This window comes from Boleophthalmus pectinirostris, unplaced genomic scaffold, assembly GCF_026225935.1.
Source record: "Boleophthalmus pectinirostris isolate CB_2022bp ecotype Guang Dong unplaced genomic scaffold, ASM2622593v1 HiC_scaffold_7, whole genome shotgun sequence".
In the NCBI taxonomy this organism is placed as follows: domain Eukaryota; kingdom Metazoa; phylum Chordata; class Actinopteri; order Gobiiformes; family Gobiidae; genus Boleophthalmus; species Boleophthalmus pectinirostris.
This window is the reverse complement of record NW_026571473.1, coordinates 7,779,580-8,067,937: the sequence shown is the minus strand read 5'-3', so window position 1 is coordinate 8,067,937 and position 288,358 is coordinate 7,779,580. Positions and strand designations below refer to the sequence as shown.

Here is a 288,358-nt window from a genome sequence, read left to right as displayed (position 1 = left end):
AGCTGTGAACTTGAAATTAAACTACGGTTTCATGATATCACAAGGTGGAACAGAGCATTTTGAGCTTTGATGAGCGGAGAGACTAATATTAAAGGATTATTCAAACATGTGTCAAATGTGAATGAAACAAAACACAGCTCCAGGTGTGGCTTAAGGGACAAAAGAGTCAGTTTTGCATAAGAACTTTAATAGGTATGGTAAAATTAAAGAGTGTGCAAACCCGTGCTTATCTGTGTCTATTTATAACCTGAAAATCTAGGCTAACAAGGCTGTTGGGAAAATGCTATAAATTTTCATTGGCATTGCCGTTTGTTTATGGAACAGGTTGGGTAATTTAAACATAACATTCAAATATATCTACAGCAACGGCCATAACCTCATCCCTCTTATCATGAGAAATCTTACAATGAAACTCAGATGTGGTTTACAGCCTGTGGTGCAACAGGGTTTTAGGGAACTGTCTCTGAACATTATGTATTGTATGGATTGTAAATCAGGATTTTACAGTGTGTGTTTTTTTCACACACAGATGTTGTATGAGTAGAGTGGAAGTTGCAGACCAATAAACCGAATACTGAACCAATATTTATCTTCGTGTCAATGTTTCACATACCTCAGTAAGTAAAACTATTTCTTGCATAAAACTTAACTTAAAAAAATTGAAGGTATTACTTTTTTTTTTTACTGGTTTTAAGCACTGAGACAGCTGTCACATGTGGAGTGACCCAGGGTTCCACTCTTGGGCCTCTTCTTTTCTTCTTGTATCTTCTCCCTCTAGGATAGTGCTTTTCAGTTATTTTCTGTCACGCCCTCCCTAGGAAGAAGAAAACATTTCACACCAAATCACTGCCAAATGTGGACAAATGTACCTTCACCTTCAGTAGCCTACATATGAGAGCAAACGTTTTAGTCGTGTCTCCAAAGTTACACCCTCGACACATGCAGCACGTGTCCATCCGTATTCTGTCCATATTTGGTACACGCCTTATATAATGCTAACAGTGCTTGCTGGTTTACTGAAGCAGCATTCACAAAGTGGGATGATTGTTGGCAATATTTAGCATGTTTTCGATGAAAAAACTCGAGGCTTATCAGGGTGATTGGGGTGTAATGTCTTTAAGCGACGTCATAATTTATTTGGCTTCATGCTGTTCATTGCCACCGTAGTCACAATGAAGCCGAGCGCTACATACACTTTACATACAGTTTGTTCTCTGTGCTGTGTGTGTTTGCTCAGTGCAAAAAACCCGAAACTATAGGACTAATACTACCTGCACACACTCTGACAATGAGAGCATCACTGTCAACTACGGCCCACTGTTTGAGAGGGACTGATTATATTACATTTATATGCATACAGGGCCCAAGTATTCCTAAAGTGTGCTGAGAAAATCTTTTGTTTTTAAATGACAAAAAAAAAGCTGAAGTCATAGGGCTGGGTGAGGCAGTGGTGATCTGGGTGCTCTGACACAGTTTGTGAAGCCTGTGGTGACCTGTCTAGGTGTGAGACTGGATAGTGATTGAAATCTTGATGCCCAGATTAGCCCAGTTCTTAAAAGTAGTTTCTTTCTGATTCGTCAACTGCCTTAAGTTAAACCTGTTCTTTCACTGCATCACTTTGAGATTTTAATCCATGCTTTGATCACTATCTGCTTACATTATTGCAATGCACAACCAAACTCTTTCAGCTGCAGCTGATCTAGAATGCAACCGCTTGCCTCTTGACTGGCACAAAAACACAAAACCCCACCACACCCATTTTAATGTCCCTACTCTGGGTTCTTCAACCTGCTTCAGCCCCATGCCCCTTTACCCTCACCCAGGTCCGCAGATCTGCAGATCTTTGCTAGTGATCCCAAAATTAAAGAGGAAACTTTTGTAAATCTGCATTGTTTAACTTTTCTGGTAGAGGGTTTGTTAAATGCTTGTCTCCATGGAGATTTGTTGTTGCTTTCCCTGGAATGTTCCATGATAAGACATTAAACTTTAGCCTGATTCATCAGCCGGTTTCACTTTGGAGAAACCGTCTGACCTCACAGCTTTAGAATTCATTTGCTCTATGGTAGGCTAGTACTTTTTTTCATTTAACCAATCACTGCTATTTGGTCATGATGTATGTAATGTGCCGCTAACGGGGATAAATAGGTATATTAAGATTTTCCCAAATCCCATAGGAAGAAGGGCAATAACCACTTGATAAAATTTACCAAACATTCTCTTTGTTCCGGCTTTAAATCCTCGATCTTGGGAATTGTTGCCAACACAAAATGTATGGCTCTTCGCTGATTGGCTGGTGTCCGAAATCACACTTCCGGGGCTTTGGTGAACTGTCCAGTATATTCTGATTCCTGGCCTAGTCACTGGAGAGAAATGAAGTTGAGCGGAGGCACTAGGTGGCGCCAGCCTGGCTAATTAAACATATCCACCTGGAGGTGACTCTCCACAGATCTGAACTGTAATGTTGCGTAGTGCTGTAACCTACTTAATACTGTGGAACATTCTAGACAATTCTATAACATCTCTAAGGAGACCCTCCACTAGAAATGTTGTGCAGTACACCTTCAAGAGTCAGTTTTGTTTTTTAAATCAGCTCTTAAATCTCACTTGTTCTCTTAAGCTTTTCACTGTGATTAATGTTGACGTTTATAGCGTCTAGAGTGTTTTTATGTGTCTATGTTTTTGTAACCTGTCCCTTTTATAATCATAGTTATGTTCTGCTCTTTGGTGAACTGTGTAGTTTTAAAAGTGCATTAGAAATAAACTTGGATCGGATTGGGTATAAAGGTTTTATAGCAAGACACTCCACATTACATCATTGACAGTTATATAATGACGATGTCTGACTGGTTTCATCGTACTCATCTCTCTCTCTAATTATTGAGTAATGTCTGTATTTAATTTTATATCCCTTAAATGCATTTCAATTTTATTCCGGTTACAGATTATTGACACAGCTGCCCTGGGACAGATAGACTAAGCTGTGACTGTCTCTACAATTGAACTAATGCAAACAAGAGGATGTCTCCAGTCTTGTGAGATTTAAACTCCCCACATACTTTGATTCATATTTTAAGCCTTTAAAATACATATAAAAACTACAAGGCACCACTCATTATATCATAGTCTATTACAAATAGTGTAGGACTGACTGGTTTCATTCATTCATCGTCATTTCTCTCTCTAATAATTTCATCTATTCATCATTTTGTAGGCTCATAGACATGCTTAAATACATAGTTCTTACACTCCAGTTACAGGTGGTTCCTGAGCATGGCTGCCCTGGGACAGACTGATAGAAATGTGACTGCCTCTAGAAGTGCACTAAAGATGGTAAAATGGTGTCTCTGGTCTTGTGGGATTTGAACTCCCAAGTTGAATGAATGTACTTTGATTTCTAAGCCTTCCAAACATTTACAATGTGGCCAAACCTCCTGTCAAAGCGTGAGCTCATCAGATCTCAGAAGATAAGCAGGGCTGGACTGTTATGTCCTTAGGCAAGGCACTTCAGTCACACTGCCTAGTCTGAATGTGGGGTGTTTGAGTGCTGGTGGTGAAATTGTGATTTGAGCATCTGGAAAAGCACTATATCCTCCTGAGACCCAGCCCATTCATTTGTGTTCTTTATAGTGGACACTGAGTTAACCAGTTGATCTTTTAAGGACCAAAGGAGTTAGTTTGTGGCTGCACTGTGACAAAAAATGAAGAAATTAAAAGGGAGTCTAAAACTTTTTGAGGCTGTAGAAGCTTGTTGGTCATCAAAAAAGATGTTTTTGTTGGTAATTTCATACAGATTTAACACCAAAATATCCCTGGCGTACATTACAGAGGACATGTTAAAAAATTATAAATAAAAATAAAATGAACTAAAGGTGTTCATTTACCTCCAAATAGAGAGAAAATCACAAAATATATATATTGCAATACACTTTTTTTTCTTCAGCTCCCAGGAGGATATAAAACTACTGAATTTGTATTATTATTAAAAACTGTAAAGTTTACTTTATATTAAGATTTCTCCTCTAGATAATTTGATGATTGTGACTGGTTTCATTGTCATCATCTCTTTGATCATTTATAATATGTCTGTATGCACCTTTCTAAATGTAAAATATTGTTTAAAAGCTTCGTCTGCAGCATATAAACAGCACAATGTATCTATATATCGCAGTTAATTGTTCAACCATATTTCTGCAAATAACATTGTATAATATTTATCGTGACAAACAGGCCTCATGACATCACATTTTGAGACATTTCTCTTCTAGACACTTACACACAGTGACTGTGACTGACTGGTTTCATTGTCGTAATATATAATAATTATTGTGACAGGCCTCATGACTTCACATTTTGAGACGTTTCTCCTCTAGATAGTCCTCATTCTCGTCACATCTCTTATAATTTCATACACACTTTTCTCTGTATGTACAATGTTATTAAAAGCTTGAGCAAAATGTATCTATAGACCACAGAAGTCGATCTTTGTCTCTGTGTGCATCTAAAGTTTTATAATATTTATAGTGACAGGCCTCATGACATCACATTTTGAGACATTTCCCCTCTGGACACTTACACACAGTAACTGTGACTGGCTGGTTTCATTCTCGTCACCTCTCTGTAATAATTTCACAATGTCTATACACACTTTTTTTCTGTATGTACAATATTGTTAAAACGCATGAGTTGCAATATATAAAGATAACACAAACAAGTTAACTATTCAACCCTCTGTGTGCAGCTAAACTTCATGACATCACATATTGAGACATTTCATCTCAACACGCTTACATACGGTGTCTGTGACTCCTTGGTTTCACATTCGTCACCTGTCTCTCACCTCAGTGACTTTAGCTCTCTGTCAACTATGACCTCAGCTATGCGGTACTATGAAAGGCAGCAGTTCTCCCATATTAGTAACTTCATAGTTTCACACCTCACATATCTGAAATATCTAAACCAGTCTGGGAGGAACTAATGGTTAATTCTATTGTGGACACGATAAGGAACGCACTTATAAAAGATAAAAGATACAATACGAAAGACAATACTAGAATTACCATAATATTTACAGCATTTACAGCACCAGTCAGAAGTTTGGACACTTTATTTTCATGATTATTTGTATTATAGGTATCAATTCAATCAATCAAAACTTGTTTCATATTAAAACATTTCTAAAATAGTTTCCTTTTGAGTTGAATTGTGGTTTGCATTTTTGGCATTTCCTGACCCTGACAAGGCACAGGTGTGGTGTGAAAACCATTTCAGGAGACTTCCTCATGAACCTCATTGACAGAAGGACAATGCTGCCCTACAAAGGCAGAAGAGCTTAACTCACCAGAGTGTGAAACTGAGAAAAATGACTTCAAAGTTTTTGTTTTGTCCAGACAAAAGTATAATAGGTAAGGCAGCCAAATTTGACAACTATTTATAATGAAGAAATATTTGTATGTGAAAAATATTGAGCTCAAAATTGCCCTTTCAGTTCCTGTCCTCTGCCTTTGTATCATGAGCAAAAAATAAGGAGTCGTGCAAAGGCAAAAGGAAACTGATTTTTCCCTGACTTCCATCCATTATAAGAACATCAGTTAAACAGTTAAAAATACAAGGACTGGATGGAATATTTTTAAAAAGTGTCTCCACACATCTCCAACACTCTGGCTCACTAGGAAATGAGGCCCTATGTCCAAAATTGTGAACTGTCTCTTTAATGTATATGACATGAAATAATACTAACACTATGGAGTGGCAGCACAGGTATCCACCACAATAAATAAAAGCACAATTGTTGAACCTTATGATTTCTATTCATGACTTTAGCCAAGAACACACTGTATTACAAAAGACAACAACCTTAAATTTAGCTGCTCCCATCTGGACTATAGAATACACGATGTCATCTGAAAGCAATTTTGTGTCTTCTGGATGTATATATCATGTTAAATAGTGTGTATAAAGTGTAAAAAGAGTGAGAGGGTTTGTCTAAACTTTTGACTGGTAGTGTAAGAGTGTAATAGTGTAATTCTCACACATCTGGTTCTCATCGGTTTTCTTCACAGACCATTTAAAAAAATCATTATTTGGTCATTTTTGGACCATGTTCTTCAGACTACAAAAACACGATATATATCAAAGAAAAGACATATTAATGAGGTAATGTGTTCTTTTTCTCATACCACAACATTATTTCTGGCTTTCTTGGTTGTTATAATGCACATATGAGCCTTTCAACTAACCTTGGTCAGAATTATTGCACATCATTTTGTGTAATATTATCTTGTGTAATGTGTTTATCACAATGAAAGTAATACTTAAAAGTTCATTGAATAATTTTTCTGGTGAAAGGTCCGTCAAATGCTTTTCTCCATGGACAGTGATTGATTTATCTGGAATGATTGAGTATGATATTAAACCTTTCTATCGCCATGGACCAACCAGACCAAGGTACAGGTCAGATCTGTGGAGAGGCGACCCCGCGCACAGTCAGAATGTCTGCATTTCTAGGTATTTTTGAGCTATAAAACCATCTGTAATTGATTAAATGTCAGGTAGAGCTGTTTAATGTCATACTGTGGAACATTCCAGCCAGAGACGTGACATATCCATAGAATCAAGCAGGTGATGAACCACCAACCAAAATGTTAATACCAAAAATACAAACTTATAGTGAAAACAAAACCATCAATATCTTTCAAATACATCACATTATGACAAAACAAGCTGGTCTCTCCTCATGGCTGGAGATTTAAGCATTTATGCATTGTAGGGATTTAACAATAATCGAAATATCGTGATATTGTATCGTCAAAGTTCTCACAATAATATCGTGGACCATCACAATATATCGAATTACAAGTCTCTTTGCTTAATTTAAGAGTTATGGTGTAGCAAAAAGACAGGGAACTACATAGACCATGATCCTTTGCTCCATTTCAGTGTACACTACATGAAGAAATAACAGTTCTAAACACTTTTAAGTCTTAGGCTACGTTCAGACTGCAGCCTGAAATGACACAGATCCGATTTTTTCAAATGCGACCCAGGCCACTTTGATATGTGATCCTGAAACCGATACATATCTGATCTTTTGACATGCGATTTCAGTCTGAACGATTCATCCGACCTACACATAACGTGTAGGTCGGATGAATCGACACAAACGTCACTATTCTGCGCTGAAGTAGGCGAAAATTGTTAATGAGCTCCATGTCACTGAAGAGAACCACATCTCCACTCACCACTCTTGGCTCCGTCTCCACATCCACACGTTCCTTTCAACGGACGTCGCTGCCGCTGTCCCACAAAGCACCACGGCCAAAAACCTCGTCCTTCTCCTTCTCAATCTCCTACTTAAAACAAGTAAGTTGTTCATGTTCTGGCTCCGGTACGAGAGGAACTTTAAAATCTCCAGATGCTCAATGCTTGTTTGGACAACTTCCGTAAACACAGAGCACGTTCGCTGAGGTTGAGGTCATCGTGTCTCCAGTGCACATGCGGGACACTTTCGGGCCGTTTACTGTTCACACTGTAGTTCACATACAAGTCGCATTTAATTGGAAATGTGAACGACCTCGCAAAAACATCGGATTTCACAAAAAAATCTGAATTGAGCGTTAAGCCCTGCAGTCTGAACGTAGCCTTAGTTCTTTGGATTAAGTCTTGTCAAGGCATTTTAAGAGGAAAAAGTAGCATAGTAACAGTTTTAGCTGTTTAGCCTCCACAAAATATCGCAATAAATATTGTACCGTGAGATGTATATCGTGAAAATATCGTACAGAGAGATTTGGATATTGTTACACCCCTAATTGTGAGCCTCCCCACCATATCGTGAGCGTTCCCACGATATCGCAATAAATATCGTATCATGAGGTTTATACCGTGACAATATCGTATCGTATCTTAATAGAGTGGTTAACTCTCTGGCCTCACAACAAAAGAGTCCTGTGTTCAACTCCCCAGTGAGGTCAGCCTATTCTGCGTGGAGTGTTTTTCCTTACCTGGTTAAATAAACGTTAATAACCAGACCTCAGTTAAATAATTACCACTGAAAGAAAAGAAAGTGATAGCTGCACTAAACAGAAAGTGCATTTTGTAATAAAGGTTGACAAGTGTTGACATGTAACAGAAACCAGAGCAACTGAAACAGAGGTTAATAAAAAAACACTTTCGATATGGACATATTTAGTTTATTGTTTATATTTATGTAAACACTTCTTACTTCTTCTTCCATACTAATTAGTGTAAAGGTGCACTGTGTAACTTTTTGGCTGAGGGTCCGTCAGTGCTTGTTTCTGTGGATATGTCATTGCTCTGCCTGGAATGTTTCACAGAATGACACTGAACAGCTCTACCTTACATTTATTCAATTACAGATCGTTTTATAACTCAACAAAACAGAGAAAAACAGACATTCTGATTCTGAGCGGGGTTGCCTGTCCACAGATCTGACCTGTAACGTGGTCTAGTTTAAAGAAAGAAAGGTTTAATAACATTCTAGACAAGGCAATAACATCTCCATGAAGAAAAGCATTTGACGTACCCTCCACCCGAAAAGTTACACAATGCACTTTTAATAAAAAGATGCACAACTGACTCATGTCTTAAAGTTGTAAATAAAATGTATAAATGCATGATAAAACAGTGTGATAGTATTTTATTTATACATCTGCTAGGGATGTAACGATCCAAATTTCACAGTACGATATTTTCACGATATACATCTCACTGTACGATATTTATTGCGATATTTTGTCGAGGCAAACAAAACTGTGAATATGCTACTTTTTCCTCTTAAAATGCCTTGACAAGACTTAATCCAAAGAACTATGAATTTAAAGTGCTTAGAACTGTTATTTCTTCATGTAGTCTACACTGAAATGGAGCAAAGGATCATGGTCTATGTAGTTCACTGTGTTTTTTTAGCTGTTGCTGCACCATAACAATGAATTTAAGCAAAGAAACTTGTAATTCGATATATTGTGATGGCCTACGATATTATTGTGAGACTTTTGACGATACGATATCACGATATTTTGGTTATCGTTACATCCCTAACATCTGCAATATGTTACAATATGAAAGAATATTCTCTGTGGTTTTATTGTATGGAAGATAATTTGTTCCATTAGATTTAGAATTTTAAATACCGCTGAATTTCTCACTTTGAATTTTTAAAGATGTTGGAGTTATTTTTATTCTGAGTTTTAGTTGCTGAAATTTTAATTATACCTTTTCAATATGTTTTAAATTCAAAATAAAAATGTCACCTTTTCAGTATTCAGCACAAATATTTTTAAGCCTTCAAATCCAACAGTCAAAATTCAGAGCGTAGAATTCGCAAGGAAAAATTTCACAGCAAAGAGCCAAGACGTCAGTGCAGAAGCAGTTGATGAGGAGGAGAGAGGCAGTTTCCTGTTGACCATTCTCATCTGTTTTCAGGGTTTACACTTTAGAAATAAAACACATAAGGTTTGATGAGTCCAATTCTGAGCAATCAGACTCACACCATTTCCTGCTCTTTACTAAATTTGCATCTTGGATCTTTTTACTCTCTGAATTTTAACTGCTGAATTTGAGGACTTGGATAGATTTGTGCTGAATATTGAATTTTAAACACTTCGAAAATGTACACTTAAAATTTCAGCAACTACAAAAATTCAAACATGTCTTTTCAGAGTAAAAACATTCAAAGTGAGAAATTCAACAGCATTTAAAATTGTAAATCTGATGAACTAAAGGATCGCCCATAATACTGTGAGCTATAGTTTCCCCAGTGACATAGTTTATAGGTCCATATATGTCCACATGTAGACGGCTCCAGACAAGCAGTGACTTCATCTCACCTGAGGGGATGTGAGTGTGTCAACTGTAAACTGTCACTGACTAATCAACTTGAAGTACACTGTTAATATGAAAGGAATTTGTCTCTAGAGTGTCAATTAGCCTCTCATTTGTCTCTGCTGTCTCTGAGTGTGAGTGTGTGTGTATGTTTGTGTATGTTTGTCATAAACTGTATAAAGAAGCGGACTAAGGGAGTGTGATGTCACCCATAGTGTTCAGCTCCAGTCAAATGCAGCTCATGGAGGCTGCAGTTAAAGAAGCGAATTTGGAGCTAAGTTCAGTTACAGGAATAGGAATAGAAATTTATTTATGAACAAATAAGCTAAATAAAAACACCAGGATCATGTAGAGCGGGTTAATACGAATATTATAAGACCAAAAGGATGAGGCTCACTGCAGGAGTTACAGAGAATGGTGACAGTTGGTGCCAAGGTCAGAAAGAGTCAGAAGTGCCCCTATGCTCACATCCTATTTTGAGCAGGTTATTTATCTCCATTTCTATACACAGTCTATGTATATGTGTGTGTGTGTGTGTGTGTGTATACCCTTTTGAGTGCACAAAGTTTCCATACATGCACCGGTGCAGACAGTGTGTTGTCACTCACAACATGTGACTGACACCTGTCGACCACCACATCCGACAGGTGCAGGAGGAAAAAGCCACTGGATGTAGGGACAGGACCATCTACAGCTTTGGTTTGTTATTAAAGGTAGTGTTTTACTCTATTAAATATATGAAACACAGAACTGTTCATTTTAAGTGGTACCATAGACTGTGTACATAAATGGACATAGCTATTGCACTAGCCGGAGCATTCCAAATAGGAAGTTCACATACAGACTCTTCCTAGCCTGATTCATCAGCCGGTTTCACTTTGTAGAAACCGTCTAAGCTCACACCATTAGAATTTGTTCGCTTGAAGGTACTTTTTCTCATTTAACCAATCGCTGCTTGTTGGTCATGATGTATGTAATGCACTGCTAACCGGGCTAACTGGAATATTAAGGTTTTCCCAAATCCTGTAAGAAGAAGGGCAATAGCATCGTTCCTCTTGATAAAATTCACCAAACATTCATCAGGAATAAATGATTGATTCTTGGGAATCACCAGCACAGAATGTATGGCCCTTCGCTGATTGGCTTTTGCAAACCGTCTAGTGTATTTCGATTCCTGACCTAGTCTCTGGATAGAAATGAAATTAAGTAGAGGCACTAAGTGGCGTCAGCTTGGCTAGACTCTTCCAGCTTCTTCTGATTTTGGCTCCCATTGACTTACGTTGGAATATTGTCGTCCCTCTGCCTGTAACTGCTGTTGTGAGCCTCATCATTTTGGTCTTAAAATTTTTGTATTAACCCGCTCTACATCCTGGTGGTTTTTTATTTAGTTTTTTTCCACAGTTTTGTCCACTTCATTTGAGTGGAGCTGAAAGCTATGGGTGACATCACACTCGCTTAGTCCACTTTCTTATGCAGTCTATGGGCTCCACTGACTTTACATTGAAAAACTGTCAGCCCTCTCTCTGTAACTGCTACAGTGAGCTTCTTCATTTTGGTCTTCAAATATTCGTATTAACCCTCTCTACATGATCCTGGTGTTTTTATTTTTGCTAATTTGGAACAGGAAAATTCCTATTCTTAATATGAAACTGCAGCATTGTAAGCAGTCTATGGGTGGCACAAAGTTATTCCTTAATTAACTTGCTCATTGAGAGCATCCTAATTACTAACCACAAAGAGATTATACCCAATTTTCATAACTTGGCCATGACGGTAAAGTTAATAAGAACAATTAGCATGTTAAAAGACATTTGAATATCGGACAATAAAATGCATTATAATTAGATGCACTTGACGTGATTTGACCTCAAGAGCTGCTCATACAATAGTTTATATTTGTACTGGGCAAGACAAGAACATGTTAACAAAACCCGAAGGACAGCCCTCAAAATAGCACTACTCTAAGGGCGGTAAAACAGACAATTATCACATTTAGAGCATTTTTCTTTCAGTTGGTATCAACGCCCTTTACGTCAAGAAACAATTCATAAATCACTGTACACTGGGGATGAGGCAGATTAAAGGTCCCATATTACATTAAATTGACTTTTGTGCGATGTAAGATATGTTAGAATGTTGTTGCTCCTCAAAAACATACCTGGAGTTCTGTTTGGTTTTATTTAAACATGTTTGAGAAATTCTGTATTATTAGTTTGTCTACATCTCCACAGCTCAAAATGCTCTGTTCCACCTTGTGATGTCATGAAGCTGTAGTATTCAAGTTAACAGCTACCTTTTATCCTTAGTTCAGTAGAGACGGGCAATTCCAGGGCTGAAATCACCCACATGATTCTAGTGAAGCTGTTTGAGGTTAAAAAAAAAACAGTGGAGCACTTCCTGTATCACCACATGACATCACATTGTGGAAAAGATATGCAGGGTTTGTGTGTATGTGTTTTGTGAATGAAACAAAACACAACTATGTTTGTAATGAGGAAACAACATAGCTCAGGGCCTGTTTACATTAGGAAGCTTGCAGGAAAAAAACAACTAAATACTTTATCAGAAGTGCATTTTATTTTGATGGTGACAGCATTTTTGGGGCTTAGAAAAGCAAAAATCTGAAACCACCCTCCAGAGTGGAAAAGCTGAATATGCTCCGCTGTAGCATTTCCATTTACACTGCACAAGACACAAAACTCTGGTCACATCCGCTCATGTCAGATGGCATGCATACCCAACCAAATTCAATCCATGTATCATTAGTTCATTCGTTTTCAACATAAAACCAAAAATAAGAAAACGAAAAAACAACTCTTTTCTTCATTATTTGTCTCCAAAACCAAAATGATCTCAGTCCCAGTCTGGTCCCGGTCTGGTCCTAGTCTGATCCTGGTCTGATCCCGGTCTGAGTCTCGGGCTGGTCCCGTTCTCAGTCCTGGTCCTGGTCCTGGACTCAGTCCTGGTCTCAGTCCCGGTCTGGTTCCAGCATGCCCCATGTGAATGTGGGATTCAAACCACAAATCTCTGGACCACTAGTTGAACACTGAAGCCACTACTGCTCCATTTTTCCATTCAGAAGATATATTTCTTTTTACATTTTTAATCGCTGATACAATAGTCCTAATTTCCCACAGGTGATAATTAAATAAAGTCCCATAATTATTCTTAAACACTGAAACTTTTCCTACAGAGCTTTATTAAATCATGTGGTAATTTGTGTTAATATACAAACACAGATTTGAACAAAAGGAAGATCTCTGGTGCTGTAATGTAGGTGTAGTGTTCACTAGCGCAACTCCCAGATTATTAAGCCTTTGTAGTAATAATTGTGGTGCTATTAAGATGACATTAAAAGTGAATGACAGGATTTCCGCGGGATTAATGTACAATAAAAGCATTGTCCTAGTAATAACTATGTGATGCAATGTTGTATGGAGACATATGGGGATTCCCTGTGCCATGGCGGTGCTTCATTTCATACTTGTATAGTAAAGTGTGAGAGGAAGGGGTGTGGCTACGACAGGTACAAGGTGTTCAGTGACAAATACAGGACAACTGGTTTCTGTTGGCACCAGACGCAAGTTCAGATTTCGCAAGAAAAAATTATATGCCATTTTTTAAAAAGTGGTTATGGTTGGTATTTGGCTTTTAATATGTTTATGTAATGTTTGTAAAGGGCTCATATAATGCTATTTTCTAATCTATTTTGTTTCTTGATTAAAAACATAGCCAGAGTTGTGTTTTGTTTCATTCACACAAATTTAACACACAAACTTTGCAAATTTAGGAGATGTTCTAAACAGAAAACACTCTGTTCCACCTTGTGGTGTCATGTGGTAATATAAGAAATGTTCCAATGTATTTTTAAACTCCACACACCTTCACTAGAATCATTTGGATGGTTTCACCATATCTATCTATTTATCTATTTTTACTTGGGCTGTAACAGTAACTGAAATACTGTGATATTGTATCGTCAAAGTTCTCACAATAATATCGTGGACCATCACAATAAATCGAATTACAAGTCTTTTTGCTCAAATTAATTGCTATGGTGCAGCAATTGCTAATAAAAAATAAAAAATTTAAAAAAGACAGAGGGAACTACATAGACCATGATCCTTTGCTCCATTTCAGTGTAGACTACATGAAGAAATAACAGTTCTAAGCATTTTTAAGTTTTAATTCTTTGGATTAAGTCTTGTCGAGGCATTTCAAGAGGAAAAAGTAGCAACAGTGATTATTAACAGATATAACTGATATTAACAGATATGAATATCGTTACATCCCTAATCGTGAGCCTCCCCATCATATCATGAGCTTTCCCACAATATCGCAATAAATATCATACCATGAGGTTTATACCATGACATCATCATATCATGAGGCTTGGATATCTTTACACCCCTAATTTTTACTGAACAAAAGGTAAAACGTAACTTGAAACCTACCGCTTCATGACATCACAAGGTGGAACAGAGCATTTTGAGCTTTGGAGATGCAGACAGACTAATAAAAAAGGGTTACTCAAACATGTGAATGAAACAAAACACAACTCTAGCTATGTTTTTGATGAGGTAACACATATTAAAATGACTTGAAGCTCACAAGAGTCAATTTTACATAATATATCTTGAAGGTGAGGCCCTGCATGTGGGTAAAAGAAAGAATAACAGACATATCAATTTCAAGCTTTTTCTGTATAAACATAAATATATTAAACAATGTTCCATCATTTAATATTTTGTTATAGAAAAGCTATTAATAAAATGTTCCAAATTGCACTTTAACAGGATTTAAATGTTAATAATAGACTGTTTCAGATTCAGGTTTTAAATGGGTGTCATATTTTATTGGCTTTTCTTTTAAAGGTGCACTAGGTAACTTTTCTGCTGGACGAGAGACGACCTCACTCACAATAACAATGCATGTTTTTAAAGTGTGTCAAAAACTGCTGAATAAATGCAAGATAGATAAGTTTAATGCCAGCTTTCCATGCAAAGCAGTAACATCTCCATGGAAACAAGCAGGTGATGGACCCCTCTTCAGAAAAGTTACATGGTGCACCTTTAAACTTGATCTGGATATATACAATTAGCTACCAAATACCAAATATCAAATTCTGTGAAAACCTTTAAAATCTTACTAAAACCAAAATTTGAAAATGTGCTACTGGACACAGTTTTCTCACAAAACAATTTAATATTCTGATTTCCTGATCGAGGCCTTTCTCTCCGCCTGCCCTTCTTTCTTTGAGGGCGTGTGTTGTAAACTAGATCAATTATAACTGGTCTGAACCTGAGTTAGTGTTTTTATTGTCATCAGTGCTGACTAAACGTGTGTCACCAGGAAGTCTCGCATATGGAGGTCTAAGGAGGACAGGACAGGGCTGTGTAATGTCTAAACATATAACGTATATTTACATTTGCATTCAGATTCACATTCAGAAAACAGTATGCCAGTGTGCCAGAGGGCGATTCATCTGCAGCATTCTCACACACATAAACACACAGACACATAAATGCATGCAGTGTGATGGTCCGTTGCAGTTTACAAGTGGAACTCATCAAGCTGATTCAACAAAATAACAATATATTACAATGTAAATAACTTTAGAAACATTGTCCTCAGATTTTAGCAATTTAATAGCAGAAGCATTTTTTTTTATATACTAGTGCATAAAAACCCAACACCCTGAAGGCATCGTTGCAAAGTCAGAAGCGAGAGGATGGAGGGCTGAACAAGGAAACCCTTTGCCTCGCTCCTCCCACAGACAAATAGTACAGTTTTCTCAACATTAAGGTTCTTTGCTGATCTTGTTTAATGGTGGTTTCGATATGTAGGGCAAAGTCCCAATTTATTATATCACGATGCTCAGATATTTGTGGCTATCAACATTAAAACATCTTCACCAACAGTTAAATATATTCTGTATTATTTCAATAGTTCTACAACTTTGAAAATGTATTTTATTTTTGCAGACCAAATGTGACATGCGAAGTGCAAGTGTTTGGTGAACCACAAAATTAAGCATGTTATTTTGGTGGTGGTGGTTTAGGCTCTGTGCTTATTTCTTTTACTGTCTCAAAAATGTGAAAAACAGAACTCATTCTTTTTAAACACTTTGCAGTGGTCAAAGTTATTGCTCACTTACCATATATACACTCCAGTGACAGTAAATATAACAACACTTTGCATGTTATCACACACTTCCTAATTATGAGACATTAAAATGCTTTATAAGTAGATGGTATGTTAACCAGTTAGCTCTGAAATTTTATTTACAACAATGCAATGGACTTTCTACACCAAATATGGTCAAAGATGGTCCGGAGAAAACACTTTAAGTGACCGGCTCGCTTCATCACCAACAGCAACACAACAGTGGAGTAAGTGTAAGGAGTTGAGAAGTTAAGGAGTTGAGAGTGAGGAAAAGACGTTTGCTTTACTGTTGTGTCTCCAGAGTTCACCTGGCGCCCCCTGGAGGCTGCTATGATGCTGTAGGACACAGAGGACACAGAGGAGGGATACTTTTGTCCTGAGGTTTGTAACTCGCCTCAAACTGCCCGGACACTGGATCTGATAACCCTACCTGTTAAGACTTTTGCTTGAGCTTTTCTATTATTATTATTGTATTTTACTGCTCAATGTGCATAAATTGTCCCAAGAAAGAAAAGGAAAATCAAGTGGAACTGATTGATTGATTGATTGACTGATTCATTCATTCATTCTCTGACTGAAAATAAATCCAGTAAACGCATGTATTGTTTTATCTGTCCATTCTCTACAGGTGTGAAACAAGTGTGAAAATATGAATGAATCAAAATGTTATAAGAGCAGAACATCTTAGTCACCCGATCTTATCAAATAGTTTAGTATTGTTGTTGTGAAATTGCACCTCCCTGTGAGATGAGATAAGTCGATGTTAGGTGTTTTCGGATGAGAAAAAACCCCTCCACTGCACCCTCCCTGAAACACTCCTGCGAAACCGTGTGAGGCGCTATCATTATCTCACTTTATCATTAACCACCAAAAAGCATTACACTGTCAGTCATTCGAGCCTAAATTATAAAGCGGTTTCTTCATAAACACTGCTTTTACAACAGTGACAAAATTACAGTGACACATTAGTCATGATCTGGATTTCATAATTGTATAGATACTATCAATCAGAGGGATAGCCTGGCGAACTGTCTCATTTTTTCCAAGTACACAAAGGAGTCGGACAACCGTTCATAACAGAAACAACGACATGGCTCAGGAATTAATAATATTTATGAATGGGCACGGTTGTAATGGTGGGATTCTCTCTCTTTCTCTCCTCCCACACACCACACAATACGAGAGGGGCACACCTTGAACAAGCATTTTGACAACACGTGTATTTGTAAAAGTTTTGTAATATCAGGATTTGAAGAGTCACAAGAAGTGGCAAGGTTAAAGGTCCTATATTATGCAAACTTTCCTCTCGTGAGCTTTAAGCCATGTTAGAATGTTGTTATCGCATCAAAAACATACCTTGAGTTGTGTTTTGTTTCTTTCATATATGTTTGAGTGACTTTAATATTTCTTATTTAACTCAAAAAGCTCTGTTCCGTCTTGTGATTTCATGAAATGGTAGTTTTCAAGTTAACATTACTACTTTTTTCTACCTTCTATTCTTTAGAATCATCGGAATTGCCAGTCTAGTTAAGTTGTATGAAGTATAAAAACACAGTAGAGCACTTCCCAATGACATCACAAGGTGTATTTATTGTTTAAGAGTGTAAATATGCACGGTTTGTGGTTTAAACATGTCTGAATGAAACATAACACAACTCCGGGTATGTTTTTGATAATGAAAAAACATTATAACGTAGATCACTTGAGAAACAGAGGACGCAGAGGAGGGATACTTTTGTCCTGAGGGCTGTTACTCCTCTCAAACTGCCCTGACCCTGACTCTGTTGACCCTACCTATTAAAACTTTTGCTTGATCTTTTCTGTTATTATTGTATTTTACTGCTCAGTGTGCTTAAATTCCAAGAAAGAAAAGCAAAATAAAGTGGTATTGAGTGATTATAACTTAGATCAACTGAGACAAGCAGGTGATCTGTGGAGAGGCGAGCCCGCTTACAGTGAGAATGCATGTTATTTTTAAATCCATGGCACCCGTTGTTGAAGAAATGCATAATAGGAAAAGTAAAAACATCTCCATTGAGACATGCAAGTTGCACACCCCAACAGAAAAGTTCCATTGTGCACCTTTTGGTTAACTGAGTCTTTATTGTCCCACATCAACATTGACATGGCTTAGGAATGAATCATATTTATGAATGGTGAGGAATGTAACGGTGGGATTCTCTCTCTCCTCCCACACACCACCTATGAAAGAAAGAGGAGCACACCTTAAACAAGCACCTTAATGACACGTGTGAAAAGAAGTTTTGTAATATGAGGAATTGAAGAATCACAGGAAGCAAGTATAAAGGTGGTGTAACTTTCCTGGTGGAGGGTATATGGGGATACTACTGCTTCATCTTCATGTCCCATACTATACATAAAAAAAAAAATATATATATATATATATATATATATATAGACACATCATAGTATACACACATTATACACACCGTAGTAGGGGAATTTAACCCCAGGTTCCCCATGTGAAAGTCTGGGGATTTACTAGTCTAATTAATATTATATAATATGTATCTAGTTTAATAATACATACATACATTCATACATACATTACACATTATAGTATATATTTAGTACAGTATACACACATTACATATTATTTTTTAACTACTTAACTTCTACTAAGTAGTACCTTATATGTTTTTAATATAATGGAATGGAAATGGACCAATCACAGTTTTTCTTCCAGTGGTATCTGGGTAAATCAGTGGCTCCCCCTGCAGGCACTGGACTATAGAAACACCTGCGGGGTGTTCGATGGCCTGAACGAAGACCCGCACTATTCAAGTCAATGTGGGGATGAGTTTGAGATTGACAGTTGTCTTAGCCAATCATATTTCATTAAGTCATGGGTGGGATCATATCATGACATCTTCAGGGCCTTCGCGAATACCCTGTGATAGCAAATATAAGCAAGACCACAGCTTTACAAAACACGCTGGGTGCCTCTATTTGAACGCCTCAGGGGCGTCTGAAAGAAGGAGAACAAAGAGAAAGACCTGAGAACCAGAGCTTGGAGCCCGTGGCCAGACTGGAGCTCGGAGCCCGCTGAGGCGTGGATCCATCTGTAGTTGTTGAACAGCAGCAAACGATTATTAAACAAATATATGAAGTAAGTGAATGTGTGATTTGCTTCGTTTAGTTTAATTAAAGCATTTATTGCTATTTAAAAATGTAATCCAAAACAAGTATTCTCACTGTAAGCAGGCTCAGCTCTCCACAGACCTAACCTGTAACTTGGTCTAGTAACGCCACCTGCTTAGCGTCACTGAAATAGACACAAGAGTATCACTAGAGTAGAGAAAAATGATTTAATTACTTTGTGAAACAATACTCCACACCCCAAGTTGTTGTGTCCAACACCAAGTCACGAAATCCTCTCACATGAACGGCAAATTTGTGGAAATACATCTGCTCCGGGACTCTCCGGATGGTGTTTTCCTGTAGTTTTCCCATCATTCCCAAATAGTTGCATGTGCAGGTTTCATGCAGACACCAGCCACATGCACAGCTCAACCAAAACATTTAGACGAACCACATCTGTGTTTTTAAAGTGTCCTCCACTGACACGATCCTAACCCTGCCCCAACTCTCATGAGCTACAACGGTAAGAGACTCCACCACATTTCACATCCATTTACTTCAATTCAAATTCTGGAAGGTTCTAATGGGAGAATAGTGTGAGTTTGAAATACACAAGACATGAAAACAGTTTTATTTCTTTGGACTTTGCTGTGGAGATTCCCATAAACAAGCTGTTACTAGCGTGGGTTCAGGTTGCCAGTCACTTCACGTAGTAAATAACATCTGGACTGGCTCTTAAAGGTCCTACATTATGCAGATTTAACTCTGTTTGAGCTTTAAGTCATGTTATAATGTTGTTACTGCCTCAAAAACAGACCCAGAAGTGGAATTTAAATGGTCCATATTACACTATTTTCTGTTATTATCTTGTTACTCCTTAAAAACATATCTGAAGTTCAGTTTTGTTTCATTCACACGTTTGAGTAATCTTTTATTATTAGTCTGTCTACATCTCCAAAGCTCAAAATGCTTCGTTCCACCTTGTGATGTCATGTAGTGGTAGTTTTCAAGTTAACAGCTCCTTTTACCTTTTATTCAGTGCAAATTTGCCATTCCAGAGATGAAATTATCCAAATGATTCTAGTGAAGGTGTGTGGAGTTTAAAAACACAGTGGGCCATTTTCTATAAACCCACACAAAGTGGAACACAATTTGGAACTTGGAGTATTTTCTGTCTGAGAGAAGAACTCTGCCTAAATATGCAGGGTTTGTGTGTGAATGAAACAAAGCAACTCAAAATAACAATAGATCAGAATATTATAATATAGTTCCTTTAAATTATACTTCAAAACTGCAGAACTGATATTTGCGGTAGTGTGAATACAGGAAGTAAAGTTTTCCAGTTCCCTTGTGCCCTCTTATGTAAAATATTAAGTTTGTGAGGTCATACTGATGGATTGCTCAACTTTTATTATGGTTATCCAAACTCTAATCTGAGGAGCAGGGGGAAGCAGTTTTATACATGCTAAAAAGTTTTCAAATGATCAACAGAATGAAAAATTGTTGGAAGGAATCTGGAAACCTAACTGAAACTCTATATTGGATAGAAAAAATTGAGTAAACTAACAGTAACAGAAGTATATTTTAAAGAGGCAAAATTTGGGAGGAGGGTCTGAAGCCTTCTTGTCTCCATGGAGGTGTTGTTATTTTGCCTGAAATGTTCCAAAAATTACATAAAGCTTCAATCTCCAAGGAGACAAGCAGATGACATATTTTTCCCAATTAAAACATGTAATTGAATTAACAAAAGATTGAGTTAATGCCATACTGTGGAACATATCAGTCAAAGTGATAACATTTTGATGAGACAAGCAGGTGACAAACCCTTTCCCACAAAAGTTACATATTGAACCTTTTTGTGCAGTGCATCATTCTACGCATGAGGACATGTTATTACTTGCTGACATAAAAAAAACAAAAAAAGTCTGTTTATTTAATTTAAAAAGAAACAGTAGTCACCACTGTTTTCCCAATCTCTTCTGAGTAATCCAACAAATCGCCAATAAAACCATTGACGTAAATACAAAAACGTGCACTCTCATTCTTAGTGATGTGAAAGTGAAAGAGTTGAGTCACAAATACTTCAGTCAACTGAAATATTTAACTTTAGGTTTTAAAATAAGTAAGACTGGATTTTCCTCATATTACAAACCTTCTCTTGATCAGACCTGCTCATGAAAGTGACACAGACACAGGAAAACAGTGGGGTCAGTGAGTGGTCACTGGAAAAATACAGACAGCATTTCATTCAATCTGGGCCAAAAGAGATTGTGTTTAATATTGGAGCGCCTTGAGCCAACATCTGTGTGGTACAAAGCCAAAGAACTAGAACCAGACTGAAGCAGAAGCAAAACTGAAGTATAATAAGTTCTGGAACGTGTTTTCAAAAGTCTGAGCTCATTTTCAAAAGTGGAGCTCCCGCACGCTCAGAGCTAAATCTTATAAAGTTAAAGCTGCAGTGTGTAACTTTTCTGGTGGAGGGTCTGTCAAATGCTTTTCTTAGCTGAGATGTTATTACTTTGTCTCGAATGTTTCACAGTATGGTATTAAACCTTTCTGTCTTCATGGAAACCAAACCAGACCAAGTTACAAGTCAGCTCTACGGAGAGACAAACCCACTCACAGTCAGAATGCATGTCTTTGAAGGTGTTTTTGAGCTCTAAAACCATCTGTAATATCGTAAAAGTAAGGTAGAGCTGTTTAATGTCACACTGTGGAACATTAAACAGCTCTACCTCACTTTGTTTGTCACAGAAACTTTTCAATAATAAAGGGTTTCAACTCATAAAACATTAGAAATTTTTGTGGCTTATTGGTGGAACGATATTTTTCTTGATCTTGATTTCTGATACACTCTTTTCAAAATCAAAATCAAAATGGCTTCCTGTACTGATGTGAACATAAACAAGACAAATACACAAATCTGAATTTGATATCTCCTGGATGTGAGCCACGTAGCTCCACTGTAATGTGACTCAATTCTGAGGGACAACAGATGTTTTCCTTACATGCAAAAAGTAATTTCCAGTGTATGATTGGCTAAAGGGGGGAATTCATAGCTTTTGCTTCTTTTGGCTCTAATGCTAAAAATGTTGCTTGATTTAAACATTTTTAGTTTGCTGCCAAGATTTTTCTCCAGGTTGATTTTAGAAAGGGGTTGTCTCATAAAGAGGTTGTGGAGGAGTGTACATGGCCTTCCTGTGTTGGTGGATGCATCATCACCTGCTTGTTTCTGTAGAGATGTCATTGCTCCGCCTGGAATGTTCCACAGTATGACATTAAACCGCTCTACCTTATATTTATTCAGTTACAGATGGTTTTATAGCTCAAAAACACCTAGAAAAACAAACACACTGACTGTGAGCAGGGTCGCATCTCCACAGATTTGACCTGTAACTTGGTCTGGTAAAAGGTTTAATACCATACTGTAAAAAATTCCAGACAAAGTAATTAATCATTGCATTTATATAGCGCCTTTCAATATCCCCAAAGCGCTTTACGGTTCATTATTCATTCACTTCACACTTGCGAGGCTGCCTATCTTTGCTATCGGCCCCTCTGACCACCACCATCACTCACGCACACGGCACTGTGGCAACTGGATTCCCAGCGGTCTCCCATCCACGTAATAGAGCAATAACATCAACAACAATAATAACATCTCCAGTAAAAGCATCTGACGGACCCTCCACCAGGAAAGTGACACAATGTGTCTTTAATAGTGAAGTGAAGGGAATGAAGATTTTGCCTAATCAACTTGACAAACATAAATTTGATCTTTGTATAACCATTCTAACACGCTCATGATCTGTGATTTTTTTTTTTCATGTTATTTGAGCAAAATTTGTCCCCAGTACAAATATATTGTGTAACCAGTTCTTGAGGTCAAAATAAGTCAGCTGTGTACAATCTGCTGATAGTTATAAAGTGTTTCGATGTTTAGTAATCAGGAAGTGTGCAGTTAGCATGCTAGTTGTTGTTAGCTTTACCTTGATGACAAACTCCAAGTTGTGAAAAGAGCTTATAAACTCACTGTGGTGAATAAGGTAATTGAGGAAAACCTTCGGACCACTGCAAACCGTTTAAAATGAACTAGGTCTATTTTTCAGTACAGCATCTTTCAAGTTCAATTGTTTTTTTATGCTTTTTTTTAAATTTATGTAAAATTCATTTTCAAACATCAAAACAATACTACAAAAACTGTGTACTTAGTTGTATGTATGTATGTATGTAGTTTTGTTTGTTTTTGTTTTGTTTTCATTCCACTTTCATTTCCTCTGAATTTTGTTAAGACTGGTTTCTGCTTATGTTAAATCTATTCTTATAACAAGGTCAGAGATTGCTATGGTTTCCTTGTAGTGGCTCGCATATTGTGGGTCTTATCTGAGGAATGACTGACTCACTTCACAAACATCACACAGGTACTTTTCACCTGTGACAGGTTCAGGAAACTATTTTAAAACTGTCCCACAGACAGTATTTCAGGTTATGTGTAACTATATGACAGTGTAGTATTTGGACAGTTTATCTCAAGTCATTGTTAAAAAAAAAAAAAAAAACATGACTCACTTAGTAGGAAACAGTGCTGTTTCATTAAAGGTGGAATAGGTATATTAAAGGAGACCTGTTATTTTAGGGGGTATGCAGTCTTCAACTATAATATAAATAGATATAGATAGATTTTGTTCATTGTAAACCACAATCTAAAATGGCTTAATGACATGAACAGGAACATGTCCATTGACTTGATATAATGATAATGATAGGTCCCACTTTTTGATAATGGAATTTCACTGTAACAAGCAACAGACTTCATTCATGTGTTGAAAAATGGCTAAGTGACATTTTAAACCCTACATGACCATAGACTCTACATATGCAGCTAGTTCCAAATAGGAAAGGGCATTACCTTCTACAACCTCTCTGTTGAAGGTCGGAATTCCTAATATGCAACTTCATTCTGAACCTGCCCCTATAACTGCAAGCCTTGATGAGCTTCATTTGACTGGAGCTAAACCACTATGGGTGCTGTCACACTCCATCAGTCCACTTCTTTGTTCAATCTATGGTATGACCCTAGTCTGACTTATACCTCCAATACAGGACAATTCAGGATTTCCACACATGCATGAATTAAAATACAATTTTATGTAAGCTGATTATGACAGAACATGTTATAAGATGGTCAAACGCTCATCAAAGTCAATTTTACATAATATGTGCACTGAGTAAATTTTAGAGGATATAAACTACTTGTTTCTATGGTTGCAATATTGCATTACCTTAAATGACAGCTGCCACATTTACATTTAGAGAGCTTTAATTCAGAATAAAAATAATTTAAATGAATTCCGCTTTAAAATGACCATGTAAACACTTAATTCCTAATGAAAATAAATGTGTGGGGCATCAAATTCCAAAGGAATCAAAACTGAACCTTAGCAATCACAAACTTATCAATTCTATCAGTCTGAAGGACAGAGATAATAACAGAGACAACTGCAAAAATCACTGAAGCCAGAAAATTACTTTGTTTGGTTTATTTAGCAAAACAGGCAAAGAGTTCTTCTCAAGTTCTGGTTATGGATTCAGTCAACGGTAATGCACTGAATTTTCAACACAAGGTAGTTTAAAATCAGGGTTCAACTTAGTTCAAGCCCAAGGCTCTCACTTGATTTTTCTAACTCGCTTTCTATGGACGGGGGAAACACAACCTAGGATTAAGTTGCCAACTTCTGTTCAATCAAGACACTGCCTTAGATCAGATCTTACTGGTTTTGGCATGGTTTGTGGCACGAGTTGATCAGTCCCAGGTCTCAGGAAGGGAGCCAGCATGGACCCAGGCAAGGGGCACGATGCAGTGGCCTGGGTGAAGAAGCAGGCGGCAATGCAGCGTCAGGGATGGTACAGCAGGCAGACAGATGATGCAGCAGGCAGGCGTCCAGCTGTCCAGGGAAGGGTCAAAGAAGAGCTGAGTTTACGTCTCTGTGTGTCTTAAGGCAGCTGAATTGAACCCAGAAGTGAGTTGAACCCAGAAGTGCATCTGAAGGAGGTTACCATTCATATCCATTCACATATTCATTTCCAATTTTACACAATAACAAGGACTTAACCAATAACTTTAACCAAGTCTGTAATTAAGATACATTGTTTTTATAGCATTATATGCTATAAATGGCTTCTCCTGTAAGGAAATGTGGGGTTACGTGTAAACATCTTGCTGAGATAATCACGTGGGAAACCATTTGATACACATAAAACATCAAATTGAGGAGTCACACAGTGTATTATTTAAACAGTCCATAGTTCGTTACATGGGAAAAATCGTGTTTAAGGGATGCTTTAGCAATCCGGTGTCTCATGAGTTGTCAGGAGGTCTGCTTGGTGATTGTATTCACCCTGGAGACCGGGGGTCATGTTGTCTTATCAGTGGGTTGTGGTATTCATTAAATTAGCATAGGTCCAAGAACTGAGTCAACTATCTCCTCTTTAGAATGAACAGTTGGGGTCTGTTCCCGAGAACGGTCTGACACATTATTTTAACACAATCTGACCGTAAAGAGCTGGCTTAGTTGGAAGTACAACAGGAAAGTTGACTTGAGCTGTTAAACAAGTCACAACTAAAATTACAGTCACAAGCTAGATAGCAGTAGCCTACAGTTTCTCTCCTTTTGTGACATTTGCTCATGGGTGCTGTGACTCCATGATACCTGCTGAACATCTCACCACAGAGGTACATGTAGAACTGCACACTATCAGTTGGAGCTACCTTTATTAGCGTTTTCAGTGGTGCAGTGTGTTTGTACAGTGACACCTGCAGCTCAGGTACATGCAGGTGAGACGTAAAGGCCTATTTACACTAACAACCTCATGTGAAAGAAAATCCCTCTGGACTGGACCATTTCATAATTTTCCTTCACCTTTGGCTTCCTATACTCAGGGGATTTTCCAGCACAGGCACAGCTCAGGTGATCTTTATGCTTACATTTATGACAGAACAACTTTGTGTAGAGGCAAATAGAGGAGCATCATGACAGAGTAGTAGACCTATGACCAGTGTGGGAAGGTTACTTTTAAAATGTATTCCCCTACAGATTACATATTACATACCCCAAAATGTAGTTTGTAACGTAATCCATTCAATTACTTAAAGTGAGTAACGTAATCTGAATACTTTGGATTACTTGATATTGTCATGTTTTTTAAAGCTACATGAATGTACCAACCACATCCTGAAAACTCATGTTTGTTCTCTTCAAATTGGCCCTGGTTTAGACCTGGTTTAGTCCTGGTTTTAGTCCTGGTTTTAGTCCTGGTTTAGTCCTGGTTTTAGTCCTGGTTTTAGTCCTGGTTTAGTCCTGGTTTTAGTCCTGGTTTTAGTCCTGGTTTAGACCTGGTTTAGACTTGGTTTAGACCTGGTTTAGACCTGGTTTAGTCCTGGTTTTAGACCTGGTTTAGACTTGGTTTAGACCTGGTTTAGACCTGGTTTAGACCTGGTTTAGTCCTGGTTTAGTCCTGGTTTAGACCTGGTTTAGACTTGGTTTAGACCTGGTTTAGACCTGGTTTAGTCCTGGTTTAGTCCTGGTTTAGTCCTGGTTTAGTCCTGGTTTAGACTTGGTTTAGACCTGGTTTAGACCTGGTTTAGACCTGGTTTAGTCCTGGTTTAGTCCTGGTTTTAGACCTGGTTTAGCCCAAAATGTGAAAACGGGAAAATACCACCATGTAATCCATTTATTTCAACAAAGTAACTGTAATCCAATTACCACTCACTGAAACAGTAACTGTAACTGAATACAGTTACTCATAATTTGTACTCTGATTATGTAACTCCGGTACATGTAATCTGTTACTCCCCAACACTGCCTGTGACTTGCAGATTCAAGCCACAAGAGAAGATTAAAACCATTTAGTGGTATTGTCATCACTTAAATGTAGTTAATTATATCAAATGAAACAGATAGTGATTAATTGGTGTTTTTCAAGAGTCCAGAAAGTGGAAGAGCCAGATTTCCCTCCCTAATATTACATTGTATCATATGATTAAACATCAAGAGAGCCATAGATCTGAGGGAAATTCAAGTTTTGCCACAGCAACATTTCCACTGTGCTTCTCAGGGGTCTTTGTGTCTCAGTGAAAGGTCAAAGGTCTCAGAGCAGTTTAAGAGGAGGACTGGCCAGGTGGAGTTAGCAGATCTGTGTCAGGACAGTTTGAGAAGAGGAAAAGCCAAAACTGTCCCTCCTTTGTGACCTACAGCATCACAGCAGCCTCCAGGGGCAGTCAGGTGAAACTGTAATTCACAAGTACAAATGGTTTCGTTTAGTGCCTGTTAGACCCATTAAATGCTTGGATTACAAAAACAACAAAAATCTGCATTATAACTAAATAAATTTTAGCTGTATTAAAGATGATTGGCTTATAGAATGTTGTGATGTCCGATTTTATGATAATTCGTGTATCATTCGTTCATCATAAAACAACTGTTTTTGTCATTATTTGTCTCCAAAACCAAAATGAAAAAAGCATAACGATTGGTTTTTTGAGAAGATTTTGTGTTTAAATGGATAATGGAAAAAAGGATAACAGCTATTCTCCCGGCCCATCTCGACACTCAGTACTGGTTTAGTCCTGTTTTAGTCCTGTTTTAGTCCTAGGATTGTTTCAGTCCATATGCAGCGCAAAAGTCCAGCATCGCAGTTAAAGTTTCAGAAACGGGCAACAGCTCGTTATCTGTTTTTTCCATTATTCATTTAAACACAGAATTGAAAACTGAAAAAACAAATCGTTATCTGTTTTTTTTTTTTTTCCTTTTTTTTTTCTTTTTGGCTTTGGAGACAAATAATGAAGAAAATAGTTGTTTTTTCATTTTCTTATTTTTGGTTTTATTTTGAAAACAGAATGAACAAATGATACATGAATTTATGATGGGGGTAAGAGTCAGTTTGTCCTTTTGATCACATCGCACATTTCTATCTAAAAAGTAAATCCACAAATGTCATACCTGTTCATTTCTATTAGTGCTCATTGTATTACTACAGAATTCTGCATATTAACTCTATTCACTTTAGCTGTCACCCATCATTTAAAGGTGCATTATGTAACTTTTCTGGTGGAGGGTCCATCAAATGCTTTTCTCCATGGAGATGTTACTGCTTTGTCTGGAATGTTTCACAGTATGGCATTAGAGCTTTCTATCTTCATGGAGACCAAACCAAACCAAGTTACAGGTCAGATCTGTGAAGAGGCAATCTAGCTCACAGTTAGAATCAGAAGTCCTGTTTTCCTAGGTATTTTTGATCTATTTAATAAATGTAAGGTAGAGACAGATCCCCAATCAAAAAGTTACATTGCACCTTTAAATATAACTGGCCTAGAATGAAAGCTAACAAAAGACATTTTCAGGGACACTACCGGTCAAAAATTTTAGAACATCCTAAATTTTCCACTTATTTATTGCAGTTCAAGTTGTGAAAGTCCAATGAAGAGTTTGAAATGGTACAAAGGTAAGAACTGAACAGACAGCAGTTAAAAAAAGATAAAAGATACAAAACACAAGTCCAAGCTCTGCCAAAACTACCTCAGGAAAAAAGAACAAGATGGTGAGCTTGAAAACATGGAGTGTCCAGCACAGTCTCCAGACTTAAAGCCCATGGAGCTGGTTTGGGATGAACTGGACAGAAGAGTGAAAGCCAAGCAACCTACAAGTGCCACACATTTATGGGAACTTCTGCAACAGACTTGGGAAGAACTTTCTGAAAAATATATGATTTTGATTGTAAAAAGTACGAGCCATGAGTGTGTTCAACTGTTGCATCTGCCAACAGTGGACACTTTCATGAATCAAAAGTTTAGACTAAACTTTTGATCAACAGTAAACCGTAAAAAAAAATGGAAAAAGTGTGGTGTTCTAAAACTTTAGACCGGTAGTGTATATGTATATATTTTTTGACCGATTAAGTGAGTATGCTTTCAATTACACCTTACTACAAGACACCAATATTATCACATCTTAAAACTGTTTTGGTAATATAAAAAAAAAAACAATATCACGTAATACGGTGTCATATAGGCAGAACGCTGACCTCTAGTGTCTGTCTCGTGAACAGCAGGAGCTTCTGACCTGGTCTTACCCTGACGTCCCAGGCCAGATCCTCTGAGCCGGGATCATATAACATCACACTGTCTAAACTAATGCAGGGGCACAACTCTCCCCGCGGACCCGTGCACTGAGTACTAACAAGTAAATCTCTTCCTAGAAAGAACAGAGATAGACACTGTTCACGGTCAAGTCATCTCTAGGACTTTCACACAAACAATGGCCTCATTAAAAGTGCTATAATTGTACGGTCTTAAAAACGTAAAAAACGCCTACCAGCATGCTAACAGACCACTTCTTGATTTATAATTAGATGCAGACAGTACACAGAGGTCCCATTTTGAGAGCCTGATTTGAACCGTCTGAAAAAACGTGGAAAACAACTTGTTCATTTTGAACTATTCGCAGAGATTCACTCTTATTCCTCACTTTCGTAACGCGTCGAGCTTGCAAATTCACAACTTTCAGAGGCCAGAGAGGAGCTTTGTTAACACAGTGATGCAGCTAGCACCTACTAGCATGTTAACAGAGCACTTCCTGATTCGCAGACGATAAAAAGCGATTCATAATTAGATGCAAACCAGACACAGAAGCCTCATTTTGAAAGTCTGATTTTTACCTTCTCAAAATCATGAAAAACTTCGATGTCATTTGTAACTATTTGCAGGGGTCCAAAATATACTTCACACATGCTAACAGAGCACTTCCTGGTTCACAGACAATAAAAAGCGATTCATAATTAGATGCAAACTGGACACAGAAGGCCCATTTTGAAAGCCTGATATTTACCTTCTCAAAGTCATGAAAAACAGCGAGCTTATTTGTAACTATTTGCAGGGGTCCAAAATATATTTCACACATGCTAACAGAGCACTTCCTGGCTTGCAGACAATAAAAGTGGTTTATAATTAGATGCAGACAGTACACAGAGGTTCTATTTTGAGAGCTGCTTTTACACTGTATCTGAACAAGGCAAAACAAATGTTACTTTATTACATCAGCGCTTAAAGCTGTTGATTTAAATTGAGTCACAGGGCCGTTTACAGCTTTTTTAAGGCCTGGTGCAAGACTCTACTTAGGGGGGCTCTAGTTTGCCAACATGATCCCAGGTATATGATGGATAAAAATTTCCCCGTATTTTTTTTTACACAATCATCCATTTATTTATGTGTATATTGTGTGAATAAAGTATACGGGAACCAGATAATTCAGTATTTATCACCAAAATATTCAATTAAATATCAAAAACAACATATTATTAGATTTTGGGAGCCCCCCCTGTTAAAATGTTAAATTCTTACAAACAAAAACTTGTGCAAATATAAAATCCAATATACCGTGTTGTATTTTATGTTGACAGCCTTGCATGATTAAAAATGTAACAGGGCACAGATATTTTTAAAAGCAAAATAATCCTTAGTGATAGACATAAATAGAACAAACTTAATCTGCTGGGTTCTTTTAGATCAACCTGTACAAAGACAGAATGCCCCCCGCTGACTGACATGCATACTGCCTGTGTCCAATACAAAAGAATGGTGAGCCTTTAAGCCAATAAATACAGGGCACAGACAGAGAGGCAAGGACAGGAGTTAAATACTGCAGTATTTACACGACTGCATGTGCTCAGGTGAAGGGGGGCTTAAGGGAGCAAGCCACAGTGCAAACACAACGTTAACTGCTCTATGGTGTATAGTCTATAGTCTACTAGTATATTAGTTTCAGAGTGATTTAAAAGAATAAAATAAAAAAATAGGATCGTACACTGTTGTTTTGCCTGTAATGTTCCACAATATGGTATTAAACTTATATAAGATGCATTTATACAATTACGGGTGTTTTTAATTGTCCAAAATACCTTTAAAAACATGCATTCTTACTGTCGCCTTTTCACAAATCTCACCTGTAAATTGGCCTGATGGTGTCTCTATGGAGATTGGTAAGTTATATACATGTATGTCATCCTTTAGAACAAGGGTGCCAGACTCAAATTCACAGAGGGCCAAAATTCAAAACTTAGACTAAGTCATGGGCCAAACTAAATATTTACTGAAAAATTTCAACAACATCTGCATGTTTTCTCTTCTTTCAAGATATGTAATGTTAAACCTTTTCTTATTAAAATCAATGTTTAATAATAGTTTTGCTTAAACATTGAATCCAGAACAAGCAAAATATAAAATAATAGCAACATTTTAAATAAATGTCTCTATAGTCTATCTGTAGCCAGCGGGCCTGCTCTTTTACCTATTTGATATGATCTCAAGGGCTAGATATAATTATATTGCGGACCAAATTTGGCCCCCGGGCCTGAGTTTGACATGTCTGCTTTAGAACATTGCAGGTAAAGCAATAGCATCGCCATGGAGACAAGTAGCAGGTGGGCTCTCTAGCAGAAAAGTTATAGAGTGCACCTTTAACAACAAAACAAAATCATTTAAATGGGGTGGATAGTTGCATAAAAATGTGTATGCATTTATGGAGAAGATTCACTAAACAATATATAAGAAGTGAACTAGTATAGACCCCCTCCAAGGCGTTGCTGTAAAGTTGCAATGGGATTCTTAACGTCTTAAGTCCATTCTAAATATACAGTATGTCTTGGTAAAGGTAGGATCAGCAGTGTGATTTAGCATAATTCTAAGTAAATTTGCCATGTGGTAATAAAAGTTTTTAATAATTTTGAAGTGTCTGTTGGTTTTTAATTTTGTATTTGAGACTGGTCCCTGCTAGACTGACTCATCAGCCGGTTTCACTTCGTGGAAACCGTCTGACCGTATGTGATGCGTCGTTAACAGACCTAACTGGTATCTTAAGCTTTTCCCAAATCTCGTGGGAAGAAGGGCAATAATGTCTTTCCCCTAATAAAATTCACCAAACATTCTCTTTGTTTTAGCTTTAAATCCTTGATCTCGGGAATCGTTGCCAACACAGAATGTCTGTCTTCGTCTACATCCACCTCGACCGCTTTGTTTACTGTTGTACTGTACCACAAAAGGGACCCAGACAGGCGCTTGAGTTTGACATCATGGCTTCACAGCTCTTCGCTGATTGGGCGGTGTTCGGTCTACAACTTCCTACCTATTTCTAATGTATTCTGATTCCTGTCTTAGTCGCTGGAGAGAACTGAAATGCCGGCAGAAAGGCTCGGTCCCTGCAAAAGAACCAAGTGTCCATTACTGAAGAATGCAATGCTTTACAGTGCAGCGTTTTGTCTGTATATAATGTTATTCTTATTAGGTTATTCACTAGACATCGTTTGGTGTTTTAACTCAGTAATCTTAAGTAGGACTGTAGATACACAGGCGATGTTGCCAACTGGGCTAATGCTTTGTCAGTGGCACTTCCTGACACATGGTGAACTCGGTTTTTGGAGATGAAACGTTATGGAGTCTCACCTAAATAATATCAAGATCATAGAAAAATAAAATAAATACATTAAAAATATGTTTTTAAAAATTACAATATAATACAATTTTTAAAAAGCTGTACTCCTGCCATTATATGTAAGTCTGTATGTTTGTGAAAATGATTACATCTTTTGGTTTTTTTTTTGTTTTTTTTTAACATCAAATAGGCCTTAACACAAACAAAACTGGTTATTATGCCTTCAAGCAAATATTCTACTATGTTTTACTACACTAATAAATTATTATTTTTTATTCACATTCTTTGAATTCATAAGCCATCTATTTCAGTTTTTTCCAAGCTCATTTTTTGTTTTGTTTTATAAATTACAATACATTTGAAATAAATTCCAATATTTAATTTTTATTTATTATTATTATTTTTATTTTACATTTGCCCATGGTCTACAATAATTAACTTGCGGTGCTTTCTTCAATTGGTTTCAATATTTAACACATACTGAAAGCTTTCTTTCCATCTGAATAGGCTGTATTGTATTCTCTGGCGCCAAGTTTCTTAAAAAGCAACATTTTGGACATTCTCACAATTGTTTCTTTTATGGTCTTTTTATCGTCTCTTTCCATCTAAGTAAATCTAAATCAAAAGAACAGACACTCACACATGAAGAGCTCTGTTTTTAAAGAAGTCATAATTTCAACAGCCATCTATGCACACAGATGCACTTTTGTACTCTGAAGAATGAAAGAAACCTTGTGATGGTTCACTTCGCTCGCCTTAAGCCAAAGTTGTTGCTATAGCTGTTCCTGTCATGTGAAAATACCAATTTAACTAGTGATTTAACCCTTTGCGTAACAATAGACTCCAACTGTCCGGAGTCAAATTACAAGTACAGTTTCCAGGTTTTGAATTTCGTCAGCTCAGTGTTTCGCATTGTTGGTGCTATATCAAGAGCAGCAGAGGCTAATTCCCAAATCCTCTTACGATCGGAGCTCTATTTCTGTTGGTCTATAGGTTTTTTCGAAAGCTCGGGCTGATTGGTTGGAGAGGGCATACGCATGACAAGAACAAGTCAGGGGCCAGACAGCTGAGAAGTTAGAGCAACACAGCAACTGGTGCTCTGCGATAAGGGTAAGGGCACTTCTTTTCAATATTTATGCATTATTGATTACAGCTTTTAAGTTTGGAGAGTGGTCTTGTTTATGCTGTGAAATACAAGACTTTAAATGTGACTTTTCTGTTTTTCTTGCTTGTCTCCATGGAGATGTTATAACTATACTAATGTAAATATAATATACAATGTGTTTAGGCATCCTTTACATCGTTTTTCAAAGCGAATATGTTTTGTAAATTCCCCCAAAATTCAAAATTCTAATATTTAAAGCGATTTATTTATTTCGTTATTTTTTTCCATAGGGTCTTAAATAATTGACTTGTGGTGCTTTGCTTTTTTGTAGATGATGTTGTTTATGCTGAAATATGGGACTTTAAAGGTGCATGATGTAACTTTTCTTGTCTCCATGGAGATGTTATAACTATACTAATATAAATAAATATTGTTTTCAATTATTAAAGTGTTAAAGTATGTAAACAGTGTATTTAACCATATTTTACATAGTTTTTCAAAGCAAATATGTTTTGTAAATTCCCCCAAAATTCAAAATTCTAATATTTAATTTTTATTATAATGTTTAATTTTTTTCATTTCCATAATTAAATCCTTAAATCCTTAAATAATTGACTTGTGGTGCTGTGCTTTTTTGTAGAATGTTGTTGTAATGTTAAATGTGGGACTTTAAAGGTGCATTCTGTAACTTTTCTGGTTTTCCTGCTTGTTTCCATGGAGATGTTATTGCTTAGTCTGGAACATTTCACAATATATGGCAATAAAAATTTACCTATTTATTCAATCAGAGGCTGCTAAAAATATACCAATATATAATATTCATTCTTATTGTGAGCAGGGTTGCCGCTCCGTAGATCTAACTTGTAACTTGGCCTGGCGGTGATACTGCATAATCTCCATTGAGTTAAATAGGCTTAATGCCATAATGTGGAACAATCAAGGCACACTAATAACATAACCAAGGAAACAAGAAAAGTTACAGAGTAGATCTTTAACCTTAATAAACTTAAACCAGTCAATTTGAGTGTGATTTCAGTTGTGTTATAGTTGTATTTTATTTTTTATTTGCACAAAAGTCTAAGCACATTTCAACAAATTACTGAACAAGCTGTGATTTTCCAAGGTTCAAGATTTAGAATTTGGATCATTTTGAGTATTTTAAATGCGTTTAGTAAATGCAATAGAAACTAGTTTAGTAATGTTTAGTAAATGCAATAGAAACCTGGTGGAACAACATGTTGATTGTGAACTTAGTCATGGGTCTGTATCTAATGGACTGCCACAAGTACGGGCTGATTTACAATGATAGTTTTGTTTATTCGACGCACCACATCTAACCTTCTATACAATGTGATGAAGCACGGAACATTGAGAATTACACAAACTATAAGTTCACATGGACTTATAAAAGTGTTGTTATTCACTGTTGAAAATGACATACTCTGTTACTGAGGTACTGAAATCAATAGTGAGATTCTTTTCTTTGGTATGGAAAGCAAGTTTATGATGTTTGTATCATGACAAAACTAAACTGGATAGCCTTGCAACACTAAAACTCAACTGTCCACAACACTGCATCTGATTCCACCTGATTTTACTTCTAAAAATGTGAAAAACTCAATTAGTTGATTTCACTAGTTCACCATTTCACACTGCAGCTGCATCCCTACAACAAGATCTTCCTCACCTACCTTGTGCATCCTAATTATTCACCATGATGAGTTTATACGAGCTTTTCACAACTTTCAGAGGCCAGGGTTTTGCCATGGCGATGACGCCAATAACAACTAGCATGCTAGCATCCACTTCCTGATTATCGGACAATAAAACGCTTTACAATGCACACAGTGGACTTATACAATATATCTGTACTGGGGCAAGACACATTTGACTGAAATACAAGTGAAATACATGTGACAGGTGAAAAAAATCATGTCTGGTCACTAAACAATTACCAAAAATTTAAATTGAAATAATAATAAATATATATATTTTTTTTATAAAATTACCTCAGCTTATTCCTTTTTGTGGTTAAAATGTGTTTATATGCTGTAATTTATATACATTGAATTATTGAATAATATTAACCACACATTTTAAAAAATATATTATTAACAGCATTATGTACAGGACCTTTACAGTATACATTTGAGTTACTCAATTATAGAATCAGTAAATAGTAAATAAATTTGTGACTATAACAACCCAAGATCCAATTCCACGTGCTGTAAAGCTAATAACAACTAGTATGCTAACGTCCGCTCCCTGATTATCGGACAATCAAACGCTTTATAATGCACACATCAATCTATCAATCAATCAAACTTTATTTATAAAGTGCTTTTTATACAAAATGTAACTTTAGTGCTTTACAGTGATTAAAAACAATCCCACATTTCTTTCCTACCACCCACTTATCCAGCCTCCACACCTGCCCGACCCCACATAACCAAACAACACAAACACACACACATGCACACACACTCATAAACAGTCACACACACGCGCGCACACACACATGCAAACATGGTAAAATACACAAAAATTTAATTTAATTTAACCAAAATTTTAAAAATATACCATCATCTTATACATCATGAATGCATCACCTTTACGTTACTTAATTTAGAATCAATAAATAAATATGTTACTATATACATCCCAAGCTCCAGTTGCCGTCCAGCGGTGAGCAGCGTGAGCGTGTGGATGCAGGGGTTAGAGGTGGACGGATATCAGGAACTGGACAGCGCTAACTGGAACTCTTAAGGATCGGACTTTTAATCTAATGAGATATCAGCTCTGCACACGTCACGCTCGCATTGTCGACATCATCCAACTCCTTATTTGGCACTGACCAAGCCAAGCATTCAAGACCATTAATAGGATAGACAGCCAGGGGTCAAAGGTTAAATTGATCTGAATGTGACTGCAGTTAGCTGGAGGTGGTGTTGGGTTTAATTCTTTGGAAATGTTTTAGTTGCAGAATACTGAATATACCTGCATTAAAATGTGTTTTGTAATATATTCTGTTATATGATCCAATTAGAGGAATGTATTCTGAATACTTTTATGGTGATTTGCATTATATTAGTGCAAAAAAACATATTATTTAAACAGCTTTATGTCTGTTTTTTATGTTATTTAGATCACCATTAGCATCAGCATATTAATCCTGAATCATGCACTCACTTTTTTGTATTTTTCTCACTGGAACCATGCAGTTTAAAACACACCTATTATGCAAAATCAGCTTTATAGAGCTTTACCAGGTTATAATTGTATTTGGAGTGATTTGTGCATGTTTGAGTCATTTTTAATCACTTATTTTGAAAATGCAATATTGCCAGTCAACCTGGCCCATGCCCACTGCTCTGTACTTACTTCATTTTCCAATTTTATTTTCTTAATTGGTGATACACTTAGGATTCAGCAACATCACGTAGTAATTTTGGTGCAAAAAACCCCAACAACATCAATAGGAGATCCCGACTCTTTGTTGTGATAACGTTTACGATGATGTCAGACTTGCAGACTTGTTCATTTTAGATCAATATTGCGACTTAAAATGAGCAAAATATAACATAATGATCCACTGGTATCATCAATTGTAACTATATAGCCGAGACAAGCACATTATGTCTTCCTTAAAGCTTGAATTGCATTGTGGGGAAGCTGATCAAGTTCTGTTCTTAGAAAAGTTATTGTATTCTGAATAGAACCAAACTTGTACATACACGTGTTTTGGTCTCTTCTCGCCACAGTTTGAAGGTTATTTTGTGAAACTTTGTTTTTCTTCGTGCGGTCTCTCGTGTGAGTTAAAACAAAGCTAAATGCGCAGCGTGATCAGTTGCCGCACAGTAATCCTCTTAGACAGCATTACTTTAATTGAAATCGTCTCCCAATGTATGCACAAGTTATAATTACCCTCAGACGACAAACTGCACTTTTCATATAGACCATGAGACACTACTTCATTTAACTGGTCTAAATGAGGTCACAAAGCTGCTGTGTGCAACATTCAAACATGTCTATAAGCATTTAACCTCATGCATATTATTATTTTATGTTTTCTATTGATACTTTGAAGCTGAATATCAATAGAAAAATTTGTCACTTTCAACTTTTTGTTAAAAATAAAAACACCTAAACAGGATCATGAACTCTTGCACTGATCACACGCTCCTGGAAATGTGCTTTTGAAATCCATTTTTTATTTTGTCTTGAGTTTTGAGATGATTTTAAAACTTTTTGGACAGTGTTTGCTAATATGTGCTTTGCGTCTCCATGGTAACTGCTGAACACACCACCATACAGATACATTGAGAACACCCTCAGTGTGACATCACTGCAAACTATCAATTGTTCCACTTATAAACTTTATGGTGTTATAGAAATAATAGTCATTCCTCATCAGCCGGTTTCACTTCGTGGAAACAGTCTGACCTCGCAGCATTAGGATTTGTTCGCTTGTCGGTAGGCAAGTACTTTTTTTATTTAACCAATCACTGCTATTTGGTCGTGACATATGTAATACACCAAATCTCTCCAAATCCTTAGTAAAATTCACCAAACGTTCTCTTTGTTCTGGCTTTAAATCCTTGATCTCGGGAATCGTTGCCAACACAGAATGTCTGTCTTCGTCTACATCCATCTCAACCGCTTTGTTTACTGTTGTGCTGTACCACAAAACGGACCCAGACAGGAGCTTGAGTTTGACGTCATGGCTTCTGGTCTACAAATTCTGGGGTTCTTGCAAACCGTCTAGTGGATTCCAAATCCTTACCTAGTCGCTGGAGAGAAATGAAATTGAGCAGAGGCACTAGGTGGGTCTGACATGGAGACAAGCAGTGAAACCAGCACTCCAAGTTAGTGGTCAGATCTGTGGAGAGGAAACCCCTCTCGCACTAAGAATGCATGTCTTTCAAGGTATTTTAATGTATAATGAAATGAGTGCAAGATATCCTTAATGTTTTGTTGCATTCTTGTAAGCAACAACATCTCCATGGAAACAAGCACGTGCGGATCAACCACCAGAAATGTTACATGTTGCTTCTTTAATGATTGTATTTCTTGTGTGTGCAGGTAAGAATAGCACCTGCAAAAATGTCTGACCGACTCCTGGACCTTGATGAGTCTGCCACCCAAACAGGTGAAGTAACATTGATTCATAGACATTTTAACATAAGTGATGCCACTTTAGTTTTGTCTTCGATTATGATATTTTCAAAAGTTATTAATTTAGTTATAATGTTTTGACCTAAAAAGGTAATAAATATAAGCAATGCCAAATGGTTTGTTCATTTGCCATATAAACTAGTATTGAAATGGATGTATTTATATTTTTCCAGGGCCAAAGGGTGTGATCAATGACTGGCGGAGGTTTAAACTGGAGAGCATGGATAAGGAGAGTCTTCCTCCAGCCAAGAGGGAGCTGCTCCGACAGATGTCCTCCCCCGGCAAACCCAAGGACGGGGACAACATCGCAGAACAGAACAGAAAGGTACTGCTCTCTATATAATAACACATAAGAAAGGCTGTATTTATATAGACACACACATCACATCTAAACACATCACATCAAAACTGGGACTAAATGAGGGCAAGATTGGGATTAAACCACGAGTAAATCAGGACTGAACCAGGACTAGATCAGGATTGACCTTGTACTAGATCAGGACTAAACCAGAACTTGAAAGGGACCAAACCAAGTCTACAATAATCATATAAACGTGTTAAAGGTGATGTAGCTTTTCTGGTGGAGGATCTGCTATCTGTTTGTCTGAAGCTGTTGATGCTTTGCCTGGGATGCTCCACAGTATAGCTCCATGGATACAAGGCGGTCAAGTTATAGGTCAGATCTGTGGAAAAACAAGCCAGCTCACAGTAAAAAAAAAGCATGTTTTTCAAGGAGTTTGTTTGAAAATATGTAAAATAGATAGCTTTAAGTGAACATTCCAGGCAAAGCAATAACATCTCTATGGAGACAGCAGGTATTGCCTCATCAGAAAATATACATATACCATCTTTAACCCAGTAAGATGTAATTTGTGAAAAAAAAATATATATATATTGTTAAAAAATAGAACATGAATTAGTTACATGGAAGGAACAAAGTCGAAAGCATTCAGAATTCCGATGGTCAGCATTTAAACAGAACAAATTCATACTCAGGATTTTTTCTTAATACTGTGATTGATTTGCAGTCTTGTGCTGTGCTGGTTCTTAGCACAGAGGTTTCTAGCTGCAGTCTCTGGTATTCATGTATTTGCCACCAAGCCCTGCTCTGCAAAAACTAAAAATCTATTTATCTATCCAAGTTAAGTTTTACTTGAGTAAAAAAAAGTTTTATAATGAATTTGAATAAATTTTGTCCACCAATGGAACAAAGCTTTTTTTTTTTTTTTTTTTTTTTTTTTTAAAAATGTGAAAATACATCCTGCTACACTTAAGAAAAACAACAACTAATAAGAAAATAAGAAACAAAATCAAATAGTGCTTGAATTAAGAAAAACACACTCATTGGTAGATCATTTTACTTGTCAAGTTGAATCTACTCAAATAAAGTCAAATGTTCATAATTTAAGTCATTTTAACTTACTTAGATATTAGTGTGTTGTTGGCGTCCTGAGTTGACTGGGGCCTTAAGTTGCTTTCATGAGTGGAAGTACAGGAGGCGGTATTATGTAATGTGGTTATGGGCCTCAACAATTGCCAATGTACAGAACAAACAGAGCTTATTTTCCTGTGTTCAGAAGAGGTGAAGTCAGCTCAGGCCGTGTGTGACAAGACTTAACTTTAACACACAGCCCTAAATGAACTCATATTTCATTCAAAACATGCAAACAAAACATTCTTTTAGATTGCAACACTTTGGCCCTGTGGAAAAGTCATTTGGATGTTGATTTAAAGCTTGTAGTGGAAGAAGTACTACATTTGTTACTTAAGTACAGATATACACACACAAAAAGTAAAAGTGTAAGCATCAAGAGGATGTAAACATTTTGTCTCATAAATTAGTCATAACATGTTTTCTCCATGTTTGTAAATGATAATTAACTATGATAATGAGCGGGTCAGTTTTAGCAAATGATTAGTTAATGGTTAATAAACATTTCTATATGATTTGTAGGTATGCTTAAAAAAATTGCTAGAGGAGAAAGAAAGAAGTATAATGTACAGATACCTGCTCTTAAATGTAATGAAGTAAAAGTACAGGCACCTTAATTATACTTATGTACAATCTGTTCAATCCCTGTCATCCAGGTAGCAAAAGAAAGTGTTCTGTTCTGTTGACAGAAGTAAATGTGTTTTTGTTTAGTACAATGTTATTTTCCACCACTGTTTAAAGCAGAGGTCATCAAACTAAGGCCCACAGGCCGACTCTGGCCCTCCACGCCCCTTTGACCAGTCCCCCAGCCCTTCTGCCTCCCACCACTTGAACTGGTCCTATGAGTTTTTTTTAAATTACTTTTTGGCAAATAATTATACATTTGCATTTTGTATTTTGTTGCTTTTTTCAATTAAAATGTATATTTAATTGAAGTATTTATACTTAAATAATTATATGATGTATTTACATTTGCCGCAGAATTTTCGCCACCTGACAAGCCTGAGATCAGACAGTGAAAGTCAACATACACACAGAGTTCTGTAGTGCAGTTAAAGACAGCAAAAGGACTCGTGTTAAAGTACGAAAATTTGACAGAGAGTTCAGAGTTTTCAAAGAACATTGGACGACTGATTATTTTTTGTTCTGCGTAAGGAGCGTGCAGTTTGTCTGGTATGTAAAGAAAGTGTGGCAGTTTTCTAAGAATATAATCTGCATCTTCAGGGTCATACAATTCTGTTACACGGCCGACCCGACCCCATCCATCCCCATCACAGTCAGGAGCGATAATGTGGCCCCCAGAGAAAAAAGTTTGCTGACCCCTGGTTTAGGGCAACAGATCTTTAATTTTGTGTTCTTCTGTAACTCATTCTCAGTTGCTTTAACCCCTGCTGTCTCTTCACAGATGAGTGTCCAGGAGTACGAGATGCTGAAGGAGGAGGACGAAGGCTGTCTGAAGAAATACCGCAAGCGCTGTATGCAGGAGATGCATGAGAAACTGAGCATTGGACCTCGCTTTGCGGGCGTGCACGAGCTGGAGAGCGGGGATGCCTTCCTGGAGGTCATAGAGAAGGAGCACCACAGCACCCTGGTCGTGGTCCACATATACAAGCTGGGCCTCAAAACCTGCGAGGACCTCAACCACTGCCTGGACTGCCTGGCCACAGAATACCCCACCGTCAAGTTCTGCAGGATCAACGCCGTCTCCTCCGGGGCGTCTGAGCGTTTTTCCGATGACGTCCTGCCCACTCTGCTGGTTTACAAAGCCGGAGAACTCATCGGGAATTTTCTGGCCTGCACGCAGCATCTAAACCAGGAGTTTTTTGCGACGGATGTGGAAGCATTTCTCAACAGTTACGGTCTCCTGCCTGAAAAAGAGCTCCCGTGTTTGGATGATGAGGAGGAGAATGATGTTGAGTGACCGCGATTATAACTCTGGAGAGGATGACTGTAAGGGCTTTGACAGATACCAAAGACTATTGATACCTTTCAGATGATGTCGACAACATTCTTTGTGGGGGTGAAACTACACAATCTGAACATTAAGAACTGGCTTAGTTGGAACTTCTGATTTGTGCTGTCGAACAAGTCCGTCACTCACAAGCTAGCATCAACCAACAGTTTTTCAGTTGGTCTCTTTCATTATTTTTGTTGAAGATCAAACATCTCAACAGGAACATGGACACTCTTACTCATCACAGGCTCCTGAAAATGTGTTGCTTAAACCCATTTTATATTTTTTCTTGAGTTTTCAGACAGTCTAAAAACATATCAGGCTGTGTTTGTGTTCAATGTATGCGTCGTGTCACCCTGGTAACTGCTGAACATTCTTCCGTAGACATACATGAAGTCACCCCTCCCCCAGTGTGATGTCACTGCGAAGTATCAATATGACTAATATACCAGACTGTCCACTATAGTCCATTAGAATGTTTGTGTTATCCACTGTCTGATAAAACGCTCCCAAGGCTGGTTTCACTCACATGGTTTTGGCTGCTGGGGTTTCTGTGGTTGATAAAGTTCCTGGAAGTTAATAAAAAAAAAAACTATAAAATGACTGAACTAACATAACCTTATCCATGTCATTGGAGGATCTGATGGACTGAAAAAATACAGTTTACTGGCAGTTATGTGTAAGATAGATGGGAATAGGGCATCATACAATCTGAACATTGTGCTGTATTTAAACTATGACAGAAAATTGAACACATTTAAGCCACTATGTATAACTTTTTAGCCAAAAAATACACCAAGTCAGATTTTGGTTATGTTTATTGCACTGAAAACCATGCGTCTCTAAGTGGGCTTGCATCTCCATAAACCTGACTCTTCTTTGGTCTGGAAAAGGGCTTCCTTTATCTCCCATGTTTTTGTTTTTTTTCTATTTTCATGGAATCATACAGGTGACATGCTACGTCCATGAAGTTACATACTTTTTATTGTACCTTAAACCTCCTATATTACACAAAATAGATTTTTGTGTTAGCCAGAGTGTTGGAGACGTGTGGAGACACTTTTTTAAAATTCAAAATTCCATCCAGTCCTTGTCTTTGCAGAGGTCGCTGGTGCTAGGCTAGTGCATGTCAGTGGCCATAGTTAGCCTGACAAAAAAACAGTCTTTCCAACTCCACAAATTATTATTATTATTACTCCAGACTGTCGATGTAAATGTCTGTGTTGATAGAATAATGTTTGAAAAAAAACTAACCTTGTATCGCATGAATCGTCACACGTTGAGGGACTATCTTCTCATATATCAGTCCACCTCTGCCAAGCTTTCTATCAGGAAGTACAACTTGCTGCTGCTCAGACATAAATCCTTCAAATGCAAAGTTGGCTTTACTTCTAAGATTATTCTATCGACACAGACATTTACATTGACAGTCTGGCGTAATAATAGATTTGCTTCAGGTGTTTTGTGGAGTGGGTAAAACTGTTTTCAGTGGCAGGCTAACTATGGCCATTGACAAGCACTAGCCTAGCACCAGCGACCTCTGCAAATACAAGAACTGGATGGAATATTATAAAAAGTGTCTCCACATGTCTCCAACACTCTGGCTCACTAGGAAATGAGGTCCTATGTCCAAAATTCCAGACCTTTCCCTTCCCTTTAATCTATTTTATAATGTTGTTACCTCCTCAAAATCACACCTGGAGTTGTATTTTGTTTCATTCACACATGTCTGAATAACCCTTTGCTATTAGTCTTTCTACATCGCCAAAGCTCAAAATGTTCTGTTCCACCTTGTGATATCATGAATGTAGTTTTCAAGTTAACAGCTACCTTTTACTTTTTGTTCAGTAGAAACTGACAATTCCAAGGCTGAAAAGATCCAAATAACTTTAAAAGCACAATGGAGCAGTTCCTGTTTTATCACATGACATGACTCAAGGTGGAACAGAGTGTTTTCTGTTTGAGGGAAGAACTCAGCCTAAATATGCAGGGTTTCTGTGGTAAATGAAGTGTGTGAACGAAACAAAACACAACTATGGGCATGTTTTTGATTTGATCATAATAGAAAGTGGCGTAATATGGGCCTTTTAAGATACCGATCATAGTTTTGTTATCATCTAGAAACCATCTTTGTGAAACCAGTCTAATGTGGGTTTATGTAAATATGGGGGTAGTATAGATTGATGCAAAGATATAATTGTTCAAAGTCACTACACCATTCAAGACAAGAGCCAAAATCTGAAATACTGTAAATTTCCAGAACTGCAAAACAATGTTAGAAGACTTTACATATTGTATATAAGCTTTAAAGTACTCATTAAAAGAGCAGTGTGGTGGAACTTTATTTCTATTGTCTATTGCAGTGTATTTCACTTCTCTGAGCATAATTTTTGGTTAGAAAGATTCCATGGCAGACCAGGGTTGTTACCAAATTACACCATTTGGAAAGAGAATGTTGGAAATATTTTTATTCCCCTGGTGCTTGGTTCTTTCTATTTGGCAATGCTGGTTGTTTTGCTTTCTCAGAAGTTCAAAAGTTGCCCAGGAAACTTCAAAATGAAAAGAATGTGTTAATGTTAAATGCAAACTGAAATTACATTAGATTTTTGTCCTAAAACACACTTGGTAATATTGACAAAATTTACTCTTATAAACTTTAAGGGGACAGTCTGAATTTTGGACATAGGACCTCATTTCCTAGTGAGCCAGAGTGTTGGAAACGTGTGGAGACACTTTTTAAAATACTCCATCCAGTCCTTGTGTTTGCAGAGGTCGCTGGTGTTAGGCCATAGTTATCCTGCCACTAAAGTCTTACTCACTCCACAAAACACCCGAAGCAAAACAATTATAATGCCAGACTGTCGATGTAAATATCTGTGTCGATATAATCATTTTAGAAGTAAAACCAACCTTGCATTTGAAGGATTTCTGTCTGAGCAGCAGCAGTGAGTTGTACTTCCTGATCGAAAGCTTGGCAACGGCGAACTGATATATGAGAAAATAGTCCCTCAACATGCAACGATTCATGCAATGGAAGGTTAGTTTTATTTCAAACATTATTCTGTCAACACAGACATTTACATTGACAGTCTGGTGTAATAATAGATTTGCTTCAGGTGCTTTGTGGAGTCGGTAAGACTGTTTTTCATGACAGGATAACTATGGCCATTGACATGCACGAGCCTAGCACCAGTGACCTCTGCTAATAGAAGGATTAGATGGAATTTTTAAAGAAGTGTCTCCACACGTCTCCGACACTCTGGCTCACTAGGAAATGAGGTCCTATGTCCAAAATTCTGAACCGTCCCTTTAAGCTATGTTATAATACTGTTAACTCAAAAATATACCTGGAGTTATGTTTTGTTTCATTCACGCATATTTGAGTTACACTTTATTATTCAGTCTGTCTACTCCAAAGCTGAAAATGCTCTGTTCTACTTTGTAATGTCATGAAGTGGTCGTTAACAGCTACTTTTTTTCTTCAGTTCAGTAGAGATTGGCAATTCCATCAAAGAAATTACGAAAATGATGCTTGTGAAGGTGTATTGAGTTTAAAAACACAGTATTACCACATGGCACAAGTGTTTTTAGTTTGAGAGAAGAACTCAGTCTAAATATGCAGATTTTGTGTGAATGAAACAAAACACACAGGTATGTTTTTGATGTGGATACAGCATAATAATATAGATCAGAAAATAGTGTAATATGGGCGCTTTAAGGCACACTTGTGTTCCCAGGCTCTGTGGTTTAAACTCACTTTTCTATTATGCAAGTCTTGGACATACTCTTCCAGAAATGTCCAGACATTCCATTTTACATAATTTAGGTTTGGAGCCAAGCCAGACACTTAACTGGATATTCCCAAGCCCAGCCCTCTTCCCGGTTGAGCAGAGCAGCCTCATCTGGAAAAAGAATTTGTAAGAGTGAATTTTAATGAATGAAACATCTTTTTGACGTCAGTGTGCAGCAGATAAACCTCTTCTGTTTAGATTGTGTTATGAAACAACGAAAAGCACAGTAGCTCTTCATATTACTCACCAGTGTATTGACTCACAACAACAGTCATGTTTAAAATAGACGTAGTAAAGCTATTTTTAGTACTGCATTGTCACTGAGTGGTCATACACGCATGAGGGGTAAGGTTATGGTAGTTCAAATTAGAAACTTAAAATGAAATATGAAATTATTTAAAGGTTCTCTATGTAAATTTTCTAGTGGGAGTTGGGTCCGTCACCTGCTCGTTCCCATGGAGATGTTATTGCTTTGTCTGGAATTATGCTCATGTATCTTCAAGAAGACAAGCAGGTGACGCTACCAGACCAAGTTACAGGTCATATCTGTGGAGAGGGGAGCCTGCGTCTGCCACCTGCTTGTTTCAGTGCTTTGCCTGGCATTATCTCTTGCAAATTGGCGCTACTAGTTACAGGTCAGGTCTGTGGAGAGGTGACCGCCCTCACAGTTAAAATGCATGTTTTTTTAAGGTATTTTTAGTAACACACACTTCTAATAAGATGTTTAATACCATACTATGGAACTTTCCAGGCAAATCAATAACATCTCCACTGAGACAAGCAGGTGGCAGACACAGGTTCCCCTCTCCATAGTTCGGGCCTGTTACTTGATTCAGTGACATCATGTACTTGTCTTCTTGGAGAACCATCCATCCATTTTCTTCCACTTATCCGGGAAAGCAGTCTAAGCAGGGACTCCCAGACTTCCTGCACCCTGGACACTTCCTCCAGCTCCTTTGGGTCCCTGGATCCCTGGAGCTATGTTGTTGGGGGCTTCATGCCCCTGATAGGGTCACCCAAGACATACATGTCCAGAGGGACAGGTTAGACTAAGAACGGTTTAGAAGCTCCATATGATGAGCAACATTTAGAGGCTAGTGACGTTGCCTGGAATGGCATTACCGAGGCCCCACCCTAGAGCCAGGCCTGGGGTGGGTGCTCGATGGCGAGCGTCTGTTGGTCGGGCCTTCCCCCACGGCCGAGCACAGCCCAAAGGAGCGACATGGGGCCGTCCTCCTGTGGGCCCACCACCCGCGGGAGCAACCATAAAGGGCTGGTGCAAGGAGATCTGGGTGGCAGTCAAAGGCAGGGGCCTCGACGACCGGATCTCTAGACATGGAGACTAGCTGTTCTTGGAGATACATATGTTTAAATCCTGGCCAAGCAATCACATCACCGTGGAGACAAGCAGATCTCAGTCCCACTAGAAAAGTTACATAGTGTATGTCAGAACAGAGGTTTGATGGCAAATTAAAGAAGACATAATGATTATAACTGCTATGTAGTTCATAGTATCATTATGAGCTGTGCAGTTGTCCAAACCTCCAATGGATATCTGCACATCACGCTAGCGAAGTGTGTGCATTTGTACCAAAATGACTACACAACATTGCACATTCCTTCCTAATAAGCGAAGATTACTCAAATCACTCCTAATGCATTTTTGAGAGTGTAAATGAGAAAGGGAAACAACTGTAACGTGATTAAAAGAATGAATTTTGCGTAATAGATCTACTTTAAACCATTTATATTTTGAGCTGCCACATTTAACCACATTTCAGTGTGTAGCTATTGTCTCATCATTGGCTGATAGTCCGCGATTGCTTTGGCCACCCTCTGTGTTTTGTGTTGATGCACAGACCAGAGATCTCCGCTCAGTTAATCAGGATAATCTTCTTACAGGATTAAAAATGTGCTTTAGGCGACTGTTATTGGCTGTTCCTTCTGCAGCTCCACAAAGTACAACGCAATATAATGAGCGAGCTCCAGCCAAGAGAAACACTGGAGGTGGAGGGTTTTAACTGCTATCTACTTAAAATATATCCTTACACATTCATTTATGCATGTTGTATTAGACTTATATCATTTATTCAATTGCGGAGGGGTTTGTATTAAAATATATTTATACAAAAAAGCATATGCTCTGAGGAGCATCTTCTCTCCACAGATTTGGCCTGTTGGCATCATCTATTGTCTCCATAAAGATAGAGAGATTTAATGCCATAGAAGATTCCAGGTAAAGTAATACTATCTCCAAAGAGACATGTGGCAGACCCTTTATCAGAAAAGTTACATATTGCTTCTGTAAGTGAGAGTGAATGTTTGGGGTGAAAGCTGGTCTAAGCAGTAGAATGTACATTATTAAAAAATGTACACTACTGGTCAAAAGTTTGAGAACACCCTAATTTTTCCAGTTATTTATTGCAATTCAAATCATGCAAGTCCAATGAAGAGCTTGAAATGGTACAAAGGTAAGAACTGAACCGCCAGAGGTTAAAAAAAATAAAAGATAATGACCCAAAACACAAGTCCAAGCTCTGCCAAAACTACCTCAGGAAAAAAGAACAAAAACTTGAAAACAACAAGTGCCACACATTTATGGGAACTTCTGCAACAGACTTGGGAAGAACTTTCTGAAGAATATTTGATTCCTATTGTAAAAAGAACGAGCCACAAGTGTGTTCAGTTCAGTTATAAGGTGGACACTTTTATAAATCAAAAGTTTAGAGTACGTTTTGGTCTATAAATTGATTCCATGATTTATTTTTAAATTCAAATTGCCTATTTGTTCTATGCTTAACACACAATAAATTGAATAATTTTCTGTAAAAAAATGGAAAAAGTGTGGGGCTCTAAAACTTTTACAACAATATATGAAACAATATAGGCGAATTTCATTGTTGACAAAAGCGCGCTTTGCATGCTGGGAATTATTTTGGTCGGCGGCAATAAACACTAATTCGACATGACGGACGGAGTGAGAAAGCACGTAAAGTGTATTGATCCCGGTTATTTATCCACTCTAACGGCAGAAGACCGAAGACGATTTGACCAGATATTGGTCATAAGCATCGACGGAGCCAAATCACCCTTTTCAACCCCGACAAAAGGTGGACCAAACCAAATTTCTGGTCAGAATCGCCAACTACCTGGCCAAATATTCACTTCGGCGATATCCACAATGACTTGTTGGTAGCTCCGCGGCCATTCACAGCAGAAAAGATGAAAGCCTCCAAGAGTCTCGATGTGTTGTTGAACTTGTTGGAGTCCACGGTTTGCTAGGATCTTCTACTTTTGCTCTGCGAATGTTTGAAAGCCATTTAATTCGCCGTTAGCGGTTCTTTTCACTCAGAATACGAAAAAGACATTTTCCTTCTTCCGTGCTTTTATTTGTGCATCCGATAATGCAGCAGGAATTTACCATTATCGGGGAGAAATACGCGAGGTTACGCACTGTGTTTGACCGCTATCGTGTTTCTTGCCTGCGACCAAAATATTTCCCAGCATGCAACGCGGGCTTTTAATAACAATGACATCAGCTGAAACTCGCCTATATGAAATTATTTAAAATTTCCTACATTTTGTTGCTTTAAAGATTCAAGGAAGGAATCTTCATATGTCTTGTTTTGTGTTTGAAGACATTACTTTGTCATATTTTAGGATTACGCCAACAAGGAAAATCAGTTTGAAATAAATGCTTTGTAAAAGTTATGCAAAATGCTGTAATTTCATCTAAATATAGGTTACTAACAAACATTTTATAGGTCATATTATGCAAAATTTACTCTTGTGAGCTTTAAACCATGTTCTAACCTCCTGTATTACCAAGGTAGAACAGTTTTTTCAGTTTGAGAGAAGAACTCAGCTTAAATATGTAAGAGTTTGTATGTTAAACATGTGTGAATGAAACAAAACGCAACTCCAGGTCTGTTTGTGATGAGGAAACATTAGATGACCTTATAACACAGATCAGAAAACAGCGTAATATGGGCCCTTTAAGGTCAGTATCTCCTTCCCCACAGCATCTTCAGACTTGCCTCTTTGCTGTCTCGTGTTAGCAGGCTCCCATAACCTCCAGTTCATCGCCTGCAAAGGGTTTTCCTAATTGGGGCTTTTGAAGTGTGACACGCTAGCTCGTTTTTCTCCCAGGATACACCAGCGTCTGCATCTCGTCTGGATACGCCTTTTTTCGCCTCTAGCTTCACCAACATCTCACAATAGCGTGTCAAATATAAATCAAAACACCGCGGAGGGGAGAGAAGAGGCTTTCCCAAAGATGCCCAAACATGTTAACTTGACCTAGACTCGCTCCCGTGGATATTTTCGACTCTGTTTGCGTGCCACATGTTAAAGGTATGAAAATAAGGTAATAATAAAGTACATTAAGTAAATTGGCGGTTCAGAAAGTTCATAGGGGCACTGGAAATAGACTCGCTGTGAAGTTGAGTCATTTGCGTGAGCCAGGAATAAACAGTAAGCCATTAGTGAGGGGTGTATTTAGCTTAAAGTGTCACAAGAAGAGAAGATCCTGTTCAAGAAGGTGCACACAACAACTTCTAAGGTTAAAGGTGAATTGTATAATTTCTCTGGAGGAGGGTCCGTTAAATGCTTTACCTCTTGCTGATGTTATTGCTCTGTCTGGAATGTTAACTCTTTCTGTCTTCAGGGAGACCAACTACACCAATTTACAAATCAATTCTGTGGAGAAGCGACCCTGCTCACAGTCGGAATGCATGTTTTTGTTTTGTTTTAAGTACTTTTGAGCTGTAAAACCACCTGTATGTAAATAAATGTAAAGTAGAGCTGTTTAATGTCACATTGTGGAACATTCCAGGCAGAGCAATGACATCTTCATAGAATCAAGCAAGTGCTGATCTGTTTTATTTGTTTTGTTTATTTTAATTTGCAGTGCAATTAATCCTTATTCTACAGTGGTGAGAGGGAGGGATTGGGTTTGTTTTTCTTTTTTGTCTTTTTTCTGTGTGTGGCATATTTTCTGCATTATATTGTGAAATCAATAAATATATTTAAACACAGAAACAAGCACGTGACAACCCTCTACCAGAAAAGCTACACAATGCACCTTTAAGGAGGCCTAACGATGGCATTACAACCCCGGAAGTGGGAGTCCGGGCACCAGCCAATCAGCGAAGAGCCATACATTCTGTGTAGTAAACAATTCCAGAGGATTTAAAGCTGGAACAAAGAGAATGTTCTGTGAATTTTATCAAGGGAACAGATGTTATTGCCCTTCTTCCTACGGAATTTGGGAAAAGCTTAATATACCAGTTAGCCCTGTTAGCGGCACATTACATACATCACAACCACATAGTAGCAATTGGTTAAATGATAAAAAGTACCTGTCTACCGTTGAGAATCCTAATGCTGCAAGGTCAGACGGTTTCTACGAAGTGAAACCAGCTGATGAATCAGGCTGACACTTATTTACTTTATCTCAAAATCCATAATAATTTCCAGAACCCATCAAAGTAATGGTAATGGGTAAATGCTCACATTTTTATAAGCGCTTTACTTCAAGGAACCACTCACTCATTTGCACACATACATTCACACACCAGTGTACGCAGACACTGGGGGCGAGCTGGTGTCTTGCCCAACACAACAACAGCATTCAGGTTGGCAGAGGCTGGAATCGCACCGCCAACCCGTGGGTCAGTGGATCAAGACTTTGGATCAATGCACCAACACAATGGATCAACTGAGCTTCTGTTCATCTCCTTAAAAGCATAAAATTGATTGTATTGTGTATACACTACCAGTCAAAAATTTTTGAACATTACACTTTTTCCATTTTTTTTACAGTTTACTGTTTACTATTAAACATTTGGTTGATGGAAGTGTCCACCTTTGGCAGATATAACAGCTGAACACACTTGTGGCTCATTTTTTTTTACAATAGAAATCAATCAAATTATTCTTCAGAAAGTTCTTCCCAAGTCTGTTGCAGAAGTCCTCATAAATGTGTGGCACTTGTAGGTTGCTTGGCTTTCACTCTTCTGTCCAGTTCATCCCAAACCAGCTCGATGGGGTTTAAGTCTGGACACTGTACTGGACACTTCATGTTTTCAATCTCAAATCATGGAATCAATTTATAGACCAAAACGTACTCTAAACTTTTGATTTATAAAAGTGTCCACCTTATAACAGCCGAACACACTCGTGGCTTGTTATTTTTACAATACAAATCAAATATTCTTCAGAAAGTTCGTCCCAAGTCTGTTGCAAAAGTTTCCATAAATGTGTGGCACTTGTTGTTTTCGAGTTTTTGTTCTTTTTTCCTGAGGTAGTTTTGACCGAGCTTGGACTTGTGTCTTGTTATCTTTTATCTTTTTTAACCTCTGTCTGTTCAGTATTTACCTTTGTACCTTTTCAAGCTCTTCGTTGGACTTATACGACTTGAACTGCAATAAATAACTGGGAAAATTAGGGTGTTCAAAAACTTTTGACCGGTAGTGTATATTGTGCAGTTGTGAGTCTGTTCTAGCTTGTCACACAAACACACAGTTACTAAAACAATTACTTTGGGGGAGAAGTAACTGTAACTAATGACTTTTTTTTGAGGGCTCTTGCTCAAACACTGTAGTATATCATCGCGTACAACATTCCATTAAATTGTGTAAATAATCAGTACCTTTTCCTAAATTACACACTTGCATTATAGGTTTTAGCAAATACAAACCTGCAATTATTCAGGCTATAGATATCCATTAACCAAGCTCCTGACTGTACACGAGACTGGCTGACACTCAACGAATGCTGAAATGAAGAAAAAAAAAAAAAAAGCATTTAACTCAACAACTCATTTGAAATTAACAGCAGTTTTTCTCATACTCATTTTCCAATTCCAATTTTAGTGTTTAATTTGCACAAGTTGTACTTTTGATGACCAACCCTCTGACCAGACAATGAATACGTGAATTAATTATGCTCCAGTTTTTACAAATGATGCATGGAGACCCCTTCCCCCCAAAAAACTTTTTTTATATACATAACAATACAAATGGAAAGTTATCATAAGCATACAAGAATACAGTATACACATAAATGACATAAAATAGAGGAAATTAAATGATTCAAATGATTCTCTGACCACCATCTGCACAGGTCATTTACACAAACAGGGTAGGGCACATTGACTTTGAAGACAAGCACAGCCGTTTATTATAAACACTTCTCGCTTATTTGAGACGTACTTTTTCATGTTTTGTTTATGTGTATCCAAAAATATATCTTTATTTATATCTCTACTCTACTTCCATGAGCGATGAATCATTAGCCCACACCACCTCCACTTTCCCATTCACAAAAAACACGCCTGCATATCTTCCATCTATCTGTAAATTTGCTTATGATGCTTTACTGCGAGTCACCACTACTTCCTGTCCACTCCAGCTGAAGTTTATCTCTGGTGTTTACCAATGACCGCACCACCTGATTCCACCCACAGATTCGTGATGACGTTGGGCTTTTTGCGAGTGTTTGGGTCAGTCTTTGTGTAGCAGAAGTCCAGCTGCTACGCTCCATTTCCCCAGTAGAAGAGAGACAGATTGGATGATGTCAGGGGGGTTAAAAGGGGTAAAAAAGAGGGTCCCCGGTACCAAATATGGAGCCGGATGTGAGCGAGATGACATAACAGATCTCATAACGAATGGGGGCTCTGTAAAATTCAAACAATAACTTCTAAATGTTGACATAATAGATTCAGTGTTTCGGTAGTGCAATGAGAGCAAATAAAATAAATATTAGGCTGTAATGTCAGTCTTACGGTGTGTGATTAATGGCCAAAGAACTATAATTTGTCTTGTTGAACAACTGTTTATCGTGGACATCCAAGTGATTCGACAATCCAATTACAAAACATAAGAACTAAAACATAAAAATAAAAAAATTGCCAAACTCCAGATTTGTGGTTTAAGTCAGAAACATTCTAAAACACAAGCATCTAATCCATTATATTTAAAGGTGCACTATGTAACTTTTCTGGTGCGTGAGTTCATGCATATCAGCTTAATGCATAGACATGTTTTTTTCTTTGCCTGTATTGTCCCCTGGTGTATTAAACTTACAATATTTCTTGCATTTGTTATTTGCCTTGAGAAATATGCATTCTTTTTGTGAGTGGCGTTGCCTTTCCACTGATCTGATTTGTAACTTGGCTGTGGGAGTCTGGGACATTCTAGATCAGTGTTCCCTAAACTTTTTTTCTGGGGACCCATATTTTTTCAAGTTAGTCATAAATCACAAAATAAATCTGTGACCATTATTGAATATTAATGAGGAAAACTTATTGTTGTGTCTCTCTGAACAATTAGTATTACTGTATTTTTCGGACTATAATGTGCACTTAAAATCCACGTTTTAAACAAGGAAAAACAATAATCAGTGTTTCCCAGAGAAAAGTGGTTAGGCAAGGTGGGTGTGCGCGCAGAGATGTATGTATACTGCAGACCTACATGCAGATCGTGATGAGGCGACCCAAAAAAATCTCTTGCGACCCACCTGAGGATCGCTACGAAGACAAGCAAGAGGCAGACCTTCCACCAAAAAGTTGCATAGTACTCCTTTAATCATATTTCATTATAAAAATAGAGGATTTATGAGAATTACTCAGTGGCACTTAAGTCATAATGTGTTATATATGTGCAGGAATTTCTAAAGCAGTTACACAGCCGAACTGTCACTTTACATAGAAAATAACAAGGATCACCAATGATGCATGGAAGACACATCTGCAAAATTACTATCATCAAGTATAAGAAAATGATAGTACAGGTTTGCTCATAAGACTTAATATACGGTAATGCACATTTTATTTCATTCAGTCATTGTCAGTGTGTTGGGAACTGAAAACATGTACAGTTAACATGAAAGAACACATATTGAGAATACTAATTTTGAGTAACTGTCTATCATTTGGTGGTATTAAGAATATAGTGTGCTAAAATCAGAGCAATACATGCCAATTCATACAATTTAGGCTTTAAACTGCACAGAATTACTGAGAAAAACACAAAACACTGCACTTTTAGTAGGTGCATGTGTGATTTTCCTTTTTCTGATCAAACTGTGAAACAAATGTAAAGATGTTTTTAATCAAATGTTCTGTGTTTACACTATCATTTAAAGGTGCACTATGAAACTTTTTGATTGGGGGTCTGTCACCTGCTTGTTTCTGTGGATATGTCATTACTCTGCCTGGAATATTCCACAGTGTGACGTTAAAACAGCTCTAACTTATACTTATTCAATTACAGGTGGTTTTAGAGCTCAAAAATACCTACAAAAACAGGTGTGTTATTGTAATTAATCTGTGGTTGCCTCTCCACAGATCTGGCCTTTAACTTAGTTTCCATGAAGATAGAAAAGTTTAGTGCCATATTGTGAAACATTCCAGACAAAGCAATAACATCTCCATGAAGAAAAGCATTTAACGGTCCCTCCAATACACCTTAAGTATTGTAAGTATTCAGAACACAGTATTCTGATTGGACCGTGTATCAGAATGTGTTACAAAATACAAAAATATTATAATGTATTCTGTATGGTATAGTACTCTTCTCTTCCCATTATTGGTCTATTTTAATTTTTAAATTTTTTTTTTAGGGGGTGGGGGGTATTTTGAGCATGATGAGTACGGAAACCAGGCCAAAGTTCTCTCATCAAATATGCAAAAGGTGTGTATGTGACAGCCACCTACACACTGTGATAAATGTGGAATGAAGAGTGGCGTTCACTGCACTTAAATTGGCGATTAAAGGATTAGGACATTGGCTTTTTAATACATACATCACTTAAATGAATGCCACCGTATTACACGCAGAAGCCACCTTTTCACTCAGGTATCCAAGATTTCCAAAGCCAAAATAGAGGAAATCCCTTCTCTGGATGAGTCATGGCTTAACAACTTCAAATTCTCCAAGTAGTGGTTTTTGCCCACACTGGAGGGTTTCTATGGGGCAAGTATAGACAGACCCAACATGGCTGACTCAGATCTCGGCTTTGGTTGCCATGGGTTACTCTACATTTGTATATCCAGGCGTGACAGAAGGTGTAAGGAAATAGCATTGCCGCCTGGAGCTTCATTCTTGTTAAACATTAATAACTCATGAAAGCCTTCAAAACTGGTTCAGACTTGGAGTAAATACCAACTGAGCATAACTCACCACTATAGAGGGATGGATATATGGCCTATTTTAAGTCTTTTTTATTGACAAAAGAGGGGTGGATGGATGGAAATCGGCTTAGAGAAATTTGACAGGCCGTGTTGAATATAAATAATTATTAATATCAAAGGGCCCTTTTTTTTTTTTTTTTTTTTTTTTAATTATTTTGTTTTCTGAACTGTTATAATACTGTTTTCTCGTCAAAAACATACCTGGAGTTGTGTTTTGTTTCATTCACACATGTTTAACACTCAAATCCTGCATTTTTAGGTTGAGTTCTTCTCTCAAACAGAAAACACACTGTTCCACCTCGTGATGTCATATGGTAATACTGGAATTTTAAAGGTTCATGCACCTTCTTTAGAATCATTTGATTAATTCCACAGCCCTGGATTTGGCCATCTCTACTGAGCTAAAGGTAAAAGGTAGCTGTTAACTTGAAAACGACAACTTAGAACAGAGTATTTGCGCTTTTGAGAATTAACTAACATAAGACAACTCTAGGTATGATTTTTGAGAAGGTAACATTCTAACATGACTTACAGCTCATATAAGTCAATTTTGAATAATATAAGACCCTTAAATTAAACCAACACAAAACATAGACGTTATGCACCACATTAAAGCTAGTTTCCATTTGTTGTCCCTAATTTGCAGCAATATTATAGGATTATACAATACAATTACTCCCCATACATACTCACATAACATCATATCATCATATCTTATTGCATTTTAATTAAACAAATGAATACAAATGTTGATGTGTGTACCTTAGTGAAACCACTAATTGGTAATGTTTCATGAATCTATCATAGCGCCTATTTTCAGTCCTATACACTTTTCTCCTTTTTTACAACTTTGTTTTATTTTCCAGTGAAGAGTATCAGCGCCATCTAGTGTGTGACGTTGAGGTTTTCAATACAAAATAGTTGGCATAGCTCATTTTAGCTGTACAATAACAAATAGCAAAGAAGCATTATTATTATGAGTGTTTAATTGCAGCAAAATATGCATATAGATCTGGAATTTACGATGAGTGAGTGAGGCAAAACACCAAATAATAACCAAATAATTAAACGTGATACGATTATAAATGCTACACACGTATAATCATATATGTGCGTTATTTCTAAACCACAGAGTGTATATATAAAACAACTGCGTCAACAGAATCTTTTATGTGACAGAGACCTTTCAAAACTACATTACCCATAATGCTCAGGTGGAGTCGACAGCCTCAAATGCTAAAGTGTGCATGCGCCACAGTTGTTGTGGGAAAAATGGCGGCACTGCTACAGCAGGAGCTGGAGCCTGCGGAGATCGCAAAACTACCAAAAAACATCGTAAACAAAATTGAGAAGATTCTGTTGGACCAACAATATGAAATAGATTCTTTAAAGGCGCAGCAGGAGCAGTTTAGAGTGGATAATGGTAAGATAATATGTTTAAAATCTTTTGATTAGTTTAGCAAAACTCAGCCAGTTGCTCGCCATGCTCATGAATGAGTGCAAGGATTTTACCCACATTCATGACACAACTGGATTACAGCGCATATTTTGTTTAGGAAATAAACTTAATTTGTTTAAAGTTCTCGATCTTCTTAACTTGCTTGGTCGGGTTCAATAGATTTATGTGCATTTTGGATATACACAAGGATAATGTTAGCTTGTCCTCTAAATTAGCATTGGTGTTAATCTTTCCTGAAACCTCCTCAAAGCTCCAGATCGTCCACATCCTCACCTGGCCACACACAACCACAAGCTTTGGCAAAAAGTGTAGAAGGGACTGGCAGGTCAGATAAACCACAGCCATGTTTTCTTTATGTATCTTACCCTCTCATTTTAGAGCAACATTTCTTTGAGAAAGTGCAACAGCTTGCTCACTGTAAAGAACAGTTTTTGACGAAGTCCCAAGAGCACCTGAAGCTCAAAGAAGAATTCACCAAACTTGGTATTACAGACTTAACACAATTCAGTATCATATATTTGACCTTTTACATGTGACTCTCTAATTAATACATTTTTAATATTCAGAGGAGGAACTTAAAACTGTGGTTGCCAAAAACAGAGAACATGAGATCACACAGGAGAGGCTGTCATCAGACCAGGTAATACAAATGTAAAGCATGTTTATATCAGTGCTGTACGTTTTTGTTTTTAACAGTTATTTGTATGTAGGTTCTGCTGTCAAAAGCCAGAGAAGAGCTGGAGGCTGAAAAGCGAGAACTTGTTCGCACACTGGAAAGACGCTCGCTGGAAGTCGAGCATTTAAATGGTATAGAACTTAAAATTGAATTAAAGAAAGAAGAAAACTAGTTTTTATTTACTTAATGGTGGTTTGTTTCCAGATGATTTAAGACAACTAAATGACAAACTGGTTGAAGCTGGTACATCTAGAATAACTTTGCAGATGAAGCTTGATGAGCTTGAAGCAGCTGAAGTTAACATTAAGGTAAGCTAGCTAGCTGGCTTGTCCAGTTAGATTTTTAAAAAATAAATATAATCTTTTAATATATAAATTTTCCAAAATATTAGTACAAAGAGAAGCGTATGGATCAGGAGAAGGAGCTCCTACAGGGACAGATCTCTTGGCTGAATGATGAGCTTAAAGCCAAGACTGAGGAGCTACTGTCTCTGTCCAGACAGAAGGGCAACGAGATCCTGGACCTAAAATGCTGCCTGGAGAATAAAGACGATGAGGTATGCTAATTATAATGTAAACAAAAATAAGAGTGCTTTTGGTTCACATTTATAAGAATTTGAGATGGAACAAGATCTCGCGTAACAATATTGCCACTTGTGGTGCCAAGATTGTGAACACATGAGAAATATGATCTTGTGAGGTTTTTCCTCCCTGTTTTTTTACACTTGGTTTGACAAAAAATTGTTTTAGTGCTGGTCATTTACATATTTTGAGAAGTTGGTAGTTCCAAAAAACTATTTTGTAATGACAACGAAAATATTACATTAAATAAATCAAGACATTGCTAAACCAAAATTGTGAAATTAATTGCACAATGAATACATATATAAATCATGGACAAAGTTCATCTTTTGTTTTCGTGGACCCAATCTCTTGCCTTGTCTTGGGGAAATTGTGTCTTGTTCCACCCTTAATAAGAATATACCTGCTGTGAATTCTCCAGTATAACTGCTAGTTCAGTAACAATTTATTTAGTTTGTGTATTCCTAGGCCCCTTAGCGGTCCTTGGGAGTACCACGGTTACGCTGGTACTTCTAGCCTTAACTTAACTGCTATAGCTTCAGATTATCACCTTTACCCTATCTAAGTCTGTGTCTATGGTAGAGGTGGGTTTGTAAATATTTATTATTTGTTTCTTTAATTGCTATGTAATGTTCTGATGCTAATTAACTTGATAATTTTACATGACCTTTGATGAATAACATAATCTGTCTACGAATAACTGTTGAACAGTTATTCATAGACAGTTAGTCTAATATATTACTGTATCAGTTAGTGATATGAGTCAAACTGTTGTTATAGACTACCAGACGAAAAGACAGAAGAAAGACATTAAAGCTCCATAAATACATTCAGTTGTCCTAATTTACTCTCTGATCTGAGTATTGTTTGGATGAAGTGTCTACAGTCCTAAAATATCTTCAATAATGCCTTTCTTGCAGTTGAACAAGCTTCACGATCAACTAACCAGCTGCAAAACTTCAAATGAAGATCTGCAGAAACAACGAGAAGAAATGACTAACAAACTTAAAGAGGTATGTGGTTTTGTAATTTTTTTTTCCACTCCAAGTTTATTTTAAATGTGTTGAGTTGTCATATTTGCTTTTATTTTAGGCTAAGGTGCAACAAGCTGCAATGGAGGAGAGATTTAGAAATGAACTTAACGCTAACATCAAACTGGCTAATTTGTACAAGGTATGACTATTTGACTATTCAACAAAAAAACTTGCAGACTTTATATATAGCCCTACATTATAATATATTGGTGTTTTGTTGCAGGGAGCTGCAGCAGATGCAGAGGCAAAAAGTGAAGAGTTGAGCCAAGCTGTAGAAGAACTGCATAAACTCCTGAAAGATGCTGGAGAAGGTGGGACTTAATTCATCTGAATGCTAGAACGTAGAACATACTTTTTTTGTAACTATTTAAAAACATTTTTAGAATTTTCCAAGTAACAATAACAGACTTGTATAACTCTTGATTACAGCGAACAAAGCCCTGGAAGAAAAGGTACAGGAGCTGAATGCAGGCACAGACAAGGCTACAGCTGAGTTAAAGGAGAGGATTCAGAGTCTTGAGAAGGAGCTGGACAATGCAAACGAACTGCTGGCTTCTTCTGCTCTCAGAGGTCCGTGAGGTTCAAATAAGTGGCTTGTCATTGTATCATTATTGTGTATCGTAAATCAAAATCTCTAATAATAACAGTATTTCTTACAGGCCCTGCTGCGTCATCCTCCTTAACTGAAGAACAGCTCACCACTATGTCTCCCACTGCTGCTGCCGTCTCAAAGATAAAGCCTAAGATGAAACTGACAGAGGTAATTCAGTATGTGCTGAATGTGTAGATTTCAAAATTATTGTGTAAACATAGGCTATGATATCTTGTACTGTAGTTTACTGGCCATGTAAATTATCTTGTGAGACAAAATTGCTGCAAGACTATAGATGAGGAAAATGATCTCGCCAGATTTTTTTTTACATATTTTTACATTTGCCTTGGATAAAAAAAAAGTTTACTTTGCTTGAGTAACCGCTGAGAAGCTGTAATACCAAAAAGCAGTGCTAAAATGAGCAAAAGAATTGTGAAGCCAAGATTGTGAACTAAATGGCACAATTTATTTATTTAAATTTTATCAAAATCTTGTCCTGTCTTGTTTTCATGAGCTGAAAGAGCTGAATCTCATACAAATTGTCTCATCCCATCCCTAAAATTAACCCATTGTCTATGTAATTTCAGTTATACACAGCATATGTGGAGAGCCAGGAGCAGCTTCAGTTGGAGCGTCTGGAAAACAAGCGCGTCAACAAATACCTGGATGAAATTGTGCAGGAAGTGGAAGCCAAGGCCCCGATTCTGAAACGCCAAAGAGATGAACACGAACGCATGCAAAAGTCTGTGGCTAGTCTCTCAACCAAACTTGAGCAAGCCGTCAAGGTGTGTAGTTTACCTGTGATTTGCATTAACACCAGAATATTGCCTGTTTACTAGGACTGCAATGGTTAATCAGAGTTATTGACTATTAAAAGTTAAAAGATACCAGTTGACTATTAAAATAATCTTTAATGTTATAGTTATCTGAACTATAGAGACTCACATGCAAAAAAACACATGCAAAAAGATTTATTTGATCACGAAGACGGTAGCATTATTAAATTATATAGGAAAAACTATTTCAGATTTTCGACAATAATACTTTATTTGTAAATATTTTGTAATTTAGAACCCTACATTCACCATATTGCAATCTTTGTATGGTTGGAAATTAACTAAATTGACTAAACAAGTTGACTAATTGAACTGACTTGGTTGCTTACTCAATTTGATGTTTTTATTTTTTTCTGATGTATTTTTGAATTATTTTCTATTCAGGAGGTGCATCGTCTCCAAAAAGAGGCAGATGAAGCCAACAAGCGTGCCTCTGTGCTGGAAAGAGAAAGTCAAAGATCTGAAATGCAGCTGTCTGATATGGCTCAGCAGGTTTGTGAATGCTCCTGCTTCAGAAAACATTACTGCAACATAGGCTTTTGTTTGTTTGTTTGTTTGGGTTTTTTTTGTCAGAATTTATAATTCGATTTTATTTAATTGATACAAAATAAAAGGCTTTCTATATGAATTTCCTCACCATAAACAACGCAGACGTTTAATCAGTGCCATATAACAAAAAACTAAACAAAAAGTGCAAATTTATGAACTCTGCTTCTAGCTGTATACCTTTTGTAAGAAGTATATCAAGGATCAATTAGAAATCACTGATTAAAATTTGGTCAGTTACAAAGGACATAACCATAATAACAATCCAGGTTTTGCAGAGCTTATCTAATTTGGATGTATAGTTTGGAGTAGTTTCTGTTTTAGTTTTTCTTTTAAATTAATTGAAACACATTATTATCCATTATTCTTCTCTCAGGTTCGAGTTTTGCTGATTGAGTTGGAGGAGGCTCGTGGGAACCATGTGCTCACCGATGAGGACGTGAGCTCGACCGATATTAGCAGCACCTCTGATGTCATCTCTCAGCACCTGGTGACCTTCAGGAGCGTCGAAGAGCTACAGAAGCAAAACCAGCGCCTCCTGGTGGCCCTCAGAGAGCTTGGGGAGGCCCAGGAGAAAGAAGAGTTTGAAGCAACAGGCAACAAGTGAGTAACTTAGACTAAATGTAAATCCAAATATAGAGCAAAGTCTATCTGTATTTAACACCTTTGTATACATGCTCTTATGTTATCGTAGGTTATTGTTACTTTATTATTCTTTGTTTTATGTTACATCATATGGTCAAAGCAAGTTCCTAGTTTTGGAATTTTGTTTGCTGACAGTGGCAATAAATTATAAATACATTTCTGATTGTGTTACATCCCTTTTACTGGAGTGTTTGTCACCTGATTGTCTCCATGGAGAATTGTCTTGAATGTCCCACACTATGGCATAAAACATCTTCTTTTAACTCAAGCAAGGGATATGACCATAAGATGGATAAGTGTAATGCCATATTGTGGAACATTCCAGATTATTCATTCACTATGAAACAACAAGGTTTGACTCATTTTTTATTTTACATGTATTATTATCTGAACTCTAAGACTTGTTTCTAATGTACAGATTGAAATTTTCTTTTGCTATGTTTTGTAATTGCTAAATATTCTAATAAAACTGTATTCCAGACGAGGTGAACTGGAACAGAGTCTGGAGAAGGCACAGTCTGAGTTGGAGGGTTTGAAAGAGCAGAGGAGTCAACAGCTGAAGATGACGGAGTCCATCGTGAGGCAACGAGACATGTACCGTGTACTGCTCGCTCAGGCCACTGGGGTCAGCTTCCCTCAGCAAGGTAACAGCAATGCATTAGTCTAATATAGCTCTTTTACAGATGCTCAAAGTCGTATTCAGTCCTTACTCAGTGGTGGTGAGATTCTATTATAGGAACAGCTGCCCTGAGGTAGACAGAAGTAAGGCTCCTCCAACCACCACCAACACACACATCACATTTATACTAGGCAAGATGGGTGAAATGTCTTGCCCAACGATACAATAGTGACCACTATGGCACGTGGTATTCCCAGAGGTTTCCCATTTAAGCATTAAAATCAGGTCCAGCCTTGCTTGGCCTCTGAGGTCTTGCATAGGGCTGCAAGACTGATTCAAAATCAAATTGAAATTGCAGTTTAAATGCATGTGTATCTTGGATTAGTTTAGCAATTCATATTTTAGTCATCTATAATGTTAATACAGGTAGCCATGTTAGTATAAAACAAATCACAAATCTAATCTCCAATGCTTGTCAGATATCTCGAATCAGCCTGGGATATATACACACACTATCAAGCCCCCTGTTATTATTCTGTATACAAGGATCAATTGAGCATGTCATTTATTTCAAAGGTACAATCTCATTTATCTTAAAGGTACTCTGCCTGAGGAGCTGTCTGCTCTGACCTCAACCCCGAGACGCTCCCCTGCAACCACGCCCACCACGGGAACGCCTACTGCTCTCGTCTCCATGGCAACGGACACTGCAGAGGCCCTGGAGGCCAAGGCGGCTCTGAGACAAGTACGTTCCATCGTGTACCTGTAGATGGCAGTGTTTTCCTTTGTTTAGTCCCATCTTAGCCCCGTCTATTTCTATTGCCTTATTTTGTGTTTTTGTTTGCCTGGCAGAATAGTTAAATGTGCACTATGTAACTTTTCTGGTGTAAGGTCAGCTACCTGCTTGTTTCTATGGAAATGTTATTGCTTTCCCGGAATGTTCCAGAATATACCAAAAAGTATCAGTCTTGTATATAACTATTTTGGGAGAGAGTGGGCTCACCTCTTCACTGATCTTTTTGCTACTTTTTAGAATTTATTATTAACGTTGAGACTTTTTCTCTTTTTATAATTATAATATATTGTAATATATTGTGAGCTACTGTATCGAAATAATTTTCCTTGTGGCTCAATAAAGTTTGTCTAAATTTGACTTGCATAGCCTAGTAGCCTAATAGCCTAGTGTAATGCAATACACTGTGGACCATTTTAAATAAATATTAGTAAATTGTATATAACAATTTTGATTCTTTTCAGTTGCAGGATGTGTTCACAAACTATAAGAAAGAGAGATTGGAGAGTGACAAATCAATGACTGAGCAAAATGAGAAACTCCAAGAACAAATCTCTGAACTCCGCTCTGCAAATGCAAAGGTCTCCACCCAGCTCGAATTTGCATCTAAAAGGTAATTTAATATACAGCTTCTCAGTGTTTGTTGTTTCACTATTAACTAACATTATAATCATTGCGTAAAAGAAAGAAAATATTGTAGGTAAGATATAATCTGAATATTCAAGAACTACAATTTAGCTGTGAACTGTATTGGCTTACAGATGACTTACAATAGATACAGACGACTCACAATGGTCCCTTTTTGACCCTAAGAGCTATTTTTACAATATATCTCTTGTGGGGCAAAACCATAGACTGTTTATAAACAGACATGGCTAACACGCTAGCCGCCGCATTACAATTAGGCTCCAGTTGCCTTTACATTGAAAAATGGTCATCCCTCTCTCTGTAACTGCTGCAGTGAACCTCATTCATTTTAGTCTTAAAATGTACGTATTAACCCGCTCTACATCATCCTGGTGTTTTTTTATTTTGCTATTTTGTCAATAAATACATCTCTATTCATAATATGGACCTGGCTCCAAATTTGCCCATATAACTGCAAGCCTCAGTGAGCTTCACTTGAATGGAGTCGAACTCTGTGGGTAATGTCACACTCCCTTAGTCCGCTTCTTTATACAGTTGTGCACATCCAATAAAAGTTGCGACTGTGTGCTGGATCCAAAGACAGAAATGGGACACTGGACAGGTCTGTCAGAAGAAGGGCTTGACCCCCAAAACATCACATTGTGGTTCTTAAAATAAGAATTGCAGTGCAGATCTGTTTTTTCTTTTGCACAAACAAGTTTGGCTTAACTACAGGTCTTTTTTTTTGACACACGAGACTTGTAACCATTTTATTTATTTTATGAAAAAGCTGAGGCATCAAAGCTTTAACATGATGTCCGTGAAAGAGTTTGTCTGCTTTACATGTTCACAATAGGTGCACTTACCACACCTGTAGCAGCCAGCCTTGATATCCAGTCATGTCTTTTGTTTCAGTGAAGGAAGATAGCGGTTCACGATTCACTTAATTATTTATTTATTTTATAAAACACATACAAGCATTTAGAATAGTTCATACAATTCTATGGAAGTCTTGTTAAAAAGGAACTCCCCAGAAGTTGCCTTCGCTTATAAAAGATATATATACATATATATATACAAAAACAAAATACATAGTCATGTTATCCCACACCATCATCCTGTGTACTCCTACAGTCCCTTTTATCAGTTTGTTACATTCATGATTTTGTAATATTTTACTGGGTAGTTCAATTATCACAATGTTCAACTTTATAGCTTCTTTTTTCTCTGAATGTGTAAACTAATGAATGCAACTTGTACAGGTACGAGATGCTGCAGGACAATGTTGACGGCTACCGCAAAGAGATCGCTGCCCTCAGAGAAAAAGAACAGAAGATGCACACTGCAATTCAGAAGCACGAGCAGACCATCCACACGGTCAATGAGGATCTGAAAGCTGCCAAGGAAAAACTGGCCATGTCCGAAGTATGTTATATTTACCAATTGTCTCCTTACATTAAAAAATTTAAATGTGCATTCTGTAACTTTTGTGGTGAAGGGTCTTCTACCTGCTCCTTTCCATGGAGATGCTGCATAGCCTGGAATGTTCCAAAGTGTGGCATTGAGCAGTTGTATCAAGCAGTTTTTCAATTACAGTTGTTCTATTTTAAAAATACATTGAGAGACATGCATTCTTACTAGTTTGTGTGAGCTTGCATTTCCACACATCTGAGCTATAATTTGGTCTGGTGGCATCACAGACTTGTCTCAGTGGGGATCAAGTGAATGCCATACTGTGGATTATTCTGCGCTGAGAAAAAAACAAACAAAAACACTCCAATAAAAGTTACAGTACACAAAGATTTTTAGAACTGATTTTGTGACTCCTGTTTTTCTCAGGGGCAGGTCGAAAGTCTTCGTAAAGAGAGAGACATGCTTAAACTGGTGGAGTCTCGTCTCACTCATGAAAAAGAGGCCATTTTGAGTCAAAAGCAGAGCCAGAATCTACTACTCACAAATCTACAGAGCATACAGGTAAACTATACACTGTTGAATTACCTGATTATAGTTTTGTCCATGTATTTGAGCTAAATTACCCCAGTACAGATATATTGTATAAGCAGTTATGTACTGTCTGCATCTAAAAGCATTTTGATGTCAGACTCCAAGAAAGTGTGTAATTAGCATGCTAGTTGGTAGTGTTACCGTGATGAATCATTAGGATGCTCTAAATGCATAAGGTAAGTGAGAAATTACTTTGGACCACTGCAAACCTTTTAAAATCTACTAGTTGTCTTTCATTTTTAAAAGAGAGTAAAAATCAGGTAGCGTGCCTTTAATTGATTTACTAGTACCATATTTTTCACTATCATTGTTCTATGGAAATCAAAAGTTCTGAAAATCTATTTGGAATACTTTTTTGTTAATATCAAAAGTTTAAAATTTTTGTATCTTCATAAACCTCATAATATGTTATTTTCAGGCCACTCTTGAGCGCTCAGAGACAGACACTCAGCAGCGTCTCAACAGTCAGCTGGAGAAACAGGAGCGCGAGATCTCACAGCTGCAGAAAAGACTTGAGAATGAAGTGGAACAGCGCCACCTGCTGACCAGAAACCAGGAGGTAGGTCAAAAACCACTTGCACTTCCAATTCAGTCTTGAATGTCATTACTTACTAGTTTTTCTCCAGTTGCACAGTGTTGTAATTACCTCCGCCAAGGAGGTTATGTTTTTGCCGGTGTTTGTTTGTTTGTTTGTTTGTCTGTTAGCAACTTAACTCAAAAAGTTATGGACCAATTTTGATGAAATTTTCAGGATTTGTTGGAAATGTGAAAAGGAAGAACTGATTTCATTTTGGGGGTGATCTGGAAGAAATCCTGGATTCTGGATCACTTTGAAATTTTAGTTAACATTGTGGTAAATGGGGCCAAAAATTTTGTTTCTCAATATCTCGGTTAATTATTGACCAAACCCCATGAAATTTGACTCAGGGATGGACAATGGGATCCTCTTTCATATTCCAAAGGCTGATCCGGATCTGATCCAGAAGACTGATTTTATCGCAATTTATATAAAAAATGGGGGTAGTCCTTGGCGGAGGTCTGCGCTCTCTGAGTGCTTTTCTAGTTTATTACTTTTACACCTTTTTTGTATCTTAACCTAAATATATTCTTGTAGTGAAAGGCTTAGATTTAAGTACTTTTAATTGTTGCCTATATATTTTTGAGATGGCTTATTCTTTTTCTTCTGCTGTCCTTGTACTGATTAAATTTCCCCATGATAAGACACATAAAGGTTGTCTTATTTTATTTTCAAACCATATCATAGCCTAGAGAAATGTTTGGAGTTTATTGCGTTATGTATATTAGTTATTATTAACGGGTTTTTGTTATAAAATCTGGCAACCCAAGTGTCCACCATTGCACTGAATAGAATCCTGTTTTAATTATAATTTCTCTAAATCATGTTTTTTTGTTGTTTTTCTCAGTGATAACATTTACAAACTAATTGTATTTTAACAGATTGAATTGGTTGAGACAAAGAGACAGTTGGAGTTGCAGGTGGCTCTTCATCAGAAAACCAAAGATCAGCTAAGTGCAGCCGAGGTGGAACTGAGCTCTCTGAGGATCCAGTCTGGAGGAGACTCCCGTCGCAGCCTGGGCTCTCCACCCACACCAATACGCAGTGAGTAAAGGGTTCACTTTTTAGTATGTTTAAAACTCACTGATGAATGAGAGATATTAGGAAGATTTTATAAAAAAAAGAAAATAGCAATACATTTGGACTACTGCAAATGATAAATAAAACTAGTGCAGTAGTGCAGTTAAAAAAATAAAAATAAAAAAATTGTATCCTATAAGTTATATATGTAGTAAATTATATAAATTTTACATTATTGAGGTGGATTTATTTTGCCCACAAACTGTGAATGAAGTTGAACCCAATAAAATGTTGGTTAGCTTTTATTAGTGTCTGGTATTTGAATGACGCTTGTTCTTTTCTTTCTCCAAAACAATGATGCCATGTTTTCCCCTCATCTCAGGGCAGGGTGAATCTGGCTCAAATCTTGCTTCATTAATCTCTTTTTTTCCCTCATATACACACACACAATTTCCTCTTTGGTCTCTTTTATTTACATTTACATAAATTAAAACAAGGCAGAAAAAAAAATCCTCCTCTACTGCTACAAAATGGACCATGTAGACTGGAACTAAACCTGGACTAGACCAGGACTAAACAAGTACTATAATGGAACCAAACCAAGTCTACATGAGGACCAAACAGAGTTCAAACCATGACCTTGCTTGAAATGGAATTTAGAAAAAACCTGTCTTAAAGGCCCCCCGAGTTGATAATTGACCATTTCAATTGATTGGATCTCGATTTTATTTCAGCTTTGATTCATTACACAGCTCTCTTATTCATCTTATTCCCATATTTCCTTCTGTCCATAGGTTTATCTGTGTTGGACCAGAACCAGAACGAGGAGGACTTGCTGGGCCGGCTTCGTTTGGCTGAGACCAGAGCAAATGAACTTTCTGAGAATCTAAAGACAGTCACTGCCTCCATGGAAATGTACAGGACCATGGCCCAGAGTCTGGAGGAGTCCATAGGCCTAGAGAAGGAGGTAGGGACAAAACTACACCTATGAAGACAAGCATTTCTGCCAGATGGGAATAAAAACATCTGTAATTGAATAAAAACAAGATCAATATATTTAATGCCATACTCTGAAACATTCCAGGCAAAGCAGATCCCATCACCAGAAAAGTAGCATAATTAACCTTTTTAACTAACAAATTATTATTAGTACATGTTCTGTTACATAGTACATATTATTATAATATGTAAATAACTGCTTTATCTAGTGCTTTCTTGATTATATTGCTGGTTACACTGCATTTTGTTGCGTGTACCTTTTACATTTAATCAAATCTAAATATGGGACTTGACAGGTGACGGAGCAGGCCCGATCTTCCATTGAAACTCGTATGAAGGAGGCTCAAGAGCAGTACCACAAACTGGAGGAGAAACTGTCTGAAGTTCAGAGAGAGAAAGAGAGTCTGGAAGAGCAGAAGAGTGCTGCAGTGGGGGCTCTAGAAGAGCAGGTGTGTATACTGCAAAAAGTACTTGATCTGTACTTGTTCAAACATACACCGTATCAAGACTGAAACGAACTGGGACCATTTTACCTTCAAATTAGCCAGAACTGAGTTTTTTGAACATGTTTGTGATTGCAGATCACTGCTCTTAAGAGAGATCTGAGCAATGCACAGGCTGAGCACCAGGAGGCACTTCAGAAAGTGGCTCTTCTGGAAGCCCAGCAGCAACAGGCTCTAGAAGACAGCCGCGAACAGGTAAGACATTATATGGTAAATGATTAATGTTAAACCAATGGAGATTTTACGATGCCTAATGCTAATGCTTGTTTGTGATCTCCTTCTGAAGGTGAGACTGACAGCAGAGGCACAGGACAAATACGAGCGTGAGATGATGCTCCATGCTGCAGATGTGGAGGCTCTCCAGACGGCGAAGACCCAGGCTCTTCAGGCCGTGGAACTCAGACATCAGCTTGAGGAGAAGTTCCAGAGGGTCAGTGCAGAGCTCCTGGAGGCTCGAGTGTCCTGGGAGGAACAGGAGAAGATACTCAAGGTTTGTGACGAGGATTTAGAACAGATGATGCATTTTCTGTGTTTCCCTGTAATAGAAGACTTGCTGTAATGATGAATCAACTAATTGCGACTTGTTGACCATAAATATAATATTTAACAACTGAATTTAACAGTGCATTGAATTAAATGCCACTGGCCAATAAAAAAGAAGCCTACCTATTAAGAATTTACGATTAAAAGACTTGAATGTATTTTTACTCACTTTTTGTCATTATGCAAAAAGGTGAAAATTATATGTAAATTAAAATATGTCGTTTTGTAACTGTATTAAATAGTATAAGAAAAAATTATGTAAAAAACATAAAAAATATGCAAAATTAAGGTTCTCCAATCATGAATATGTAATGTTCAATTTAATAAATTATGAATACATTTATTATTAACTTATAAATTATAATTTTTTTATTCCACAGGAGGAGATGTCCAAAGTGGAAAGTCGTGGAGAGGAGCTTCAGAAACAGAACACACTTTTACATAAACAGATCGAAACGATGAGCAAGAAAATGGCAGAAAATCTGCAGAAGGCCTCTGGAGACAGTTCACTCAACATCCCTCTCACTGAAGAGGGCAAGTCTCAAGAGCAGGTTCTTGAGATCCTCAGGTAAAACTGTAGATATGAACTAACATACACTGATTCATGAACACCATGCATTGTTACTCATATATTTTCTTAACTGTAGGTTTGTGCGTCGTGAAAAAGAAGTGGCAGAGTCTCGTTTTGAGGTGGCCCAAGGAGAGAGTCTGCGTTACCGTCTGAGAGTGGAGCATCTGGACAGAGAACTAAAGGAGGTGCAGGACGGTCTGAGCGCAGCCAGGGAGAGAATGCAGGTTTGTTTTATTATAATCTATTATCATTCAGAATTGGGGATAACACAAGGTCTTGTCCCACAAGATAGAGACTAATGTGTTTTTTTTTCTAATGCTGGAACTTCATGGTAGCCATAAAGAGAGTGCAAATATTTATAGATCTATTTATAGACCTTGCTAGATTAAAATAAAAATGTTTTCATATTTAATTATTTTCCTTTGCCATCCATCTGCTTCCTGTATAGGTTATGTTACATTTGACAGCTTATAATAATTTACCATGAAACCAAAAGCTTTACTGAAAATAAACAGAAAAAAATTATGATAATAATAAATAGAATAATTATGAATGAAATGTATGTTTTTTTGTTTGTTGTTTATTTAAGTATGGCTTGTCTTTATTCTAAATATATTGTAAATGGTTTTAATGTCAAGAACAGTAAGCAAAGAAGTTTAATTTAACTTTCAGGTGACAGCGAAGACTTTGGCTCAACACGATGAACTGATGAAGAAGACTGAAACAATGAGCATCCTGATGGAAACCAACAAGATGCTGAGAGAAGAAAAGGACAAGATGGAGCAAACCCTGCAGCAAACCCAGGCCAAGGTAAAGTAAAAGAACAAACCATATATTATTATGTTACTTAATGGCAAAGCATCTTTATTCAAATCCATTTGTTTATTTTGTCTTGTTTTAGGTGCAAAGCTTGGAGTCAGACATCATGCCTCTGAAGACGGCCAACTCTGAGCTGAGTGAGAAAAGTGGGATGCTTCAGGCAGAGAAGAAAATCCTGGAGGAAGAAATAAAACGATGGAAAACTCGAACTCAGGTTTGTAACAACCAGAATTTTAAACTCCAAGACATGTTTAATGATCTTTTATCTATGTTTTCAAATGTTTTCCCTCATTGTTGTCTCCGAAGTTATATTTTGATTCATGCATGTCTAAGTTATCCTGCACGTCACAATATGAAACAAAAGTTCCATTCCATTCCATTTTCTTCTGCTTATCCGGAGCCGGGTCGCGGAGGCAGCAGTGTAAGCAGGGACTCCCAGACTTCCCTTTCCACGCACACTTCTTCCAGTTCTTCTGGTTGAACCCCGAGGCGTTCCCAGGCCAGCCGAGAAACATAGTCCCTTCAGCGTGTCCTGGGTCTTCCCCGGGGCCTCCTCCCGGTGGGACATGCCCAGAACACCTCCCGAGGGAAGCGTCCAGGAGGCATCCGGAACAGATGCCCAAGCCACCTCAACTGGCTCCTCTCAACGTGAAGGAGCAGCGGCTCTACTCCGAGCTCCTCCCGTGTGACTGAGCTCCTCACCCTATCTCTAAGGGAGCGCCCAGCCACCCTGCGGAGGAAACTCATTTCGGCCGCTTGTATCCGCGATCTCATCCTTTCGGTCATTACCCAGAGCTCATGACCATAGGTGAAGGTGGGAACGAAGACTGACCGGTAAATCGAGAGCTTTGCCTTTCGGCTCAGCTCCCTCTTCACCACAACGGTCCGATACAGCGACCGCATCACTGCCAAAGCTGCACCGATCCGCCTGTCAATCTCACGCTCCATCCTCCCCTCACTTGTGAACAAGACCCCGAGATACTTGAACTCCTCCACTTGAGGCAGGGACTCTCCACCCACCTGGAGAGGGCAAGCCACCTTTTTCCGGTCGAGAACCATGGCCTCGGATTTGGAGGAGCTGAGCTGTAGGGATGAAACAAAAGTGAAATCCTTAATTATTCAGTTGACAATAGAACTGTAAGATCTAAAAGAATTAACAGTAAGGTTGTCTATTGATACCTTGATACTAAAAAATACTAATACTAGTATTTAAACTAGAGACTGAGTTGTAATATTGTATTTATATTGTATAAAATGCATAAATATGAAAAAAAAATACTGTTTTCTAAATTATTATAGAATAGTCTTGGTCTATATCAGAACTAGTATTAACCCACCAGGTAATTTGAAAGAAGAAAATAAGAATCGTAACAACACTAATATTACTGTTTAAAGGATTCTTGATTCACTTTCATGGACATTGCTTTTACTATAACCTGCTTCTTTTTTTATTGCAGCATTTGGTGACCCAGCAGAGAGACTCAGACCCAGAAGAGTACAAACGTTTGACCAGTGAAAGAGAATCCCACCTCAAACGCATCCAGCAGCTGACAGAAGAGGGCGCTAAGTCAGTCTTTTTACCAACATTATATTACACAATTCTTTGGTGTGATTTATTAATTGTCTGACTGTTATTTTATTTTCAAAGGGCCAATAATATGAACACAGCGCTGAAGAATCAGATGCAGTCTTGCCGTGAAGCTTTGGCGAAAATGACTGAGGAGAGAAATAATTTGAAGGCGGACTTAGAGGCGAAAATTCAGAATATACAGGACAAAATAAAGACCATCACGCAGGTCAAGAAGATCGGACGGCGCTACAAACTCAATATGATGAGCTCAAGGTGCAGCATGACAAGGTAATACGCTGTCAATATATACATTTACTTTAGGGCTGTGCTCAAAATATCAGTACGGCAAATTTGGTAATATATCGTGATAGACTTTATGATCTTACTGTAACTGAATGCTTTTAAACAACATAAATTCATTATAAATTGCAGAGTTATTCACATATTAACCTGGTAACTACTTCTGTAAGGCTCTGGTTTGCTGAGGAGACGATTTTGTTTTAATGTTAAAGGTGCACTGCGTAAATTTCTAGAGGATTGTCCACCACCTGCTTATCTCCATGGAAATAATATTGCTTTGTCTAGAATGTTCCACAGTACGCACTTAGACCTATCTATCTTAATGGAGACTAGCAAGTTACATGGCTAGATCTGTGGAGAGGGACACAGCTCACAGTAAGGATGTATTTTTTACAAGGTATAGCTGAGGGAAAAAGTCTATAGCATCTTGCTAGACAGAATATTCCAGACAAGGCACAAACATCTAAATGGAGACAAGCAAGTGGTGGATGCTCCAAAAGAAAAGTTCTGCAGTGCATCTTTCATATTTGTCTTTGCTACATCAATTTACCTTTTTGCTGTATTTTGGTCATTATCACATGCACACATGTGAACTATATCACATCAGAATTTTTTATATGGTCTTTCAATAATCTGATAATTCACATGGAGATGTTTCTGTATTCAGTTTTGTCCAAAGTATGTGTTGAATAGTCTTCATAATGCTGTGTTTTGTTTTAGCTGGTAGCAGAGACAGCAGCAGGACCATCCCAGGATGAAGAGACGCGTCAGGCCTCTGCTCAGGAGATACAGGCCCTCAAAGACTCTCTGAACCAGGCAGAAGCAAAGGTGAAAGAGCTGGAGGCTCAAGTGGAGAAAACCACCAAGGTAAAGAGCTATCATTTTGTGCTTTCGAAATTAAAGGTAACGCTGCACGCAGCTGAGATCAGGAGATCATTCTGCCCTCTGATTGGGTACACCATTTGAAAACCAAAAGAAAACCTATTCTATTGATTGTATATGTAATTGGACGTACTTAACCTGCTAGCTGCTGCGTTCCAAAGGGAAGTGAGAATGGGGGCACTTCCCACTCCATCACCTTTCTGTAACTTCCACAATTAGCCTTGCCATTTTGGTCTTAAAATGTTTGTATCAACCTGCTCTAAATGATCTTGGTATTTTTATTTTGCTATTTTGATTGGTTTTGACTGCTAGCCTCGTGAGCTTCATTTGACTGGAGCCGTACACTGGGTGACTTCACTCTCCCTTAGTTCACTTCTTTATGCAGACTATGATCTGTACCAGATTTAGTCACACATAATATGACACAAATCTACATTTAACTGTAAAACTTTTTATCAGTCACCAATGTGGATGAAAGAGCCTTGTTCTTCTCTGTATCTATCATTTTTTGCTAAGAGCTGATTGGCTCTTATTAAGGCTAATGTGTATTGTTCCTTTCCAGTCCCTTTCTGTGCTAAGTTTTAATGATATGTTGATTTTTCTTGTCCAGGTTGTGACAGAGAGAGACTCAGAGCTGCGCAGCTGTCAGGAGCAGACGAGCAGACTGCAGACGGAGCTGAACAGACTGAGACAGGACTCAGACACTCAGAAACAACAGACCACTGACAAAGAGGAGAAGATGAAGAAGGCTCTGTTCTTTGCCAAGCAGAAGATCAGCCAGCTCATGGGTACAACTAGAACTATATATAATATTTAAGGTTACCCAACATAAAAAAATTTTCTCTTTTCTTTTATTTCTATTTGTGGATATTATAGTTGTGATGAGGAGTGTAAAATAAGTCTTTAGGTATCTGTTGATTATTGCATATGCAATTTATCATTTACTGTATGATAATGCAATTTATTATTTATGGAAACATCCAAAATAAAACTTATCATCATAAAAATGTATTAAAATGAGAATGTATATGTATTCAGCCTGTAGTACTGTTAGAAATGCAGTGAAATTTTAAACTGGATAAGAATAGAAACATAATCTATTTAAAATACCTCTTTGCTATATTAGTTTGCCCTTTTTGAAAAAAGTTGAATATGCAACTATTTAGAAAAATCGGATAACTGTAGTAATTGGAGGATGATCAGATCTTTTATGGGCATGTGAATGTAGCCAGTGTTATACCAGTCTAACCAATTTCTTTGTTTTCTCTGTTTTCAGGAAACAAGGAGCAGATGCAGAAGGAGAATGAGGAGCTGAAGCAGCAGCGTGAGGAGCTGGAGGTGCGAGTGAGTGCTCTGAAGTCTCAGTATGAAGGACGTCTGAGCCGACAGGAGCGAGAGCTCAGGGACCTGCGCGGGCATCAGGACGGCAGGGACCAGAGGGACGAACCTGCCGAGGCAGGACCCAGCAAGGTACAGGATGGGGGGTTTGGTACAGTGTGCTTAGACACTAGGGGCTGCTAGATTATTGCAAACATATATATTCTGATTGATTGCAAACATATATATTCGAACTTGAAACTTCAGCACAATTTCAACTCATAGCAATAACTAATGTAATCTTCTGTTTTAGACCCAGGAGCAGCAGAGGAGCACTGAACAGAGACAGATCAGCCTCAAGACCACTCCAGCTGCAGATAGGGGCAGGTATGTGTGTCAGATTCACTTCAAAAGCATGTTTAAGTTTTCAGAACTCGTGTGTTGAATTTCAACAAAGCTATGATTCAAAACTTTTCATACTCTGTTCCACCTGTTCAATATTTGGGTTTCCAGTAACCACCAGATATGTAAATTTGGTTATTATTTGTCTACTCGGTCTATCTTCTGCTGAACATACATACCTTGAATAATGTACATAAACACAATTGCACATGTATTAAAAATAAGATATTGGCTGCTTACAAGTTAGTGATTTTGTTCCCAGCGCGTCCACCTCTGAGCCTCCCACTGCGAACATCAAACCGACTCCTGTGGCTTCAGCGAGTAAACAGACAGCCATTCCTGGAAACAAGGCCACACCCAGAGCCAGTATCAGACCCATGATCACACCCGCCCCCGTGCCCACGCCCACACCCACCGCTACTGTCATGCCCACTACACAGGTGGAGACTCAAGAAGGTAAGATGAGTGGATAGCCTTGTAAGTAGCACTTATGATTAGGGATTTAATGATAGCCAAATCTCTCAGTACAATATTTATTGTGATATATAAAAAAATTGTAAATATACAACTTCTTCCTTTTTAAAATGCCTTGATAAGACTGACATAATCAAACATATTAAGATTTCAGAATCAAAGTGTTAAATAAGTTATTTTTCAAGTAGTCTGCACTGAAACTGAGCAAAGGATCATGGAGACTTACTTATTATTGTGAGATTTTTGAAGAAACAGTATCACTATAGTTGGGTTATTGTAACATCCCTAGTTGTCATGAAACAAACATTTTGATTTTTGAAATTTGATTCTATTGATTCCTTTCCGATATTAAGTTTGTCAAAATCCCCTTTCAGAAGAAGATAATATTTGAATTTGAATTGCTTTATTGCTATAACAACAAAGGACAACTCTCATGCCAAATCCTTCAAAGGACTATTTATATTAATTTAACAAGAGAGAGAAAAATATAGTATGCCAATACTGGGGAAGTAATAATATCCAAATCTCTCAGTATGATATTATCACAATATGCATCTCACGGTGATATTTTGTCAAATATAATTCGAGATGGGACACTTTTTTGTTTTTAAAATATTAAATAAAAATTACTGTCAGAATCCTAAGAATTTGAGTAAAAAACTTTTTTCTTCATGTTGTCTGTGTTGAAATGAATCATGGGACACATAGTTCCCTGCATTGCTGTTCCCACTAAAGAACAATGCATTTAAGCAAAGGAACTTACAATTCAATATATTGTGACAGCTCTCGATATTATTGTGAGACTTCTGACAATATGATATCACGATATTTCAGTTATTGTTACATCCCTGCCTATATTTTTTTCCCCAAATATGCCATTTTAATTGATTACAGATTTATCTACCATCCCATTTTACTGCAAATTGGGTAAGAGAGCAGTGTAGTTAAGTCAGTCAAGTGTTTAAATGACACTTTATGACAATTTTTAGGCAGCTGGTTGACCCAAACAAATTAACACACTCTGCTGGAGATTTAAGGCAGATAGCGGATACGCAAAAAAATGCAAACATTGGTCTATCTCTACTCATTACAACTCACTGACTTTAAAATAAACATTTGCTTTTCTCCCTATAGCAGTGCAGTCTACAGAAACCCCTCCAGTCGAACATGTGACAGTGTACGGCAGCGCCAGCGGGTCTGTGCGCTCTGCTAGCCCTAATGTCCAGACCACTCTTGCTAGCCCTATGCTAACAGTGCAGCAGGTCCAGACTCAGGCCACTGCATTCGTCCAGCCAACGCAACAGCAGAGCGTGACCCATTCTGAGCCGGCCAATCAGGATCCTCCTCCTCTGGTGTTTGAAACGCCCAGCCAGCAGGTGGAATGGCCCTCGACATCCTCCACCTCCTCTGTGTTTGGGACAGGTGAGAAAATGTTCATTCAGATACTTCAACAATTCATCAGGTTATTAAAGATGCACTGTGTAACTTTTTTGGTCATTCTCTTACCAAAAGTTGTAATCCCCTCCCACTGTCCATGTCTTGGAATCTTTTTAAAGGGCCCATATTGCACTATTTTCTGATCTGTTATGTTGTTTCCTCGTCACAAACAGACATGGAGCTATGTTTTGCCTCATTCACACATAAAACAAAAAATGACATAATGAAAATCTGCTCCATACTAACTTGAAATACCAAGATACATTTACATCATGCAGAATAAAGCATCAGATAAGAACACTTTGAAAACCCAATCATATGACCTGATTTTGGATCTGTGTTTACTACTAACACCAGAAAAACATACTCTGTCTTCTTTGAATTTACTGATCTTTCAAAATCATAAACCTTTGCTTTTTGTTTGCCAGTCTCTGCTACCCCGGGCACCTCTGCCATGTCCAAACGGCCCAGGGAGGAAGAGGAGAGCTCCACTGTGGTGACCGAGGCAGAGGTCCCGTCTGAAGACACCTCCAGAGCTCCCATCTCCAAGAAGCTGAGAATCATCCAGAGAGTGGGACCAGAGGTAAGACTGTTTAAATCTGTGTGACATACAGGAAAAAATTTGCTCATGGTTTAACAGTGGGGTTACAACGTTAACATACCTAACCTGCCATGTTCCAAATAGGAAGGAGTACAACTCTATTGACTCTGGCTTCTATTCTCTTTGCACTGAGAATCTGTAACTGCTGTAGTGAGCCTTGTCATTTTGGTCTGAAAATGTTGATATTATCTATGATCCTGGTGTTTTTATTTCACTGTTTTGTCTGGAAATTAATTCCTATTCCTATTATTGAACTCGGCTTCAAATTCGCTCCTATAACTGCTAGACTTGTTTTAATCCCAATAATTACTCGCATAAAATTTTGTGGATTGTATTTCATTTAAATAATGTTAAGTTCCAAAAATTTGATGATAATCAGATTTTCTTGTGCATGTGAGCAATACCACTGTGTGGGCAAGAGTGGTGATGGTGGTGGTGGTCACAGGTGTCGGTGGTGCAGATTGGCAGCCTTCCTTCTATCAGTCTACCCTGGGGCACCTGTTGCTGCAGTAGTAGCTCACCGTTATCAAGTAACACTGATTGTCTGGAACCATATAACACTATATAAAAATATTGTTTTCATTCAGGAGGAGATGTTGACTGAAGACAGTGCTGAGGCTGAAGGAGTTGTGCCAACAGACAGTCAGGACCTCACAGAAGCCTCTCAGGTTAGGCTAAGATTTATTCTCTTAATTCTTCTAAGTAAAATAAATAAATGGTTAAATAAAAGTTTTGTATTTGTGTTTAGGATGAAGACTTCCAGACTCTGGAGGAGGAAGAGGAGAGCACAGTGCCTCAGTCTGTGATGGAGCCAGAGGGACCACAGGGGGAAACCTCTGAGCAGCAGAAAGAAGTGATTGTTATTTTAACTGATTCTGAGAGCGAGGAAGGACAAGAGGAAGAGGAGGAAGAGGAGGAGGATGAACAGGTACTTTTGTTTGTTGGAATTACTATTCTTAAGATATAATACTTGTACATAATACTTACAAGGTACAGTATACATTTTTTACGCTCTTAAAAACCTGGAAAACTGAACAAATTCCAGACATCTCATTACTTTGCTGAAATGAGTTTGTAAGTACATGTCTCACTTATAAGGGCAAAGCGGAGTCGAGTGTCACATCAGTTCTAGCAAGATTTTTTTGTGTGAAATGCATTATAATGTGGCCTTTGTAGGAGTATGATGAAGAGGAAGAAGAGGAGGAGGAAGAGGAGGATGAGGAGGGAGATGAGGATGAAGATGATGAAGACAGTAATGAGGGCGGTGGAGACGCAGAGGCCTATGAGGAAGAGGAGGAGGAGGAGCCAGAGGTGAGTTAACTGTAACACGATGAAATTTCATTTATAATGCACACAGATAGATTTCAGTCACTTCATATAAGAAAATATAGCCACATGAGTTTTCAGACCATCTAAAACATAACAAAAAATACAAAATGGATTGAACTACACATTTTATGAAGCCTGTGATGCATACGAGCATCTGTACTCCAATTCTAGTGTTTGTTTTTCCACATAAATAGTGAGTGTGACTAAAGGAAAAACTACAATTGGCTAATGCTGGCTTATGACTTCATTGTAATTTGAGTGAGACTGGTTTAACAGCATAAATCAGCTTATATGTTGTAGTTCCAACCAAATTTTTTTTTTCAAGTTCAAATTGCCTGTAGTTGAATATAACTTGAGTAACAGAGCTTCAGACAGAGCAGCGCCTCCAGTTAGCTTCACCCCCCAGACATGTTGCATGATATTATACAAAAAGTGCCAGTAGGTCCCTCTCGAGATTTGTATTGTATTTGTAAAGGGTCCAAACTAGACTAGATTATAAGGTGTAAGTTTTTTTTAGATGATAACTGTTCTTAAACATCTTTTATTAACCATAGTTTTGTTAGTTTTTTTTTTGAAGTTCACCCTTCACAATAATTAGTGTATCGACTTATTGTTCAAAATATGAAAGCTTGAACAATGTTTTTAGGTTTCAGTGTTTATCGTGTGTACATTTTATTTTATTTTTTGCTATATGATAAAATTTAAGCTGTAAAAGGTTGAATTAATAACTTATATGTAAGTGAAGTTCTAAAGAGTTTCATTCTACTATTTATTTTTTTACAGCTCGTGTTTTTTTTTGTTTTGTTTTTTTTTACAATATTGTAGATTTTGAATAGTTCTTGTGGTTTAAATCTGCTCTTGGGGTTTAGTGTCAGTACCATAAATTTGTCTTTTATTGTCTATGTTTACTTCAGTAATATATCGCAATCATGATTTAGAAGGAAAGTTTAGGGGTTGCAGTAACATGACATGTTCCTGACCGAAAAAGGTTGGGCTCTGACTGTGAATTTAACTAATTTCTAGTCTAAACCTAAACAAGTTTGCTGCCATAGCACATCTGTCACATCTCAGACCAGTGTAACTCTGCCTCTGTGTTAATATTGACTTTAGTTGTTTATTTTCCACCTCCAGTCTCTGTGGTCCGTGTTTTTGGGGTGAGTCAGTGTCTGTAAATGAAACAGCTAATGACCTTTTTCACTTTTAATCTTGTGTGAGGGATTTTGAGGTGAGGGACTGACAGCCAGTACTACTCTACAAAATATTTACCATTTAATGTAGTGTGTGTTATGTGTAGTTAAAGGGCCCATATTACACAATTTTGTAATCTATGTTTTAATGTTGTTTCCTCATCAAAGACACTCCTAGAGTTGTTTTGTTTCATTCACACATGTTTAACACACAATTCAAGCATATTTAGGTTGTGTTATTTTCTCAAGCAGAAAATGCTGAAGTTTTTCCACCTTGTGATGTCATGTGGTGATACAGGAAGTGTTTTTAAACTCCTTGCACCTTCACTAGAATCATTTGGATAATTTCAGTTGTAGAATTGCCAATCTCTACTGAACTAAAGCTAAACTCAACTAAAAGCTAACTTAAGAACTACAGCTCCATGACATCACAAGGTGGAACAGAGCGTTTTGAGTCTGAGATGTAGACAAACTAATAAAAAATGGTGTGAATGAAACAAAACACAACTCAGATATGTTTTGGATAAAGAAACAACATTATAACATGGCTTACAGCTCACACTCACTTAAAGAATCAATTTTGCACAATATAGGGCCTTTTAATTTATTTTTATCATCTCTTCTTTCTGTTATTTTAATAATTCAATAAGAATCTCAAATTTCCAGGACAACAATTACAATATTCATAATCCCTATAGATATTCCCGGTCACAGACTCAACGATGCCGGGTAAAGTGGAATTTTATAAGTGGGATTTCTTTTCCCTCAAACTGACTTTAAAAACTTCCTGGAAGCCATCGTTTTCCCACACATTTAAGTGGCACGTATGGAAACACTGGAATACATGGGCTCTGTTTTAAAGGGCATATTTGTTCCACTTAACTGAATCCAGATGGAGACGGTGACTTGCAAAATGTGTGGGAATAAACTGTTTATACATTCTAAAACACCACGAAATATGACTTTTTATTTTTCTTGGTAATGCATTTCACTCACCATGACACTTTGAATATGTGTGTGTAATCAAGCAGTCATTACGAAATATTTTTATCATTGATAGAGCCAGATCCTTTGTTGTCTAGGATTTCTGTGTTTAAACCATCACTGCATAAGATTGCTGGTAGCAGATACTAATATTTAGCCTGATTCAGCCGGTTTCACTTCATGGAAACTGTCTGACCTTGCAGCGTTAAGATTTGTTCGCTCAACGGTAGGCATGTACTTTTTTAATTTAACCACTCGCTGCTATTTTATCGTGACATATAATGCGCCGCTAACGGGGGTAACTGTTATATTAAACTTTTCCCAAATTTCGTCTGAAGAAGGCCAATAATGTTTTTCCCCTTGATAAAAGTCACTAAACATTCTCTTTGTTTCGTCTTTAAATCCTCGATCTCGGGAATCGTTGCCAACACAGAATGTACGGCTCTTCGCTGATTGGCTGGTGCCCGGACTCGCACTTCAGAGGTTCTTGCAAAACCATCTAGTGTATTCCGATTCCTGGCCTAGTCGCTCGAGAGAAATGAAATTGAGCGGAGGCACTAGGTGGTAACTAATGTTGTCATGGCACAAAAATTTCAGTACTAAGGATTAGACTCTATACTGATTCAGATACCACAGTGATGATAAAAACACTCTTTATTCAGACAGTGTGTTTTCAACATTAAATCATAGGTCATGATCTTATATCTTTGTGATCCCTCAGTGGTACAGTATTTTCCATAGTGGTCCCGGGGCATATACTAGTCTATGTGCGCTTATACTTGTTCTGATACAGCTCAAGATCATTCCATTCTGAAGATATTCAGGAAAGATTCATTTCTGTCCTGTGAATGTGACTTTTTTTTAGCATTCTTACCTGCTCAAATGAGTATCTAGTTTCAATACTAGTTTTAGTATCGATTAGTATCTAATTTGATCCCTGCTTGGGAATGTACAACAGTATTATATTCTAACATTGAAGTCTAGAATTATTTAATCTTAAAATTGTGCAACTTTTGTGGTGAAGGATCCATCAAAAGCTTTTCTACATGGTGATGTCCTAAACCTTTCTATCTTCATGGAGACCAAACCAGACCAAGTTTAACGTCAGATCTATATAGAGGAAACCCCGCTCACAGTCACAATTTCTGTTGTTCTAGGTATTTTTGAGCTATAAAACCACGTGTATTTCAATAAATGTAAGATTGAACTTTTTAATGTCATACTGTGGAACATTTCAGGCAGAGCAGTGACCCTCCACCAGAAAAGTTACACAGTACACCTTTTAAATATTACTCATGATCAGTTTTAAATGAGTGTTCTGTTCTTGTTTTCTCAGAGCGCTGATGTAACAGACCCAGGCACAGAGACAGAGGAGAGCGTAGGGGCGTCGGACTCCACCCAGAGACCAGCCGATTCCCAGACACCGAGCTGTAAGATCCAGGAAACCCCATGTGACCCCCACCTCACATGTGACCTCCACCTCACACATGCTCACTGTCCCAACACCCAGGAGATAACAGACACTTCATCACTGGAGCTAGGGCTGGATGATTTGGAAAAAAATGTATCATAGACGGGTTTTTCTGACGAGTCTCGAGTAGATTTGAGGTTTATTTAAAGGTGCCATCAGCTGCTTGTTTCTATGGATATGTCATTGCTCTGTCTTGAATATTCCACAGTAAACAGCTGTACTTTACATTTATTCAATTATAGGTGATTTTATAGCTCAAAAATACCTAGAAAAAGAGGCATTCTGGCTGAGCGGGATCGCCCCTCCACAGATCTGACCTGTAACTTACTCTGGTTTGGTCTCTGTGAAAATGGAAAAGTTTAATACCATACTGTGAAACACTCCAGACAAAGAAAGAACATCTCCATGGAGAAAAGCATTTGCAGGACCCTCCATCAGAAAAGTTACACAATGCACCTTTAAGACAAGTCACGTTTATTTGTAGAACACAATTCGTACACAAAGTAATTCAAAGTGCTTTAGAGAATAAGAAAGATATTCAAAATCACTTTATCAACAAATTAAAACATAATCATGATAGAATTAACATTAAAAGAGCAGAAAGCGAAATAAAAGCCTGGATTTTAATACTGTCAAAGTAGAGCCCTGTCTCACATGTAATAAAACAAATCGGTTCAAAGTTCAATTCCTAAAAGACTGAAATCTGAACTGACAAACTAATATAAAAATTACATTTCAGAGCATGTTTGTACAGATCTAAACTACAGGGTTAGCCAGGGTTTTGTGCAGAATAAGACTGGAGATTTTGTTGTTTGTAGATGAAATAATGGTACTTAATCTCAGTCTTTCATTCTCATTCTGCCGTCTAGACCCTGCTGCTGCTGATCTGTAAGTGTCATCGGCCAATTAGACAGAATATTATAGCCAAAAACACACAAACTGCTTAATTTATCTAACTGACTTCATCGGTTTATGTTTTCGCGAGAAATGACTCAGGCGATTACGCTGCGAGGCCAGTGAAATGTCAGGTGTTGATGACTGTCTGGAAGGAGAGGAAAACGGTACTGATGCTTTGTAGTGACATCACATCAGGATGGGGGGGGTTCTGCATATAGGCCTATGTAAAAAATGTTCAGCAGCTACCATGGTGACACAGTGCACACATTAGCAAACAGTCTGATAAGTTTTTAGTCTGAAAACTCCAGAAAAAAGTACAAAATTGATTTAAATGACACATTTTCAGAAGCCTGTGATCAATCTATGGAAGAATGTTCAGCAGTTACCATAGTGACACACACTGCGCACATTTACAAACACAGGCTGATAAGCTTTTAGTCTGAAAATTCAAGAAGAAAAAATACAAAATGCATTTAAACAACACATTTTCAGAAGCATGTGAACGATACGAGCGTTCTTGGTCCTTTTAAGGAGTTTGACTTTCAACAAAAAGGTGAGAGTGACTATCAGCTCACCTGTTGTATTTCCAGCTAAAGCACTTCTTTATGGTCACATTTACATTAAAACAAAACTCAGATTAAACTCTAACTTGAGTAACAGAGCTTCAGACAGAAAGGTACCTTCTTTGCAGTGGTCCAAAGTTATTCCTCACTTAGCTTAAGCAAACTGGGTACCCTAATTATTCACCGTAATGAGTAGAGCTGGGTATCCAGGGCTTGAAATTAAGCATTTACAAGTACTTGCCCGGGCAAGTGGCTATAATTTTTTACTTGCCCGACACCCAGATCTACTTGCCCAGAAAAACAAAACAGTGCTCAGTTCATTATATATTTTTAAATATATGCACAGGCTAGTGTCATAGTACTCTAGACCGTTTTTTACGGTCTTGGTCTCGTCTCTTTTTAAAACATCCTACATGTCCACCTGCCTCACGTCAGCGCACTGCTCCTTACCTTTTCACCTCTCGCTCCTCCCTGCATATAACGCAAACGGGCTTCCTCCTCAATGTCCACAGATTAGAAGAGTAATACAAAATGCGAAGCAAAAACTAATCCAAATTTATGTTACATTGTTGGCACAAAGCAGGACTACTGCTACATGTGGTTGAAGTTTGCCTAATAAAAGTGCTCAAAATGCATCTGTGTTTGTAATAACATGCGTTTGATTAATGTGCAGAGGCTTGAATCCCACTGCAAAACCAGTAAGAGAATGTAACTCCAGTTAGAAACTTGACAAAACAGGTTTAAAAATCCTACCAGCTTTATTCACTTTGAAGCAGTTTTGTGTAAAATGCCAATGGAAGTTCTCTTAAAGAAGGCGTTCTCAAACTGTGGATGAGAGTCCAAAAAAGTGCAGTACAGTTTGCTTGGATTAATTTAAGCTTAAATTCACATTTATCAGATAAAATGAAGATGGATTTCAAACAAATATTGATATATATGTGCTAAAATAACTGTAAAATACAAATAAATGTCAAAAATTACACAGATGGTCTTGATTTGGTTTTGATGGGCCATGGTCTCAGTCTTGTCTCTGTCTTGACCCTCAGAGGTTTTGGTCTAGTCCTGATCTCGGGACCCTGAGGTCCCGGACAGATTTTGGCAAATGAAAAAGTGTGTCCAAATTTGTATGTATATGAGATGAAAACGACTATCGTTGGTCTTCTCATTAAATAGTTTTCTCTTGTATCCATTCAGAGATCTAAGAGTTGAAACACAACGTGCCTCAGGTTGTCAGACCCAGGGCAACCTGAGGCATAAAAATATAAAGTGTAAGTATACACTTTGCGCACTTATGAAGAAAACTACTACATATCTCTGTCCTCTGCAGGATACAGTGGAGTTAGTTTGGAGTTTAAATTTAGGTCCTTGTTCGCGGCGCGCTTCTCATCGATGCGTAATGCGTGATACACGCCCCGCTCACAGAGCGCAAGGGACGCTTGGAGACACCTCGGTACCGCCCGAGTGAATGTTATTCTCTAAAGCGCGGGCTATAATAATAACCTATGTATTTTTAACTAGTTACTGAGATTACCGAGTAGGCCTAATAAATATATCGACAATTTTTGGAGTTGGGTTTAGCCCTGAGTTCGCTCTTTGTTCCGATGCGTAATGAAGCTTCCTGGAGATGTGATGGTAGAGTGAGAGACAGAAAAAAAGGGGTGGAGTGGCGCGGTCCGCACTATGGGACATTTTTGATTGACTGGGCAAAGATTGCGGAGCAGGAGGCAGGGTAATACTACGTCTGTTTTATTTAGGCTGCCTTACAGTCAGTGGGAAAGACAAAACATGGTGATGCGCACAGCAGCGCGCATGAAGTGAGCATCGCGGCCGTTTTTCGCGGCAGTCAACAACGTTGGACTTTTCTGTTCCTTTCACGAAAAAAAAAAAAAAAAAAAAGCGTTATGAGCAGACAACCCGTCGCTTCGTTTTTCAAACCAAATTAATAGTTATTATTATTGGGGGACTAGATTTGTGTGGCTTTATTTTCACTTGCCCGCTCGGGCAAATCGGCAGACGAGAGTACTTGCCCGGACAAAACTTTTAGTTGCCCGGGGCCAGCGGACAACAGTCGAGCCCAGCTATCGTTCAGAAGTTGCCAATACAATTACGTATCTTGATACATAAGCCACAATACAATGCATATCTCAATACAGTGCACTTTTGATTCAATACAGTACGATATATTTCAAATTGATTTGACACAATTCAATAAAAAATAACTGCTAAATCATGGCTGTGACACTAACAGTCTTTGTTAAACCACTTCTTGTGCAAAGTTCATATGAAATGCACCTATTTTAATCCTCAAAACAGTGAAAATGTCAAATGTGTCGCATGAACGAGTTTTGCCTTCTCTAAACAAGCAACAAAACTATAACAAAAACTAACTGAAACAAAATAATTTAGTAAAATATACCAAAAAATACTCTTGGTGAGATATCGATACAGTAGCCCACGATATCGATACTGTATCATCACATCAAACAATACGATATATCAATATTTCAATATTTTTGCAAACTCCTAGTTATGAGTTTATAAGCACTTTACACAACACAACAAATTTTACTTAAGTAAATGGAAAAAATCAGATACAGGCCTTTAAAGGTACACCACACAACTTTTCTGGTGGAGGTTCTGCTACCTACTTGTCTCCATGGAGATGTTATTGCTTTCCCTGGAATGTTCCATGATATGACATTATCATTATCGGTGTTTCTATTGCTCAAAAATACCACAATTCCTTCTGTGAATAGAGGCGACTTTCCACATGTTTGTCTCAATCATGATAAATAGGTTTGATCTATACTGTGAAACATTGTAGTAAAAGCAGTGACATTTCCATGGAGACAAGCAGGTGGCAGACTTTCCAGTAGAAATGTTACACAGTGCACTTTTAAATATAATGTTTACATGCCTGGTTTTACATGAAGTAGCTCCAGATTCCCAGCGAGTAAACTGTAAAATCCAGGAAACCCTTCTAACCCTCACCTCACACGTGTCTGTCCCGACTCCCATTAGATACGAGACACATCATCACTGGAGAGAGTGTAATGTGTTGATGTCTGTCTGAGTAGGAAAGGACAGGAAAATACAGAATTATGGACAAACAATGGGGCCTTTATACTGCTCCCTTCATTCTACAGAGACATACAGTATAGAGCTGGACAGTATGTTATGTAAACATGGTACATAGGCTAGAGCAGCGCTTTTTAAACTGTGGTACGCGGACACTTCTGTACTTGTGTTTTTTTGTTTATTTTATTCATAAAGTGTAAAAAGACAAAAACCGTGTAAACATACAAGAAATGGATGAAAAGTAGAAGAAAAAAAGATTAGTCTGGAAGAAAAGTTATCTGACCCCTTTTCCAGTACAGTACATTAACACTGATAGTTACTTTAAAACATTTCAAATTAATATATTTTATTTCAATCACAAATATTAATATCAAACAGACATCTTCACTTTTCTGCACAAACACTTCAAATATTTGTTAAATTAAGAGTCTGTTTAAAGAGCCCTTGTTATGTTATTTTCTGATCTATGTTATAATGTTTTCTCATTTTAAAACAAACCTGGAGTTGAAGCCTGCATTTTTTTAGGCTGAGTTGTTCTCTCAAACTAAAAACGTTCTGTTCCACATTGTGATGTCATGTGGTGACACAGGAAGGGAGCACTCTATTGTGTTTTTAAACTCCGTACAGCTTCACTAGAATCATTTGAATGATTTCAGACCTGGAACTGCCAAGCTCCACTGAACTAAAGGTTTTTAACTTAAACTGTGACTACGTGACATCACAAGGTGGAACAGATCATTTTGAGCTTTGAATGATGAATAATGAATGAAACAAAACACAATTTCAGATTATAACATGTCTTAAAGCTCAATTTGCGTAATATAAGACCCTTAAAATATGATAATCTTCCAGTAATCTCATGTACTTCTTGTTATTTCAGATGAGGGCAGTGCAGCCGAGGCCTTCTCCACGGAACAACCGATCACAGGCTCCGGTACTCGTATGCCTCAGTCGCCACGGAGATCGATGCACCAACCGCAACGTCTGAACGTCCACCAGAGCTCAGAGCTGGGTCCCCTCACTCAGGTCCAGGTGAGAGAGGAGGACTATCAACCAATTATTCAACCAGTTATAACCTGAAATTTAGACGGAGAAATGGCTCATCATGGGTATCTGTTTAGAACTTTTATTTTGATATTTGTGTGGAGCTAGGCTTGGTTGAACTCTTACCCCAAGTTTCATTGTCAACTTTGTGACATTATTATAATTCCCTTCTTTTTTTTTTTACAGCGGATTCCTGGACGCCGGCAATTGGCTCAGCTTGGTCATAGTGTTCCAGGCAGTACTGTAAGTAATATCAGTGTGGGTGTTTCCAATTTGTAGTTTAGTCATTTTCCATGGGATCAGGGACACTTTGAATAATTTGTTTAATGTTGTTAATTGCTGTGGCAACATTCCTAATTTTCCGTTGCTCTGAAACCCACGGAACCCAGTCACAATAGTGTAATGTGTTTTAAATCCGTGTATCATTCGTTCATTCGTTTTTTCAATATAAAACCAAAAACAACAGTTTTCTTCGTTATTTGTCTCCAAAACCAAAATGAAAAAAACGGATAATGATTCGTTTTTTCAGTTTTCGATTTTGTGTTTAAATGAAGAATGGAAAAAACGGATAACGGCCGTTTCCCGTTTACGTGACTTCCGTGACTGCGATGCCGGACTTTTGCACCGGGTACGGACTGATCCGGGACCAGACCGGGACCAGACCAGGACCAGACCGGGACTGGGGCGGACTCCAAGCTTTGACTCTGAGCCTCCGCGGGGTCCGAGCCTCAGCTTCGAGCTCCGGCCCTGCCGTGGGCTCTGAGCCTCCGATCTGGTCTCGGTCTTGTCTCGGTCTTGTCTCGGTCTTGTCTCGGTCTTGTCTCGGTCTTGTCTCTGTCTTGTCTCTGTCTTGTCTCGGTCTCAGGCCCGCTGTGGTCCCGGTCTGGTCCCGGACCTGGTCCATTTGAACCAAAAGCTCTTAGTTGGGTTCGTTTTCGTTTGTGTGAAAGCGTCAGTTGGATGCTTTGCACCACCTCGGAACCAGCCGTGGTTCTTGAACGCGGAGGACTGGAGCAGCCCGTCCGGACCTGTAGTCCACAGCGCATTCTCACTTTCCCCACACGGAACCAGCGCGGAGACGATGACACGGAACCGCTCGGACCACTGGTTTCGGTCTCAGTCCCGCTCTGGTCCCGCTGTGGTCCCGGTCTCAGTCCCGCTCTGGTCTCGGTCTGGTCTCAGACCTGGATCAGTCCTAGTTCAGTCCGTACCCGGTGCAAAAGTCCGGCATCGCAGTCATGGAAGTCACATAAACGGGAAACGGCCGTTATCCGTTTTTTCCATTCTTCATTTAAACACAAAATCGAAAACTGAAAAAACGAATCATTATCCGTTTTTTCATTTTGGTTTTGGAGACGAATAACGAAGAAAACTGTTGTTTTTTCATTTTCTTATTTTTGGTTTTATATTGAAAAATGAATGAACGAATGATACATGGATTGTTTTAAATTATTATGAATCGTGGTTCTAATTTTACATCGTTCTGAAACTCATGGATATTTTGCGTCTTCGTGGGTTTCAGCTTCATGTTATCTGCGACATTTTGAGAACCTGTTCCCATTCAAACTATAAAATAATGTGCAAATAATTGCTAATCGCTATGGCAATGGTCCTACTTTTGCATCATTCTGAAACCCAGGGATGTTTTGCCTCTTTGTGGGTTTCAGCTACATGTGAGCTGTAACGTTTTGTGTTCTCACTTCCATTCAAAAAGTATGAACATTTTTTTAATCTGTTAATCACTATGGCAACGGTCCTAATTTTCCATCAATCTGAAACCCTTGGATATTTGGCTTCTTCATAGGTTTCATATTCATGTCATCTGTGACATTTTGAGAACCTGTTCCCATTCAAAATATAAAATAATGTGTTTTAAATTGCTAATCGCTATGGCAGCGGTCCAACTTTTGCATCATTCTGAAACCCAGGGATGTTTTGCCTCTTCTTAGGTTTCAGCTTCCTGTTATCCGTGACATTTAGAGGACTTGTTCCCATCTAAAATATAAAATAATCTGTTTTAAATTATAAATCGCTATGGCAACGGACCCAATTTTCTATCAATCATCGATATTTGGCTTCTTCATAGGTTTCAAATTCATGTTATCTGTGACATTTTGAGGACTTGTTCCCATCCAGAATTTAAAATAATGTGTTTTAAATTGTTAATCGCTATGGCAACGGTCCAACTTTTGCATCATTCTTAAACCCTTGGATGTTTTGCACAATCTTTTGACAAATGAGCCTTTCTCATAGTCTTGTTCAAAATTGCAGAAGGGACGCAACTGGATGGAAATTTGAATTATTTTCGAATTTGAAACAAAAAATAAGCCAACTGTTTTGTATTCCCAGGGTAGAAATGTCATTAGTTTGATATTCTGTGACAAAGGTTGGACTATTTTCTCCCCTCAGTATTGTATTTGATCTTCTCTTGAGCGGTTTCATTTGTCAAACCCTCCTTATTTTTCATATTTTGTGTTATTCTGAGGCTCATCCCGCGTTCTTTTTCTGTTGAAATCACATTCTGTTCTACTTCCCCTCCACCTTTATCCATTGAGTGTGTTTATTGACAAACTTTTAAAGGGTCTATAGAAGCTTACATTGATCTTATGAGTGTTAAACTGTGAAAGTATAAAGTACGCAAAGTAACTGGTACAAGGGATGGGAGTTTATAAGCTGCTTCTTCTTACTTCCTTTCAAGCTTAATTTGTGATTGCATTTTAAATATGTGAGCTTTCACCATGTCAATATTGTGTAACATGTAACTACTGTCATAAGCTCGAGATTTAAATCAGTTAATCAGTTGGTTTCCTTCACAGCAGCACTTTGAGGATGATGACCGGATGGTGCCCAGTGCTCCGACTCTGGTGGCTCCTCAGCGCTCAGACAGTTTTGACCAGGCCTTACAGTAAGTCTCACACAAACATGATGTAACAATAACTGAAATATCGTGATATCGTATTGTCCAGGTTTTCACAATAATAAAAAAAAATTACAAGTCTCTTTGCTTAAATGAAGAGTTATGGTGCAGCAATACACGCATCCAGAATCTCAGACTTCCGGTCATTGCGCAATGCATACTGGGAAGGATTTTCCGAAAAAGTGAGCATCAAACCGCCATGTTTGATTTCCCAGTGGGATGCGTCTATTGACAAAGCCGACCTTTTGAAGTCTTTTGAACCATATCGCTTTTGTTTCTGGTTCTGATATTGTCATATTTTAGTTTTGGGATTCGGACATTGTTAATTGTTAATTATTATTATTGTTAATTGTTGGATGTCCTAACAGCGGAAAAAGGCTCGATTTGTATGCGAACTTCATAGATGCAAAAGGGAATCAGATCTGTGTGACTGCAAACCCCTGTAGAAACTGTTTCCCTTCCCAATGGAATTGAAAAATAGTGAAAGGTGAAGGCGATGGGCAGTACTGATCCACGGGAAGGACGAAAAAGGAAACTTTGACTGCCTAAATCATCCCAAGTTTGCAGCGAACATTTTGTATGTGGAGCACCATCCGAGAAGTCCGAGATTCTTGATGCGTGTATACCTAAAAAAGACAGAGGGAACTACATAGACCATGATCCTTTGCTCCATTTCAGTTTAGACTACAAGAAGAACTAACAGTTTTAAGCATTTTTAAGTCTTAGTTCTTTGGATTTAGTCTTGTAAAGGCATTTTAAAGGAAGAGAAAAAGTAGAATATTAACAATTTTATTAGCCTCCACAAAATATCGCAATATCGTACCGTGCGATGTATATCGTGAAAATATCATACCGAGAGATTTGGATATTATTACATCCGTAAGCATGAACCTGCCCACCATATCGTGAGCTTTCCCACGATATCGCAATAAATATCGTACAGTGACAATATTTTATCGTGAGACTTGGATCTCGCTACACTCCTAACAAACACAATCATCTTTCACAAATTATTAAATAGATTTTTTAGTAAGGTGCAATTATTTTTAAAGCTTTCATTTTCCATATTCCTATTATATTATCAAGATCTATAATGTGTTCAATTGGATTTAAAAAAAATCTTTTAAATTAATTTGTCATTGCTCGTGTGTGCTCTGGTCGTCTTCTGTCAGACTAAAGCTGGCACACTGTCAGTCAGCAGTAACGTAGATCGCCTCTAGTGGCGTTAAGTGAGAATACTGGTCTAATTACAAATGGTAGCTTTAAAACTTTCAAAAATATAGAAATAAAAAAGAAACTTGTTCAACCCTGCTTCAAAAAAGTTAATTTATTATAGTTATGAAAAGTTTAAGAACAGTTTTCAATCTTTTCCAGGTCCCCTCAAGTTGCAGGTGTCCCCCGCTTTAGATTTGGGATGACGGAAGAGGTCCCTCAGGCCAGCACCTCCACTCACTCCGACCTGGGAGAGCTCGCATCACAAGGAGGTACTGCACTGTTCAGGGAATGTGTTCCTCAAAAAAAAAAAAAAAAACATATACAAAAATGACCTGCTCACTTTGTTTTGATCTTCTCAGGTCTTGGGATGTTTGCTGAAGAAGAGTCTGGAGGTCGTAGTGTCCCAACCACTCCACTACAGGTCACAGCACCAGGTAATGGCTTATATACATGTGAAACAGCATAAAGGTACACTGTGTAACTTTTCTGGAACTCTTCTGGTCTCTTTGCAGATGTTGTTGCTTTGAATGGAATAGAGCTGCAACATCAAATCAAAATCATAATTTGCAGTTTTTAAGTACCATAATTTCCTCAACAAATGGCAAAACATTCAGTCTTATTCTGCGTAAAAACTGCTAACCCTAGGCTAGAATGTTCCACAGTAGGGCATTTAAATACTTCACCTGCTTGTCTCCATGGAGGTAAAGTTACAGGTAAAGTTGTAGGTCTGATCTGTGGAGAGGGTGTGTTTTTCAAGGTGCTTTTAAGGAAATAATAACACATATAATTAAATAAAAGATGGATAAATTTAATGTGATATTGTGGAACATTCCGGGCAAAGCAACATGGAGATTAGCCTGTGGTAGAACCTCCTCCTGAAAAGTCACATAGTGCACCTTTAAAAGAAGTGCTGATAGATTTGTATTGACTTGTTTCTTTGCCCTGTTTGTACAATGGCAGCCTTTTCCGAAATCGCTCCCTCGGACTCCACAGAGCACGCCTCCCAGTCTGTTCCCATGGTAACCACGTCCACACAAGGGCTGGTGTCAGGGACAGGTGCGGCAGGAGAGGAGAGAGACGACTTCCTGGAGCCTGACACTGACAGGTGAGTAGTGCCATCTGAGTTTTGGACATATTTTAAAGACACATTTGTGTATCCATTGACTGCCTGGTATTTCATGTTATCATAATTCTATCAAAAATATTTCATATTTAACGTTGATTTTTAGATTCATTTTCTGAACTCTTTATTTTTTTAAATTTTACCTTATATTCTACTGCTGCCTTAGCTATCTTTATGACAAAAAAACCCAACATCTTTCGTAGGTCCAGTGTGGAGGCGTCAGGAGAGCCGGTGGTGTCCCAGGCAGAAGCAACAGAGTCCAGTCAAACGTCGGGCACAGGCAGCCTCCCCTCCACCAGCCAAGAGCCCTCCTCCAGCAGCACAGGCCCCAACAGACCAGGTACACACAGTGGGACGTCTCCAACTTTTTTTTTTTATTCTCAAACCCCAGTTTTATAAGACTCATACTTCAATGACACTTTTCCTGTCCCCTTTGTTGTTGTTCAGATACGAGCAGTGCCAGAGCCAGACCCTCTCGCTCTGGTCCCAGTCGACAGCTGCAGCGCTGGTCTGAGGGCAGAGGCGGCCGCATGAAGAGAGGTAACACACACACACATACACACACACACATACACACACTATCTCAGTGTTTCCCAAACTTTTTTCTGGGGAATATTTTAAATTCACAAATCTTAACGACCCAAGTCAATAGGCATTATTTGTAAATCACAAAATACATTTGTGACCATTATTAATTATTAATGAGGATATTTTATTGTTGACTGAGTGATCGTGTCTCTCAGAACAATTAGTATTACCGTAATTTTCGAATTATAAGACGCATTAAGCAAAACAGACGACACTTGAGACTTTTTTATTTCCTACGAGGAGAACTCAAATATACATTGAGGAATAATGTGTTTAATGCAGCTTTGCACACATTTGTTTACATTTTACAAACCACATGGCTCATTTGCATAAACTATAAATGATTTAAAAAAAAAAAAAAAAACAGCTCGCTCCTTGTGTGCTGATGCGGTCAGCTTCTGTCAGACTAAAGAACAAGACTCAGTGGAATATATAAAAATCAGTCTGAGGTCAGTAAGCACAACCAGAATTAATACATAAGGCACACTGTTGATTTTTCATAAAATTTTATAATACATTTTAATTTTAATACAGTAATCAGTGTTTCCCACAGAAAATTGGTTAGGCAAGGCGCTGCTGCCGAACAAGTGAGGAGCAGGGGGTGCACGGAGATTCCATGCACAATGCAGACCCCAAAAAAATCTCTTGCGACCCACCTGAGGGTCTCAACCCAGTCTTTGGGAAACGGTGCACTGTCTTCTATGTAGTACTTGATTTGTTTTGTCCCAATACAGACATTGTAAAAGGACCACTGTGTCTATGTTGTCTGTAACTACTGATAGTGCTTTTATTGTCCGTGAACCAGGAAGTAAGGCTGGTGCACTGTTAAAAAATGCAGTAGTCTTGTATAACGCTTTTCCAGGTAGCATGTTGGATGTAGCATTACCATGGCAACAAAGCTCTCCTCTGTCCTGAGAAAGTTGTGTAAAGCGCTTGTAAACTCAATGAAGTGAATAATTACAGCGCGTTACGAAAGTGAGGAATACGTTTAGACTACTGTAAACAGTTTAAAATGAACTAGTTTTGCCATTTTCTGCATAAGAACTGATAATCGTGGTCTAGAATGTTCCACAGTACGGCATTTAACTTAAATTGACATCCATGGAGAGAAGCAGGGGAAGTTGGGGGTGAAGTCGCAGGGCAGATCTGTGGAGAGAGGAGTGTTTTTAAGGTACTTTTGAGCAATAAAGTACATACATGCAAATACATGCAAGTTAAGTTCAATGTCATACTGTGGAACATTCCAGGCAAAGCAACTTTTTAATCATCTCACTTTGAAGACCTGTATTCCAGTTGTATTTTTTGTAACAAACAGAACAGAAACGAGCCATTCTTTCAAAACTTTTATTTTAGTGCAGTTCACAACACTCGACATACAAATATTGATCATTTTGACATTTTATTCCAACAGGTCAGGCCTTTGCTCGAGGTTTATACAGACGATGAGACGCCTCTTGGTGAAGACTTGAATCACATTTTCCTCTGTGGAGTCCAGCTCTTCTGTTCAGTTATGAAGTGATCAAAATTGTGTTGGTTTAGTTTTATACTTAAATTACCTTTTGTAACGAGTGTCCATTCCCAAAAATGTTTTATCAAAATTGTAATAAACAATAAAAATGTAAAAATCAAAGCTGTCATTGTGATTTGGAGACTTTCTTTGGACATTTGAAGATTTCGTTGCTTTGAGGGGATGCACCGGGTTTAGGTGTGGCAATAACTGGTCTCTCGCCTTCTATCTGTATTTTGTAGGATTTAGCTGCAAAAAAAAGAATAAAAAAATATGTTAGAAAATAAACAACGGCTCTTTGCGATGTAGGCCTGTTACAATAATTACTATTTAGACTTCAATAGACTTTTTGTCACTTCTTCTGGACATATAATCAAAATGAACTTTATACGAAATCCCGTTAAAACAGAAATTACAATGCGTGGCAAAGAAATGAGCAATTAGATAATTTTCCCAAATCGTTCAGCCTTACTGTTTATATTTCCTCACACTTTAAACTTGATTGTTGTGACAGTCGTACACTGGTGTATGTACTAAACTTCATAGGATTTGTAGAACTGTCTGTATTTTAAATGCAGCTCCACCCAAAATGACTTAAACATCTGCTCGTACACATCCACCCAGACGCAGACACCAGTGGAGCTTTTATTGGTCTCTTCACACAAGTTTAAACAAATACTTTTCCACTCTACCAGATCTGCAACAAGTAATCAGAATAATTGTGATGACTATTAAAATAATCACATTCCGGTTTGTGGGAGGGATTTTTTGTGTATTTTTTTGGGTTTTTTTTTTATTTTTGTTTTTGTTTGGCATAGTTAAAAAAATAAAATAAAATAAAGAAAAATAATATTCTGATCATTGTATGTCAACAAAGCCAGTGACATTAAATCGAAATGTCAAAAAACGTGTAATTTTCATCAGTATTACATTTTGTGAATAGAATGTTCTCTCACAAAGGTCATATCAACCTTTTAAATCTAAATTTTAAATCTTACTGTATGGAAATAATTGTTCCATTAGATTTTTTATTTATATACAATTTTTTAACTCTGAAAAAAGATATTTGAATTATTTTTATTTAGAATTTTTGTTGCTGAAATTTTAAGTATACTTTTCAATATGTTTCAAATTCAAAATAAAAAAAATCACCTCTTAAATATTCAGCACAAATATTTTCAAGCCCTCAAATTCAGTCAAATCTTGGATCTTTGCTGCAAATCTTTTTCACTACGAATTTTACACTCAATTTTTTTTTACTGAAAAAAGATATTTAAATTATTTTTATTCTGAATGTTAGTTGCTGAAATTTTAAGTATGCTTTTTCAATATGTTTCAAATTCAAAATAAAAAAATTCACCTTTTAAATACTAAAATATTTTTAAGCCTCAAATTCAGTCAAATCTTGGATCTTTGCTGCAATTTTTTTATGCTCTGAATTTTGACTGTTGAATTTCTTTTTTCAGAGTTAAAAAATTCTAAGTGAGAAATTCAGCGTTTTTTTTTTATTCAAAGTCTAATGTCACAAATTATCTTCCGTATTTAACCAGCTGACTGAATTGAAAAAAATATTACGAGTTATGAAACAAAGAGATAGTTTCAAGCCTACATACAAATCCATGTATCAAATTCAAATCCAGATTCTGTGCTCAGTGAGTTTACTCACATCTGGAGAAGACGTAGTAGCTGTATCCCTCTGGCTCTCTCTTGTTGGGGATGGACACGGCTGCAGTGATGGTTGTGGGGAAACCTCTCCATGACGTCTTGTAGCTTATGGACGGCCCCAACCCTGACAAAACAACTTCATTTTATAATCTTTTACATCCAACTGTATTTTAAAGGTCCACTATGTCCACTTTTCTGGTGCGTGATCTACCGGTCTACAAGTTATTGCTTTGCCTGGAATGTTCCGTGGAATGGCATTAAAGTGCATATGACCGGTTAGATGACTCATTTCATTAAAACACATTTAACATCATTCCATTTAAGATTTTAATACAAATTTGATATTTTCTTCCCCAGTTTGGTCATTTATTATGTTTAAATTTTCACTTTCTGGTTGGAAATCATGACATCACCCTAGGGAATTCTATAACCGTTACCTAGCATCCATTTAGTTCGTAGACGAGGCCAAAACCCCTCTAGTATACACAGAAATTATGATTTGACAAATACAAATATAAAAAAAAAAGATTTATTTTGTTGAAATCATGTCTAAACTGTCAGAAAAAAAAAAAGTTTCTTGTGTGTAAACTGTGCTGAACGTTTGAGACTCAACATATATTTAAACTTTTCTTCACAATCTGTTTCTTGGTTGGTTTAAAACTATATTTTATATTTACAGCAGATATAATCCCACCAAATTAAGTCAAAATGATTCAGTCATAAGCACTTTAAACTTCTATCTTGTATTCATTCAATTACAGCTGATTTTATGATCTTGAACAAAATGCGTCTGTAACTTTCTAGCGTCACCTTGCAGATAAGTCTGTCATACTACGTTCGATTGATCAGCCAAAACCACCCACATGGACAAACTTTACAAAGACATGTGGGTTTGGAACAGTATCCTCCAGGGATGGGACAAGATCTCACGAGACAAGATTGTGCACACATAAGGAAAATGATCTTGTGAAATTTTTTGAATCTCTGAATTTACCTTTGGTTTGGACAAAAAAAGAGTTAAGAGCTGGTGAGTTATACAATCTGAGAAGGAAGCTGTAGTTCCAAAAAGTAGTACTACAATGAGCACGAAAGTATTACATAAAATAAATTAAGCCAGCATTGTGCAGGGTTCCCACTTTTTTTTCCTGACAAAATTTCAAAACTTTTCCATGATTTTTCATGACCTAAAGTGAATTTTCCATGACTTTACGGCACCTACATGTGAAGAATTGATCAGACTTTTAGGGCTAAATATGAACTGTTAACCCTTTCCATTCACCTTATGGTTTTGGATTATAGTATTTAACATTTAAAATACTGTCAGTGCATTTAGTGTCGTCTCTTTTAAACAAAAGTCGCAGCTGTTCGGAAATAATCATAATAGCCTGAGAACTTAACAGAAAGCTGTAGTTGCGTGAAAGAGATACTAAAACTCCATGACTTTTCCAGGCCTGGAAAAAAGCATTTTCAATTTCTATGACTTTTCCAGGATTTCTATGATGTGGGAACCCTGATTGTGAATTGGACTGTACTACTTATTTATTTACAAATTCAAATCCAAATTTGGATTATGTCAACACCTCATCTTGTTTTGTTCTCATGGATCCAGTCTCGTGATGTGTCTCGTCTCGTGAAAGTTGTGTCTCGTCCCACCCCAAGTATCCTCTGTGAGTTCAGACATGCGTGACTGACAGGTGGATTAACCAATCAGAGAAACGCATGCTCCATAAAGGGAATAACACTGAGGACTGAGAAACAGCACAGATTTCTGCTGAATCAACATTGTGTTACAAATTATTGGATGTGGTCGGACCATCCCAAGTTAGAGAGGTGTCTGTCACGCTCTATGGTTCCATTTCAGACCCTTCTGGATTTGAATAGAATGTAAAAGAGACTGGCTGGTCCGTGCTATGCACAATAGCAAAATCACCACTGAAGAATACATCTGTGAACTCAAGAATAATATGTGTCTTACCTGAAACTACAGAGACTTGTCGAGCTATCCTGTTCCGATGTGTGTAAACTGCCAAATGGACTCTCCTCCCACATGACGGGTTGGTCCCAGACTGGTATGAATATCTCTGAACAGTGCCACCTTAGATATGGAAGTCATGTTAGTACCGTATAATAAAAGCATCATATTAAAGTGGGACTAAACACCCAAACTCCAAACTCAACTACATTTCAAAGTGGACTAGAGCATGAGAGAAAAGAGGGCCGGGGTCTGGATATGTGACGAACAGTGACACTGGTCTTTTGTACTCTTCCTACTCTATTTTTTATTTGGAAATAGTCATCAAACTAGATAGATTTGCAGCTTTGTGTTCAAAAACTGAGTGTGTTCTGCCTCCAGGGGCCACTGCAATTTCAAGTACTACGTGACATCACACAGGACTGCCCTGATTAGAGCCAGGCATCTGTGATTATAACCAACTGAGTCTGAAATGTGGATACCAGTTAGACCAAACCTGGGCATTGTCCTTTGGTTGATTCTGACTAGTTCCTTTAAGATCATTTAAACATATTTTATCATTTTACCTCATGCATGGACCAAAGCTACACAGCTTTTATTTTGGAGGTGTTTTTTAAATAACATTTTTTGTGAGGCAGCTTCACTTTTTCATTGCTTAGTCATAACATAAATTCTTCCCAGTCTTACCAGCGTGTCAGAACAATGACCTGTACTGCTTTTTAAAAAGAAATACAATTTTGGCCTCCACAATATTTTCTGGTTCTCATGTGGCTCCATGGAAAAAATAATTGCCAACCCCTGCGTTATAACAGTTACAAGCCGTGTCTCAATTCTCTTTCCTTGATTCCCCTCCTCAGTCATCTATCAATCAAATGTGTCATATTAAGTGGCATCCCAAAGAAAACCACACTTTATTGGTCTCAGTGAGGTGTTTATATTTGCTATCCTCCCTGTGACTTCTCTGTGGGCGGGACTTCCTCACCCATTTCCTGCAGAATCTAGGAGAGGAATCAAGGAAGAGAGGAAAAATTAATATCCAGAACCCCTCCGCCCTCTCGCTCCCATTTAGTCCTCCAGGTATTGCCCAGTTTAGCAGCTCTGTTTGAAATGTGGTTGTGGCTGGAGTTTGGGTGTTTAGTCCCACTTTAAATCTTCATTACAGACATTCTCATTTCACCTCTTTTGAAGAAATAAACCGACTCCTCTCTGCGGTTGTACTGAGGCACAGACAAAGCAGCTGTGACCTGGCCTCTGAGTCCATGAAAACCAGTGTCTATGCGTTCGGGATATCCAGGATCCAAAACGGCATTTTCATATCTCCAGTACAGAGGGCCCTGCACACACACAAGTCATAGAAGTAAGATGAATATATCCATCCATATCAATCAATATAGTGCAATAAAAGCAAATAAAAACGACACTACAAAAATAGGGAGCGAGATCATTCAGATCATAATACCAATCTGAGACCTAAAAAATACGTGAAACCATTTTAGAAGCACAATTTTCACATTCTAATTCTACCTTTTCTCTAAATATATAAAATGTTTTATCTCAGTTTGTCTCACATTAACTTAAAGGTAAAGTATGTACCAAAGAGAATGTTTGGTGAAAAGGGGAAAGATGTTATTGCCCTTCTTCCTACAGGATTTGGTGCATTACATACGTCATGGCCAAACAGCAGAGATTGGTTAAATAAGAAAAAGTACCCGCCTACCATCGAGCGAACGAATCCTAATGCTGCGAGATCAGACGGTTTCCACAAAGTGAAACCGGCTGATGAATCAGGCTAGAAGAATATAGCCACAGGGACAACATTTCCATGGAAATGACCAAATAAGTGCCATGTTTTTGGGCTAAAAAGTTACATACTGTGGTTTTAAAGGGCCAATACTACACAAAAATATTATAAAATAGATCAGAACTCCATAGATTTAAACTCCATACACCTTCACCGTCATTCATTTGGATAATTTTAGCCCTGGAATTGCCAATCTTTACTGGATTTAAGGTAAAAGGCAGCTGTTCACTTGAAAACTACAGCTGCATGACATCACAAAGTGCAACAGAGCTTTGACCTTTGGAGATGTAGGCAGATTAATAATAAAAGGCAACTCAAACATGTGAAAGAAATGGTATGTTTTTGAGGAGGTAACATTTTAGCATGGCTTAAAGCACACAAGAGTCAATTTTGTCCTTCAGTCCTTGAGGAATGAAAGAAAATAATAAATAATGTCAATAATGGGCTCTGTGCACAACAATAGCTCACTCACTGTGTTATACAAAAATGCACTAAAATTGAATTGAATTTCTAAGTGTATTTACCTTGAAAATGTAAGTCTTGCCCTGGCAGTTGCAGCGTGTGAAAACAGTATCTATAGGAGACGGGATGCCCCACACTTGAGTGATGCTTTGAGCTGGACCTGGGATTCGGTTTCTGTCCAAAACCCAGAAGTAGTGACCTGAGCAAAGACAACGGTTTAGTTTTAATCATGTCTTATTTATTACTTTAACAGACCACAACTTAAAATGCATATGACAGGTTACACTACACATTAAATTTTAATTTTTTTTGTAAATTTTGAAATATAATTATCTTGTCATCCCTCATTTGACAGTTTTGGAGAAAAGTATCTTATAATTTTACAACCTGGTTGGACATGGGCAGCAAATGTGACAAACGTAAAGGTAATTCCATAACTGTTACCTAGCAACTATAATATTAACAAGGGCTGAAGCTTGTCTAATTTATATAAGAGGTATTATCTATCACATAAAAATATATGACAACAGATATATTTTTGATAAATGAAGGTTTAATTTGCCAGAAAGATGTGTTCTTGATGCAGAAATTAAGCATTGTTGCTGTAGAAAATAATCATTCAAAACAAAATGTATTTTTGGATGGTCTCAAAATATCACCTTTAAACAGGAAGCTGAAACTCTTATATAGATGAAGGGATACCTTTTAGAACTCTGATCTACCTCTTCCTTTGATTTTTAAACATGTTTTTTGCAGTTTTTCTTCACAAACTGCCCCTGAACCGATGTAAAACTATGATTAAAAACTATGATAAATATGTACCACATATACTATCCAACCAAACACTGAAAGAATTAGAAAAAAACAAATCCTGTCCTATGCACTTTAGCCACACCCACCTCTGAACACCACCACTGTCCCGTTACTAAGCGCCGTGACTCCACTGATGGGACGACCACTGCACAGGTTCATGTCATTGCTGTCATCTGAAAACAACACATCATATTATTACTATGAGACCTGTTTGTCTGCATCTTCAAACTTTTATTATTAAGTTTTGGGTGGAACATGTGATTCTTATTCCTGAGAGTCTTTATATTTTGAGTTTAAAGGTTCTATATTACACAAAAAATACTCTCGCCATGTTAGAATGTTCTTGCCTCCTCTTAAACATGAACCCGCGTTTTTCTCTCAAACAGAAAACGCTCTGTTCCACCTTATGATCTCATGTGGCGATACAGGAAGCGCTCCACTGTGTTTTTAAACTCTATAATCCTTCACTAGAATCAACTGGATGAGTTCTGTCCTAGAATTGCCAATTTCTACTGAACTAAAGGTAAAAGGTAACTTCATTTAGAGATGTAGGAAAACTAGTAATAAGGGGTTACTCAAACAAGTGTGAATGAAACAAAACACAGCTCCAGGTTTGTTTTTGAGGAGGAAACAAGATTATAACATAGCATAATATGGGCCCTACAACATTGCACATGATATTTCACATATTTTCTTGCTTACCTGCGGGGTACTCTGTTGAATCACTGAGTCCATTGAGCACAGGTTTGTTGTTAGGATCCAGTGCTGGTTCAAGGGGCTTTTCCGGTTTGGGTTTTACCAGGTCTGGTTTGGAAGTGGGTGCAGCTGTTGAACTTTGAGTAACATCTGGTACTTTAACTGTAGTTGCGTCTACTTCTTCTGGGTTCTTAGCATCTAGACCTGGTTCAGTGGGCGTTTCCAGGTTGTTTTTTTCCGGGTCTGGTTTGGACGTGGGAGCAGCTGTTGAAATTTCAATCACATCTTGTACTTTAACTGTAGTTGCGTCTACTTCTTCTGGGTTCTCAGTATCCAGGCCTGGTTCAGCTGGCTTTTCTGGGTCTGGTTTGGAAGTGGGTGCAGCTGTTGAAATTTCAGTCCCATCTGGTACTTTAGCTGTAGTTGCATCTACTTCTTCTACATTCTCAGAATCCGGGACTTGTTCAATGGGCTTTTCCGGGTCTGGTTTGGAAGTAGGAGCGGCTGTTGCGTCTACTTCCTCTGAATTTGCTGAAGACACTATACTCACGTCTCCCACTTCTAACGGAGCTAAAGTAGAAGGATTTGAGCTTGCTGTGGTAATTTCTGGTGTTGCAGTAGTTTCCTCGTTGATTGTTGTTGGTACAGTGGTAGTTGCGTCTGTCTTGTCTACTACAGTGGATGCAGAGTGAATAGTTGCAGTGGATTCTTCTGATTCAGGAATTAAAGGGACGGTTTCAGGCATTTCAGAAGGAGGTACAGATGGAGCGCTTGTTGGGTTTTCATTCATCTGTGCAAGAGCAGTTTGGGCTGTAGTAGTTTGCTGATCTGTGGGGAGAGTAGCCACTTCTGTTGGTGGTTGACTGGACAAAAGCTCGGCCTCTGTGGATTCTGGAGCATTGGTGGAGTCATCAGCATCTAGAGGCAAGAAGCAAGGATAAAAAAATGGATAATCACAATATATATTTTTTTTAATTATTATTATTTAATGTTAATGTATTTTTGTATCTATTTATTACATCTACATCTACATTGGCAAAATCGCACATTGTATGATCATAAACATTCAGGTTATGTTCACGCTTCATCACATCAAACTTAGTACAAAACGGGGACTACATTCTGCACTAATCCTGGACTAGACCAGAACTAACCCAGGACTGGAACAGGACCAAACCAGATCTAGCATCTGGACTAAACAAGGGCAAGTGTAAGTAAGTACTAAAAAGTATAAGCATACTAGGCTAACAATAAAAAGACTGCTTAAAGATTATTTATAAACAATAAATAAAGATTAAACAAGGAGCAGTGCATTACTTCATAAATGTAAGTGCATACTGCAACAACGTCAACTAATAACTTCTCAATAGCATGTAATAATAAATATACTTTAATTAGCCTTAACAAAGCCTCAACCAAGAACTTAAATCATTATGAACAAATAGTTTATCAAGAACTACTAAATCTTTAATTACTAAGTTAATGAAAGAGCCTGTACTTGATTTTTTTCATGTATTGGAGCAAGATTTGCCTTGCCTCTGTGACGATATATTGTATAAGCAGCTCTTTGTCCTGTCTGCATCTAATTATTATATTATTATAGTGCTTTATTGTCTGGGAATCAGGAAGTGTGCTGTTAGCATGCTAGTTGTTCATGGGCAGAATGATTAGGATGCTCTGAATGCATAAGGTAAGTGAGGAATAACTTTGGAGCACTGCAAATTGTTTAAAATGAACTAGTTTTGTTTATCAGGTTTTGAAGATGGTAAAAATCAAGTACAGCATCTTTAAGTAGATACTAAGCCTGAATCATTCTTAATAAATCTCAAGATGTATGTAAAATCCCTCCGTTGCCATTTTTTTTCAGTGTCATAATTGAGACAGCTAATTCTAAGGCGGCGCATCCCCCTCAGGTAACCTGGCTGCCCTATGCCCTGGTTCTGGTGCTTTCTTCTGCACTGTCTTCTGGCTTCTGTGACATCTAAGGTTAAAGCGTAAATGATTCCTCTTCTCTACTAACCTCCTAGCATCCTTTTACAGCTTTCTTACCAGTTCAGCGGTGGTTGGCTCGTAGTTGTTTTCAAGGAGTATATAAAATCCCTCAGTAGTCATTGTTATCTCATCCTATTTGTTCATTATGTATTAAATCTGTGCTCGTGTTTTATTATGAAACTAGAACGTTGTGAATAAACTGACCTGGCTCGGTGCCTTCATTTATATCTGAAGTTCCCAATGGCTCCTCTGTGGCCTCAGGTGAAGGATCTGTGAGAAAAGTTAGAGGAGATCAGCTTAAATATAAGAGTTAAACAGCTGTGACTACTACTACTACTACTACTACTACTACTACTACTACTACTACTACTACTACTACTACTACTACTACTACTACTACTACTACTACTATCTTTGCCTGGAATGTTCTACAGTATGCTATTAGCTTTTCTATCTTTTTAAATTCAGTTACAGGTGTTTTTACTGCCTCTCTTGCTTATCTTTTTATGTCAATATCATTTGTCAATATGCCAATTTCAGACCCTTCATCTAGGACAGAGGTCACCAAACTTTTTTCTCTGGGGGCCACATTATCGCTCCTGACTGTGATGGGGGCCGGGGTCGGGCAGGCTGTTTAACAGAATTGTATGACCCTGACTCCGCAAATTATATTCTTTAAAAACCGCCATATTTTTTTTACATATCAGACAAACTGCACTGTCTTTACACTGAACAAAAAAATAATTGGTCATCCACTGTTTTTTGAAAACTTGGCACTCTCCGTCAAGTTTTCATACTTTATCATGTTTAATCTCGAGCTTGTCAGGTGATGAAAATTCGGTGGCAAATGTAAATATGTCATATAATTATTTAAATATAAATATAAATACTTCATATACATGAAAAAAATCAATAAAATACAAGATGCAGACGTGTTATTTTTTGCCAAAAAGTTATATAACAAAAAAAAGGACAAAACCACTTTTGAGGATTGCTTCATAGGATCAGTTCAAGTGGTGGGGGTCAGAGGGCCTGGGGGGCCGGTCAAAGGGGCATGGAGGGTCGGAGTCGACCTGCGGGCCTTAGTTTGATGACTCCTGATCTAGTATGTTACATAGTGCCTCTTTAACTACAAGCTGGCCAGCAATTCTCACTTCTACTTTTGGAAGCTGGGCCACATGGCATTATCAGTCTGGTGTTAGTCAGGTTACTTTAGTTGTCAAAATGCAGATGTTTTGCCCTGGTTCATGATACATATCTTTGTAATTACTGGGCCTATCCACACGAAACAAAAACTACCACAATATTCAACAGCCCAACAAACAAGGAGAATGTTGTGAATGATCTGACCTGGATCGTTGCCTTCACTATGTTGGATTCCTAATATCTCCTCTTTGGCTTCATTATGACTTAAGTCTTTGTTCATGTTTTTTTAAGGCTAATTAAGGTGTAGTTCTTATAAAGTGGTACCAAACGTCCATATAAAAGTACCTGTATTGGCAGTCACTTCTGTAGCGCTGGGGGTCACAGTGGTAGGGCTCTGTGTCGTTTCCTCTTTGAGTGCAGTGGTTGTTGTTATCGTCTCTGGGAGTATTTCAAAGCCGTCCAGGTCGGGCAGAGGAGGTCTAGTGGTGTAGTCCTCCTGTGCGTCTGAGGGGGTGGAGCCAAAGCCGCTAGTGCCCTCTGTAGGTGGGCTGGGGTCCGGACCCTCCAACTCTCCTACCTGTTTAGAGGCTGCAGATGTAAGAAGACAAAGGGTTAAGTCACAGTTAAGTCATAGTTAGTTATCATAGCAAAAGTGAACTATTTACCACTATCAGGGTCATCGTTTGGGTAAGATGTAGGGTTTACAGTCGGCACGAAGTTGTCAGCTGCGGTAAATAAACAGTTACAGTTAACAGCCATACCATCTTGACAATCATGATCAGGTCTTGAAAGTTAAGCAAGGCTGGGTTTTGTTATTTGAATTGGAGACCACTGGGAATAACAGGTGCCACAGTGGTTACAGTCATTGTGTCCTTGGCCAACACACTTCACCTACTTCGCCTAGTATGAATGGTAAATATAGAGCTTTTCCACCTTTAAGGCATTCAAATCGCTTTACATTAAGGAACCAGTCACCCATTCACACATAGTCCAATGAGATTCATTTGGTCTTCCGATATTTTATGTTATTAGGTTCGTATCAGGCTTGTTTCATACCTGACAGTTTCGACTGCTCACTAGAGGTCTTCCTCAGGTCATCCTGCCTCCACCAGTAGGAAGACAGCGCCAAAACCTGTTTAAATCAGCTGACCAGACACGTCACAGCAACATCACGTGACCACTCTGAGGAAGATCGCTAGTGAGCAGTCGAAACTGTATGAAACTGTATGTATGTATGAATCAGGTATGAAACAAAACTCTAGGTCTGAAAAAAGAACCTAATAACATTCACACATACATTCACACATACATTCACACACCAGTGTATGTAGACACTGGGAGCGAAGTGGGACTTGCCCAAGGACACAATGATAGTATTCATCTGTGGGAGCTGAAATCACGCCTCCAACCTGTAGGTCATTGGATCTCACCGCTCAACCAATTATGTTTATGACGAGAGAGGGTTTTGAACTGCCAACGTTCGGATCAGTGGACGAACACTCCAACTCCAACACTACCAACTAAACTCCAGTCGAATGTGGTGTGTGTGAAACGCTCTGACCCTGACTCCCATTGGCTTACGTGGAAAAACTGTCACCTCTCTCTCTGTAACTGTGTAGTGAGCCTCATCATGTTAGTCTTAAAATGCTCGTACTATGATCCTGGTGTTTTTATTTCACTATTTTGTTTGTTTAAAAAATCCTGTTCCTAATATGAGTCTTGGCTCCAAATTCGCCCTTGTAACTGCATCACGAGCTTCATTTGACTGGAGCCGACCGCTATGGGTGACGTCACTTTGTTTTTTTATGTTTTTAACAAACTTTTCAGGAACAAATTCAGCAACGTAAATATTTGAACAGCGAGTGCTAATATTACGGTGATGACAATTCTTCCACATAAACTGTAGTAAATTTCAAAATGTCAGGTCTAGCATTAAATAAAGGAGGAAATATCATGTAATGTATTCCTATTCCACACTTTAATTCGGATTTAACAGTTTTTTTCTACTATTGGAGTTGGACTGTGTTAAGCGTCATGTTTGGCTGTGCACTGAGTTTCTCTTGGTTTTGAATCTTTGCCTGTTTCCTCCCCCACTCTGTTTCTGTTGACGTTTGTACTCTGCTCTTTCAGGACAAACTGTGTCCCTAAACAAACTCTGTTGTTTAAAGCTGCATTATGGAACTTTTTGGCTGGGGGTCCACTTGCTTGTTGCTCTGCCTGGAGTACGACATTAAAACAGCTTTTCTTTATAGCTTACAAATACCTAGAAAAACAGGCATTCTGACTGTGAGTGGGGTTGCCTCTCCACAGATCTGACCTGTAACTTGGTTTGGTTTGGTCACCATGAAGATAGAAAGGTTTAATGCTATACTGTGAAACACTCCAGACAAAGCAACAACATCTCCATGGAGAAAAGCATTTGATGGACCCTCCACCAGGAAAGATTAAAATTTTAAACAGCTGATATTTTGACCTGGTTTATGTACAAATCTCTCTAATTACTGGGCCTATTCACATGAAACAAAAGCTACAACAATGTTCAACAACCCCAAAATCATGCACAAAAGTTAAAATCCTGCTCTGTAAAGTATGGACGTAGAATGTTGTGAATGAACTGACCTGGAACGTTGCCTTCACTATCCTGGGTTTCTAACGACTCCTCTGTGGTCACAGGTGGAAGATCTGTGAGAAGAGAGTTATAAGAGTTAAACAACTCTGAACAAAGTGAACCATCATTATGTTCTGTGTACCTGTGGACTTTTTCTCAACATTATTGTCACATGAGTCTGGCTTCACTGGAGCATCTCCTTCTACTTCTTCTGTGGCGTTTATTAGGACAAAATACATATATTCATCATAATTCACTGATGCAGATTACTGCATGCAATGGTAGCTGCACATACTAGTGCACACCACAGGGAAAGATGAGGTTATGAATTGTTAATTGTTAACTACATAATACTACTGTTTCCCATGCACTTTTGATGTAGTCATGGTGGTGTTTGACAGATGAGAGAGGTGAGGCTGATTTGAACATGCAGCCATGCTTTCTCTGAATGTAACATCATGTCTCACAATCACAGTTGTCTGTAGTTTAGTACAGTCCACTGATTCTTCACAGAAATTAACAGCACTCCAGGGCCGCACAATTAATCTAATAGAGTACAATTATGTGAATATTATGTGCCCAGATTAATTTGCACTGAGAAAGTTGAACATCAAAATCAAAACGATAATAAAGCCCCATAGTCTATGAAAATGAACAATACAGTATAAATATATTTGTAAAATATTCTTGCAGTAATACTGTTTTTGATGAAAACCTCTTGTGTCCTCACACAAAAACTCTATTCACTTCTGTGTTCTAAACCAGTGCTTGACTAAACTGAAAGAATAATGGGCAGATCAGTTGAATAATAAAATGATGGTTAGTTCAAACTGTTATGAATGTGTGATGATGTACTAAAGGTTTGACCTGTTCACACCGACATGAACAAATGCATGTGACAGACTGATAGACCACAGTGTGAACAGTCTGCAACTGATACTTTGCAGTAGCATCATGGGGGGGTTCTGCATGTATGTCTATGGCGTAATGGTCAGCGGAAACCATGATAAGACAATACACACATTACCAAACACTGCCAAAGTTAAAACAGTTTGAAAATTAAAAAATACAAAGTAATTTGAGTAACAGAAGTTCAGACCGAGCAGTGCCACCAGCTAGCTTCACACCCAGGTAATGCTGACGATATCAGCTGCAAAGTATCAGTCCCATGTCCATGTCATTATTATGGACATGTACATGCTCATAGTGAGCTCCACCTTCACATGCTGACGCTGCTGCTTGTGCCCTACCTGTCTCAGTACAGTGGTCATTGTAGTCTGAACAGCATTTCTTGTATTTCGTACAGTCTGAGTCACAGTCACACGTCCGACCGCGCTTGAACGTCTCACCACAGCGCCCCCTACATGAGTTTTCTGAAATCACAAACGCACATGGATTTGTTATGCTAGGTTTAAAAGAAACAACAGAGACCTCAAAAATGTAAAACTATAACATTTCCGAAAAAGCAATCCAAGCATTAAAAAAATTCTAATTTAAGAAAGCCTAACCAAAGCTTTTAAAGTTACATTATGTAACTTTTCAGTTAGGGGTCTCCTGCTTGTTTCTATGGATGTGTCATTGCTCTGCCTGGAATGTTCCACAGTGTGACATTTAACAGCTCTACCTTACCTGTCACCAATCACAAGTGGTTTTATAGCTCAAAAATACCCAAACAACAAGCATTCTGACTGTGAGCAGAGTCGCCTCTCCACATAATCTGACCTATAACTTGGTCTGGTTTGGTCTCCATGAAGTTTTATACTATACTGTGATTCAATCCAAATAATACAACATTTCCATGGAGATGAACATTTGAGATGAACCTCAAAATGCTCTGTTCCACCTTGTGATGTCATGAATGTGTAGTTTTGAAGTTAACAGCTACCTTTTAACTTTAGGAGCATTACCAGATGACATCACAAGGTGGAATAGAGGGTCTTCTGTTTTCTGAGAGAAAAACTCAACCTAAATATGATGGATTTGTGTGTTAAACACACAATGTGAAAGAAAAAAACACAACTCTAGGTATGTTTTTGATAAGGAAACAACATTATAACATAGATCAGAAAATAGTGTATTATTAGGCCCTTTAATAAACAATTCCTTCATTATGGATTAAGTTAATGTTTTTAAGGCTAATTAAGGTATAGTTAGTAGACAGTGCTATCAATACTCTGTAACTATAACATAAGGACAGGTCTTACTGGAGGTACAGAGCCTCTCATAGTCTTTGCAGCACTCTCCATAGAGCAGACAGTTGTAGTCACACTGACACGTGTAGCCTCTGTAGTAGCCCTGGCCACAGCGACCTTTGCAACTCTCTGGAAACACAAACAAATATTGATCAGTGAAAACCTGCTAGATGCCATGTTGCAACATTCTGTAATTTGTGATTCCTGTATAAAGTTATTTAAATACTGGTTGATTTTTTTTATTTTATTTGACAAAACAAAAATAGCATAACAGAAAATTAAATACAAAACAAAAAGACCAAAAGTTTCAAAAGACTTAAGCTTGTAATTATGAAAAAATGGATTTGCCATTTCTCAGATAAAATTATATCTTTTTTTTTTTTTTTTTTTTGTATAATTTGTGAATTAATACTTACCCTGAGCCTCAGTGAATGCCCAGGTACAAGCCAGCAAAAAAACAGTTAGTCCAAATGAAGACATCCTTAGTCTGAAAATACAAGAATCCAATTTGTCATAGTTCTTTACATCATAATTTGTTTCTCACTATTGTTTTATCTTAAAGGTACATTGTGGAACTTTTCTGGGGGAGGCACCGCCAAGTGCTTTTCTCCATGGAAATGTTATTGCTTTAAACTTTTCTATCTTCATCTTCAGACCAAACCAGAACAATTTACAGGTCAAAACTGTGAAGAAACAGAATGCCTGTTTTTCTAGGTATGAGTTGACTTATAAAACCACTGTAATTGCATAAATGTAAGGTAGAACTGTTTAATGTCATACTGTGGAACATTGCAATGACATCTTCATGGAAACAAGCAGGTGACGGACCCTTCACCAGAAAAGTTACACAATAAATGAATGAATAAAGTTGCACTAGGAAACTTTTCTGGCGGAGAGCAGTTCACATTTCACCATGGTATGGTATTACACTTTTATTTTAAGACAAGCAAGTTATAAGTCAGATCTGTGGAGAGGCAATCCCAGTCATAGAGTGAATGAATGCAAGAATTTTTCTTTTTGCTGTACTGTTGCAGGAAAAGCAATCAATGAGTTTCAGAATGATGAAAAATTAGGACCCGATGCTGTAGCAATTAACAATTTAAAACAACATATTATATATTTGTATAGTAAAAAGTCCTCAAAATGTCACCTATAGCAGGAAGCTGAAAGCCACAGATTGCAATTATATGGAGACAAGCAGGTGGCTAACCCCTACTAGAAAAGTTGCTTAGCACACCAACTATAATGAAAATACTGACAGAGAGATGATGTTACCTGGCTGTAGTCTTGTGTGTGAATGTGCTGCCCTTTGCTCCTGCACTCTCTTTAAAAGGTCTGACAGGTCTGGTCCCGGGTTTATGTTATTAGCTGTGTCCAGTCTGTAGACTTAAAGACTCTGTGATGTCATAAGGAAAAGGGAGGCTCCTCAGACATTGGAAGCAGCTGGAAGTCTGTCAACAGCAGTTAGAGCCTGGCAGACGCTGACATCACTCTACCTCAAAATGGAAAAATACATCAAATGTTTTTGGTCCTGTCACAAAGCGGATACTGCAGATCAATACACCCACTCGCAATCAAGGCCATTCCCAGATATTATGTAACTCAAAGCAGTGACGGTGTTGTGGGTAAGTTTGGGGTTATATTTCAATGTCTCTCACATGTAACTGCTCTAGTGGAGGGTCCATCACCTGCTTGTGTCCATGGAAATGTTATTGCTTTGTCTTGAATCTTCCACAGTATAAATTAATACAGTATATCATGAGGCAGAGAAACAGGTTACAGCACTACAGAAGGCATTATTGTGTTTTTGTGCAATAAAAACACCTGTAATGAATACATGTTAGGTGGATATGTTTAATGTCATACCATGGAACATTCCAGGCATACCAATAACCTCTCTATAGAGACAAGTAGACAAGTAGGTAGCGGACCTTCCCCATAGAGACAAGCTACTGCCGGATCCTCCTCTGCTGTCCCTGGACATACAGTTATAATAAAGGTAATATCAGGCTGGGGCCCTGTGATGGAGCTACAGTATATCTCCAGTTACAACACGTAGATGGGTTAACAGAAGGACAGACTGTTAGAAATTTTGTTCACATTCCCTGTAAGAAGATCCAGTCCTACTGAAACTAATCTGAAACTTGCTGTGCTCAATGTCAGATCTTTATGTAACAAATCATATTTAATTAATCCAATCCAATCCACTTTATTTCTATAGCACATTGCACAAACAAACAGTTTGCAAAGTGCTGCACAAATACATAATAACAACAACAATAAGATGATAAAATAAACTACTAAAATAATACGAGTCTTAAAATAACAAAACCAATAAAATAAAATAAAAACAAAATCATAGAATAGAAATAAATAAACCAATAAATAAATTAAATCAGTAAAACCAATAAAAAACACATACAAATAAATTTAAAAACACAGACACACAATTAATGATTTTATTTCTTCTTTTAATCTTGACTTTATGTTCTTAACCGAAACATGGCTTGACAAAAACAAAGGTAATGCAGTGCTAGTGGAATCAGCCCCTCCCAATTTCAAATTTGAATCTGAAACACGAGCAAACAAAAAAAGTGGAGGGGTGTGTGCATTTTTTAGAGATCATTTGGTTACACACAAGTTTTCATTTGGGGCGTTTTCTGAGTATGTCCATTTCAAAATGGAGCTAAAACAATCACCCTCCATACTTAATCCTAAGTATTTTTGTGCCTTATTTGACACACGTCTTTAGCTAATTAAATTAGTTTAAATGTAAAATAAAAAATAAGTGATATAAAATTAGACTATGTTACTTTTCTCGTTTCCTGGCATGTTCCACAGTATAACATTAAGCCTGTCTATTTCCTTAGAGACAAACAGGTTGATGACACCAAATGGGCTAAGTCGCAGGTCAATTCTCCAAAGTAAAAAAGCATGTTTTTTAGACACTGTTGTGCAACTCTCTTATTGAATCACAGTTAGATAGTTGTGGAACTTTCCAAGAAAACAATATGAAGACAAGCAGGCGACACACCCTCCTCTGGAAAAGTTACATAGTGCATCATTAAATGCAATCTATTTTAAAAAGGTAAACCATGTCTTTTTCTCTCACATGACTAGCTCTCTAGTAACTAGACTTCCCTCAGAAAATTAGATTTTATAAAGCTGGCAAATAAACTGGAGTTAACAGTGATAAGATAATGTGAATGAAAGCAGATTAAGGACTTTTTTCACAATAACTGCAATACTAATTTTACATTGTTACATACCTAACAGGAAGCTACCAATTCATTTAGAAATGAATAAGATTTGTAGACATGATGATTTTGTCTGAGAATTTTCCCAAATGATTTCATCTAAGTGAAGTTAGTCAAATGCTCAAAATGAATTGACCATGGTGTGTATACAGACTATAAATATGAAAATAGTAAAACTTTTATAACACCCTATGGTATAACAAACAGTGGGTCAGAAGTCTATCGTCACATTACTTGAATTATTTCAAAAAGTCAGTTACTGTATATGCATCATCATTTGTATATAGTATAACACTATTCTAAAAATACAATCAAAAATATATTCATAAAATCTCCTTAATTAAAATCCATACGTCAGTTTCCTGCCACAAATATTTTCCACAGTAACATGAACCACTGTCTGCCATAACATAGCACTCTGCCATTTTACAGTCACTTAAGAGAAAAAACAGTGACTTATGGACATCACTGTGGTTATCTTGGCTCTGCTCTGTGTTTAAAGTGAGTAATACTGAAGTGTTTTCAAGATTGGCGATGGAAAATATGTGTTTATGAACATATGAAAAGCAAAGGGACATTCAAATAAAAAATAGGAGTGCAGAATTAATTAGACATCAAGTCAAATCAAGATCCTGCTGTTTTAATTAATGATCTCAGGTCTTTTTAATGGAGAAGTCTACAGCCAATCCTCTGTCAGTAAAAGCTTTTTTTTTAATGTATTTATTTTGGACACGTAAAGATTTACATTCTTATACAATGGAACATATAACATAAGTGAAATCATAATAGAAATGAAAATAACCACAACAAAAAAGGAGTGGGAAGAAGAAAACTTTGGAGCAGAGTTCAGACTATTTTCTGTGTTAATTTGCACTAAAAATCCAGTTTATGTTCATTAAAAGTTTATATATATCGCCTGGAATGTTCCACAGTATGGCATTACACTTGTTTATCTCTACGGAGCAGCAAACCCACACATAGTAAGAATGAAAGTTTTTAGTTCAATAACAACCCATGTTATTGAGAAAATGCAAGATGGATACGTTTAATGCCATACTGGGACATTCCAGACAAAACAACATCTTCACGGAGACAGTAGGTCTCACACAAAATTACCCACCTTTAAATGAACATATTGTTTTAAATGAAAAAAAGATAACATCTTTTCAGTGCCCAATCTTGTCTCAGACTCTAAAGTAAGCATGGCCAGGTCTGTTAAGTAACTGTATGGGAGCCTGCTGAAAACTGTTGTTGTGTCTTTAGGCAAAATACTACTACTACACTGCCTAGTTAGTATGAATGTGGTGTCAGCGTGAGTGGTGGCGGTGGCTGAAGGGGCTGATGGTGCAAATTGGCAGCCTCGCTTCTGTAGTCTGCCCCAGGACAACTGTGGTAATAGGATCTTAGCACCAAAGAGTGTGGAGTGAATGAATATAGCAATATGAAACACTTTGGGTGTATTGAAATGCACTAAATAAATAGCTTTCCTGACATATCAATAACATCTCCATGGAGACAGGTAGACAAGTAGGTAGCAGACCCTCCACCACACCAGAAAAGTTGCACAGTGCCCCTTTAATGGGAGAAAGAGTGAGTTGATCAGACATATAAAAGCTTTCTCCATTACATAAGCTGAGGTCCAGGTGTGGCTGAGCGGTCAGACATGCTGTGTTGACTAACTATAGCATCACAGCGGTATTGCTCCATCTTGTCCCAGCAGAGCGTTCATTAGTGCTGTTATGTTAAAGCTGAGATGATAACAGGATTTGAACCAGCAACCGCAGCACAAACACAGACACAACTTCCTCTGCTGGAGCTGTGCGAAAACCACAATTTTATTTATAATCACATCACAGTCAAAGCAGAATTTATCAAGAGAGTGTAACTTTGTCTAATAAACAAAGTGGAAATAAGTATAGCTGGCATGAGTAGGTTTTTAAAGTGGGGTTAGAGCGCCTCCTTGTGGATAGTTTCAGGATATATGATGAGACGCTATTCTATTTTGTATTTTAAATCAGGCTTACCTCAAATCATTGCACGGAAAATACGGAAACCTACTTCAACAACATACAGAAACTTGGATTATGGCGTGTTATATTGTATTGTTATGTCCAAACCAATACACCTGTGAGGATGTGGCCAAAATAAAGTTAATTTAAAAAAAAACAAAAGCAGTTGTGTCTGAATTGAAAGATAATGTTGTTTCACTACTGTATTTGATATTATAATTTTTAACCTGTAGAAGACACATTGACATTTTACTTATTAATTACATAGCATTAAATCAATATATAATGGCCTTCACTGTTTCATCACAATCTGTCCATTAAAAGAAAGGAATTTTGAAGCCGAACAGGGTAATTACCATATTGATTTATAATATAATACAATATCATATCATGTCATATAATAATAATACTAATCTGGAATTACAAAAAACTCTATCTTTTGAACAGTGAAAAGTCCACAAAATGGTGCATTTAAACCATACAGTCTATGATTTAAACAGAAAACTGTAGAGCATGAATGCATTTTAATTATGAATACATAAATTACACTCTCTTCTCCATAGCAACTCCACCTTACCTTTTTTCCAGTCATTTCTCTGGTGACTGATTAGATGATTCTCCCCACTGTCTCTCTCCAGCTGAGCAGAAAACTGAGGAACAGACAACCCAGTCTATATCACCGATACCAGGCCACGAAAAGCTCCTAGAACACAGATAGGAGCTGTTAAGGAAAAGAAAATTCTTTCTGGAAGTGGCACATCACCTGCATGATTCGATAGAAAAAAATCTTATTTCTAAACACTGTGGAATATTATAGACAAAGGACAACATTTCCATGGAAACGAGCAGGAGGAGGCCCTCTTCCAGATCAAATAAGAGTCTATTTGTGACTAAAAGGTTACATAGTGTGGCTTTAAGTCACATCTTATCTCTTTCATGATTAGGGCTTTTAGTCTCTGCAGAGCCACAGCCAGTGCTAAAATCATTCTCTTGTGTAAATGTGTTTTATTAACTGGATAAACACACTGGATAAACGCACGTGGAAAAGCGACCTATCTTTTGCCCTGCGTCATAACTAACAACAGATATAAATCTATAACACGCGCTTTGATATATACGTCTTGCTGCTCTAGGCAATTCTCTGACCATTTATGTTGTTATTAAAGATGTAATTCACGAACACTCTGTGGTTGAGCACGGTGGAAATGGCGGTGGCTCACATTATCTAGGTCTGTTGAGGCACTGAAAGCCATTTTAAACATAACACAAAGCTAATGAGTTGCGCACTTGCTCCTAAACTGATGATTTGTGAATCCTCGATAAGGTTACCTCATTCAGAAGAGCTAATGTTTATTGGCTGTAGCGTACAGCTAATTCAGTCATTTATTTTAAATGAAACTGCTAAATGAAAAACTAAAATATATTGCTATCACTAGCTCTACCTCCGCACGTAAATGCACTGATTTAACTAGTGCGGGTCCTGAGGAGAGAAGGCACCTGTCTTGGTACCACTGGGGTTTGCTGGTAGTTGAACGGAAGGAGAGGAGGTGCCACAGTTGTCTGCTGCTCTTCCAGTAGCCTGCATGCTGCGATTCATTTCTCCGACCAACTTGGTTTGAGTTTACTTCATATAATCACCAACTCATTAGTTTAATTACTTCTGGACAAATTAGCACTAGTTAAATTCAATGTCGTTTGTTTTTATGAATGTGCATTAATTATATGATAATATCTTGTTGTTGCTTTGTTTTTACAGCCAAAAGCAAAAAAATTAATGATGTCACCATGGAGTTTGTAGACACGACTAAATGCAAGCAAGAAGGTAGTATTCTGTTTGTGTAAACCCAAATAAAATCCAGATGTATCAATTATTCTAACAGTAAATTGTTTATTACATTTCTAAAGATCAAGAAAGCATTGCTCAGAGCAGCAGCAGCAGTAGTGTGGGATCAGGTAAGAATTCAATATTTACTTAAAAATAACCTTGTGAAAACCCACCACATTATATCGCTAAAATTGTATAATCTTTTCAAATATATATTTCAGTGTAGCATCTGTCTCCAAGGTAGAATTCCTGGAGGCCAAAATAGAATTTCTGGAACAGAAAATTGAAACTATTCATAATATCACGGATGAGAGAGATTTTCTACGAAATCAAGTTGTAGAAAGAAAAAAATACCTGGTAAATAATTTTGTGACGTAATACATCTAAGTGCTTGAATTGTATAAAATGAGTAAAAACATCCCCAGCTCTTTCTGCAGTTAAGGCAAAGGGAATCACCTTTGAAGATGATGATGATGACGTCTCCTCTGCAAATGTAAGTGATTTGGACAGCGACATAATGACTCAACCCAGAGAAAAAAACATCGATCACCTCCAGATTTTGGAAAACGTACCTACACCTACACTGGGGCGGAGCCACATGAGAGGTGAGAACAATACATTTGCCTTGACTACAAATCAGGAGTCAAGAGTGAATAAAATGCATTAGGTTCAGTTAGGTTTAAAACCCTATTTGGAAAGTTTTATTACAGTGTAGCCAACTACATAACTTGCACATTTAAAGCAGCACTGCTGCAAGACGGGCCCAATTGAGTTGGGGATCTGTTAATTAATTTAAGTAATCAGTGTATAATTTGGAGAATAAAGAACTGCATTAGTCACATTTAGTGTCTGACTCACTGTAGCAAAACTGAAGTAAATGTAAAGTGTAAAAACTTACAGAAGCCACTGTGTATATAATTTTAGTTGAATTAAGTCAGCAATCAAAGTGTCTTCAGTATTTTAATATTTGTGTTTTGTTTCTTCCCAATGAAGGGGCCAGATGAGGCAATAAAAAGCTATCAGAGGGTCCTGAAGATCTTCAAAAGGGTCCACACGATGACAGAGGCTTTCCGACTGAGCCAAGTTGATCGGGGCACCATCAAAATGACTGCGCCTATCGCAGAACTTAGCATTGGCAACCCAGAGACTTTTAATAGCCTTAAATTTGACAATGCAACTGAGACCTTGTTCTCATTGGCCAAAAGGTGTGCGTCCAATATGACACAAGAAGAAAAAGCCAAGACTGAAGACCTTTAGTCAAAAGGAAAGCTACTTCCTTGGCTGATTCAATTTTAAGCTCATTATAAGTGCCTGTTAACAGAATAGGTGAGTTTCTGTACAAAAGTTTTTTGTTCTGTTTTTTTTTTGTAAAGAATGTCATTTGACAATATGCCTTAAACATACTGATTAAAGAGAATCAGAATATTGAAGCTCGTTAAAGCAGTTATGTAACTTCGATTGTACTGCAAAGTGTACAATGTTTAAAACTGTTCAGATACACTGAGTGCTACATTGCATGTTTATGCTTTTATTAAAGTATAATTTATTTTAGTTAAAGCATTTATTTTATTCACAGCAAATAAATATATTCAAATAAGCATATATTTGATAATATAATAATATATTTGATACAGGTAAAGGTGACCTAGACAAGAATATACTTGACAACAATGTAATTGTTCATATTTATTTTATTTATAACTACCTATTCATGTATGAACTATTAATATGCATGTCACAATACATGAATTCAGTGGGAAGAGACCACTTGAGAAAAGGGACTATAATCATTTCAACTTGTATCAAACTAATAATTTATTATCTACAATAAAAACATCACTTTAGAATGGGGAAGATATTCAGAGATTAATGACTTAATTCATGGTTAGTTGGACTCTAGTAACACCTAATGAAGAGTGTTTTATTACATATGAGTAAGCTGAATTTATTAGGTGCAAATAAGTAAAAACTACATTTTTTGTGCTACTAGTCCTTAACAACATGGTTATTACCAAAAGATTATTAGAATCATTATTCATGGACAAAAATGGCTTAGAATTATACTAATAAGCAGTAATAAGGAATGTATTAATAGGAAAGTGTTTGTAAATGTCTCACTAATAGCAGAATAAGCTTATGGGGAATTAGACATTAATAAGGTCTGAATAAATACTAATTAACGACAAATTAACCATCTACAACTATGCTAATTAGCAGGTAGTTAAATGTTAATAAGTGTACCCAAAAAGTTATATAATGCACTAACTGCACTAAGTATTTACTTTGTATAATTCTGAAAAAAAAAAAAAAAGAATTCCAAATCAACCTTCCATTTATTGACAGATTTCCGGACGCTCCTTGAGGATGCTTTCTGATCAGCTCCATCTTGTTCTTCATCTTCTGGAGTCATGGTTCTATTCGTCAACTTCATCATTATCACTTCTGATCAGCTCCTGTTCTTCATCTTCTGGAAACACGGTTCTTCTGGTCAGCTTCATCAAATCACTTCTGATCTGCTCTTGTCCTTCATCTGCTGAAGACATAGTTCTTTTGGTCAGCTTCCTCACATCAGTTCTGATTAGACCCCAAAGCCGTTTGTTTTGAGAATAATGGCTGGCTGATGAAGTTATTGGCTGGCTAGTCGGCGTTCTGCCATGTGCTGTAGGAGCAGCGCTGATGTGTTCATGTTGGGACCGTAGCCTCTTGTAGTTTTGCTGACGTTGTTGGCGCTGGTTGTGAGCAGTGTGTTGTGTTGTTGGGGCTCAGATTGTGCTGCTGTGTAAATTTTGCACTTGGCTGTGCGTTGTGCTCTGATAGTTCAACCAATACTGACCCAAATGACTGTCTGAATACAGGGTTCTTCTTGTCAGCTTCATCACATCACTTCTGATCAGCTCCAGCTCTCGTTCTTCATCATCTGGGACAGGGTTCTTCTCATCAGCTTCATCACATCACTTCTGATCATCTCCATCTGTCGTTTGTTATCTTCTGGAAACAGGGTTCTTTTTCGTCAGCTTCATCAGATCTCAGGACCACAGGGCTCAGCTGGCCCCTCCAAACCAGTCACCATGGGAACAGACACAGAAACAAAAACAGTGTTAAGGCATGTGCACGTTCAAAATAAGATACTATGGAATTTTTATTTCTTACCTCATGTTTGTTTATCATTATTAGAGTCAAATGAATTTAAGTTAAGATGACTTAGATTCATCTCATCAGCTTCATCACATCACTTATGATCAGCTCCATCTGTCGTACTTCATCTTCTGGAGACAGGGTTCTTCTCATCAGCTTCATCACATCAATCCTGATCAGCTCCATCTGTCATTCTTCATCTTCTGGAGACAGGGTTCTTCTCATCAGCTTCATCAGATCTCAGGACCACAGGGCTCAGCTGGCCCCTCCAAACCAGTCACCATGGGAACAGACACAAAAACAGAAACAGTGTTAAGGCATGTGCACCTTCAAAATAAGATACTATTGAATTTTTATTTCTTACCTCATGTTTGTTTATCATTATTAGAGTCAAATAAATTTAAGTTAGGATGACTTGGATTAAAACACCTAAACCTGACATAACATAATAAACATAACATAATTTCTCAAACAAAACAACACAAAGAGGAGAAGCAGGAAATGTCCCACCAACCAGTGAGTTGCCCAGCTCCAGAAACAATCATTCAGAACAGCCAAAGTCACTGTTTCTGAACAGTATTCACACAGACTGTTTACAAAGGCTTAGAATTAATTAAGTACATATTTCATTATGTTTTTTTTGGGTTTTTTTTTTACCATTACATTAGATTATCAAAAAAAGAGTGGAAGTAGTGTCCCACTGACCACTAAGCTTTGTTTGAGCAGAATTAGCTTCAGTCCATCAGAAGGGGGCGCTGCATTAGACGTGATAACTGCTGGTAAAACAGTTGGTAGTGCACAGGGCTTTTCACTTTTGCAATGGCAATATAATGAAATATGATGGCTATTACTTCCACAGCTTTTTTTGTTGTTGTTTTTTGTTTTGTTTTTTGGTATCACAGAGTTAGTCCTTAGTAGTTGTATTACCAATTACTATGGGACACACTCTAAACCTCCCATGCCAAGAAAAAGCACAAGTTTAAAGTAAATGCAAGGAGTACTATACAGGAATGTCTGTCAAACTGTAGTACTCTGATTAAATGTAGTGTATCAGTTAGAACCCACTTTTTCAGTGCAATCTAACCTGGGGCCCAATCACATATTTCATGTACTATAATTAAGATAGTTAAGAATCACTCAAATAAAATATAGATAAAACTTTACATGTTAGTATCAAACTTTCTTAAGTTTTTATGAAATCCTATATAATAATCCTTGCTTTTTTCTTACTTAAAAACTTTAACACTCAGCTTCACTTCTAACCATCCTATGCCCAAAAAATTGTCTAAGCTGTACTATGCAGGAATTTCTGTCAAAACTGTAATACTCAAATGAAATGTATCATTAATTAGTTTTGTCAGTGAAAAAAAATTAAATGTAATTATTATTATTATTATTGTTGTCATTTGTTTGTTGAAATCCTACATAGTATTCTTTTCTTTTTTGAATTTTTTGTTTCACACAAACACAAAGCTATTACTACTACAATACTATAAAACACACTCTCACCTCACACCCTCCTATGCCCAGAAAGTATAAGGTGTACTATGCAGGAATTTCTGTAAAACTGCAGTACTCAGATTCAAATTGAGAATAGAAATTACAGTTAACTCAATGAGAAAAGGTTATGTTTTATCATCATGTTTGTTGTTTTATGAAATCCTACATAGTATTCCTTAACTTCAATCTATTCCTTATTTAAATCAATCAATCAAGAAATTAGTGAAGAAATCAATGGGGTGGTGGGCGGGGTTGAAGGTGGTGAAGTCGCCGCATTGAGTCAAGCTCTGAGTCTCAGAGGCTGAGTTCAGTCCTCGTCCGACTCTGAGTCATGGTCCAGGTGGAGCTGCGGATGGAAGTGGAACCTGCGGCCCCCAGACGTCCCAGAGGAGGTGGAGGGACCTGCGTCAGATGTAGAGGGGCATGGGTTGGAGGAGGAGAGGCACGGCCGCTTGGACCTGGGTTCTTCCTCGTCTTCATCCCTGACGCGCTTGCATCCTCCGAGGGGAATGAAGTCTGGAGCAGGACCCATAGGGAGAGGGTGAGCAGCAGAAGAGCGAGCGGCGGAGAGGAGGGGTCTGATGGCCAGGGCAGGTCTCTGTACTCGCTGCTGAGGAGAGGGGCTTGGGTTGGAGGAGGAGAGGCACGGCCGCTTGGAGCTGGGTTCTTCTTCCTCTTCATCCCTGACGAGCTTGCATCCTCCAAGGGGAATGAAGTCTGAAGCAGGACCCATAGGGAGAGGGTGGGCAGCAGAAGAGCGAGCGGCGGAAAGGAGGGCTCTGATGGCCAGGGCAGGTCTCTGTGCTCGCTGCTGAGGAGAGGGGCTCGGGGCGCGAGCCTCTGGCTCCTCAGCTTGAGCAGTAGAGCCTACCCACCTGTCATCATTCCGCACCTCTACTTCAACCCTGCTGTGCCTGTGTCCATTGAGGGGAATGAAGTCCAGAACAGGGCTCGGGGCACGGGCCTCTGGCTGCACAGCTTGAGCAGGAACGTCCAACCAGGGTATCTGGAGATGAAGGAAGGGCATCTCTTCTTCCCTCTCTTCTTCCTCTTCCTCCTCGTCTTCAGTTTCTTCAACCCTCTCTTCTTCCTCTTCGATCTCTTCGTCCTCTTCATCCTCTTCCTCCTCAGAGAGACTCCTGTAGCCAGAATCAGTTGATGTAAACCACTCTTCATCAGATGACCAAGCCTCGTCGCTCCTGCTCACTTCAGCAAATGACCAAAACTCGCTGCTCCCGTCCTCTTCATCATCGTCGTCTGATGAAGATGACCCAACCTGAGGCCTAGGATGACCTACCCCTAACTCACCTTGGTCGCCCTCGTCCGAAGAGGAGTAGTCTGGAACCTCCACCACCTGAGGCTCCAGAGGGACCAGAGGGGCCACCGCCTCTGCAACAGGTTTGACAATGTTAAACACCCTTTAAATTGTAGCGTGAGCAAGTCAGACTAGTACCACAGGCTGTAATGATTTATACTACTACTACTACTACTACTACTACTAGTACTACTACTACTACTACTACTAGTACTCAGTTATTTAAGTACCATATTGAAGAGGCCTAAGGTGTTTATCTGGAGGAGCCAGAGTTTGCAAGGCCTATTTGTTATTTTGATGTTTGTGTCTTAATTAACTGTAGGTTTATGACTTTGCTTCCGATCGGTTCATATTCCTATTCCTATTTTCCTATTTTACTGGTACATCTCTTATTTTACTGGTGCTTAAGTAATAACTTGTGATGTAGTCCAAATATTGCATTGTGCAATTCAGACCAGCTGAATACATTTGGTTGAGTATGACATTGTCATTACAATGTTGCAATGCATGGCAAAGAAATAAAAACATGCAAACAAAATCGAGATAAATGATACTATAAAGATATACAACAGACAAAAACTAACACAACACTGTCAACAGCATAAAGATGTAAGGGTCCAAAACTGCACAATAAGTGGCTCTGACAGGAGTTATGAACAGTGCAGCAGATGGAATAGAATAAGCAGCAGGTAAAGTGACTTGCGTATACCTTATTCTCTGTACAATAAGTAGCTATAACTATGTATTATCTACAGTGCTGTATATGGACAAATTAAATCAAGTGACTTGTGAACTGTACCAGCAAAGTCTCTCATTATGTTAGAGTATTGCGTGTGAAAACCAAAGGCTCAAATTAAAGCCAAACACCAGAATTCTATGGAGATCAAATGTGCATCTTTTAAACATTCCAATTTAGAATGGCTGGCTGGGCGCCATGTTTATTTTCAAAATGCAACAAAACCCTGATGAATATTGACGCTCAGAAAACAAAACACAAATAATTTCCTATAAATGTGACGATAACATTTTTAGAACAGTTTCGCCAACTATTTATCATGATCCAAAATGAAATCGTCAAGTGAAAGTCACTTATTATCAAATGTTTTTCAAATTTTCATAAACCTGGTTGTTAGAGCCAAAACTAAGACCCACAGAAACAGTCACAGGTGGACAAAACTGTTCTTGTTGTTAAATATTTGGACTATGTTATTAATATTTGTCATTATTTATCATGGTTGAATGTTATTTGATTAATTTTACCTTCGGGGACGTGATCAAGGCGGTCAGGGTCCGGGTCGGGGCGCGGCCGGGCCATGGCGAAGTCCAGTCACGGTTTTGTCCACTGACGGTCTGGTCCAGTGACGGTTTGGTGTGTTTTCAAACCTCCAAAAAGTCTTATCAAGCAGTTATACCGAGTTGTGACGGTATTTTACAGCCGCTGAGGGGCTAAGACGAGTTGAATCTCAAAGTCACGTACAAATGTCCGCAGAGCGTTCAAGAAGCGTTCTCAAGAGAGAAGGGGGAGCGCAACTGCGCGCGCAGCCGCTTATATACTGCGCACGACGTTGTGTCGCTATGGCACCGACGCACCGACCGACGCAAGACCAGGGCATTGTACAGCTCCCGGGCGTTAAGCTCATTTGGAATTACAAAATAAACATATTTTATCATTTCACCTCATGTGGACTAAAGCTGCATTGCTTTCATTATTATTTTATTTTAGAGGTGTTTTTTTTTTTTTTTTTTTTTTTTTTTTAATGACAGAACTAGTGATGGGCAAATGAAGCGTCAAGACGCATTGAAGCCTTTCATCCAATTGGTTCACTCTAGCGCAAAGCTTCTTGAAGCTTCATTTGCTCTAACAGGACATCTACTGGACACAAAAATATCAGTTGACATGAATTTGAAGAATTTTGCTGAAAGCCTGTGAATAAAACTGTCAGCAAGATAAAGAAGTATGCAAAACATGTATATTGTAATGATGTCAGTGTATTGTGTATCTATATACTGGCAGTATGGAAAATGATTATTTGAAAATGATGAATCACAGCAAAATCCGAACCATTTCCTGAATCAGTCACGTGGTACAGCCGGGCAGCGAGGCTTCGGACGTTATCATTTTCAGTTCCTCCCCTAAATGAAGCAAGCCTCGAGACGCGCATCGCGGAAACTCCCCCTCCCTACTCGACACACGCTTCGAAGCCTCGATACGGAACGTCACATCACTAATTCTCTAGGCTTTAGTGGTAGCAATTGCTTCCCCCTCACAGCTGAGAGGACAGTCAACTGTAGACTAATTAACATTATTCAAACTTTCATATAATCTTCCTGTATATTAGAGATAGATAGGGCTGATATTTGCCCTTTTTAGTATACTGGCTATCGGCCTTAAATCTCCAGAAGAGGCCCATATTTTGTTCAGCTAAACCAGCTGCCTGAATATGCATGAAAAATATCTGCATAAAATGTATCTGAAATCTAAAGAGGATACTGCAAATATATTACTACAATGTTCTCTATTGTGGTAAAAACAAGGTTGTGAATGAGTGTGTACTGAATCTTAATTAAATAATTTGGGGAAAATTACTAATATCGGCCCTTCATATTGGCCAAAAATATCGGCAGAGGTAATTGGCCATCAGCTCCTCTGGATTCTAAACTATGTACATCAGCCATGAAAAAACTCATACTAGTCAAGCTCTACGATATATTATAATATGTTACCAGCAATATGATACAGCCCTGCCCTGGATGCTGTACATTGCAGAATAAAAACACTGAGGAAATCATAATGTTTACTTGATCCAAAGCTGTGTGCTGTTGTGAAGTGAACAGCTAAGACTCTTGGCAGCACTCTGCTCAGAGCCTTCAGTTCAGATGGAGCTCCACAGTGGGATTTTCTAAATTAATTAAATACAATCGAGATTGGATCAGGATTTATTTGGGAGACACATTCTGGAAAAGGGCCAAGAACACAGTAAAGAGACTAAAGCTTATAGATTGGAGAGTTGATGTTTTATGTAATGATCTAGGGGAAGAGTCTGGGGAGAGGGAAGTCTAGAGGTTTTCGTGTATAGTAGAACTGTGTGAAATGGGAACTAGAAAAATCCTGATATTGGTGGATCTTCATTTGATCCATAGTTTTATTTTTTTCTAAATTATTTTGCTGGCACAGGCCTACAGTATCAACCTAATCTATTCCACTTAAGGATAATGAGGAGGTGGCTGGGGAGTGGGAAGTCCAACCATATTTAGTTTAAATACATCTTTCCATTCCCTTAATATGAGAAACCTGGTATATTTTAATGATGAAAATGGTCATGCTTTAAATCACCCACAGGGGGAGACAAAGAGAAGGGTATGGTTCAGTGTTTGAGAGCGGAACCACTCAGGATAAAAATAGTATTTCAACAGGTGCCAAAACTGATGAACACCATTTAATGGGAAACCCCATTTTTAATTAAAGGCATAAACCTAGTCTAACTCCGTGGAGGAAAGGAAGGTGACAGCATCATGCAAAGTTACAGATCAGTTCTGTGAAGAGGCAATCCTGCTCACAGTAAGAATGCACGTTTTTAAAGGTATTTTTGAGCAATAAAAAACAATGTTTTATTATTATAATATTATAATATTATTGTCTAACATTTGTAGCATGCTTTTATAGCCTGTTGAAGCCTCTAAAAACACTTCACTGGTGGTGGTAGTCACAGCTGTTCTGGGGCAGACTGACAGAAGGGAGGCTGCAAATCTGCACCAATCACTCACTCACACAACACACTGCAACCATGTGAAGTGACTTCGTCCGAGCAGAAATCAAACTTCTGATCTTTAGGCTGGTGGATGAGCAATTTAACCACTAAGAACCATTGCGTAATTGATTAAATGCAACATAGGTTTAATGCTATACTGTGGAACATTCCAATCAAAGCAATAAGATCTCCATTAAGGTGGCTGTATGCCAAAACATCATGTGTTGTTGTTGGTGCTGACACTGTCACTGTTTGTGGTTCATGCTTCTTCCTGTGAAAAAGCTTTTGTGCAAATCAGCAGCATCCTGTGCCACATTATTGTGTCCTCTCTCTGTCTGAAAGATCACAGCCTACCTCAGAGGACTCCCCTGCTCTTTGAACTGCAGCATCTGAAACATGGGACATGTGAGGTTCATCTGTGAGTCAGAGGTTTCACTGGGCCACACTGAGGAGAGGGACGGATACTGCGGCAAAAAATATAACCATTATAACCATATTTTGTCATAACTGAAATCTAGGTCATTTTAATGCTGTTACTGTAAACATTAACCTGTAGAGTAAGTAAAAGAGATATTTTAAGAGTAATGTTTGTGATTTGGTTTAAAATATGTAGATCACAAAAATGGCTTGTTTCCAGATTTAATGGGGCAGAATAAGCACAAATATCATTGTGAACAGTACAAAAAAAAGGTTGTATTTTTCAGTACGTTTCTGGAATTCAATGGAGTAATCATTTAAATCATGTTTTTACACCACTGTATTTTAATGAATTATAAAAATTAATTTGAATCAGAGATGGCAAGATACTGAATTGAATTTTGAACTGTCCAAGCAGTTAACTCACAAATGCAAAATTATATAATTTGCTAGAGACTGGGTCCACAAAAGTTGTCATATAAAAGTCCTTTCAACTGGCAACAATCAGTAGAAGACACTAAAAGCTCCATCATAGTTCTGATCTTCCTTCTACCTCAGTTAAATGGGCGGTTTGAATGTTATGATGGAGCATTTTAACCCAACCCATTTAAATTAGTTAACTGTCAAATGTGTTTAGGGTAGAATGTGCATGAAGTGTGCCATTTTCCCTACAGACACAAAACAACTGAAGCAAGGAACTGTAGACATTTTCACCTTTACCTTTGGCTTGGTTTAACTGTCAGCGTAATCCCAGCTGGAGACGCAGACGGGAGCAGTGTTGCAGAGCTGGAGCCTGGCATTGCTATAAATGAGATTGGAATAAAATACATTTGCATATAAATAAAATGTACACATACCACATCCCAGTAACTTTTAGGCTCAGACACCCACAATGAGGTAAAATGAGTTAGTCTGAAACTTCAGAATGATGAAAAGTTAGAAACATGCCAAATCGCAACTAACCAAAAAAAAAACTAAGCAAAACTCATAGCCTCATCTTTTTAATGGTCAACCGTCCTCAAAATGGCACAATATCAGGAGGCTAAAAAACATTACTGTCAACTGCCAAAACTTTGTATAGGGAACCACCATCACAAGCTTCTAATGCCCATAGGCCCTACTGCATTATTAAATATTACCAAGTATCAAGTTATAAGACGGGGCTAACCTAAATAGCCTATCACATGGATTTCCCCTACTGCTTACTATTTAGCCAAGTTAGGGAGACAGCTATGATGACTGTTAGCTAAACTGTACAATAATTTAAAATAAGGTGACCAGATTTTCAGAATTCTAAACTGGGACACACTCGGGTTGGTGTGGTTGGTATAAATAAAACTGTGAAAAGAACGTGTAACATTGTGCATTCTCGTGTCAGTCATAATCTGAGGGACTTTTGTTGCTGCATTTTTTTTGTTTTCTGATCATTTGTAAACTTGGATTTCTGTATTTTGGCTAAACAAATTATAATTTACTGTTGGCGAGAACCAGATTAGTCAAAAATTGTGATAGTCCTGTTTTAATCTTAGTTTAGTCCTGGTTTAAATCAAATTGGCCAAAAATAGGGACACCTGGGACATTTCTTGTATAAAACTGGGATAAATCACTGGTTTTGGATAAATCTGCTGAGACAGTCGACACAGGGCTTGAAAGTGGGACTGTCCCAGGCAAATAGAGATGTCTGGTCACCCAATTCTATGCCCATAAGCACTACTGCATTATTAAATATGACAAAGTATCAAGTTAAAAGAGGGAGCTAACATAAATAGGCTATCAGATGGATTTTCTCTACTGTTTACTATTTAGCCACGTTAGACAAACAAAGCTATGGCTGTTAGTTAAACTGCACAATAATTTTCAATGCCAAATACTGATAGAAAGCTAACAAGCTAACTGTTGTTAACAAAACTTAACGTTAAAACTTTACTTTATGAAAGCAGCACACACACTACTGACATAATATCAACATAGTCAGTGATACTTTGGCCTACTTTTTTTTTTTATCCCATATTTACTTATTTTTACTAAATACAAACCAAAAGCAGGTAGCCTTCTGATAATGGGCGTTATCAACGAAGCCGTACCAATCATCTCCTTTTATAACCTTCCGGACCCGCCTTTTGACGGTTGCTATGCCTACTACTCGTTTCTCCGCGATTGACGTACGAGAAAGCCAATCAGAGCGCAGGGGGCGGGTCCAGGAGCGCACACTGAAAACTGCCTGCTGGAGGATTTCTACTACTACGACCACACCGCTCAGTGATCCGAGTCTCAACCATGGCTCTGGAGAGTCTGGAGCGGCGAAACAACATATAAACGACCCCACCGAAGTATGCTAAGGTAATTAAGTTGTTTATCCTTACTATATGTGGAGAAATATTGCGAAAAATCAGCTTGAACGCACGATCTTGGGCTGTTGCGTGTAAATATATCGAGTTGCTGTGACATTGTTGAATTGTAACTGGCAGCATGTGACATATGGACTGATGGAGGCACGTTCAGACCTGATTTTGTGTGTTTTTAGGAATACAGTATATGATTTTTAATCTGATTTAGCAAAGAAGCTGAACATGAGTGGAGTCGTAGCATCAAGGTGGGTCAGGGCTTGGCAGGTGTAGCCTACTTTTAGTTTTTTAATAGTCTGTTTTGATTATTTCTGCAGTTTCTAGCCCCAATATGCCTTTTATTATTATCTTTTAATAGCACAAGTTATGTATTCTTTATTTTGCTATCATTTGATTCATTATTAAATTTTGTTTGTTTTTTTAGCCTACAGAAAATGCAAATAATGCATTCATTTTGAAAGCATATCCTGCTTTCTATTCAGAGGTATGTCCATATAAACAAGGCATTGTTCAGGTTTCCTATTAATTCAAGGAGCTAAGAATGGTTGCTTTTAGAATGCTGATAATGCTTCAAAAATATTATTATATGGTTTATTTATTTACCCTGAAGTAAGCACAGGAAGAACAGCGTGCAATTTAATGTTGTTTTTGTTATTTTATGTGCAGTGTTGGGAAGAATATTTCAAGAATGTGTATAGTGACATAAAGTTCTGTTATTATATTATAATAATATTATATTATATTGTGTTAGATTCCACAGATGATTAAAACAGCTTTATGTCTGTACTGTGTACTGCAATGTATCCCTTTGATTTTTAGGACAGTAATATTCTAAATGTCAATAAATGAAAGAGTAACTGTCCGAGGGTCAAAAGTATTGAAATTCAGATACTAATCAATACTAAAACTAGTATCGAAACTAGATATTCATTGGGGAATGAACAAATAATGATCTGTAAAGCATCTTTGTGACATGTCTGTGAAAAGCGCTATATAAATAAAAAAAAATTACTTAATTATTTGAGCAGGTCTCGATACTAAAGTCACATTCACAAGATAAAAACTTTAGAATCTAGAGCTGTATCAGAATAAGCTTGACAGCACATAGACTAGTATACACCCATGGACCTAATATAAAATCATATAATATATGATTTAATGTTTAAAATCACATTCTACTGTCTAAAAAAAAAGTTTTAAAATTCTGAATACATTTTTTCTGCATTTTAGTTACTTCCAAACACTGACTGTCTTCCCATGTATTTGAATGCTAGTTTTATATTCAAATTAATTGATAAGTGAATACAGACTCAGGACACAGCAGGCACAAGGTTATAGGAGCATCATTTATCTGTATTAGACTGCTCTAGGTCTACACTGTTAGGCTGATAACTTCTTCTTTCCTCTTCTTCATTGTGGTATTTCTGTTGGTTACTGCCACATTGCTTCTTTGCATTTCTTGGCCGTCAGTCACCTCCAAATCTCGTCAAAGTAAGCCCCTAGGAATTCCCCTGAAGTTGTCTTTTGATATCTTTATTTCCTTTTTTTGGGTCTATTCTGTGAGCTACTGCTGCCTGCAAACTTCTATATAATCGCTCAAATGTTGGAAAGTCAGACTGCAAGATTAATTGTAATCAAATCGAAATCACAATGTGAATGGACGCAATTAGCAAAATCGGAATGGCTTTAATTTTTGAAGTACTATCATTTAATTTCCTTCACAAACAACAAAATATTCAGTTTCTAACCCTGTAGTTCAGATCTGTACTTGTGTTCTGAAATATGATTCTTGTATTAGTTTGTCAGTTCATTCAGTCTTTTTTCAATTTTTCTGGATGGGTATAAAACTTTTAACAAACATAAATTGCAAAGGTATCGCAATGTTGAAGCTTGTTAGAAAAATTGTTCAAGCCAAGTCCAGAATGCTCCATAGTCTAAGTTTAAACTTACTTATGTCCATGTAGACAAACTGGAGGCACTCCCAAGTCAAATTACCAGTCTGATCTGTGTAGAGGCAGCCCTGCACACAGTAACAACACATGTTTTTCCAAGGTATTTTTAAGCAGTAAATATTTGTAACTGACTAAATGCCAGACAGATACATTTAATGGCATATTGTGTAATCTTCCAGGCAAAGCAATAACATTCATGGAGACAAACAAGTGACGGACCTTCCACCAGAAAAGCACCATAGTGCACCTTTTAACTTGAAGAGGCAGACCTATTAATTCCGCTGTGCTGTTTACTGTCAGTGAGATGTATTTAATGATGAGCTGCACCAATAATGACTGTACTGAGGTTTTGTGGTTCACTGGTAAACATGTGCATCATCCCACGGCGTTAAAGCTTTATTCAGGTTATTGTAAACTACTTTCGGGGAAGTATTATTAAAGGTCCTATATTACGCAAAATTGACTCTTGTGAGCTTTAACCCATGTTATAATGTTGTTACCTCATCAAAAACATGGAGTTGTGTTTTAGTTCATTCACACATGCTTGAGTAATGCTTTATTATTAGACTCTCTACATCTCCAAACTTTAAAATGTGCTGTTCCACCTTGTGATGTCATGTAGCAGTATTCTGTTGTGTTTTCTGTTTGAGAGAAGAACTCAGCCTAAATATGCAGGATTTGTGTGTTAAACTTTTGTGAAAGAAACAAAACACAACTTGAGATATGTTTGTGATGAGGAAACATTATAAGATAGATCAGAAAATAGCGTAATATGGGCCCTTTAATGCAAAATAAGAGCCCTGATTTTCTCCATATCTCTATGTCGAGAACTATCACAATAATTAATCAACTTATCATTCAATATGTGACAGATGGAACAATTACTACAAAAACAGGCATTCTGACTAGGGCTGTCACAATAAATAAAACAAAATGAATCACCGCGGAACTAAGAGGCTCACCGCGGTGCATGTTTGGTTACCGTGATCACCGCATTTGACCAACGTGATTCGACCCAGAGTCCTGCTCGGGTCCATTTTTGGAGACGCGCACGTGCCCGTGAACATGATGATGCACATAAATCACACACAAAGTAAAAGCATTCTAACTGAAGCATTCATCAGAATATGAATTGAAATGTTATGACTTCAAGAATTATTATTATTATTATGCGGTATCACTGCATACTGCGCTGTTGAGCCGCTATACCACACCGCAGGAGAATTTCCCTAACTGCGACAGCCCTAATTCTGAGTGTGAGTGGGATTGTCTCTTCACAGATCTGACCTGTAACTTGGTCTTGGTTTTTTTTCTGTGATGATAGAAAAGCTTAACAACATACTGTGAAACATTCCAGACAAAGCAATGACATCTCCATGGAGACAAGCAGTTGACAGACCCTCCACCAGAAAAGTTAGACAATGCACCTTTAACTTTTCCTTTGTTCAAGCTGGTAACTTTTTATTATGATGATAGGCTTTTTACTAATGTCTTCTTTAGTTGTTTGAAAGCTGCAGTGAAAGTTCTGTACTGAACATGGGACATAAGCTGAGACGTGCATATCCAGGAGCCCTGTTTTGCATTTAGATTTGTTTGCGCTCGATCGCTCTCATTTCATCCCTACACGATGACCTGCTGTAGTCCCTGGACACGCTCCCGGACACTCAAACCGACCACAGCATTTTGGTACATACCCCCAGTGCTAGGGCTGCAGTTGATCGAAATTTAATCAAATAAAGATCCAGTTGTTTCAAATGATCAATGATCCGCTTTGGGCTTTTTAACTGAGAGATCTGCAGCCAATTTTCTGTCAGTAAAAGCATGTGGTTTGGAGCAGAGTTCAGACTTCAGAATAACTGTGTAACTTTTCTGATAGAGGGCTTGCCATCTCCCTGTCTCCATGGAGATGTCACTGCTTCACCTGGAATGTTCCACTGTATTGCATTAAACATATCTTTCCAGCATTTATTCAGTTTCAAGAGTTTTTATTGCTTAAACATACCTGGATATCGATTCTTACTATGAGCTGGGACTTTTCTCCACAGATCTGACTTGTAACTTGGCCTACTGTCACTGTCTTGACTCCATTGCATGATATATAGTTAGATATGTTTAATGCCATACTGTGGAATGTACATGGCAAAGCAAACCTCTCCACAGAGACCAGCATGTTCATAAAAAAAGTTAGAAAAGTACAAAAATCTGACTTTTTAATAAAATCATATTTTTGCATCTAATATTTTAAGAAATTAAGACAGAACTTACAGAGTCAATAAAAATACCTGAGGTGTATAATGAAATTGTATCAGGAAATGTATTTTAACTTTATGGCTTCATATTTTGCCTGAGGATACTTCCATCTGCTTTGGCTGCCCTTCTCCTCTGACAAAAGTTTAAGCAAGAGTCAGTTTTACATTTTTATTATAATTAATTCAAAATGTTGCATCAAATCCTCCTCCAATACATAGTGGACCTAATATTAGCAACTAGACGTTGTTTGTTATGTAATAGGTTAGCGTCCTGCTTCCTGCCTCATATTTCCTGGCTGTGGCGTTTGGCCTGGTTGGCTGGGAGCAGGGACGGCCTCGCGCTGCTTTGGCTTCAGACGAAAGGCTACACATGTATAATTCAGTCGGCTCCATATTATGTGTTGAAGAGCGGCCAGTCAGAACGCTCCAAAGCACCGCAACGATTAGGAGTAGTAAGAGGACCTGAGTGGAGGAGGAAAGTGGAGTCAGGTGGGACAGGGAGAGACAGAGGAGGGGGATTCTTGGTTGTAATTAGCCATGCATGCGGTTGGAAGAAAAAAGAACTTGTATTGATCGATGACTATTTCATTTTGCTTTAACTTTTTTTTATTAAGGTACATTGAGTGACTTTCTTGGTGGAGGGTCAGCCAAATGCTTTTCTTTGTGGAAATGTTATTGCTTTGTCTGGAATGTTTCACAGTATGGCAATAAACCTTTCTATCTTCATGAAGACCAAACCAGACCAAGTTACAGGTCAGGTCTGTGGAGAGGTGACCTTGCTCACAGTCAGAATGCCTGTTTTTCTAGTTATTTTTGAGCTATAAAACCACTTGTAACTGAATAAATGTAAAGTAGAGCTGTTTACTGTCATACTATGGAACATTCCAGGCAGAGCAGTGACATCTCCATAGAAACAAGCAGGTGATGGACCCCCAACTAAAAAGTTACATAGTGCAACTTTAAAGGATCCATATTATGTTATTTTTTGATCTCTGCTATATTGTTGTTTTCTTATCACAAATATACATGCAGTTGTGTTTTGTTTTATTCATACATGTTTAACACACAGACAGTTCTTCTCTCAAACTGAAAACACTCTGTTCCACCATGTGATGTCATGTTGTGATACAGGAAGTGTTCCACTGTGTTTTTAAACTCCACACACCTTCACTGGAATCATGCGAATAATTTAAGTCCTGGAATTGCCAATCTGTTGACTGGAAAGCTAAAACTACATGACATCACAAGGTGGAACAGAACATTCTGAGCTTTGGAGATGTAGACAGACTAATAATAAAAGGATTACTCAAACATGTGTGAATGAAACAAAACACAACTTGAGGAAGTAACAAAAGTCTAACATGGCTTGAAGCTCACTCGAGGCAATTTTGTGTCTGCTGTGTGCTGTCTGAACTGTCCAATCATCAGGAAGTGCACATTAGCATGCATTCTTGTGGGGAGTCTGCCACCTGCTAGTCACCATAGAAATGTTATTGCTTTGTCTAGAACATGGGAGACAAGGAGGTTATAGCATCATGCTATTTTACAATTCAAATCTGTTGAGAGTCGCCCGTATTTACAGAAGATATTGTGGAATTTTTGAGCTATAGAAACACCCACAGTGAATAAATATCAGCTGAATGTTTATTGTCATACCATGGAACATTCCAGGGTAGGGCTGCTTGATTATGGAAAAAATCATTATCACAATTATTTTGGTCAATATTGAAATCACTATTAGTCACACGATTATTTTTTAGCAGTGTAGCTAAAAATAATGCATTTATTCAGCATTTCTCTCTCAAAAAAAAAACAACAACTTTGTTATTGATAATTTATGCAAATCTTTCAAATTGAAAATAAATTCAGGCTACAAATCTGTACCTTAGAGCAGTTTTGCAATGTATAAAACAAAATGAATAAAATATACTTTGAACTTGAAATAAGGCATAGAAGAACATAAATGTATCCAAAATAAACTAAAAATCCTAAAATTAACATAAACTTTAAATCGTTTCAGCTTGATTATATGAGTTTGTAGATCATTTGAAACACAAATTAAAATTGAGATCAAAATTCAATTGATTGCACAGCCTTATTCCAGGGAAAGCGATAACATCTCCATGGAGACAAGGAGGTGGCGGACTCTCCACTTAGAAAAGTGGCGCAGTGCACCTTTAACTCCAATTTTCTGCTAAGAAGATGCAGTCGACACACCTAACAAAGCATTTTTATCCCCTCGGTTACTTAACTTTTCAATTGACCTTTTCGTAATTCAAATCACATTGCCACGTCCCTAGCGCCTCATTTCACGTTGTCTTTTAATGCTCCCACAAGTGATGTAAGTGTGAAACATGAATGAAAGGGAGAGACTATTGACTTGTTAGCAGGAGTTTTCAAGGGGTTTCAATTTAAACCATAATTATTTCAAAGCACAAGGTTACTTATTTAAACAGGTAGTACAAACACAATCTTTCATGGCTACTGGATAAAGGTCACATTCTTGTATTTTTATCTGTGCTCAGTTTGGACTTTCAAGGCGTAATGACATTTTCTGTAAAGGTCGGTCTGGGTCACTGAAGAATTGATGAAGTCAGATCTATCTTTCTAAGGATACAGAGCTGGAAAGGATTCTGTCACAAGAAGGGTAAATATGTGTACAATTCATTTACCTCTGAACTAAATGTGGGCAATATAATATCATGGGCTAAGAGCAGGATTCTTATATTATGCAAAATTGATTCTTGGCAGTTCCATGTCTGAAATTATGGAAATGATTCTAGTGAAGGTGTATGGAGTTTAAAAACACATTGGAGCTGCCTGTATTACTGTGACATCACAAGGCGGATCAGGAGTGTTTTCTGTTTGAGAACTCAGTCTAAATATGCAGGAATTGTGTTTTTTAAACATGTGTGATTGAAACAAAACGCAACTCCAGGTCTGTTTGTGATGAAGAAACAACATTATAACATAGATCAGGAAATGGCGTAATGTGGGCCCTTTTAATTTATGGCTCACGTGGCTCAAAAGAACCGGTTCCAGAGTCAACAACACTTGTCCAAACACGAGCTAATAACTACAGATTTCTATTTGTTGACCAACCAAATTGATTTGTCTAAGCCTACATATGTCCTGGAATAAAACGTAGACCGAAAGCTGGTGTATCATTTTGCAGTTAGTGTATTTTTTTGTGTTTGGGATTGAATTATTATTGAGGGATTGATTATTATTACTTTCTTCTTAATGAAGTAAAGCAGGCCTATTGCAAAATCTACTTTTCAGAGCCGTTATACATGTTATATTTGTTTTATAGTTGTTCTCATTTACTCATTCGAAGTTTTATTTGGACTGATTCGTGCATGTTTGACCACTTGTTTTTAAGATGACTTTTGCTGATCAACTCCCGTATTCACTGCCACCTGCACATGCCCAACTTTTCACTCCAATTTTATTTTCTTAATCAGTGATACATGTAGAATTCAGCAGTGTTGTTTAGTCATTTTGATATACAAATGAAAAAAGAGAATCCAGTACTCTCTAGCTTTTTGTGTTGCCAACTATATATGCCGAGTCTCGGGGTCATTTCATCTTCCAGTATTTTATGTTATTAGGTTCTTTTTTCAGACCAAGAGTTTGTTTTCATACCTGACAATTTCAACTGCTCACTAGCAGTCTTCCCCAGAGTGGTCACGTGAAGTTGCTGTGACATGTGCCAAAACCTGGTTAAATCAGGTGACACATCACAGCAACATCACATGACCACTCTGAGGAAGACCGCTAGTGAACATTCGAAACTGTCAGGTATGAAAACAAACTCTTGGTCGGAAAAAAGAACCAAATAAGATAAAATGCAGAGTCTTTGTTGTGATAACATTTAAAGCGACGTTGGCTCCCATTGGGCACCACAGTTTTCTAACGCTGAAGTGGACTTGTTTCTTTTATTAAGTCATTTTGGATGAGTATTGTGATTTAAATTGTGCAAATGATAACGTAATGATCCACGTATGTCCTAGATGATACCTATATAGCAGACACAAGGACATTTTTTTATTATGTATGATGAGTCTATCATGTTTTAGGACTTACTTGTGATCCATTATGATTACTAATTAACAGATGAATTTAACATCAGCACACTGTACCTCTTCTCTGATGCTGTAATGTTACATTTTCAATGTTGGACCTGCTGACCACAGACAAATGCCCTGTGTCACTGTGGCTCTGACAAAAGCACATTGAGTCTGGACACAATGGACAGGGCTCAGTCTGTCCATCTCTCTCTCTCTCCTGTGGTGCTCTTCTGTTGCATTACTACATAGAACTGTTTTTCACTCAAGAAGCTGAGCACATGGTCTAATTGGTCCTTTTCCTATCCAGCTAAAACCACACAGTTTTACAATCCTTTACAAAGACATTTGGATCTGAATCTTTTTTTCTTTTTTTGCACACCCTGTACGATCACGGCGAGGACTGCTCTTTGAAACAGAAGGAGCTTTTACAATCCGTTTATCATTCTTTCATTCATTTTTCAAAATCAAACCAAATATAAGAAAATGAAAAAACAACTATTTTCTTCATTATTTGTCCCCAAAACCAAAATGAAAAAACAGAAAAGCTCCATAGTGCAAACATTATCATTTTTAGTTTTCGATTTTGTGTTTAAATGAATAATGGGAAAAAATGGATAATGGCCGTTTCCCATTTCTGTGACTTAAACTGCGATACTGGACTTTTGCGACGCATACGGACGGAACTAGGACAGAACCAGGACAGAACCAGGACTAAACCAGTCTGAGTCCTGGTCTGGTCCCGGTCTGAGTCCTGGTCTGGTCCCGGTCTGAGTCCTGGTCTGGTCCCGGTCTGAGTCCTGGTCTGGTCCCGGTCTCAGTCCTGGTCTGGTCCCGGTCTCAGTCCTGGTCTGGTCCCTGTCTCAGTCCTGGTCTGGTCCCTGTCTCAGTCCTGGTCTGAAAAAACTGAAAAAAATTAATCGTAATCTGTTTTTTCACTTTGGTTTTGGAGACAAATAAAGAAAATAGTTGTTTTCTTATTTTTGGTTTTATTTTGAAAAACAAATGAATGAATGAACAGATTTTTTACATGTTCATTGTTTTCATATGCTATTGTGTATATTTTGATGTATGAGCCTTTCCCTTGTGGATCAGTAAAGCTTGTCTTGAGTCATAATAACATCTTCGTGGAGACACGTACGTAGCGGACCCTCCACCAGAAAAGTTTTATGCTTTAATGCTCCTGGAGTGGTTTAAAATTTACACTCTGAACAGAATCCTACTTTAAACCACATATTGCAAATACAATTATTTATCAGAAAAAGCTCAGCCAGTGAGCCACCCCGCTGGTCGGCCATGGCAGGTGAACCCAGGAGACAGTGGCAGAGAAATCAGCCTTGACACAAAATGATCTCTGCTCCTCCACGCTCGGCCAAAACACATTTAAAGGTAATGGAGAAGGACAGAGCATTAGATGTGCAGTGTGCAGAGTCACCAGCTCACCCATCCTCCTGCTCCAACTGTATCCTCATGTGGCCCAGACTTCAGCGCTGGAGTTTAGATCATGGGTCTGACCACAGCTATTTATATATTAGCACAATGCTCTTTGTATTTTTATGAAATCGTAAAAGAGACTACACTGGATGAAGGAATGCTTAAAGGTCTTATATTACACAAAATTGACTCTTTGACGCTTTAAGCAAAACACATACCCATTTGTGTTGTGTTTCATTCACACATCTTTGAGAAACCCTTTATTATTAGTCTGTCTACATCTCCAAAACTCAAAATGCTCTGTTCCACCTTGTGATGTCACAAAGTGGTAGTTTTAAAGTTAACTGCGACCTTTTACATTTAGTTCAGTAGAGGTGGACGATGCCAGGACTGAAATCATCCAAATTATTTAGGTGCATGGAGTTTAAAAACACTTCTTGTTGAGCCCTTCTTGTATCGCCACATGACATCACAAGGTGGTACAGAGTGTCAAAATATTCAGGATTTGTGTGTGAATGAAACAAAACACAACTCCAGGTATGTTTGTGATGAAGAAACAACATTATAACATAGATCAGGAAATGTAATACGGGCTGTTTAAAGATGAAATATAGGCAGTATCACAAAACGCATTATCATAATATGTATCTCACGGTACGATATTTATTGCGTTATTTTGGAGAGGCTGATATAACTGTAGATAAGACACTTTTTTGCTTTTAAAATACCTTGACAAGATTTTGGTGTGAATTATTTCCATCATAATCCCAAGAATTTAAGTAAAAAACACCTCTTCTTGTTGTCTGCACTGAAATGAATTATGGGATATGTAGTTTGCTGTGTTTAGAAGCTGTTGTTACTATAAAATAATGCATTTAAGCAAATGAACTTATAATGGGCTGTCATAATATATCAAATTATATTATTGTGAGACTTTTGAAGATACAAGATCACGATATTTCGGTTATTGTTACATCCCTAATAGGAAGTGAGTCGGCAAACTGCATGAGGCGACAATATTGCGTTACTTGTAATGTTCCATGGTATGGCATTTCAATTCTCTATCTCCATGAAGACAAACAGGTGACACCACTCGGCCAAGCTGCAGTTCGGATCTGTGGAACGTGACCCCGCAACAAAAACATCAACATGCAATTGAATAACTGCAAGAAGTTTAATGGCATACTGTGGAACATTCGTGACAAAGCAATGAAATATCCATGAAGACAAACAGTTCAGCAAAGTTACACAGTGCACCTTTTAAAAGATCCAGATTCCATTTTTGTGCAGATTCAGATGATAAACAAAAATGAGCTGATGTTTCTTAAATGAACCACATTGTAAGTGTAGGTCTGACCCTGTGCGGCTGCTACACTCTCTGAAGTTGGATTTAAATAATAGCATCGTCGGTGACTCATTGTAAATTATGGAGAGTGGGAGAGTTAAAGTGTGGAGTAGATGTACAGTACTTTCGATCATTCACTGCTGGAGCTAACACTTGGTCTTGTCCCTGAATGTTAATGCCTTTCGATTACTGTTGTTATGATGCTAAAATTGAACTACATTTCCATACTAAGGGAAGCTTGTTATTTGATACCCACTGAAATATTGTATTCAATTAGGGTTGTAGGCATTTGATTAACCAAAATTTGGATTTGTCAAGTAATTATTTTATTGTGATCCTAAGGAGATGGCTATGCTGAATTCATATATTGTAGTTTATTAAAAAACCATAGGCTCACGGTGCAGAAATGTACTACAGTTTAGGTCAGATAAACGATAAATGATGCAAATATAAAGATTTTATATTACCATGTGGTTTTCTACTTCTCTGAGACCATTCTACTGCTATATTACTTCTATATTCTAAACTAAGGTCAAATTTTTGTCATTTTAATTTAATCATTTTAGAGTTGTCAAACGTATCAAAAAATCTGAATCGGTTCTAGAACTAGTACTGAAACTAAATGCTCATTTGAACAGGCATCAATCAAAAAAAGTCATGTGAGAAGGACAAAATATAACCTTTCCTGAACAGTTTTAGATCTTGTGCTTTCCAAGAATAATACCACGTTAATGCCAAATATATTATTTTGTGTTGAGGAATTCTAATATTACAAGTGTTACAACTGATAAGTAATTTTCAGTAGCTACTTCCTGAAATTACTTTCTAGTTTTTGACCACTACCTGCGCCAACTCCAATGCCTTTTCGATATCAAACTTGTAAATGAATATATTCTGCTCTCTGGTCTCATGTTTACTCCTCTCTCCAATAAGAGCTCATGTTATTATCTCTACTCCTCTGCGGTTTTGCTGATTTGGCTCTGCTTTGGGTCTCACCTCCTCCTCTCCTCTCTCCTGTTTCTCCAGCTCAGGTCTTTTGTTCCACTTTCTCTGATTAATGTGGCCCGCTGTATCATTACATTTAACCCATTTCTGCTGTTTACTCACCACAGCCAATGACGACAAACTTCAGTTAAGGGTAAAGGGACTATCTTCAGAGAATCATAACAATTATTGAAAGTGGTAGTTGGAGGTGGAATGAACTGTCTTGCATTTTGTACAATTGCACATGTGTGTGTTATTTAATATGTCGCAACAATACTGTTATGTTTTATATGCAAATTTAGGATAATAGCAAATAATTATACTGTTTATCTAAATTAACTAAACTATTGTTCATTAGAGATGGACTAGGCCACTTGGGATTAATGCTAAAAATCCACTATATAACTTTTTTGGTGGAGATAAGCTACACTGCAGTCTCCATGGATTTTAGTTATCCAGGTCAGATCTATGAAGAAGCAACCCTGCTCACAGTAAGAATGAATGTTTCAAGGTATGTTTGAGCAATAAAACATGTACCGTTTTTTTTGGATTATGTCTAAGTCTAAGTCACTCTGGACTAGAAGTCTCACCAGCCAAAAATTGCATAATGAAGAAGAAAAAAACATGTAAAAGTCGCACTTTTTGGGGGAAATTTATTTTAGAAGATCAGAGACCAGGAACCGACATGTCATCTTGAAAGGCAAGTTATAGTAATAAAAGAATAAAGAGCAACAGATTGTTAATGTCACATATTCTACAGTTCGTACAGTTCTTCAGATAACTATAGCATAAACAACAGAACAAGTTTACCAAATTCTCACTCTAAATCACTAAATCCATTCAATTCTTCATCCTCTGTCACTTCTGAGCAACGTCACGAACTCCGGAGGTAAATCATAGATCCATGAGGTAAACGGAGCACTGCTTCCTCGTCAGACTTGGCATCAGTTCGAGATAGAATTATTCCGGCCTTTCAGAATCCCTACAGGATGGTTTTGGTTGTCACTGAAGTCCAGGCTTTGTCGATCCATCCAATGACTTCCAGGAAAGTTGCATGGCGCACCCTCCCCGTTACCGTGAAGCTGTGTTCTCCATCCCCGCTTTCACTCAGTCCCTCACAAGTTTCTCTCTCACTTTAAACTTTCTTTCTGCTCCTCGATTTACCGTTTTCGGTTGCATATTTCACTACTTGCAGCAGGACACATGCAGGAGACATGCGCAGTAGGGCGTGAAGTGACAGCGGTACAGTAGTAGCAGATACTGACACACAAGCCTAGAGCCTCTCACGGCTGTCAGTGTGAAATTTTTTATATATAAGTCACACTGAAGTATAAGTCACAGGACCACCCAAACCATGAAAAAAGTGCCAGTTGTAGTCCGAAAAATACAATATAGATAAGTTTAATGCCATACTCTGGAACATGTATTAACCAGTATTGAGGATTTTACTATATTAAGCCAAATCATATAAATCAGCATTGCCAACATTGAGACAACCCCTTAAATAAACCACTGATTGTATTGTTCCAGTTAACTGCACAATATGGTTTAGTTATTCTCATTTGTAAAGGAGCAGATGTTGTGATCTCTTTTTGACCTTCTCTCACAAACACTGAACCGAAGCAAACCAAGATGGCGGCCGAGGGGGGAGTGGAGAGGACGCACCATTTATTCTGGGCACTTTTGTCTCACTGCGCTTCATTGTGTTTTGCAGGTCCCAATATTTCATGAGCACCATCTGTGAGTCGTCAGCCAGAAGAGGAGGAACACAGAGGTTAGTGCACTGGGCGATTGATAACACTGCTGCTGCTTTGTGACGATATCTCACGGCTATTAAAGCTCCACTATGTAACTTTTCTCATGTAAGATCTGTCATCTGTTTTTTTCCACTGAGACTGAATGAGTGTTTCTCCGAATGATTTATCTCCATGGTATCAAGCAGGTGAATTCAACCAAACCACGATGCAGGTCAGGTCTGTGGGGAACCTGCCCACAGAAAGAATGTATGTTTTCTGAGGTATTTTTTAGCAATATACACCTGTAATTAAATTTTTGCAAGACAGATATTGATTATTGTCATACTGTGTAACATTCAAGGCAAAGCAATCTCATTTCCAGAGACAAACCGGTCCCTTCCACCACGAGAAAAGTTACATAGTTCACTTTTAACAAAATATGACTATGGACCTGTTTAGACCAGAACACTTGCGGGTAGAAATGACTACATTTTTTATCGGAAGTGCCTTTCATTTAGACGGTAATGGCGATTTTGGGGCTTAACAATGCAAAAATTTTAAACCACCCTCCAGAGTGGAAAAATTTTATACACTCCTTTGTAGCATTTCTGTCTACACTGCTCAAAAATTCTGGTCAGATGTGCTCAGGTCGCGTACACGTTTACGTCACATACCTACAGAACACAGAAACATATCAGATCATTTCTATGCGTCGGACCTTCAAGCTCTACTAAACTTACAGGAGGCATCCCAACAAATGTACAGAATATGCAGAGATACTATTGGTGAACAGAGAAGGATCTGCAATCACCTCTGTCAAATTCTGGATGCACCAGTTAGTCGCAGGCGAGCCAGACTGATATGGACAAGACCTGGGAGAATCAGTCGATGGTGGGACATCTTTTTTTTCCCCACCTGGCATGCATACCCAATTGAAGTCCATGCACTTTTGCGTCACTGTATGTACACACATTTTCTCCCGGAAACACTCATTCAAACGTGGAATAAAAAGTGAAGACATGACGCCACTTTTGCGTCTTCTGTTCAGACCATCATCATATAAACGTAGCCTATCTCAGTGTTTATTCATATTCATTTCCAGACAATATTATAACCGTCCATGAGGAGAGTGCTAAAACGTATCTGTGAATGTCTTTGGATGAAGTTCAATATTGCACAAAAAAGTTATTTTTAACCAACTCTGTTTGCAGCCTTTCTAAATACTTTATGTTCTGATTTTCCACATCTTTCAATGGCGATATTAAGATCAATCACTTTTATACTGACTTTGAGGGGTTCTGTAAAATGGTATCTTGCTTTTACGTGTGCAGAAATCTTAAATCTTTGAATCCATTTTTCTATCTATTTTCCACTTCGACTCAGTTCACCTGCAGAATATAGTGTTAGATTTTTGTATTGTTGCAGTGCCTGTGTCCCTCAGGTCCCAGCTTGTCCCTTTCTCTTTCTTTTGTCTCTCTCTCTCTCCCTCCCTCCCTCTCTGTCTCACTCTCTTTCTCTGTCTGTCTCACTCAGTCTCTCTCTCTTTTTCTGTCTCTGTATCTCTCTCTTTGTCTCTATTTCTTTCTTGTCTCTCTTTCTCTCTCTATTTTTCCTTTTCTCTCTCTCTCCCTCCTTCCCTCTCCCTTTCTCCCCCTCTCTCTCCCCTCCGCTTTCTCTCTTTCTCTCGTCAAACTTGTTGTCTCACACATGATCAGACATGATTTATTATAAACAAAGTGGCTGAGTGAACAGAATTACACTGTGCACGACAGGCTGTAATACTGACGCAACGGAGGAAGAGATGGGAAAATAATGTATTTATTTGAGGGTAAAATAAATATTGAACTTCTTATATACTGCAAGATTTAAAAACAAAACCCTGCCTGTATATATTTTATCATATCCTCTGTGAAATAATACATTGTGCACACTATATAAAAGAGCTGCAGCCTGTAACTATTGATGACAATTTTTCAACTGATGATTTTTTTTCTTTTTTCGATTGATTAGTTGTTGCGATAAATTTTTCTGGGATTCAAAACATGCACTTCTTCAGTACTACACGAAAATGTGAGTTTGGTCACTTGTGAACCTCCACATTTTCAGATGAGCGTGATTGACAGGTGCATTAGCCAATCAGAGACCGCCATCTGTCCATAATGGGAAAAAATAAAAGAAAAAAGTATCACAGGCAACTGAAAAACATGGCAGATTTTAGTAGAATTACTGAGAAAAATGCTAAAATGTTCATTTGAGGTGTGAAAATTTAGATCTTTTTTCTAAGTGACCAGTGAGCTCATTCGTGTCACATGGGTCATTGAAATAAATGAATCTGACTGGACGAGCATGTTTGACTGGACCTTACCCTGCGTTTGATTGCCCTTCCAAATTGGTTTTCCAAGGAAGTTGCCTGGCGACATGCGTGACATGCCCCTTTTCCTGGGACGGCCAGATTCAGATCTCAGGGGCGGAAAAAGTAGACTGAGCAAGGATTCCGAGTCAGAATCCAAAATGGCTGCACCCACTGTGACATGTAAATATGAACTTTTTTCATTGTGTTTAGACACTTTGGTGGTTTAAATGACAATTTCAGTCACTTGTATTAATGCAGTACCTTACCGTGTCTGTATCTCTGCCTATGGATGTGGTAGTCTGTGTTGTGGTGAGGCCAATATTGAACAAATACTTGAATTAATGGGCGTTAACATCCCTTAGGTTGTAATGGCAGACAAATCATAACATAAAATGAAGTGCAAAATTTCAAAAATGAAATGAATAAAAGTGACAGCGTTTTCATAAGATGAGGGAATAATCATAATCATAAGTCACGTAGTCTGACATGTGAAACATAATAATATGCTTCAAGCTTGGACATGACGTCAATTCCGAGGTCCAAGTGGGAGTTGGAAATGTAATCGAATGCAGGGTTAGATGCAGTAAAGGGCATTGGGACTAGACTGATATTAATCTGTATTCAAAATATAGAGAGATCATGCTGGAGTTATTTATTTCACCATAATACTCTGTACATATATTCATGGCTCGAGGCAAAGCATCGTCTACAGATTTAATATTATGCCTTTTGAACATCTTTTAAATAACTCTAAATGTTGCATTATTTATTCTTCATATGACTCAGTTTGTTTTGCTGTTTAATGTGTGAATGGAAGCAGGTTGAAATGAAGGTCAGACAGTCAGTGTGTGTCCTGGTTTCCTCTGGTTCCTGTCCCCTCCTCTCAGGGAGCTCTGCACCTCCTCTGCCCGAGCAAGAGCCTCTGCTGCTGGGGCAGAACAGCTCAGGGCTCTGGGCCAAAGACTCGTATGGTCCACTACATGAGAACACTGACCTACTTCTATTCAACCTATTAAAGTTATTTGAAGAAGACATATTATACTTCTGTCTGTTTAGTTCTCATCTCTGAATCACAGCCATGAATCATTCTTTGATATTTTGGACATTTGAAATAGGAATATTGATCTAAATTTTTCTAAATAAAAGAAACACATCCACTCATTTCCGCCTGCCCCTTTTTGGTCTTAACAAAGTGCTGAGCTGGTGGACCATACTCCATACTTTAACATGCACACCAGCAAAACATGTAACAGCACAGTCTGATTTACATTAGGCACACACAAGGAGAGAATTTCAGCTGCACGAGGTAAGAAACAACCAAGAAAATATGAATTTCCTGTGGTCTGACCAAAACCACTGAACCAAACCTGATTTGAATTTGGTTAGGTAACACACTCGGATTTCCCTGTACATGTAAATCAGATCACAATACCAAATACAATAACTTAGCCTAGTGGATCTTGTTTTTTCTTTTGTTCCAAAATAGCTACACAACACTGCTGAATCCACTTAAAAATGCTTAGAACTGTTATTTCTTCATGTAGTCTATGCTGAAATGGAGCAAAGGATCATAGTCTGTGTAGTTCCCTCTGTCTTTTTTTGTTTTGTTTTGTTTTTTAGCAATTGCTGCACCATAACTCTTAATTTAAGCAAAGAGACTTGTAATTTGATATATTGTGATGGTCCACGATATTATTGTGAGAACGTTGATGATACAATATCACAATATTTTCGTTACTGTTACAGCCCTACTGTCTACAGATTGAAACGTATCACCACCTGCTAGTCTCCATGGAGATTCATAAGTTTATGGGCATACTGTGGAACATGTGACAGACCCTCTACCAGTTAGGAAGTGCACCTTTTAATTATTTGATTATTTTTCATTCTGTGATGTATAGAAATATCACATCATATTTCAGAATGTATGAAAATGTATATTAAAAATAAATAAATAATGAATCCAAAATTTATAAACAAATACATTAAAATTAAATTTTAAAAAAATGTGAAAGTGCCACCAATATTATTTATAAGCTCGCCTCCATCTCCCTATCCCGTGAGATGTGTACATTTATAAAGCTTTTTCTCCTCTGGCCCCTCCCCTGGTCTCTGCTGTGGGACCTCCCTGTTCTGTTCTAAAGGATTCCTGTCAGTGGGTGTTGGGGGGCGTCCCGTGGCTCCCTCTCTCTCTCCTCCGCAGAGCTAATTAACACGCCCTCAGAGGTGTGTGTGTGCGTGTGTGTGTGTGTGTGTGTGTGCATGCGTGCGTGCGTGTGTGTGTGAACACATGTCACAATGTGGGGACTCAAATGTTGTATACACACTCACATTGTAGGGATGAAAATCAGGTTCCAGTGACGTAAATGCTTTATTATTCGATCAACAAGATGGTTTAAAGTTCTGATATGGGTTAAGATGTTGGTGTAATCGCTCATGCATCTAGGTAGTTTCCAATGCAAAAGAACAACAAAAATGTGATATAGGTTAAGGTTAATTAAGTAGTAAATATAGATCTAAATTTTATCAATTGCAGTTTCACCTGGCACAGGTTTCAAATTGCAAAGGCTCTAATTTTGTATATATATAATTTTTTTAAATATTCAGTTTTTTTTTATAAATCTTGTTGTACCTGTAGTTTAGGACTATATGAATATGTATGTATTATCATTTCATTTTTCAGTCTTCCCTCAAATGTTAATGGTCTTTGAGTTGTTTGCAATGTGCACTATTAACAAAATCTTACTTTTTATATATTATTATGTTTTGTTATATATTTATCACATCTAATCGCAATATTAATAGTTGTCCAAAATATCTTAATTAGATATGTTGTTTTCGTTATTTTTCCCCCAAGTTGTGCAGCCTTTTAAGTCAACAACATGATTTAGTTCACATATGGTTTAAACAGGTTAAAGATTTGGGTTTCGGGTAAAGTTAGGTACTGATGATGGTTGAGTTTAGGCTCAGTCTCCAGGAAACGTTTGTCATGTTAGTCAATGTAATGTGTCCTAAAAGCACGGAAACCCAACATGTGTGTGTGCAAGCGTATGTGTGAAGGTTACAGGGCCAGATGCCAAGACACAGGGAGGTCTGCCACAGCCCCAAACATCTCCTCTACAGAAGCACTGATAAGAACGTCTGTGAATAAACAACACTTAGATTGGAGGAACTGAGAGGGTCTGGTCAGGGGTCTGACCAAAACACAGACTTTACTAACTCAACAGAAGGTCAGTGTAGTGTACAGATAGAGCTACACTGTATGTCCAAACTGCCATAACACTGAATATTTAGAACGCACTGATTACAATATATAGCTTTAAACAGAGGTTGGCACTTAAACTTGAGTCAGACTTGAGTCACTATTTTTAGGACTTGAGACTTGACTTGATAAAATGGACAAAGACTTAGGACTCGACCTGGACTTGAAGGTCAATGACTTGGGATTTGACTCCGACTTTAGGCCTGTGACTTGAGAAAACAGTGTGTTTTTAGAAAAAACTTTTCTCTTTACAGTTGATATACATGCGGCGATTAATTTTAAAGAAACTGGAACATGTCCCTCACTCTGTTTGTTACTTTGGATGTAACTGAAGTACTGTGACATGGTATCCTCAAATGTACTATAGTAATACACAGTAACAGTTTTAAATCTTAATTCTTTCTGTTCTGACTGTAATGATTCACACTATGATCTTGACGAGAATTTGCATTTCTACAGCTCTTAAATAAATAACCATATACGATGACTTTTGAATTTGTGGGCCAGTGACTCGAGACTTGACTTGGACTTACCTGCATTTGACTTGGGACTTGACTCGGACTTGAGGTCAAAGATTTGAGACTTACTTGAGACTTGTAAAAAATGATTTGGTCCCACCTCTGGCTTTAAGTACCGAAACCTGATGTCAACTGACACAAAGGCAGGGACTGAAAATGGCATTTATTTTCTTAAAAATAAAATAAAATAAGACAAGACTGATTCAAAGGTGTTCTGTAGCTGTTATTTATCCCTCAAGCAACCAAAGAACAGCTTTGTGTAAATAAAAATTCAAACATTATGAGATTCCCTGGGCAAATAGGACTAGTAAATAGTCTTATTACATCAATTTATCTCCAATTTGTCTCCAACCAGAATATCAACTGAACCAATATTATGACGCCGATATCCGATCCAGCAAATTCAGTATTGACGCCAAAATCCAATACCAGTATCAGCGGTGCATGTTTGGAAACCACTTATGATTTCAATTACAAACATCAAAACTTTTAACGCTTAAATTGGAAAGTGTCTTGCATTGAAAAGCAGAAAGCCACAGGTGTAAGGAGGCAAAGAGCATTTAAAAACACATAATGTTAAAAGTATAGATTTCAGTTTCTACCTTATTGAATATGGTTTGGTGATGGTGCATTTCTGTAGCATCACTTTTATGTCTGTCCATTAGCCTGGAAAAACAACAGGTTCTCATCAGCAAACATTATATAACATGATTTCTAGTTAATTGTGTTTATTCTTTTTTACAGGTTATACATCTATTTTTATACTGAAATTATATCACACAACCTTATCTGGACCAATCAAAGTTGTGGTGACCTATTTCCTAAAACTGATTTTCTCCTCTGGGACTCCCCTGGCCCTCCTCTGCATCTTTCTCTCTCCCCTCTCTTACTCCTCTCTCCTTCCTCTTCCTCTGCATCTTCTGTCATTTCCTCATCTAGGGTTGTCAAAAGTATCGCAAATCTGATACTAATCAATACCAAGTAATAAGTAAATAAAATAAAGTAAATAAATTAAACAAGTAAATAACAAAACTAAATTCACATTTGTGCACGTATCAGTACTAGGGATGCAACAATAACCAAAATATCATGATACAATAATATCATGGGCTGTCACAATATATTGAATCACATGTTTCTTTGTTTAAATGCTTGGTTTTATACTAGCAACATCTTATAAACATAGGGAACTACATATCTCATGATTCCGTGCAAACAACATGAAGAAATACGTATTTTAATTGAATTCCTGGGATTATGAAGGTAATAATTCACATCAAAATCTTGTCAAGTTATTTTAAAAGCAAAAAAGTGTCCTGTCTACAATTATATTAGTCACTTTAAAATATCGCAATAAATATTGTACAGTGAGATGCATATCATGATAATATCGTATCATGAGATTTGGATATTGTTACATCCCTAATCAATACTAAAAATATTACTCAAACAGGACAATAATTTTTTGTCTTAACTACTGTAGTTTCAGACCACATGGTAATTGTTATTTTGGTAACACTTTATAATAACTACACCTTACTTAGCCTTAATAAAGCATGAACAAAGACTTAATTAGTAATGAACAAAGATTTAATTAATAATGATTCACGCTTGGTAAATGGTTATTAAAGCATAATTTGTCTTCACTTTAGAAAAGCTCTCAAAAATATTTAACTAACAGATAACAGCTGCCTGAATTATCATTGCATTGCATTATTAGTAAATCATTCTCTCATAGTTTACTAATGATTAATAAATGCTCAAATGGTTAGTCCGTGAGTAATTAAGTATGAAATAATTATGAGTAACTATTTACAATACATGCAAATTAAGTGCAAGTGCTAATTAAGGTAGTAATTAAGTAGTTACTAAGCGTGAATCATTATTAATTAAGTCTTTGTTCATTATTAATTAAGCCTTTGTTCATGCTTTCTTAAGGCTGAATAAGGTGTAGTTATTATAAAGTGTTACAGTTATTTTGTATTGAAATAACATTCTACAGTGTAAAAAAAATCTTTTTTATTATCTTTCTGCTCACCCTTATGTAACAGATAAGCCCATGTCCTGTCAAATATTATATCATCTTTGACTGTTAGGCCTTATTTGACACCAGTCTCTTGCTATGTTTGCTACTTTTTAAAAAATGTATTATTACCATTTATATTTTTTTTACTCTTTGTTATTATAATATTTTGTGATTTGTGAGCTACTGTGTCCAAATAATTTCCCTCGTGGATCAATAAAGTTCGTTTAAGTCTAAGTCTAATCTAAGTCTTTCAAAATCAGTTTCGATTATCAAGCCAATTTCTTATTATCGAAATTGAGTTTGAAATTTTAGTATGATGACAACGCTCTTCTCCTCTCTTCTTCCTCCTCCTCTCTCCTCTGAGGCCGTCTCCCCCTGGACTCCCTCTCCCACACAGAGGCACTTTCCAGGAGCTGGTTTGTTTGGGAGCTGTTACGGGGCTCTAATGGCCCAGAGTTTGTAGTGAGGGCAGAGAAAGCCTGAGACTGAGATTGCTACAGAAACACGGGGCTGGAGTCACTAAAGGCTAACGCTGATGCTGTGTCTTTACAGGGAGCAGTGAGTCCGTGAGGAAACATGGCCGTCTTTCAGAACAACTTTTGGGTAAGTGTTTCAAAAATTCATATTTAAGGGTCTATTACGCTATTTTCTGATCTATGTTATAATGTTGTTTCCTCATCAAAAACATATCTGGGGTTGTTTTGTTTTTGTTTCATTCACATGTTATAGGTAGAACAGTGCATTTTAAAATTTGGAGATGTAGAAAAACTAATAATGCAGGATTGCTCAAATTTGATTGAATGAAACAAAACACAACTCCAGGTATGTTTTTGAGTACGTAACAAGATTCTAACATGGCTTCAATCTCACAAGAGTCAATTTAGCATAATATAGGACCTTTAATTGCTTATGTGTCTAAATATTTTACAGTTTCCAACACTCAAACTAGATGCTGTTGCTGTCTGAACATTAGTTTTTCCAGCCCAAAACAATGTACCTTTTATTTATTTTTCTTTTCAAGTTCCTGATCCTGCGTCGGTATATTGTTTGTAAAAGGTTCAAAGTGTCTGCTTCCTGCCTCCGTGTTGCAGGCTTTGGTTTGGGCATTTTTTCCTCCTCTTTGAACGCTGTGATGTTATAGAGCTCTGATTATTCACCTGTTTCCTCCAGAAGAGAAGTGGCTCACAGAGTTTGAAGTTCATTCATAGGCTTCAGTTCAAAGACTTGGATTTGCTGTTCTGTTTCACAGCAATAATGTATCCTGTATTTAAAAGGTTTAGAATAGTTTTGTTAAAGATGCACTATGTAACTTTTTGGTTGGGGTCCATCACCTGCTTGTTTCTTATGGATATATCTTTGCTCTGGCTGGAATGTTTCACAGTATGACATTAAACAGCAGAACCTTAAATTTGTTCAGTTACAGGTGATTTTATAGCTCAAAAACACCTAGAAAAACATTCTGACTGTGAGCAGGGTCGCCTTTCCACAGATCTGACATTTAACTTGGTCTGGTTTGGTCTCCATAAAGATTGGGAGTGAATACCATACTGTGAAACATTCCAAACGAAATAATAACATCTCCACAGAGAAAAGTTACACAATTCACCTTTAAAAAGGAATTACGGATGCACCAATCCAGGGTCTGCCACCTGCTTGATTACTGTTTTGCTTTGATTATGCCACAATATGGAAATAAACTTTGTAGTCACAATGGAGACAGGTTAATGGTCAGATCTATGGAGAAGCAAGCCTGCACATGCTAAGAATGTATCTTTTTAAGGTATTTTGAGCTATATAAAATGTAATTGAACAAAGGGAGATTAATAGGGAAAGACTTTTAATGCCTTACTGTGGAACCTTCCAGGTTAAGAAATAATATCTCCATGGAAACAAGCAAATATAGCAAAGAAGAAGTTACATAGTTGTTCACCTTTAAAGTATCTGCCAATCCCTGATAATAACCGATACGAGTGCAGAGACTGAAAATAGCATTAATTTCTTTCAAACCAAGATAAAATGCAAGAACAAACTGATCCAAATGTGGTCATGTAGCTATTACTTAACCACAGAACAACTTTGTATAAAAAACTTAAAACATTCTGAGATTTTCAGAGCCAACTATGACCAGGAATTCGTGTTTTTAACATCAATATATGCCCAATCAGGATATCAGCTGAATAAATATTTGAAAGCTGAGATCTGATCCAATAAATATTTTTGGTATCTACGCAGATATTTATTATTTTTTTATGAATCATTGGATTTATATAGAGCCCTTCAAGTGCTTTCAAGACACCGGTATGAGATCGGTGCATCCCTAAGTAAAAGTGGGCAATATTGCCAAAAATGTATTTCTTAAGTTTTTGGGTGATTTATCCTGATGAAGTTACAAAGGTAATCAGAGACTGAACCAAACACAGAGCAGCATTTTGGTTTGGGAAGAAGCCAAAGGCAAAGTGAACTAAAAGAAACTTGGTGACACCGACTGATGTACTTCGGCTTATTTTAGAAAATACAGACTTTTTTGTTTTTGAAAAATGTGCAGTGGGAAGTGCTTTTTGCATTTGTCAAGGGAAAAAAAGTCTGTGCTTTTCTCTCAACTGGATTTAAAGGTCCTCTGTGCAACTTTTCTGGTCCAGGTTACACTTCTGCACTGTTTATCACTTTGCTTAGGTTAGGGTTGGCAGGAATGTTCCACAGTAAGGCATTACTCTTATTTATCTCTATGGAGCCAGCAGGAGACACCACAGGCAAGACACCAAGTTACAATGCAAGATGGATACGTTTAACTGGTACATTCCAGACAAAACAATAACATCTCCATGGAGACAAGGACTGGAAAAGTTACACAGTGCATTTTTACACTAAGATGATATATTGTGCAGCCCTATTCTACAGTAATTATCAATCAATCAAACTTTATGTATAGAGCCCTTTACAACATTCAAGGTGACCAAAGTGCTTCACAACACAATATAACATTACAAAGTTAGCACTAAACGCCTGTACCTTTTTCCTGAACTTTTTGCCAAAACTAAATGTCACAAAGGGGTAAGTTTGTCCGGGGCACAGACAGAAGTAGGACACACCTGAAATAGAGGCTGCAGGTGAGCTGGGACCAAGCCAAAGAACACAGAACAATGAAGAGACCTTAAAACATGACTGAGTACTTTAAAGGCGTTGTATCGCGTAGTTTTGTAGGGTAGGGGTGCATTTATTAACACAAACACACGCTTTTACTGACAGAAAATTGGCTGTAGACCTGTCAGTTAAAGAGCCCCAAGCTGATCTTTGACTATTATCACAGTTAAAGGGCTTACATTATGACATTTTCTGATCTACTGTATGTTATAATTTTGTTTTTTCATCAAACATAAATACTTGGAGTTAGGGCTGAATGATCTATCATTTTTGACTGAAAATCTCGATTTCAGACAACACGATTTTGGAAGCATTAAAGCAGCGTTTTTTTGTAGTGCTCCTAAAGCCCAATTTTATGGGAAAAGTATAGTTTTACATTGACTCAACGCACACTGCCGCTGTCGCCTTGTTGCCATGGTTTTTCATTTATGGGTCTGTGTCGAGGTCTAGCAAAGTAATTCACCACCACAGCACAAGGAGGCTAGGATTTAAACCTGGTGTTCATGAAAGATTTCCAACGATCTCCAACACGATAGAACCACAGAACAGACCCTGCATCATTAGCACATTCTCTGTCACAGAAAGAACACTCATATTCCACTGAGTCGTGTCCTTTTGTCCGACAGAAGCTGACTGCATCAGCGGCACAAGGAGCGAGCTGTTTTTTTCAGCTCTTATAGTTTATGCAAATTAGCCATGTGGTTTTAAGTTTTGTTTCTGTAAAACATAAACAAATGTGTGCAAATGATCCAGCATCAAATCATCGGTGCAGGATTGTGGTATAATGTAAGTTTCTATGATGTTTGCAAATGTTCATGTGCACTAAAACTTGATTTGAAAAAAATCGTGGATGAAACCGAATCTGCCAGAAAGATCGCAATTCAGTTTTTTTTTTTTCTTAAAACCTTTCAGCCCTACCTAGAGTTTTGTTTCATTCACGCATAAACCCTGCACATTTAGCCTGAGTTCTTCTCTCAAACAAAAAGCACTCTGTTCCACTTTGTAATACAGGACGTGCTCCACTGTGTTTCAAAATCTTCATTAGAATCATTGGAATTGCCAATCTCTGCTGAACTAAAGGTAAAAGGTAGCTGTTAACTTGAAAACTACCACTTCATGACATCACAATGTGGAACAGAACATTTTGAGCTTTGGAGATGTAGACAGGAAGGAAGGATTACTCAACATGTGTGAATGAAACAAAACACAACTCCAGGTATGATTTTGATGAGTTAATAACACTACAACATGACTTAAAGCTCACAAGAGTCCATTTTCCGTAATATAGGACCTTTAAATACAGCAGACAGTTCTCTACTCAATTGCTTTGTGACCGTTCTTGATCCAAATGGGCCCTGTCCTGAGGTGGAGTGGTCCTCCTGTGTGTGCTGTGGTTAATTAACTAAAGTCCTGATTAGTTGAACACAGAGCAGGGAGTACGGAGAGGCTGGGAGCTCATCATAATGTCTGAACTGACCACACAAACAGAGCCGTGAGCCAAAGATTTGAAGATTTGAGAGTTGAACAAACGAAATCAAGGCTCCGAAAGGCTGTGCCCAGACTGAGTCCATCTGTCAGTGCATCTGGTGGTTTTTCTGTCTGGAAGTTTGATCAACCCCTAAACCCAAAAGCCCACAGCATACAGATGATGAAATGCTCAGGGTCAAGTTATAATTTACTTTGCAGCTGATGGAGGTGTGATGTGATGCTAACTGTAGGCACTGCTCTGTCTGAGGCTTTATTAGGCTTTAGTCTGTGTTTTATTTGAACACAATCTGACCAAAAAGAAACGACTTATGTGGAACTACAACAGGTGAGATGATTTGTGCTGTTTAAACAAGTCCCTGTCACAAAATAGCAAGCATTAGTATTTTTCAGTTTTTCACCTTTTTGTTGAAAATCAAACTCATAAACAGGTCCATGAATGATTGAATTGAATTGATCACAGCAACTAAAATGCGTGGTTTAAATCCATTTTGTATTTTTTCAGACAATCTTAAAACTTTTTGACAGTGTGCAGTGTGTTAAGTCCACCATTAGAGATACATGTAGAACACCCCCAGCGTGATGTCACTGCAAAGTATCGATAACCAATGCTGAGCGCCAGAGGTGGGACCAAGTTGTTGTTTTACAAGTCTCAAGTAAGTCTCAAGTCTTTGACCTCAACTCCCAGTCAAATACAGGCAAGTTCAAGTCGAGTCTGGAGTCACTGGCCTATAAATCCAAGTCAAATCCAAGTCATCTGCTTTGAGCTTCAACTCATTTCACGTCTTTAATCCCAAAAAGTACCGAATATAGCTTAGATATTTGTAATTTATATGACTTTTAAAGTAAATTATTTGCTAAATACTTAAAAAGTCATGGTATATGAGTATTTATATAACAGTTGTAATAATGTTCCCTTTTTAAATGTCTTGTCAAGATCTTAGTGTGAATTATTACAGTCAGAATAGAAAGATTGCAGAATTAATAGTGCTTAATGACTGTTATTTTATAAAGTAGTTTGCACTGAAATGGAAGGATTGTGTTCTATGTAGTTCCTTCTGTTTTACTCTATTGTACTGTATATTACTGTAGTACATTTGAGGATACCACATCATAGTACTTCAGTTACAACCAAAGTAACAAACAGAGAAGTGGGAGCGACATTTTATAGTTTGTTCCTGTATTAAATAAAGCACCGCATGTATCAACTGTAAAGAGAAAAATATTTTCTAAAAACAGATTTTTTTTTTTTTTTAAGAACGGCATCATGTCTTCTTAAGTCACAGGGCTCCGAGTCAAGTCCCAAGTCACTGACCTAGAATTCCAAGTCAACTCCCAAGTCTTTGTCTATTTTATTAAGTCAAATCTAAAGTCCTAAAAATAGTAACTCAAGTCTGATTCGAGTCCAAGTCACGACTTGCACATCCCCACCTCTGCTGAGGGCCATAAAATATCTCCATGGAACCAAGCAAATTACATTGCCAATAAATTTGGTTAGAGACATTCTGTGTAATAGATCTGCAAGATTAATCGAAATCGCACTTTGAATGGATGCAAATAAAGGCTGCTATTTTTGAAGTACCTCATTTTCCTCCATAAACAACAACATCTCCTGTCTTACCTGCATTAAACACTGCTAACACTGTACTTTTGAAATGTGCAAACATTCTAAAATGTGATTCTTGTCAGTTCATATTTAATTTTTTTAGTTAATTCTTCAGGATACATTTAAATGTGAAGATCAAAATCATATTAAGATTTAAATTACAAATCTACTCGCTATGCTTGTTAGAAAAATCTGAATTAAATCTTTCCCCAAAGTATTTTCATTCCAATTATTGCAGTACTTCAACACAACAAAACATCACTATCCCACATAATAACAGCCCTGAACCAGGCCTCTAAATCCAGGAACTGTCCCATGTGTGAACCGGCCCACAGGCACCTGTCAAATGCACCTGTCAGACACCCCTATCAGACGCTCCTGTCAGAGGCCCCTGTTTGTGCTGACTCACTCTCACTCATGTGCTGACTGAGCAGACCCATAGAAACTCACACGTACACACTCACAAGCACACACACACACACACACACAAACACACACGCACACATATAGGAGAGGTGAAGGGGCTCCAAATATTTTATAATAATCTAATTTTTAGAGTGCATGTAACTACAGCCACTGATATCCAATCTATATGTTACTACTGTGACTCAACAACATTTTCATATTTGTCACATTTCTGAAGTAAAATGGTACAGTACTAAACTTTACAATAATTATGAAGCCTTATATCTAGGCCTGTCATGATAACACATTTTGAAGTACAATACTGAAATATTGTGAAAAAGTTTATGCCACTGACACAATTACAATAAAGCAAGTCATCATCTGAGTACTGTAATTCATTTTTAAATAGATATAACATTAAAAAGGCATGAGCTGCAACACATAATTAGTCACTTATTTAACCTTCTTACAACACAAATACCCAGAATCTTAACATTTTTGCAAAGAAACTGTACATGATAAATATTGAACTCCGAAATGGATTGCTTGAATGATAAGTGAAAATAGTGATTATTGTGGTAGGTCTAATTATATTTCTCTATATTACTTACTGAAAACTCAGCTCTTCTCCCTGGATTTTAATACTAGCTAGACATGATATTGTGTTGTTTTTATTATAGTTTTCACAGTAGCAGTCTGTTTCTACTGTCTTTTGTTGACTTTTATAAGAAGCACTTTGTTCAAGTTCAATTCAAGTTTTTTTATGTAGTACTTTTCAAACAACTTCAGCTGACCAAAGAATGGAAGTAAACTACCAATACTACTACTGCTAATGTTTGATGTGTGTTTAGTCCTCTTGTCTGAGCTCTTGTTTGGGCTCAGGCGTGTGGAGTCACTGTGGTTTCATATGACCCACATCAGGAATGTCCCAGACACTGGAGCCTCCGCACACTGTAACAGCTCTGTGGACCAGGGGCAGAGTTAAAGTGCATCTTTAATGAGAGAAGGTGAAAGGAGAAGATCAGGGCTGTTTTTATCCAGAAATGTCTACAGTAGAGCTGTGTAACCAAGCTTGAGATTCAGTTATGTCTAATAGTCAATGATACGCTTGCATTTTTTAATCAACAGCCAATTTTCTGTTAGTAAAAGCGGGTTTGGAGCAGAGTACAGTCTTTTATATTGGACATTTTTCATGCTAAACGGTATTGATTCTTGATTATGTGCGTGAAATCAACACTGAAAGTTATTTTTATTTTGAGTTTGAAAAGAAAAATATCAAATTGTACCAAAAATCAAGATGGATCTATTTTTTTTTTTTTTTTTTTTTTTTGTCAAATCCTTCAAATAGCTTTATTTTCAGTTAAATTATGAGGTAAATATGACCAAATTTTGAGAAGTACCAGAAATTATACTATACTACTTAACTTAATGTTGTGGGGAAATAATGACCAAAGTTATAATTTAATGGAGTTAAATGTGATGGAGTTTCAAGTTTTGCATAAAAGTGAACAGACTGTGGACATATCACTTTATGTAGGTCGTAGTGGAAATTATTTATGCCAAAAATGTATGTAATTCTCCAAAAAACATTCCACATATTTCAGATTTTGGTTGGAGATTAGACTACCACATGACTTTATCCACAGCTCCAGAGTGCATTGGCCTTTTCCTGTTCTTGTTCCTGTGTTAGTTTGAGCACGGCCCTCTGCTGCTTCTCTACAAATCCCCTGTTTCACAAATCATCTCGGAAGTGCTGCTCGTCTGGTCCATTGTGGTTTTTCCCTATCTCAAAATGTCAGAACAGTCAAATTTACAAGTGTGAGTTTGTCACTTTAAAAGCTTGTGGATTTTCAGTGCAATATAGATTTCTCCAACCGATACGATATCCGATATTTGTTTAGCTGTTGTTGAGCTTAATATTTTAAAACCTATGGTAAAGCTTAAAATTTACAAGTGCACTATGTAATATGTTTGCTTTTTCTGTAAAGGCCTTTAACTTTACTTTTTCTTGTGCGACTGTTGCTTTTTTTTGGAGTGCATGGATTTCATTTTTTCCAAATTTAAAGTTTTTTTCAAATTTTTTTTAAATCTGTGACCTATGTAATATTTTAGTGGAGGGTCTGCTGTTTGCATTTGTCTCCATGCTCTTATTTCTTTGCCTGTAATTTTCCACAGCATGGCATTAAGCTCTTCTATCTCCATGGAAACAAGCAGGTAATGCCACCATGCCAATTTATGGGTCAGATCTGTGGAGAGGTGACCCATCTTGAGAACGCATATTTTTCAAGATGGAACAAATGAATGAAGTGAAGTTGTAGTTGAATGCCATACTGTGGAATATTCCAGCCAAAGCAATACCATGTCCATAGAAACATTTGTATAGTTATACCTTATTTGACACCAGTCTCTTGCTATTTAGAATGTATTACCACCATTTATATTTTTGCTCTTTGTTATTATATTATATTGATTATAATATATTGATGTGTGAGCTACTGTGTCCAAATAATGTCCCTTGTGGATCAATAACATTTGTCTTAGATAGGGCAGACCCTTAGCCAGGCTGGCTCCACCTAGTGCCTCCACTCAATTTAATTTCTCTCCAGCGACTAGGTCAGGAATAGGAATACACTACGGTTTGCAAGAACCTTCGGAAGTTGTAGACTGTGCACTGACTAATCAGCAAAGAGCTGAACCCACCGGAGTTGTGATAGCAGACTAAATACACTATCCTCCTTTGGACTTTCTTTGTCAAATACAAACTCTGCATTTTTTATTGCACCTTTAATTCGCAAGTTCAACTCACAGAAACGACAGTGATCATTGACAGACATGTTCACCCTCTGCTTTGTTTGCTGTTGTGCCGGCAATTACTTGAACACCACTGAGAATTCCAGTGCATTACATACGTCATGACCAAATAACAGCGATTGGTTAAATAAAAAAGTACAAATCCTAATCCCGCGAGGTCAGACAGTTTCCAGCTGATGAATCAGGCTAGCAGGCCCTTTTCCAGTGAAGTTGTGTAGTGCACATTTAAGTAAAGCTATAGCAAACTTCACCAATTCACCTTTCACTTTTGTAAAAACATTAATTTCATTAATCAACATTTCTTATGTTGATTGTGTGACATGCAGCCATTAGTTTTAGTGACCATCTATTCCCATTCAAAATAGACTAACATCCATTGTTATCAGCCTGAAATATTGAAGTTTTTTTCAATATCGATACATGAAAAAATAAAAATAATCTTCTAATAACACTCGCTCCCTAGGCCTTTTCTGCCTGGCTGCTTTGACTTGAGTTCATTGTTAAACCTGTGCTATGATGTTGCACCTCTGTTTTACCTCAGGTTTCTTGTTTGTAATTATTCTCTGAGCAGCCAGGGGGAAGACTGAAGTGCAGCTAATTAGATTCAAGTGAGCACAGTTAGAGGAGCAAGCCCTGGAGATGAATAACATTATGTCTGACAGATGACTACAGAGAAGAGAAAGCAGCCATTCTCTGTGGTTATAATATGGGCAATCGGTTTCCTAACTTAATACGATACAATCCACAGCATGTGAGTGTGCTGTTTATTGTTGTATTTTCATATAAAGCCTTTTTTTATATTTTTAAATGTTACTCCATCTAAATTAACTACAGTATGTACTATAAATACTTACTATTATATACTACTAGTGCTACTCTTTCTGGATAGTGCACTGCCAATACTGTTACTGTTGACCCAAAATTGCAGCTACTTTTTATTGTCCTGTTATGTAGTATCACAGTACTGCAACTATACCATATGTTTCAGACTATGAGGCACACTTAAAATCCTTTATTTTTCTCAAAAATCCACAGTGCACCTTATAATCCAGTGTGCCTTATGTATTAATTCTGGTTGTGCTTACTGAGTGCAAACTGATTTTATGTGGTACACGGCGTTAAAAAAATTTGTCAAAATGTTTTAGTATGACTTCGGTAAGCTACGAAGCTGCACCGCTTGATGGATTGTCAGAGCATTACGGCTACCGTAGTCAGGAGCCTTGCGGAGTAAAGGACAAAGTACATGCCGTTGGCATTTATGACATCAATGAAATGTTACAGAGAATATGTCCATTCATAAATACGGTCTATGCATATGACCTGCAGACTTATAATCTCTAAAAAGTTTCACATGAACCATCTCCAACGTGATAAATGGACAGAAAAGACTAACCATCAGCAGTACATCCTCTGTTACAGAGCTTGTAATTTATACGAATGAGCCATGTGGTTTTAAGTTTTATTTTTGTAAAATGTAAACAAATGTGCACAAAGCTGCATTAAACACATTATTACTCATTGTGTATGTGAGTCCTCCTCGTAGGTAATAAAAAAACAAACTTAAATTATCCACCCACATTCACATTTATGATCCACATTCACCAAGACAGGGAGGCAACGCCGGGCAAATTAAACCACCATCTGCCAATGGATGGTGGATGCCTGAGCTAAGGGATCAGTCTCAAGTGTCATCTGTTTGTTTCGCTTAATGTGACTTATAATCCAGTGCACCTTATGTATGAAAATACACAAGAGAATTCAATATTATTGATATTGTGCCTTATAATCCAGTGCACCTTATAGTCCAAAAAATACGGTACTGATTTTATGACTCTGCAATCTTTAGTTAATTGATACTTTGCAGCTGATGTCATGAACATTCCCTGGAGGTGTGAAGCTAACTTTGCTCTGCTTTGTCTTAACCCTCTGTTGCTCCAGTTAGACTTTAATCTGAGCTTTATTTTTACACAGAGCTGATTTAGATGGAACTACAACAGGGGAACTGAGTTGTTAAACAAGCCCCTCGAGTCTCAAATAACTTTAGTCAGAACAGTTTTTCATGGCCATGACTGCTCATATTGATCACAGGTTACTTAAAATGTGTTGTTTTAAATAGATTTGTATTCTTTCTTGAGTTTTAAATCTTTTTTGACAGTGTGCATTGTGTCACTATGGTAACTATCTTAAAGATACATGTTGTACACCCCCAATGTGATGTCACTGCAAAGTATCAATAGATTGGTGATCAGTTATTTCCACCCATTTTAAGCACACATCGTCTAATATAAAACAGTAAATTTATTTTTGAAATGCATGAAGTTATTATTGTAATTACATGACATTCCAACATTACATTTTCTTCCTGTATTTCGCTAGCTTTTTCATACATTTACGTCATTGTGTTGCCATGGATGCAACTGTTTATTCTTGGTCATTTCTGGTTCTATTCCTGATGGGATATTTTAACTGCAGTTCGGGTCCTGACAAATAGTTTGAAACATGGAGAACGCCAGGATGAGATTAAATGGTAGCAGCCTGAGAGTTGGAAGAGACATGAGGCTGTAGTTCTTATGGAGAAGTTCATTTATATCAGTACAGGATGAAAGACTGGATAAAGCAATGGACGAAGGGAGTGTGGCGTCACCCATAGCGTTTGGCAGCTCCAGTCAAATGAAGCAGCGGCATGAAGCAGTTATAGAGCAAATTTTGAAGTGAGTTCCATTAGGAATAGGGATTGATTTATGGACAAAATAGCACAAGTGAATAAAAACCTACGAACATTTTAAGATCAAAATGAGGTGCCTGATTGCAGCAGTTAGGGATACAGGGGTGATTTTTCAATACAGTGTGAACTGGAGCCGTCTTTTTATATATACAGTATATGCAGGACCCAGCTAGCCAGGCTGGCGCCACCTAGTGCTTCTTCTCAGTTTCTCTCCAGCGACTAGGTCAGGAATCAGAATACCCTATAGACGGTTTGTAAGAACCCCAGAAGTGCAAGTTTGGGCACCAGCCAATCAGCAAAGAGCCATACATACTGTGTTGGCTACGATTCCTGAGATCGAGGATTTAAAGCTGGAACAAAGAGAATGTTCTGTGAATTTTTATCAAGGGGAAAGACGTTATTGCCCTTCTTATTATGGGATTTAGGAAAATCTTAATATACCAGTTAGCCCTGTTAGTGGTGCATTATATACGTCACGACCAAATAGCAGTGATTGGTTAAATTAAAAATGTACCTGCCTACCGTCAAGCGAACGAATTCTAACGCTGCGAGGTCAGACGGTTTCTACGAAGTGAAACCGGCTGATGACTCAGGTTAGGAGGACCCAACACCCAGAGACATGAAACTACAAGACAGTGTGATATATTGTCCATTTCTGTCCAGTTTGACTATGCTTCTGTTGTAGGGAGTATTATACCTCTGATGACTTATGCCAAGATTACAAGGTCTGAGATAACCGCAGTCTATGTACTTGCTATTATAATAAACCAATGGAGATTTAAAAACTACTGCAGGAATTATTTCATCCATAGTTCTTTCGTTAACTTTTTATTTTGTGTGCTAATTCTGGTTAAGTCAATAGACCTGTTACCTACGTGAGATAACACCGTAACCTTGTGAAAAAGTTGCATCGGTGTATTTCTGCTGTTTACATTTCAATAATCTGATAACTCCAGAGATCAGATAAAACGTGAAAAGACAGCCGATGTTGTACTTGCCGCTGTATCAAACAAGCTTGCATCAGTCTGAAGTTGCTATCAGTGCATAAAAGTGGTTTGAAACTGCAATAGTTCCTCGGCTGTATGAAAAAGCACTCATGTTTGGAGCTCCTCTCTCCCCAGCGCCATTATCCCTGCTTCCATAGAGAGAATAGGGTTTTGTACTACCCCACAAAAGGAAGAGGTCGTCTGCAGGTCTGTACTGAAAACTCTGACAAATTACTCTTGGTTTTTGTGGCTTTTTTACTCTATAGTTGGGTTCACATGACTTCACAACACTGTAGAATCTCTATAGTTTAAAGGTCCTATATTACACCATTTTCTGATCTCCTGGAAATGCTATTCTCTACTGAACAGAATGTAAAAAGTAGCTGTTAACTTGAAAACTACCACTACATGACCTCACAAAGAGCATTTTGAGCTTTGGAATGTACTCAAACATGTGAAACAATGAAGCAAAGCACAACTCCAAGTATGTTTTGAGGAGGTAACAACAGATTATAACCAGGGGGTGTATTGGGCGTGGTATGCGGGGGTGCACCCACTTCTCCTGATGTGAGATATTAAAAAATAATAAATATAAAATGGCCTACAACTTAAATGTCAAACCGGAGCTGCTGGCAATGGTGAAAACAAGCTGCATGGGCTCTTGATATCTCCAGTACTGTCCTATAGTGACCTGAGACATGAGGGACCGGGACTGAACCGGGACAAAAACAGGACTAAAACAGGTCTCTCGCTCTTTCTGAGGTCTCTCTCTCTCTCTCTCTCTCTCAGGTCTCTCTCTCTCAGGTCTCTCTCTCTCTCTCTCTCAGGTCTCTCTCTCTCAGGTCTCTCTCTCTCTCAGGCTCTCTCTCTCAGGTCTCTCTCTCTCTCAGGTCTCTCTCTCTCTCTCTCTCTCTCAGGTCTCTCTCTCTCTCTCTCTCTCAGGTCTCTCTCTCTCTCTCTCTCAGGTCTCTCTCTCTCTCTCTCTCTCTCAGGTCTCTCTCTCTCTCTCAGGTCTCTCTCTCTCTCAGGTCTCTCTCTCTCTCTCTCTCTCTCTCTCTCTCTCAGGTCTCTCTCTCTCTCTCTCTCAGGTCTCGCTCTCTCTCAGGTCTCGCTCTCTCTCTCTCTCTCTCTCTCTCTCTCTCTCTCTCTCTCTCTCTCTCTCTCTCAGATCTCGCTCTCTCTCTCTCTCTCTCTCTCTCTCAGGTCTCGCTCTCTCCCTCTCTCTCAGGTCTCGCTCTTTCTTTCTCTCTCTCGGGTCTCTCTCTCTCTAGGTCTCTCTCTCTCTGGTCTCTTTCAGGTCTCTCTCTCTCTTAGGTCTCTCTCTCTCTTTCTTAGGTCTCTCTCTCTCTCTCTCTCTGGTCTCTCTCTCATGTCTCTCTCTCTCTCTCTCTCTCTCTCTCTCTCTCTCTCTCTCTCTCTCTCTCTCTCTCTCTCTCTCTCTCAGGTCTCACTCTCTCTCTCTCTCTCAGGTCTCGCTCTCTCCCTCTCTCTCAGGTCTCACTCTTTCTTTCTCTCTCTCGGGTCTCTCTCTCTCTCTCTCTCAGGTCTCTCTCTCTATGTCTCTCTCTCTCTGAGGTCTCTCTCTCTCAGCTCTTACTCTCTCTTAGCTCTCTCTCTCTCAGGTCTCTCTCTTAGATCTCTCTCTCTCTCTCTCTCTCTTAGGTCTCTCTCTTAGGTCTCTCTCTCTTAGGTCTCTTTCTCTTAGATCTCTCTCTCTCTCTCTCTTAGGTCTCTCTCTCTTTCTTAGCTCTCTCTTAGTTCTCTCTCTTAGGTCTCTCTCTCTCTCTTAGGTCTCTCTCTCTCTCTCTAGGTCTCTCTCTTAGGTCTCTCTCTTAGGTCTCTCTCTTAGATCTCTCTCTCTCTCTCTCTCTCTCTCTCTCTTAGGTCTCACTCTTAGGTCTCTCTCTTAGGTCTCTCTCTTAGGTCTCTCTCTTAGGTCTCTCTCTTAGGTCTCTCTCTTAGATCTCTCTCTCTCTCTCTCTCTCTCTCTCTCTCTTAGGTCTCTCTCTTAGGTCTCACTCTTAGGTCTCTCTCTTAGATCTCTCTCTCTCTCTCTCTCTCTTAGGTCTCTCTCTTAGGTCTCTCTCTTAGGTCTCTCTCTTAGGTCTCTCTCTTAGGTCTCTCTCTTAGATCTCTCTCTCTCTCTCTCTCTCTTAGGTCTCTCTCTTAGGTCTCTCTCTCTTAGATCTCTCTCTCTCTCTCTCTCTTAGGTCTCTCTCTCTTTCTTAGGTCTCTCTTAGTTCTCTCTCTTAGGTCTCACTCTTAGGTCTCTCTCTTAGGTCTCTCTCTTAGGTCTCTCTCTTAGGTCTCTCTCTTAGGTCTCTCTCTTAGGTCTCTCTCTTAGGTCTCTCTCTCTCTCTAGGTCTCTCTCTTAGGTCTCTCTCTTAGGTCTCTCTTAGGTCTCTCTCTTAGGTCTCTCTCTTAGGTCTCACTCTTAGGTCTCCCTCTTAGGTCTCTCTCTCTTTCTTAGGTCTCTCTTAGTTCTCTCTCTTAGGTCTCTCTCTTAGGTCTCTCTCTTAGGTCTCACTCTTAGGTCTCACTCTTAGGTCTCTCTTTCTTAGGTCTCTCTTAGTTCTCTCTCTTAGTTCTCTCTCTTAGGTCTCTCTCTTAGGTCTCTCTCTTAGGTCTCACTCTTAGGTCTCTCTTTCTTAGGTCTCTCTTAGGTCTCACTCTTAGGTTTCTCTCTTAGGTCTCTCTTATAGGTCTCTCTCTCTCTCTCTCTCAGATCTCATATTAGTCCTGGTTTAGTCCTTCTGGTCCAGTCACGAATCGCGTACCCCCACTTAAAAAACAACAACACTACACCACTGTTGATTATAACATGTCTTATAGCTCACTAGAGTCACTTTTCTGTTATATATGACTTTTGAAATGGAGCTGGAGGACAGGTCAATTTTACACCATGGCAGAATTTGTTGTTTAACTGTCAGATTGCAGATTTGTTGACCCGATTTATGGTTCATATCTTTGTAATTACTGGACCTATCCACATGAAACAAAACCTGACACAAAGTTCAACATCTTCTCTGTCAGTATAAATAAACAAAAGGGAAATTATGTGTTCACAATGGCTTCAGAAAGTCATTATTCCTTCCCAATGACGTGATTGTTGTCAGTTGAAACGACTGTGAGACATAAGATTAAAGGCCCTGTACCCATTTTTATTCCATGTATTGCAAAACGTCTTGCCCCAGTGCTGAAATATTTTATAAGCAGTTTGTGAGGTCAAAATATGTCACGTGTCCTGTCTGCGTCTACTTATAAAGTGTTTTATTGTCTGATAATCAGGAAGTACATGTCATGCATGGTAGTTGTTAGCTTTACTGTCACGGCAAAACTTCAAAACTTCTGGTCTCTGAATGTTGTGAAAAGTACTTAAACTCATCACAAAGAATAATTAGGATGATAGGAATGCATAAGGTAAGTGAGGAATAACTTTGGAGCACTGGTTTGTTTTTTCACGTTTAAAGGGCCCATCTCATGCACAATCAACTTTTCAGAGCTTTCTACCTTCTAAGCCTGAAGTGACCCAAATCAAATTTTTTGGCTTCTATGTGACCTGTATCCGGTCTTTTAATGACAGTCTGAACGACACAGATCCGATTTTTTCAAATGCGACCCAGGCCACTTGGATATGTGGTCCTGAAACCGATACATATCTGATCTTTTGACTTCAGTCTGAACGGCCAAAGCGCATTCATTCGACCTACACGTTATCAACAAGCCACAAATTATTCTGCGCTGAAGTAGGCGAAAATTGTTAATGAACTCTGTGTCACTGAAGCGAAGCACATCACCACTCACCACTCTTGGCTACGTCTCCACATCCACACGTTCCTTTCAATGGACGTTGCTGAAGCTGTCCCACCATGGCCAAAAACCTCGTCCTTCTCCTTCTCAGTCTCCTCCTTAGAACAAGTAAGTTGTTCATGTTCTGGCTCTGGTACGAGAGGAACTTTAAAATCTCCTCCATGTTTGGACAACTTCTGTAAACACAGAGCACGCTTGCTGCGGTTGACATCATCGTGTCCTCCAGTGCTCATGCGGGACACTTTTGGGTCATTTACTGTTCACACTGGAGTCACATACGAGTCGCATTTAATTGGAAATGTGAACGACCTCACAAAAACATCGGATTTCACAAAAAAATCGTAATTGAGCGTTAAGCCCTGCTGTCTGAACGTAGCGATGTGTGGGCCTTGTATATGTAGCCGAAGTGTTTTTTAGATTGATTTGGCTTTTCTTTAACAAATTGCAGCGTATTTCTGCCACCCTCCCAAGTGACAACGAACTAAAGCCTGCTACAACAATGACACGGCAGCTTCACCTACGCGTTTGACATAGCAGAAAACACTTAGCTTCATAACTATTGTGTAATGGATGATCCAAAACCCAAATTGTGCTTGTATATGTGCATAAGATACAATGTGAAAAGAGTTATTTTGCATGAGATGGGCCCTTTAATGACCAGATACAGCACCTTTTTCATATGGCAAGTTTTTAGAGCCAACAAATAAAAATAAAGTCCAACATTTTTGGATATTAAGCTTGTATATTTCTTTCAAAAACTGAGTTATATAGACCTCTTCATCTGAAATTATGACAAATTCTAGAGAGAGAACACAGCCTCATTGGCGGCGGTTCTTTGTAGAAACGTGAGCTGAAAGGTGAGCTGTCCGTCAGAGCACCTGTCTCCGCTCTGTCCTCGCTCCCCCGGCTCTCGGCTGTATGCAAATGAGGCGTCAATATTACACCACAGCCATGGTTCAGTTAACAGTACGGGGTTAAAAAAGGGGGAGGACATTTGACTATTCAAGGTACATTGTGTAACTTCTCTGGTGGGTTTGTCATTAACAATACTGTACAAATAGAACAGTTTTGAGGGTAAATACTGCGTTAGAGTTATTGTGTTGTATTGCGTTATTGTGTTAGTAATGACATTTAATATTATCCTTTATTGTGTTTTCTTCAGCAATATATCGTACTTCAAAATTTGTTATTGTGCCAGCTCAGTTGTGGTAGTAAGCTCTGTTGAGATCCACTGACCCATGGATTGGCAGTGTGATTCCAGCTCCCACAGATGAATGCTGTTGTTGTGTCCTTGGGCAAGACACTTAACCCACCTCGCCCCCAGTGTCTGCGTATACCGGTGTGTGAATGTGTGTGTGAATGGGTGAGTGGTTTCTTGATGTGAAGCGCTTTGAGTGCCGAGAGGGTGGAAAACTATAAAAATGTGACCATTTATCAGAGGTGGGACCAAGTCATCATTTTGCAAGTCTCAAGTAAGTCTCAAGTCTTTGACCTCAAGTCCGAGTCAAGTCCCATGTCAAATACGGGCAAGTCCAAGTCGAGTCTTGAGTCACTGGTCCATAAGTCCAAATTGTCTGTTTTGAACTTCAAGTCATTTCAAGTCTTTTAAACCAATGTAGCTTAGATTTTTGTAATTTATATGAATTTTAAACTAAATTGTACTTAAAAAGACATTGTATTTATATATGAGAAATTATATGGTAGAAATGTTTTGTTTTTTTTCCTTTTTAAATGTCTTGACAAGATCTTACTGCAAATTGTTATGGTCAGAACAGAAAGAATTTAGCAGAAGATTTAAAAGTGCCTTAAAAGTGCTTAAACTCTTATTTTGTCATGTAGTTCTATGTAGTTCCCTCTGTTTTACTGTATTGTACTGTGTATTACTGTATTGTACTGTATATTACTGAATAATACTGTAGTACATTTGAGGATACCACATCACAGTACTTCAGTTACATCCATCGTAACAGAGAAGTGGGGGCGACATGTTCCAGTTTGTTCCTTTAAAATCCAGCACTTTATTTAGCAACTGTAAAGAGAAAAGTATTTGCTTAAAACATATATTTTTAGCAGAAGCATCAAGTCTTCTCAAGTCACAGGCTTCAAGTCCAAGTCAAGTCCCAAGTCTTAGTCCATTTTATCAAGTCAAGTCTCAAGTCCTAAAAATAGTGACTCAAGTCTTAGTCATGGCTTGGAAGCCCCACCTTTGCCATTTACCAATTAAAAAGTGTTTTTGTTATGGGGTTAGGGATTTTAAATCATACCATAGCTGCTGTATAGTAAAGAGCCACTGGACTCACCTCTTTCTTTTGTGAATGGATTTTGCTTAACAGTCATATCTTTTTTTTTAATATATATAATACCAATAATAACATAACATAACATGATAAACTTCATCAGTACATTTTTCTGAATAGACCTGCTCATAATGATACGTAGTATAGAATATGATCCAGTCTGTTTCATTTTGTCTGTTGTTAAGCCCAGACCGCAGTGTAGTATTCCCACTCTTTTGGCTGGTCTCTTTTGGCATTCCAGTCATTCCCCTGGTACCTGGGAACTGCTGTCTGCGTCTCTGAGATATTTTTAGGTTTGGGAAGCAGCTGCCCGTCAACCTCTCCATCTGAGACTGAGGACTCTGCTCTTTGTTTAACCACAGGGAGTGTATCTCACACCTCTGTTTTATCACATTTAAAAGATAATTGTGAAGTAAATACATGATCCCTACCCACATCCTGGCCTTAACCTTGACCACAGCTTCACAAACTTGATTTCAGTACTAAGGAATAGACTTGATTCTCAGTACAGAGTCTGATATCACTCTTTATTTAGACAATAGAATATGATTTTCAACATGAAATCATAGTACTTTCTTTTATCTGTGTAATCCCTCAGTGCTCCAGGTAGGTTCCATAGTGGTCCTTTGGCGTATACTAGTCTCTGTGCTCTTGTACTTGTTCTGATACAGCTCAAGATCATTCTGGAAAGGTTCATTTCTGTCCTGTGAAAGTGACTTTTTTCGATACCTGCTTAAATTAATATCTTATTTCGATACTTCTTTTAGTATTAATTAGTATCTTTTTAATATCTCTTCAATAATTTTGATAACCCTACATTAGACTAAATCTAAAAAGTGAAAGTAAAAAGTAAATTCTTAAAAGTAAGCAGGAAAACTTCATTCTGTAGACAACATTGTAGCAATGACTATGTTTACATGCACACCAAAAATCTGATCACTATCTGATTTCTGAAATGTATTGAAATTTCATGTAAACAACAACTGATGTGAGTAATCTGATTTTTCTTTGATTTCTTTCTGATTGTTCACGCCTACAGATTTTGACAAGAAAAAATATGTAACAATGGCAAACTACTGTGGCAAAGGAAAGAGAAACTGTTAAAGACCGAAAGTGTTATTATTTTTAAATCATTGTACTTTGTCATCCAAACACAACAGTTTGCATGCTGACACAATCACCAGGTATTTCTGACAATCGTATTTCTCTTGCCTAAACACAGGCCAAAAACAGATCTAACTATTGGGTAATGTGATTATTCTAGTTATCTGATTTTGACTGGTCATGTAAATGCACTCACTGATTTATATTGCTTTTTCACATTTGCACTAATATTATATTTTCATTTTTGCATTTGACAGGGGGAGAAAAATGCAGGTTTCGATGTTCTCTACCACAACATGAAGCATGGCCAGCTGGCAGCCAAAGAGCTCGCAGAGTTTGTCCGCGAGAGGTGAGTTCGTTTCATGAGACGGAGGAGGAGGAGGAGGGAGGGAGGGGGGGGGAAGGGAGGAGGGAGCAGGAGGAGGAGGGAGCAAGAGTAGGAGGTGGAGGGAGCAGGAGGAGGGAGGAGGAGGAGGGAGCAGGAGGAAGCAGGAGGAATAATGGGAGGAGGAGGAGGGGGGAGCAGGAGGAATACTGGGAGGAGGAGGAGAAAGAAGAAGAGTGGGAGAAGGAGGAAGAGAAAGAAGAGTGGGAGAAAGAGGAAGAGAAAGAAGAGTGGGAGAAGGAAGAGGAGGAGGGTGGAGGAGGAAGGAGAAGGGAAGATGAGGAGAAAGAAGAAGGGAAGAAGAAGAGGAAGAGGAAGAGAAAGGAGGACGAGGAAAAAGGAGGAGGAGGTGCTGCTGATGGAACAGAACAAGCTCCAATGTGCCAAGTGTTCACAGGATTTCTGTGAGAACATATTCAGAGTATATGTTTGTAATTAATAGTTGCAGTACCAGTTTACTTACTGTTAACAAGAGAATATTTGAAATACTGTTTCATCTGAAGTTTTAAGACTTGAAATTCAGTATGTCTTCCCACTATCTTGTGCTCACAAACTAACTGCAAATGGCACATGAACAAGCCTAAAGCTTGGTAGGTTTATCCAGTGCGAGTGCAGACAACTGGGAGAGGCATGTTTGAGACTCAGTGGGTTGAAGCTCATGTGTGATTATTTTTACAGCACCCTGTCATGTGCACTGATGTTACTCATATGAAGAAAAAAAAGTTAATTAACTCTGCTCCAAAAATGTCCAGAAGATGGCGGATCTGCTTTTTCCTTAAATAGAAAAGGCTGTGGACAAAGACAGACCTTTTGCAGCCTCTCGTCTCCTGTTTTCCTCACTGCTCCACGCTGCTGTTTAATCTAAACTTGACAGAGGATCAAAGCAGGACTCATGAGCACAACCTCACTATATTTCCCACCACTGAGGGTGATCTCCTTTAGGGCTGCACCATATATCACAACTGAATAGAAATTTCAATTTGAGTTGGCGTAATTATTAAATCGCAAAGGCTGCAACTATTCTGGAAGTAAATTTCTCGATCATTTTTCCCATAGACTTTCTGAACAAAAATCTTTCTATTAAAAGTTTGAAAGCTTGCTCAGGGCTAATCAGCTCTGTGGTAACTAATAACCACAGACCTGCACTGCGGAATATTTCTAAGGGAGGGTCCACCACCTGTTTGTCTCCATGAAGATGTTATTGCTTTGTTTAAAATGTTCCACAGTATAGATTAAAAGTCTATCACCAGGGAGACAAGCAGGTTACTACTCTACATTACAATTCAAAACTGTGGAGAAGCTCCTCTATTTACCAAAGGAATTCATGTGGTCTTGAACAACAGAAACGCCTGTAATGAATGAATACTAGATGGATCTGGTATATCTACTGGTAACAGTAGCCTGATACATCAGCCAGTTTCACTTGGGGAAACCTCGCAGCATTAGGATCCTTTCGCTCGACGGTAGGCGGGTTTATTTTACCAATCACTGCTATGACGTATGTAATGCGCCAAATCCTGTAGGAAGAAAGGCAATACCGTCTTTCCCCTTGATAAAATTCACCAAACATTCTCTTTGTTCCGGCTTTAAATCCTCGATCTCAGGGAATCGTTGCCAACACAGAATGTATGTCTTCGTCTACATCCATCTCGAAAGCTTTGTTTACAGTTGTGCTGTACCACAAAAGGGACCCAGACAGACGTGACGAGTTTGACGTCATAACTTCACACCTCTTTGCTGATTGGCCGGTGCGCGGTCTACAACTTCCGGGGTTCTTGCAAACCGTCTAGTGTTTTCTGATTCCTGACCTAGTTGCTGGAGAGAAATGAAATTGAGTGGAGGCACTAGGTGGCGCCAGCCTGGCTAAGGTATTGGACCTCCACCAGAAAAGTCGCAACAAGCACCCTTAAAGTCTCAATTAAAGGCAAAATTATTAAAATATTTCACAGAACCTTGCATTTTAAATGTTTTTTTGTAATTAAAACAGCCATATTATAGATATTTGTTATCACATAGCTGGACAACCTCTGCAATGCTTTTGAACTCTTAATATTTTTATTTTTAAAAATTCTATAGAAAAAAAATAATGGAAAATTTACTTCCAGAACCAGAGTGAGCAATCACTGTTCAGCTCCATAGAATGTCATCTGCAAAGAACGAAATACCCCATCTTGTTATAGAAAGTCTCGTTGTGTCTGTACTTTAGAATAGTAAACTTCCTCTCTGCATCCATCAGCCCTCATTCATTTCATCCAGTGTGTGATTCAAATTGACCTATTAAAACTCCAGCTCTGACTGTGTGGCAGTTACACAGGGAAATTACTAATCAGCTGAGCACAGGAGCCCCAGCACGGCCTTCAGTCACTCCCACACAGACCAGTCACAAAGCACAAAGCATCGATCTACTCCTGATTGAGAAAACTGGCTCAGATTTCTGATGGAGAGAAATTTCATTATTTTTTTCTTGGACGACAGTGAGCGACAATCAGAGCGAGGAAATAGAAAAGTGAATCAGCTGGAGAGTGTCACAAACTCACCCAGGCAATCAGGACCGTGAAGGACTCCTGTGTCTGTGGACTTCAGAAAGGTCCTAGCTATAATATAAACGCCAAAACAAAGAACAAATCTACATATAGCCAGCCTCATAGCCTCATAGCGCTACATGTGACAATTTCTGGCATGACGCTGGGGGATTCACTCACTATGTATGTCTAAAGCAGAATGTTCAGCAGTTCCAATGGTGACACAATGTACACACTGTCAAAAAAGATGTAAGTTGATCTGAAAACTTAAGAAAAAATACAAAGGCCCTGTGAGTGATGGTCCTTTTTGGGTGAAAAACAAAAAAGGTGAGAATGATTAACGAAAAAACTGCTACTGAGAGACTTGTTTAACAGCAGCTCACCTGTTGTAATTCCAACTAAATCAGTTGTTTATGGTCAGATTGTGTTAAAACAACACTCAGACTAATGTCTAACAAATAGGGGTGTAACAATATCCAAGTCTCACTATATGATATTGTCACGATTTTGAACTTTATATATATATATATATATATATATATATATATATATATATATATATATATATATATATATATATATATATATATATATATATATATATATATATATATATATATATATATATATATATATATATTATATATATTATATATATATATATATATATATATATATGATATTTATTACGATATCTTGGGAAATCTCACGAAACTTATTACAATATTATACATAATAACAGACAACCATAACTGACATTATAAAATGCTTTGACCAGTCATTTGGTACAACATTTACTGTCATATTCATATCAGTGACATTTTGATCAGTTTGAAAAGCACTTATGCAAATGAGTGATATGGCACGTTTCGTTTCTGTAACACATAAACTAATGTGCACAAAGCTGCATTAAACACATTATTACTCAATGTATGTCTGTGTCCTCCTCTTAGGAAATAAAAAAACACAAACTTAAATGCGATGGCATTTTATATTTTGGCTCCAGTTCAGCCACTAACCTTTTAAACCCGATGCCATCCACTGTGGAAAATGGATTCAAATCACTCGCTATATATTCTGGGATGTATTTCATTATTTCTTAAGCGCTGTTGTGAGGCTTCGCTGTTGTAAATGCTTCACATATAGTTTTTTGTCCCGACTTGATTTTCTGAGCATATTCCTGAAAATTTTCGGTGTGTTGGCTTATCAAGTGACTTCTCATGTTGTTAGTATTTCCTGAGGTGACATGGTGAGGTCACACGGTGCATTGGCAGTGTTTGCACACTGACTTTGTTTTTGTCCGTCACCTTTTCCCCTTTCTCAATTTTTTGTCAGGACAAAACCAAAATGCTTCTAGACCTCAGACTTAAAAGCCACTGGTGCATCCACAACGGGGGCACAGGCCAATGATGTGGCCACGAAGGATTATGGTTCATGTAGTTTACTGTGCTATGCGCCACAGGAGCGAACTGAAAATTCTTGTTTTTGCCTAAAGACACAGTTTAATACCGTGAGAAGACTACAACGATATCGTGGCAATTTTTCTACAATGATATCGTGATATCGCCAATATCGTTACGCCCCTCCTAACAAAGCCTCAGACAAAGTAGTGCCCATAATTAGCTTTACGCCTCCAGAGAATGTTGATGACCCAATGATCAGCTGCAAAGTATCAATAGAATGGAGAAAATTATATATTTGTAGTGTATTGTGCAAAGTCATGGATAACTGCAATGGCTGTCTGAAATTATAGGCAAAAATACAATATAATGTATAAATATAAGTAATTGACAGAACATTTTTGCCAATTCATTATTACACCTCACATTTAATCTTTCCAATGTTAATTATTTTACTATAAAATGACTGCTATTCCTCTTACTGGCATGTTTTTAGTTGCATTTTTCACTATAGTGAGCCTATTTTCTTTGCAGTCTCTCTTATCAATGCCTTTTTCTAATCACAATTGTTTAAATATTTAACAGGTCAAATATCTCTGGCTTAAATAAAAGATGGGCTCCCATACGCTGCCCCATTTTGCACTGTGCTTTAGTTATAATGGCGCCATCAGAGGCAATAATGACATTTGTTTATATTAAAATACATTTACTGCTGCTTTCCCATTCTGTTCAACCCAGCTAGACTATTGTGTCTTTGTGAAGTATTGTATTAAAGTTTTATGGCCAAAGATCTCCATTTATTTTCAGCCCAATCTTATAATCTGTCCACAAATATAGGCTTATACCCCTGCATGGGCTGGGTACAATAATTACAGTATTACTATATCAATTTCAATATATGAGACTTAATTAAACTACATTATATAATTATTTAACATTTTGTTCATTGTAATATTGAGCTAAAACAACTTCTGAAGTCTGCATTTTTTTGAATTATCACCACTGGAGAAAAGAGGGTGGAGATGGGGGTGAGGGAAAACAGAAATTTTTATATACCGTATTTTTCGGACAATGAGTCACTCCAACCAAAAAATAAGTTCTGAAGAAGAAAAAAACATATATAATTCACACCGGACTATAAATTGCACTTTTTGGGGGAAATTTATTTAATAAAATCAGAGACCATGTTGGATCTTGAAAGGCAAGTTCTAGTAATAACAACAGAATAGAGAACAACAGACTGTTAACGTCACATATGAACAGTTCTTCAGATAAACTATAACATAAACAACAGAACAGAACAAGTTTACCAAACTCTCCATCTCACTCCAAATCACTAAATCCATTCAATTCTTCATCCTCTGTGTCACAACAGCTGTCGTCAGACTCGGCATCAGTTCCAGTTAGAATTATTCTGGCCTTTCTGAATCCCGACAGGAATGGTTTTGTCTTTGTTTGTTTACATTTTAAATTGTCACTGATACAGAAGTAATGGTGCGATCGACTGACATGATACAGACAGGGCAGAGGCTCTTTATTTTTCTTTTGCAGCCGACATGCGCAGTAGAGTGTGAAGTGACAGTGGTACAGGAGTGCACAAACCTAGAGCGCCCTCTCGAGGCTGTAAGTGTGAAAATATTAATGTATAAGTCACACCGGAGTATAAGTTGCAGGACCACCCAAACCATGAAAAAAGTGCGATTTATAGTCTGAAAAATACAGTAGTAGTGTTAGAATGGTTTTGATCTAACATGTATATAAGACCACATGTAAGATCACATGTATTATTTTGTATAGACTCTAAAAAATGATCTTTGCCCTGCTCAAATTGGTAATATTGAAATCAAGTTTGAACTTTTGAAAAGCAATTACAGCTCATGTTTTATCATGCTTTATGCTGAATGGTTTTAACCTTCTATTTCCAATGAATTATGCAGATGAAAGTTACGCAGTGTTGCTTTAAAGGTGCACTGCATAGTATTTCTAGTGGAGGGTACATTACAGTTCAGATCTGTGGAGAGTCACCCCTATTCACAGAAGGAATTTTTATAGTTTTAAGCAATAGAAACACCAGTAATGAATGAATAATACTAGATGGATGTGTTTAATGTCCTATGGAACATTCCAGGCAAAGAAATAACATCTCATGCTTTGTTGTTATTGTGTCAGTGGAAATATGTTTGTTTATTGTAATATTTTGTGTAGTTATATCTGCTCTTGAGAGTCGTGACAGGCCGTACCAATGCAAATCAGTGTTTATCAAGCGGAGGAGGACTCTGCTCTGGAGCCAAAGTAAACTGTACATCAGAGTATAACATATGAGGCCATTAGAGGAGGCTGTAAATGTGATCGGACTGCATTAAGTACTGACAATTTAAAGGAGGATTTACACTGTACTGTTCTTAAATAAACTGTAAATCTTTATGCTTGTGCTACTGGAGGATGGTGAGCTAGTCTTTCTACTTTCGCTTCAAATTCAGCAGGTTCTGGGACCAGATGGGCAGTAAATAAAATCCAATCACACACTTATTTGTAATATATGTCTCTCAAATGTGGAAGACATCTCGTATTTGCTCTTCTCTCAAGTGTTAATTCTCCCTTTCTGTGTTTATATTGTGAACTTTGAACACTCCTATTGTTGGAACATAAATAGAAAATTGCAATGCTTTTCTAAAATATTGCAAGTAGAACATTTTACATTTCAGCCCTAATGTATCATAAATGTATTTTTTTCTTTTAATTAACTATGTATACAATAAAAGTTGGAGGTATGTATGGTTTTGGATTGTCTCTTTAGAAATGCTATTATTTGCCTGGAGTGTTCCACAGTATGGCATTATCTATCTCCACACAGACAAGCAGGTGACACCACAGATACAGGTCAGATCTGTGGAGACTCTGCTCAGTTAGATACTTTTCAAGGTATTTCTTTGCCTTTGCTGGAATAAAAAATAGATGTGTTTAATAACAACTGTTGAACATTCTAAGCAAAAGACTAACAATGTCATGGAAACAAGCAGGTGTCAGACCCTCCCTCAGAAATGTTACATGCACCTTTAAGGTTAAGGTTTATTACTTCATTCATTGAAAGTAAATTCAGTGAATATTTTCATGCAGTTACAATTTATACAAAGTACAGATTTTAATCGAGATAGAGATTCAGTTATTGTCAGTGATGTTTGGATGAAGGAATGTGAGTATTTTTTCCAGTGATTTAAAATCTGTTTCATTTATGTTCTGGAAATGAATATTTAAAAGTGGAAAAATGCCTAGCACACTCAGATGGCCGCTGTCCAAAAGCTTTTTTTTATTTTTATTTTGGACATCGGCTATCTGAGTGTGCTATGCATTTTTTCACTATTAAATAGGGGTATGCAAAAATATCAAAATATCAATATATTGTATTAATTAATGTGACGATACAGTATCAGTTTTGTGGGCTGCTGTATCTTTATATCGCCAGGAGTATTTTTTGTTGTATTTTAGTAAATTATTTTGTTACAGCTACAGTTTTATAGCTTGTTCAGACAAGTGTTTTTCATATTCACTTTGCACAAGAAGTGGTTTCACAAAGACTTTTAATATCACAGTTATGATTTAGCCTTTATTTTTTTATTGAACTGTACTGAATCAATTCAAAATATATTGAATAGAATCAAAAGTGCACTGTATTGAGATATATATCGTATTGTGGCCTATGTATCGAGGTATGTATTGTATCGGCAACTTCTGAATGATACCCAGCTCTGCGTTTAAATAGCTACTCCCTGCATTTGCACCTCTACAAGAACTTTAGTGTGCGTTTCCATTTGATTTCAGGAAATGAATATTGAAAGTGACTTTTATGTTTTAATACAAAAGACAAAATAAAATATAATGTCATATTTTGATCGATTAACATGATTAATACAAATTATATCTTTTGTTTTTTCAGGGCTGCTATTGAGGAAAGCTACTCAAAGTCCATGAGCAAACTGGCCAAGACTGCGAGTAACAGCAGTGCACTGGGGTAAGTAGCACAGAACTGCCCCTCTCGCCTTGGTAAGGTTCCGCCATATGTCCTGTCACTACGGCAACACAGTTATAGAGCATACAGTATGTCAGTGTATGAGATATGAATGAGAACCATCTGCTCCACACCAAATGGTCCATATTTATAATTTACACATGGCCTCACAGATATGGTACTGTGACCCTGTCTTTAAGGCAATGTCATTTTCTCGTATTAATAACCAGAAGTGTAAATGGACAATATAACTTGGCTATAAACATTTGCTCCATTAAAGTAAGCATGGTCAGTATATCGGTGGCGATATGAAAATCGGCTGATATATGGAATGTTCTCATTATTGGTCAATTTAACATATACTATCAGTCAAAAGTTTTAGAACACCCACATTTTTCCACTTATTTATTGCAAGTCCAATGAAGAGTCGTGCAAGTCCAATGAAGAGCTTGAAATGGTACAAAGGTAAGAACTGAACAGCCAGAGGTTTATAAAAAAGATAAAAGATACAAAAGTCCAAGCTCTGCCAAAACTACCTCAGGAAAAAAGAACAAGGTGTTGAGCTTGAAAACTTGGAGTGTCCAGCACAGTCTCCAGACTTAAACCCATCGAGCTGGTTTGGAATTAATTGGACAGAAGAGTGAATCAAGGCAAGGCAAGGCAAGTTTATTTGTATAGCACAATTCATACACAAAGTAATTCAAAGTGCTTTACAGAATAAGAAATACATTAAAATCATAATAAAAACAAATCAAAACATATAAACAAATATAAACACAACAATAATCATGAAGATTAAAATTAAAAAGAGAGACATAATATAGACATAGAAGCAACCTACAAGTGCCACACATTTATGGAAACTTCTGCAAGAGACTTGGGAAGAACTTTCTGAAGAATATTTGATTTCTATTGTAAAAAGAACGAGCCACGAGTGTGTTCAGCTGTTATATCTGCCAAAGGTGGACACTTTCATGAATCAAAAGTTTAGAATATGTTTTGGTCAGTAGTAAACAGTAAAAAATACTGGAAAAATGTGGTGCTCTAAAAGTTTTGAGTGGTAGTGTAACTCAAAACTTTGGGTCAACTGGATTATGTCAAATGCTTCTTAAAGGTCCTATATGACACAGTTTTTAATCATGTTATAATACTGTCACCTCATCAAAAATATATCTGGATTTGTGTTTTGTTTCTTTCACATATTTGAGTAATCCTTTATTATTTGTCTGTCTCCATCTCCAAAGCTCAAAATGCTCTGTTCCACCTTGTGATGTCATGAAGCACTAATTATCAAGTTGACAGCTGCCTTTTTTACTTTTAGTTCAGTAGAGATTGGCAGGTACAGGGCTGAAATCATCCAAACGATTCTAGTGTAAATGTGTGGAGTTTTAAAACACAGCGCCACATTTTCTGTTTTACCATATGATATCACAAGGTGGAACGTTTATTTTGAGAAAAGACCACAGCCTAAATATGCAGGATTTGTGAGTTAAACATGTGAATGAAACAAAACACAACTCCAGGTATGTTTTTGATGAGGAAACATTATAACATAGGTCAGAAAATAGTGTAATATGGGCCCTTTAAGCTGTCTCCTGCGATTGTGTTGCCAGATAAGACTGTATTCATCAGTTTTGAGGAGGAGGGATGCGCTGTTTTTGCTCCTAAACTCTGGTCTGCGCTATAAATCAACTTTTTATAGCAGCTCTATTTGTAATGTATTTCACAATAATAACCAGCCATGCTCTCTGTATTCTGCAAAGCACTTTCTTCATTAATCTCACTATTTGTACCATAGCGACAAGAAGGACAAAATGCTGAGTGGTCACATCCAGGAGCCAAACTGCCTCCAAATAGTGATGAGCTGTGTCTTTGCAGCAATTCTCAGCTTTTTGGAACAGGCCGGTGTGGGATTTGCACCTGTCAGGAGTTTTATACCTGTCAGGAGTTTTACACATACACACAGAGCTCTGCAGTCTGTGGTCTGTCCCCCTCTCTCATTATTCACCCACATGTACCATTTTAAACAGGGGACGCTTTTGGACAAAACATTCAAATACAGAAGCCACTTTAAACTGTGAATGCATTGCCAGTGTGTTGCAGTGTAAGTCAAATTTAACAGTCAAATTTAACTGTAAGCTTTAACTGTACATTGTTATAAATAAATGTGGTTGGGCAATAAATACATTTAAATCAATTACACAAGAAGGATTATTAATGAGATGATTAAGAAAATATATTAACATTAATCTAATCTTTTTTCAGATTGAGAATTATTATAGGAGCACTCTGTTAATTTTTTGATGAGTGGTCTGTCACTTGATAGGCTTCATGGATAAGGCTGGGTATCATTAATGAGTTGCCGATACGATACATACCTCGATACATAGTGCACGATACGATATATAGTGAGCTTTCTATTCGATACGATTAATTTGATATATTTCAAATTGATTTGATACGGTGCAATAAAAAATAAAGCCTCGCCCATGGCTGTGATACTAAAATTCTTTGTTAAACCACTTCTTGTGCAAAGTGAATATGAAACACACACATGTTTAATAATCAAAACAGTAAACACGTCAAATGTGTCGCGTAAATGAGGCTCCTTTCTCCAAAGAAGCAGCAAAACTGTTGCGCTGTAACAACATAATTTGGTAAAATATACCAAAAATACTCCTGGTGATATATCAATACAGCAGCCCACAATATCGATACTGTATCTTCACATTAAACAATACAATATATTGATATTTTGTTATTTTTGCACACCCCTATTCATGGAGATGTTATTGCTTTGCCTGGAATGTTCCACAGTACGGTATTAAACGTGTATATCTGGCATTTATTCAGTTACAGGTGTTTCTGTTCATAAAGACAAAGTGCATTCTTACTCTGAGTGGGGTCACCTCTCTCCACAGATCTGACCTGCTCTGTTGGCTTGTCTCCATGGAGGTGGATAGATAGAATAGATAGATAGAATACTGTAGAAAATACAGGCAAGCTCTACATCAGAAAAGTTTCATAGTGCTGCTTTAAAAACATTTTAACCATTGCAATTTATGAGCGGCAAGTAAAGAATGTACAGTGATTGAAATCCAGCATAATTTCAATTGCCACAGTGCAAAACAAAATTATATCTTTTGAATGGGCAAAGTCCTAAAATATTGCTGAAGCCTATGAATATTCCCTAATAGAAGTTTATGGTGCACTCTTTGATCTATGTTAATGTTTAAGTTCAAGATCAAGAGCATTTAGCTTTTCTGCTTGCACACGATTTCCAAAATACCCTCATAATCTCTTATGTTTGTGTTATTGCAGAACATTTGCTCCGATGTGGGACGTGTTCCGAGTGTCTGCGGACAAACTGGCGCTGTGTCACCTGGAGCTCATGAGGAAAATGAACGACCTGATCAGAGACATCAATAAATACGCAGAGGAGCAGGTCAAAGTTCACCGCAAGGTACAGTTAAAGAAACTTGTGTGTATTCTATAGGCCTGGGAGCATTGTGGGGTCTGGATTCTTTGTTGAAAGAGCATTATGTAATATTTCTGGTAGAGGGTAGGACTCAATTAATTTTTTGTCTCCATAGAGATGTTATTATTTGCTTGGAATGTTCCACAGTATGACATTAGACTTATCAAACTTGCACTTGGTATTTTTATTGCTAAAATACCCTGTATAACATATTTCTTGTCTCTTCACAGATCTGAAGTTATTTAGTGCACCTCATTCTATTTATGCTGTACAGCACACTTATTTGAATAATCAAAAATCACATAAACATTGTAGTTCTACCACAACTTTATTTTGTGAAATATTCCAGTACTAACAAATATTGCTGATGTATTGATATGGAAGATGCTGTTTTTGTTTTGTTTTGTCATGAGAAAGTATAAACGTATATAAAAGTATAGAAATTATAAAAGAAGCTGAAACCCACAAATGGATGCCATTTTAAGCACTTTTCTTTATTCAGAGATACAATATTTAGTTTGGAATTGTTAACTGCCATGGCAACGGGTTTCTTCACTCTGAAACGCATGGATTGTATGGGACTATTCTTTCTCATGGTCTGCCCTCTGTCCTTTCTGTTGTAAACCTAAACTCGTTTATCTCACCCAAATCCAATTACTCTTGTGTCTGCTCTTTGTATTTACTTAATTTAATAGACGTACATACGGTCTATAGGGCACTGTTTAATGTGTGGACCGTTGCGATGTTGCAGACGAAAGAGGAGATGGTGGGCACCGTGGAGGCCGTTCAGGCCCTGCAGGTTCAGAGCGGGCACCTGCAGAAGTCCAAAGAGGGGTACCACGCCAAGTGTATGGAGCTGGAGCGACTCAAGAAGGAGGGAGCGCCACAGAAAGAAGTGGAGAAGGTCAGAATTACATGAGCATAAACTATGCAGTACTGGATCAAATATATTTCAGATGACATCACAACATTCTACTTCATGACAAATGTATGAGAAGGACATCATCACATTTTCTGAAAACCACAAGTAGTATGGCCTTTTTTGGCCTAAATTCAGTCTGTTTTGCTTTTAAAAAGGGCAAAGTGTAAGCAATTTATGCATTTGTGGACAGGAAAAATTTGCTTTTCTGGAGCTGGATTATAAAGACACTGTATGTAGACTGCTCTCTTACTGTTTTAAAAAGTATTACTGTCACAACTGAACCTCTGTTGCCAGTGCAGATACATGACACATACAAGTTTTTCTCATTCTTGGTATATAGATAGTGCATGACTCATGACTGAGCTGCAGAGGCTGAACTAGCGCTAGTTCATGATCGGGTTTGGGTAGTGACAGTTCAGAGCATTTTAGGTTTACACTAACTGGATTTCAGCATTAACAAACTAGCAACCCAAACACAAATGAGAGACTGAGGTCCATTCTACTTTCTGATTGGATAACAATCTTGAGAACCAAAAAAACAAATTACAACACTGAGAACTTGGCCATCACATCTAACGTTTTTGTAATTACGAATAAATCAGCATTAGAATTGTTACTAGTAAAAGTTATATTCAATTTGACCATGTCTTCACCATGTCAGGGAGCATGGATAGGTCCTGTTTAAGGAATTTAAAAACTAAATCTTACATACAGTTCCTTTAACAAAAGTTTGATTTCTCTGCTTATTCCTCTGGTGTGATGTTTGGACCAATCTGTTTCAAATATTCACCTTCAAGTTCTGCCTTTTCCTGTTCAGCTTCAATGAGACTCATCCCGGACTGACAGACTCAATTAACACCTACTGTATTATTCTGGCATTACTGCGGTGGCATTCCTCCAACAGTGACCATATTTATCCGTTCCTCCTGGTGTCACTAGGCGGAGCTGAAGTCTAAGAAAGCGGCAGAGTCGTTTGCCCTGTGCATCGAGAAGTACAACCGCGTGGGAGGAGAGTTTGAGCAGAAGATGAGTGAATCCGCACAGGTCAGACCCATGTACAACATTTACACTGTAGCAGGTCTGTTCTTTTTAGTTAGTTAAGTTAGTTTATTCTTTATTTATCAGGGTCAAAGTACAAAAATATTACATCACATGTACATTACAATATTAAGATGTCTGTGTAATCCCTTAGTTGTCCAAGTAGAGTTAATTAGTATCGAACTAGTATGAAAACTAGTTAAGTACGCCTAGATACTCATTTAAGCAAGTGTAATTTCTGAAGAATATAGCATGTTTTTATAATGTAGATGTTAACTTGAAAACTACCACTACATGACATGGCAAGGTGGAACAGAGCATTTTGAGTTTGGAGATGTAGATAAACTTTGGAGATGTAGATAAACTCAAACTCAAACATGTGTGAATGAAGCAGAACACAACTCCAGGTACATTCTAACACGACTTAAAGCTCACAGGTCAATTTTGTGTAATATAGGACCATTCAAACAAAAAGCCCCAAAAGACAATGAAAATATCCCATTCAATAAAAGTGTTCCCTCCGTAGTTTCATTTCTTGCATACCAATACGTACAATTAATTAAAAAGTTAGTTGATGTGGAAAACAAACTATATACACATTATGTCTATCTGCTTGTCTTATTAAAGGTACCACATTGCGACCTTTTCAATGGCATTAGTCACCCTCTCCACCTCCTTGGTTACGGCTGCTGTTACCATAGAAACCTCCTACAAAGCTTAATTAGAGGATCTGTTTTGAAATAATGACTGGGCTCTACATATGTAGCTAATTAGCTTTGAGAAGGCCGAGGTCTGAGTATGACAGTGAGCACATTATTGGTGCTAAATACAAAATGGATTTAGGTCAAAGTTTCCTTTATCTCAGTTTGATGCTCTCATACAAGGCCTGTCACGGAAATTTGAATCCATGGTGAAAAATGAAGGCTGTTGCCTTAGCGATTAACAATTTAAAGGTTGTATAGAGGATTTTCCAAGGAACGAGAAATCCAGCGACTGTTTGTCCTTTTTCAAATGTTGCGCATACATGAAACCACCCCCCCTCCCCTACAGCTCCCTACGAAGAAACACCTCCTCCTTACGCCAGAAACAGGTTTGTTTCTAGAAAACAAGTACTCATCTCTGCACATGACTTGTAAACAACTAACTACAGTGTTGGTTAGGCAAGGCGGAGAAGTGAGGAGCGGGGGGAGGGGGGCGCGGACAAGAAGTGAGGAGCAGCGGGAAGAGCGGAGCGGGGAGAGGAGAGGGGAGCGGTGCGGTGCGCGGAGAAGAAGTGAGGAGCAGGGAGAAGAGCAAAACGGGAAGCGGGGAGAGAAGCAGTAAGGGGTGCGCGGAGATTCAGTGCGAATGAAGCTACTACTACAACACGCAGAAGCAAGTGGACTCTTTCTTTGCATTGAAAATTACGTTTTCAGACATAGGATATCACATTCGTGTCTTGAAAAACATTTGTCTAGCTCTTGGAAATAAAGTATGTTTTCATAATAAGCAGAAGTTACCTGTCCAGGAGTAATTTGGAGACCAATGTGTCAGTCTTTAGACCCTTCGTCTGCTTCAGTTGCGCCATCGCTGGAATGAATCTCCGAGAATCACCTTAGTTTGGCTTTGCTGCTTTTCCCCTTGTCTTCTTCTTTCAGCGACCTCAAAAACGGACTTTCTTTTGGGGCTAACTGCTCCTGGATTCTTGTCGCCATTGCAACAAACTTTGTTCTAACTGCGAGGAAGATATAGGTCAAAAAAGCCGCTACTGTTGTGTTGGTGGAGTAAACAGCGTCTGTGCGGCTTGCGTCTGTGGACTGCGTGACAGGCGTACGCAAACCACGTAATGGCAGCGCGCAGGCAAGTCAGTTACGCTAGAAACGTGGGGAGTTTGATTGACAGCCTGTCAGCTAACAGATAACGAGGCAGTGTCGTTATCTATTGGCAAATGTTTAGCCCCACCACGTCCAGAGTTGATGAATTTTTATTCTCTTTTTTTGGTCATCATAATTACAAGGCTACTGCACCTCTATAATGCTATCATTGACAATTTGAAACAAAAAAATCCTCCATACAACCTTTAAAAACAAAATATTATATCTTTTTGTATGGTGAAAAGTCCACAAAATTTCACATATAGCAGAAAACTATAAGCACAGGCTGTTCGTAGAGAAACTACCACTGTTGCCATAGTGATTAACAATTTAAAACTTAATATTTTATCTTTTTGAGTGGGGGGAAGTCCTTAAAATGTCACCTATAACAGGAATTCCAAACTTATGAATTGGCTATTATGTTGAGCCCTAATGGGCGACTTTTTGTTGGATAAAAGTAAAGAGTAAAAAAAAGGGGGAAAAAAGAGAAGAAAACAACAGGAGTATTTTTGCAGAATCAGCAGGTGAAGCACTAAACTCTGTAAATCAGAGGTAAAAAAAAAAAAAGTTTGTCTTACTTTAATCCAATATGGTTCATTTAGAAATGTGTTTTTAAATACTTATATACTATACTGTATACTGTACTATACATGTACTGTATATATACTTTATACTGTAATAAGTCAGTAGGGTAAATTGGACCTCAAAATTATTGTTTATTACTTTTCTGCTGCAATTTATCCCATTTCAAAATGTTATCTCATAAAATACACACATTTTATAGTTTCAGACAAAACCCTTTATTGTATTAAGTTGTAGACATCAGAGAGTTTGAGTCAAGCCTTTCTGTTCAAACTCTTGCCTCTTACTTTGTGCAAACACAGCAACATGCATCCGCAATGAATTATAGATTTCCCAAAATGCTGAGGCATACGATAAGTCTCAGGCCGGAACTAAAGCAATAAAAATAACATTTCACAAAATAAATGCAATTTATTAAACTGTGTTTGAAAACAGTACACCTTTTTTGGCATCAAACATGAAAAAGAAGTTTACTAGATGCTTTTTATAACTAATATTTTATGAATTTAATTGAACGAAACTCCATACACTTTTATTGGTGTAACATAAGCCAGGCTCTACATCAAGACTACACCCGCAGAGCAGACAGCAACAAATGAGTTGTGCTGAATGGATATTTTAATGCTAAATCCTCTCAAATTATCTCTGGGTTACAGTTTGGCAGCCCCATCTCCTGTATTGGCTCAGAGCCCTGGCGCCTTGTAGGCTTTGAGTTTTTTTTTTTTTTTAAAGATGTGTATTGGCTGAATAAAGTAAAATGTATTAGTTGGTACTCATGACTATACATAATTTTTGTAACTATGCAGAATGTAAACTACATAGAATATATAAAAGAGTTACTTTTATTCATCACATTTTTACCACTAAGCTATCTCATTACTGTTGACTCAAATATGCTTATGTAGTTTTAAAGAAGCACTATGTAACTTTTCTGGTTCTGGTCTGCCATCTGCTTGTCTCCATGGTGATGTTATTGCCTTGCCTGGAATGTTCCACAGTATGGCACATTATGTTCTCTTACATTTTGTTCTATTGCTTAAGCATTACTCAGATGAAACATGTCTGACCTGGTTGTGTCATATGGATATAGATAGATTTAATACCATACTGTGGAACATTCCAGGCAAAGCAGTAAGGTTTCTTACCCTCAACAAAAAAATTACACAGTGCACATTTACATTTAAATAAATTGTATAGACATAATTGGTCAACCGTGTATAACCTTTGAGAATTTTCCTAGATATATATAATAATATAGTAGCATATATTTAGATTTTCCTTTTAAATTCTGTATGTTTTGTTTTCTTACGTTTGCAGAAGTTTCAGGAGATTGAGGAGACTCACTTACGTCAGATGAAACAGCTCATTAAAGGTTACTCTCACTCCATAGAGGACACCCATGTGCAGGTGGGACAGGTACGCTGGGCACAAAGCTTTTTTACTATTCCCTATTCAAAGGTGCATTTTCTTTTTGTATGCTTCAGTAAACTGCATTTCCTTGGATTTGTCTCTAGGTCCATGAGGAATTCAAACAAAATGTGGAAAATATTGGAATTGACAACCTGATCCAGAGGTTTGCAGAGCAGAAAGGGACGGGCAAAGACAGGCCAGGTACGAGTGATTGTACACTATTCTGTTTATTTTATCTTGGGTAACAAATGAAAAGCAAGTGAAATTTAGAAAGATTTAACTTTTATGACTGTGTTGTATTATCTTTCTTTTCTTTCATAATTAGCTTTCCTGAATTTATTTTTTCTGTATGCAAAATAAACCAGATTGTGGCACTATTTGGGGTAACATTAGCCTAGAAACCCAAGTACCTAGTTTTTAAGCACAGAAGTTTCCTTTGGTGAAGCAGTTACATAAAGCTCTTAACATGGTGTGAGTGATTATCTATTTGTATCTTAGAATTAGACTTAAATAAACTTTATTGAGCCACAAGAGAAATTATTTGGACACAGTAGCTCACACATCACAATATATTCTAATAACAAAGAGCAACAATATAAATGATAACTAAATGGCAAGTGAGGCTGAAGCAGTATTGTAAAAAGGACCTATAGTGGTTTACAATGAACAAAATGTACAGTGTGTGCTAACAGCCTGATATATCGTCTTTAACTTTTATTAAAATATAACATTGTAGTTGTGTTATTTGTGTGTGTGTGCAGCTCTGGTTGGTTTTGAGGAGTACATCACTGTGGCCCCTGAAGGAGTGAAGAAGACTCGAGGGAAAGCATTCAGGCTCCCGGGGCTCGGCCGGAGAGACAAAGAACCAGACTCAACGTGAGAAATGCAAACTCTGTGGATCTGAACATGTGACATTGAACTGTTTCTGACTGTGTTTATGTTTTTACAGAGACTCAGCCATGACAGAAACACTGGTGAGTTTTTTTTTTTTTTTTTTGTGCCACTCAAAACTATTATTAACTATAATTATAGCTTAAAGCAACTATCAGAGCTAATAACTACACTAATACCTTAATGATGAAGTTTGATGGAGAGTTGAAAGCAAAAAAAAACATCCAAGTCAATATAAAATCAAGATGAGAAAGACAAGCCACTGAAAAGCTTTTCAATTTGGCATTAAAGGTATCTATCTCTATGGAGACCACTTACAGTAAGAATGTATGATTTCCAAAGTATTTTAGACTTAGACGAACTTTGGATTCACAAGGGAAATTATTTGTTTTATTTTGAGCACCAACGCCTGGTGGAATAAATGAAACTGATACATTTAATACCATACTGTGGAATTCTGTAGGCAAAGGATTAATTTTTCCATTGTGACACACAATAGTTGGCTTGCAGTGGCCATCTCTGTTATGCTACCAACAAGTAGCATGCTAACGGTGCATCAGCATTACTTCCTAGTTTGCAGACAAGAGGCAGTGGCAGAGTTAGCAATTCTAGGCAAACTTGAGTTTGGGGTCCTCATTATAATGTTCAGTAAATATATATATATTTGTTGCCTGCTTTTCCCCATTGTTCTTGAGACATGCACAACTCTATTTATTTGAATTGTGGTGGATTGGAAACTTTTCTTATTAGTTCGGAAGCCTATTATATAACCAGAACTGAAAGGAGTTTTATTTTTTTGCTAGTACAGTTACATTTTTGTTTACATCCATTACATAGGATTATGATTATTTTTCTTATGAATATTGTTTAAAAGTAAACTACTCTCATTTAAAATCCTATTGAGAGAAAATCTAACTGCTCTGAGGCCTTGTCTAATAGTGGCACTGAGGGCAAATTGGTTGGGGCCCCTCCAGGTTTGGGGGCCCTAAGCAGCCACTTAGTTTTGCCTAATGGTAGCGCCGCCTCTGAATAGTAGCTAGACGTATTTTACTTAACATTAAAAAAGTGTGTACAGTCCCTTTAAGTAGACACGTGTGGTTATTATTTTTGAATGAATTACAAACCAGACCCACACGTCCAGTATCAAATCTGCCCCCCCTCCCCAAAGTGTTTTCATCATGTGAGTGTGAGTGTGATAGTGACGAGGTCCCGTGTAGGATTTCCCAAGTTTATTCTGGTCTTTCTGAGAATCGTCCGGACCCTAGAGCAGCAGCAGTGTGCTACCTGTGTATTTGGGCCAGAGTGTCCTCACAGCTGCACGTGCACAGAGCAGAGTAAATAAACACACTCCAAGTCCGATACGGTGTCATTTTAAAGAGACACGCCTTAAAGCTTTACTATGGGACATCAGAGACTCACAGAGCAAGCACTACATGACTGGAAATGAAAGCACAATTTTACTTTACTTACTTTACTTTAAAATCATTTTCCTTTATTTAAGCAACACTATACAGAATTATGCACTATATTAGACACACATCATGGTTAAACATTCACCTCTTTGTTTAGTTGGACTAGGGCTTCATCTAATCCCTATTTGATCATTGATTCATCTGGTAATTATTCTATAAATTAGCTGTTTTATATTTCAAAATGTTTATGAATATGAGACTTTTATGAAATTGGACAGAGGTTAAGCTGGAGGAATGGGAACATCTTCTGAAAGTTCACGCCACACTGTGATTGGTCACTCAAAGCCTTACAGCGGCTGATTAATTAGAGAAGTGAGTTTGAGCAGACAGTTATATTAAATAGTGAAGTGATATCACGATATGTCACCGAGATGAGATCAGGATTCGATTTTTATGACCGTTTCTCCCAGCCCTAGAGGAAAGAAATAATCAGATACGTACGTGCACTTTGTGATACTGAATTTTGGCTGGAGTAGTTTGAACCATCTGACAAACGTGCACTTACAGAGAACAAACTGTGCCCGTACATCATCTGAACAAATTAAAAACATGAATGGCTCATGTTAAAAATAACCCTACATTCTCAGTAATATTAGACACTGGGGACTTCCTCAATCTCTTCAAACATTACACAGATTATGTTTCTGCTTTCCCGTGTTTATGTTTTGGGTTGATGTGGGAACAGGAGTGTAGAAACCCATCCAGGCACAAGGAGAACATGCAAACTCCACACAGAAAGGTTCGGGTGGTTCGAGGATTGAACTGGTAACCTTCTCGCAGTGAGGGGAGAGAGATAGCCACTCAGTCTTTTTACCATTATGCGAAAGAAAACCTTTTTCTGAGCTTTCATGAGGAAAAAAAGGGTGTCAGTACTGAACAAACAACTGACTACACAACAGAAAGAAAGGCTTAAAGGTGCACTGTGTAACTTTTCTGGTTTGGTGTCCGTCACCTTCATTTTTCTATGGATATGTACTTGCTCTGCCTGGGATGTTGATAGGAAGATTTAATGCCACACTGTGAAACATTCCATACATGGCAATAACATCTCCACAGAGAAAAGCATTTGACGGACCCTTCACCAGAAAAGTGACACAATGCACCTTTAATGTAAGCCAGTGTGTCATTGTCGATTAGGGCTGGGTATCATTAAAACCGCTTGTGGCCGCAGTTTTGTCCTTTTGGTCATTACCAAGAGCTCATGACCATAGGTGAGAGTAGGAAGGAAGATTGACCGGTAAATCAAGAGCTTCGCCTTTCGACTCAGTTCCCTCTTCACCATAACGATCCAATACAGCGACCACATCACTGCCGACCATGGGAGAGTCACACGGGAGGAGCTTGGAGTAGAACCGCTGCTCCTCCATGTCGAGAGGAGCCAGTTGAGGTGGCTCGGGCATCTGTTCCGGATGCCTCATGGACGCCTCCCTCGGGAGGTGTTCCGGGCATGTCCCACCAGGAGGAGGCCCCGGTGAAGACCCAGGACACGCTGGAGGGACTATGTCTCTTTGGCTGGCCTGGGAACGCCTCGGGGTTCCCCTGGAGGAGCTGGAGGAGCTGGAGGAAGTGTCTGGGGTGGAGGAAGTCTGGGAGTCACCGGTTAGACTGCTGCCCCTGCTATCCGACCCCGGATAAGCGGAAGAAAATGGATGGATGGATCAATAAAAAATTACCGATACGATACATACCTCGATACATAGGCCACAATACGATACATACCTCGATACATAGGCCACAGTACGATACATACCTCGATACATAGGCCACAATACGATACATACCTCGATACATAGGCCACAATACGATACATACCTCGATACATAGGCCACAGTACGATACATACCTCGATACATAGGCCACAATACGATACATATCTCGATACAGTGACATTTTGATTCGATATGATATATTTCTAAATGATTCGATACGATTTGCTGTCTTTGTTAAACCACTAATTGTGCAAAGTGAATATGAAAAAAGCCATTTTACTCCTCAAAACAATGAAAATGTCAAAAGTGTTTCCTTTCACTGAACTGTAGCTGTAACAACATAAATTAACTCTTGGTGATATATTAATACAGCAGCCCACGATATCGATACTGTATCATCACATTAAATGATACGGTATATCAATATTTCAATATTTTTGCACACCCCTGTTGTCGACAAACTGAATTCCTGATAAAGAGTGATAAAAATCTAACTTAAATCATTCTGAGCACCCAATATTTCTGTCAGTATGTTTCCAGCTGCTCTGACACGTGTACAGTTCATATCTCTGTCTGTCTCTGTGTATTTGACCTGCTGCTGTCTCCTCCTCCACAGAACTCTCCTCTTGAAGTGGACGACGAGGGCTTTGTAATACGAGCTGAAAACACTCAAAATGATATCCTTTACCCATCAGTGCTGTTTTAAATGATTACACCGTGACCCCTGTATCAGTCCGTGTGTGTGCTTTAAACAGCTGTTGTGTCTTATGTTACAAGCAACTGTTAAAACGATGATGGTGTTATAGGACGTTTCTATTAATGAATGACAACTCATAGTAAAAAGAGAGGAGGAGTTAGGTGTTAATGTTTAAATATATCTCGTAATGTGGATTGAAATTGACCACCGACATACACACTTTCCACATTCATAATAGGTAATGTGGTGGAAGTGTTTTGCCCAAAGGTTTCAATAACATTCCTGCTATTTGGTTGTCACAATACAAAAAAATTTAACTTTATTTCAGTACAAAAGAAATTCCGCAATACTGTTTTGATACTCCTTTTTATATACCAGTAATCAACAGTGGCAGAAGAAGTACTCAATTGTGTTACTTAAATAAAAGTAAAGATGCTAGTACAAAAAAAATACTCAAGTAAAAGTATCACATGAAAAAATCGACTTAAGTAAAAGTGTTAAAGCATCTGTTTAAAAATGTAAAAGAATATAAAGTAAAAGTAAGTATTAAAGCTTCAAATGTAGTGATTTTGATACAGATTTGTGCAGAATTTTGGTCAACAGAAACAAGTGAAGTAATATTTTTTCCGAGTTGTTTTTATTTTTTGTATATTTTTGTTTGCTCAAAGTATGTGCAAATCCTTTCAGCAGGTCTCAGATTGTAATAAAAATAATACTTTTACTTTTCCGTGCTGTTCAAAAATGTACTGGAGCAGAAACTACAGATACCTGCTCTCAAATGTAGTAAAGTAAAATGTTTCCACAAAATGTACTTATGTATAATACAGATACCTAAAATGATTAACACAAGTACCTCACCCCCTTCGCATCAGATTTAAAATGAAATACTCTTCCCCATTCAGTCAGAGTTAATTGCTGTGAATGCCTCTGACACAGTACTGGGTTAATGCGGTTAGACCCTGGGGTCAAAGGTCCCGGTCTGGGTGCGTTTCGTTTATGCGCCTCACTGACTCAATTCATGAACTCATTATCAGAAGAGCAGGACAATTATCATGACCCTGCTCCCTTTTATTACTGCAAATGACCAAACGCATCCTCCTGGTTAGATTATAATGGAAACAGACATGTTATGGGGAAAGAGCGTCATTAAAACCATTCCCTGACTCGACTTTTTAGCATCAAGATAAGTGTTGGCAGGGTTCAAATGTGACAGCTCGGAGAACGTAAGCTCCTTTTGTGCATTTTACATTTTGGTGCCTTGTGTAATTTTAATCCATCAAATGCTTTTCTTCATGGAGATGTTATTGCTGTATCGTCTGGAATGTTTTAATTTCTATCTTCATGGAGACCAAACAAAGCTAAGTTACAGGTCAGATCTGTGGAGAGGCAACCCCGCTCACAGTCAGAATACCTGTTTTTCTAGGTAATTTTGAGCTATAAAACCACCTGTAATTGAATAAATGTAAGCGATAAACTGTAGAGTTGTTTAATGTCATACTGTGGAACATTCCAGGCAGAGCAATGACATATTATCCATAGAAACATGTCCAACCCCCAAACAAAAAGTTACACAGTGCACCTTTAATACTGATGTTGGCATCTTTCAAGTTTATTTTCTAGTAATTCAAAGAAAGAAATGACAGATTTCCATACATAAGTTATACTTGATTTGAAGAGATGTTTTGTTATTATCATGTCACCAATCTCCTATTGACTGGTGAGTAATTTCTGACCAAAATAATAGTTTGTATATATAAATGGACATTGGTAACCCCCTAGATGCCACGTTCTAAATAGGAAGTGAGGATGGGCACACTTCCAGCTCCATCGACTCTGTTTCCAATTGACTTTACATTGAAAAACTGTCAGTCCTCTCTCTGTTAGTGTTTTAAAAATCCATTTTCTTCCAGTATTTTTTATCTCCACTCTCTCGGTCGCCTCTTGAGCCAGATTCAAACTGAACCGTCCAATCATATTTTTTTTTTTTTTCAGTGACATGTGAAACCAAGGAACTCACTGGTCACCTGTCACTTTGAACAAAATCAACTTTCTCTCACTTCAGATCACACAGTATAGCACAGTTTAGTGCTTGTCTCACTGATTCTGCAGAAATCTATGATGTTTTTCAGTCCCTTGTGTTTTTTTTTTCCTTTCTTTTTTTCCTCATAAGCAGTAAGCAGCTATATTTGTTTTGATACAGTCAGACCATGCGAGCCTCTGATTGGCTAATCCACCTGTCAGTCACACCCATCGGAACTCAGGGAGGTATAACCAGTGACCAGACTCACATCTTTGTAAAGTATTGGGAAGTAGTAAATGAGCTGATATCCAAAATGCTCTCCACTTTAGTCATAGAATGGGTTTAAAAAGTGTTCTAAGTGTTTATTTCCTTGACCAATCTTTGAACGTTGTGCTGAGGAGAAGGAGCACAACTTTTACTCCAGCGACTCGGACTTCGACGACGAGGAGCCCAAAAAGTTCCACATTCAGATCCGCCCGGTAACAAGCGGCAACAGGAGCAGTGCAGCCGCTCAGGATCGAGAGCTGAAGGCCACAGTTGGGGCGCTGACTCTGCCTCCAAACAGAGGGAGGGCCCAACAGGTGAGTGTGCTTAGTGATCTCATCTAAATATATTATGAAATCTACAGAGGTGGGTAGTACTTAGCTACATTTACCTGAGTAACTTTTTAAACAAATTGTACTTCTTTTATTCAAACACCATACTTTTACCCCTAATTCAATTATATATTGTACAGTGTAGCAGTACTCTTACTCGAGTTAATGTTACTCCCACTGTGAGTAAATTCACAAGTGACAAAAAGACAATATGAAATCACTTGCACATTGCAGCACTCCTTTAAATATTTATTTTTCCTAATTTTGATAATTTGTCCCATGAAAATACCATATTCTTTGCATTATTTAAGGTTTTGTGTTGTCAAATCACAAAATCACAAATCTGATGTTATGTCTTGACAGTTACTCTTACTTGAATAATTTCTTGTGCCACTACTTTATACTTCTACTTAAGTAATATTATTTTAAAGTAATGTTGTTTTTACTTGAGTACAGAAATCTAATCATGATAAGCTTCACATGTGTATTATGTGTTGTTTCACCATTTCTTTCTTACATTTTAGGCACCAGTCCAAAAACATCTTTCCAGTAAGTCTTCAAAATAGGATATGCATTTTATTATGAGCAAAAACTGACCACATTAAACTAAGTCTCATGTTTTGGATGATTTTAGGAAACTCGAGTGCCACAGGAGGTCGATCAGAGGAGGAGGGTGCGTCACACAGGGGTAAGTTTGAGATACACCAGTCTAACTTTTCTGTGATGCCGATATCAGTACTTAGGCTTTGAGTGTTTTTCTGTTTTATTTAACTGTAGTTAGTAACTGTTTTGCTGCATTATAGGGTCAGTCCACCTCAGTTCACCCAATGAGTTAAACTCTACTTTGTTGAATTTTGATGAAACTTGGTATATTGGTATATAGCCAGAAAAGCCAAAATAAAAAACTTTTATTTGATCGTACCAGTAACCGTAACAGTTTCTGAGATATCACAATTTAATTTTTTCCCTTTTTTGCATGGTCGTCAAATTTCAAATTGCATTTACTCAGCAACTGCTGGTCCAATATCAAAAACCAAGGTATCTCTGGAAAGGGGAAATTAGAAGGAATTTAAATCTGGCATTTACCAGATACACCACCTGACAGACACCATAACAACCATGGTTATGGTGGTTGTCATGTTGGTTGTCATGGTGGTTGTCATGTGGTTGTCTTGGTGGTTGTTATGGTGGTTGTTGTTATGGTGGTGGTTGCTAGGGTAGTTTCTATGGTGGTTGCTATGGTGGTTGTTATGGTTGCTATGGTGGTTGTTATGGTAGTTGCTATGGTGATTGCTATGGTGGGTGTTATGGTTGCTATGGTGGTTGCCATGGTCGTTGCTATGGTGGTTGCTATGGTGGTTGTTATGGTGGTTGTGGTGGTTGCTATGATGGGTGCTATGTTGGTTGCTATGGTGGTTGTTATGGTTGCTATGGTGGTTGCTATGGTGGTTGTTATGGTGGTTGTTACGGTTGCTATGGTGATTGCTATGGTGGTTGTTATGGTAGTTGCTATGGTGATTGCTGTGGTGGTTGTTATGGTGGTTGTGGTGGTTGCTATGGTGGTTGTTATGGTTGCTATGGTGGTTGTCATTGGGGTTGCTATGGTGGTTGTTATGGTGGTTGTCATGGTGGTTGCCATGGTGATTGCTGTGGTGGTTGTTATGGTTTGCTTTGGTGGTTGCGATGGTGGTTGTCATGATGGTTGCTATTGTGGTTGCTATGGTGATTGCTATGGTAGTTGCGATGGTGGTTGTTAGGTGGCTGCTATGGTGGTTGCTATGGTGGTATATGGTGGTTGTTATGGTGGTTATGCATAACAACCACCATGACAACCACCATAGCAACCACCACCATAACAACCACCATGCCAACAACCATAGCAACCACCATGACAACCACCATGACAACCACCATAACAACCATAGCAACCACCATGACAACCACCATGACAACCACCACAGCAATCACCATGACAACCACCATGACAACCACCACAGCAATCACCATGACAACCACCATAGCAACCACCATAACAACCGCCATAACAACCACCATAACACTTGCCATAGCAACCACCATAACAACTGCATAGCAACCACCATAGCAACGACCACAGCAACCACCATGACAGTCACCATGGCAACCACCATGACAAGCACCATAACGACCACCATGCCAACCACAATAACAACTGCCATAGCAACCACCATAGCAACGACCACAGCAACCACCACAACGACCACCATAGCAACCACCATGACAACCACCATAGCAACCACCATGACAACCACCGTGACAACCACCATATCAACGACCACCGTAACAACCTCCATAGCAATTATCATAGCAATTATCATAGCAACCACCATAGCAACCACCATAGCAACCACCATAGCAACCACCATAGCAACCCTGTGGCCAATGTGGCTCTATAGTAGTTGTGGTTTATATGTTGTAAAGTTGAGTTTATTTATGCAGATTAGTAATAGTAATAATACCGATGATAATTTTAATATTAAAATGTTAATGATGAATCAGTTATCAGTTGTTTAATTCTCCCGATGATTGATTAAGAACATTTAACTGAATGCCCATCTATAGTTCCAACTAAATCAGCTCTTTCTGTTCAGAGAGTGTTAAAATAAAGATCAGATTAAAGTCTAATAAAGCCTCAGACAGAGCTGAGCCTTCAGTTAGTATCACACCCCCAGGGAATGCTAATGATATCAGCTGCAAAGTATAAAAAAGTACATATTTTGGTCCAGTGATAAGGAAATAGAATGTATAAAAATGAGTTATTGCGGGGTGAGATTTTGATATAAATATATAATAAATGACTTGTAGCATTTTTTTTATATTGAGCACTTTTGAGTATTGAGTACTTTAGCGGTCATTTTTACATTGCTTTTTGGAACTATAGCATCTCAAAATGTTTACTCATGAGCGTTCAACTCATTTTTGCCCAATCCAAATGTAAATACATGGGCGAACAAAATCTCACATGATCATTTTCCCCATGTTTGCACGATCTTGTGGCATATTGGTCTCGCCAGATCTTGTAGTATAATATCTTGAGGTGCTGTATGTGTAAAGCTCACCTGTTACTGTCTTCTTCAAGGATTAGGTCTGATTTTGATCTTGTTCTGGCATATTGCCCAGTCCTAGTAGCAGTTGTTGATTCTGCTACTGTAGGATTCCCCTGTTTTATGTGCTTAGCTCCAGTGACCCATTTATCTGTCCTCTACTCGACCCTCTGCACTGGGCTGGCTCCCATTAGTCACATGACCCTCTCTGCAAATGTTTTATTACGGCTCCTTTTCTCACTAAGAGGGTTTGAATACAGAAGGAGGGGACTGTGCTTTGAAATCTAAAACTATTTGTGCTAAAAAGAGAAGAGGAAGGTGGGGTTCTGGCAAATAGGATAGTCACAACATTGCTAGGATTCATAATTTCACATGGAAGGGGCCTATGCGTGATTGTTTATTTACTACTACTACTTACTTAGAAGTTTTATTACCATTCTTATATTTTTTACTCTTTGTTATTGTAATATAATGTGATGTGTGAGCTACTGTGTCCAAGTAATTTCCCCTGTGGATCAATAAACGCTGTCTAAATCTAAGCATAAGTATAAGTGCACTGTGTAATTTTCCTGGTGGAGAATTCTTTAACCTGCTTGTCTCCATGGAGATGTTATTGCATTGCCTGGAATGTTTTGGTGTATGGCATTAAACTTATCTATGTTGCATCTATTCATTTACAGGTGTTTTACCTTTGAAATAAAATAAATTTAAAAACCTGTATTCTTACTGTGAGTGGGCTCGCCTCTCCATAGATCTGACTTATACATTGGCCCTATGACACTACCAGCTTGTGCCAATGGAGAAACATAAGTTTTTAGCATCACAATCCATTCAAAACAATAATATCCATGGAAACAAGAAGAAGGCAGTGAACCCTCCACCCGAAACATTTTAGTGCACCTTTAAACTTGTATTTTATTGAATGTTTTTATTGAATGATAAACATTTTGTAATATTACTTTATTTTACATGAGATTTGTGCCCCGTAATTTCTGATATGAATCTTTTTTTGTTTTCACAGATGGAGACCTGGATGGACTCAGGAGGTCCACGTCCAGCCCTGACCACAGCAGGTGTGAAACAACTCATTCATTGAATTTATTTTAGAATTAACTACCGTACTTAAAGTTTTCACTTTTTTAAGCCAGTAAAAATCAGATACAGCGCTTTTGAAGGTGCACTGTGTAGCTTACCAGGTGGAGAGTCCGGAATTTTGCCTGGAATTTTTTTTAATATGATAATAATAATAATTCTTAATCTTAATTATCTATGTCCATGTACCAAGCCAGTTTACAGATCTGATTTGTGCAGAGGTGGGTCCACTTACAATAAATACAGTAAATACAATAAATACAATAAATCAGCTCCACCTAGTGCCGTGGCGCCAACCTGGCTAATACTGTGGTACATTCCAGAGAAAAGTAATCTCCATAGCATATCTCCATGGACACAACCAGGTGCTGGACTCTTAGCAGAAAATTTACATAGTGCACCTTTAAATTCCTATTTAACATGTTGCATTTTGAGTTTAACATATTTTATTCTGCATTAAAACCAATCCATTTGTTATATTGGTATAAGAACCTGAATAACAGAGGCACATTATACACAGATGGTTCCATGTAAAGTATTCTGTGGGCTTCTTCTATTTGCATTTCCCCTAAACCAGTGTCTCTCTCCCCTCCATCTCTCCTGTTGTTTCTCTCTCTCCTGTTGTTTCTCTCCCTCCTGTTGTTTCTCTCCCTCCCGTTGTTTTCCGCGCCTCAGGTTGAGTTCTTCTGCGTCTGTGTCTGACAGTCTGTTTGGACCTCCTCTGGACTCAGCCCTAAAGTCCAAGAGCTGTGAGGGGAGAGAGCAGCTCAGAGGAAACAGCGTGTTTGGAGACACTGAATGTAAGACTGCTAGTATATAGAAGAATTTAACTTTGTCTCATGAAGTATTATAAGAATATTCTCTACACATGTCCAATGTGATGTACTTGCAGTTTTTTTCTTGCTATTTTCTCCAATTATAGTAACATATTAAGAAACAACACATGCAATTATTTACGAGTAAACTTGCTGGTAAAAAGGTTGTAGCTCATTCACCAAATATGCTTTACAATTTAGAGTCAATATTTATTCTAATAATCAAATAAAGTTAAGTTATTTTAAGTCACAATGCTGAAATATTCTATGCATTATTCTTAATTGTCCTAATTAGGATTGTACTGATTATGCAGAATATTTTGCTGGATCTAAAAACTGATTTAGTGAGACTTACTTATTGGCCACTATTAAGTCAGAATATCTCAAAAATATTTACAATGTTATTTATTCAATGTTGTATAGTTACTAGAAGAATAAATACTAGTAAAACAAAATCTGCAAATGTAAGCAATTTTATAAATTGCAGATGACCGTAAGAGGGTGGATACGAAATGATTCCCTTTCAGCACCGTCCTCTGACAGTCAGTAGAGATTAAAAAAGACCCTGTAGTTTTGGTACTGAAAAAGCTACATTCATAAATCTCTAGTTAGCGTTTTAGTATTTTCCACAGTTTTCTTTGTTCTAGCCCTTTTAATACGTGTCTGTTTCTTTCCTCAGACGCTGCCTTCTCCTCTGACTCCTCATCTCCTGAAAACGTTGAGGACTCTGGTCTGGACTCTCCTTCTCATCAGGCACTGGGGCCCTCGCCTGAACCGGGGCAGGGCTGGGCGGCGTGGCCTCCCGCCCCCCCGAGCATGGACCAAACCCGGGGTCGCTCCTCTGACCCTTTCCTCTCCGCCTTCCGGGACCCCTCTCCTGGACCCGCCCGCCCCCGTTTCCACGACGATCGGGGTGTGGTCGGCGCCCTCCTCTCGTCCGACCCGAGTCCCGCCGGAAAACGATCAGACCTCGATGCGTTTTCCGAACCTGCCCACCCCGGAAATGGAGAACTCCGTGTGGAACTGTAAGCATATCCCCCAAGAAGACCCTTTTCTCGCTTTCGAACGAACTGTCAGTCAAGAGACGTTTTCAGACTCTTGGACCCGCCCACCTCCTCGCTCAGCCAATCAGGAGATACGAGGAGATCCTTTCGCCGCTATCGACAGTAAAATACAATCGAATAAAACTCCCTCCTCTTCTTCTTCTTCTTCAAGTCATCGCAAAAAGCAAGACCGAAAACGGGATAGAAGTTTACCTCCTCCTGTTACTTCGGAAGACCCATTTGCGATCACGATGATTGGCAGCCCCACGCACCAATCAGGACTAGCCCCGGGAGCTGGACTGATCCCGCCTCCTGGTGCCATAGCAACCAGTAACAACAATAGATCAGGAGTGGACGCAACTTTGCAAGCTAAAAAAGAAATTTCACATTGGAATTCTGTGCATAATCCCTTCAACGATGGGGTTCCAAGTGCAGTGGTTTTAACAAGCTCCAAGCCACATGATAAAACAGGAAGCAGTGGGCAAAAGGAGGGAGCAGGAGGAGGAGAGAGGAGGAAGCACCGATCGTCGGAGAGTGAACCGCGTAGAAATGGGCCCCCCCTCACCAGACACTCCGGACCACAGGAGGACCTCTGCTTCTCCACAGACAAAGACCAGGACTGTCTCGATATCAGCCAGCCCTGCAGCCTCGGGTCACATAAAGGTAGAGAAGATGGATAAAAAGTTAAAGATGCACTGTGTAACTTTTCTGGTGAAGGGTTTGTGCCTGCCTGTCTCCATGGAGATGTTGTTGCTTTGCCTGAAATGTTCCAGTCTACTAGTATATCTTCATGGAGACAGGCAGGTCATGTCTGTGGAGAGGTGACCACATTCACTGAGAGAATGCATGTGTTTTGTATTTTTGAGCAATAAATTTAATATTTAAATCTAAGATATAATTTTAATGCCAAACTGTGGAGAACTGTGGACAGATACTCCTTAAAAGTTGTGCTATGTAACCTTTCCGAAGAAGGCTCTGTCCCTACTTGTCTCCATGGAGATGTTATTGCAAAAGGTCATTTTTTACCTAACCCATGAATAAGCCCAACTGAATAAATTCAAGATAGGTTAATTTATGACATACTGTGGAATAGTTATTTAAATGCTTCAAAATATTTTCACTGAACTTAGTTTTTTTTTAACTTAAGGCTCAAAGCACAAATACCGTCAGGAGCCACCAGAGGGCGTCACTGCTCCTTCAGCCCGAGTGACCCGCGCCAAAAGAACCTCTGGGCGACTCAGCGGCTCAGAGAGAGTGAGTCACACTTTATATATACAAACATGATTCACAAAAATACGAGATTTACAAATGTAACTATGGTTCTATGAATCCTGGATGGTCTCCAGAGGGCAGCACTGAACCCATTCTGTTAAATCAGCTTTTTACACTTAGAAAACCCATGAATAGCTGTGTCTTTTAAATAGCTGCTCTCCCAGTTGATACACGATACACTGATACAGTCTTGTGTCCAAAGAAAAGGTGCAGAAATAACTCGTGATATTAAGTTTTAAAACACAAAATACCAATCCAAAAAGCATTTACCCCCAACAGATTATACTCATAATGTCTTCATTTTGTACATGAATTCCCTTTTCTCTCTCTGTTGTTCCAGTCTCGTTCTCTGTGCTCCTCGCCCCTCCCTGACCCCAGCCCCTCCCTCACCTCCTCCTCCTCCTCCAGCCCCAGTGAGTGGGGTCCCCAGACCAGAGAGGGAGAGTGGGGAACCCAGACCAGAGGGGGGGAGTGGGGGGAGAACCCCCGAGCCCCCAGCCCGGGCAGAGGACAGGTGTCGCCCCTGCCCTGTCAGCACCAGGACCACCTCCCAAGACAATGTAAAACTCTTTATCTAATTAATAACATGGATATGAACATGTGTACGTGCAGAATAAAAAGTGAATTGTGTATTTTTTACAGTGCACCTGTCTCGGGGTCCCAGTCCGATCTCCCTCAGCACACAGGAGGCGTGGCCTGTAGCCGCCGCCATCACTGAGTACATCAACGCATACTTTAAAGGAGGACAAAGCAACCGGTATTTTATATTTGATACAAAATAACTGTTACTAATCGACTATTAAAATAACAATTGACTATTATATTAATCTTTAATTGTTATCTGAACGATACGGACTCTAAAACATGTCACAAAATGTTTTATCACAAAAACAGCAGCAGTATTTAAACAAATTTACCAATAAATAATTTACTTTATTTGTAAATATTCTTTATTATAGAAGCCTTAAATCAGCATATATTATGTTTATCTGATTACAAATCTCATGGTACTATAGAAATATTTTTATCCTTTGATTGAATTGATTCACTGTACCTGCTCCCCATCAATCCTGAGTACTTCCGTGTCTGTCTCCTTCAGTTGTCTGGTGAAGATCACGGGGGACCTCACCATGTCCTTTCCAGCTGGAATCACTCGAATCTTCAGCGCTCACCCAAACGTCCCTGTGCTCAGCTTCAGACTCCTCCACATCTCTCGAATCGACCACTTCCTCCCCAATCAGAAACTGCTCTTCAGGTCAGCTGACAAGTTAACTTATACTGTTATTTTAAAACAACAGTATGTAACTTTCTGGAGGTGGGACGTAAGCTGCATGATTCCACAGAAATAAAAAGTTAAAATCATACTCTGGGACATTCTTTATGGAGATAGATGTGCTTTTGGCCATTCTGTGGAATATTATAGCTCAAGGAACAACATTTCCATGGAAACAAGTAGGTCTAGATGACACAAGCCCACTCAGAGTAAGGATGCAAGTTTTTATTTAGGTCTATTTAGCTAAAAAGTGACACATTGTTATTAGCATTACCGTGAAAGCAAAACTCCGCTCTGGCCTAAAAGCACTTGTGAACTTATCAGTGATTAATTAGGATTTGTTAGGAAAGTAAGGAATAACTTTGCATCACTGCAAACCATTTAAAAAATGTTCACATTTTTGAAACGGTAAAACTCAGGGACAGTACATTTAATGTTGATTTTTAGGTTTATAATGTCCTTGTTGTATTTCTACAGTGACCCTTCTCAGAGTGACCCAGAGACTAGAGACTTCTGGTTCAACATGCAGGCTCTACAGGTGCATCTGCAGAGGGAGGCGGAGCTCAACCCCCAGGCCTCATATTACAACGTGGCTCTCATTAAATACCAGGTAACACACTCAGATATGTTAGTATTATACTCTAGTCTCAGTTTGTGCACTATATAAATCCAATACATTGTTGTTTTTATATTTATTTTACTCAATAATAACTGTAATTTAATAAACAGAAATAGACTTAGACAAACTTTATTGATCCACAAGAGAAATTACTTGGAACAGTAGCTCATACATCACAATATAATATAATGACAAAGAGAAAAAAATAGAAATGGTAATAATATAATAGCGAGACAAGAGACAGGTGTCAAATAAGGCATAATTATATCAACGTGCATGTACAAGTAAAAATCAAATTAAATGGAAATAAGTAATAAAAATGTCGATTAACCTTCATCTTCAGTACACTAATCGACTCATACTCTGTTCCTTGTATCTCTTGTTCAGGTCTTCTTCTCAGGACCCCGGCCGTGCCCCCCTCCTCCTCTCCGCAGAGTGCCAGCGCAGTGGCACAGTGACTCGTGTGTCTCTGGATTATCACTGCTGCCCGGCCACTGCCCCCTCCACTCAGCTCACCGCCGTCCAGGTCCTCCTCCCTCTGGACCACACCGCCACAGACCTGCAGTGCCAGCCCCCGGCCTCATGGTGAGACTGAGGAGCTCTGTCTCTGTGATCTGCTCCATGTTACATTGTGTATTACCTCATGTACAGTGTGTTATTACTGTCGTGGTCATGCAGGTGTCTGTGTGTAGTGGCCACTTGCACTAGAGCCCATTGAGTGTGAGTCATGTAGATTTAAATGTAGGGTAAAGGAGACATGTTATGAAACGATAAAACTAATTATGAAGGATGTGCTACCAAGATTCTACATCATATCTCGAGTGATAAACAACTGTCTTTATTTGAAATGGTCCAGTCGGAGCCATTGATTTTTATAGCACAAAATCTCTGCTTGAATCTTGTATCATTCAGTCTTAAAAAATTACTTCTTTTACCTCAAATACATACGTGTTGAGTGCATCACTTATTGAGTGAACAGAGGTGAGTGGTTTCTCAGTGTTCTGCGTTTTTTGTTTGTTTTTTTCTCATAAGCTGCCATGGTTTTTTATACTGTTTGGCTGGTTATTCCACCTGTCAATCACTAGGGCTAGGTATCATTAATACGTTGCCGATATGATACGTACCACGATACATAGGCCACAATTCCATACAGTGTACCTTCAGTTTGATACGATATATTTCAAATCGATTTGAGGCGGTTAAATAAAAAATAAAGGCTAAATCATGGTTGTAATACTACACTCTTTGTTAAATTACTTCTTGTGCAAAGTTCATATGAAACACAAACATTTTAATCATCAAAACAGTGAAAATGTCAAATGTGTTGCATAAACGAGTTTCCTTCCTCTGAACAAAATAATTTAGTAAAATATATCAAAAAATAATCTTGGTGATATATGGATACAGCAGCCCACGATATCAATACTGTATCATCACATTAAACGATAAGATATATCGATATTTCAATTTTTTTGCACACCCCTATCAATCACACTCAGAAATAGAGACAGGATACAGTTTCAGACCCGTGTGTCTTAAAGCATTGGTCTGAGCTTGGCCCTGTGCAAAGTCTATATATTTATTATTAAAATGAAGGTCAATAACAATAATAAATAATAAATATTAATCAATAATAAATCCTTATTGGAAAATAGAAATTGTCATTCTCAAATTTGTTTGTGCAGTCACCATTTGTTAGCCATTTTCTTATTTTGTGAATGAGTTTGTTGTATGAGTGAAGTGAACTAATTGAATATTTTTCTGTTACAAACTGACTCAAGTTTGATAAACGTTAAATTCTCATATGTTTTTCTTCCTTTGTTCAGGAACTCAGAGGAGAGGAGACTTCTGTGGAAACTGCCAAATCTGTCCCCCACCAACCACAGCAAAGGTCAGAGCTCTGTCCACTGTTTAATTCTCTATAACCCAGCACAATATTACACTCCCCCTTTACTTATACAATATATTCTATTATACATTACTGATTTACTTAGTTACTTTTGTGGAAGATCCTAATCATTTTAAAAGGTTTTACAAGCATGTGCTCCTTTTAGTCGTTTAACTGATACGCAGGGCATCAGCCAAGAATTTCTTTAGTCCACTACAGCCCTATTTATATGTTTAACCCCTCCTCCTCCCCTCAGGCTCTGGTACCCTGTGTGCGAGCTGGCAGTGTCTGGAGGCTCCGCGGGGCCCGGCTCCCAGCCTGGCCGTGCAGTTCGTGGGCTCCGGGGCCTCTCTCTCTGGGATGGACCTGGAGCTGGTGGGGAGCAGGTACCGGATGTCACTCATCAAGAAGAGATTCGCAACAGGTCAGTTATAATTCAGTGTAAAGCAGGTTCATTTGTAGAGCTCAGTTTGTACGCAAAAAACTGGGTGAAAGAAGACAGACATTAAAGGTGCATTGTGTAACTTTTCTGTTGGAGGGTCTGTCAAGTCCTTTTCTCTGTGGAAATGTAATTGCTTTGTCTGGAATGTTTCACAGTATGGCATTAAACCTTTCTATCTTCATGGAGACCAAACCAGACCAAATTACAGGTCAGATCTGTGGAGAGACAACCCCGCTCACAGTCAGAATGCCTGTTTTTCTAGGCATTTTAAAGCTATAAAACCACCTGTAATTGAGTAAATGTAAGGTTTTAGGCAGAGTATTGGCCTCTCCACCAGAAAAGTTACACAACACACCATTAAAATCACAATGCAGACAGATATATTGTAAAAGCATCTAATTATAAAGCATTTTTGTCCTCCTTAGCAGGCTAATAACTCCGCTGTAGCCTCTTAAAGTTGCGAAAAGTCTTCATAAACTCTTTGTGGTGAATAATTAGGATGCTCTGAATGCATAAGAAAAGTGAGGAATAACTTTGAACCACTGCAAAGAGTTTTAACATAAGTAGCTCTGTCTGTAGAATTTAACAACACAAAAATCTGGTACAGTTCTTTGAAACAAGGTGAGCTATATAACTTTTGTGGTCTAGAATTGGCATCTTCGTGTTTGTTTGCCTGGAATATTCCTCAGTATGCTTTGAAACGTATCTATCTCCATGGAGACAAGCTGATGACGCAACCAGACCAAGTTACACATCAGATTTGTGGAGAAATTTATACATTTTATATACAACACTGTAAAATATTCCAGGCAAAGCGATAATCTCCATGGAAACGAGCAGACAAAAGTTGCATAGTACACCTTTAAATGTACTTTTGCTATTTCTTAACGTAAACAAATTTGCTGTCATGAATAAAACATATATTTGACTTCTTATTTTTTGTATATTGTGTGTTAACAGGGAAGTACATGGCTGGATGCTCGCTCTAAAGGCTCACTGAGCCCCCTGCTGGACGGTCAGAGCACTGCACAAACTTTACACTGAAGACGCCGTGCACTTCTACTGAGACCAAGCATTTCCTCAATTATCTCTACTCTTATTTAAACCTGTGTTGTATCCGTCTGTACTTCTGCCTCCTCAAAGCTGTTCTGTAAAATCCATATGTAGAAGTTATTTGTTTTGTATTAAATCAGATATCTGTGCCTTTGTATTAAGGTTATGTCCACATTACTGCATTTTCATTTGAAAACTTTGGGCGGTTGAATCCTTCTAGGACTGGAAATAACTATTAAAATAATCTTTACATTTTGATAATTGTTAACGGGACTAGACAGACTCAAACACATACCAAAAAAACTTTTATAACATCATCATTATAAGGTCAAAATGGCAAAAATTCATAAATGATGTCCTATTTTCATCAATAATACACTTTATCTGTAAATATTTTCGATTTGAAACTTTCAGTCACCATATTTCAAACTTTATTTAGGTAAAATATATTCCAAAAAGTCTAAATATACAATCTAATGTTAGCTGGAGCCCTATATCCTGTTAAAGGTGTATAACATTTTGGTTGGGGGTCCGTCACCTGCTTGTTTCTACGGAGATATCACTGCTCTGCCTGGAATGTTCCACAGTATGACTTTAAACTGCTCCACCTTACATTTGTTCAATTACAGGTGGTTTTATAGCTCAAAAATACCTAGAAAAACAAGGATTCTGACTGTGAGCGGGGTCGCCTCTCCACAGATCTGACCTGTAACTTCGGTCTAGTTTGGTCTCCATGAGGACAGAAAGGTTTAATTGTGTTATACTGTGAAACATTCCAGACAAAGCAGCAACATCTCCATGGAGAAAAGCATTTAACAGACCCTCCACCAGAAAAGTTACACAACGCACCTTTAAAGTAGCGAGACATGCCTACAATTTCCAAACTTTTTCGACTATAACCAACTCAGATGTTTTTAAATAATACTTTTAAAAATACAGTTTTGATTTGAAAATGCGTCAGCGTGAACATAACCCAGAGAATAGGGTCTGTAATGTCAAAAACACTGGATGATTTAACCTGAACTCAATAAAAATAAGTTGCCATTGTAAGTAGTATTTTTTAATTATGTACATACTATTTAAAAGATGTGGGTAGATTTGAGCTGTTTGTACAATTGTTTGTGAAGTTTTTGTTTGATAAATAATAAAAATAAATAAAAACAACTCACACTTTTTGGTTTACAGTTTATTACATGACGAAGTACAAAATACAGCTTAACTATGCATTTATTTAAACGTACATGTCGTCCCTCTTTAGCCTAGAGTGTAATCCAAAAATGCACAAAAATAACTATACTTGTAAGAACCAAAAACCTATAATAAAAAATATTCAAAATTCTAGACAGCTTTACAAAACGAGTAGTACACATAGAAAGTACTGTATCCAAAGAAGGCAGATTACTGTGACAGCCAGGCACGCTTTACGAGATATAAAACAAGGTTATTTCATAGCTAAAACAAAAAACGGGATCAGACAGAAATTAGTTGAACCAATTTAGATATTTTAAGTTGCTTTTTATAAATACAAATTCTCAGTTTTTGTTTTAAATCCAAGAATATTCTCATACATCAAACAGCTGATTGGTTCGTATCAGTCTATAATCAATTACAATTCATTTCCATTTCTGACAACAGAAAAAAATAATAATAAATCAGGCCACAAACACATTCTACGTTTCATATAAAGATAGATTTTATAGTTATATTTGTTTTAATGGACAGATAAACCACATCCACTCTTTGCAGATGTGAAGATTGCAGACAAGGTAACACACATACTTTGTCTTTTTAAATATAAAACCTGGAATAGAGGTGGGAGATATGATCAATGATTTTTTTAAATTAATTAATTTATTTATTTATTTATTTGCACAATCGCAAATGACAATGACAATATTATAGGAAAAATGTGCTAAAAATCCTGGAAATTTTGTAGCTCAGGTTTAATTAATGCACAAAATGTAAACGGACCATAAAATTGACCAAAAAAGGTGCAGAAATGTCAGTTTATATTCTTATTTCAAAGTGTGCAGCATTTTCAATAGATTTTATATTTATAAAAACATAAAGCTGATACTTTGCAACTGATGTTATCAACATTCTTTCGGGGTTGAATGCTAACTGTAGGCACTGCTCTGTCAAAGGCTTTTTTTTTTTAACTCAAGTTAGACTTTAATCTGGGCTTTGTTTTAACACAATCTGATCAGAAATAACAGTTTAAGACCTAGATTTTAGATAGACAGTTTAGTCACTCTCACCTTTATTGTGGAAAATCAAACTCCTAAATGAGACTTAACGCTTCAAACTCCTTAAAAATGTGTTGTTTGAATACATTTTTTTATTTGTTCTCAATCTTATCTGAAATTTGATCCACAAACACATCAGGCTGCGTTTACTAATGTGCGCATTTGGTCACCATGGCAACTACTGAACATTCTGCAGTAAACATACGTGCTGCAAAGTCTCAATATTCAATTTTTTTATATCTCCAAAACATTTATGCGTATATCTCCCACCTCTAGACTAGAACCAAGTAACCAAGCAGTTTTTGGTTGTCACCTATAGAAAGCTCTTACATTAGTGCGTTTGAAATATTTGACCATTTAAAGGCTTATTTTCCAGTTTAAAGATCTCATGTAATCAAAGACGTTACTGCTACACTTGTACTGTTTATAATAAAGATTTGATAGTTTTGCTGAATTGAGTTTTTGAAAACTATTTACACCAAAAACAAAGGACTTTTTCCAAACTTTTCCAATGGCTACATTTTCAACACTCGCCTAATGTCATTTGAGCTAAAGGAGCACAGCATAGAAATCCATTGAGGTATTATAAGCACTGATGTCTAACAGGGTCCAAGCAACAGACTGCAGTTCTGAGCAGGTTTCCACTGGAGCGGTGCATTGTGGGTAAGGTCAGTAGAGCATGTAGATGTATTTTTATAGGGAGAAAGTGATACCAAATAAGGGCAAAGCTGAGGTAACTCCTAATTACTGAAGCAAAGAGTGTACTGAAACATAACTGGATATTACTGTGTACAGTTTTGCAGTAACCTTAGCTCTATCTCGCAATTCTTAAGACATAGTGGCTCTATTAACTGACTTAGTAAACCAATTAAAGAAGCACTATGTAACTTTTCTAGTGAAGGATTAGCCACTGACTCGTCTCCATGGAGAGGTTGTTGTTTTGCCTGGAATATTCCACAGTATCTCATAAACCAAGGTTAGGTCTGTAGAGAGGTAAGTATGCGTGTTTATACAGGTCTTTTTTTGTAATTGACCTGTAATTAAATAAATGCAAGCTGGATGAGTTTAATGCCATACTGTGGAATATTGAAAGCAACACACTCGCATCACACAGAGACGAGACGGTGGCAAACACACTACCAGAAACCAGAAGTTACACATATAAATTCAAGGCATAAATATGTAGTGAAGTTTTCTGGGTCCAAGTGAAGTCTTGTCATGCATTAATTTGAATAGCTTTATTTCTTTAAAATGGTATATCTGGTACAAAACTGTAATTTTCTGACAAATAGCAATCTTAGTTAAAGGTGCACTGCGCAACTTTTTTGGTGGAGGGTCCCCTACCTACTACCATATTTTTCGAACTATAAGTCGCACTTTTTGTCATGGTTTGGATGGTCCTGAGACTTATATGTTAAAATGTTCACACTGACAGTCGCAATAGGGCGCTCTAGGCTTGTGTACTCCTGTACCACTGTCACTTTGCACTCTACTGCGCATGTCAGTTACAGAAGAAAGAGAAAAAGCCACTGTCCTGTCTGGGATCATGAGTTAATTGCACCGTTACTTCTGTATCACTGACAATTTAAAATTTAAACAAACATAAAGACAACTGAAACCAGCCTGTCAGGATTCAGAAAGGCCAGAATAATTTTAACTGATACTGATGCTGAGTCTGACAACAGCTACACAGAAGAGGAAGTGGTGCTCCATTTACCTCCGAAAGTCGCGGAGTCGCTCAGAAGTGACACGGAGGATGAAGAATTGAATGGATTTAGTGATTTGGAGTGAGATGGAGAGTTTGGTAAACTTGTTCTGTTCTGTTGTTTATGTTATATTTATCTGAAGAACTGTTCATATGTGACATTAACAGCCTGTTGTTCTCTGTTCTATTGTTATTACTAGAACTTGATTTTCAAGATGAAATGTCGGTTCCTGGTCTCTGATTTTATAAAATAAATTTCCCTTCTTCTTACACATTTTTCGTCTGGTGCGACTTACACTCCAGAGCGACTTATAGTTTGAATAATATGGTAGTCTCCATGGAGATGCTACTCCTTTGCCTGGAATGTTCCATGGTATGACATTAAACTGATATGAATGTTTCTATTGCACAAAAATACAATAATTCCTTCTGTGAATAGGGGCTCCTCTCCACAGATCTGAATTGTAATGTAGTGTAGTGCTGTAACCTGTGTATCTCCCTCATGATAGATAGGTTTAATCCATACTGTGGAACATTCTAAACAAAGCAGTAACATTTCTATGAAGACGAGCAGCACTCAACCTTCAACTAGAAATATGACACGGTGCACCTTAAAAACTTTGTGTATTATTTTCAAGAATCAGATTAGATGTGCATTCCCAAGGACAATTACAATATATTTAACCATTTAACAATATTACATCTTCTGCAGTAACATGTAGTACACTCCAGCTTGTATTGAAGTACAGCTGAAGTACAGTTACCTTCCCAGTGCTGCACCAGTGTAAACCTGACCAGAGGAGAGAGGCAGAGGTCCTTTGGGTGAGTTATAGACTGCATGGCTCTAGTTTTAGCTGCGATATTACACCCCACACCTAATCCATAGAAAAAGGTGCTCGTTCCAACATTTTTGAGGTTTAAATCTGATACATTCATACCGCGGTAGAGGCACAGCTGAGGGGTCAAAGGTCATAGGTCATAGACATCTGTTATAGTGGTGGTTTAAGTATCTAAGGCACTCCCAATGACTCTATGGCACGGCTATGTAGATGTACACACGAGACACACGCTCCGAACAAGAAAGTAACTGCACAAACTCATTCACAGTTAACAAAAATAATGACGACTCCCTCTGTGAGTAGAAAAGTTATTCAAAGGGGAGGTTTGACATAGTTGCCCTCTTCTCTATGTACATTACAGAGGCAGAGGGACAAGAGGAGAGCCCAGGTTTGTGGTCAGGTTTTGGGTTGGGTGGGTGCGGAGAGGGGGTGGGTGCAGAAGTGATGGGTGCAGGGGGCTGGGTGGGTGCAGATTATTGGGTGCAGGCTCACATCTCCTGCATTGGGTGGGTGAGTTCGATTCTCTCTCGTTTCACGGCCGGTTCGGTGGGACCTCGGGAGGTGTCAGCGTCACTGCCCATGTCACTCATCTCATCGGAGAAAGATGCATCTGAGGAAAGAGAAAAAGAGAGAAAAAGAGAGAAAAAGAGAGAAAAAGAGAGAGGGAATTAAGATAGAAGTAAAACTGAGCACTGTTTACACGAGAATGCTTGCAGGTAAAAACGACAAAATATTTTATCAGAAGCGCCTTTTGTTTAGACGTTGATGGCATTTTTGGGGCTTAAAAATACAAATATCTGAAACCATCCTCCAGAGTGGAAAAGTTGAATATGCTCTGCTGTTATGTTTCTGTCTACACTGCCCAAGACGCAAAACTCTGGTCAGATCTGCTCACGTCACGCACACGTTTATGTCACATACATACAGTACAAAGAAAAACCATCGGATGGCATGCAAACCCAATCAAATTCCACACACTTTTGCGTCACCGTATGCACACAGATTTCCTACTGAAAACGTTCGTCTAAACGTGGAATAAAAAGTGAAGATGTGACACCACTTTTGCGTCTTCTGTTCAAACAGTGTAACTTTTTATCCAAAAAACTAAAATAAAAGCATGTCTTCTTTATACATTTTAGATGTTTTACTGCACTCAAAAACTTGCAATCTTTTGTTTATTTATTTCATTTGAATTTATTTAACCTTTATTTAATCCTACTGAGAATCTCGTTTTCAGGGGCGTTCTGGCCCCACAGAGGACCCTGTTGTACATGTTTTCAGTCTGTGCAAGCTTTCATTTCCACAAACCTGACTCTTACTCAAACTGGAAAAGGCCTCCTGTTTGTTTCCATGGAAATATTGTTCCTTTGACTATAATCCTCCAGAATATGGCATAAAATTATCCATGGAGAATGTTCCGAAGTACAGTTTTAACTTTCACCTTCAGAACATGACGCAGACGTTTCACTATGACCAGCTTGTCTTCATGGAGATGTTATTACTCTGTCTGGAATGTTCCCCAGATGGCATTAAACTCATCTATCTCCACCAGGACAACTTACAGATCAGATCTATGGACAGGCGACCCCACTCAGAGTAAGACTGCTTGCTTTTAAAGGTGTTTTGTGCAATTAAAACACATGCTGATAACTTATGATTTGAAATAAATTTGTATTCATAGCACAGCCTTCTTGTAGGTTGTAGGTCTTTATACTCTGGTATGAGCTGCTGCATATTGTGTCAGTGCGTTTGATGGGAGAGAAGAGTCTGTGGGATGAACTGAGCTTGTACTTTATAATTAATGGATATGTCACTCAGCCTGAGCAGAGCATTTCACTGTTTTTAAATAACAAAGAGGAACGATAAATCAAAGGAATACATTAAGATGAGCGTTTGATGCCCCCAAACACTGTGGGGCAATTAGAAACCAATATAAGCAAGGTTTTCCACTGTCCACACACTTGGGTCTGGTTTAAATGATAGATATTTAAAATATAATCAGGTACACAGAAGTTTAAAAGCCTTACCTTTTTCCAGTAGGGAGGGCATCATCAAGCTTAGGTCACTGAACTAAAATGAGAAAAAAAGGAAAAAAAAATATATATAAACTTAATAAAAAAAAATATTAATGTTATGACCAAAACGTTTCTCACTGATATGGAACTATGTTGTAATGTATTAAAAGTTGCATGAGAATGGATGCTGCTTCAATATTGCCGTTGTTCAAGTTTGGAAAATTTGTTAAAGTCAAAATCTGGTCTAAATCAACTTCATCAAAAGCTTTGTTAAGTGGCCAGTATCTCGTGGCTAAACGGAGCTGCATGATTTTAGAATTACATCTCATTGTGATTTTCCTGGCATTCATTGTTAGTATCATCTGTAATGTTTTCACATTAGAATTCAGATCACAGTGCACATTTCAAATCTGTCCAGGGGCATTAAAATGTAACAGAAGATGAAATATTAACTGCTACACGAAAAACAGGAATTCAATAAATATTAAAACATGTTTTTAACAGTCTGATCTACAGGGATTTTATAAAAAAGAAGGTAATTTTTGTTTGTTTATAGAGGGCATTTAATTGTATAAATAATTGCAGTTTTTGTAACTTAACAATTGTTGCATTCCAAACTGTGCTTTTGTTTAGTTTGCAAATATAATGCAGCCCTCTATGGGTCACACTGGCTCTGTACCTCTCCCATGACGGCAATGGGCGTCTCCCCGGTCGCCTGGGCAACACGATGCTCCACCAGGTAGAACATGTACTCGTCGTACAGGAGGCGGATCAGGTGGAAGGAGCCGAAGCTTGCGGCGCTGCGGAGAGTCAGGTCCCGGATCACCATCGAACTGTAGGGGGTACCACACACACACACACACACACACACACACACATATACACACACACATACATTCATACATTCATACAAACACACAAACACGCAAACACACAAACACACACAGAGGATTAGTCTGAGCACATACTCCAATGAGAATTTACAGTGTCATCATTTCCACTGGGAGTGGTTTTAGTTACAATAACAACACTATACACATGAGGAGACAAAGTCAGATCATAAAACTTCACTGATCAGTACCTGTAGAAGGACCACTTGAGCAGAAACTGTCGAGCGGCTTTGGGGAAGCTGGGGCTGCCCTGGTGAGGCTTGAGGACCTGAGTGACCACATTATCCAGCCACGAGGCCCATTGGTCCAGAGAGCTCTGCTGCTGCAGCGTCACTTTAAAGTCCTGCTCCAGACGCTTCACCACCGCCTCATCGCACTGACACACCCACGACGCCTGCTCCTGTGACGAAACAAACACACCCATCACAGAGCGAAGGACAGACACCATTCATGGAGAGAAGACTAAAAAGTAAGGCTGCACCGATACCAGTACCGAATATGAATATCAGTGTTAGATCAGGTATCGGGTCCATGATATTGATTCAGCCAATATCTGGTTAGACTCCCAGGAGGTACTACATTAATACAAAGAAATTCTGTTGTGGTTTGGACACATAACAGTTACATAATACAATCAGATACATTTTCTGAGAAATTAACAAAATTAATTTTAAAAAAGCCATTTTCAATCACTACACAGGTCTTAAATAACATCGGATATCAGTAGATACTTATTAAAGTCATAGTATTGATATCAGAACTGAAAAGCTGGATCAGTGGATCCCTACTAAAAAAAAACACTGAAGGTTAAAGAGACAGCTCTGATTTGTTTCAAGTGTATGGGGAAACTATTTATAGGATGGTTAAAAGTGAACATAAGCCAGTTTCTCCTTCTCTACACCTTCAGTGACAGTTACCTGGACATTAGCGAAGTCGACTCTGTTGAGGTCGGAGAGCATCTGGTTGATCTGGGAGGTGTTCTGCAGGACGGCGCGAGCAGCTTGAGCCAAATGGTTTAAACTGGTGTAACGCCTCAAAGTCTGAGCAAAGGCACTCACCACGGCAACCTGCAAATCAAACAATCACTTTATTTACTTTATAAATAGTTATTTGGATGTAGATACTTTCATTACAGGCCCTGGTACGATACTGCGGTTTAAAAGTGCACTGGGTAACTTCATTGCTTTGCCGTCAGTATTCTCTCTGTGTGCACTAGTACATGCACCTATCTTGCATTTATTGAAAATACATGCTTTGTATATTTATGGAAAATTGCTGTACATGGAGGCCTGTGGGCGGCCCTTTGGACAGAATCTTACAGCTAACCGCAAAGAGGGTTGGAATAGGGCCCAGGAGAGATCATAAGTTTACTCAAACATATATGGATGACATTTAAAACTCTTCAGACGGATTTTTAATGAGGGAACAATGTTATAACATGGTTGAAATCTCCAGAAGTACATTTTCCATCTTTTTTTACCTTTGTGCGGATTATTTCATGAGGAAAACTGGTCATGGCGGTGGTCAGCCAGCCTTCAAGACTCTTGGCAAAGTTTCGGATGGCCTGAGTGAGAGTACCTGAGGAGGGAAGGTATCAGAATTATTAAAGTGTATGCACAATGACACTTTTTTTTCTTGAGTGTTATTTAGGGCTGGGCGATTTATCAAATTTTAACCAAGATTCAGTCTAATCATCAATGATATGGTTGTTTTTTTGTTTTTTGTTTTTTATCAGGGGTCTACATCTAATCAATCTGCCAGTAAAAGCATAAGAGAAGAGGAGAAGGAAGAGAAGAGAGAGGACTAGAGGATGGAGAGAGTGTTTTTTGTCATATCCCTCAGCCCTATGTATGTGTGAGTATAATATTTGATAGTTGACACTGACTGGGCACAGGGCGCAGCACATCGGGGATGAGGATCTCCACCAGAGCCTGGTACAGGACGTGGTCACAGCTCCTCATCCACACACGCACAGGCTCAAATTTACACAGAGACACCAGTTTGTCCCTCGGGATCATGCCCTCTGGGTCATCCTCACTGCACAACAAGAAGACAAGCTCATGTTAAAACACAGTATTTTTTGTTATTATTTATGTATTTACTTTATTTATTAAAGGAACTGTATGTAGCCTGTGCTCTTACAGTTTTAAAAAAATGAACTGAACGTGGGTTGCCAGCGCTTTAACCAGCAGATACTTGACATTTGCAAGTTTTTCTCATTCTCCATATATGGACAGCACATACAGCAGCAGCAGAGGCACTGATTCAAGACTGACTGTTGGTGCTGGGGTTTACATACTGACCGTTCAAATTAGAAAGCCCTTTTAGGTTTAAACCAACCGGATTTTAGTATTGAAACTGGCAACCCAAATGAGAGACTCATGTGAGGCTCATTCTGCTTTCTGTCTCGAGATATTATAAAAAATTAAAAAAAACTCTAATAATTAAGAATAAATGATTCCAGATGTTATCAGTAAAAGGAACATCTGATTTGAACATGTCTACCTTGTATCTGGGGACACACTTAGGTCCTGTCTATGGAATTTAAAATCACAATCTGACATACAGCTCCTTCAATGTGTTTATTTATGATATGGGGATGTTTGATTATGGAAACAGAAGTGAAAAAATGCATAGCACACTCAGACGGCTGATGTCCAAAAGCTTTTTTTATTTTTAAATAACAGATTGTGGTCCAAAGCAAGAAAAATATCTGACTTAAGACTTTTTTTTTTTTTTGCCAAAAGTTATTTAAAAATGTAAAAGCTTTTGGACATCGGCCATCTGAGTGTGCTCTGCATTTTTTCACTTTTGTTTTGCTGTTCCTTGCATTTGCACATCTGCAGGAACTTTGGTGTGTGTTTTCTGTTTCATTTGATTATGGAAACAAGTCATTATCACAATTATCTGGTCCATAATTTAAAGTTTTAAATCATAAGTTTCATAAAAAATATACATTTGTACCATTAGCCGAATACTTGCACATACCTAACACCGGTGCTCCCGTCACTAGAGGGCGATGTTGCATACCAAAATGTCTGCCAGAGTTTCTCAATGTAGTGAAACTGGAGGTTCATCACCACATCCAGAGTGGCCTAAAGAAGAGTAAAGAAGGGAGGGAGTGAGGAGGAGAGAAGGGAGGGGTAGAGGAGGAGAGAGGAGAGGAGAAACGGGGGAGGAGGAGTGAAAGAAGAGAGAGCAAGAGGAGAGAAAAATAGGAGGAGAGGGGAGGAGGCAGAAGAAAGAGGGGAGGAGGAAGAAAAGGAGGGAAAAGGGTCAGGGAGAGAGGTGGAAAGAGGGAGGTGGAGGAGAGGGAGAGCAGGAGGGGAGGAGGGGCAAAGAAGGCGAGGAGAGAGGGAGAAGAAGACAGCGAGCGGGGGGAGAGAGGCGAATGGAGGATAAGAGGGGAGAGGAGGAGAGAGGGAGGTGAAGGGAGGAGAGAAAGAGGAGAGGAGAGCAGGAGAGGGAAAGAGGGAGAAGGAGGAGGAGGAGGGGAGGACAAACACACAGAGCTGAGCCATGGTAACGAGACACACAACAAAGTTTCTGGTGCGGCTTCAGAGTGGGCCCTGGGGTGACACAAAGAGGAGCTGCACACATTAATCTCACACTCTACAGGACCAGCTCCGGCTCTTTCACTTTAACTCGCACTTCTACAAAGATCTGATACAAAAGGAAACATAACATTCTTAAAAGGGGTATTTAGTATCGGACTATAACATGTGTGGATCATTATTTATATATAGAATCAAACAGCTTATATCACGTTAACTCTCACTTCTACACAGATCTGAAAAGGAAAGTGCTGGAAGAAGTACTCAGTTGTGTTACATAAGTAAAAGTACAGATAACGGACCCAAAAATTCTTAAGTAAAAGTAAATGTATCACATGAAAAAATCTATGGAAGTAAAAGTGTTAAATGTATCATAAAAAGTAGCATAAAAATGTATTTAAAGAGTAAAAAGTAAAAGTATTTCACTCAGATTTTGAGGTCTTCTAAAGCTTCAAATGTAGTGATTTTGATAAAGATTTGGACTGAATTTTGTTCAGTAGAAACTTAAATTGAATCTGTATTTTTTCCGGCTGTTTTATTGGTATATTTTTGTTTGCTCCAACTACAAATGTTAAAAATAAACCCTCAGCCCTTCAGCAGGTTTCAAACTATCATAGAAAACGCACCTTTTTTCAACTGACATGCACATTTCTTGTTGTTGAGTATCTTATGGTTTTCTATGTTTTTAGTAGTTGTATCGTGTTTCTATTGTGTATTGTGTTGTACTGAGATTGTCCTTGTCTATCCTGTGTTTGTGTACAGCACTTTGGCCAGCTGTAAAGTTTTTAAAGTGCTTTTAAAAATAAAGTTGGTATGGTATAGAAAAATGATTTTACTTTTCAGTCCTGTTAAAAAATATAGTAGAGTAAAAAGTACAGATCCAAATGTAGTGAAGTAAAGGTAAAAGTATGTTGAAATGTACTTAAGCAAAGGACAGATACCTACAATCTACACTTAAATATAGTAATTTAATACATTTACTCTATGTTCCACCACTAAACATTTGTGGATAATTACTTGTTAACAGATTGATCTAAAACAGCTCACAAAAAGAACTGGGCGTCTTCTGTTCAAATCTGAATTAACTGAGAAGTCCTATTTTTTTTTTTTTTTCATAATGACACTTAAACAAGCAGCAGATTTTCATCATTAACTAGTTTCTGTCAATACTTTGGAGCTGATGTCATCAACATTCCCCGGGCGTGTGATGCTAACTGTAGGCTCTGTTCTGTCTGAGGCTTTATTAGACTTTAATCGGAGCTTTATTTGACCATAAAGAACTGACTTAAGGCGAACTACAACAGCCGATTTGTGCTGGTAAACAAATCTCTTACACAGCGCTCTCACCTTTTGTTTAAAATCAAACTCTTGAACGCTCGTATTGATCACAGGCTGCTGAAAATACGAGCCTTAAATTTCCTGAGTTGTCAGACAGTCTTAAAACTTTTTGACAGTGTTTCCATTGTGTCACCATGGTTACTCCTAAACATTCCACCAATACATGATACAGATCCATGTAGAACACCCCCGGCATGATGTCACTGCAAAGTATTGATTGTTCAAACATGACTACGTGACATATTTTAATCCTACACGTATCACTCAAGAGTCTGAGCTTTTGAATAGACAGAAGTGTGTGCAGAGCAGTAGGAGGGGATAGGGGAAATGAAAATTCTCTGAGCACCTGAGGACAACACAGAATTAGTCAAATACACATGATTCAATTTGCAAACAACTTTTAGGGAACATCAATATAACATCGTAAAAACTCCTAAAAGTCAATATGCATAATATGACACTTTGATATTTTTCTATTTCCTACTTCAGGGGTCTACAGCCTTTTTCTTCTGGTGAGCTACTTTAACAAAAAGAAAACGCCAAAAAGCTACTTATTTTTGCAGTCACAAGAAACTGAGCATAGGTGGCGAACACTCCTATACCTATAAAACATAAACCTTTATCCATTTATTAGTGTACAAGTTTAGTTTTTCCAAAATAAAAAAATGGGACATCTCTGTTTTTTGGTGATTGGTAATAATAAAACTGTGAAATGGTGCGTAATTAAGGAAAATTGTTATGTAGAGACCATTCATGACTAACATGTAAGTCAATATAGTCACATTTTCTTGTGTCTTGGTGATTTTTAAACAGCTTTTCTGTATTTTACCAATGACCAATGACAATTTATGCCTCTCATTACTGCTGGCACAGATCAGATTGGTCAAAATAGGGACACATGGGACATTTCTTGTACAAAACGAACAAATCACTGGTTTTGGATAAATCTGCTGTTAGCTCCTGAGCTACAGGTTGGAGACCCCTGTCCTACACTGTAATACTACTTATACACTACTCCTTACAATACTCTTGGTAACTATGTTTTGAATGTATGGCCTTATAAGCATGATTGAGGTTTTGGAGCTGGTTATTTTTAGAAAGCAAACAAGTTAAAAATCAATACATCACTACCTCCACAATTTTATGTGTACAGGTTTATTAAGCCAAAAATATAATATTACTTTAACTACTTTAAAGGTGGACTGTGCAACTTGTCTTCATGTCCCACAGTATGGCCATAACCTTATGAATCTCCATGGAGACTTGCAAGCCAAATTAGATCTGTGGAGAGGCAAGCCCACTCAATAGATGTTTTTTTTAAGATATTAAAAGACACCCTGTAGTTGAATAAATGCAAGACAGATTTGTTTAATGCCATACTGTAGACAAGTTAAACCAAAGCGCTAACATCTCCATAGAGACAAACAAAAAAGTTGCACAATGAACCTTTAAAATGTGCAATGAACTGCCTGGAAATGATTCAAAACATTTAATTACAAGAACAGTTTGACCAGTACTGTATCTTCTTGTTAAAAGTGGTGTTTCCTAGTTATGATTAAACTGTGACCTGATTTAACCCTCTGCCAGTTCCTCTTTCCTGCAGAAGTCAGTGCGATGTATAGATAGGGGTGTGGTACAGACGAGCCACAGCACAGCGCACAAAGACTACACTGTCTAAAGCGTTCTCTCAGAGGCAGCCCAAATACTTTTAAAGCCGTCAAAGCAAACAAGAAAGAAAGAGAGAGATCGCTACGACAACAGGGTGAATTCTGCTGCCCCCCCACCACACACACACACACACACACACACATACACACACAAACACATACTTTGTACTTTCTTTAAATGGTGCTTCCAAGTGCGTTCAAAGCCGTATGTAGTCAGATGATATTTTGTTTTGATGTAAACCTATAAAACTTCAATATTATCTATACGTTTCAGCTTTCTGTTACATGCAACATTTTTGATTTTTCTAGTTTAAAAAGATATGATATTCTGTTTTAAATTGTTAATCGCTATGGCGACAGTCCAATTTTTCCAGCTTCCTGTTATATTAAATGTTTTGAGCAGTTTTTTGTATTTAAAAATATGTAGAAGTTTGTTCCAATTGTTAATCGCAATGGTAACAGTCCTATTTTTTTCTTTATTACATCCTGTTACATGTAATATTTTGAGCATTTTTTTCAAAAGATAAAATATTTTGTTTTAGCTTGTTACTCGCTATGGCAACAGTCCTATTTTTTTCTCACTTCCTGTTATACGTGACCATTGTGGGCACTTCACCATTCAAAAGATATAATAGTTTAACTAGTTAATCACCATGGCAACAGTCCTAATTCTTCATCACTCTGAAATACCACCTCTGTCATTAACACGGCGCGTCTGTATCTGGCAGGACACACACTTGCTGCTGGATCAGGTTACACAGCAGCAGTGGAGGCTTTAATCACATGATATGTTTTTGCTTCCTCTTCAGCTGTCGCCATGGCAACCTTGTTTACGGTTGCCCCCAGCAACAGGTCAAACACAGAAAACCAAAACAAAAAAGAGAATTCCCCATTCCCTCCGAACGACAGGGTTTTGCCGCCACAGAAAAAAAACAAAAAAACATGTCCCTTCTAAAAGGGGAGAGAAAGGACAGACTGTTGAAAAGACTGACCCTTAATCAAGTCCAAAAAATATATGTATTTGTTCTTTGATGTTTTATGAGAAGACTAAAAATAGAACTTCATTAATTGCACAGATGGGTTCAGGATAATCAGGCATTAGAATCACAGTGGCACAGCATTAATACAGAGAAGAATGTTGGAATAATGGCAGTGATTATGTGTGTGTGTTCTTAGTGAGAGGAAACTTAAAATTTAGCTGTTTCATAATTTAAGAAAAATCAACCAACCATGAGTCATCTCGCCCGTGTAAAAGTTTTACAAGACATACACTACCAGTCAACTTTTGGACACACCCTCTCATTGAATATTTGTTTAAATATGTTTCTACATTTCTACATTTTATATATGTACAGAAGATATCAAATATATGAAGTAAAACATATACAATTATGTAGCAAAGAAAAAAAAGTAGGTAAAACGCTTTAAATTTACACTACGTAACTCTTCCAATGGATGGTCTGCCCGGAATGTCCCACAGTATGGTGTCTATCGTGCATTTATTCAGTTACAGGCATTTATATTTCTAAATAAAATTCTGCACCTGTTTGTCCCCATAGCAATAGACAGAATTAACGCCATACTGTGCAACATTCCAAGCAAGGCAGTATCTCCATGGAGACAAAGATGCAGACCTTCCACCAAAGAAGTGACATAGTGCATCTTTAACTGCACTGCCTGAAGTTTACTTTGCCTTCTTTCGCTTTAAAATGACGTATCTTCCTGCATGCTGTGTGTTGCTACGGTTACCTTGCCCGTCAGTGGATTTAACATACAAAGCCATGTTAAATCCAGGTACATGTATGATAATTATACTGCAGATTTAGGGTAAAAGGAGCACTATGTAACTTGACAGGGGCCACTTTCTTGTATCCATGGAGATGTTAATGGTTTGCCTAAAACGCTCCATGTAGACAGGTAGACACAAACCTAAGTTACAGGTCAGATCTGTGGAAAGCCAACTCCACTCACAGTAATAATAAAGACATTCCAGGCAAAGCAAATATTCATATTTTGCAGTGACATCACGCTGGGGGTGTTCTACATGTATCTCTATGGTGGAATGTTAATACGCACATTAGTAAGACGTTTTTAGAAGTTTTAATCTCAAGAAAAAATACAAAATTGATTTAAACAACACATTTTCAGAAGCCTGTGATCAACACAAGCGCTCACTGTCCTATTTAAGTGTTTGGTTTTCAGCAAAAAAAGGTGATTAACTGAAAAACTGTTGGCTAATAGTTATTTAGCTTGTGACAGTAATTTTATGTGTGAGAGACTGAGACAAATCATCTCAACTGTTGTAGTTCCAACTAAATAAACTCTTTCTGGTCAGATTGTGTGAAAATAAAGCTCAGATCAATGTCTAACAAGCTTCAGAAACAGCACATTTTCCCATCAATACCTCCATGGAGGCAGCAGATCCCTCACCAGAAAAGTTCCACAGTGCACCTTTAATCCATCCTTTCCTTACGTGTTAATATGTCACTGTTCACTCTCAAAAAGAATGAAAAAACACACAACGTGGCGACGCAGGCTTGACAGAAATGCGCAGGAGGACAAAGCCATCACCCGTGTGCCCGACCACAGACAAGGTATTACAAAGAGGCGAGGGGAGGCCCGCACAAAGACAGCGCCGAGTCCAGCCCGCTCCAAAGGTTAATTGGCATGTCTTGAAAGGCGCACCACGATGAAAAGGCTCCAGGAACAAAGCGCGCGTGCAGAGGCTGGACAAGCAGGGCCACGGATAATATGATAAAGCCAGAGTAGTGGTGCCTTAATCACAGCCGCTCTCCACACTCAAAAGACCCAAATTTTAATGTCCAATATTATTCCTGCTATTCTCGGGGCAGCAGGGGTCTTCTTCTGCCCACTCGTATCCATTGTCCTGGCCGAGGGGGGTTATTCATGTTACGCAACACATTCAAATGACTTTATTATGAAATACGAGGTGGTTTTTCAAATGTTCTTTTTGACATGTGCCTAATATGTCCGTTTCAGTTTTTCGCTTTGAGTTTTCTGAGCGTAAAATAAGTGACACTTGTTGAATGTAATGTGAAAAAGGTTCTGGCACAAATTTTTGAGAGTTTGAGAGTTTTTAGCAGTAAAATCATGTGGTGAGAGCAGACTTTGGAGACTTTTGGAGCAAATGTTTGTTTTAAACTTGTATGTAATTAGATAAAAAAATATATATATTAAATAAAAAGGAGATTAATCAGGGAAAAAATATATTACTTTTTTGGCATATTATAATCACCCATCTCTAATAAAAAGTATAAAAATATATACAAGTTAAATTATAAAATGATTCAAATACTTTGAAAAAAACTGGTATGCTTAATTGAGTAGAATAATATAAGTAAAAGAAAATAAAAATAAAAGCTAATACTACAATAAGTGACATTTAAAAGGCCCAAATTATGCTATTTTGGGATCTATGTTATAATTTCTTCATCAAAAACTTACCAAGAATTGTGCTTTGTTTCATTCACACATGTTTAACACACAAACACTGCATATTTAAGCTGAGTTCTTCTCTCAAACAGAAAACACTCTGTTCCACCTTGTGATGTCATGTGGTAATACAGGAAGTAGTCCACTGTGCTTTTAAACTCTACACATTTTCACTAGAATCATTTGGATAATTAAAACTTTGGAATTGTCTATGGGCTGAACAAAAGGAAAATTACCGCTTCATGACATCACAACGTGGAACAGAACATTCTGAACTTTGGAGATATGGACAGACTAATAATAAAAGATTACTCAAACATATGTGAATGAAACAAAACACAAATATATTTAAAATGAGGTAACAGCATTATGACAGGACTTAAAGCTCAGAGTCAGTTTTACATAATATAAGACTTTAAATACTTCTTAAATTTGTGCTGTGGAACAGAGATCATTATATTAAATTCTCTTAAACCAAGGTGTGCTGGAGAAAAACATTTTTAATTAGCTAATAGCTGCAGGTTATAGAACTGGGCGTCGCACAGATCACATACTATAATAATCACCGGGCTGAAGTAAACAAGGCCGGTCTCTTTGTCCAGATTTTCTATGAGACATCAGATACGTGTTGACAGGTCCTCAGTGCAGCTCCTGCTTTATGTCCAACCATGTTTTGACTGTTCTAACCTCCACAGACATAAACAGCAGGATTAGGATTCACACAACACTGGTGCAGCAAACAGGAAGTGGGAGCGTGACACCTCAGTGAAATGGGTTGTGCAACAAGTGGCAGCATTAAGTAAGTATATGTGGTAATAACATAGGCCTGTCACAATCCTTTTTTGTAGTTCATTCATATTTGCGCACAGGGTCAAACAATTAACATCTGCGACTAATATGTATTAACTAGCTGCATGTTTCCTTTAAAAGTGCATTGTGTAACTTTTTTGTAGAGGGTCCATCGCATGCTTGTTTCTATGGATACATCACTGCGCTGCCTGGAATGTTCCACAGTATGACATTAAACAGCTCTACTTTACATTTATTCAATTACAGGTGGTTTTATAGCTCAAAAATGCCTAGGAAAAAAAAGGCATTCTGACTGAGTGCGATTGCCTCTCCACGGGTCTGACCTGTAACTTGGTCTGGTTTGTTCTCTGTGAAGATGGAAATGTTTAATGATATACTGTGAAACATTCCAGACAAAGCAATAACATCTCCATGCATTTCTCCATCCAACCAGAAAAGTTACAAAATGCACCTTTAACTATCTATTTATCGCAACTCCATTTAAAAAGGAAAAGTTAAAATAATACTAATAATCCTGCTTTAGGGTTATTGTGTCAGTGGTATAAAGTAGGTCCAATGTTATCGTTTATAATGGTATTTTTTATAATTATATATATTGTATTTGAACATTTGTTGTTGTGACAGGTCTATAATAAGAGAAGTATGAAAATGTGGCAATTATAGTGAATTACATGTTGGTAACACTAAAGACCTTTCGGCTTTCTGCTTTCTATTCCTGTCCATATTCCGTACTGTACATCACTACAGACTAGTCATTTTACTAAAACACATCTACAGGTTTTACTAAGATTTTGTTCAAACTTTCACACTTTTTTTCCCAGTTTGCCATTTTTCACTTCCTGATTGGAAATTATGACACCACGCTAGGCTAGGGAATTCCTCAAATGTAACCTAGCAACCAAGCAGTACACTAAGCCAAAACTCCACACAGAAATTATGATTTGACAAATAAAAATATAAGAAAGCGCCTTTATTTTGTTGAAATAATTAAGTTTCTTATGTGTAACTTCTGCGTAACTTTGATAGTATTCTCCCTAGTAAGACATCATCATCAGTATGTTTAGAACTATCTACTTTCTGTCATTTTTTTTATATATATTCCTCATCTTTTCTTCCCAAACTGCTTCTTGATTGGTATAAAACTATAATTTATATTTACAACAGGCATTATCAGACCCCTTTAAGTAAAAATGAAAGAATGTTATGAAGAAAATCTGTCATCCACCCTTTAACACCATAAACTTATAATTTTCAGTTCTCAGACTGTAGCCTGTCTTACCTCGCAGTGGTCTCTGTAAAGCTTTTGCAGTTTCTTGATATCACTCATGTTGATGCGCTCTGGGAGGGGCTGAGAGTCCAGGTCAGGAGAAGGAAACGGAGGCAACGTGTGAGAAGTGTCTGTGCGAAAGGGAGAGAGACGACAGCTGTCAGTCAAAGCGCCGGACAGAAAATACAAACACAAACACTGATCTGTGCATGGGCTCTGCAAGTATGTAAAGGGTGACTATGTAAAAGGTACCAATAGATTAAATAAAGTCAAAGAGTAGCAGTGTTTCCTATTAATACAAGAGACTATGGTGGTGTATTTTTAGAACTTTATATTTCATTTGTAATGCTTTTTGATGAGGGCAATAAGTGACATTTAAGTATACACCTCCTATATATGAAAATACAAACTTTCTTATATATGTATATCCAAACAAACACCAAAAAAATCTAAATTCTGCATTTTATTGATACTATAAATTTTGTTTAAAGGAACAATATGTAACTTTCTGGAAGTGACAAATCACCGGCGAGATACTATGAACATGGGAAGTTAAATAATTCAGAAAATTCTCCATGGAGATAAATACATTTGAGGACATACTGTAATTAAAGGCAAAGGAACAACATTTCCATACAAACAAGCAGGAAGAGGCCCTCCTCCAGGTCAAATAAGAGTCAAGTTTGTGGAGATACAAGTGTTTCAATGCAATAAACAAGAAAAAAAAAAAACATGCTTATATTTTAGTGTATTTTTGTCCATTTTGTCCATGTAGTTAATAGAGGAAACTATGGTGGCCCCCCCATAGTCGAAAAACTAGCAGGACAAAATAAATTGTTAAACACATGATACTTTATGCTTGAAGTGTTACCATAAACATATAGAAGTCACCATTTTTCATCTATAATCAGCGCTTTTTTGTTCAGTGGAAGCAACTGATGGTTTTCAGATTCAAGAATGTGATGATGTCATAGTCCCAGATGTGGGGCAAGAGACAGTTTTTCCTTTTGATTACACTACACTCTGTGATGAAATATCCAAGCGTTAAATTCACAGATGTTGAGCCTGATACTTTCAATTATTGACTAAACCACAGAACTCACTGTATTACAACATAATTTTGCATTTTCATTTATTTATTTTAGCTGTCCCCATCTGTATTAATGAGTGTTGTGATGTCATCTAAAATCCAGCAATAAGTGACATTTATACACCAGAATATTGTATTTAAAAAATGGTTCAAATATAGAGCGCTTATGCCACCAGAGTCTTAGTATAAACCTGCGGGAAACACTGCGCTGTGACTTTAAATCCTTTTCATTTGAACCTGTACAGTGCATGTGTATGTGACAGTAGCAGTGTGTGTGTTCTTACCGATGTACTGCTGGTGATGCTGGCTCTGCGCGGCCACAGACTGCTCTGGAGTGCTGCTGCAGTGCTGTGAGCTCCCACACAGACTGTCAGACATCCCATCCACCTTCTGCAGAGGCTTGAATCTAACACACGCAACAGGGGCCCAGGGAGCAGGGTGAGCATGGGGGCTTAAGCATTCAAACACTAGCACTGTAGAGAATATAGCTATGGTCCTGGATCAAAATGAATTACTGTTTTAATCACAGTTTTAACACACATCTATTTATTATATAGCAGCTACTACATTTGACAAGAATAACTTACACATTGCGTTATTTCTAATCTGTGTTATGATGTTGTTTCCTCATCACAAACATATCTGGACTTGTGTTATGTTTAATTCACAGAAACACAAACACGCAAACTCTGCATATTTAAGTTGAGTTATTCTCTCAGAAAACACTCCTTGTGAAGTCATGTGGTAATTCAGAATGTGCTCTACTATGTTTTTAAACTCCATACTCCTTCACTAGAATCATTTGGATCAGATCACTCAAAAGTGTGTGAATGAAACAAAACATAACACCGGGTATGCTTTTGATGAAGTAACAGGCTCCCAATAAACAAGAAACTAAAACCTTGTGAATAGTTTTAAGAGGATGACTTGGAGTAAACTGGTCATATAAAATTTTGGGCAGTCACCATAACAATGTCCTATTCAAAACAAAATATCCTATCTTGTGAAAAGTAAAAAGTTCTTCAAATTTTGCCCATAAGTTCGCTAAAACTCATAGATTTAATAGTATGACTGGAACAGGGCAAACTGAAAAATTTGGACTATTGCCATAGCAATTAACAAATCATATCACATTATATCTTCTGAATGGGCTAAAAACACCTTAAATGGTCCATCAGAACAGGAAAAACGTTGTGTGACCTCTGACCTCTGTTTCTGGTGGACAGGTTGCTGCCTCATTGCCATGTACTGAGTGTCCTCCTGCAGACGATTAAGCGGAGAATCTGGCTTCACCCGGATCCCGTAGTAGTGATACTTGGAGTTTCCTCTGGTGGATTCACAACAAAAAAAAAAGCCAGTGAAGAGGGAGAAGGAGACATCTTGCCTTCAGTGTAATCACTATCATTACAGCCTTCCATCCACAGCCGTGCCATGCTCACGAGCTTCATCATACTCTTCACAGCTGTAATGGTTCTGTGATTACTATTATCATATACTGGGCATTGTTGTGCATACCTGGTGCCCAGTCAGCGAGTTCATAGCAATTAGCAAATCAGATCTGAATATCCTAACGTCTGAATCATGAAAAAGTGCTCAAAATGTCGCCTGTAAAAATGAAGCTAAAACATATTAATAGTTTTATGTAGGGCCCAACCGACACAGATTTTTTTTTTGCATCTGATATCAGACCAACAAAAGGTGCTTTGGAGGTGCCGATAGCCAATATAACAGTCAATATATTTAGTGATGTAAAATTCACTGTAAATCTTCAACTGATTCTAAAACTTTGATTTTACTGTATTGGATTTCATTTGGGTTTGTTTAAGCAGCATTTACTGTTATTTTGTCTCTTTACAGTCATATTTAAAGACAGTAGGTCGACCTAATGGCATTTTAGCGTCACATTTTAGCATGACATTCCAGCCAGTAAACAAAGTCAAAACTACAGCTATTAGCCTTTAGCTGTAAATGCGTGCGAATAGCGGTAATTAATTATATGCTTAAATGCCAATATCACAATTCTATTTACAACTCATTTACATATCTGTGCAGGTCCAGTAACATGTATAGTCATGTTACAGTGGCCAGTGTAAGAAAACAGGCTGTTTATGTGTGGGAGCTTACAGCGGCTATGCACTAGCCAATGAGAAAGAACCATAAGTAGCTCCAAAACCGACACATTTGCGACACTTACCGCACACACAGGCACCTCTCAGTCTTCACAAATACGTGTCCTTTCAATCCTGACTCAAAACGATTGTCCATAAAAATAATATAATCCACTTTGATAAAAACAGGCAGAAGTTTTGGGGGGTTTTTTTTTGCTGGCCTGTCTGATCAAAGCTATAAATACAAGTAAACTTCACCACAGTTTTCACTTGTATTTATAGTTTTGATCAGACACAAGAGTGTTTCAGTGCTGTCTCAGAGGATGCTGAGAGCGCACAGGTATAAACAAGCGCACGTGAGTCACGTGACTCTGGGGGTGCGTTCAGGGGCAGTACGCGTTACTAACAGACAAATTACTCACACATAAATATTGATGCAGTGCCATATATTAGCACATTTACCACTCTGTAAATTGGATTAAATTGACGGAATATAGAGTCTAAGCTTTATAAAGAGGTATAACATGCCCATGGACTCCTGGCCTTAATGGAGAGAAATTTAGGCCGAGGCCCATATATTGGCCAACCAATATATCGATCGGGCCCTAGTTTTAAGAACTGAGTAAACAGATCATATCTAAACTGAGTTACTGAACTGTAGTCATACATGACTTTTTGATGCCAAATTGGGATCGTTGTCATAACAATTACCATTTCCAGGCAAAATACACTGTGTTTGAATAGTCAGTCCTCAAAATGTCACCTATAAACAGGAAGTTTTAAAGGTTTTGTACCTGATTTTTTCATGTATTTGAGCAAAATATTGTCTTGTTCCAATACAGATATATTGTATACAGAGTTTTTGGGGTCATATATGTCCGCAAGGAATATATAAAGAATTTTATTGTCTGATAATCGGGAAGTGTGCATTAGCCTGCTAGTTGCCGTTAGCAATAACTTTCTGAGAGTTGTGAAAAGTGTTTATAAACTCAATAATAAGGATGCTCCAAAGGCATAAGGTAAGTGAGGAATCATTCTGGACCACTACAAAAAGTTTTAAATTAACAAAAAAATTTACTTTTGCATGTTTTAAGTCAAATTCCGGTACAGTGCCTTTAAAAGTCTCACTGATCATAGCTCCCTGCTGAGTTACTGACTGAACTGTATTGGGACCATAGTCTTCACATCATACTTATCACACTTATAATATCAGTGTGATTACTGTTATCACACATTGGGCATTGTTGTGCGTACCTGGTGCCCAATCTGCGCGTTCGGAGCCCCATGAATACGGAACGGATGAGTTTCCCAAAGGACGCGGCGTTGACAGGGTCCAGCTTCTGCTCCTGACAGTGACGGAGGTAATGGTTGTACAGGGAGCAGCGAGGCAGGCTCACCCCCTCCGCCGTCTCATAGTTGTCCAAAAGCCACTGCAGCTAAAATACACAAATATACACAAATATACAGGCCCAGTGACCTCCAAGAAGCATTTTGTAAAATCAAACTATAACACAACTTTAAAACACTTACTAATTGGCATTCATATTCTATTTTAGATTGAAGTATCAAGATTAGCTAGTACTGGTGGGGATGGTAACTATCTGTTTAATGGTATCCAAACTGTGCACTGGGCATCATGCATTTTGAATGAATGATCAGTCCTTACAGCGTCTCTCTCTGACAAATACAATGATCTTTCTTCTGGGTTTGCACTAAAATGCTTTATAATGAAAAGCAGAAATTGGCGCACAGTGGTCTGATGCTGTCACAAAGTGCTCCTTTTCCATTACATTTTATGGGCCAAAAATACATTAAGAGTTAAAATAAAAGTGGGGTATCTTAGCTTTGAGTGCACACTTGAAAAATTATGAATATAGTTAAAACTGATTCTAATATAATAACAAAAGTATAAACCCTATGTCAGCAATGCAAAAACTACATAAGTGTCCAAGTGTCTAATTCACCAGACAATGAAGATACCTTTTAAGAATTGAATTTGAATAGTTTTATTATTTTAACTATAAGGGACCCAAGAACTCATGTCATGTTAAGCCAAATGTCAATGCAATAATATGACATCAAGATTTGAAAGAAAATCTTGAAAATCAATTTGAATTTAAGCCAGTTCCATGCATTCTCAAAGTAAACAAATATAGAAAAACATAATTTGCAAATGCAAGTCCTGATCAATGAGGGAAATGGACAGCAGTGGGGAATAAAGGAAGCCATCAGTAGGTAGTGTGTTCTACTTTGGACAATGTAAGTAAACACACTGCCAAAGCACCAGATTACATGGGAACTTACATGGCTGTTGAGCAGGCTGCTTTTGTGACTTGCAATTCCTTCAGACTTTTGGAGGTTTTCAATCGCCATTTCAAGCTATAGTAAGGATGAGCATGCAAAAAGAGAGAACAGAGGAGAGACAGAGAGACAGGGGTAAGCAAAAGATAAACGACAGAAATCAAATCACAAAAAGATACAGGAAACAGGACTGTTAGCAAGCAGCCAGATCTCTGCATTTCCATTCAAATCAGTCAGTGTTGTAGCCAAATGCATTATTGGCTGACAATAGCATGCAAATCAAGGGGTTCATAGGGTTAAGCTCTTGGTGAAGGCGGTCAGACACACTAATGTATGCAAATTGGAACCCCAAATAAGGGCAGGGGTAATGTCAAACTAAGGGCAACAGGTCAACAGTGCCTGAGACAGGGTTTGTGTACAAAACAAGATACTGAGTCAGTGAATAGAATGGGTGCATTGTATTGGAGAAAAGGTGGAACATGTACTGAACATTTTTACTCAAGGAAAAGTTGCTGCCAAAATTGGACTGCTAAAGTGAAAATTAAACATGAAAAGTATTACTCATAGTACTGGTTATTTTTAACACAATTTTAGAAGCATTTAGATCACTATTTAATCCTTGATTAAACTGTGTAAAATTTAATTGAATTTAATTGTATTTGTGCTATGGCCAGTCAGAGCAGGTTATGCAGTGTCATAATGTGTAGGTAGAAAAAAGCAGAAACGGTGGTGAGATTGCGGTGGATTTGGCCAATTGGGATTTAGTCACTGATTTTAAATGTAACTAATTACAAAACAAGTTAATCAATTAATTGCAACTAATCAATTATTGCAATAATTGTCAACTATTCCAGTAATTGGATAATCATTAACTGGGTCACAGGCTCCAAAACATGTCATGAGCTGAGGGAAGAGGTTTCAGAAAGATCAGGAATCACATACAAACAACACAGGAACTATGTATATTTAGTGTTTTTCATGATTGAATTGTTTGTTGCAGCCTTACAAAAATATAATTACCCTCAAATCTACTCTTACAGTATTTAAAAGTATTTATAATTTATTACTTTCCGTTCGTGAGACTATTCAATACACAATTTGGAAAAACAATCTACAGATAATGAAGAAACCAGGTTCTTTGGCGTGAATTACAAAAAAACGTCAAAAACTGAATCCAAACTGAAGACATGGGAGCAGAGGGGAGAGAGGCAGGCCTTGGTCCCAGCCTTCAGCAGACTCCTGAAGCTGTGGCCAAATGGTAATGAGCTCCGGGGGTTTCTTTGTTTCACTGGGAGCTCAAGTGCCTGTGAAAACCTCCCAAACAAGACACATCTGAATTATTTAAGCTGTGTCCTGGTTCTACGGCCGCTAGCCCCACTCCTACATCACTACTGTGGTGTAAACTGGTCTAAGGCACTTTTTTTTGGAAGGTTTTAAGTTATATAAGGCTGAGTTTTCTAATTTTGTGATAATTTTTGTTCTGAGTCCATCCAAAAGGTTTCAGGCTGAATGATTTGCACTGTTGCCATAGTTACTAACAATTAAAACTTCACTATGTAACTTTGGACAGGGAGAGTCTGCCTTGTGCTTGTCTCCATAAATATGTTATGGCTTTTCCTGGAATGGTTCACACAATGGCATTAAAGTTAACTCTCTCTATGGAGACAAGCAGCTGTGGTATAATAGGCAAGTTACAAGTCAGATCTATGGAGACATGACCCTTCACACAGTAAGAATGCATGAAAGTAAAAACTGAAGATAGAAATTTTAATGCGAAATACATGTAGAATTCAAAGCAATAACATCTCCTTGGAGACAAGCCGGAAAAGTTACATAGTGCACCAAAATATTATATCTTTTGAATGGTCAGAGGTCCTCAAAATGGCGACTACTGTATAAACAGGAAGCTGAAATCCATGCATAAATTAAAGATTTGGTTAGATTTGAACAAATATGGTCAAATCTGTCAGGATATTGCCTATTGATTGCACCTGAATTTCCACTAATGGGCACATTTTAATTTACTTAAATTTTTCTTGACTTAGAACAAGTCATAGGTTTCATGTATAACTTTCAGGTTGTAAATCCCTCTTTTTAAGCTCCGGTTTGACTAATGAAGGCAGCAGCAGCATGTGGTAATGTTGATGAGATTAGCCCCGCTGTGGGTGGTTCAGCAAAGCAACTTTTCACCTTTTGGACACAGCTAAATTGGTCACTACACAGATTAAAGGAGCAATTAAGTTTGACTTACGCTGACTGCTTTTGGAGGTGATACCCACTCACACAATGAATTAAAGTTATAAATCAGATAAGCTTTATGATATGGCTACATAAATCATATTAGATCCATTTCACACTGGGGGAATTGAAGTAGCCGTTAATAAAATCTATATATTTTAATTTCTAGTCAAATATTTCCAGATTATCACATTATTATAGCTGAAAACCACGAATGGGTAATGTCAGGTGGAGCGCAAGAGTCAGTTTTCTCTATTGATTACATTAAACTTTTATAAAAAATGTCAAAAAGAAAAACTGACCAATGTTGAACCTGATTATTTCTATGTGTGAAGAGGCAATTGAAGCTAAATTAAAGGGACAGTCCGGAATTTTGGACATCGGACCTCATTTCCTAGTTAGCCAAAGTGTTGGAGATGTGTGGAGACACTTTTTAAAATATTCCATTCACTTCTTGTATTTGCAGAGGTCGCTGGTGCTAGGCTAGTGCATGTCAATGGCCATAGTTAGCCTGCCACTAAAAACAGTCTTCCCCACTCCACAAAGCACTCAAGGCAAATTTTTTTATAACGCCAGACTGTCGAGTGTAAATGTCTCTGATAAAAGAATAATTTTAGAAGTAAAACCTGCATTTGAAGGATTTATGTTTGAGCAGCAGCAGTGAGTTGCACTTCCTGATAGAAAGCTTGGCAGCGGCGGACTGATATCACCTCGCACCTATCTTACTGGCAAAGTAAAATTCCGCTGCTGCTGAGAAAATAGCCCCTCAACATGTGACGATTCATGCGATACAAGATTAGTTTCATTTCAAACATTATTCTATCAACACAGACATTTATCTCAACAGTCTGGTGTAATAATAGTGCTTTGTGGAGTGGGTAAGACTGTTTTTAGTGGCAGGCTAACTATGGCCATTGACATGCACTAGCCTAGCACCAGCAACCTCTGCAAATACAAGGAATGGATGGAATATTTAAAAAGTGTCTCCACGTGTCTCCAACACTCTGGCTCACTAGGAAATTAAGTCCAAAATGTCCAAAATACCGGAATGTCCCTTTAAAACTAAATTTACCTTATTAGCCACAGTGATTTTACAAAACCCCATCTCCAATAAAAATGATGTAGGCCCAGAGATTGTGAAAGAAGCTCAAACCCAACAATATAAAAAGATATGTGCCCACTGTTCTAGTACTGAGTACAGAAGTCACTACTAACTTGAATATTTATGGTTTTCAGCTTCCTTTTATGTGCAATATTTTGAGGAGCTTTTTAGTTTTCGTTTTAAACCATTAATCGCTATGGCAATGGCCTTAATTTTTCATCATTTTGAACTCCATGGATAGCTTTTAATTTAATGCTATTAGAAACATGTCTAACTAATAGGGCTGTCAAAAGTGCCAAAAATCTGATACTTGCTAAAACTAGTATTGAAACTAGATACTCATTTGATACAAAAAAAATTAACATTTACAGGACAAAAATGAACATTTCCTGAATAGTTTAGAATGATCTTGAGCTGTATCAGAACGCCCATGGACCACTATGGAACCTACCTGGACCACAGAGGAAGACCACATAGTAATATAAAAGAAAGTACTATGTTTAATGTTGAAAATTAGATTCTATTGTCTATATACATTAGTGTTTTTGTTTTGTTTATTATTATTATTATTATCATTATCATTGTGGTGTTGGAATCAGTATTGAGTAACTAAACAGCATTTTTCTGTTGCTTTTTGTCTCTCTTTTCTCACCATGGCCGAGGAGGAGCGAGAGGAGTGGGACAGGTGGTTGCGGCCGCCCTCCATGCCCCCGTGGATCAGGTAGGTGCTGCCGCTGGAGATGATGTGGCTGCTGCCCACATCCATGGCGATGCCCACCATGCCGTGAGAGGGCACCCCACCCGCGCCCGAGGACGACACCACCGTGGTCACGTGGGCTCCACCCGCCTGAGTGTCAAAGTACGGGCCGGTACTCTGGCCATACAGCTGTGAGTCAGGGTTGTAGGAGTAGGCTGTGCGGCTGGACGTAATAAAGTACATAGATTAATGAATTGTGAAAAAAACAAATAATCTTTTTGAACGTGATCAAACTAAAACCATTTGACAGGTTAGACTTGGTACTCATTTGAGATAAACTGATGTAATAAGACTGGTCGTATTTGGTCCAGAAAGTCTCAGAATGTTTAAACTGTTATTTACACAAAGTCTGTCATTTCCTCAGAGTCAAATCACAGCTACATAACACCTTTGGATCAGTTTTGTCTTATTTTATTTTTGTTTAAAGGAAATAAAAGCTGTTTTCAATCTCTGCATTGATATTAGTGGATATTGGGTATCGACAGAAGCTACAGTATCAAAATTGGGATTGGTGCATCCCTATTTAAGATTATACTAATGATCTTACCTTTTTTTTTTTTTTTTTTTTTAATTTGGTTTATAATTTTACTTCCTCATTGGAAACAGGCAACAGATACAACATGATAACTCTATAACTGTTACCTAGCAACCAAATAGGTCCAAATAGCACACATAATAGCACAAATAGTTATGATTGGACTAATAAAAATAAATAATAACATCTTTATATTGTTAAAACAGTCTGAAAAATGCCTTCCTTGCGTGCAAACTGTACCTGCATTGTAGATGGAATGCAATAAACTCAACACAACTTCCTGTATTTAGCATATTTCTTATGAAGATAAATACCACCATTACCACACACCAAACCAAGTAATAATTAGAAGAACCTGTTAAATGCACTCAAATAATAATAATAAAATACAGACGGTGGCCTTACATTGTCCCATTGGTGTAAACAGACTCTCCACCTTCTCCCACATACTGAGATGGGTACACATGCTGCACTTGTTGAACCTACAGAAACACACACAACATGAGAAACAAAAAGTACCACTGTGCTCTTTATTACTGTTTTTATAGCACTGAAATGGACAGCACTATTTGGTTCCTCATAGGTAGATATTTTTAGATATAGTTGAAAGTGGAAAAAGGAATTTATAAGATTTTAGAAGAAGACAAAAAGTGCATTCACTTATTATCATTGTTTCATGATGATAATAAGTTTAGACCATGGCAGCCTTTAGATTTAAATACTGATTTATAAAGTAATTGATACTTTGCAGTGTCATAATGCTGGGGTTGTTTTACATGCATCTCTATCAGTGACACAATGCACACATTAGCAAACACTGTCAGTTTAAACAGCACATTTCAGGAGTCTATGATCAATATGAGCATTCATGGTTTTTAGTGTCTGATTTTCAACAAAAAGGTGAAAGCGACTCACTGAAAAACTGTTGGCTAATGCTAGCTCGTGTGTGACTAATTTTATATGTGAGAGACTTGTTTAACAGCACACATCGGCTCACCTGTTTCAGTTCCAGCTATATCTGTTTTTTGGGTTAGATTGTGTTCAAATGAAGCTCAAATTAGAGTCTAATAAATCCTCAGACAAAGCAGTGCCTAAAGTTAGTTTCACACTCCCAGGGAATGTTGATGACATCAGCTGCAAAGTATCCGTAGACAAAATATGACATTTCATAGTTGAACTTGTTTGATTTATGATCATTAACATGTATTTCAGCAGGCACAGTTGGCGCAGAATATTCGACAATGACTGAACAACAGAGACATATGTGGGATTTGGTTCAAGCATGTCAGACATTCACATGACTTGATGAGTTTAAAATAGACAGAAACAGAAAACACAAAGTAATTAGACTTGCATCATATTAATACTTGGTTGTTGTTGATGTGTGGAGGCAGCAGCCAGGCTCAGCCAGAGAAAGGATCTGGTGTTACAGTCACAGAGGGAGCAGCAGAGGTATACATGTATACATGTATACTGTATTCTGAGGAGATTGGCTTCATGCAGAGCTCATGCTGGAAGGTTGAACTGATGTTTTGTAACTTCAAGTCAGTGAAATGAGCCTCTAAAGCATCTCATAGTTCAGTCTGACTAAAATGTCCCTGTGTTGGTCTTTGAATGTTCTGTCTGTACTGCTGGGTTTCAGATGCACAACACAAAATTCTGTACACCACTAATATTTTATACAGATGGGGGCAGCTAAAAGTATTATTTTTTTGTTGTAATATAGTAAGTTTGTGGCTTTAGTCACTTATAGAAATGATCCAGTTTTTCCAACATTTTGTAAATTTACCTTTGGAATATTTCAAAGCAAAGTGCAAGGAAATAATGAAATAAACAGGAAAAGCTGGCTAATTGCCCCCCATCTGGGAGTATGACAGCATCACATTCTCAAATCTGAAAACCACCTATTTAAAGTCCCTGTGTGGTGGTCTTTGACAGTTCTGCCTGTACATTGTCCCTGTGTGGTGGTCTTTGACAGTTCTGCCTGTACATTGTCCCTGTGTGGAGGTCTTTGACAGCACTGCCTGAGTACAGCTCTGTACCTGCTGTGGAGCTCTGCTGTGCTGCTGTGCTCCTCCCTTCTGAGCTGAGCCTGTGGCTTGAACCAGCACCCTCTGTTTGGATATAAGACATAGGTCCATTACATAGGTCTGCACATAGAACCACACACACTGTTTGGATAGAAGTCCATTACATAGGTCTGAACATACAACCACACACATCATGGTAAAACACTGTGTCAACACAACTGGGACATCTGCATACATCCTTTTCAACACCTGTTTGAGCAAGGGAAGTCAAAGCTGCCTGCCTTAAAGGACACCGATTTTTTCAAAATTGACTTTTTTGAGCTTTCAACCATGTTATAACATTGTGCAGTGAAGGTGTATTTAGTTTTATTCCCGCTGTTTTCAGTAATCCTCTGTGAAAAGTCCTTTCCCTCTGTGCCTCCACTTCAAACCAAATATGTGGTTTGAAATACCCCAGAATTGTTATGTCACAGGTAGAAGATTTTAGATCCATAAGACAAGCTCATTTCTGCTTTTTATTTCTGCTTTCAAATCTCGTTTATTACGGCTGCGTGCATGAATATGTTTGGGCATGTTCCTCATTAGCTATAAAAGCAATAATGTTTCCCCATAGTAGTTCCCCCTGCTGCCAGTAGATGGGCCCTACACCAGATCCCTGTATGGGGGAGGATATGTGCCCGTAACATGTTATTTCATTTTAGGTGAGGTCAAAATAATAATAATAATAATAATAATAATAATACATACATTTTAAATAGCACTTTTCACAGTAACCCAATGATGCTTCATAATAGTTTAACACAACAAAAGGACAGAGTACACACTATCAGATGGCTGAGTCCTCTATAATCTCATTATAATTGAAAGTGCTTTCCATCAGAGCAGTGGTGCTGGTTCTTCTGAGAGCTCGTACCTGCTGTGAGGCCGGCACAGGCTGAACGACCGGAGCCTGAGCCGAGGATGACGTCCGCAGGGTCGCCACGCTGCTCGCCGAATCTGACCCCCCTTCAGAGCTCTGCATCCTGCTGTGAGGAGGGAAAGAGAGGGAGTGGAGAGGGAGAAGAGAGAGGAGAAGAGAGGGAGTAGAGGAGGGGGAGAGGGAAAAGGACGGGAGGAAGAGATGGAGAGGAGATAAAACATGTCAGTGTTAGAATACAATGACTTTGATTTGATTTGACTGCTTTTACTGCTTTAGTCTGGCAAGATCAAATTGAGTATTTATTCTTTTTTAATATGGTTCTATGCTTTCTGTACAGCACTAAAGCACAAATCATTGTTCATAAACTATTAGTTCATTATGAATTAAGTCTTCATTCATGCTTTATTAAGGCTAATTAAGTGTGTAGTTATTATTAAGTGATGCTCAAGCATTTTTTTTTTTTCTTTGCTGTATAAGTAACTTTAATTAGGGATTTTATGGTCTATGGCAAATGGCTAGTCGCTGTAACCACTGAGTTTCAACAATTAGAATATTTTAGGGCTTTTGTTCATTGCTCAAACAAACCAAACTTAAGCCTTAATTGTGTGTTTGCATTTTGTAAACAGAAATCCATTTGAAACATGCAGTATGTAACTTTTCTTGTCAAGGGTCTGTCATCTCAACCACAATTTTTGCTTAATTTGGTGGAATAAGACCTGATGTTAATATAAATCATAGTTTTACAACAATAAAGAAACAATTTGCCAAGTTCAAAAGTTGAAAAAATATGTTGAAAATTACAGAAAGTGGAGGATTCTTAAATACATCACACTATGTAGAATTCTATTCAAACACATTTTTTTTCTGATACTTTAAACATGAATTCAACAAAATAATGATGTTTTCCTATATTTGTATTTGTTAGATAATAATCTTGGTATACATTAAAGGAGTTTTACTAGGTAGCAGTTATAGAATTGTTGTCACGATTTCTAACCAGAAAGTACATTTTTAAATAAAAAAAAAAAGCCAAATGAGAAAATGAATGAGTTTGAATGTTTTTGCAAAAATCTTAAAAGGTGCATTGTGTAACTTTTCTGGTGGAGTGCCTGTCAAATTTCTACAATTTCTTTATCTAGAATATTTCAGAGTATGGTGTTAAACCTTGGTGTTGCGTCTTCACTTTTTATTCCGCTTTTAGACAAGCGTTTTCAGGAGGAAATCTTCGTGCACATGGTGACGCAAAAGTGTGTGGAATTCAATTGGAATTCTAGGTGGTGACGCTAAATGTTGATGTATGTGACGTAAACGCGTATGTGACTTGAGCAGATCTGACCAGAGTTTTGCATCTTACAACAGAGAGTATTCAACTTTTCCACTCGGGAGGGTGGTTTCAGATTTTTGCGTTTTAAGCCCCAAAACTGCAACAAGAAAGGCACTTTTGATAAAATATTTTGTTGTTTTTACCCACAAAATTTCTTGTGTAAACAGGCCCTTAACCAGACCGAGTTACAGCTCAGATCCGTGGAGAGGTGACCCCTGTCAGAATACTTGTTTTTCTAGGTGTTTTTGAGCTATAAAACCACCAGTAATTGAATAAATGTAAGTTAGAGCAGTTTAATGTCATACTGAGGAAAATTCCAGGCAGAGCAAAGACATATGCGTTAAAAAAAGCAGGTGGCGGACCTACAACCAAAAAGTTACACAGTGCACCTTTGTGAGGAGTCTGACCTGTCATAGGGACTTTAAACTTGTATATCTCGATGGAGACAAGCAGAAAACATCCCCAGAAAGTTATTGTGTGTGCGCCTATAGGAGTGATAGTACAGCCTTGTGCTTGTGCTATTTGTGAGACCAGTGATCACAGATTTGGTAAATAGTACTCTCCAGGAACAGTCTTGACTGCAAAAGAACCTGGAATGACCTTTTGAATGCAATCCCTAGATCTAAATATATTGTGGAAAAAAGAACTGAAAATCTGAACTGACAAATTAGTTTAGCGTTTCCATAGCAACTCAGCCGTAGCACGAAAACATTTGGCTAACCTCATGCGTTACTCATATTTTCCATTTTTCCAAAACATCAAAGTTACGATAATATAAAAAAAAAACCTGAATCATGATTGCGCTGACAGGACTAGGAACGCCAGTGGAAAAGTTGGACTAGAGTTTTGGGAGTTGAGTTACCAAAAGCAGGGCTCCTCTCTCTCTCTCTCTCCCTCTCCACTGGGTGACAATGTGCACAGCATAGCAAAGGGGGCTAAAAATGGAGACGCACAAAGGGTCTCTTTTCAAAGGCACAGAGCAAAGGAGGGAGGCCTGGAGAATGGATGTGGAAGGGGGTCGAGTATAGCAGTACCATTTGGGGAAAATATCTAATTGTGAAGTTTCTGTCAAGGATTTGGATCAGATTGTAGTTCTGATAGTTTTTAACTCATCTAAACTACAGGGGGAGCAGAATTAGGATATTTAGTTGTATGTGGAGGAAATAATGATATTAACTGTGATTAACTGACCAACAGCTGTGATTAGATTGTAGTTTGGATAGTAGTTTTCATAGTTTTGATCTTATGTAACATTAAGGGAGAATATTTTGTCGTTTGTGGAGGAAATAATGGTTTTACCTGTGGTTTTTCTAACAAGGATTGTGATTAGATTGTAGTTTTGACAATAGGATTCTGTTCAAAGTTCATATTTAAAACATATCCAATAGAAAAATCACATTTCAGAACATGTTTGTCTCATTTAAACTACAGGATTAGAATAAGAGGATGTTTTGTGGAGGAAATAATGGTATTAACTGTGATTAACTGAACAACAGCTGCGATTAGATTGTAGTTTGGATAGTAGTTTTCATAGTTTTGATCTCATCTAAACTGCATAATAAGCATTATAAGGGAGGATATTTTGTTGTTTTTGGAGGAAACAAAGGTTTTAACTGTGATTTTTCTAACAAGGATCATGATTAGGTTGTATTTTGATAAAAGGATTCAGTTCAAAGTTTACATTTTAAAAACACATCCAATACAAAATCATATTTCATGGTACTAACAAGGATTGGGATTAGATTGTAGTTTTCATAGTAGTTTTGATAATAGGATTCTGTACAAATTTCTGTTCACATTTTAAAAACATATCCAACACAAAAATCTTATTTCGGAATGTGTGTACTCAACTAAACTACAGGGTTAGCAGATTAAGGGAGGATATTTTGAAGTTAGTGAAGAAAATAATGGTACTATAAGTGTAATTTGTCTAACAAGGGCTGCGATTAGATTGTAGTTTTGATAGTTTTGACAAAAGGATTGTGTTCAAAGTTCATATTTAAAACGCATCCAATAGAAAAATCACATTTCAGAACATGTTTGTGTCATTTAAACTACAGGGTTAGCAGAATAAAAGGATGTTTTGTTTTTTGTGGAGGAAATAATGGCACTATAAGTAGGGCTGGGTGTCATTAAGAAGTTGCCGATACTACACATATCTTGATACATAGGCCACGATACGATACATATCTCAATACAGTGCACTTTCAGTTCAGTACAATACATTTCAAATCGATTCGACACATTTCAATAAAAAATAATGGCTATATCATGGCTGTGATACTAAAGTTCATATGAAACACATTTTAAAACATTTTAATCCTCAAAACAGTGAATATGTCAAATTTGTTGCCTAAAAAATGAGTTTCTTTCCTCTAAATAAGCAACAAAATTCTATCACTGTAACAAAATAATTTAACAAAATAGATCATAAAATACTGTTGAAGATATATCGATACAGCAGCTCCCGATATTGATACTGTATCATCACATTAAATTATACAATATATCGATATTTTGATATTTTTGCACACCCCTAACTATAAGTGTAATTTTTCTAAGAAGCATGATTTGGGATTCATGTTTTAATATGGGATTCTGTTCAGAAGAACTGACAAAAAGACTGACATTTTAACTGACAAATTAATACAAGAAGCACATGTTTGTACAGATTTAAACTGCAGTGTTAACAGTTTTTGATGCCGAATAAGAGATATTTTTTCTGTGGAAATTATAATAGTACTTCAAAAATTGCAGCTTTTGCAATTTGCTAATTTCAAAATTCTAACATTTGACTGTGACTAATCTAAAAATCTGTAAATATAAGTTTGTAAAGAAGAAGATACAACATTGAGCAACCTGGATGGACATTAACGGGGCTCTGACTCTGACTATGAGCACATCCCCAGCCGCTCTCAGAGGACTCCAATAATCCAGCTGATATGAGGAAATTCCTTAATGCTTTGTAAACGTTTGTTGGTTGCCATGGCGAGCGGCTCCATGGTGACCACCCCCCCCACCCTCCTCTTCCTCCTCCCCCTGCCTTCCTCCCGCCCCCTCCCTGCTCTCTCTATTCTCCTGATTGTAAAGCTCTAGCAGGAACTTTGGAGTGTAAAGAGGAGGATTAGAATAGGGGACATGGGCTGGAGCTGGCACCATTGGGGGTAGGCTCGGTTTAAGAGGAGTGGTTCCTTTCAAAATAAAATACTAGTGAATTTTACATTATTATGACAACATTTTTACATTATGATTATATGAGTGTACAGCCCCTACAAGCCTGAGCAAGCAACAGATGTGAGAATGTTTGATCTACCTCACGAAAAGCACTTGGTAACACTTAATAACGAACTACACCCAAACAGACTTAATTTGTAATGACGAAATAATGACCAAGAATGATTCATCATGCTGAGGGTGTTCTAAACATTCCACCGTAATGTTATGTGTAAAAGTTACAAAGGTGATACAATGCACACACACTAGTTAAGTACACACTGTCATAAAACTTTTAAGATAGAAAACTCAAGAAAAAAACAAACAAAATGGATTTAAGAAACACATTTTCAGGAGCCTGTGATAAATACGAGCGTTCATGGTCCTGTTTAGGAGTTTGACGTTCAACAAATAGATGAGAATGGCTAATGTTAACTGGCTGGTGACTGTAAAATTATTTGAGAGAGACTTGTTTAAGAGGTGAGCTGCTATTATAATTCCAACTAAGTCAGTTCTTTCTGGTCACATTGAGTTAAAACAAAGCTCAAACAGAGCAGTGCCTACAGTCAGCATCTAATTCTTATTTGATCACTATGAATTAGGGATTTGCAAAAATATTGAAATATCAATATATTGTATAATTTAATGTGATGATACAGTATCAATATCGTGGGCTCCTGTATTGATAGATCACCAAGAGTATTTTTTGGTATATTTTACTAAATTATTTTGTTACAGCACTACAGTTTTGTTGCTTGTTTAGAGGAAGCAAACTGGTTTAAGAAACACACTTGATATTTTCACAGTTTTGATAATTAAAATGGGCGGGGGCGTTTCATATTCACTTTGTTGTTTAACAAAGACTTTCAGGATCACAACTATGATTTACCCTTTTTTTTTTTATTGAACTGCATATATCATATTGAATCGTATCGAATCAAAAGCTCACTGTATCGAGATACGTATCGTATCGTGGCCTATGTATCGAGGTATGTATCATATCGGCAACACCTGCTTCATGGAGATAGACTAGTATTACTGCCTTGCCTGGAATATTCCACGGCACGATATTTGCCACGTTTACATCACAGCTTTAATTTCGTATAAAATGTATTTAATTTTGAATAAAAATTAATTCCACTTTAAAAAGACCATGTAAACACTTAATTGCTAATGAAAATAGTTACTCAGAATTAAACTTAATTCCGAAGTAAGTGGGCGGTTTACTCCGATTTTAAACATGAATTCATTTATCCCTCCATCATGTAAGCGTTTATTCTTCTTTAAAATAATTCCAGTCGTTCAGCGCATGGTGGTTGGGTCGCCCTTCTGACACGATCCGGACGATCTGGCTCAACCAGTCCTGGCTTCGGACTTTCATGCACTGCTCTTTGGATTTGCGAGTGGGATGCGGGAGTGGGCTGATGTAGAGCAGCTATTGACTCAGTTTGTCTTCTTCCTCCCTTCTCCAACACTCCTCCCAGCTGACAGATGTAAAGCGTGATGAGACAATTCTCCAGCTGTGTCCGTGGAGCAACAACAAACCGAGATGCAGCCGGTAGCTGCTAGTGTGTGTTTTCTTCCGGTCGACGTAAATACGTTCATGTCCCTGTCCAATCAGAACCCTTCTCCACCCCCAAATGTTAAGCGCAATTAAATAAAGGGGATCTAGTGCGTTTTCCATGTAAACCTCAATTCAGAATTATTATTTGCATGTAAAACCGGAGAAAAATATTTTAATTCAGAACTATTTAATTCAGAACAATTGATTCGGAATTAAAAAACATGCAAACGTGGCCATTAACTTCAAACCTTTGTTTAATTGTTTGTTTAGTGCTCACTAATACCTGCATTCTTACTCGGAGCAGGGCTGTCTCTCCACAGATGTAACCTGTAATTTCTGGTGCTCTTTCCATGCAGATAGACGAGTTTAATGCCATACGGTAGCAGGCTTCAGCTTCCTCCATAAGAAAACTTAAACAGCGCATCTTTTAAAGGCTAATTAAAGTAAAGACTAGTCATTATTATGAAATACAAGCAGTATTTCTGTGTTTTCTGACATTACAAGTTTGACTCGAGTTCCCACAATCGCAACCACGGAAATTGTTTCAAGGAAAGATTTAACTGCAAAAACAAATGAGTCAGTTCTAAATAAAAAACAAAGCAGCTTCCAACAATCATTTCCTAAACCAAAACAGGATTATAATATGTTGATTTTGTGGAAGGGTTCTGAGTAAAACGACCAAAACAGTTTCTGAAATCTGACCGCAGACACAATTTGCGAACCGCTCTTTAGCGAAGTCAAAGGAAGATGGAATTAAATGGTCTCACTGCAAATCCTACACTAGAATGGCACAGAGGAAATCGGACACTTGTTGTAGTTATTTCTACTGGACTAACAAGACAGTTAAGAGTTCAGCGTGGTAATTTAAACCAGCGTTTCTCAAAAGACTCGCCGGCCATTGAAAGTGCACATTTTTACATAGAAGCTACAAGAGAATGGTCAATAAAAAGATCTATAAAATGTTTAAAGGTCAAAAAATGGTTTCTTGTGAGTTTTGAGCCATGCTGTTGCCATGTTGAATGTTGTTCCCTCCTCAAAAACATACCTAGAGTTCTGTTTTGTTTCATTCACACATGTTTGAGGAATTTTATTCTTAGCCTTAGGGATGCACCAATACCAATACAGGTATACTGGTATTGGGTATCGGCACGGTACTTCCTTAATTTACTCGTACTCCTTGAACATTTGTCGATACCACGCACCAATACCACTATTACACCACACATTATGCAGTATCCCGGCTTCAGTATCCCAAGAAGCAACAAGCGCATCATGCTCCACTACTGCGCCTACTACTACTGAGTCCTATGAGAATTATTTCCACCTTTCAGTCTTTTCATCACAACGGTAGCCAACATAACTAAAGTGACTGTACATGAGTGAAATGACTATTAAATAAAGAACTGCGCTGCACACATACGACCTGCACACATACAACCTGCACAGTATGAGCTCGGAAAAGTTTAACAAGAATCATCTCCAACGCGATATACACACAGGACAGACTCACCATCAGCAGCACATCCTCCGTCACAGAAAGAACACATATATTACAGTGAGTCGTGCCCTTTAGTCCGATAGAAGCTGAACCGCATTAGCGCACAAGACTCAAGCTGTTTTTTTTCAGCGCTTACACTTTATATGCAAATGAGCCATGTGGTTTTAAGTTTCGCTTCTGTAAAACATAAACAAGTGTGCACAAAGCTGCATTAAACAAATTATAATATCATGGTTGGTTGTATTTTTCCTGGTTTATTAATATATAATATTTGCATTTGCGCATTTGTAAGATTATGTCAAGAAACCAGGATACTACATTTGATCATGTTTTCTCAGCGCACATGTAAACAGCATATGCCGAATAATGCCATAACCGGAATATGGCTGGGTTTGCGTTAAACATGCGAATGAAACAAAACACAACTCCAGGTCTGTTTGTGATGAGGAAACATAACAGATCAGAAAATAGTGCAATATGGGCTGTTTAAATTATGAAAAAAAAAATCTGAATGACCTCTTAAAATGTGTTTTGATTTCCAAATAAAACATGACACCAAACATTCTAGCGAAATGTGTTGTCATATCACAACAAATTTCCAGTTAGTATAAACCAGTTCATGAGTTTCAACTTCCTGTTATATGCAACATCTCGAGGACTCACTCAAAAGATCAAATATTTAGTTTTATATTTTTCATCGCTATGGCAACAGTACTAGTAGTGAGTCACCATTCTCAAATCACTGGATAGATATTTTGAAACATCATTAGAGTTTTTAATTAATTACACATATTGCCAAGAGTGAGGTTTTTACATGGTTCTGTTATTGTTTATTTTTATATGCACACTATCATAGATTTTGGACTGTTTAAATCCAGGCTTAAAACTTTATTCAGACTGGCTTCACAGTTTGCGCAATTTCTTTTACGCCTTTGTTTAATCTTTTGCATGATTTTATATTGTGTTGATTTTATTGGGAAGCACTTTGGTCACCTTGTTTGTTGTAAAGGGCTCTAAAAATACAGACTTATTGGTTGATCTTATACTGTTGTGCTTAGAAAAACTAGACTTAACCTGTATGACATAAGACGTATGAATCAGATTTCTACACAAGTGCAGTCGCCTCAGTCAGGGTTTGGAGACTGGGTGCTATATTTAGCTGGGAAATTCTAGTAAAAACAACAGGTTAGGGTGTGCCACAGCGCCCGAGGCTGTGTCTGCATGAAAAGACTACTTCAAAATTCCTTGTCAATCTTAAAGGTGCAACATGTCACTTCGCTGGGGAACAGTTCGTCTCCCTGGAAATGTTATTGCTTTCCTAAGAACATTTCACAGAATGGCATTAAACTTAAAGGGTTCATATCATGCTATTTTCTGATCTGTTGTGATAATGTTTTCTCATCATAATCATAATCCTGGAGTTGTGTTTTGTTTCATTCACACATGTTTAACACACAAACCCTGCAGATTTAAGTTTTGGTGTTCTTCCCTCAAACTGAAAACACTCTGTTCCACCTTGTGATGTCATGTGGTGATACAGGGAGTGCTCCACTGTGTTTTAAACCCTGTACAAATTCACTAGAATAATTTGGATGATTTTAGCCCTCAAATTGCTCATCTCTACTGAACTAAAGGTAAAAGGAGCTGTTAACTTGATGACATCACAAATTGGAACAGAGCATTTTGAGTTTTGGGGATGTAGATAGACTCCAGGTATGTTTCTGATGACATAACAACTAGGGGTGTGCAAAAATACTGATATAACGTATGGTTTAATGTGATGATATAGTATCAATAAAGTGGGATGCTGTATCGATATATCACGAAGAGTAATTTTCGGTATATTTTACAAACTTATTTTGTGTAAGAGTAACAATAGTGTTGACATTTTCACTGTTTTGATGAGTAAAATGGGTGTTTTTCATATTAACTTTGCATAAACTTAGTGGACTTAGCAGACATTTAGTGTCACAACCATGATTTAGCCTTTTTTTTATTTAAAATATATCGTATCGAATTGTATTGAATATAAAAAGCACTGTATCAAAAAACACATCATATCAGCTTGTGTATCGAGGTATGTATCGTATCGGCAACTTCTTAATCATACCCAGCCCTAGTAATAACATTCTAACCTCACAAGAGTCAGCTTTGTGTAATACAGGACCTTTAAACGTATCTCCATGGAGACAAGCAGGTAACGGCACCAGACTGAGTTACAGAAAATTGCTCATACCATTCTTAAAGATGTACTATGTAATTTTTCTGTTGGAGAGTTAACTACTTGATTGTAGGTCTTGTCTATTACGGAAAAAAAATCATAATTTAGGTCAATATTGAAATCACCATTATTCATATGATTATTTTTTAGTTACATGATCATTTATTCAGCAATTCTCTCTCTCTCAAAAAAAACCCTAAAAACTTTGTTATCGATCATTATTTACGTAAAACTTTCAAACTGAAAATAAATATAGGCTACAAATATGAACCTTAGAGCAGTTTGCGATGTATAAAACATAAATGAATAAAATAAAGTTTGAACATGAAATAAGGCAGAAAAACATAAATGTATCCAAAATAAACAATATATCCAGCTGTTCGATAATGTCTAAAAATAAAATAAATGTACTTATTTATTAGGGGTGTAACTATAACCGAAATATCGTGATATCGTATCGTCAAAGCTCTCACAATAATATATCGAATTACAAGTCTCTGCTTAAATTGAGAGTTATGGTGCAGCAAAATAGACAGAGGGAACTACATAGACCATGATCCTTTGCTCCATTTCAGTGTAGACTACATGAAGAACCTCTACTACCTAATTGTAACCCTGGAGATTTTGTTTTGGCATTGAACTTAAATACTTCCATGGAGATAAACTGATTATGCCAGCAAACGAAGTTACAGGCCAGATCTGTGGAGACGTAACCCAGCTCATTCAAGGCATTTTTGCGCATTAAAAAACGTACACTAATCCAAAGCAGATCAATTTAATGCCGTACTGTAGAACATTCTAATCAAAGCAATAACATTTCCGCGGAGACAAGCAAGTAGCAAACCTGTAAAGTTCCACAGTGCACCTTTAAAAACACATACAGCACAGCTCTTTCGACCTCTTTCTCTGCTCCACTGGATCAAGTGCACTACCCAATTATCACTCTAGTGTAATCTTACTTTCACTACGCCGATCTTCTGTCACCGCGGCAACGCAAGACCATTATCAGAAGGATGCTAGCAATAAGCGAACATCTTAAAATCCGCTGCGGCGCTATCTGTCTTTGTGGAGAAGAAAATGTATGTCTAAAGTGTGAAAAAGTTATAAATAAACGTGCAACAATCCGATCATTCACAGTGGGTCTTGTCATTTTCAGAGGAGGAAGTAGCCGGAGGGTGTATTCTGCCATTAGCGAAAGAGGCCAATTAGGACGGCGTACAGCTGGTGTTTTGACAATTAAAACTCTTCATATAGAGCGAGGAGTTGCAGATTGCTGGTCTGAAGTGGGGCGAGGAGCACTGTTTTTAGTCAAGTTAAAAGAAACACTAAATCCTGTGATACAAAGGTCTGGCCCTGCGGGAAACACAGCTAAGAAGAGGAGAAGAAGAAGAAGAAGCGAAGAAGAGAAGAAGAAGAAAAGCTGTTCTGGATCTAATGTGTGTGTATTTTTATGTTTTTTAGTTTTTAGTCATATTTCAAAGTCTGTTTTGAATGCGCTTTAAGCGTATAGTTCTGAAAAAGAGAAATCTACTATCTAATTGGATGTCAAAACTAGGACTGTCGCAATAGCAATTAACAATCTAAATTCCAATCCAATCCAACAATCCAAATTTTTGTCATATTTCAGAGCCTATTTCCAAATGCACTTTAAACATATAAACAACAACAACCCTCTTCGAAGTCATACCCAGGCAACATAAGAAATGAAGGTAACATTTGAGACGATCTACTATCCATGGGTTTCAGAATTGGGTTCGTTGCCATAGTAATTAACAATCCAAAACAAAATATTGTATCTTTTGAATAGTGAAAAGTCCTCATAATGAAGAAATTAAGGCGTTTTTATGTGTTTTAGTTTCTGGTCATATTTCAAAGCCTGTTTCGAACGCACTTCAAACATATAGTGCTGGAAGAGAAAAATCGACTATCTAATGGGTTTCAGAACTAGGACCGTTGCTATAACAATTAACAATTCAAATATTTCCTCATAATGAAGAATTTTTATATTTTTAAAGTTTTTTCATCATATTTTGGAGTCTGTTTCCAAATGTGCTTTAAACATATAGTTCTGGCAACCCTTTTCGAAGACATACCCACGGAACATAAGAAAGGACAGTAACATTTGAGATGACCTACTATCCACAGGTTCGTTGCCATAGTAATTAATAATCCAAAAATAAAATATTGTATCTTCTTAATAGTGAAAAGTCCTCATAATGAAGAAATTAAGAATTTTTTATGTTTTTTAGTTTTTGGTCATATTTCGAAGTTTATTTCGAATGCGCTTTAAATTATGTAGTTCTAAAAGAGAGAAAAATATACTATCTACTATCCATGAATTTCAGAACTAGGACCGTTGCCACAGCAATTAACAATCCAACACAAAATATTGCATCTTTCCTCATAATGAAGAAATTAAAATTTTTTATATTTTTTGTTTTCTGTCATATTTCAGAGCCTGTTTCCAAAAACATATAATTCTGGCAACCCTCTTTGAAGACACACCCAAGCAACATAAGAAACATTTGACAGGATCTACTATCTATGGATTTCAAAATTAGGTTCATTGCCACAGTAGTTAACAATCCAAAACAAAATATTGTATCCTCTGGAATAGTGAAAAGTCCTCATGATGAAGAATTTTTTTTAAGTTTTTGGTCATATTTCAAAGTCTAAATATTAGGGATGTAACAATAACCAAAATATGGTGATATCGTATCGTCAAAAGTCTCACAATAATATCATGGACTGTCACAGTATATCAAATTACAAAACCCAATAGCTAATAAACATCAGGAACTACATACCCCATGATTTATTTCAGCACAGACAAGATGAAGAAATATGTTTTTACTTGAATTCTTGGGATTATGACAGAAATAATCAAAATCTTGTCAGGGTATTTTAAAAGCAAAAAAGTGTTCTATCTACAATTATATCAACCTGTAAAAAATATCGCAATAAATATCGTAAAGTGAGATGCATATCATTACATCCCTACTAAAGATATAGTTCAGACAATCCTTTTGAAAGACATACCCAGGCAGCATAAGAAAGAAAAAGGTAACATTTCAGACAATCTACTATTCATGGATTTTAGAATTACACAAAAATAGGACCGTTGCCATGGTAATTAACAATCCAAAACAAAAAATGACATCTTATGAATAGTGAAAAATCCACATAATGAACAAATGGTTTATTAAAGGAGCACTCCACCAGTTTGTCTCCATGGAAATATTATTGCTTCGTCTAAAATGTTCCACAGTATACTTTCAACCTATTTATCACGATTCAGATCTGTGGAATGTCGCCCCTATTCACAGAAGGAATTATGGTACTTTTGAGCAATAAAAACACCTGTACTGAATAAACGGTCGATGGATATGTTTAATGTCATACCAAGGAACATTCCAGGCAAAGCAATAACATCTCCATGGGGACACGCCACCAGAAAAGTTACGCAGTGCACCTTTAAGAATGATTCAACCACTTAAAAGGGCTTAGAGTTTGAAGTCGAGGAGGGTTTTTCTGAAGTAGCCAAGTTACTAAGGCTGAATCATTCTTAACTACTCAGTGTTCATTATGAATTAAGCCTTTGTTTGTGCTTAAATGTTATAAATATGGCTTCCTCTTTAAAGTGAAGTGTCTGGGTTTGCTCTTTAAACTTGTCCAAAGTAGAATAAGGTTAAGCTAAAATAATAAAAGTTAGTACAAGTTTCTGATTTTCATGCTTTTCTAATTATGACTTGGTCTGATGGGATAATAACTGTGGTAAATATTTTAAATGTTACAAAAGTTCTTTTTTGCAGAGGAGTGTACGTCTGGAGTTTCTCTTTAAACTTGTCCAAACTCAAATTAAGTTGAGTTAAAAAACTAAAAGTGCCTTAATGTTGGTTATGTATTTAGATGTTTTAAAAATGTTACAAAGCTTTATGGTCTTTTTGCAGTGAAGATCGATCCTGGAGTAGCTCTTTAAACTTGTCCAAACTAGAATAAGTCAGGTTAAAACAGTAAAAACAAGTGCTGTAAAGTTGGTAATATATGTAGATGTTTTAAAATGGCAGGTGTTACAAATGTTTAAGGACGTTTTGCAGTGAAAATTGTCTCTGGAGTTTCTCTTTAAACTTGTCCAAACTGGAAGAAGGTTGAGTGAAAACAGTAAAAGTGCTGTAATGTTTGTAATACATTTAAAAAAAAAAGAAAAGCTAAGTGTTGTAAATGTTTAAGGTCTCTTCGCAGTGAAAGTTGTCTCTGGAGTTGCTCTTTAAACCTGTCAAAACTCAAATAAGGTTGAGTTAAAAGAGTAAAAGTGCTGTAAAGTTGGTAATATATTTAGAAAAATTTAAGTGTTACAAATGTTTAAGGTCTTTTTGCAGTAACGATTGACTCTGGAATTGCTCTTTAAACTTGTCAAAACCCGAATCATCTAAATATAAAACATTACAAGTGCTGTAAAGTTGGTAATATATGTAGATATTTTAAAAGGTAAATGTTACAAATGCCAAAGGTCTTTTTGCAGTGAAGATTGTCATGGAGTTGCTCTTTAAATCTGTCAAAACTCGAATAATGTTGAGTTAAGTGTTGTAAAGCTGGACATGTATTTAGAGACATTTTAAAGGTAAGCGTTACAAATCTTTAAGGTCTCATTGCAGTGAAAATTGTCTCTGGAGTTTCTCTTTAAACTTGTCCAAACTAGAATAAGGTTGAGCTAAAAAAGTAAACGTGCCGTGAAGTTGGTTATGCATTTAGAAAAAAATAAAAGGTAAGTGTTACAAATGTTTAAGGTCTCATTGCAGTGAAAATTGTCTCTGGAGTTTCTCTTTAAACTTGTCCAAACTAGAATCATCTAAATATAAAACAGTAAAAGCGCCTGAAGTTGTGTAATTTGCGGAGTGCAGATAGATTTACACATCTGTCAGCGACACATCTCACAAAAACACATACAGATGTTCAATTAAAGCAGGAGCCACAGTCTTGGCTCGTGTTTGCACTGGCCCACGTTGTTTGCAGAGCAACAACGGTTGCTAGTGGCAACACCGTCCACTCCCGTTTCCAGGAGCCTGTTGCTAGGAGACCAACAGAATACTTCCCAAACCAAACAATGCCATCCCCCCACCTGATCCCTGTATCTCACGCTAGGCGCAAACTTACAACAAGTGTGGTTAGCTCTTAATTTTAGACAGCGAGGAGAGGAGGGGAGGAGAGATCAGACTTTTACAGACTCTACTTCAGAGCTGATCACAGACGACAGGAGAAAGTGCTGTTGTTTTAACCGTCGACGTATAAATGGTTGTAAGTACTTCCACAAAGGAGGTATGTTAAAGTCATCAACTCCCCCTTTATACTTTTCCGCTGGACACAAACGTTCCTGTAATACAAAGCCTGAAAGCCCGGTCTGGAGCACGGCCAAACTTCTCACAGCTGAACATTCGTAAACAAGCTCCAATGAGTTCTAATGCTGTAGCGTTCATTTACACAGGGTTGGGCCATGTGAAAAAACATGGGAAAACAAACAACTATTAGATATTATTGTTGCATTTTGACACACTTTTTTGACACCTTCACTTAAATTAAACAAAAAATGTACTTTAATTGTAAGTTAAATTCCTAAATCAAAGCCAAATGTGTCAAAACTAAGACTAAACCAAGACTTAATTAAGACTTAATAAAGAAAATTATGACAAAAATCGTACGCTCTACTTTCATAAAACAGTACATTTCAGTCCTAATGGAGACTCTTGTGGTGTTTATATTTATTAATTTTTATTTTGTTGCATTATGAATTATTGCATTCGCCAATATTGCAAAAAAATATTGGTATTTTTACGATTTATTTTGCGCAGCTCTATAATTTCCAAAGCTTAGCACTTGCCTTTAACCAGTTTTTTATCTTTATTTTTAAGTCTGAATCAACAGGTCTCTATCCCAATACGTGCGATCTGATTTCTATTCATATTTTCCCCATTCAAAAGATATAATATTTTGTTTTAAATTGTTAATCGCTATGGCAACGATGCATTTTCTTTTTCCCTCGTAGGGCCGGGCGTGCTGCTCCGGACACAAAGCCCAAATAAAGATATGATGTGAGATTTGTGTCCAGTGTGAGGCTGTTCTTCAGGCCTGTCTCATTAAGTCACCGCTAATCCAATCAAAGCCTGCTCCCGGTGTCCACAGATGGGAGAGGTAAGGAGGGACAGACAGATGAAGAGATGGAGGGAGGGGGGAAAGAGAGAGAGAGGGGGGAAGGGGGGAAGGCAGAGAGAGAGAGAGAGAGAAAAAAAGAGATGGAAAGGGACAGAGAGAGTAAAAGAGAGGGGGAAAGAGAGCACGAGGGAGAGAGATCGAGCAAGGGAGATGCACAGAGGGAGAGAGATAAAAAGAAGAGAGGGGGAGGGGGACAGAGAGAAAGGCAAAGAGAGTGAGTAAATGGGAGGGGGAGAGAGTGAAACAGGGACAGAAAGAGTAAAAGAGAGGGAGAGAGAGATCAAGAAGAGAGAGTGGGGAGGCAAAGAGAGAGAGCAGGGGACATGCACAGATGGAGAGAGATAAAGAGAAGAGAGGGGGAGGGAAACAGAGAGAGTGAGTAAATGGGAGAGAGGGAGGGAGAGCAAAACGGGGATGGAAAGAGTGAAAGAGAAGGTGAAAAGAGGGAGAGAGATCAAGAGAAGAGAGCGGGGGTGGGCAAAGAGAGAGAGCAGAGAAGATGCACAGAGGGCAAGAAATAAAGAGAAGAGAGGGGGACGGAAACAGAGAGAGGGACAGAGAAAGAGACTAAATGAGAGAGAGTGGGGGAGGGAGAGCAAAACAGGGATAGAAAGAGTAAAAGAGAGGGGGAGAGATTGAGAGGAGAGAGTGGGGGAAAAGACAGAGAGCAGGGGAGATGCACAGACGGCGAGAGATAAAGAGAAGAGAGGGGGTGGGAGACAAAGAGAGATGGACAGAGAGAGAGAAAGAGTATTTAAGAGGGAGGGAGAAAGAAAAGCAAAGAGAGAGGGGGAGGGAGAGCAAAACAGGGACAGAAAGAGTAAAAGAGAGGGGGAGAGAGAGAACAAGGGAGAGAGATAAAGAGAAGAGAGTGGGGGGTGGGGAGATGCACACAGGGAGAGAGATAAAATGAAGAGAGGGGGAGGGAAACAGAGAGAGAGTGAATGAGAGGGAGCGAGAGAGAGAAAGGCAGAGAGAGAGAGAGCGGGGGAAGGAGAGTGAAATGAGAACGGAAAGAGAAAAAGAATGGGAGAGAGAAATGGAGAGGAGAGAGTAGAGGGGCAAAGACAGAGCAGGGGAGATGCACAGAGGGGAAGAAATAAAGAGAAGAGAGGGGGGAGGGAAACAGAGAGAGGGACAGAGAGAGAGAGTAAATGAGAGAGAAAGGTAGAGGGGAAGGTAGAGAGAGAGAGAACGGGGGAGAGAGAGTAAAAGAGAGGGGGAGAGAGAAAATGAGGGAGAGAGATCGAGAGGAGAGAGTGGGGGGGCAAAGAGAGAGAGCAGAGGATGATGCGCAGAGGGAGAGAGATTAAGAGAAGGGGGGAGGGACAGAGAGAGTGAGTAAAATGGGAGGGATAGAGAAAGGGAGAGAGGAAGGCAGAGAGAGAGAAAGCGGGGGAGAGAGAGCGAAACAGGAACAGAAAGACTAAAAGAGAAAAGAAAGGGAGAGAGAGAGAATGAAATGAGGGAGAAAGATCAAGAGGAGAGAGTGGGGGGGCAAAGAGAGAGAGCAGGGGAGATGCACAGAGGAAGGGAGATAAAAAGAAAGGGGGCGCAGAGAGAGTGAGTAAATGAGAGGGAGGGAGAGAGAAAGGGAGAAGAGAAGGCAGAGAGAGAGAGAGTGGGGGAGGGAGAGTGAAACGGGGACGGAAAAAGTAAAAGAGAGGGGGAGAAAGAGATCAAGCAGAGAGAGTGGGGGGCAAAGAGAGAGACAGCAGGGGAGATGCACAGAGGGAGAGAGATAAAGAGAAGAGAGGGGGGTGGGACAGAGAGAGTGAGTAAATGAGAGAGAGAGAGAAGAGAGGGCTGCAAGAGAGCTAAATAGATGAGGACAGAGATGACGGGAGAGTGAAAGAGATGGAGAAAGAGGTCAAGAGAGAGAAAGATGGAGACTTGGAGATAGATAAATATAGAGAGAGAGACACACACACACAGAGAGAAAGATGGAGAGAGTGAAAGAGAGAGAGAGGGAGCAAGCCAACCTCTGGCCATCAGCGCAACCTGTCCACTCCGTCCCCGTGACAAACACACACAGGGAAAGATCAAACCGTTGCCATGGCGATCGTGTGTTTGCTGCAAATGCCCCCCCCCCCCCCCAACAGTCAGGCTCTTCTAACCCTTTCCAGATTTCCACCACCACTCACTCCACCCCTCCTCCACCCCCCCACCACCACCCATTCACTCCCCGCAGCCCGTGTCTATTTAACGTCAGGAGATGAAAAGTAGCGTTCACAAGTGCGTCGCTCCGACCGCGAGCTCCGACACACGCCGAGCCGACAAGGGGAGAGCGAGAATACACCTGGGGTTTCAGAGAGGTGGAAAAAAAATTAGGACCGTCTGCTGCCATAGCGATTAACAATTTCAAACTAAATATTATCTGCTTTGAACGGGGCGAAAAACGTGAAAATGTTGGATATAACAGGAAGCTGAAACCAAAAGAGACATGAATTTTGGTCAACATCACCCCTCTGAAACAGATAATACTCCCTACAATTGTACAACTCACCCTTATGTAACAGATAATACTCCCTACAACTGTACAACAACTCACCCTTATGTAACAGATAATACTCCCTACAACTGTACAACAACTCACCCTTATGAAACAGATAATACTCCCTACAACTGTACAACAACTCACCCTTATGAAACAGATAATACTCCCTACAACTGTACAACAACTCACGCTTATGTAACAGGTAATACTCCCTACAACTGTACAACAACTCACCCTTATGAAACAGATAATACTCCCTACAACTGTACAACAACTCACCCTTATGTAACAGATAATACTCCCTACAACTGTACAACAACTCACCCTTATGAAACAGATAATACTCCCTACAACTGTACAACAACTCACCCTTATGAAACAGATAATACTCCCTACAACTGTACAACAACTCACCTTATGTAACAGATAATACTCCTACAACTGTACAACAACTCACCTTATACAATAATACTCCCTACAACTGTACAACAACTCACCCTTTATGTAACAGATAATACTCCCTACAACTGTACAACAACTCACCCTTATGAAACAGATAATACTCCCTATAACTGTACAACAACTCACGCTTATGTAACAGGTAATACTCCCTACAACTGTACAACAACTCACCCTTAGGTAACGGATAATACTCCCTACAACTGTACAACACCTCACGCTTATGTAACATAAAATACTCCCTACAACTGTACAACTCACCCTAATGTAACAGATAAGACTCCCTACAACTGACAACAACTCACCCTTATGTAACAGATAATACTCCCTACAACTGTACAACAACTCATTCTTATGTAACAGATAATACTCCCTACAACTGTACAACAACTCATCTTATGTAACAGATAATACTCCCTACAACTGTACAACAACTCACCCTTATGTAACAGATAATACTCCCTACAACTGTACAACAACTCACCCTTATGTAACAGATAATACTCCCTACAACTGTACAACAACTCACCTTTATGTAAGAGATAATACTCCTTACAACTGTACAACAACTCACCTTTATGTAACAGATAATACTCCTTACAACTGTACAACAACTCACCTTTATGTAACAGATAATACTCCCTACAACTATACAACAACTCACTCCATGGACTCTTGTATAAAGCCATGATTTTATATTGTATTACTTATCTTTTTATTTTAGTTTTACTGTACATTTACATTTATATAATTATGTCTTATCTGACACACTCGCTACTTACATAGAATTTATTATTACCGTTTATATTTTTGCTCTGTGTTATTATATTATATTGTGATGTGTGAGCTACTGTGTCCAAATAATTTCCCTTGTGGATCAATAAAGTTTGTCCAAGTCTAAATTTAAAAAAAAGCTCCAAATACACAAAATAATGTGTTTGGTGGCAGCTAATCCAAAGGCTGACGGTTGAATTCCTGCTACTAACAATGCATATAGTGTTTGCATTCTTGGGCAAAACAACCATACTCTTGACCTAAAAAAAAAACATTTCCTTGAAGATAAGAATTAGTACAGATTTCCATGGCAAAACTGGCAGCCAATCACAATACCGCAAGTTAAGTAAACAAAAACTCAATCATTTTTCTAGCCTCCACGACGTATTTTTACATTGGACAAACATATATACACACAACACTTGACTTGATGCTCCCCAAACCCAGGTGGCCCAATAGTGGTCCCCAGCTGCTGTCCCCAGAAACTGTAATTCATCATTTAGCTGTTCAAATTTACCCCTGGCCTGTGTGGATGTTTGCTACCAAATAACATAGTCTCTGAATGGTTATTAGCATCTGAATTGTGCGCTTCTTCTATAATGACACTTTGATACCCAACTACCTTCCAGTTGTATATTGAGTTTCCCATTCATCCCAAGCTGTATGGAAATCAGCTAATACAATACTACTTTGAAACACTGAGGTCTGACTGATACTTACAATGGCAATAAACAAAGGCCTTTTTTAACTTCTGGCAATTGTACCCTCTCTCTTTTGTTTTCCAAATCCATTTAAAAAGATAGAAAGGAGCACCTAAAATCTAAAATGGCCTAATTTGTCCTGAAAGTGCCTATATTATACGATTTTCTGTGGTGTAATGTTGTTTCCGAGTTGTGTTTTGTTTTTTTATTCACTCATTTAACATACAAGCTCTGCATATTTATTAGGCTGTGTTCTTCTCTCAAACAGAAAACACTCTGTTCAGCTTGTTATGGTAATACAAGAAGTGCTCCACTGCGTTTTTAAACTCCATACACGTTCACTAGAATCACTTGGATGATTTCAGTCCAGGAATTGCCAATCTCAACTGAACAAAAGATTAAATGTAGCTTGGAAACTACCACTACATGACATCACAAGGTGGACCGGAGCATTTTGAGATTTGGAGATCTAGACAAACTAATAATAAATGTGTGAATGAAACAAAACACAACTCCAGGTATGTTTTTGATGAGGTAACAACATTCTAACATGCTTAAAAGCTCACAAGAGTCCACTTTGTGTAATATAAGGCTTTAACTTTCAGTAAGTTTTGGATAATAAGTCTTTACGAAGTACACATCTTGACAAATTCAGATGTAAAAAGTCCAAAGAAGGAACACAAAAAGCGTGGACGAAATATTGGGGGCTGTAGCTAACCATGTCTGAGTGGATTCTGGGCAGTAGTGAGGAGGAGGGGGCACGTATTGTGATGCAAATACCTTCTTTTTGTCTACCGTTTGTGGCAGGAAATTTAATTAGCAGTTGTGTAGCGCTGATAGCAACAGGTGGAATGTGAAGAATGTATTTGATGATACACACGCACACACAAGCATAGACAGTCAATATTTCATTTCACAACTAGTTTCAACTTGTTGCCGCCACACGGGAGCCAATGGGAGACACTTTTTCTGCCGCTAGACAAGATTTGTTTCTCCATTTCCTAGCAACCGTGAGCGCACAATGATTTCCAAAGTGTGAGCGGGGAGAGAGAGGGGGAGAGGGAGAGGAGTCAGCCAGGCGTAATCGCAAAGACATAAAACATTCAACTTTCAGGACACTGCGGAGACAAACTTAATATAGAAGTGATTAGCTGGACGTTTAGTTTATCCAAAAAGAAGAGAAAGAACAACTGTTTGGAGGAAATAAAGGCAGACTGTGCAACTTTTCCAGTGGAAGCTCTGCCACCTGGTTGTCTCCAAGGAGATGTTATAGCTTTGTCTGGAATGTTAACACAGTAAGGCGTTAAAACGTATCCGTCTCCATGGAAACTGAGCAACACATGCAAAGCAATCTCTATGGAGACCAGAAAGGGAAGCCACCAGGCCAAGTTGCATACAGGTCAGATTTGTGGAGAGGCGCACCCATTTTTTAAGGTATTTTCTTTGTAATAAAAACGTCACTTAAATTTAATGCCAGAATATGGAACCAGGCAAATCAAAATAAATCTCCATGGAGACAAATATAAAAAAGTTAGGCATGTTTAAGATTCTAGGGGTCAAAATCTACATGTTTGTGTCATCGTTACTGTCCATTTATGAAAGTTTAATGTGACAAAACGCAAATTATCTTAACAAAAATATAAACTACTTGTTGACAGCTACAAAGTCATATCAGTCTTGACAGAGGAAATGAGCTAACCGTATAGATACTTTGCAGTGACATCACATTGGGGGGGGGCAGCTGTTACCATGGTGACGCAATGCACACATGCACACACACTGCCCAAACAGCACAAAATAATCTGAAAACAATACAAGTGTTCATGGTCCCGTTTAGGAGTTTGATTTTCAACAAAAAGGTGAGTGTGACTAACTGAAAAACTATTGGCTGTTAAAATGAGACATGTTTATCAGCGCAAATCAGTGCACTTGTTTATAGTTTCGGGTAAGTGAGTTCTTTACGGTCAGTTTGTGTTAGAATAAAGCCCAGATTAAAGGCCAACCTGATTAACAGAGATTCAGACAGGGCAGTGCCTACAGTTAGTATCACCCCTCCAGGCAAAAATTGATGACATCAGCTGGAAAGTATTACTAGTATGCTGTGTTTTTTTTTATTTTTAATTAAATGTTAAAATTGGAGCTTCTAACGGTGCAATGGACCATAAAACGTACAGAAAATTACAAATAAAAGCACTCTTAGTTCTCCTTTAAGATCAAACGTGCCCTAACAAAGCCAAGTATTTATGGAAATCACCAAACTGTAACGCTATCTGTACAAATGACACCATTAGTTTCCACTTAACAAGCCCCACAAGGCTTCCACCCTGTCTGCCTCTCTGCTCTGCCTCTTCCTGACATGCCTTTGACTGGCTCGAGTTATGGGGATAAACCATTTAAAGTGTGCAAGCGCCATCGCACAATAAAGAGCACAATAGGCTCAGACGGTTCCGCTAAACCAACAGGAGGTAAATGCGAAGCGACGCGAATTGGGCAGGCCGGCTAGCGCAACAAGTGATGGTCTGTGGTCTATATCTGTAGCCGGGTATTGAGCGACAACTTCTCCCCGGGGCAATAGAGGGAGTCATTATGATAGAGGCTAAATACAGCTAATCATGTGACCAAAAGCTCGGTCAGGTCACCGCTGTCAAAGAGGCCAGGGACTATTGACAGCTGGAGTCCACTAAACACCACACACTCGCTGCGTAGATCAAATTAATAGTAGTGCAAAGTAGCTGCTATAAAAAGGGTATTTCACAATGGTTAAGTATACCATTTAGACAATTTAGGCAGTGAAGTTCAAATGAAATAAAAGTAAACTGTAAATCCCTTCTTCAGCCTATCCAAAAATCACCAAAAAGTAAAGGTGCACTGTGTAAATTTTCTGGTTGCAGAGTCCATGTTCCACAAAATATCTAAAATGTATCTTTATCCAGGTGAAATTACAGATCAGATCCGTGAAGAGACTAATCAAATCTCAGCAAGAAAGAGCGTTTTAGTTGCACTTTTAAGCAATAGAACACCTGTAAATTAATAAATGTATACAGTAGAACATTCCAGGCAGAGCAACAACATCTCCATGGAAACCTGTGACGTCACCAGGCAACTAACAGGTCAGATCTGTGGAGACTAAGCTCCCATAATCCTTTTGTTTTGTTAGTACTTTTGAATAATAAAGACAGCAATAAAAGTAAACTGATGTAAGATTTAATGCCAATAACACCTCCAGAGAAATGAGAAAAGTTACACAGTGTGCCTTTTGAGTTGATAATGGAATAAGAACAGAACTATATGAATTGTGCTTCTAACTTTTTATCGGTTTTAACACAAAATCTTACTTTCAGATGAACAAAATCTTCCTTCTGAGAAACTTCACTTCCTGGCCAGCTTCTGCGAGCCAGCACTCCTAAAAAAAGAGAGGGAAGAAAAGATGAAAATAATGTGATTAACGGCGCTCACGTTCTAGCAGAATGATATTTCACCCCCTAGTCCTCCCTATCCCACTCCTTTTCCATGACTTGGGTGTATTTGTATATCAGGTTGCCATGTAAACATAACAGTGTCACGCTCGGACTGGGGGGTGGAGACTGTAGCACATGGAGAATCAGACTGAGCACTTGTTGTTTCAGTTCAGACAGATGAAAGAGGAGTTATAACTGAATTTTGCCTTTAAAAAAAAAAAAAAAAAAAAAAAGAAAGAAACTAAGAAATGAGTTTTGGCAGAAGTTACACAATGCATTAAATCTTATGTAAAAATAGTTCAAACAAGATCAGGGCCATTTTCCATTTTCTGTTACGGTTTGAGTTTCCACTGTTTCATGTAGCCTTCAGCAGTGGTTCTCAAAGCATGTCCACCACCGTACACACAAACTACTCTTCAGTTTTTGTGTTAACTTAATTAGAGTCAGTTATTAGTAGTAGTACTATTTTAGACCCGGTTATAGACCTGGTTTAGATCTAGTGCTAGACTAAATATTTTCTTGTGGTACTGGTGTGAAAAGTCTGAGAAGTACAAGTCTAGAGGTTTCATACTCTAATATAACTCGCATTAGAAAAAAGGACCCAGCTTCTGACAGCTACCTTTAAGATTCCATTGTAGAAAGAAAAACTGAAAAAAAAGAAAATGATTAGGTTTGAAAAGTGAACGCATTCAGTCTTTGCTTTCTGAACAGAATGGGTGCCTGCAAAAACGTCATTAAAAGCTAAATCGTGTAACTTTAGCGGTAGAGGGTTGGCCTAGAATGTTCCGCAGTATGGCATTAAAATCCACGGTGATGTTGAGCGGAGCAGGTGACACCACAGGGCCAAGTTACAGGTCACATCTACGGAGACTCATACACACTCTCAACAGGTCAATGCACTTTTCTTTTTTTTTTTTGGCTTTACCATTTTGTAATTGAAAAATGTGAGTTTAATGCCATATCGTGGGACATTCCAGGAAAAGCAATAACATATCCACAGAGAGAAACAAGCGACGGGCTCCACACTGGGAAAGTTACATTCTTAAGGTCACCAAACGTCCCTGTTTACTCGGGACAGTCCCAGTTTTGAGCCCTGCGTCCCCTGTCCCAGCAGATTCATCCAAAACCACTGATTTGTCCCAGTTTTATACAAGAAATATCACAAGTGTCCCTATTTTTGACCTGCTAACAGTAAAGAGAGGCATACATTATCAAAAATACAGAAAAGCGGTTTAAAAATGACCAAAAACTAAGAAAATGTGTCTATGCTGACTCACATTAGTGCCCAAGTGCGTAACAATTTTATTTAATTACGCACTCCTTTTACAATTTTGTTATTATCAACCAACCCAAACCAGAGATGTCCCAGTTTTTTTATTTTGAAAATCTGGTCACCCTTTACACGCTGCAGCTTTAAATTGAACCTCCAAAAGTGGTAGCCTACATTACAAACAAAACATCATTACCCAATTGCGGACAGAACTACAGTAGCCTAAATATTTCCATTTAGTGTCACATTACCAGAATAACAAGCACAGCACCATCTAGCTGCACACAACTCAGTCAACTAAAGTTAAAGACCACTTAAAGACAGTTTACATAATGATTATCCACACGTACGTTTAGAGCCCAAGTTCCGTAAAAAAATTGAAACGTTTTCCTTGTGCCAATGTTACAGAAAGGAGCAGCTGATCCCGTGCACGCTGCGGAGAAAGTAGTTCGCAGTATTCATTTACAGTCGGCTCGGGCTCATTCAATAACGTGGCTAAAGGCTAGTTAGCAGTGCGCCTACTTCCTTCCACCTTGCAACGCGAACGATCCACGAAGACGCGCCGTTACGATGCCAAATTTGACGGATAAATCTGCGTCGCACGGACTTGACGCAGGACTTGTAACTGCTGACACGCGTGGGCAACGTTAAGCAGTTAGCGTCGATGCAAGTTGTAGTTTTTTATCGTGCAATCGTGCAAGGGGGAAGAGCGTTCACGATCACACCTCGCGTCGCCAGAAAGCAACAAGTGTAAGTGGGATTGGGTGAAGCAAACTGAGATCGCGTACAATGCAAGAAACAACGTTAAGTAGACATTAAAACTATATTTGCAAAAAAAAAAGAAAAAAAAAGAAAACGGACTAATTTGTTGTTATAAGAATATAGCCATTTTTGGTTACGTTAAAATAGATAAACATCAGCAACAGTCAGTCAGCATCCTGGGAGGTAGGCTACTAAACCAGGACTAAACCAGGACCAAAGCAGAACTAAACCACGATTAGACCACAGTTTAACCAGGACTAAGCAAGACTGATCCTAGAGCAGGACCAGGACTAACCCAGAACTAAACCAGGACTAACCAGATCTAAACCAGGGTTCGCTAATTCATTTAAATGGTTCTCCTCTTCTTGGGGCGAATGGAAAGTTATGTGCGCCAGAAAGAACGCGTCTCCATCAGCAGCATTTCTCCCCCAAATTCACATAATTCTTGTGTTTTAATGCGATAAATAAATATTCACCTTTGTTTTGATAAAAGTTGTGCCTGGATCTTGCTCTTTTCTTTCCCACTCTCACTTCGCTCGGTGACTTCTTCCAGATGCTGCTGCTGCTGTTGCTGAGTGTTGCGCCGTTGGTAAGTAACTGTCTCCACGGCTACAGTCACTATGGCGCGGTGGGGTCTCGAGGCAACTGTTGCTACCCAAGAAGTGCTACGTCACCACGTCACGTCCCTCATATATTTTAAAAAGGCGGGGTTAAATGACACGCCTACAGTTGTGTTTCACTTTTGTGCCACCGTGAGGCGCTGTAACCTCGTGAGATAAACCAGGTGACTATCTCAAATTGTACTAAAGATGTTTTTATTTTTGTTCATTTTTTCCGGACTTATTACTGTATAACAAGAAAATTAAAATAATATAATCTTAGTATATGAGAAACACATGAAATAAATGACTAAAAAAGCTAATTATAACGATTGATTTAAAGGTGCATTGTGTAACTTTTCTATGGAGGGTCCATCATCTGCTTGTTTTTATGAACATCTTTGCTCTGTCTGGAATGTTCCACAGTATGACATTAAACAGATCTATCTTACATTTATTACAGGTGGTTTTATAACTCAAAAATACCTAGAAAAACATATATTCTGACTGTGAGCGGGGTCGCTTCTTCACAAATTTGACCTGTTACTTAGTCTGATTTGTCTGATTTTCATCTCAATGAAGAAAATCACAATGCACCTTTAAGGATATAATTTGACATAATTTTGGCAATTCTTTTTGTAGACCATCATTGACATGGTCGGGCAAGTTTGTGAAAAACTCTTGTGAAGCCCCAAAAAGTCTGTAAGTCTGGAAACTCAGATTCCTTGAATGACAGTTTGGCGTACCAGATCTTTTAGCCCTGCACACGCAGCCTTCCTCTTCAAATTTTTGGTTCCAAATCCAAATTTGTTTGCCAGTTGATGAAATTTTTCCAAATTTTGTATTGTGTGACTGTGTCATATTCCAAGAAGCAAAATGACTTCTCTTTGGGAGTGAAGGGTATGGTTTAACCTGAAAACAGAACAAAAATAAAACATTACATATAAAATCTTGATCTGTTTCTATACATTCTGTGAAAATGTTTAAGTTATTTCAACAAGAACTGCCAAAATTATTGGCCTGGGAAATTATTTTTGGGACATCCTATATATAAAAAAAAAAAAAAAAAACAAGGGGAGTGTGGACAGAGTGTGATGTTTTGGAGTCAATGAACTGAATGATGGTTTTGATAAAGAATGATTTTATGGTGCTGAGAGAACTGGGTGTGAATGAGGATACAGAATTGTTATGATGTTCTAGTTATTATAAAGACTTTCTCTTTATATGTCTGATTTTATGAACTATAACATCAACCTGCCCAGGGACGACAGCTGAAGATGAGCTCTAGAGCTACAACCTGGTACAATGCATCTCTCCTGATAAGGTTAATATATATTTTGCACTGTCCATGTCTCATTAAATAAATAAACTAAAACTAATGTGTATGTGTAAGATAAAAGATGGAGCTTTGACTCTGTTGTATTTACACATTTTGAACACTAGATGGCTGTAGGCATATATAGTTTGTGTGCTAGTATAATCTGAGATTCAATATTGCTCAAACTTCAAATATATTTTTGTAACTACACAGAAGAAAATACACAAATTTAGTGAGTGAAATGTCTTATGCAAGGCAAGCAGATTTTCAAAATTCTAAATTTGGACACATTCGGGCTTGGATGGTTGGTTTAAATAAAATTGTGAAAAAAGTGTGTAACATTGTGCATTCTCTTTTCAGTCATAATCTGAGGGACTTCAGTTGCTGCATTTTTTATTTATTTATTTTTTGCTTTATGGTCATTCGCAAACAAATGACAAGTTTTGCTCCTCTTTACTGTCGGCTGGGACCAGATTAATCAAAAATTGTGATAGTCCTGGTTTAGTCTTACTTTAGTCCTGATTTAGACCTATTTTAGATCAAATAGGTAAAAAATAGGGACACCTGGGACATTTCTTGTATAAAACTGAGACAAATCAGTGGTTTTGTATAAATCTGCTGGGACAGGAAACACAGGGCTCAAAACTTGGCTCTGTCCCGGGTATATAGGGATGTCTGGTCACCTTAGACGGGCAGGAAGTTCTGAAGTGCAATTTTCTCACATTATGTTAATCTATCAAATCCTCTGATTTTTACTTTTATTGATTGTAGTTTACTAAAATGTCTGCACCTCTCAAAACCTATTTCAGTAGCCTATAGATATTGTTGTATTCTGTGACTAAAAACATGACGATGGCAATAGGCATGTTTATTTTTCAGAGAGCAGGAGCAGAAGAGAGGAGAGCCCAGTATCCAGTATCTGTACAGTTTACTTTACAGTTTACAGTTACAGTTATGTCAGTCATTCATTTACGGTGAGTGCATTTTTACAATTTGTGAAAAGATTGTAAGAATATAATACCCCAGATTTGGTTGAGATTGCAGAACTTTTGGAGGATTTTGTTTCTGGTGGGTCATGTGAGTGCCGTGGGAAAAACACAACATGGGACTCTCAGTTTTGTCTTTCATTTTTACATAAACTGGTGTGTAATGTATAATTATTTCAGTTTTTATTGTTTTTAGTCTGATTGTTACTTTTATGAGAGTTTAATTGTGTTAATATGGCTTATATTGCAGTTTAACAACGCCTAAACAGTCCCGTCATATTATTTTGACCAAAACAAATTATTCCACCACCTTCTGTGCAAGTCTCTCAGGTCTGTCTGTTGTAGCTATCTGTCAGAGGTGGGGACTTGCAAGTTGTGACTTGGACTCTAGTCAGATTTGAGTCACTATTTTTAATATTTGAGGCTTGACTTGATAAAATGGATTAAGACTCGGGACTCATCTTGGAATTTGAAGGTCAATGATTTGGGACTTAACTCGGAATTGAGGCCTGTGACTTGAGGAGACTTGATGCTTCTCCTAAAAAAATATGTTTTTAGAAAATACTTTTCTCTTTACAGTTTATATATGTGGTGCTTATTTTTAAAGGAACAAACTGGAACATGTCTGTCCCACTTCTGTTCTCTTAGTTTGGACGAAACTGAAGTACTCAGAGATGGTGACATCAAATGTACTACACTAATATACAGTACAATACAGTAAAACAGAGGAAACTACATAGAACATTCTTTCTATTCTGACCATAATGATTCACACTAAATTTCAAAAATCTAAGCTATATTTGATACTTTGGTTTAAAGAAATGACTTGAAGCTCAAAGCAGACAATTTGGATTTCATGTGGACTTATGGGCCAGTGACTCGAGACTCGACTTGCCTGTCTTTGATTTGGGACTTGACTCGAACTTGAGGTCAAAGACTTGAGACTTACTTGAGACTTGCACAGCTTCGTCCTGTTGGTGACATTTTGAGGACTTAAGACAATTCATAAGAGATAATATTTTGTTTTTAATTGTTAATTGCTATGGCAACCATGATAGTTATTTCTCATCACTCTGAAACTCATGCTCAAATTAACTTTATTATCCCATATGAAATAATATGAATCTAAATCTGAGCCAGTGTGAGCAAATACAAAAAGATGTGTGTTTGAAGATATTTGACCTGATGAGTACTATCTCGTGGCCTGAATCATCAGCCGGTTTCATTTAGTAGAAACCGTCTGGCCTTGCAGCTTTAGGATTTGTTTCCTTGACGGTAGGCGGGTACTTTATATTAAGCTTTTCCCAAATCCTGTAGGAAGAGGTGCAATAATGTCTTTCCCCTTGATAAAATTCACCAAACATTCTCTTTGTTCTGGCTTTAAATCCTCAATCTCATGAATCGTTGCCAACACAGAATGTATGTCTTCGTCTACATCCATCTCAACCGCTTTGTTTACTGTTGTACTGTACCACAAAAGGGACACAAACAGGTGCTTGAGTTTGACATCATGGCTTCACGGCTTTTCACTGATTGGTTGGTGCCCCAACTTGCATTTCCGGGGTTCTTTTTTTTTAAATTTATTTTATTTTTTTATTGCAGACATATAACATCAAGACAAAAAAAAAAAACAATGTATATACAGTATAAGGTGCAGACTGGATCATTTCCGGGGTTTTTGCAAACCGTCAATAGGGTATTCTGATTCCTGACCTAGTCCATGGAGAGAAATAATATTGAGCGGAGGCACTAGGTGGTGCCAGCCTGGCTAACTATCTCGGCCAGGCTGCAAACTTTTTGGTCAGACCTCAAAATGACACCTGAAAAACATGTTAATCAGGTTTGTTGTGCCACTGGACTTAATTTCACTAAACTATAGCTACTTTTAATATAGCCTAAAAAATGGATTACACTTGTAGAGAAGGTTTCAGAGGTAATTGCTAAAAAGTTAATTTGGTCTTCTTTTCTTCAAATTACTTTAATTTTCATCTAACAGACCAGTTTGTTTATTTACCTTGACATATTTCATCCACTTATCTGCTGTCACCCTCAGAACAAACTTGGATGAAAATCAAATGTAAAACGACAGGAGGAGTTGTAAAGTGAAAGTGCCCTGCCACAGTATCAGAATTTCAAAATTTGATCTGAATCATTTTGCGACCTCCAGTTCATGTCTAACTTTCACCCAGTGGTTCCAACACCCACTTGGGGAAACCCAGAGTGATCTAGTGCTACAGGCTTCAAAAAGGCTAGACTCAGAGTGACATTCAGTGTTTGGGACTATAGGGGATTTCTTTATTTAACCACAGCTGTCCAACGTGCTGTATGATGTAAAATGCAATCTAATAAGTTTAAGTACTGTAAAAGATTGAATTAATAACTTTTATAACTCTTTACAGATGCAAACTAAGTACTGAAGTTATTACTTGCTCATGATTTCTTTTTACCTATTTATTTTTACAATATTGTACATTTAGAATAGTTTTTGTGGTTTAAATCTGCTCTTTGTTTTTGTGTCAGTGACATAATTAGTTTCAGTATTTATTTACTTAATATATTTACCTCAAAATACGTGCTTCAAAATGTGTTTTTGCTGTGACAGGACTAGCCCTATATGAAATTAAACTTGTAGTCATTATCGATAATGACACCGGATGAGACAGACAGAACATGTACGAGAGTAAGTCCAGTGTATCAGTGCATTCCACACATAGTACACATCCACATCAGCTCACAGAGAAAAAGAGAGAGGGCGAGATGGGTAAAAAGACTGAGAGGGACATGGGACATGCGCACTAGGTCATGTGATTCTGTGGCATGGTGCTGTCCCTGGGCTGAATGTCTCTTAGCAATCGGCTGAGATTTATCTCGCTACAACAGGGGCCTCCAAGTAGCTCGCCAAGGGATTTCTATGTATTGTGGATAATAAGTAAAATTTGATTAATTGCCATTGTAAATGTATAATTTAATAATGAATAATTATTAATGTTTATAATAAATGGACAATGGTTTTATAAGCATCTAACTGCCACTGTCGCCGTGGCTCTTATATTTACTCAGTTTCTTCGTGACAGCTGAAAGGCAGCTCTCTTGCATTTTTGTTTGGTAAAGGAAGCTCGGGGGATACAAAAGGTTGGAGACCCCTGCATTAAATCATTTCAGAGCTCTGGCTGTGTCAATATTCTCCGTTTGAAGTGTGAGCTTCTCCACTGCAGCACCACAGATGACCAGTGGGTGGCAGCAACACGCCACTGTGCTCCTAGAGCGCGTGGAGCGCGAGCTCTAAAACTGTTCAAACTTTATTTACGATGTTTTTAATGTGAACATTACTTAGTCTTATAACCTGAAGTGTCAGACTCAAAGATCCAAAGAAAAAAACAACTGAAAGAACAGTCAAAACAAGAAAATTAGCAACACTTGTATGGGGAAAGTGGAGCTCCACTCCAGACCGGAAACACGTGACCTCCACCGGTGATACGTCACAGCTACTATAGACTTTAATTTTTTTTAATTAATTTTATTATTTTTTTTTAAATTCATATTAGCCATGTCCCAATTCAAGGGCGGCAGCTTTTGAAGGCTGCGAAGGCTGCAGCCCCCGCCGTAGCCGAAATGTGACATTTGTAGCCCACGGAGCCGCCCTGTCGCCTAGCAACCAAGACACGTTGCTAATACTAATGCGAACAACACGTACCACGCAGATTACGCACGGGTAATCAAACTGTCAGAATTTGAGACGAAGTTATTCTGATAATTCTTATCCAAATCTTATGGCTAAAAACGAAAACTTATGTTTAACTTTTGCAAAACAAAACGGCTATATTTCTGGGACACATCTAAAATAGACTAAATTACTTTAAAGTTTCAAAAACTGTGATGAGATTATGATTAATTATTAATAAAGTATTTTTAAATTGATAAGGGATTACATTTATACCGGGAATGTATTTAAATTAGTTTATAAAGAAAGGCATCTCCCCTTTGAGAAAAGATAGTTTATTAAACAATCAAAGGAATTTACTTTACTATCATAATGTAAATAGTGAAACATTAAACCCATTACACACACGCACAAACACACACTGCATTAATAGGTGAGTACAAACAGCTGTATGTCAGTGTACTCTCAAATAGTTGTTCCCATTTTGCTGAAGCAGAAAAAAAAATACTGCAAAATATGATCAGGTGGAATACCACTGCTTAACTGCATTACAATAGTACATTCTTATAGTACATGTAATTAGTTACTATACTTATAATACTGATTTGTAAATGTCATGTGAATACTTTATTTGTGTAAAGCTGTTAATGTTCATAGTGTGTAACATAAGAACTATGACATAAGGTCATTGATATGGACAAGAACTATGAACCTTCAGACCAATTGTTTAATTAATAATTAATTAATTAATTAATTAATTAATTAATGTAGGTAATTGATTATATTGTCTTGGAAATATTGCTCAACATTTGTTGAGTGGTGCCCCAATGTTACTTCTAGTCAGAGCCGAACACTCACAGAGGCCACATGAGTGCAGCTTTAATTTAGAACTCCTTAATTCACATTTACACTTACTTACACTGACCAAGTGTTTACAAGTTCACTGTCCGTGAAAACATGGCTTTTTCTCCTCGTAGCTTCATTAAATAACTCAGTGGGCTTCTTTCCCCCTAACAGTAAACACATGATTAGTGTGTGATGGAAATCTGTCCAAATATGAAAGTCTGAGTGGACTTTTCATAGCGTTAGCTGCAGATTACTAATCAAACTTTTAGTTCAAATCTCCGAGGTTCACACAGTTAAAAACAAACTTATTTGACAGTTTTGAGGGTTATGGCCGTATTTTACATTTACAGTTGTGTTAGTGATGATTTCCTAAAGTTAAAAGCGTGTATTCACATGTTTGGAGCTCTGAGTGTTTGGAGCTGACATTAATACTGCCATCTGCAGTCCAACTGGAGCCAGAGAAGAATGAAGCCAATTAGTCTCCTGCTTGGAACTAGGTGAGCTCTGAGACGCCGCTGTCAGGACCTTCAATAGAAAGAAGATCCACAAAAAGCAGCACAGGTCACAGGCACACAAGTATGCAAAAACTGAGCTGTTACCTTGGGGATTAATAATTTAAACTAAAATATTATAGATTCTGAAAGGCAAAAATCTTCAAACCCTGGATAGAATGAGATATTTAATTTAGTATTTTAGTCTTATTTTCAATTCAATGTATTAGCTTTCGTAACTGTTTGAATGTATTTCTGACAGTTTATTTTTTATTTTTTATCATATTTAATTATATTGTGGAGTGGAGTAATACCAGTCCATTTAAGTGAACTTAAAGTCAAATTAATATTACTCTGACAGCAGGGGTCTCCAACCTGTAACTTGGGAGCTACCATGATCTCCATCCCTTTTCAAGCAGCTCACCAAGGGATTTCTGAATAATGTGTATTGTGCTGAATAACAAAAATTTGATTTAAAAATGCTTATTACCATTGTGTCCTGGACAACTGAATAGTGGTGTATTGTTTTATCGGCATCTAACTGTACCCCATCTAAGGCTTGTCATGTCTGAAAATGAGTAGCTCTCGGGCATTTCTGTTCTGCTGTGGTAGCTCACTGGAAGAAAAAGGTTGGAGATCAGAGATGTCAAACGTGAATGAAGTCATGCAGGCTGGCAGCACCTCACATGAGACGATGATACGGGTAGAAGTATTGTTTATCTTAGTATGGGAACTCAAGAGAGAATCTAAATAGTAACATATCCACTGATTTATGACAGTATGAAGGTGAACCGGTCAAATCACACAGTCTAATCCAGTGTGAATGTCTGATAAAACAGGTATATTTTGCCTTATGACCTGATGGAAAAGTAGAGATGGGTGATATATTGGTATTCCTGGGTTTCATCTTCCTGGCAGTGGTCAATTTTTCATCAATCTGAAATCAGTGGATAGGATTGGTGTCACCTGTCCATTGTTTCAGAATGATATTTCAGAAACCTAACAGGTGACATCGAAGGGGTTTCCAAAGCATCTGTATCAGTTAGATATTGAAAATTTACACGATATTTGACACCAGTTTTCTTTTTAAAGCTGCTCTTGTTTATATACGCCCATGTGTTTGTCCTCAGTGTATCAGACTCATGAGTAAAAATGGAAGCAGGCTAAAAAAATTAGGCTAAAAATATTACTGTATATTTACACAATCATGCCAGAATAATGTTAGTCAAAGGTTCGATCCAATCCACTTTATTTCTATAGCACATTCCACAAACAGTTTCCAAAGTGCTGCACAAATACATAATAATAACAACAATAATAAAATGATAAAATAAATGCTCAGATTTAATCCTATTACTACTTAAAATAATAAAACCAGTAAAAAAAAAAAGAGCAAAATCATAGAATAGCAATAAATAAATAAAGCCAATACAATACATTAAAAATAAATAAAATAAAAGACACAGAGGACCACACAACTCACGCGGTGTTAAAAGCCAGAGAATAAAAGTGGGTCTTAAGACGAGACTTAAAACACTCCACTGTAGGGGCTGTTCGAACGTCTGGGGCCAGAGCGTTCCAGAACTTAGCGCCAACCCTTGGCTGGTCCACAAGCTGGAGCTGGTCCTCGGACCTCAGAGCTCGCACGAGGGTATAAATTTGGATGGGGTCCGAGACGTACTGTGGGGCCAGTCCATTCAAAGCTTTAAAAACAAACAGTAAAATCATAAAATCTTAAAATCAGTTCTAAGGTTAAATATGTGAACTTTACCATACCTTGACATAAATGAAGTGAAGCTGTGTTCTCCATCCCCGTTTTCTGCCAGTCGATCACAAGTTTCTCGCTCACTCCAATCTTTATTTCTGCTGCTCGATTACTGTTTTCAGCTGAATATTTCACAATTTGAAGTGAGACAGCGGCTGTTTCTACAGGAGGCGTGCAGTAGAGCGAAGTGACAGTGGTACAGGAGTAAAAGTAGTACTAGATACTGACACACAAGCCTAGAGCGCCCTCTCGCGCCTGTCAGTATGAAAATTTTAATATATAAGTCGCACCGGAGAATAAGTCGCAGGAAACACCCAAACCATGAAAAAAGTGTGACTTATAGTCTGAAAAATACAGTAATGATGTAATGCAGTGTTTCCCATAGATTTTGTTAACACTAGGGTGGCACAAATTATTTTTATTTGAGTTTTAATCTCATCTCATTAAATTTATGGATTATCAGTTTGAGTATATGTCACTTAATGCCTATATTCATTTTTAAGCAGTTATTTTTGACCAATGAACGGTAAACGGTGTGTGAAAGTTACAGTGGACAAGAATAAAATTTTAGTTCATCCTGTTTTTCTTTAATTGGAGATGGCTTTTTTTCCACGCTCTGCATAGGTCAGGTTATACATTGTTCATGCACATTTCCTGTTTCCTTGCTTTGACCTTATTACTCTTGAGTGGGAGTTTGGAGGAAACTGTAAGAGGAAGTCCTTTGCTTTTATGCTGCTGCTTTAAACTAATTTTTCTTTCTAAACACCAAAACCTCTCATTTGGCCGTGTACCTTTTTGAGAGCAGCCGCCTGTATGACCCCATGGAAATAGAAAGTTTGAGTTTTATGCCATATTGTGGAAGATTTGAGCAAAAACAATACAATTTCTGTAGCCAAATGTGGAGATGCAAGCCTGCTCACAGTAAGAATGCATGATTTTACTGGAATAAAAAACATCCATCATTAAAATATATGCTTTTATTTTAGACTATTTCTCTCCCAAATAATTACACAGTAGAGCTTTAATATTTTATTGTTTTTTAATAAGAAATAATATCAAATTTAAATTGAAACTTGATACTGATTTGAGTAAGTATCGACATTTAAAGATACACTGTGCAACATTTCTGACCAAGCAATAACAAGTCCATAGAGAAAAGCAGGTTATGGACCATCCACCAGAAAAGTTACACAGTGCACCATTAATCCTCTAGCAGACAGCTCGTGGTGCACAGATGTGAATGGGCTTTATATGAGTGCTTGGGCCTGACATGGGTAAACAGCCTGAAGCCTCTTAATTGACCTGATTGTGTTTGGCAGGTTTCCTGGAGCAGAGATCATGTCTTTGTCTGGTGACCTCCGCAACCAGAAGGACTGGACCAACCCGTAAAGTTGTGACATTACACCGACTTCTCCGTGAGAGGAGGATTTATTAGGCACAGCACAATGATGGACGTAGCATTAGAATAGTTTAGTAGTATTTATTTTACAGCCACAGTATGTAACTTTTAAACAAAGGCATGTTTTTTCCATTTTGTTTTTGCACTTTGTTTCCATTGAAATGTTGTTCCTAGGGATGCACTGATATCAGCATTGGTGTCAAATCAGCTCCAATACTGTAACATGTGTTGGATCGGGTATTAGTTCCATTATAAGGCATAAGCCTTTATCCTGGTTGGGCCTTTAATTGGATGTAATAAGACTATTTTCACCTTGAACATCTCATAATGTTTGAAATTTTATTCATACAAAGCTGTTCAGTCATGATTCGAAGGATAAATAACAGTTGGTAAACAAAATCTCTTCTTGTGTGTTTTATGGAAATTAGTGCCATGTTCTGTCTTCACACTGGTATTTCTTAATATCAGTTATTAGAAGATACTTAAGTCAAAGTATCGATATCGATATCAATATCGAACTGAAAAAGCTAGACTGGTGCAGTTGTTCCTTTAGCTATAATCTTCCTGAGTATGACATAAAACATATCCATCTCTATGAAGACAGTTCTGAACTATGGTTTTCTATTTTCCATGGAAACATGCAGGTAACGTGCCACCTTAGAAAGTTACATAGTGTGTCTTTAAGTCATGTATTCATTGTTTCTTTCTGTAGTATAGTGGAATTGGTTAAAATGCAATACTTGTGATTAAATATATGATGGCAGCATTTTCAAGTGAGATATATTATTCTAGAGTATACTAGAGTATACTATTACTATACTATATTATACTTCAACAGCAAAACATTTAACTAACCAACATATATTTAATTGCTCACAGACAACACAGAGTTCATTAATAATAGATTTGAAATTGCATCTTGAGTATTTAGCTAATTTGCTGAAAACTCAGCAAAAATATTATTATCTTGGTAAGTGAAATGCTCTGAAAGTTCAAGTTAAGATACAATGTAATACCTATCTCCCCTGCATACTAAAATGTTAAATAAAAATACAGGTACATTTAGGGAAATTAATTAAAAAGTCCTTATCAAATGTGGTTTATAAGTTTAATATAGGCCATCTGGATGTGTGTGTGTGTGTGTGTGTGTGTGTGCGTAGGATTATAGTGTACACAGACAGTGAGATATGGGCCAGGACATCGCCTGGTGTTCTGTGATGACTTGGCCTCAGAATCCTCCTCCTCTTGTCCGATAGTAACCTCATGCTGCGTGTGTGAGGGAGGAGGGGTGAGAGGCAGCATCCAGCATCAGCAGGGTTGCCAGGTTTTCAGACAGAAACAAGTGATTGGTGCCTCAGATGTATCTTTAAGCAGACTAAGGAGTAACAATGGAAACACAACAGGAATTAGGTTAAAAGACATGGCTGTATGTTTAAACAATCATGCAACAAATTATTTTCTATCCCAGTGAAATACATTTTGTTATAATTTTTACAAAAATTAAAGGGTAATTTGTGAACTTTGTCTTAGCTATGGATTTTGAAGTCTTCTTGGTAAAATTGGTTAATTACCACACCAGAAAATCAAACATTGGATAAAAAAAAAAATCCATAAGCAAAGTCCTATACAAAAAGAAGCTGAAAAAGAAAATAGTTCACTTCTTTTCAGATCTGACTTGGTAGCTGTTGTCTCCATAGAGACAGAATAGTTTAATGCCATAGTGTGAAACATTCCATAATCATTATTGGGATTATTAACATGAAACAGAACATAAAAAATATATATTTATATTTCTTTTATGATGTGAAAGTACCTCTCTAGAACAAGCCCAAACAATGAATAATAGTAAAAAAAATAAATAAACTATACTAAAATAATAGTCCAATGAGGTTCATTTGGTCTTCCAATAATTTATGTTATTAGGTTCTTTTTTCAGACCAAGAGTTTGTTTTCATACCTGACAGTTTCAATTGCTCACTAGCGCTCTTCCTCAGAGTGGTCACGTGATGTTACTGTGACATGTCTAGTCAAGTGATTTAACTACTCCTGGAACTATAAAATAAAGGGGTCTTTTTTACTCTCTCAAACCTGGGATACTGTCCTGAATAAGTCAGACTGCAGATGGAACTGTCATCCTGCCTCCACTGGTAGGAAGACAGCGCCAAAATTTGTTTAATTCAGCTGACCGGCATGTCACAGCAACAGGATGTTTTATTGTTGACTGAGTGATTGTGTCTCTATTACTCAAGTTTTAAGCAATGAAAACCAGTAATTGAACCAGCAATAAAAGGATCCAAAAGTTGCCTATTTGGACATTAATTGTAGCCATGTATGTTGCAGACCTACATGCAGATCATGACAAGGCGACCCAAAAAAATCTCTTGTGACCCACTTCAGGGTCGTGACCCAGTCTTTTGGAAACACTGGATCAGGATGACCAGATGTCTCTATTTACTTGGTACAGTACCAGTTTTGAGCCCTGTGTCCCGTCTCAGCAGATTTATCCAAAACCAGCGAGTTGTCCTAGTTTTATACAATAAATGTCCCAGGTGTCCCTATTTTTCACAAATGCGATCCCTGCCAACAGTAAAGCGAAGCATATGAGAAAACATGATAACGTCACGCCCAGGGTGGCAGCCATTTTGGAAGGCAAAAAGAATCCGCGTTATCGCGGAGATTTAAGTTTTCAAAGTAACGTTATTGATCCAGTGACTTAAAGTAAGATGATGAAGTCTTGTCAAAACAATTAAATGCAAAGCCTACTTCAAAATGAGACGAGTTATCTCATGACAGACATCTGCAATGCAGCTGTCAACACAAAACGAGCGGCCCCACTGACTTTTTGCCTACCAGCCACAGCGCATGTGCCGAAAAGCCGAATATAAACAAAAACAACGTTCCTTCTATACATTATCATTTCTTTAGGTAAAACACAGAAAAACTTAGAAATGACCCAAAAAAGTGAATACACTGATTCACGTGTTAGTCATGAATGGTCAGAGCGCAGGACAGTTTCCCTTAATTATGCGCGGGGGTGTCCCAGTTTTTGATTTTGAAAGTTGATTCATTTTCCTTTCCCAAAATAGAAGCCCGAAGCCGATATAAACCAGCATATATGGCAACCCGGAGCGGCATCATCCAGCACATGAGCTCTGTCTGTTTATACTATGCAGAAAGCTCACTCACGCCCTCCAGTTTATTCATTTGGCTCACCTGACCTTATATGGAAAGTGGGACCTGTGGTGTGAGCCTCGCGGACCAATGAGAGGCGGAGAGGGAGGTCTGGTGAAGAGGAAACCGGCTGCTTTCTCTGGGTGGGGTTTTTTTTCTTGCAGAGGGAGGGACCTAAACCGAGCCGGCTTGTGCTATTTGAAAATGAATGATATGCTGCTGGAGTAGTAGGACTGAGCAAATTGGGGCGGCTAGGCTTGCATTTTTTGCGCTGGAGAAGAATACGTAGCACTACCAAAACCACAACGTGTGATTAGAAGAGCGAAACGTGGAGCTGTTTTTCACGAATCGGACCAAAAAGGATAAATTATTTTAGCAATGCAATGTAAGTACTCATATTGTTGTTCGATCACTGTTTCATTCATTTCTAAAGTGGATTGCTGATATATGGGCGTGTGATAGCCAATGTGCAGGAACTATTTTCTTTCTTTTTTGTTTTCAATCCTAAATAAGAACCAGCTTTGATCACTATTTTAATGTTTATCTTGGTTTTATTTGAGATATCTTGGACTATATTGTTTTGCCAGTGTCTTTTGTAGCTATGCTTAAAATGTATACTTTCTATCATTTGTCTCCTTAAAGCTTAGATTTGCGATGTGAAACACAAAAAATACTAAAATTCTCACTGAAGATGCTGAATTCTTGTTAAATCGATACATACATTTGTAGTACTATGGATAATGGGTGTATCCCTGTCAGTGAATCTGTCTATGTACATACAATTTATGAAATAAGCTCAAATTTAGAATATATATTTTTTTGTTTGGTTTCTTGTTTTTAATCTGAGTTAAGATATAAAGCAAAAGGTCTGTGTATATTGTTGTATGTTGGGTATGGAGTACATGTATTTGAGATGTTGCAGATTACGCCCAGCCAAAAAACTGCAGTACTGATCAGATGAGTGCGACAGCTGGTATTGGGATTTTCAACACGTAGAGATGAAACTGAACACGTCTCATGTCATTTATTTTAGATTTATTTTAGTTTGTTTGGGCATGACATGAAGACAGTGTAGTGCATATAGATAGAAACACTGTTTTTGCAAAAGTGGGGTGTGTCATCTGTTGTTTGAATAGGGATTAACATACGTGAACTTAGCATGGAGCTATTGTGTGGAGCATCTGTCCCCTTTTCTGAATTTAAATATAAACAGTCTAGGTTGTGTTTGCGAGTGACTGTGACATTTGTTTAGGACGTAGAATCTACAGACTACAAAATACAAGTTGACGTTCATGGTAGTTCAAGTTTGTCATTCAAGTTGTCACAGAAATTTCTGGTCCTATTTGGTTAAAAAACAAAAAAATCTTTTAAAAAATTATACATTTTGCTTGCGTGTAACTATATTTAATGTTCAAATCACCTTTTATTGATGCGTAAAGAGGCAATATGTGACATTTCTACTTCAAAATTGTATTAAAGATGCATTGTGTAATTTTTTTGGCAGTGGTCATATTTTTGTCTCCATTATAGCTTTGCCTGAAATGTAAACTCATCTGACTATCTCCATGGAGACAAGCAGGGAATGCCAAGTATTATCTATGGTTTTCAAAATTATGACAAATTAGTATCATTGCCATAGCGATTAACAGTGTAATGCTAAATAAATCTTATATCTTCTGAATGGGCAAATGTTGTTTTGAACAGTAAGCTCCTAAAAAAAAAACTCCTGAAATTTAATAGCTTGGATGGATTTAATGTCATATTACAGAGTTTTCTTGGCAAAATCACATCTCTAAACAAGCAGGGTGATAGACTATCCACCAGAAAGGTTACATAATGCATGTTTAAAACAAATGCCTAACAAATCTATAATTCATCCATGGGTTTCAAAAAGATGAGAAATTAGGATCATTGTCATTAACAATTTAAAACTAAATCTTAAACGTTCCAAATGGCCAAATGTTGCTTATAATGTTGCTAAACTTCGATAATTTAATGCATATTAGATGTTTAGATTTAAAGCCATATTGTGGAACATTCTTGCCAAACCGATAACATCTCAAGCAGACAAGCAGGGTACAGGCTATCCACCAGAAAGGTTACATAATACGTCTTTAAAATACCTCCAAATTCTCAGTAGAAACCTGTATTTATTAGTCCTAAGTCTTGTGACATTGACTAAGGAAGCGTTGCCAATGCAAAACCATGCAAATTGAGTTAAATCCGGATAAAATTAAACTACAAGACAATAAACATTTGGGAGGATGTTCTCAATGAAACTTTAATGACCGCAGTAGATTTCTTTAACCCGAGCTCTGAATAATTGAGTGATCTTGCATCTGTCGCACATAAGGGGTGTATTTTAGGAGCTCTTGGATAAAAATAAATGTCAGCAGGTTCTACAGATGAATCACTGCTGTACTGCTGCTGCTTTGGGGGGGGCTGCGTCATAGACCAGTCTCAGATATAGATTTTTCTGAGTCTTCGGTTAATGAGGTCCGCCCTGAGATAAGCAGCCTGAGGTAAGCGTTAGAGCTGTTTTATTTTTTGCCAAATTTCAATATCATATTTATTTAAAAGACTAATACTCATACTAATACTCTATTTTTTAATCTGTTATAATGCTGTTTACTCATCACAAACATACCTGGAGTTGTGTTTTGTTTCATTCACACGTTTAACACCCAAATCCTGTATGTTTAAGCTGAGTTCTTCTCTCAAACTCAAATAAAGATGCTGTGTTCCACCTTGTGTGGTAATACAGGTAGTGCTCTGCAGTGTTTTTAAACTCCATTCACCCTCACTAGAATTATTTGGATCATTTCAGCCCCGAAATTGCAAATCTCTACTGAACAAAAGGTAAAAGGTAGCTGTTAACTTGAAAACTACCACTCTCAGGAGATATTTTGAGTTTTGAGACACCCTAAGACACCCTAAAGGATTATTAAAACGTGTGTGAACTCCAGGTTTGTTTTTGAGGAGATAACAACATTATAACGTGCCTTAAAAGTTCTATATTACGCCAAATTGACTCTTGAGCTTTAACAATGTACAAAACTGTAAATTATTATACTGATAGTAGTCTTTTCAACCCTTATATTTGACTGAGGCGTGTGTTGGAGCCCTGTGTGGGGTCACTGTGTCATCGGCTCGTGTTTGGTGTGAAAGCTTCAGTGTTGTGTAAACGCATGAGGGTCATGTAGTAGCTCAGAGTTCGGGACGTTCTGCCTTGACATGCTCCTCTGAGGGTGGTTTTTCCATTAGTGCAACATTTGGGGAAAATATTTACTCAAGATTTTGCACAATACAAGAAAAGATTACACAGTGACAATGATGATAATATTTATGCCAGGAAATTCTATTCTAATCTTATCAAATCTGTCAAAAGGGTTTGGGTGGTCACAATTAGCAAATATAATCATATCCTAGTGAGTTTATTTTGTCTACAAACAGCAAAATAGCCTGAATCATTTATGTATAAATCATCATTTGTTTTAGCTCATTCATGAAAGATTTCCAAAATGGCCAGTGTGTTAAATATGATAACTGAATGCAATCGGAAATTTATGCCAAATTGCTCAGCCCAACCTGTATTTTAGACCTCTATTTGCATGTGATTTTGGTATCAGTTTGGCAGTTAATCTTGGCAAAAAAACCTAACTAACTAATTAACAAATTTTTCAGTCCTTTGCTAGTCTAATAACTGTTGAAATCAGATATTTCTTCCCACGTTGCTCAGCCCTACTCTGAAATCTACTTTGGTATTACAATACTAATCTACTACTACATCAGTTATTCTTGAAATAAACAGAGAAAAAGTACAGGAAAAAGTCAAAGGTTCTGATGGAGGGTCCACGCGTCCATGGAGACAATCATTTGATACTATCAGACCAAGCTACAGGTCACATCTGTGGAGGGGTGATCACCCTCGCAGTTAGATTACATGTTTTTCAAGGTACTTCTGTTGCAAAAAAAAGGAAAAAACAC

The 288,358-nt window shown here is 37.9% G+C and overlaps 5 protein-coding genes across 9 annotated transcripts; 3 read left to right on the top strand and 2 right to left on the bottom strand.

The window, feature by feature from the left end:
* The first annotated feature begins 38,793 nt into the window (after nt 1-38,793).
* Nucleotides 38,794-42,218, top strand: pdcb (phosducin b). Its single transcript, XM_055164928.1, has 3 exons — nt 38,794-38,839; nt 39,039-39,190; nt 41,703-42,218. Exons 1-3 carry the CDS (start codon nt 38,794-38,796, stop codon nt 42,216-42,218), a joined length of 714 nt encoding a protein of 237 aa, XP_055020903.1.
* Nucleotides 42,219-57,509: 15,291 nt separating this feature from the next.
* tprb (translocated promoter region b, nuclear basket protein) lies at nt 57,510-96,690 on the top strand. Its single transcript, XM_055164640.1, is given in 52 exon segments — nt 57,510-57,660; nt 58,075-58,179; nt 58,263-58,336; nt 58,407-58,503; nt 58,577-58,680; nt 58,764-58,928; nt 59,874-59,966; nt 60,046-60,126; nt 60,211-60,298; nt 60,417-60,557; nt 60,647-60,747; nt 61,167-61,364; nt 61,800-61,907; nt 62,338-62,564; nt 63,087-63,250; nt 63,825-63,970; nt 64,483-64,631; nt 65,908-66,070; nt 66,485-66,619; nt 67,068-67,208; nt 68,108-68,270; nt 69,041-69,213; nt 69,542-69,694; nt 69,827-69,943; nt 70,035-70,238; nt 70,672-70,859; nt 70,939-71,086; nt 71,535-71,672; nt 71,764-71,895; nt 73,139-73,248; nt 73,330-73,502; nt 73,505-73,539; nt 74,272-74,418; nt 75,044-75,221; nt 75,710-75,903; nt 76,064-76,137; nt 76,415-76,608; nt 77,761-78,048; nt 78,492-78,646; nt 79,252-79,332; nt 79,413-79,592; nt 79,841-79,975; nt 83,501-83,594; nt 89,054-89,205; nt 89,404-89,460; nt 92,034-92,122; nt 93,509-93,618; nt 93,709-93,783; nt 94,310-94,454; nt 94,676-94,812; nt 94,920-95,012; nt 96,472-96,690. Coding segments are annotated over 52 exon segments (6,978 nt in total). The 3' UTR covers nt 96,507-96,690.
* prg4b (proteoglycan 4b) lies at nt 96,678-113,462 on the bottom strand. Its single transcript, XM_020933403.2, has 15 exons — nt 113,190-113,462; nt 112,331-112,401; nt 111,927-112,043; nt 110,973-111,095; nt 109,734-109,796; nt 107,780-107,839; nt 107,460-107,702; nt 106,173-106,238; nt 103,983-104,894; nt 103,367-103,453; nt 102,530-102,666; nt 101,382-101,538; nt 100,208-100,327; nt 98,234-98,356; nt 96,678-96,816 (listed from the first exon to the last, which is right to left on the bottom strand). The coding sequence occupies exons 2-15, from the start codon at nt 112,392-112,394 to the stop codon at nt 96,695-96,697; spliced, it is 2,394 nt and encodes a 797-aa protein (XP_020789062.2). The 5' UTR covers nt 112,395-112,401; nt 113,190-113,462; the 3' UTR covers nt 96,678-96,694.
* Nucleotides 113,463-131,331: 17,869 nt separating this feature from the next.
* Nucleotides 131,332-212,435, top strand: fcho1 (FCH and mu domain containing endocytic adaptor 1). Its single transcript, XM_055164557.1, is given in 29 exon segments — nt 131,332-131,461; nt 145,212-145,271; nt 153,945-153,995; nt 174,020-174,111; nt 182,004-182,078; nt 185,397-185,538; nt 186,305-186,457; nt 187,415-187,519; nt 191,266-191,364; nt 191,463-191,559; nt 192,120-192,234; nt 192,308-192,332; nt 196,047-196,107; nt 198,535-198,728; nt 199,268-199,292; nt 199,378-199,431; nt 202,848-202,899; nt 203,594-203,718; nt 204,413-204,641; nt 204,643-205,439; nt 205,924-206,030; nt 206,389-206,608; nt 206,691-206,805; nt 207,148-207,303; nt 207,799-207,933; nt 208,331-208,525; nt 209,767-209,831; nt 210,085-210,252; nt 211,231-212,435. Coding segments are annotated over 27 exon segments (3,657 nt in total). The 5' UTR covers nt 131,332-131,461; nt 145,212-145,271; nt 153,945-153,968; the 3' UTR covers nt 211,260-212,435.
* Nucleotides 212,436-212,443: 8 nt separating this feature from the next.
* On the bottom strand, nt 212,444-270,768 carry rfx2 (regulatory factor X, 2 (influences HLA class II expression)). 5 transcript variants are annotated; one of them, XM_055164558.1, is made up of 19 exons: nt 270,612-270,766; nt 267,981-268,048; nt 244,182-244,293; nt 243,281-243,352; nt 241,644-241,720; nt 240,599-240,866; nt 236,610-236,684; nt 235,560-235,741; nt 233,405-233,524; nt 232,482-232,603; nt 231,120-231,238; nt 222,007-222,113; nt 220,904-221,055; nt 220,499-220,596; nt 219,936-220,085; nt 219,210-219,418; nt 218,808-218,961; nt 218,141-218,183; nt 212,444-216,723 (listed from the first exon to the last, which is right to left on the bottom strand). In XM_055164558.1, the coding sequence occupies exons 3-19, from the start codon at nt 244,287-244,289 to the stop codon at nt 216,602-216,604; spliced, it is 2,178 nt and encodes a 725-aa protein (XP_055020533.1). In that variant the 5' UTR covers nt 244,290-244,293; nt 267,981-268,048; nt 270,612-270,766; the 3' UTR covers nt 212,444-216,601. The 5 variants fall into 5 exon arrangements, with proteins under 5 accessions (XP_055020533.1, XP_055020534.1, XP_055020536.1 ...); XM_055164559.1 differs by lacking the exon at nt 270,612-270,766 and adding an exon at nt 269,724-270,000; XM_055164561.1 differs by lacking the exon at nt 236,610-236,684.
* Between the last annotated feature and the right edge of the window lie 17,590 nt (nt 270,769-288,358).

Coding starts and splice junctions, on each gene's coding strand:
- prg4b (XM_020933403.2), bottom strand. CDS start 112,394: ATGTCTTCATTTGGACTAACTGTTTTTTTGCTGGCTTGTACCTGGGCA. Junction 107,840..109,733: donor TAGTGAAGGCAACGTTCCAG/GTCAGTTCATTC, acceptor TATTTACCGCAG/CTGACAACTTCGTGCCGACT. Junction 96,817..98,233: donor CTACTACGTCTTCTCCAGAT/GTGAGTAAACTC, acceptor TTTTTTTTGCAG/CTAAATCCTACAAAATACAG.
- pdcb (XM_055164928.1), top strand. CDS start 38,794: ATGTCTGACCGACTCCTGGACCTTGATGAGTCTGCCACCCAAACAG. Junction 38,840..39,038: donor TGAGTCTGCCACCCAAACAG/GTGAAGTAACAT, acceptor ATATTTTTCCAG/GGCCAAAGGGTGTGATCAAT. Junction 39,191..41,702: donor TCGCAGAACAGAACAGAAAG/GTACTGCTCTCT, acceptor GTCTCTTCACAG/ATGAGTGTCCAGGAGTACGA.
- rfx2 (XM_055164558.1), bottom strand. CDS start 244,289: ATGCAGAGCTCTGAAGGGGGGTCAGATTCGGCGAGCAGCGTGGCGACC. Junction 236,685..240,598: donor CTCGCTCCTCCTCGGCCATG/GTGAGAAAAGAG, acceptor TCCTTACTATAG/CTTGAAATGGCGATTGAAAA. Junction 218,184..218,807: donor CCATTGCCGTCATGGGAGAG/GTACAGAGCCAG, acceptor TTCTCATTTTAG/TTCAGTGACCTAAGCTTGAT.